We start from the raw sequence: 263,321 nt of genomic DNA, 5'->3' as shown, positions 1-263,321 counted from the left end.
CCAGTGCTGCTGAGCTCGCCATGATATCCAAACAGGAAATGAGATTCAAACTGGCCAGACAGGAAAAGGAATTCAAATTTCCCCGGGGCTTTTCCTGTGTGGCTGCTCAGAGCATCCGAGCTCGGACTGCTGTCCAGAGCGTCAACAGAGTGGTGCACTGTGGGATAGCTCCCGGAGCTATTAGCGTCGAATACCGTCCACACTAACCCTAATTCGACATGGCCATGTTGAATTTAGCGCTACTCCCCTCGTCGGGGAGGAGTACAGAAATCAATTTAAAGAGACCTCTATGTCGAAATAAATAGCTTCGTTGTGTGGACGGGTGCAGGATTAATTCGAATTAACGCTGCTAAATTCAACATAACCTCCTAGTGTAGACCAGGCCTCAGACTGTTTGATTGCATGGCTGCTGTGACTCCAATCCTTCATTGAACGGTACCTTATTGTAATTAAACTGGCCAAAGACTTGGATGCGTGGGGTATTCCAAATCTACTATGACCCACAAGTCTACTCTTAGCAAGAATAGTTTCCAGGTAGAAAGATTTATTCTTAAGCTATTAATGCATAGCATATTCCTAGCCTACTCATTTTCAAAAGGTAGCATTCTACACTTGGACCTGAAATCCCTGCAGCTGTCTGAAGCCTTAACATGGCAGGTTTGTAAGTGCAAGAGTTACCAAGAAGCTATAATGCTTCTCCTAGATCAGTGGTTCCCAAATTGGGGTTCGCGAAATGTTACAGGGGGAAAAATTCCCTAATGGCAGACAGAACTGTCCCTAGGGATCCCAGGCAGCACAGGGCCTGGAGTCCCTGGACTTCCAAGAGCTAAGCAGATCAAAGCAAGCATATCTATCACATTGAGGAGATTTAAACTTCAAGACTCCTTATAAGAAATGGAAAGGGGGGTGGATATTTTTTGCTGTTTTAAAATTAAATAGGTAGCTAGTATTGTTTTTAAAATTATTATGAAGAAGAACAAGTTTAAGCTTTGTTGTACCATGCGTTGTTTGCCTGGACTGCTCAAAACATGAATGCTTGTGTAGAAGGAACTCTGAGTTGGCTTCTTAAATACCTTCATGCTGTTTCACATCTGATACTCCTTGATGAAACATAGAAGCCTTGTCTTATAACAGACTTATTCAAAGTGATTCAAACTACAAAAGTGAGATCTTGGAAGCGTGTTGCCATTTTCATAATGTAATAAAAATACTGTAATGACAAATAATAATTAATAAATAGTGTGTAATACGCATGTCATAAAAACAAATTTTATATTTCCAAGATCGCTGCTTTTATAATTTATACTCAGGTAAAGGAGACAATCTCTGGAAATACTCATTTTTAGGAGAGGGTTCGTGAGACTTGACATTTAGTGAAAGGGGTTCACAGGTTGTTAAAGTTTGGGAACCACTGATCTAGATAAACCCATGTTGCAAAATGGAAAATATTCTCTACTGGGGCAATCTGCAACCAGACTGAGCTTGGATCTGCTGTTGTTCCATCTCCTACTACTGACAGAGTCCATCCTGCTGCAGATTCCCTTTCAAGACTCCACTCTGTTCGGTCATTTTTCAGTGAAGAGATTTCTCAAGAGGCTATGACATGACATCTGTTCATAGACCCACACCTATGAGATTTAAACTACCCCTCAACACATTTAAATTTAAATTCAATTAAATTAATGGAGATATCCTATCTCCTAGAACTGGAAGGGACCTTGAAAGATCATCGAGTCCAGCCCCCTGCCTTCACTAGCAGGACCAAGTACTGATTTTGCCCCAGATCCCTAAGTGGCCACCTCAAGGATTGAACTCACAACCCTGCGTTTAGCAAGCCAGTGTGCATGTGCGCGGGCACACACACACACACTTTTTCAGATAGCACTCCATCCTCCTTGTTTTATTGACATCAGAAAGGAGGGTTATTAAATTGGTGGGTGTTCTCATATACAACTTTCCCTGTGGATAGGATGACCTTCCAGCCGCACCTGAAGTTTTAATCTAACAGTCTCAACCTCCCAACCAAACCAGAAGAATTACCAACAAAGAGTAAGGCCAGGTCTACACTACTGACTTGCAGTGTGTGTGTGTGTGTGTGTGTGTGTGTGTGTGTGTGTGTGTGTGTGTGTGTGTGTGTGTGTGTGTGTGTGTGTATATATATATATATATATATATATATATATATAGGAGAAAAATCCACAGCCCTGAGCGACATTGACAGCACTGTATGTTAGCTTGGTGTGACTATGCGAGGGCATCTCCTGCCAACATAGGCCTGGTCCCCACTAACAGTTATTAACGTAGCTGAATTTGCGTACCTTAGTCCGAACTTACCGCGGGTCCAGACGCGGCAGAGAGGCTCCTGTCGATGCCGCGTACTCCTCTCGCTGAGCTGGAGTACTGGCATCGACGGCGAGCACTTCCGGGATCGATCCGGGATCGATTTATCGCGTCTTAACCAGACGCGATAAATCGATCCCAGAACATCGATTGCCTGCCGCCGGACCCTCCGGTAAGTGTAGACGTACCCATAGTTACTGCCTCTCATGCAAGTGGAGTAACTATGCCGATGGGAGAAGCTCTCCCATTAGCATTGGAGCATCTTCACTTAAGTGCTACAGCTGCACCAATGCAGCATTTTAAGTGTAGACCTGCCCTAAACCACATAGCTTGTATGTCAAGAGTGCACTGAGCTATTATCTTAGTAGATTTTATTCAGTTGAAATGTCCCCTCATTTATTTGTAGCTTATGGGCATAAATCCACAGCTATGTAACAAATTGTAACATGTCTTGATGCAAAGTAAGGGGCTGGTTAAGCGTCACAGTTCTCAAGCCACTGAGCCATACCAACCACCACTAGAACTGGGCAAATAATTAATTTTTCGGTTTAGGGAACCAACCAAAAGATCCCTTCCAAAAAATCTGTTTGAAAAAAAAAAAAAAAAAACTTATTTTTTTCTTAACAAGACAGAGCTGAAAAATTCATTTCAGATCAAAACATACCAGAAATGGAAAAAAACCTGAAATATAACAAAATTAATTTTTTTGTTTCTCTTTGGGTGTTGTTCACGTTTGCTTAAATATAGCTAATTTTCAAAATAAAAGTGAAATGAAGGATTGAAATGTTGTTTCTAAATGGTCAAACTAAACAGTTTAGACTTTTGCAAAAAAATTTTTTGGCCCAAACTGCCAAATTTGACCTGAAGTCACAGTTTCAGAGCTCCCGCAAAACGCATTTTCCAGCTACTGTACTATTCACAGCTATTCATTTTTACCAAGCTCTAATCACCACTGCTTGTCTCAAATATTGAAATGCACAGCTGCTACACAGGCCATCATCCATTCTTTCACACTCTGTTACTCCCTAGGTATAGCCTCGGAATCTGATGTTTTATGTGGCTGTTTGTCTTTATTTAATTAGATCTTCCACAAGGATGATTGCTAGTAAAACTTTCAGGAATGACACTATATATATGTAGGCAATACTCAGAGTGAACCATGTACTCTGTTGTAATGAGTTCTTTGATTCCCTGTACAGCTCCACATGACCCAGCTCCACTTCTTTTAAGTCCAAGTGATGGAGTTTTAATTAAAAGAATTAAATAGCAGCCCATGACTCCTATATACTCCTTGGGTCTAAACATTCAGTATCACAAGGAGTTTGTATGCCCAGAGTTCTAACAGCCAAAGGTCAGACAGGAGTTCCAGCTCAGAGATGGATCGTATAGGCCTATCCCAAGCATGTGGATCTTCCAGTTTGAGGCAAATAACCTGTTTAAGTGACTGTCTCGACTATAATAGGCAATCTTCCTATTTAAAGCAGCCCTGTTGTTTTGGCTCTGCCGTATTTCTGTAAAAATGTCCCCTATATCAGCAAAAGTGCAACTTGAAAAATAAATAAATTCTGACCTAACCTGGAGCTGGGGGCAAGTTTCATTTTAACTGTGTTCAGGTACTTGTTAGGGATAAAATATTTTCATCCCTATCCCAGATGTTCAATAAGCCATTTACTTATTGAAAAATTAAATGGTGCAGGTACTCTGAAGGTATCTTGGGCCGCTGAGGGACCACTCTGCGGGCCAGTCCTATCTAATGTCTTCATTCAGGATGAGACAGAAGAAAACGGCAGTTTAAGTGCACACATACATAACTGTCACAACGCTTCTCAATTTATCTTAACAAAAATTAATTGTAAATTACTTACCATAGTAATGATGGCTCTTTGAGATGACTGCCTGCCTAGATCACTGCAAACAATGGATGCTTGGGCTCAGAGCCTTCGAATAGCAGTGTCCGGTGAGGCTGCAAATACACCCTGCCCAGCGAGGAGTAGCTCGAGTGACATACTGTAGGGCAGTGGTCTCCAATCTTTTTATGCCAAGATCACTTTTTGAATTTAAGGGCAACCCAGGATCTACCCCGCCCTTTCCCTGAGGCCTTGCCCCTTCCCCAAGGCCACACCCCACTTACTCCATCCCCCCGCCCCATCACTCGCTCTCCTCCCACCTCACTCACTTTCACCAGGCTGGGGCTGGGGTTGGGGTTGGTGTGTGCGCCCGATCTCTGGGCTGGGGCCAAGGGATTCACAGTGTGGGAGGGTGCTCGGGGCTGAGCCTCACGCAGGGTGTTAGGGTGCAGAAGAGGGTGAGGGGTGCAAGCTCCAGGAGGGAGTTTGGGTGCAGGGCAGGATCTGGACTGAGGCAGAGTGTTGGGATGCAGGAGGGGTATAGGGTGCTGGCTCTGGGACTGGAGTCAGGGCTTGGGGTGCAGGAAGGGGTACAGGTGCTGGCTCTGGGAGGGGGATCAGGAGGGGGTATGAGATGCCATCTTTGGGAGGGGGCTCAGGGCTGGTTTGGGGTGCTGGCTCTGGGAGGGGGTTCAGGGCTGGGGTGTGGCCTCCCACCAGGCAGCATTTACTTCCAGTAGCTCCTGGTTGGCGGCGCAGTGTGGCCCCATGCCACTCCTGGAAAGGGCCAATGGGCCCCTGTTGCCCCTGGGGTGGGGTGGTATGTGGCTCCGCACACTGCCCCTCCCTGCAAGCACCACCCCAGCAGCTCCCATTGGCTGCAGGTCCCTATTCCTGGCTAATGGGAGCTGCGGGGGTGGTGCTTACAGGCAGGAGCAGCGTGTGGCGGGAGACCGCTGTCCCCAGGGCTGTGGACCATGCTGGCCACTTCCAGGAGTGTCATGGGGCTGGGGTAGGCAGCGAGTCTGCCTTAGCTGCAGCTCCGCTGCGCAGCCAGAGATCGCGATTAAATGGTTGGTGACTATGGCTGAAGGGAGTTATGTACTAAAGCAAATTAGCTTTGGTCTTGCAATGCGCTATAGAAGCAAATAAAAAGTTAATAAGACTTTGGCATGCAGAAAGAGTTCTTACATCATGAAATGGGAAGGTGAGGCACTGTTTCTGGTCTTTCCACACTGTTTCTGGTCTTTGCTGCACTCAGTTCTGGGCACCCCACTGTCAGAAAGACTGACTAACTGGAGGAAGAAGTCAGAGAAGAGCAACATACATGATTAAGGGACTGGAAATATTTAACTCATGAGAAAAGATTAAAAAGGAAAAGCTTGCGTAAATGATGGCCATCTCCCCAAGTATCTGATGTGTGTAGACACCATAGGGAGGAGTGTAACAAGGAACTGAGGAGGACATGAAGAAAAGGAAAATTTAGGCTAAGGATCAGAAAAATGTTACCCAACCTCTATCAGTAGCAATAATCCCTCAAGCAAAATAGTGAAAATCCCCATCTCTAGAGACATTTAATATTAGATTGGACAAAACACTCAGCTGTTGTGTAGGAAAGTCAGACTCCAACTTGATTAGATTAGTTAGATGAGCTAAGATAGTGGTGAGAGGCAAAAAGGCATCCTTTAAAAAGTGGAAGTTAAATCCTAGTGAGGAAAATAGAAAGGAGCATAAACACTGGCAAATGAAGTGCAAAAATACAATTAGGCAGGCCAAAAAAGAATTTGAGGAACAGCTAGCCAAAGACTCAAAAAGTAATAGCAATTTTTTTTTAAGTACATCAGAAGCAGGAAGTCTGCTAAACAACCAGTGGGGCCACTGGACGATAAGGCCATTGTGGAGAAAATAAATGAATTCTTTGCATCAGTCTTCACGGTTGAGGCTGTGAGGGAGATTCCCAAACCTGAGACATTCTTTTTAGGTGATAGATCTGAGGAACTGTCCCAGATTGAGGTGTCATTAGAGGAGGTTTTGGAACAAATTGATAAACTAAACAGTAATAAATCACCAGGACCAGATAATATTCACCCAAGAGTTCTGAAGGAACTCAAATGTGAAATTGCAGAACTATTAACTGTAGTCTGTAACCTATAATTTAAATCAGCTTCTGTACCAGATGACTGGAGGATAGCTAATGTGACACCAATTTTTAAAAAGGGATCCAGAGGTGATCCCGGCAATTACAGGCCTGTAAGCCTGACTTCAGTACCGGGCAAACTGGTTGAAACTATAGTAAAGAACAAAATTGTCAGACACACAGATGAACATAATTTGTTGAGGAAGAGTCAATATGGTTTTAGTAAAGGGAAATCATGCCTCATTAATCTACTAGAATTCTTTGAGGGAGTCAACAAGCATGTGGATCAAGGGGATCCAATGGATATAGTGTATTTAGATTTTCAGAAAGCCTTTGACAAGGTCCATCACCAAAGGCTCTTACGCAAAGTAAGCTGCTACGGGATAAGAGGGAAGGTTCTCTCATGGATTGGTAGCTGGTTAAAAGATAGGAAACAAAGGGTAGGTATAAATGGTCAGTTTTCAGAATGGAGAGAGGTAAATAGTGGTCTGTTCTGGGACCAGTCCTATTCAACATATTCATAAATGAACTGGAAAAGGGGGTAAACCGTGAGGTGGCAAAATTTGCAGATGATACAAAATTACTAAAGATAGTTAAGACCCAGGCAGATTGCAAAGAGCTACAAAAGGATCTCTCAAAACTGGGTGACTGGAAAACAAAATGGCAGATGAAATTTAATGTTGATAATGCAAAGTAATGCACATTGGAAAAAGAAGAACAGGAGTACTTGTGGCACATTGGAAAGTATAATCCCAACTATACATATAAAATGATGGGGTCTAAATTAGCTGTTACCATTCAAGAAAGAGATTATGGAGTCACTATGGATAGTTCTCTGAAAACATCCACTCAATGTGCAGCAGCAGTCAAAAAAGCTAGCAGAATGCTGGAAATAATTAAGAAAAGGATAGAATAATAGGACAGAAAATATGTTGCCGTTATATAAATCCATGGTACACCCACATCTTGAATACTGTGTGCGGATGTGGTCACCCCAATCTCAAAAAAGATATATTGGCATTGGAAATGGGCAACAAAATTTATTAGGGGTATGGAACAGCTTCCACATGAGGAGAGATTAATAAGACTGGGACTTTTCATCTTGGAAAAAAGATGGCTAAGGGGAGATATGATTGAGGTCTATAAAATCATGACTGGTGTAGAGAAAGTAGATAAGGAAGTGTTGTTTACTACTTCTCATAACACAAGAACTAGGGATCACCAAATAAAATTAATAGACAGCAGATTTAAAACAAATAAAAGGAAGTATTTCTTCAAACAACGCATAGTCAACCTGTGGAACTCCTTGCCAGAGGATGTTGTGAAGGCCAAGACCATAACAGGGTTCAAAAAAGAACTAGATAAATTCATGGAGGATAGGACCATCAATGGCTATTAGCCAGGATGGGCAGAAATGGTGTCCCTATCCTCTGTTTGCCAGAAGCTAGGAATGAGCGATGGGGATGGATCACTTGATGATTACCTGTTCTGTTCATTCCCTCTGGGGCATCTGGCATTGGCCACTGTCGGAAGACAGGATACTGAGCTAGATGGACCTTTGGTCTGACCCAGTAGGGCCATTCTTATGTTCTTAGTGGTTCCTGAACCAGGGTATGCATAGCTCTGGGGGTACACAGAGGTCTTCCAGGGGGTACATCCACCCATCTAGATATTTGCCTTGTTTTACAATAGGCTACATAAAAAGCACAAGCCAAGTCAGTACAAAGTAAAATTTCATATAATGACTTGTTTATACTGTTGTAAATAATATACACTGAAATGTACGTACAATATTTATATCCCAATTGATTTATTTTATAATTATATGGTAAAAATGAGAAAGTAAGAATGTTTCAGTAATAGTGCGGTGTGACACTTCTGTATTTTTATGTCTGATTTTGTAAGCAAGTCGTTTTAAAGTGAGGTGAAACTTGGAGTGCGCAAGACAAATCAGACTCCTGAAAGAGGTACAGTAGTCTGGAAAGGTTGAGAGCAACTGAGCTAAAACATCTTTTATGTCTCATCAGGTGCAATATCTTAATTTGACTTAACTGATTGGTTTTTTGTTTGCTTTTTTTAAAAAAAGCTGGGTAATGACAAGCAGTTCCTTAAACACATGCAGTGAGTAATTATTGCCCATTGTATAAATATTAACACTGCATAAAGAGACAGTAACTTTTTAAACTAGTCATTCTTCTGCATAACTAGATACAGTGGGCTAATTCCCTAATGGTAGGCAGAGCTGTCCCTAGGGACCCTGGACAACTCGGGGCCAGCAGCCCGGAGCCCCTGGACTTCCAAGAGCTAAGCAGATCAAAGCAAGCATATCTATCAGACTGAGGAGATTTAAATTTCAAGACTCCTTATAAGAAATGGAAAGGGGGGTGGATATTTTTTGCTGTTTTTAAAATTAAATAGGCAGCTAGTATTGTTTTTAAAATTATTATGAAGAACAAGTTTAAGCTTTGTCGTAAGGTGCGTTGTTTCCTTGGACTGCTCAAGACCTGAATGCTTGTGTAGGAGGAACTCTGAGTTGGCTTCTTAAATACCTTCATGCTGTTTCACATCTGATACTCCTTGATGAAACATAGGAACCTTGTCTTATAAAAGACTTATTCAAAGTGATACAAGATACGAAAGTGAGATCTTGGAAGAGTGTTGCCGTTTTCATAATGTAATAAAAATACTGTAATGATAAATAGTAATTAATAATAAATAGTGTGTAATACGCATGTCATAAAAACAAAATTTATATTTCCAAGATCGCTGCTTTTATAATTTATACTCAGGTAAAGGAGAAAATCATTTTAGTACAGGGGTTCACAGGTTGTAAAGATTGGGAACCACTGCTCCAGTCTATTGAAAGCAATAGCAACTGCAGCAGAGTTATTTCCTCCAGTAGAGGGCAGGTGTCCTGCACAAACCAACACATTCATTTCATTACCAAGCGAGATGTGGTTGACTCCTTATTGCCAAGGTTCCGTAGGCTGAACTGGGGGTAATGGCCGTGGAAGTTATTTTCAGGTCCTTTATTTTTGCATTTTTATTATTAAACAATAAAGATCTCACTTGGACAAGAGCAAGGAGAGAGTTAAAGAGAACTGCAGAATGGTGAGGTTTTTTTTGTTTTCATAAAACAAATCAACTTTTGATACTGAGCACATAATTCTGGTGATAACTTCCAAAGGCCCAGTCCTGCAGCACATCAGTGACTTCAGTGGGACCTCTCGCCCAACTCAGGGGTGTACGATATTGATAGAAACCAGGATTTCATAAATATTAAGTGGCTCTATTTACAGGCACGTTGTGTCTCACACATCACTTACCTCTTAACAGACTGGCAGCCACAATTCCAACAGTTTATACTTTTATCATTTTAAGTCAGATGTTTAGATTACTTTGGGATAATTTTCTGTATTTGATCTAGAATATACCCTTTAGCTTGCACTAAAGTTTCAGACATTTGAATCCAAAAATAAGGACTAACTCTAAAATTCCTTATAAAATGCAGTCTACAAAAATCATACTTCATTAGCACTCAGTGTATGGCCAGCTCATGGAATGTGCTAGAAGCCCTCAACATCCATTTTCTTCAAGGCAAGTTGAAGGTGCCCAGCAACTTGCTGGATCTCAGGCCTTTAGAAGAGTCAGGCTGTTGAGATCTGTAAGTTTTAACCTACCTATTTAACAGATGGGTATACTGGCAGAGATGAGTTAGCGCCAAATATCATGCAGCATGTTGTGGTGGGAATGGGAGGCAGACCTCCCAATTCCCCATGCTCTCTTTTAACCACTAGCCACACTTCTCTGAAAGAAGACATCATTTTGTAATTTTAGAATACTAATACTAGGAAGATAGTATAAGAGTGCAGCTTAATACAGTTAGTTCTACTACAGGTACAAAATGGTGCTGAAGGAGACGCATAGTTGTTTGCATATGAGTAACCAATTGCCCCAAAATTGGCTGAAACACTAGCAACTTTTGGAGATTATTACACAAGACCTAGTACAACATGATGGCTTTCACAGCCAGTGAACAGCCACTAATGCATAGCGATGTGGAATTAGTGGCACTAGTTTGCTTCTGCATTGAAGGCATTTTACTAATAATCATCAGTTCCAAATTCTCGACAGTCTGTTCAGTCTTGCACGGGGGTTTAACAAACCAAACATCCTGTAAAGAAACAAGGGGTGCATTCCCAAGGATTCAGCTGGAGAATTTGTGAGGAAGACAGTTAGAAGTCCAGGCACAAAGGCTTTCCTCTCTCCACAGTGCATTTTGGCTGCTGATCCATACATGCTACGGTAGAGCTTGTGCCCACACCTCACCCTGCTCCCAAAACAATCCTTCATGCTACGGGGGATGGCGGTGCCACAAAGGAAATACTATGGAATACAAGGCTGTAGCTCCCCACTCCTGCATGAGCTCCCAACTAGCCAGCAACACCTCACCTATTCTACCACTCTATTGGGAAGGGGGTTTACAACAATTACATGGGCCTGATTTAATCCGCCTATGGCAGGAACAATTAACTCTATCAACTGGCGCCCAGACTCCTCACAAAAGCACTTCTCCAAGAATCGATATGGCAAGACTCATCCGTGATAAATTCTATCCCCTAACTCCAATAAATGGAGGACTCAGGCCCAGGCATCTCACTGGGGCCAAAGGAATCTCTTCTGGCTAGAAGAAGAGGAGGTTTCTCCTGTGTGGCCCATTACTAACCAGGAGGATTTTGGAATCCTTCCCATCAATCTACAATTCCTGGCAAGGAGATTTTCACATAAGCATAAAATTAATTTATTTAAAGGCCCATTAGCCATTAGGTATTAATCAGAGAGAAGAAAAACAATTCTCTAAATGCCAAATACCCCTTCAGAGGATAGCTATCCACCTAGCCTGGTAAGAGAGACACAAGGAAAAGAGCCACTGCATTTTATTCAGATCCTGCCAGATGCTCATTGACCTCAGCGGGAGCGGAGGGCACGCAGTGCCTTCCAAGCTTGAGCCCACAGTGAGAATTCTTCTTCTAGAGCAACCTGATGTTTATGGAGAGGAAAACGTACTATTCAGAAGGAAAGGCAGCTCAGAAATGTCATTATATGGGTTATAGGGATAAGGGCTGCCGCCAAGAACCCATCAGATGACCAGTGGAGGCTTACTGCTATTATAACACAGCAACAACAGACCAGCTAAAGCTGTATGCAGTTTGGTTGTAGCCATGTCAGTCCCAGGATGTTAGAGAGCCATGGTGCGTGAAGTAATATCTTTTATTGGACAAACTTTTGTTGGTGAGAGACAAGCTTTTGAGCCACACAGAGCTCTTCTTTAGGTCCTGGAAAGGTACTTCCAGCATCTCAGCGAAATGCAAGTTGGAACAGGTTGTTTAGCATAAGCAGTTAACACATTTTAAGGCAGTCGTTCTCAACCAGGGGGCTGCAGGCAGGTTTCAGGGGATCCACCAAGCAGGACCAGTGTTAGACTTGCTGAGGCCCAGGGCAGAAAGCTGAAGCCCCACTGCATGAGAATGAAGCCCAAGGCCCTGAGCCCCACCACATGGAGCTGAAGCAGTAGCCTGAGCAACTTAGCCCCACACCACAGGGGCCGCTGCCAAATGGGAGTTTGTGGGTTACAGTGTTGTAATAAGCCATAAATCCACTGTCTGTGTTCAGTCCATGATTTGTGGTGTCCAATAGAATTATGAATTTAAGCTTCCAGGCTCATCTATTGAAAGTGTTGTGCAGGTTTCCTTTGAGGATGAGGACTGATAGGTCAGACAGGGAGAGTGCTTTGTGAAAAGTGTTCACCCACAGGTGATAGAGTGTTTTTGTCTTATTTTCCTGTGGAAGTTCATTTGAGAGTGTAGTAATTGTCTAGTTTCACCCATATAGTTGTTACTGGGGATTTAGTGCACTGGATGAGGTACACCACATGTTGTGATAGGCATGTGTAGGACCCATGGATCTTGAAAGGTGTGGGGGGTGTCGACCATTGTAGCAGTGGAGATCTGTCTGCAAGTTTTGTATTTGTTGTTCTGCCAGGATCTGGCGCCGCTCTGAGTTGGTGTATCCTGGTCTGTGGGGAACTTGCTTCTGAAGATGAACTTGGGGGGTTGTTTGAAGGCCAGAAGAGGGGAATCAGGAAAGATTTAATTCAGGATGGGCTCCCCATCAAGTATTGGTTGTAGCTGTTTGATGATACCCCATATGGATTCCAGTGTGGAGTGGTAGGTGTCCAGTGTGGAGTGGTAGGTGACAACTAGGGGCGTGAGGTCAGAGGGGGGCATTATTTATATATTGAATCAGGTACTCTTGGGAATTTGGATGGCCTGATCCATGATGTGATCTGCTTTTCTGGTGGAGTGTCCTTACTTGGTGAAGATGGTTTTGTGTGTTAAGGTGCGTAACCCAAATTCTCTCCTGGGAGAATATTTTTGGTATCTGAGTGCCTGGCTGTAGATAACAGATTTGTTGGTGTGTTTGGGGTGGTTACTGGATCTGTGAAGGCAGATGTGGTGATCCAGGGTTTCTTGTATATGGTTGTCTGTAGGATTCCATTGTTGAAGCTGATTGTGGTGTCCAGGAAGTAGATGCTGGTGTGCAAGTGTTCCAGAGAGAGTTTAATGGAAATCTATGATGGCGTTTAAGCCATCTGTCCAGAGCATGAAAAGATCAGCGATGCATCTCGGGTACAACATTGGTTTTGTGGTGCTGAAGCTGGATTTCAGCTAAAGTAGTAGTATCAAACTTATTAGAACAACTAGTGCAGGGAGAAAAGCAAACTGCATGCATGGGGATAATGTGAAGTAAAGAGAGGCTGCTGCACTAGAAAGATTATGTAAAGAAACCGGCAATCAGAAATAGCTCAAAGTAATGTAGTCACAGACAGAGTTAATACGCCAATGAGGGGGAGACAGTGAAGCTGCTTCAACAGAAACAGTCTTTTTGAAAGGCTGATAGCCCAGAGTTTTATCAGGGATGGACAGAAATGGAAATAAAGCAATATGCGAAAGGAAGATAGGAAGAAAATTATTCAGAGGCCCTCAAATTAAGAAATCTGCCCAAGATTCGTACACAAACCTGTGCTTCTCAGAAAAAGAGGGCGGATTAAAATTAGTTAAAAAAAATTTACCCAAAGGGGAGAGAAAGAGGGGTAAGGAGGGGTATGTGACAGAGAGATGGGGCTAGGGGATTATGTCTTCAGAAACAGTGGGGGAAAGTTTGCAGTCTGATAAACAGCAAGAGCATGAGGAGTCCATAACATTTTCAAAATAACTAACCCCAGTGTTAAGAGGATGTTTCTTTTCAGAGAATTATCAACAAGCCACTATTCCATTATGCTACACCGGGGGGGCGCTAACAGGCAAGCATACAGCCTTCTGCTCAGTCTCACTCTGGAATCAAGATACGAAAATGCTGGCAGGGCGTTGGCCACAAAACTTGATGGAACAATAGGGAGATGAATAGAGATAAAACAGCAGCACAACAGTGGGTCAGTCGGGGTGAATGTTAATTAGATACACTCAGAGTACTCTACGCAAGGAGAGAAGATTCTGCGGGTGAAATAGCCACACAGAGGCTAAACAAGGATGTTCACACTAAACAAGTCACCTGCAGAGGGGGGCACTAGCAGAGTAGCCATTCAATGGTCCTCTGTGCCCTCTGCATATTACTTTGGGAGATGGGGATCTACAGGAACCCCAAACAGGCTGGTGTAGAGGGGCTATTTGGGAGCAGAGGGTAGGTTCAAGAGCCATGTTTACACGGATCTAGTGGCCCAAAACTCTAGCAGAGTGGCAGCTGATGCTATTCTAGTCCAGATAGCCAGATAGAACAGTGACGGGAACAGTGGGCTTGCCTAGCTACTTTAGATCAGGGTGTCAAACTCTTTCTGTCCCGAGGACTGAATTCCATTTCTAATTATGGTTCATTGGTCCAGGGTATAAATTTAGGACTATGCATCTACAGTGGCTCTCCCGCAGATGTCAAAGGCAAGTTTTCACAAAGTTGAAGGCTGAAATAACTGAACTTTCCATTATTACTTATTTGTTCACTGGCTTATGCCACTTATGTCACTTAATAGGAAAATACGCTTGCTTTTAGGAGTCTCACTGTTTCTGCTCTTTGTCTCGCTCCATTTTTTAGTCTCTGCTCTTCTTTCCCTGGAACAATTGCCACTCCCTTTTCCATTTCATCTCCTAAAATGATCCATAATGCAACAGTCAAATGTTGACATTAAAGTATTGTTGCTGGGCATCACAATTTACATCCCAGTGTGACTGAAAGAGACAGAGGAGTTCCCACCTCTAAGAGCCATTTTTTCAGTCTGTCAGCAGACTCAGGCAGACATCACTCCCTCAGTTACATTCAGTTCATGGTTCTCTTTGCACTTGTGAGGGCCAGAAACATGCATTTAAAAAAAAAGTTTAGATTGTGCACGATCTGATTGTCTCACGCAGGTGACAAATTCATCATCCAGGCCAGGGGTTTGACACCCTTGAAGGGAACCCTGCCCACAAAATAGGGTGAGATGCTTCACTCCCCACCCCCCAGCCATGCTGAGCTGCCCACCAAAAAGCTGGTGATTTGGGCTATATTTCATCCTGACACTGCCCTCTCCTTCTTCACTTAATGCTGAGGCACCTCTGATTGTTTGTTCACTGCTTATAGAGCGGGACAGGCTTAAATCTGCTCCCTCCAAGAAGAGCGTTCTGTGAACTAAAAAACCTTCTCCGGCAGCTGAAGTCAGAGAGTAGCACTGGGAAACCAGCTTCAGAGCTCTGTTTGGGGGTTCTAGCCAGCAGATGGTGAAAATAGACTGGAGGTTTGAATCAGAACATTTAAAAAAAAAAATTCCACTGGAAATACAAAGCAAAACAGAGGCAGCTGCATCCTCATTCCCTACTCTCCTTCATTGCTCTGCTTCAGCTTCCAGTCAAAGCATCACTCACTCCCCTCCTCCCGCCCAAGATGCTGCAATGTGTCAATTCCATCTCCCTGCAGTTATGTTAAGGTCCTGCTGAATGAGCTAATCGCACGAGACAAGCAATGCTAATGTGGAATATGGACGTTTCATTCTAATCTCTAGTCTGATTTTTTTCCTATCTGAAAAATTACAAATCCTTGTAATTCAATCAGACACAATCCTGGGCATAAGGGTGTGGGAATCTAGCTCACCTGGGAAAGATTAGTAGCTTTTCCTAATTACAAAAGAGTATCTTAATATACTGAGAACTGCCACAAAGTTCTAGCTGAGAGGATATCTCATGCTCTGAGATTGGTGCATTTCCCGGCACCCATACAAGCTATTTTGTCAAATATCACAAGATACGCAGGGCCAGTCTTGTTCAATATTTGGACAGGAGACTAAAGGAAAGCTCAGAGTGGCGAAAAAGGTGGTGATGATGACGACTCAGTGCGTTATGCCTTTCTAATGAACCAATGCCCAAAGGGGCCATTGTTCAGCTGGAAACACACAGGGAAAGTGAGTATCTAGTCAAAACAAAACCTTCCATTATAACTCTAGTGGGAGGTGGAGTATGAATAGGGTGACCATATTTCCAAAGGGAAAATGGGACAACCCGTGGGGCTACCCCAAGGCCCCCCTGGCACATGGATGGCCTCAGTTGCTTGCCCAAGCCCCACTCCTCCTTCCCTTTGCGCGGGGATGGTCCAATCACTCGCCCAAGCTCCCCCGCACCCCACTCATATGGGGCTGGCCCAAGCCGCTTGCACAAGCCCCCATACCAGGGGGTGGCATTGCTGCTTGCCTGAGCCCTGCCTACATCCTGTGCGAGGATGGGGTTGTTGTCGCTGCTTGCCCAAGCCCTGCCTCCCCCTCTGTGCAGGGCTGGTGTTACCACTTGCCTCCCAACATGTTCCTCTAGTCTGCACCCTACTTTTTGATCAGTTGGCAAAAGCAAATGGGACAAATGGCCATCTTGCCAAAAAAGTTGGGACAGCCGGGACAGGGCTTAAAAAAGGGACTGTCCCAGCCAAAACAGGACATATGGTCACCCTAAGTATGAATATTTATAATCCCTGCCTCCATTTTCTTTTCTGTATAGGGAGGCAGCATGGTCTAGTGCATAGGGCACTGGACTGAGATTCAGTCCTGTTACTGGCTCTGGCACCAACCTGCTGTGGCCAAGTCACTTCACCGCTGTGTGCATGTTCACCCTTTGTCTTCTCCATTGAGACTGTAAGTTTTCCAAGGCAATGTTATCTCTTGCTGTGTGTCCCACACAGTGCCTAGCCAAACAAGGCCCTGATCTCAGCTGTGATCTGTAGGTGTTATCATAATACATACATAAATACACTGGTGATGTTTGGGACAAAGGGCCTGATCTAGAGCCCAATGAAGTCAATGGGAGTTTTTTCCCTGGACTTCAGAGTGTGTGGGATCAAGGCCCAGGAGTCCTTGGAGCAGCACCAGCAACACCTCTCCTAAACTTCATCTCCCTTCCAAATATCTTCTTTCTTCCCTCAGTCCTTGTCTCTGTGACCCGCCCTCTTTCCTTCATTCTTGCAGTTCAGGAAAACATCTGAATCCTCAAGGAAACCCTGAACTTGATCACAGTGACAAGAGAACATTAATAAGGCAGCATATCTAGTGATTAAAGCACAGAACTAGGAGCCAGGACTTTTGGATCCCAGCTTTGCCACTGCCTGCCTGTGAGATCATGGGTAACTCACTTAAACTCTTTATACTTTAATGTATGCATCCATAAGATGGGAATAATAATATTTACTTACGCCATGTGTTACAAGCTTAAATTAATGCCGGAAAAGTGGTTTGAGGTCCACAGATGAAAGGTGCTATAGAAGAGAACAGAGAATAATTTTTAATGGCAAAACAGCCAGTTTCAAGACGTATCAATCAGTATAGTACAGTTGATAACTGATAAGAGATTCGCTCTAGGATATTTGTAGCATTGTTCATCAAGCTACAAATAAATGGGAACCTGGCCATAGTGGGATTTCGCTTCGGAAGAAATGTTGGGGTCAGTAACTGAGGTTAATCAATGGTGTTTCACAGAGCACTTGCTACTCACAGTATTCTAGCCCTCTTCCTCATTTTCAGACACTAGATTGCTTTCAAATTCATTCCCACTATTACTTTTGCCATGTAAACAAGTGCTGTAGCTGCCACAGGGCTGCTACATGAATGGAAGGGGAGGTGAAGCTGGGTGATAAACAGGAAGGGAGGTTGTGACAGAGGGAAAGGGTCCCCTGTTCTTTGCAAACAACTCTCACCTCAGACCCTACAAACTCACTACACCAAACTTATGGGATATGTATGCATAAAGAGCAATATGTAAGGTATCTACAAAAAGCTCATAACTTGTCAAGATTCGTAATCATTGTGAGATGCATGTGTGGGTAATATTTAAGGAATAATTTAGTTATATTGAAAGAATGCTGTATGGATTTGGAGTAAACAGTCACCAGGGGAATAATGTCTTGTTGATGGCACGTTCAAGTAGGAGGGAGTTGTCATCAGTCCTGTATAACTGGCCATGCAATGCAAGGCTCAACTGTTTAGCATTGCTAAGTCTCAAAACTTTCAATGGAAAACCATCAGAGACAACAGCAAACAATTGACTCCTCTGGAGGATAAAAGAGGAATATTACAACAAGACAGGGTTTTGCCCTGTCTATGAATAGAAACAAAAGATTACTTCAGTACAACACAGAGAAGGGAGAGGCACTCTGAATTCTTTCACTGTGGACACATCTTGCCGAACGAGGTGTTCTCATGAAAAATTGGATCCTGGTTCCTGTGAAGCCAGCCAGCCAGCTCTGCAACAGACTGAACTTCAGGAGGAAACCTAGCCAGCCTTTGATGGTGCAAGAGTCCTATTGCCATGCTAAGCCCTATATAAAAAAAAAGTTAATAAATGTGTCGTGCTCAAATGGCCTCTATAAAACAGCTGGTTACAGAAAGGTTCAATCAAGATATTAAACACTGATGTAGGATAATTCATCTTTATTAACCTTTGGATGCTGGGAAATATGCAGTAGGAAGGCTAACAAAGGCACTAACACACAAGGGTTTGTTCTAGCCTCAGTTCAGCAAATCATGTAAGCACGTATTTAAGTGCTTTGCTGAATTGGGACCTTAAGGCTCAAGGAAGGCTGTACATTAAGAAGATTAACAAAGGCTAAACAATGTGTTTGTGTGGGTGTGTTTACACACATATATATCTAGACCTACATACACACATGTACATATACATACTCCACACACACACACACACCAACAACAATATTCTGTATAACAGATGATTACATACATGTTTTAGCAAGGGGAGTTTGGAGCAGTGGAAAGACCCAAATGGCAAAGCCATGAGTGAATTACGCAGGCCGTCCCAAACAAGTGCTAACACAACCTTTACTCCACATCCTCATATGTTCTGAATATGACATTTTACAGAAAGACCTTTTCAAATGTTTTACAGTGGTTTAACAACAGCTTTGGTAATGAGTTGCATGTCCCACTGTCTGGAAAACCGGGTTCTCAGAGTATCATGAGTCCAACTGTACAGGCCAGAGAAGGAGAAGAAAATTATAACCAATGACACTTAAAATCTAAAAAGAAATAAATTACCAAATAGCTTGTCTCTATATATAATGTGATTTTGTTTTTGTTTTTAAGGTCAACACTTTGGGACCTTCCAGGGTTAGAAGCAAGTGCTGTCTCTTGTTAGGGAGCTAGGAATGCTCAGCTCTTCCATGGCATAAATCAGCCATTTCTAGCCCTAATGGGTTACAGGATATCGGAACTTGAACCAGTCCCTGCTCCAGTACTGAATGTTGCCTGCCTCAATTGTTGTATTTTGGGTTGTGTGTTGAGATACAATTAAATTTTACGTAATGTGCATTGAGGTAAAATTAAGAATTTCTTTGGAACAAAAGATCATCATCTGTGGCTTTTATTTAGATGACAGCTGTTTGAAGCTCTGCAGAGGTTTGCAATACTAGAAGCAACACTAGGTAAAATAAATTAGTGGGCAGAGTGCAGGTGAGGTGCTTAAAGGTAGATACGGTACTGTTTAATACATGGTTCTGTGATTTTTTTTTCATGTGGCCCTCTTCTTCACATTGGTGGCATCTATATAATAGACAATATTGGGGTTTTTTGGAGATTTTTATACATCCCTTTCCACCCGTAAAGCTGAGTTTTGGAAAATTAGAAAAAAGGTTTCAAGAAACATTTTGTCCAGTTAAGAAAATAAAATAGAAAAGGAGCTATGGGAAAAGTGGAAGGAGCTACAAGGGACAGGAGATATTTCCATAAATATTTTATATAACAGAGAGTAGGTTTGGCATTAATTATACTAAGTTTTGCAATAATGTATCTCTGTAAAATGATGTCACTGGCATTACAGCATCATAAAAAATTACATAGCAGCTATTTTAGGTAGCTGCTTTCTTCAGCTCAGTGAATAAATACATCTCCATATGACTCATTCAAAAAGGCTATTAATAGATGCAATATCAGAATGCTAGAAACTGAGAATTTCATTCAGTCTCCATGTATTTATCTAGGCTTTAATCACAATCACATTTTAAACCTTTGTGTTTCAAGATGTTTTGAACAGAAAGGACATATTTTCTATCCAACACAGAGCTATACACCTTCAAATCCTTGAAAGAAAAAAGCTTGATAGTGATGCAAGATGCTAATTATTAGTGTTATACATTCATTTGTATTACATTCAACCAATGCCTAGCACAGTGGATTAAAACAGATTCAGGAAAATGCTTCATGTTAATGGACCAGTTAAGGTGAAACTGTCACTATTATCAATCTTAAAATAAACTCACTTGTGTCTCCTTCACTGTTAATTTCAGGATTTTAAAGAGCTACGAGCCCAGAATGAGATCACACAACAGCACAGAGGAATGAAGTTAATCCGACAGAGTAAGGAAAGACAGCAGGATTCTTACCTTGTTACATAGCAACCTGCCACTAAATCAGAAATAGACAATGACAACTGGATATAGCCAATATGCAAATGGAGCTTGTATGCTTCTTGAACCATCCAGTATGCATTTAGTAACATTTCACCTCCGATATTTCCCTCAAGACTCTATGTACCATTTAAGTTATTCCTGCTCCCTCCTTAAGTGATGTATACGTCCTCTTATGCTGGGATGAATTTCACTCTTAACTATAGTTGTCATCTTTACAATTTAGCTAATTTTTTCTTACAAAAGTTACATGGCATTTGCTGTGTTCCCTAGACTTAGCATAGGCAGTATCTATAATACTTCAACTACTGAGGTTCATGTTACCTAGTTTTCCAAGGCAACTGGCTAGTTTAAGGAGGACCACTGCAGTTACTTCCAACTACCTAGTATGTCTCTCCTGGACAGTGCACCTGACAACTTTTCACATCCTTCACCTGTGTTAAGTAGGTGATTTTCAAACTGCTATAAAGCAACTGAGTCAAAAAGAGATTTTTTTTTCATTGTTAGCAGCAATTCAGAACAGGCGTTGCTAATGGAAATCACCCTTAAAGTCATGATTAAGGCTAAGATTTTGTCATGGATATTTTTTAGTAAAAGTCAGGGACAGGTCATGGGCAATAAAGAAAAATTCATGGAAGCCCATGACCTGTCCCTGACTTTTACTAAAAATATCCGTGATAAAATGGGAAGGGATTCGGTAGCTGCGGGGTGGCTGAGCATTCTGAGGCCATCACCACCCATGGGGGCTCAGAGCTGCAGGGTCCCCCTGCCCCTTCCCCAGCAATGAGGTGATGCGGGAATCCCCCTGCCGCTGCCAGAGTGGGGAGCTGCAGGGATTCCCAAACCCCACCACAGCAGGGGGAGCTGCGGGGGTCCCCCTGCTGCAATGGCTGGTGGGGAGCTGCGGGGGTCCCCCAGCCGCCGTGGCCAGGGATCCTACGTCTGCGGCAGCCGAGAGCTGCAGGGTACCCCTGCTGCCTGCGGCGGCTTGGAGCTTGGGGGCCTGCTGCCTCAGGCGGTGTGGGTACCTCACACCTCTTGCCACTGTGGGAGGCAGCGGGACCCTGCAGCTCCCAGCCGCAGGGGCTGAAGTCACAGAGGTCTTTGGAAGTCATGGATTCCGTGACCTCCATGACAAAATCGTATCCTTAGTCATGATCAATGGGTCTCTTCTAGAAGGCAGGCAGCTAGATGGATCCTTGTTGTCTCCTCGTTGGGGTGAAGTCGAGTGTTTCTCATTGTAGGTGTTTTTATTGCATAATAAGATAGTTTGACAGACCGAGCTTTCGGCTTCCATAAAGGCTGAGCAAATGCAGAGTTGTTCGCTGAGATTTGGTCTGCATCACTTAATAAGGCTCTGATGGAGCTTCAGGCTACTATTCAAGAGTGAGATGGACCCTTGTCCTTCCTGGCTGGTAAAATGTAGCGAAGAGACAATGGGTCCATGATTTGAGGGGACTGCCAGTGACTTCCCTTCAGGAGGGAATATTGGAACCATTCCTGAAACAAGTGATTACTTCGTCTTTGCTCAGGAAACCATTCCTTGACACTGATAATCTCTCCAATTGTCACCCTGTCTCCAATCTTCCTTTTTAATAGAAGAGTTGTATACGCAGAGCGGGCGGTGTCATCTGACTTTCTTAACCCTGCTTCTTTTGGTTGAACCCTGAGAATGGTAGTGTGAGCACTTTGGTTTGGCTGGCTGGTGATCTTTAGTGGAGGATGAAAACCAAGCTGATTTTGATTTTACTGACACAGTGTTGTTGACCTGTGCTAGGAAGGATATAGGACTCTGTATGACTCTGTTCTATCCTTGCTGAGATGTCCCAGAGAGTATAGTATAGAATATACTAGAATATAGTATAATTGCTCATCTGCTCCTTGAAGGGCCTTCTTCTATTCAGTCATGTCACCTGTATAACATCTATGAGGCTGTTGGGGGAGGCAGAGTGCTGTGGCATCTCCAAAACATGGGTGGCATTTCCTGGTTAGTAGGTCTTACTCAGTCTGCTGCATGGATTGAGACTTGGATAAAGGCAAAACAGCTAAATTTTATTTAGAACAGACTAAAGTTATGCAGGCAGCATGGGGTGGGGACGTTGGAAGAAACATCAGGAGTGACATCAGCTCTCTCAATTGAGAGAGTTTAGCTTAGCAAGCTGGGGCGCATGTCGGAGCCTCAGCTGTTTCTGGATGCCCTGGCTATGGCAGCAGCCAAGAGCACCGTGTATCATTTAACCTTGGCCAGAAAAGTTAGTACCTTTTCTTTCAGATATGGACTTTGCCCTAGTGACCCGCTCCTCTGTCACCTGCAAGATGAAATACTGCAGTGGTCCCTATATGGGGGCTATTCAAACTTTCACCCATTTGTTAAAGGGATTTCTTACTAGAAACAAGCTGTGGCTCTGCTCCGAGATTTATTCTGGTTTGCAGATGCAATTTAAGGTGTTAGTTTTAATCTTTAAAACCATTGTTGAGTCAGATACTGAGTATCTCAGACTCCATTTATTTCCTTGTAAGATCCCAAACAATGGGGATCAGCTGACAAGCGGACTAGCAGCCCCATGATTTAATTGTGAAGGGCTTAAAACTGTGGTTCCCAAATTTTATGGGTTCACATACCACCTTCTTAATGTTTGAAGTATTAGATGCAAATTTCTCCTTTTGTGCACATTTATTTTAGGCCTAAATAGGCCATCTTAAATATTTAGAGACTCATTGTAAAACTAATTTTGAATTAGGCTGATGGAGGGCTGCTTGAGGGAAATTAGAAGGAAAGGGAGTTTGGCAGGGGGAAATCTGGGTGCAAGGATTAGAGAACATAAGGTTTAGATATGGTTGGGAATTTTTCAGCTAAACAAGTTTTGGTCAGAAAATGCCAATTTGTCAAAACCAATTTTTTGGGGGAACTTTGTGGGAAAGTTTTCACTGGAAAAGGTTTCGCAGGTCTAGGATACAATTTCTGGTCAAAATCACAAAGAGAAAAAGACCCACCCCAGCACTGCCTGGCGGTCAGGGCACTTAGGATGTGAGAGATCAAGGCTCAAGTACCAGGCCTGACTGATTCAGATGAGTACCCTGATCACCAGGCTATTGGCTGTGAGTGGGTGTCTGTCTCTTTCACTGTTTGTGTGTGTGCAATGCAGAATGGGAAAAATTTAGAAATCATAAAAAGTTTCACAAGACAGGAAAACCATTTCCTGCCAAGCTCTAACAGGTTAGACTGAGGGTAGGGATTCTGGCTGGAGTACAGGGAGGGTCCTGATGGGGTGAAAGAGAGAGGGAAAAAAGGACAGACGGGGCTCTGGTGGTGGGTAAATGTGGGGGAAAAGGGCAGCAAGGCCTCCGGCAGTGGGAGAGGGTATGTCTCTCCTGCAGCTGGGTGCATGCTGGGTGCAGGCCAAAGCCCAGGTAGACAAACACATGCTAGCGCTGCTCAAGCTAACATGCTAAAAATAGCAGTGTAGATATTGCCGGAGGGGCTAGCCACCCGAGTACAAGCCTGCCTGACCCCCTGGATCTGTACTCCAGTGGCTAGCCTGAGCCGTCTTGCCACAATATCTGCACTGCTATTTTTGGTGTATGAGCTTGAGCAGCTAGTGCAAACCTGTCTACCTGGACCTGGAGGCAAGGTCCCAGCTGCAGTGTAGACGTACCCTAAAAGAGGGGTGGAAAAAAGAGTTGGGAAGGCACTGGGGGAGGTGTGGGAGAGAGGTTGGGAAGGAAGGGCACAGAAGGATCTGGTGGGATGTGAGAGTGCGGGGGGAAAGGACAGGGAGGGCTTAGAGGGCTGGGAGAGTCTTGGCTGGAAGCATGGGGCTTTAACTGGGCATCAGGTAGCTTCAGCTTCAATTCACTCTTGTTCCAAGGCTTCAGGTTCTCCTCCAGTTTCCTCTGAGCCAGGGGGCTCTGCCAGCCCCACTGCAGCCCCTGGCCTCTCTGCAGATTCTTTCCCCCAAGCCTCCTCCTGCCCTGGTCTCACAACTACCTCTTGCTTAAGAGTTTCTGCAGCCTTCCTCTATGGGGCTGTGCCATGACTCAAGCAGGCTTCTCCAGCCCACTAGTCTTTAGGGTCCAGCCCCATTCCACAGATCCTCCCTTGGTCCTTGGACTTTCCCCTTGATTACAGGACCCCACATTCCTCCTCCTTGGGGCTGGGCTGTGACTCAGGCAGGTTTCCTTAGCCCACCAGTCTCTCTTCTGGTTCCCATCCCTGGGAGCATTTCTTCTTACTTGATGCTCCCCTGTAATTCTGCTTTCCTGGCAGTCTGCCCTCTCCCTCTTAATCTTCCTGGAAGTAAAAAGAACAGGAGTACTTGTGGCACCTTAGAGACTAACAAATTTATTAGAGCATAAGCTTTCATGGGCTACAGCCCACTTCTTCGGATGCAAGTGGGCTGTAGCCCACGAAAGCTTATGCTCTAATAAATTTGTTAGTCTCTAAGGTGCCACAAGTACTCCTGTTCTTTTTGCGGATACAGACTAACACGGCTGCTACTCTGAAACCTTCCTGGAAGTGTCACCTAACAGCTCGGTTTTATCACCTTAAAGAAGTAGCTAATCTTCCTCAGCTGGTCTACTGCTCTCTTGAATACCTGTTTCCTTAAAGGGATCAGGTCTGGAGCAGGTCCACTACCTCTTACAGGAGTCAGACCACTATGTTACAGTGTACCACTTTCAACAAGCTCACACACCACCAGTGGTACAGATACCACATTTGGGGAACCTTTGGCCCAGAAGTAGGGCACTTTCAGGGAAGGGGCCATGATTGTTGTATCCACTTCACCTTTGGTCTGTCAGAGCTCAGGTTTGCTGGTGTTCAAATTATTCTGCAAAGACTAACTGCATGCCCAGGGAGTCTCAGGTTTAGAGAGGGGTGAGGAAAATAGTCATTAGGGGGATGCACACCATAGAAATGTGTATTATGCATATAAAATGTGCACATAAAACACAAACACACACAGTCTACATGAAACCCTCACTGACTGGTGAGACCACAGCATTATTATTATTGGCCTCTTAAAGAAATGTCCATGTAACAGATGCTATAGAACAGTTTGGTCCTCTAAGAGAGCAGGAAAAATAACACTTTGGGCCCCATGATCTGTGAAGAAGCAGAGCAACTGATGCTGTTAGTAGGGCAGGAAAAGCTCAAAAGCATGTGGGCATCAGGCTCCTTTTTAACTGACATTTAATTCACTCCTTGGTAACCGTGTGCATTAAGCAGTAGGAAGCTTTCCTTACTGTAAAGGCCCACTGTGTCAACCAAGCAGATTGAGATGAATCATCTCTAACTCCAAATTAAATCACAGATAATTATTGTTTTATAAACTTGCTAAAATTAAAATATAAGCTGAGATTTGAATGTTTATCATGAAACTAATTTTTATATTATAACTGCAACAGCTTTTGAAGCTCAAATTTGCCTTTTTGGTGCTCAATTTCTCAACTCATTCTTATTTACAGCAGAGACTATAACTCAGATTCTAAAATATTTATTTTAATTTGTAACAAGTGCCCATCCATTACTTTGGGCACTTTTATGACTAAAAATGCACACTCTAAAAAATCCCCAACCCATTATGTGTAATATTACAGACTGCCTACATTTCCTTATAATTAATTATTGGTTTTTTTATTAAAGTAGTATCTAGGGGCCCCACATGATATCAGAGGCCAATTGTGCTGGTCAACATACACAGTCCCTGCCTCAAAGAGTTTATATTATCTAAACAAATAAGTGCTTTTATCCCCATTTTGCAGATGGGGAACTGAGGCACAGCAACATTACTAGGCTTTGGCTCAAGGACAAGCAGTCAGTCTATGACAGAGCCAGGAACTAGACTCAGACGTTCTGCATTTCAGTCTGGTGCTGTGATTGGGTGGACTAGGTCCAGAGGACCCCTGCTGGAGGCCTCATGGCCCTGCCTCACCCTGCCCCAGAAAAAAAGCAGAGAAGTCCTCAAGGTGGCCTAGAGTGGAAGCAGCCAATCAGGGGCCAGGAGGGCCATAGAAAAAGAAGCAGAGACAGAGCTGTCAGTTGCTGCCTGGAGCTGGAAGAGAGAGGACCAGATTCCTGGCTGGCTGGCAGTGCAGCAGGACCATGGATAGCTCAGTGTGGCAGGGCTGAGGCAGGGACATGCCATTGACCAGGGGGGCACTCTCAAGAGACAGGTACCACCCCGTTCCAAAAGCTGAGAAACAGCAGGCTCACGCCCGACCAGAAGGGGACTCTCGTGAGGGGTGGGTGCCATCTCCATTACAAGTGCCTTAACTACAAGATGATCCTTCTTCTCTGAAAGGAATCAGAAACCATGTTTAGTTTCTCGATAGTCTCAAGATGTAACTGCATATTGACCACATGGCGGTATTTTAGTCTTAAGGTGGCAATGGCATGGCTCAGTAGAACGAGATCCACATCCAAAAGAAACTGTCGCACTTGTCTTGCCAGGTGGGGAAAAGGGGGATAAAAATAAAAAGGGTTCCAGCTGCTACTGGCACAGCAAGTAGCTACCTTGGATCTAACAAGACCACAAAAATACAAACCAGCATCATAAAAAGGTGGCTGCTTAGCCTTGATTAGGATTGTCAATATAATCCTCACCAATTCTTTCCAGTTGCATCCCACCAACCAACCTCACCTTGGTCATATCTAGATTGAGCCTTTGCCACCCGCATCTAATGCCAAATCTCAGTTACATATTGATACATTTGAAAATTCAAACACTATTGAAAATATTTGCAGAAGTGGGGGGAAGACAGGATAAGACAGACCAGATGTTATATTAAAAGCAAAGACAAATGGATTCTCTTCTCTTCCTGCAAAAAAAAGATTCTTCTTCCACATAAACCTGGATTTTTAAAGCAGGTGTATTTACCAAACTGAAATGACAAGCAGTGAAGACTATCAAAACATTCCCTATCAAGAATGCTATGTGCATGGCCAAGAATTATTACACCCCTGGACATCCTCCCACGTCACCTAGCTAAAGTTAAGTTCTTTATAAAGGGCTGATCCAAAACCCACTGAAATGAATGAGACTTCCCACTGGATCAAGCCCCAATAGACTAATCCTGCAAGGTTTACACCCACGTAAATAAACTCAGTGGACATGAAGAGGGCATGTGGGATCAATTTCCAATTCATAGTTCCTTGGGCCTAAAATTCTGTACATTTGGAACCAGAGCAGCAATATTACTAGCCCATTATTAGCCAGTTGTTTTTCTGTCCCAGTTTCTAATATAAGCTGGTTTGGCCAAAAGCTGTAAACTACTTGCAGTTTTCAGTAAAATCTGTCCACCCATCATCCAACCATCTGTCCTAGGTGTTTCAAAAGCACTGCACAAGTGCTGCACAAGACTGCCCTGCAGTGAAACATTCAAAGCTAATTGCAAAAAGTGAATCCTTCTGACAGATTTTTATGGCATTGCATTACCATTCATCTCCACACAGGATTGTCTGAAGAAAGGACATTTGCCAAATAGCCAACATTCCCTGTAAGTCTGGGGAAACCTACCACACTACAGGGAACACACTAGTACTTCTGCCCTCCTCTCCTTCCTTTGCAAATTATAGCACTTCCCATTAATCTTTACCAAGTTTCAAAGGTAGCCCAGATATATCAATATAAACTCTACTCCATTGCAGTTCCCAATGGGATTCCTAGAAAACACTGTATTTGGGCATCAGCCTCAGTGGGGATGGGGTACAGGCTAAATGGGTGTGCACAACATACCTGTTATGGATAGTTCCACAGTCAAGTAACCAGTTCAGTTTGTGGGAGGGTAAGGCTGATCTGACTAAGATGGAAGATGGTTGAAGTCCCTCTGCAGAATTATTTGTTGCAGATTAAGTTCCATGGTTATATTTTTGTACTTGTGTACACACCCTATATTCAACACCTGGAAGGAAAAGTTCTATTGTGGGGGTGGGGGGGCAGTTATCAGAACCGTCAGCTGTTTTCAAAAATATCTATATTTAAATGTGTGTGTTTTTACTGATTTTAATGCTCGCAGAGAGTACTAGATGGAGAGTGCTAGACAATGAGGATTACTACATAGAACAGGTACACAGCACTGGCATGGCAGTATGTATGGACACAAGGTTCCCAAACATGACCCCACTCATCCGGTTTGCCTCAATCAGTATTTCACACTAATTCAGTCCATGGCCTCTTTGCTTAAAGTACGACACAGACAGCAGCAGTGACAGCACTGGATCTTGTGATATGCACCTCTCTCTCTTAGGGAACTGAATTGAGATTGAGTTCATTTTCACCACCAAACAGCTATCAGATGGAAACAACTTTGGGGGCATTTGAGCCAATGACTTAGAAGTGAGACTCCATGTTCTGTGACCAATACCTGCGGCATAGTGTTCCACAAGGGGTCATTTACCACGGTGTAACAAGGGCCCAGACGGTGGTGGTGCATGAATAGCTGAGGGCCTGCCTCCCAATTTCCAAAACTAAAATGTTGCTTACCTCAGAGAGAAGAAATTGATTCTGATCAGAGGCCACTCAGCAAAGTGCCATACATATCCCAGAATGCCCCTCTCTACCAGCCCCCAAACACAGACCCCTGAATGAATCTCCAACCCCACATATTCCCTTCCTCTACCAGCCCCCACTTATACTGACTGTTCCCAGCAGCCCTGACACACATCCCACTCACTGCAGCCCCCAACACCTTAGCCCTATCAACCAGAGCTCCCAACATCCCCCACTCACCCCAACACCCCACATTGCCCCCACCTTTAAACAAGTACCCTCACTTGCCCCCAACCCCTCACCCAAAAGCCTTCCGACACTCCCCAACTCACCCCATAGCCCACTAACAACTCACCCCCCCAGACTCTCACCTATCATCCCTGGGGCCTCCTGGCTACTCACCATTCCCATCCTGGGTTAGAGTGACTCCTCTTGATCCCAGTGCTCCAACTGGCAAACCCGCACTCACATGGCGTGGGCAAATTTGAGTGATGAATAGCACTGCAAGTCTGGCACATAGGGTCACAGCGCCACTCTGGTTTGGCCCGGCTGCCCCCTCTCGCATGACAGGGGAGCAGCCAGGCCAAACCTGAGTGGCACTGCAACCCCCGCACATCTGGTCACAATGCCACTCAAATTTGGCCCAGCTACTCCTCCACCTGCCAGAGGATCAGCAAGGCCAAATTTGAGTGAGTAGTGTTGTGACCCCATGCACGAGATGAAGGGCTGGAGCGCCACTCCGTCTGGTTGGGCCCCAGAACAATTGCACCTCTATAGCTATGCAAAGTGTCTATCCACCCACCCTCCCTGTATAAATTATTTCTTCCTCAGAAACAACAGAATTAATAATACATATTCCATAAGGCGTTCGCATTTTTATGGCAACAAGTAGCAAATGCAAGCAGAGTAGGACATATTTATTTAACAGTACCTCAGTTTTGTGTGTGATTATAACACACAGAGAAGCCAGGTATGCTGGGTCCTTTCCTGGTATTTTTTGCATGACACAAATGGAATACTCTGAACTGTTCTGGGGAAGAGACCCCCCCTCACTTTCTGGGGGGCACTAGGACCCAGGTGGCTTCTTCTCCCATGTCCCCCATGCCATACTGGCTTGGCAGCCAGCTGCAAGGAGGAGCCAGCCAGTAGGACCAGAAGCAGCTGAAGCAGGGACCGGAGGGGCCTGGGGAAAAAGGGGCCCAGCCAGGGCCACTCTTCCTCCCCACCCCACTCTGACTCTGGGAACACTAGGACCCAGGGTGGTATCTCTCACCGCCAACAAGTGGGTTTGGGAGACGGCTGCAAAGAGAAGCCAGCCATGGAGTCCAGCAGCCAAAGCAGGAATCTTTGGTCCACTCCTTTGAGTTTTGAAAGCAGCTGGATATCAACAGAAATGACGGTGTCTGTTTGGGGAGGAGGGCTATGTGGGATGTCTCTGGCTATGGGCCTAGGTCCCTTTACTACCGGGAGTACTTTCCTAGGTTTGTGTTACCTCATCTGCTTACCTCTGCTGCCTTCAGACTCTTGATGCTAGAATTTGTATATCTATTCTTAACATATCACCCATTATTGTAGCATCCAGGCACTGCCATACTAGTTAGGCACTACCCTATCCAGTTTATTAGCTCTATACAATGGCATTGAAGTTATAGGAACACTTCTGTAACACTGTGTTCCATCAGTCAAAGCGAGATGCTACCTAAAGAGTCATGTGCAATCTCCCTTCAAGAGCACTACAGTTCAGAGCAGCTGGAAGAGTGTTACCACACAGAAACAAAGGCTGGGAATGAGATTGATGAGCTTTCAGCTCCAGCATAGGAGGAGGCTGGAGTAAATATGAGACCTGCAGCCCAGAACCAAGGAAACTGGCAGCAGGCTACACAATGGAAACAACAACAACAGTAATCAAGGGTGCTGAGCTGTGGCATTTGACATCTGTTTTTGCAGGATTTTAAAATCCCTTGACAGACTCAATCGGTACAACCTGTGCCAGCAACTGGATTATGCTTCTAGGTTTCTAGAGAAACCTAGTCAATGTGCCCAGTGTTTGAATGAGTTGAATGATCACCACTCTCCTGTCCTCTGAGAAGAAAGAAAAGTGCTGACCTAGAGTATATTTTTTAAACTAAGTAGATTTTCATGACTTGAGACAGAGCTTGGGTCAAATTCTGTTCTCAGGTATATGAAGTAAAAGCGCACGTAAAAGCGAAGTAACTTCTCTGGAATCAATGTGATTGAAATTTACTTGAATGTGAAAGAGCAGAATTTGTTTTTGTGACTCTGGGCTAGAACAGAATTTTCCTCCAAGCCCCATTAAAGCTTGGGCTATTGACATTTTCAGCATCCTACAACTGTCAGTATCACAGAACAACACAAAAACATCACACGCAAGACTCAGGCTTCCCTTGAGATAGAACAGTTACTACAGAAGAACATTAGTAAGTCTTAATGAAAAAGCAACACTATGCATATTCAAAGTTAAGCATGAGATGCTTGATTGACTTCATTCAAGTGTTAAGACAAAAATGTACACCTGGGGGTGGTTGGCTTTGCCTGCTGTGACCTCACCATGCAATCTACATGTTTTGAATTGTTGCAGTCAGCACTGCAAAGATCTGGTGATGTCAAACACATACAGAAATAACCTCATGCCATTCATTTGAAAAAAGCAGTTACGGGCCTTACCAGGGTTTCTCATAAGATTCTGTTTAAAAGCTTTAGCACTGGATTGGGACTCAGGAGACCTGTATTCTATTGTCGACTCCGCCACTGGACTGCTAGGTGACCTTAGATAAGTCACTTCACCTCCTAGTACCTCAGTTTCCCCATCTGTAAAACAAGGGTAATGACACTGACCTACCTTGTAAAGTGCTTTGAGATCTACAGACGAAAAGCATGATAGAAGAGCACTATATATAAGGTATTATTAATACATAATGATTTTGCATGTGGGTGCAAATGCAATACTTCTTGCTTCAGGGGCTTAGAGTACCACAGCTAAATTTATTATAAGCTGAGAGGAACCAGTGCCATCTGACATTGTGTGCTGATTAGGGAATACATCCAGGTAACAAACAAACAGAGCAACTGGACAATAAGTCTTTTTCTCATGTTATTTTCTCAGCATTCAAAATCTAGAGGCTTTAATATTAGGCAACATGAGAGATACAAAGAACAAAGTTGTCTATTCTGTTTTTTAACAGGATCCTGTTAAGAAGTCAGCTTTCTTCTCTCCATCTCCCACTAACTCACATGCTATAACATGACAAGAGTCAATGGAATTCTGTAGCCCTTGTAAGCCTGGTTCTGTAGCCATTAAGGAGAACACTGCAGCCATCTCAAGAATGCCAGCTAGAGTACTCTGACAAGGAGATCATGGAAGTTAGCAACTGAAAAGACCCATAAGACCACCCCCATCACAAGTGTAGGATACAGTCAGATCCCCCTCATCAGCTATTAGACATATGTAAGAAAGCGCTGAGGCTTTCCCACCTTTCCACTTAGCCTCAAGGCCACAATCCTACTAAGAAAGCAACTGTGGAAATTATCTTGTTAGCACCTTTAATTGGTTGAGGAGTCACTGAAGACCAACACATGACATTCCTGATGCTCAGAGAGTGAAAAAGCTGATCCTGCAATGCCCCTTAAAACTCACTGGCTTGGTCAATGAGTCTAAATCCTAAAACTAGATTTTCTCCACATGGCAGTGCAAAGCAGCAACACTAAGGCTGGGCCAAAGTTTACCTTTTAATATACCTACATATATTGCACTAGACACAGAAACTGAGACAGAACACTGGCGGAAGCAAAGATTGAGAAAGCCTCACAAGACAAGCACACATGCAGCATTTCCGTGTCTCTATTTCCCTCCCCCCCATGTAAGTGGCAAAGGTATTAAAATAATATGTTAGGGTTCCCAATCCTCCAGGATTGTCCTGGAGTCTCCAGGAATTAAAGATTAACCTTGAATTAAAGATTATGTCATATGATGAAACATCCAGGAATATGTCCAACCAAAATTGGCAACCCCAGTACCAGATGTCCACAAAACAGAGCTGATCCAGGATTCCCTTCAATGACCAATTCAAGACAATACCCAAGATTAAGGTTTTAGAAGCGTGATACTCTCCTGCCAGTCACATACCTTTAGTTTAACATTCAGCAATACCCTGATTTCAGAGATCAACTTATATGCACATTGTATTAGTGTTTACTTCACAAGGATGCTTGTTAAATCAAGACATGAGGATATTGCTGGAAGAAAATATTTCACTTAAACAGAAATACATACATAAAAATCCTGACTTGCAGCTTCTTGTCCATGTTCTCAGTGCAGCCCCAGGTAATTTATTTCTTCAGCTTCAATGGCATATTTCCTGTACAAAGCACAGTTCCATCTTGTTCATGCTGAAGAGTTCCTTCTGTTCTGGAGATGCAAGTAAATACCTATTTCCCAAAATTCTGCATGAGAGCAAAGGCTACAGGTGGGGGGCTGTTGCCATGTGAAGGCCTAAAGAGAGCTGAATCCCTGGAAAAAATGGGTCATGGCTTAGTCTCAGGAGATAGAGAGAACAACTTCAATGGTTAAATAAAAATAAAACCCTTTAATCAGCACTATAAAAAGAGTCCTGTGGGTAAAGCAGCCCTCCACTCCATGAGACATTCTCAGTAGGAAAGTGTTACTTCCCCAAACCTCCCTTGGAGAGGGCTATCTGCTTGATGAGAAACCATCCCCAGCTGCAGTCTGCCTCATTTATTCAGTGACTGTCCACAGCTGGAGACCTCCTCTTGCCGAGGAAGAGGAATTTAACCCTTTCACGTCTCAGCACTCAAATATCTCCCTTCTAGACCCTTTGAAGACTGAGCTTTGCCTTTACCAAACTCTTCTCCACCTCCCCCCCCCCCCCCTTTGTGTCTGAATCAAGTACAATAATGGTGAAATTCTCTGCCTTTGTGCTAACACTACTACACAGAGAACTTAGCACAGTTCTGCCAGGGTTAGGTAGTGAACCCACTCCAATGGTGCCAGACTGTCTTTTCAGTGTCTCTTAATACTCTTCAGAAGTTTGATATTTTATTTACCTAAGGATCCAGAGTATAGAAATAAATGCCCTTATAAAAATGCTAATGGATTTTATAGTGACCAGCCCAAATGCTTAGCACAGTGATACTGTTTTCTATTAATAGGTTATGAAATTCCTGCCCCACCTCACACATTGCACAAACCTGCAGGATGACTGTGGGGTTATGGCCAGGATTTGGTCTTTAATGCAGATCAATTATGACAATATATGTGAGCATTTACCAGGGCTCTATGGGTGGAAAAGAAAATTCAAATGGTGCAGATTCAAACACAAAGCCCTTTAACTCAGGCTCTGTACAGAGAACCAGAATTTCACCCTAAGCTTCCAGGGTAAAGGCACCTTATTAACAATACACTTTGGTCTAGAAACACTTTCTTGGTGCTTCTTGGATAACATGCCTTAAAAATTATCAGCAGCACATATGGTGTGTACAGTTAAATTCCCCCTCCCCCCAAATGTATTTGATCATGTAAAAGTATCTTTGAGGTACAACTTGAGAAGAGATAAATTTTAAGTCTACAGTAATCTGCTTATATTATTATAGACCTTTAGCAGAGGAGGACTGGCACTATATTTTTAGATTTCTAGCAAAATTTGATGTGTCTTTGTCAAAGGAAACAAAATAGACCTGATTAAAAATATAATTTATATGAAGAGCTTAACACTTCTGCTTTTGGTACCTGCAAGTTCTCTCTCTTACAAAAACCAATAAATAAATTAAATACTATTTTTCACCAATGGCAAAACAGAACAGGCATTTAGTTAACATCTCACTCCTAGGCATTTTCAACTTAAAGGAGGTCCAGTTGTTCATTGCCCACTTTCCAGCATATTACTTCCAGCCAGCTGTATGCACTCTCTCCACTTGTTCTGATGAAGGTCTCTCAGTACCTCACTGATCAAATCTTCAAGAAACATTCCAATGGAGTCCTCTTGCTTTGCCAAACAAAGCAGACAGCTTTCAATGGTTCAGGTGTAGAGAGAAGGATGTCAAAACAGAGCCTTAAATGTTCAGAAGCCATCTTATTTTACAGAACTCTGTCTGACACTGGAGATTAGAAAAAAAGAGACTGTTTTTTTGTTGTTTCAGGAAACAGAGTTTCTTTCCTTTTATCACAACTGCAGAACTTTGCTTTTTCTTGACAAAAAGAATAAGACAGCTAGTTAAATAACCAGGCAATAGCCAAAGCGAGAACACAGAAAACTGTCAATGCAAAGTTCTCTTTTTTGCATGGTGGCTGTCAATGATAACAAATATTGCGATGATCCAGGATTTGCTGACCAGATGTCAACAACAAGAATAATAAAATTCTCAATTCTATTCATACTTACTGCACAATAAAATTGGTAAAGTAACTATGAATCTTGTTGACAATCCCTCCACACCCATTGGCAGTCAGGAATTCCACAAACAGCAACTGGCAGCTATTAATTTCCCTCCAAATTCTCCTCCCAACACTTCCTTCCCCTCACCATTGCAACCACCAATACAACCGCCCACCCAAGCATTTGCTGCTGTTGTCACTTGAAAGTAGCAATACGCAAGTCAGGTTATAATTTACACAAAGGCTTAAAACACTAGCTGCTTAACAGTACAGTCACATTAGACACATGAGAAGGGTCAGGTATGTTTTTTTCTTCCTTCATAAGACTTACAATAGTATACAACAGTAACCAACTTTGTTTTTAGCATTATAAACAACTATACATTTTTATTTACATTTAGTATTAGCACGCTGAAAGTAACTCCATACTGACGGAGGCTGATATATTTAAGGACTGCTGTACATGTGTTTTTCAACACAGAACTTGCATGGCAAGAACATTTATCACATGGAAACTATTAACTATATTTGAAAAGAGGGCTCAATCCTGCAACCCTTCATAATTCTCTGGAAGCCAGTGAGGTTTAATCTTGTAAGGATTGCTCCCATGAGTAGGGCTTGCAAAACCAGGCCCCAAGTTGTTTAAGGAATTAAAATGAGTGTTCCTGATGCTCCTCCTGGTGATGGCTACCTTACTGAGATGACACCACTCATGAAACAAGTTCAGTACTACAGAGGCACAGTCACAGTGTAGGAGAACACAAACCTGTTTCTGTCATGCTTCAACTCCAGGAGAAACCAGGACAATCCTGATAAAAATGATGTGACACCTGGATCACAGATGAGAAAATGTAGCTTCTGGTCAGCTTGGGATATGCTATGCCACAAAATAAACAAGATTAAATTGTTAAAATCAGTTGATAAAACTGAATGAAGATCTGGGAAACTGGAAATCTCCTGCAATTTTCAGCCACAAGCAGGATAAAAATCCGTGCAATCTGGTAGAATCCTTGTCTGTTAGGACAGCTGTTCCTGGAATCTTACCCTGAAAAATATTAGCTGCTTATTGGTAACTTTGTGCCCTATCCTGTGATGTACTGAGCACTTAACTCTCAGTACTGTTAATGGCAAGTTGAGATGCCCTCATCAGATGGCAGGATTTAGGACTTTTTCTTAAAAAAAAAAAAAAAAAAGTCAGATTGATATAGCAGTCTCGTTAAAGCCTCCTGACATATTACTCTTGCTACAGACATCTAGAACCAGTCTTGCGTGAAGATGAAATGTAACAAGTATTAATATACTATATTGACTATTCAAGAGTGCACATGTGGTGGAATATGTGATTCTACCTCATTGCTTTTTATCTCTGCTCTCTAGTCAGAAAAAGGAAAAAGTCTGGCGGGAAAAATGAGGAAGTGAGGGGAGGGAGAGAGAGAGAGAGCAGGGAAAAGTTTGAGGGTCGCGTTGTACACCATTCAAGCAATAGTATAGCATCAATTGCTCCACTAGGATATAACTTCAAAACAGTACAAAGCCTTTTCATACCGGTTGTTAACTCTACCCTTAGCATCACTGCATTCTGTTGCTGGAGATCTCTTTAATCATTGGCCCTCCACAACTCCAAATACTCAGGATTCATAACTTTAGACAAGATTTTCAAATGTGACTAGTTGAAAATAATGGCTCTTTAAGATGCCTCAAATTGGGCACCAAAAAATGGAAGCACCTAAAATCAGTAGTCATTGGAAAATCTTGTCTTGAATATATCTCAAAATCCACAGTATGTTCCACATATATAATCCAACAAAACAGCACTGAAACAAACTTAATACAGAAACCTCTGTGTCCTGGTAGCACATTGACAAAAACAGAATCTCTTCTTGATGTGGTCATCTTTTGGGGTTACACACTGTCATATAAAGATAAAGACAGGCACAGTTACCTAACTACTTTAAAAGAATAAATACAAAAGGTGTTTCCCCCCCCTTTAAGATTATTTTTACTCATGACAATATTTGTTAAAAATATTACATCTGCCTGTAAGAAGATAATATACTCTTTTGCATAATACGGAAAAATAAAACTCTACAGAACACACAACAGACATTCCAAATGGGCATAGGTGCTTTAAAGTGTTAGCATCTTGGAGTTGGAACTGTAGAGGGCTGCCTTTGCCTTCCCAAGTTCCCCAGACTCATAAAGGGTGGAACTGTATGAATGGTAAAAGACAAGAATACATAAAAACAGTAAATGTTTATTTTCTTAGAAAAAAGGGATTCAAATGATTGTGATCACACTTCCATTCGCATTCAGAAAAGCCAATACGGTAAGCTTAGTCCTTGATTAAGATACCTATTAAATGAAACTTTTTTCCCTTTAAAATACAAATTTCTGCTCCTGCATCACTTCCAGTATTTGTGTGATAACATGCTTTTAACGGACAATAATTTCTCAACTTCTTCCCAGTAGAGAAACAAGGCCTGTCATGGCAAAACACATCCCATCTCCAAAGGCTGAAATCACCAGTAATACTAAGCACACCAGCCCATCTGTGGACTGACAAACAGCTTGAGGATTTCTTAGAAGCTTGACTGTTCAGTTATGGAAGTTTTGTATAACACTACCTCATCCAATAGAAAATAGGCCAGCAACCTTAGTAAAATCAACAGCGTCTTTCAGATTAAATTTAAGGATTTCCTGCATATCTGGACACAGAAAAGTGAAAAGTTGCAACAAGTTTTAACTAGCAGCAACAAACACAGTTCCATATGAGTTCTTAGCAATATTCCTTGTCTGTTTTTTTTAAGAAACGCTGTAACTGAATGGAGAATACAATGTGGAAATGATCTTCTTTTGCTATGTAGTGCTGCTCACTCTAGAAGACTTCCAAAAGATTTTGACCGGGTTGTAATCTATTTACACAGTAGTATTCCTGTTTTGATTGGCAGAATTGGCACTATGTGATATCCTCCTCTTCTGAACAGTAATCACGACCCTTTAAAAAGAAACACACACAAATGAACAATTCAAGAGAGAGAGAGAGAATGAAAAGCAAATAAGTAATTGGAAACATTGGGTAAGATGACTGAGGTTTACAGGATAGTACACACACCTTTCATCCACATATCCCAGTGGATTCTATACACTGATTTACAAAGATACTTTACACGTAGATGCATCTAAATAGATGCAGAGATGTAGATCCACCACTAGAATGCAGCAACCTATGGAGTGCAAGGCAGCAGCCATTATAATAGTGTTAGCAAAATAAGACAACCATTTTGGGTACAGAAAAATGAAGAGGAATACTTTATCCATTAACAGCAACAAGGGATTTTTATATGAGCAAAATACATCCATATTGAAATTAAACCAGGACAATGAGGCTAATACCCTAAAGCTTGTGAAAAGTTTCAGGGAATCCTTACTGACCAGGTGAGTTATGGTTTTTGTCTCATGTGAAATATGAAACTTCCAGTAGTACAGTTCACCAGCTCATCAAGGTTTGCTAGATCACCAATACTTGAGGAGATTCCGCTTAGTATTATTATTAAACTCTTCAATGTAACTAAAGGCCTGCTGAGCAACACAGACACTTTCCAAGTGGCCAAACTGCACTGCATAGCAGAGACTGCCATTCTATCTTGCCCATATAAATACCGAAAGATTTATACATGCTATAAAACATTTCTAATGCTGCAAAACTACTCTACATCAAGGGCCAGACTGTGCCAGGCACCCTGCATGGGTGCATCGAGGATGCAAAGAGCCTCACTCAATCTGGTGCCACCATGGAGTTAGACACAATGTACTCCCCTGAGTGCACAGTCTATGCAATGCCAGTACCCTCAGCTCCACTAGCCTCTCCAAAGGGGCTGGACAGGAAGGGACAAGGCCTCTTGTTCAAGGCACAGTGAATACCAAAGCTCCTACTAGGACCTTGGTCCTCCATGCGACAAACGCAAACCCCAAATGCCCATAGGCAAAATTAGTCCTTGAAACCTAGTCCAAGTATTACAAGCCTATCTGCTGTTCCTATATGCAGGCTACTCAGCAAATACATGCACAAACACACAGGTAAAAATTATTGGCTGAAGCATGTCAAAGAACTAGTTACTAGGGGCAAGGAAAAGGAAGAAAAACAGAGGAAACTCATGTCTCTGGAGAAGTCTGGGGTAGAGAGGGCCCCAGCCGGAATACAAGCCTGATAGTATTCTGAAAGCACAGAGGGCCAATTCAGTCCTACTGCAAATGGGTGAAAGGCCATGAGCTTGAATAGAGTTTTGCCCATACCCCACAACTGAAATTGGGCCAGTCTTGCCAGGTCTTTATGCTCAGGAAGAGAATTTTAAGAGTAAATTGTTTAAAAATTGCAAAGTACAGAATAAAGGCATATCCGGGCAATAGTGTGTGTGTCTTCAAAACCATCTTGTTTCATTTTCTGCTGCTGCTTAAAAGTTATTTGATGCACATGACACACGCACTATACATTGGCTAGGAATAGAAGCTATAAAGTGGCTCTGGGTCTGTTGCTCAAACCCATTGAGCTGCCATGGGATAATGATGTCCACTTTGGTTTGGTGGCGTTTCCTTGCACCAGTCCTCCCAGTCTAAACCCTAGGGCCAGCAGTGCCTTATTGTCAATGGCTGAAGATAGAAATTTGTAGGTTTTGTTAGTAGATTAAAAAAAGATTAGCACTCAACAAGCATATATTTAGTCCCACCTTTGTGGTCATCAGAAAAGCTAAAAAATTCACTTGGTTTTAATACATGTGATTTTTGGGGGGAGGATGGGGAGGGGACAGACAGGGCAACATTTTACAGAAAGGCCAAAACCACCTGGTTTCCTTTATTTCAGAGACTGACACAATTCCTAAACTCTTAACAAAACTATCTGATTAAGCACTGATGATGAAGTACTTGTCAACACAGGCCAACATACTGTATAGCTGTGAAAACACCGTTAAAGAATAATAACTGAGGCCCAAGATATTTCCTAGTGATAAGTGGAAACACTAGCTGGTCATTTATTCCATGGGAAATGCTCTGCCCCGAGCATCATTATTACTGTTAGAGGCTGTTTAATGTTAACTAGCATCTCCCCTCTTCCTCCTTCCATTTTTCTATTTTTCCACTGTATTTTTGAAAGTGAAGCAGAAAGATGGAAGGAAAATGTTTCTGAAGACATACACCCTCCTCACCCCAGCCTTGAATTTAAATTGAAGTTGGGGTACTGTCATCAGCCATTTTGTTTATTTATCTGCTTCACTGCATAAAGGATTGCTCACTTCTGTGCCTAAAAGATGGGGCAGTTCCACGTTTGCTTCCCTTGTGATGACCATTTTAAAGTAATTATTGCCTGGTGTGGCAGTCGGCTCAGATGCCTGATCTACTTTTTAAGCATTCTGTCAGCTTTCTGATTCCAATTAGCTTGCGTAGGCAGCAACAGCACTTGAAAGAGAAAGAGTGAAAGCGCTGGCTGAAATACCAGGGATACTGCCCATATTTTCCTGAAGCGTGACATGTAGATCTTTTACACACGATCCCTTAAAGCAACTAGCAGGAGGAGAGACTTCAGCCGAACACACTATTGAATTACAAAGTGAAAACAAGGCCCTATTTGAATTAATATAAACAGCCATCTCAGCACTGCACTGCATCCTCACATCAGTGCTTACACATTAAAAAGCTTCAAGTTGCAATATGGATTCATTTCTCACTTTAACTTCAAATGGATCAGTGAGGAGGAATGGCACTGAACAGATCCACCAGCTCTCAAGGAGAAGAGGGAGCAGTCTAGTTTGAAGACAAACAGCAGTTTTATTTACTTAAGTTTGTAATAGGCTCCCTCCCCCATCCCATATCTTTAGGGTGGGATAAAATTGAATTCTTTGTAATAAAGGTTTCCACTAAAGACAAAGCAGTTTGTAGTTTTCACACAAGTTAGAAGGTACAGTTAAAGACTAGATTTTTAACCCAATACTAGACTGAAAACTGCCTGGTCTGTGCCAATATTTTACCTCAAGTTCATGAACTTGAGTTAACACCACACCTTTTTTCCCTAATGAAGAAACAGCCTAAGACTAAGGCCAGGTCTCTGCTACAGAATTCAGTTGGTCGGGGCGTGAAGAGTTGCAATCCTTGACGGATAAGGCTGGGGTGGCAGCAGTGTAGATGCTGCATTTTTATTGGTAACTTGTTTTGCTTGAGGGGGCTGGAATAAGCCACACCAGCAAAAGCATGATTTTGCTAGCATAAGATGAATCCACATGAGCAGTGCTTTGCTGATCTAGTATACTGGTATAGCTATGTCATTATAGTGACCGCTCCAAGGGTAGACATGGCCTAAGGCAATTCAAATATGACTCTTTGCTTGTACAAACCACACAGGGCTCAGCCCTGCAAGGCACTGAGCACTCTGTCGCTGATGCAGCAAAACACTTATGCACATGCTTAACTTTAAGCAAATGAGTGGTCCCACTTAAGTCAATGGTATTACTCATGTTAAAATTTAGCATGTGCTTAAGTACATTTGCGAGTGTATAAGCAGTCCTAATGGGCCTAGAAAGAACCCACTGTGCTCAGTGCTTTCAAAAGATCAAGTCCACAGTCAGATAATTACTTGTTACATTTAAAATGAAAAACTACAGCCATACCGGGGGTGGGGGGAAAGGGAGGTGACTCCTCCTTGAGGCTGGTGTGTGTGACTGCCTTCATTCAGGACAAATGCAAGAAGCAATTATGCTGCTTTTGGAGTAAGAAAGATGAAACACTAAGAGCCACCACCCAAAGGCCTGGTCTAACACTATGAGTTTAATTTGAATTTAGCAGCGTTAAATCGAATTAACCCTGCACCTGTCCACACAACGAAGCCATTTATTTCAAAATAAAAGGCTCTTAAAATCGATTTCTGTACTCCTCCCCGACGAGCGCCAAAATCGATATTGTCATTTCGAATTAGGGTTAGTGTGGCCGCAATTCGATGGTATTGGCCTCCGGGAGCTATCCCACAGTGCACCATTGTGACCGCTCTGGACAGCAATCTGAACTCGGATGCACTGGCCAGGTAGACAGGAAAAGCCCCGCGAACATTTGAATTTCATTTCCTGTTTGCCCAGCACAGGAGAGCATAGGTGACCACAGAGAGCTCATCAGCACAGATAACCATTCAGGCCGATAATCGAAAAACAGCACCAGCATGGACCGTATGGGAGGTACTGGATCTGATCGCTATATGGGGAGAGGATTCAGTGCTAGCAGAACTTTGTTCAAAAAGACGAAATGCCAAAACTTTTGAAAAAATCTCCAAGGGCATGATGGAGAGAGGCCACAATAGGGACTCAGAGCAATGCCGCGTGAAAGTCAAGGAGCTCAGACAAGCCTATCAGAAAACAAAGGAGGCAAACGGTCGCTCCAGGTCAGAGCCGCAGACATGCCGCTTCTACGCTGAGCTGCATGCAATTCTAGGGGGGGCCGCCACCACTACCCCACCTCTGCCTGTGGATTCTGAGGCGGGGGTAATCACATCAGCCACACCTGAGGATTCTGCGGACGGGGAAGAGGAGGAGGAGGAGGAGGAGGACGAGCTTGCGTAGAGCACACAGCACTCCGTTCTCCCCAACAGCCAGGATCTTTTTCTCAGCCGGACTGAAGTACCCTCCCAAGCCAGTACCCAAGACCATGACCCCATGGAAGGGACCTCAGGTGAGTTTACCTTTTAAAATATAAAACATGGTTTAAAAGCAAGCGTTTTTTAATGATTAATTTGCCCTGAGGACTTGGGATGCATTCGCGGCCAGTACAGCTACTGGAAAAGTCTGTTAACGTGTCTGGGGATGGAGCGGAAATCCTCCAGGGACATCTCCATGAAGCTCTCCTGGAGGTACTCCAAAAACCTTTCCAGAAGGTTCCTGGGCACTGAAGCCTTATTCCGTCCTCCATGGTAGGACACTTGACCACGCCATGCTAGTAGCAAGTAATCTGATATCATTGCATGACAAAGCCTGGCAGCGTATGGTCCCGGTGTTTGCTGGCATTCAAGCAACATCCGTTCTTTATCTCGCTGTGTAATCCTCAGGAGAGTGATATCGCTCATGGTAACCTGGTTGAAATACGGGAATTTAATTGAGGGGACAGAGGTGGCCGTTCCTACTGGGCTGTTTGCCTGTGGCTGAAAAGAAATCCTTCCCTGCAGTTAGCCAAGCGCGGAGGGGGGGGGGGGGGGAGAATTGGCGCTGAGCTTTTCACCTTTGGCTAGCAGGGATCTTCCCTGATACCAGCCACGCGGTGAGGGGGAGGGGTACAGCGATCATCCCAGATAATTCATGGCGGGAGGGGAGAGCGGGGGGTTAGTTTGGTTTCTGCAGGGATCTTCCCGGATACCAGCCATGCAGTGGGGGGAGGGATAAAGCCATCATCCCAGAGAATTGGATGGGGGAGGGGGTTAGTTTGTTTTCTGCTGCTGAAGGTTAACAGGAAAACCGCAGCAGTCAACGGGCTTTGCTTGGTATGTGGGAAAGGAGGGTGCAGAAGCCGAAAGACAATGGCTTACCATGGCCGCATGCAAGCTGAATTCTGTTGCCCGGACCTGCGTCTGTGATCTCTAACACCAAAGCCACAGGCACTCAATATTAAGATAGAAAATGCGACCTTGTACGAAATCACATGTGCTATGTAATGTGAATAGTGTTGTTCACCATGAAAGAGTATAAGCATTGTTCTGTAAAATGTATCATTTTAAAAACTTTTCTCCTTTTTTTCATCCCTCCTGCAGCTGCAAACTTTTCAAGCCTCCCTCCTCCATCCCGAAGGCTATCTCAGATAAGGCGGCGGAGAAAGAGGACGCGAGACGAGATGTTCTCGGAAATAATGGAATGCACCCGCAATGAAAGAGCTCATTTGAATGAGTGGAAGGACACGGTATCTAAGTACAGGAAAGATGCCAGTGAACATGAGGTCATGAGGGACGCTCGAGATGAGAGGTGGCAGGCTGCAATGCTGGGGTTGCTGCGTGATCAAACGGACATGCTCCGGCGTCTGGTGGAGCTTCAGGAACGGCAGCAGGATAACAGACTGCTGCTGCAGCCGCTGTATAACCTCCCTCCCCCCTCACCATGTTCCATATCCTCCTCACCCAGACATGTAAGAATGCACCCGTGCACCCTCCCACTCCACCCCAGTGGACAGCCCAACCAAAAGGCTGTCATCCTATTGATTTTTTTCAGTGGCCTTTTACTTCTCTCCTATCCTCCTCCCAAACCTCATCCAGGTTACCTTGTCAGTTCTCTCCCTTTGTTTATAATCAATTAATAAAGAATACATGATTTGTAAATGATAGAGACTTTATTTCCTTTAAAAGCAAGCTGTGATTTAAGGGGGGAGGGTGGTTTGCTTACAGGGAATGAGTCAATCAAGGGGGCGGTTTTTCAACAAACAGAACTTTCACACCGTAGCCTGGCCAGTCATGAAACTGGTTTTCAAAGCTTCTCTGATGCGCAGCGCTTCCTGGTGTGATCTTCTAATCGCTCTGGTGTTTGGCTGCGCATAATCAGCAGCCAGGCGATTTGCCTCAGCCTCCCACCCCACCATAAAGGTCCCCCCTTACTCTCACAGAGATTGTGGAGCACACAGCAAGCAGCAATAACAATGGGAATATTGGTTTGGCTGAGGTCTGACCGAATCAGTAATGAGCGCCGGTGACCTTTTAAACGGCCAAATGCACATTCTACCACCATTCTGCACTTGCTCAGCCTGTAGTTGAACAGCTCCTGACTCCTGTCCAGGCTGCCTGTGTATGGCTTCATGAGCCATGGCATTAAGGGGTAGGCTGGGTCCCCAAGGATAACTATAGGCATTTCAACATCCCCAACGGTTATTTTCTGGTCCGGGAAGTAAGTCCCTTGCTGCAGGGTTTAAACAGAGTAGTGTTCCTGAAGACGCGAGCGTCATGAACCCTTCCCAGCCAGCCCACGTTGATGTTGGTGAAACGTCCCTTGTGATCCACAAGTGCTTGCAGCACCACTGAAAAGTACCCCTTGCGGTTTATGTACTGGGTACTCTGGTGCTCCGGTGCCAAGATAGGGATATGGGTTCCATCTATCGCCCTGCCACAGTTAGGAAATCCCATTGCAGCAAAACCATCCACTATGACCTGCACATTTCCCAGAGTCACTACCTTTCGTAGCAGCAGCTCAGTGATTGCTTTGGCTACTTGCATCACAGCAGTCCCCACCGTAGATTTGCCCACTCCAAATTGATTCCCGACTGACCGGTAGCTGTCTGGCGTTGCAAGCTTCCACAGGGCTATTGCCACTCGCTTCTCAACTGTGAGGGCTGCTCTCATCTTGGTATTCTGGCGCTTCAGGGCAGGGGAAAGCAAGTCACGAAGTTCCATGAAAGTGCCCTTACGCATGCGAAAGTTTCGCAGCCACTGGGAATCGTCCCACACCTGCAGCACTATGCGGTCCTACCAGTCTGTGCTTGTTTCCCGGGCCCAGAATCGGCGTTCCACGGCTATAACCTGCCCCATTAACAGCATGATCTCCAAAGCACCGGGGCCTGCGGTTTGATAGAATTCCATGTCCATATCGCTCTCGCCGCCGCGCTGTCGTAGCCTACTCCTCGCCGCCTGGTTTTGCACGTTCTGGTTCAGCATAAACTGCACATGATAACGCGCGAGGTGTTTACAATGTTCATGACTGCTGTCTTGAGCTGAGCGGGCTCCATGCTTGCCGTGGTATGGCGTCTGCACTGTTCACCCAGGAAAAAGGCGCGAAATGGTTGTCTGCTGTTGCTTCCCTGGAGAGGGGGGAGGATGTACCCAGAACTACCCACGACAATGTTTTTGGTCCCATCAGGCATTGGGATCTCAACCCAGAATTCCAATGGGTGGAGGAGACCGTGGGAACTATGGGATAGCTATGGGATAGCTACCCACAGTGCAACGCTCCGGAAATCGACGCTAGCCGCAGTACATGGACACACACCGCCGAATTAATGTGCTCAGTGTGGCCGCATACATTTGACTTTATACAATCTGTTTCCAAAATTCGAATTATATAAATTCAGATTAATCCGGTAGTGTAGACATACCCAAAGTGCCAGGTCACATGCGAGGCTGGTCAGGAGTTGAGCTATACAGACAGTGGGATTTCACTAGTGTCTGAATGCAAAGGCAGAGAGCTAGGTATTGTTTGATGGAGGTGTGTGAGATTGTGAGAGAAGCTGACAGAAAGCCAAGAGCAGCCAGAGAAGCACCTGCAGTGTGACCCTGGGAGAAAGCTACAGATATTTCTACACAGCAAAGGAAGGTGTGATTATAGCACAGGTGGGCTTGCTGCCTGATTATATACCCAGGGTCCCCAGCAAGCTGGTACTCAGGTGACTAGCCTGCACTGCCTACCCACTCTATAATCACACCTTCATTTGCTGTGTAGAAATAGTTTTCTGTTCAGAGTGTTGGCTAGAAAAAGAGGCTTGGAATAATTTCCTGACACAATATCTCCTGCTGTTTGATTCCTACTGTACTCAGGGAAACCGAACTTTGTGTACATTATTTATAAATAAACAGGATAGCATCAAACTCTCTTTCTAAAGGGAACAACCCACAAGACCCTGAATATTGGCTAATTGCTTAGGTCAAAAGGGGTAACATTCTTATAAATATGATAGCCAGTTCAATATAATAAGAACAAGTTTTAAAATGCTCCCACTAATCAAGTTATCAATATAACTAATCAGTTATCAAGATCAAGTAAAAATATAAAAGGAGGGAAAAAACAGTCCAGGTAATTTCCAGCACACGCCACTTTTTTGGCCTCTCAATTCTTATTTTTGTAGGATTACCTGCACCACAAAAATACTTTAATACAAGTCTGTAAGTGTAAGGGGGAAAAAAAGATGGAATGCAGCTCTCTTCAACAGCTCACACACTGGGGATAATAAAAAGTTAGTAGCTGGGTTCCCCTTCCCCCTTTTTTGTTGCATCTAGAAACTGCAAGTATTCTGTATGTTTTATGATATCCTTTATACACAATAAAACTTAATTCTGTTTTTCTAGATGACAGACTGATAAATAATCTCTCATGGCAGGAATCCTGAAGCCTTCCCAGTTAAATGGCTTTTTGTGCAGCTGACAGAGTTCTACACAGAAAAAAAAAAAAAAAAGGGTATCTAAGGAGACACTGCTTCCACTATCACTCCAAAGTTTGGCACCAGAATCCTTTAGCTGGAACCCAAAGAAAATAAAGGGGAAGGAGGAAGAGGACTGCTGGCCTGATGGGGTAAAATGAATTGCACCAAACAGTCCTTTCTTCTGCTATCGCTAGAAGGGCTGGCGCTACACAGTGGCCTCTTTCAGAACAGATCCCAAATCTGGGAAACATTAAAGTGGTTCTTACGGTGGGAACTTTTTTCATCAATCTGTTTTTGTTTACAGTGTTCACAGAAGGGGTGGGAAGAAAATGCTAAGAAGAGGCACAAAATAACTGTACACTGAGTTAATTTTTTCATTTCTTATTCTGTAAGGTAAATCAAAGGATGCATTAAGAACAATCCACTTTACTAATGAGTTTTACTCAAACTCCTGCACTCGCATATGTTTCAGTTAGAAATTACTTATTTCTAATGGCACGCTTTACACACCATACAAGAGGCTGCTTTGTGTTGCCGATTGGGTCTCATGCCCACAGTTTTACTAATGGGATCTTCTGAGTCATTACCATAGGATGACTGTTTGGTGGCCTATGGCAATGGAAGTTGATGGTCTTAAATCCAATTCCCAATGCACAGGTATAAACATAAAAAAACACTATTGTGAACAGTTCCGTTGTGAGCAGTCTTCAGCAGAAAAGACAAAGATTGAATTCTTATTGAGACCTAGCTTCTCTCGAATTCCAGAGGTGATCCCTCCAGATTGGGGTGAAGCACATTGCTGTAGAACTGTGCAGAAGTTTGCCTCGTAAGTGTGTTTTGTGGAGAGAGTTCTTCAATGTCTAGGGCTGTCAATCTGGCATTTCTCAAGAGCAACAAAGTCACTTATAAAATAACAGAGAGGTAGCCGTGTTAGTCTGAAACCGTAAAAAGCAACAGAGGGTCCTGTGGCACCTTTAAGACTAACAGAAGTATTGGAGCATAAGCTTTCGTGGGTGAATGCCCACTTCATCAGACGCAAGTAATGGAAATTTCCAGAGGCAGGTATAAATCTGTATGGAGATAACGAGGTTAGTTCAATCAGGGAGGGTGAGATGCTCTGCTAGCAGTTTTATAAGTATACTTATAAAATACTTGTTTAAGTGGAAAGGGAACAAAAGAGTCACATGCATAAGTAAATGTGTGTGCTCAGAAGATATTAAAAGATTCAAGAACAGGATGTTAACTCCTTTTGGAGTCAGGGTTTGCCGAAGTCAAGTGGTAACAGAAAATGTGTCATCATTTAATCAGTTATATACCAAAATGAGGGAACAAAGGCTTTAAAAATATTGTGGAACTTTAAAATCCTCTACTGCTTCTCTCTAGAACGTTAGGTCCTCAATGAAAAAGTCAGCTCTAGGAATTGTTTACACTCTAAGTTTTCTGAACAAGAGTAGCTACCACTGACATAACAAATATGTAGTGTCGGTATCTCACACTGGTATAAGAAGTGATGTGCCCTAGTCTGCACTAGGGTTTTATATTGATGAAACTACAACTGATGAAAAAAATCCCCAGCACAGACCAGACATTAATTGTTAGGTATGTAATTATATCTCTTAGCATTGATGTTTTTGCTCTAGGAGTATGTTAAATGTGCCTACAGATTGAGATAGAAACAATAATAATTTATAAATAAAATATTGACTATAATGAAGATTATTTGATTTCTCATTTTAATATTATGTTTCATACTTGTGATGCTAAGGTAAAACAATCATTTTTCAGAATCTGGTTAAAATAGTAATGCTTGGTGGCCATTTGTCAGGATTTTTCTTTTCCCACCAAACACTTTAATTAGGGCAAGTTTGCATATATTCCACTTCCCACTTCAGATCCTTTTTTTTAAATCATCATTATCATTATATAATAATTGCACTGTGGTAGCACCTATGAACCCCAGATAGGGACCAGGGCCCCATTGTACTAGAAGCATATGCACATCCATAATGAGAAGATAGGCCCTGCCCCCCAAAATTTGCAATCTAAAGCCCAGAGCCTGCAAAGACTTGCATCACATGGTTAACTTTTTACTCTGACTAGTCCTATTGGAGCTAAAGGGTAAACATGTGCCATAAAACCTTTGTAGGAACAGGGCCCAAGTACATTTTGGGTTTCTCTTTCCTGTTCAGTTATTTGCTGGATTATGGGGGAGCACAGATTGGAATATTTTTTAAGCAGGACATGAAAATTCTTTTCTTCTTCAGCACCAGCTCTGAGTGATCTTGATTATCATGTTGTGCTTCATAGCAATTCTTTGTTAATTCAGATATAATTTTGCTCCTTGCATTGCTCCATCACGTGCATTTTTACAACCCTGATTAATCTCAGAACAGCATGAGTTGAGGTACCTGCTTCATTATTCTGAGCAACACTTGAAGATGCTGATCTTTGTATTCTGCACCAAAATTGTGTGTTTGTACAGGGAGTCTCTACCTCCTACAAGAATACATCTATTTTCCTTGGAGGTTTTACAGTGGATGCCATTTAAAAAATGGCCATTTAACATCCTCAACAATAACACAATATTGCAGTCAATGCCCATTTCTGTGACAATTTTGAGATTTAAATTCCCCTCCCCCCTCCCCCTCCCAATTCCTCTTCAGGCATATGTTACAAATTGCTCTGGTTGATTCTGTTGCATTCTCTCTCTGGCAAAATTAATCAGTTTCAGAAACCATCATCTATCTATGATGACTCTGAGAATTGCTCTTCTTCATTTTATTCTTTTCTCTTTTGTTGCTTTCCCTATCTAGAGTTTCTGAAGATAATATTTGTGCCTTGATTTCTAAGGTTAAGCTAATTACTTGTCCCTCTGACCCAATTCTCTCTAATTTACTCCAGGGGCTCTTTCCTCAGGCTTAATTGATGCTATTATAAATTCTTCACTCTCCACTGGGAAGTTTTTATGTGATTTCAGACATGCTTTGGTGAGCACTTTTAACAAGTACTGTCACTGAATTAAGCTATTGTTAACTATCTGCCTCTCATTCTCTCTCACACTTCTTCTCTTTATTTTTGAACTCCTTATATGTGTGTGTCATATTTTAAAGTCTGTGACTATGTTCACAGTAGTTCCATGCCAGCATGAAAATTTCATGAGACTGGGACTGTAGATACTAGCAGCCAGTAGGAGTATTTCTGACCCAACCTCCTCTCAGTCCTTGCTTTGCTGCAGGGAGGGAGACACCCTCAGACTCCCTATTTCTCTTACTGTTCTTCCTCACTAGCTACTTTATACATCTAATATTTGCATCAAGCAGGAATTGAAGCCACTATCCTGTGTACCTGCTCTACGGTGGTCTAACCAGCAGTACCACAGGGCTAAGTAAGTCCCATGGCATTATCGCTTTCTCTAGACTTCTATGCTAACAGCAGGGGAAACCATTGTCATGGAATCCCGAGAACTCTATATACTAAATATTTAAAATTAATTTCTACTGCATGAGCTGAGGGACCTTTTTCATTCTGGGTATAAGCTGCTGCTCTACTAAAAAAGCACCACTAGAATTGCTTAATGATCTTTTGACAGGTAAACTGTTTCCAATACTATGGATCATTCAACACTACTTCAGTGCTGATCATCTTGAAGTTTCCACATGGCTTAATGCTTATTTGATTCCCATTGTATACCTTTCATTTTTTTCTGAATAAGAACCAAATTCTGATGCCACTGAAGTTACTGGAAAAACTTCCATTGAACCTAGTGAGATCCAGGATGCAGCCACAACAAATGGCTCAGGCTTTTGATGTTATGCTCTAAACGTGTTGGTATAACTCAGAATTCAGAACTGGGTCCTTAGCTTTTTTAATTTTATATTTACTTACTCCTCGGGTGTTCTGAGTCATATGGTTTTCATCATCATAATTATGCTGATATCCATTTCTATGATTCCTTTTCAGTCTTTTCTACCAAGGACAGATACTCAAAGAAAAATAACAGATGTCTCCATCTGAATGCCTCACAATGGTTTTTGTTTTTTTTTACACTAAGTTCTGACAGAAACTTTCTTAGTTGGGAATGACATTCTGTGTTCTACCCTTGGGTCACATTTTATGGAAGTTAATTCAGCCCTACTGTCCCAGTAACAAGTATAGCTTTACTGTCCTAGGGTACATCTACACTACAGTGGGGCGTCGATTTAAGATACGCAAATTCAGCTACGTGAATAGCGTAGCTGAATTCGACGTATCGCAGCCGACTTACCCCGTTGTGAGGACGGCGGCAAAATCGACTTCTGCGGCTTTTTGTCGGCGGCGCTTACTACCACCTCCGCTGATGGAGTAAGAGCGCCGATTTGGGGATGGATTGTCGCGTCCTGACGGGACGCGATAAATCGATCCCCGAGAGGTCGATTTCTACCCGCCGATTCAGACGGGTAGTATAGACCTAGCCCTAGTGTTCCCCCAGGATCTTGGGTATTGGTTTTTTTGACACTGACTTCCCTCATTCCATCTTATATTAGTTCTCTAAGTCATATCACTGTCATTTATTTGATCTCAAGGATTGACAAATACTTAATATTTTCAGCTGCTAAAACATCAGTTCTTGCTCTTGTAATTTCATGTTTGGATTGCAGCATTACTATTTTAACCAGTCTTCCTATCCATTCAGTTCTCATCTTTTTTTCTTTCCCCAAACAGTTTAACTTTTTCCATTCTTCATAGTGTTCACATTATAATGTCTGGGTTATTTACTCAACTGCACTAGCTGATCAACAGCCTTAGGGTTTTAAATTTAAGTTCAGAGATATTATCTTATTTAAAATTATTCACTTTATAGCTTCAATATACCAGTCTTAGATAATGCTAGTCTCCATCCCTATCTCCACTACAAATACAAATGTGTCTGTGGATGCAGTTACATCATGACTCAGTTACAACACAGTTCTGTTTTGTAGTGGAGACGGAACCTTCACTGCATTTTGTAACCAGACTGAGCACCCTGCACCTTTAAGCGGGGAGGGGGTTCGGGGGAGGGGGGAGAGATTTGGCTGGCTGGCCAAATGAAGGGAACTGTGCGCTTTATGGCTTGGGGGATGACAACTACTGCAAACGAGTCAGCGTGGTTGCTGACTCATCCCATGGGAATGAGAGGTTTAAAAGAGGCAGCCCTGTGCCTTAACCCTCTCTTTTGCATGGAACAGGCTAGGAAAGGTATACAGTGACCAGATAAAAGGCTTGGAAAAGGACTTAAAAAGAGGTGTTCAGTAAAGGAGTGAAGGGGCGGGGCGGGGGGGGGGGGGGCGTTGGGGACTCCTATGATTGGTACAGCAGGGAGCCAACCCCCATTATTATAGCCCACCATAACCCTCCTACGGGGGGGCGGGGTGGGGGGCCTTGATGGCAAGGTCCCAGCAATGGATTTGCTGGAGGGACCTGGCTGGAAAAAGAGGGGGAGCTGGTAAAAGCCCCCCAGATAATTATGGAATAAACATGGGGTTACCTCCACTGTACACTTATCTGCAGGGTAGTCCCAGACATCTAATAATAAAGTTGCGGCCTGATTAAACCCATGTCAAATTTTCCTGGCCTTCGTTCGGTATAGTCAGACAATAAAGCCTTGGACACATCAGGACCTGTGACATGGACATAATCTTTTTCTGGTGTTGTCTGGGTCTGGTCTGAGTCCTAATCCCAGTGCATCCTCCCATCTCAATTTGGTGGCATGCCGGTCCACTTCAAACAAAGTCAAGTAATTCACTCAGTATTTTTCAAATCAGATTTATAACATTTTTTTCAGTTCCTTTTAATTGCATGTTTTATTATTGTCCTGTATTTTCCTTTAAAATGGACTGAAAGTGTTATATAAAAAAATCAAATAATATCTTATTTTTCCTATCCATTTTGCTTTGTTGGCAGATACTCAGAAAACTACATTTCTGTCAAATATTTACTTTAAAAAAATCTTTTAAAGAAGAGTAAAAATTGAGATAGCATTTCCTCAGACAAATGAACTCCTCAAACACCACAAATATAGGGTTCTGCTATACAGTAATCCCTGCCAGTCCTCTTGAGTTGTCACTGGTTTGAAAAGCAAGAGAGAATCTTCTTCATTCAGTTTTACAAGATACAATTGTAACTTTTGTTCCTATAAATGATTTCCTGGCCCTTGGGATAATAAATTACTATCAGGAGCACTGGAGACAGCCATAAACGTATGAGAAAGTGATTCTGCCCATCAGTGAGAACAAGGAGTCAACCCCCTTCTTAGTTCTTTGTCTGGTGAATTGTGTCTATTGTTCTCCTGAAACAAATCCAGAAAATGAAGGACAACATGAACCCACACCACAGACAAACTCATTGGAATGAGTTCACTCTTTAGGGAAGACACTGTAGTAAAGGACATTTTAAAAGGTGTATCTACTGTTTAACTGACAAACTTTAATATTATGTCAAGTATCAGGGGGTAGCGTGTTAGTGTGTATCTACAAAAACAACAAGGAGTCTGGTGGCACCTTAAAGACTAACAGATTTATTTGGGCATAAGCTTTCGTGAGTAAAAACCTCATAGCTATGCATCCGAAGAAGTGAGGTTTTTACTCACGAAAGCTTATGCCCAAATAAATCTGTTAGTCTTTAAGGTGCCACCAGACTCTTTGTTGTTTTAATATTATGAAGGATGATAAACTACAAGCAATAAGTGTTTAAATATTTATTAGGTGAACATGCTTATCAGGGCTAGAAGCAGCTGCAATATGGATGAACAGGACAGTTTATTTTTCAATCCTTGATAGGGTATGTCACAGTTTAAAATAAAACCACGCTCCTTGTTTGATTAAATATTCAGGAAACAGTAGAGTACTGAGATGGTAAAGCTCTTATAATGAACCTATAAACACTTCTTTGTTCAGAGAACTCTTCTGCCAAATAGTCCAGTCACAAATATTGCACCTTTTCTGGTGTAACACTTTACCTGTCATCCTCCCAAACCAGAAGATTAAAGAGACAGACTTCAGGCTGGACTATTGCATTTAAGGAAATAATCCTCCAACTAAATTAAAAAAAAGATGTAAAATTGTCACTGTGGAATCATTTGGCATAAAGGGAGCACAGAGTGAATTTTACTCAGCTGAAATACCTTATGTTGCTTCTCTCAAGGCCAAACATTTTTTTCCCTTTCCAAATTAACAGTTCAGCTCTAAGTATTTAAAAAAGGCTCTTTAATACATAGTAATGTCTATTTGTTGGTGTCACATAGAGTGAAATACTTGCAGCTCCTCTAAATTTTCCCTTTCACCAAAATAAAATGTGATTTTTCAGGGAATAAAGAACACTTTAGTTGCCTGAGACAAATATGTGATTTGCTTAGTGAGGCATGTTGCCAGTTTTCAAAAGTACTGTGATCACTGGCAGAAATGGCAGAAGCTCACAATCAACCAATATGCCAGTTCTTGTAAAAACTCACAGAATCTGTTTTCCATATATGAAAAGTTGCAGAGCAAAAACTGGTGTCTGTAGAGCTGTATTCAATACCCTTCCATCCTCTAACACACCACCACAATTTTTAAGTATACTTAATTCTGTTTCATTTGGCTTCTGAAAATAGAAAGATTATATTATATGATGCACCTCATCCCAAATTAAGCCTAAAATGCGCATTCATGAGAGAGTATCAGCTAGTGATTATAGTAGGGGAAAGGGAAAGAGGACTTCTGGGTCCTGGCTCCTGAACTTGTCACTGACCTGCTAGGTGTCCTGAATAAGTCGTTTAGCTTCTAATGCCTCAGTTTCCCCACTGGTAATAATACATTACAGCGATGCAGTGAGGTTTCGTTAATAAAGGTGTGTAAAGTGCTCTGAGATTCTCAAATGAAAGTTGCTATAAAAATATTCTTTGAGATTTGCAAAACAGGCTAGGAGGATTAATGTGCCTAAATCTCCTACACTGTTCTGAAAAATCTCTAGTGTTGTTATCTCTATTCAGTGAAGGTCTGTTGCAGAGATGCTTATACCTGCAGTCTGCATTCATGGCTTTTTGCAAGGCTGGTTAATTTGAAAAGGCTTGCCAATAAATAAAATGAGACCATCAGCATTATTTCAAGAAAGATCTTTAAATGATGGTTGATAATTCTGACAGTAGGATTAAATTTCAAATTCCCCCTCCCCCGAAAAAAGATGAAACAAAACTTCAGTACTAGAGGGTATAAAAATCATAGGAGGTATAAAAACCTATTTTGCTATTCTGTTTATTAATTGATCCACGCTCTCCCTTAATGCTTGGGCTAACTTTAATTTGCCATTCATGATGGGTTTGGATACTTTTCCAAAATTAGGTTTCCTTCCCACACTGTTCTCACTCTGTAACCTCTTGCCCTACCCTTTTCTCATCTCTCCTACACACAAAAGCGTCATTGAGACAACTAACTCCCATAATGGTTTATGCCAACAAGTGGCTGCTTCAAGTCGAAACTGATGTATCGTCTAGGACTGGTAAAGCATGGTAAATATACAGTGGCTGCTTTCCTCCTTTCATGTGGCTAGGATACCTGTACGTCAGTCATCTACTGTACTCTCTGTAGTTATCACACACAAACATTTATTTATTTGATTCTTACCTTTTCAATTTTCTCATCTAGCATTCTGAAGAATTCCTGTTGGCTTTCAGAGATGTGCATGCTGAAAGACATGAGGGAAGAGTGTCTATGTAGGCACAGATTTATCTATTTTCAAATTAATACAGTATTCCAAAATCATTTGGAGATCCAGTCTCAGACTCTGGATTACCACTTGGAAAGAGATGTACTTTGTGCTTATGCCAACAATGACAGTAACATCAAATGGCATATGTAACACTGGAAAGCTCCCCACTCCAAAGCTGTATAGAATTCTGTCAGAAGTGGCCTAAGGGCCCAGTAGTGCAAGGTACTGAGTCAGTGAGAGTTCTTTAGACAGGCTGAAACTCCCATTAACTGACAGAAAGTTTTGCCCATATAAGGACTGGAGGATTTGGCTGAATGTATGCATGTTACTCCCATTAATGCTATTAGGAATTGTGTGCATATCAAGAGGAGACTGAATTCCTTCAGCATCTTTTCTTTTTGTCAGACAGACTGCAGGAACTTAATATTCAGCTACATACTCCAGAGGCGGAGGCTGAACTAGCCAAGTACTGACAGACCCCTCTGTGTTGAAACTGAAGATTTCTAAGATTGTAGAGTGCACCATCACACCAATCAGAGGCCTACAATGTGAAACTAAAGCCCATTTTATAACCTTACCCTGAAAGGTCCTTTTGTAGAGCACAGTCTTACCACAGTCAAGCTCCATGTTAAATAGTCGGGAATCTGTTGCACAACTCTCTTTTTTTAATCCCCAGACGGGAGTTTCACTGCTCTCAGACACTCAGATCATTTACTTTCATTAACTCCGCAGCACCAGGAGGCTCACGTTTTAGTGAAACTGTGTTTTGCATTAGTGTGCAGCATTGGAAAATACTATTATTAGTTATCTGTAAAGCGCTGACAGCATGCTTGTATGAAACAAGACACAAAAGACAACAGACAGGCCTTGCCCCCAGGGGAGCTTACAATCTGAAAATACAGAAAGATCAGACACAAAAAAAGGACAGGGACATTCAGAGGATGGTGCTTAGAGGGGTCTTTTTAAAAAAAACAATAAAGTATTGGGCGATGAGAGCATTTTTAGTGATGTGGATAAGCCTATTTGTGGAGCTCACAGGAAAGTGAGTTTTCAGGTGAGATTTGAATGAAAAGAGGGTCTGGTGTGGTGTCTGGCACATTAGGATAGAGCAGGAATGCCAGGCACTGATCAAAGCATAAAGGAAGAGTGAGAAATAGAAGAGGGGTGCAGATCTTAACAATGCTGTCGGACAGTTAAAGAGAAACTGCAGTTTGATAATGCCACTATTTAACTAATATGAAAAGTTGATCCAGCTTGTTAAATTCAACTCCCAAATTGTTCCGAGGTTTGACTTTTTCAGTATGATACTTTGAACTGTAACAAGTTAATAACCCACTCAAATGCCCAATGACATGGTCTAACAAAGCCATGCTGTATCTGCTATCAGGATGAGGATATACAGCGCTCTGCTCATGTTAGGACCTTGAATGAAAATTAGGTTTGAAAGAGAGGGAGGGAAGATGGAAGTTAAATTACAATCTAGGTCAATTTATTAAGCAAGAAAGAATTTTAAAGAGTGGATTAAAATAAGTGAATAATATCGAAGTTTTAGAACCAAAGAAAACAATTTGTTCATGTCATTACTTCAAATCTGCTTTCTATAACTATTAGGCTTACTGCATTGCCAACCAGTTTTCAGGAAGGGCATATATAGGTCACAAACTAATTTCTCTATCTGAGATACAGCACACACACTGTGTTGGTGTGGACAGAAACATAACTCTGATACATCATTTATAAGATAACGTAGCAATTTAGCTCCAGCAGATAACCCAATTGACATGCAAAGTATGACAGAGACAACCAGAATGAGCAAACAAGCACGACAGCCTAGTTATCATACTACATTTTCTTAGGAGGAAAGAGCATTTGAAATTCATGTCTGCCTCCACAGCTCTCAAAGTGCCAGCTTCCAACACAATAATAAGAGACTTTCAGGGCCTACCAAAGATGTAATTTTCAGGAAGACTATTTAATTACTGGAAAAAAAAATTATCTACTGCTATGTGGGTAAAAAGATCATTCAAAATAGTTTATTAGAATACTTCTATCATTAAAAGTCTGTATAAACTGTCACTGTAATAAACCGTTCTCTTCAGAAGTGCATAACTTGGCAGTAAAATTGCCATCGTGTTGGAGATGCAATACAGAAAATGCTGACTTAATAGATACTCTCTGGAATTGTGTAAAATTACAATAATACTGGGAATACATAAAGCAAAGAGTGAATGAACTACTGGAAGAGAATGAAAACTACCCAAGGATCTAAGGTGGTACTCTGGGGTATTCCTCTTCAAGAAAATGCTTTTGACAAATAGAAATGTCTGAATAATCTTTTTTCTTGTGATATTTTATGTGTTAGACATCACAAGAAATCTGAAACTATCTTGATGTGTATGCATTTTATAAGTTTCATAGTGTGCCACCAGTTAAGAATGAGTTGATACAGGGAAATAATGTTTTACAAAAATTTGGATTCCATGGCTAGATACAATAGTACAAAAAAGATTATTTCTTTCATTATACTTCCTAAAGTCCCCATCCTGAGATTTATGCACGTGAGTAGTTCCAATTACTTAATGGGATTAATCACATATGTAGACGATAATTGTCTGAGTAAGTCTTTGCAAGATCTGGGCTTTGATTTGTAAAATCCAAGTTCTGCTAGGTGTAGCAGTAATCTCCATGATTGTACTTGTACACTTAATTCAACAAATAATTTTTTAAAATCCTCAATTTATGCTTCAATTTATAACATTTGGTCCAAGTTGGGCTTTTTTTTTTTTTTTAAACAAACAACATTTTACAAAACTATTTTTGAATATTCAAGTGTAACAGCCCTCTCCATCCAATACACCAACACCCAACTGTAATCCAAAATTGGGTATTTTAAGTTTTTATTTCTGCTTTTAAATCTCTACATTTAAAAAAAAAAAAACCAAAAAACTGATATTTAACAAGTGATTAGCTAGTAAGTTGGTATCCAGACCTGCAAAGATGTTTGTGTAAATGTATACATGAATTCAGTGGAAATACTTCTGTAAGTAAAGCCTGTCAGTGGGTAAGTGTTGGCAGGATCAGGTCATGTTGGATAAATAGTGCAGGTTTTACAGAACAGCCTAATGTTATAAGAGAGAACAGTATATTTATTTTTGTAGAAAGACAACAGAACTTGCCTATTATCTTATCAAGGAGCATTTCTTTTGTTAAATCTGGTTTCTGTAGGAACGTTTTAAACTCCTGCTTGAAAACAAAAAAGGATCAACCAAATTACATAGAAAATAAATCGTTAATCTCTTCCTGCCTCAGATGCAGCTGAACAGATGGCTGACTAAAGTAATTTTTTCCCTTTAACCCAATCTGATAGTCACCAAGCTAGCAGTAGTAGCCAGAGAGGAAGAGCTACATTGTGCTCCTGTACCCAAGCGTGTCTTTACATCCATGAACATGGTTTGAGTAAAGTAAAATACTGCAGTACTTACTGCCTTGTTGAAGGGTACAAATTGTCCCTCTCACCCAAATGAATTGCTTTCCATTTATATCTGTTTTCTAGACTAAAAAAAAAAAAAGAAAGAAAGAAAAAAAGCTGCACTGTATTTCAAGGACTCTCTTGAAAGTTATATGATGTGACAATTTGCACAATGTACTTTGAATGCAGCAAGTTTAAGTTTATACTGTGCCTGTAGGGCTCTTATCTCTAATAAAGAACAGTGTCTCCTTTATTGCTTAGAATGCAACAACACTGCTTTACCATTTCACTGTTAAGTACCAAATCTATGCTACCATGAAATCTCTTATTTTCAATTCAGTTGGTGACTAAAATGTAATGGTGATTGAGATATGAAACAAGTAATTAATACTGGCAACTAATACTGTCATAAGAGGTAAATATGGCAAGGCAGTGCTGTGTTTAATACTGACTGATTTCAAAAGGAAATAGCAAGAGAACTTTAATCTAAGGGTTGCATAAACTGACTGCAACATAGCACACTGTCAGCATATAACAAACACCATCATCATCTTAAATGGAAGTAGTTTAGTCTAATTCCCAAATTTGTTATGCTGTTTATCTACCAAAGTAAGCCTAAACATTGGACAGAATCTTTGTAAATAACATCTGGTTAGGGTGCGGGTGAATGTGTATTTATTTATGTGTATAAACAAATGTAGTGAGGTACCCTGGGAAGGTGTGGCAGGGTAAATCTATTCAACAAGAAAAAAAAAGTTTTGCATCTTTGAAAATCAAGCCAAGAAAAGGTATTGCAAGGATGGCTGAAGTTCAGCCTCTGACCCACCTAATACCTATGGAATTGTACAGCATGTCTCAAGGGTACTTCCATCATGAATACAGCCATGCTCAGAGACTAAATATCCTGGCATGCAATGACTCTGCTTGATCTGAGCAGTTCTCAATAGGCCATCCATCTGCAACAAAAATGTAAGGATGGCTGCATTCTTCTCTGTTTTATTTAAGCTAGGTGTCACCCTTCGGTTGTTAGGGAGCTACCAATGCAAACTTTACTTGGGCAAAGTTTGGATATTTTGGGGGTACTGTTTTAATTCAATAAGCATTCATTTCTATTAAAATTATGGAGTGTAACTTACTTTGCTCTGGGTTGATGTACTAATCCTGGAACCTCTTTGTTAGATTTAAGTCTTACATTTGAACTGGCACTTTTTTCCTGAAACACACAAAAACACATATACAATCAGCATTTATTAAACATACTTTCTGTATATTTGTCCTCAGAATGTACTCTCTAGTACAGAGAAACCAGCCTCTGCAAATGGATTTGTAAAAATCCAGGTATTTATAAACAAAGCATTAACCATGAGGAAACCAAATAAAAAAATCTTTTAAGGAAATCTAGAACAGTTCTGTAATAGTACAGCTAGCGGCCTACAGATACTCTTGTTTAAAATGACAAACGTGGACCCGATGGCTCAGAGGATTTGTAATAGGATACAGAACCTTGGGTCTCCAGGTCACTGGTTCAAATCTAACACAGGCTGGTAGTGATCAAAGTTGTTATTATCAGATGACTGTCTAGTGGCCTGTGCAAATCTGAGTCTAGTTACTCGTAGACAGGTTACCTGCCAAATAGCACTAATTGGCACCTTTCATGAGGTGGTGAGGCAAAATACTGAATGGTCACAGAGACTGAACTAACCTTTTACCTATAGAGTTAGCTCTCTCAAAACAGGACTGGAGTTAAAGACTTCCGTCTCCCAGGCTGTCAATTCAGCACCTTGTTGAAAGTGCTAAGATCACACTCACACACTCAATTGCCAAGTTCTCTCTCTTTCTCATGCACATGCACACTTTAGTTCTTTTGTAGCTCAAAACATGGGTGGGTGGATAAGTAAAGCAGCAGCAGCAAATTTTGGGGGCATGGTAATGGAAAGAAGTATCACTGAAGAAACTTCTTTACGTAGAACTGTTAGAGCTTTAAATTAAAGTCAAGTCAATATTAGGAGTAAACTGTAGGCATGCATTTGTCGTAGTGCAGCTGACCAGAGCGAGCAACACAGGGAGAACAAAAAATCAAATGTGGTTGTAAAATTAATAAAGGCGCAGTTACGGAGATTTTACCTATTCGGACATAAAATAAGACAGAAAGGGACAAAAGAATAAATCAAGCAATATGCTTATGGGCAGGTACACAATTGTGTCCTGTACACAGAATAATTAAACCAAAAAAAAAAAAGGGGGGGGGGCGCAAAAAAAGAGAAAATCCTTGGCTTGGCTTTGAGCCAGCATTTCAAGGTAACACCTTGTTTTCAGTACAAAAATTTGCTATGAATCAAAAAACTTGGCATACAAGGTGTCACTTACCTTGACAAAATTTGGAAAAGAATATGGTCATTTTTTACTTAAATATTATTAAAGTGATTTGCATTAGAAATATCTGACAGTACAGATGGTGTAGAACAGTCAAATGTTAGGCTATCAACTAAATAAATCAATCTACAGTAATTTCCTTGGCACTTGGCTGCTGTGACCATTTTTGAAAAGTTAAACACAAAAAAATAATTTTTAGATTTTGTCTGTCTTCTATAGTCTCATTTAAAAAACCTGAATGGATCAATCACTTTAAATTATTTTTAATAATAGGCTGGTGAGTTACTTGATTTTAAAAGTGGGTCAATATACAATTAATTCTTGAATGAATAATTCCATAAGGACTGGAAGCATCAACTTTCTATACATGCTTGACACTTTTTCTGGTGCAAATCACTGTAACCTTTCTGAAAGGACTGCAGACTAAGTGGTATCTTACTTGAAAATGAGTTAATAAAATTCAGGAAAAAACAAGCCTAAACTTGGGCCTTCACTCATATCTTTACATCTTACCAGTCATTATCTCACCATTATTCAATGGAACAATGCTGAAGCATCAGGATAAAGAGTGCATCCCATCTTCTGAATTCATTTGCTTTCATAGCATTTTTTAATCTTGCTTCAACAGTTATTTGTCGATGACTTTTTTTGTGCACGTAAGATAAGCCAATAAAATTGTCAAGTGAAAGAGGAGTAGATCTCAAGGCTAATCAGAGGGAAAGAGAGATGCTAGGCTGGTAACTTATCAGAAACAGAGGTACAAGATCAACTTCCAGTCTCATATACATGGCATGTCTTGCTGTTGTATCCCAAAATATCTGCTGCTGTGCTAGCCAGCATGTGATAATGGATATTGGAGACATACAGTGATGTGTATCACATATCTGGATTAGAATACAACCCAAAGTATGCAAGTTCAGTGGCTACAGGTGCACGCCACCTAGTAATGAAAATAGAAGTTGAATTCTGTGATCCCCACTTTCTCAACACTCATATGCCACACCTCTTTTCATATCACTTCCTGCACTCCTCCCAAAGATACACACCATGTCTCTGCCAATTTCTATCACCAGTGCAAAGTAAAAGAAAAGAGAGCTGTGATTTACACCTTGCTCTGGTTTCAAGCAGAGCTAAACTACATCAGTGTAAATCACAACTTTCCGTGTCTAGTGCAAACTCCAAAAGTAGTTTAGCTACATGGGTGACTGGAATCAGGACAATCCCCACTACTGACAAGGCCTTGGTTGGCTTCTGAGGAGAAACTTGTCAATCAAAAGCAATTAAAAGACCAGAGAAAAAAATAATTTGCCTTTATTTAGAGACTTCTGTTCATAGATCTGAAAGCAGCATACAAAAAATTAATTAAGGTAGCCCCCACTGCCCTGGTCATAGTTTTATACCCATGCTACAGATGACAAAACAGGTGCAGAAAGATTACCAAGGTTACTTTGGAAAAATTCATGGTAGAGTTGGGAACAGATTCCCAGATCTCGACTTCCAGTCCTGTGTTTTTGTGATAATTTCTATTACCCTACGAAATGGGCATCAATCATTAATACATTTCAATTATTTTATCTAATCAGAGTATGTTTCTTCTCCCCTGGATTCTCCATCTACTCAGCTGGAGTAATTGGCAGAATAAAAGGAATTAAAAAAAAACACCCCCCCCCCCCAGAAAACAAATAAAAACTGCGCCCAAATCATTCTTGTAAGGTTCTGTCTTAAGCTGGCTCATCACTATGTTTATAGCTATTATTTACCAGCAATATTTTGTAACATAGGACAAATATTTGCTCTATAAAAATAGATTTCCATAAATAGTTCTCCAAAGCATAAACAAAATATATCAAATATTTCCCATAATTTGGAAGACAAATTAATTCAGTAATAATTAATTGTCTGAATTCTTATATCAAATAAAATCAACCAACAAAAACTTACAAATGATTTGGAACTATCAGGGTATGTATTTGGTGAGCCTATGTAACTATGCAGTGCTATTTATGTTACTCTTCTCCACCCCCATAAACACATCCTTATTTTGTGCCGAGTTAATTCAGGCACCCATCCTGATAATACTTAATATGCAATACATATATATAACTGTAACCCTTCTGCCCATCTAAGTTGGCAGCAACAAGGGCCGGGTTCTGTATCTAGGGGTTCTGTTTCAATAACGCAATGCAAAACCGGTTTGAGCCCCCACCCAGTGACCTGGGACAATTACATACCACCCCCTGGGTGCCTCTAAGAGGCAATACTTCCCCTCTCGCAAGCACGGAGTCTGAGTGTAACAGAAAGTGTTTAATAACATGAGGTAAACGACATCAGCATTAAATTGGAAAAACACCACAAACAGGATTCATAACACAAACCATGATCAAAAAACCCACCCCAGCAAATTGGGCTGTGTCCTTTACCTTTGGTTCTTGAATCCAGCAACCCCAAAATCACCCAGAGTCCCCAAAGTCCAACACCCCCAAAGTCTCTTGGGTACAGCAACCACCCAAAGTCCCAAAAGTCCAACAGACCCCAAAGTCTCTGTCCCTGGTCAGTGCAGCCCCAGAGTAAAAGGGGAGGGGGCACGCAGGGTGTTAAGGGGCACCTTACTTGATTCAAGGCCGGCTGGCCGTCTCTCTGTGGGGTTCCGCCACAGCCTTCACCACGAGCCAATCCACTTCCTGCCATCCCACAAACTGTTCCACTCTACAAGCTGCTCCGCTCCGCTCACCGACCTGTGAGCCGCTCCAGCCGTCCCCGCAAACAGCTCCGCTCGCCGTTCCTTGGGCCGCTCCAACCGGCCCCGCGCCGCTCCTCCAGTCGTCCCCACAAATTGCTCCACCAGCTGCTTAGCAATATAGCTTCAGGCTCCCCCACTAGTTAACACAGTACTCAGTGATCTCAGCTCTTAATAACTTTTGCTCTTTTGTGATTTCAGCTCTTAGCAATTTCAGCTCATAGTAGGGGAGCCCCAGTGCTAGTGCACCATTGGCCCAAAGTGAATGCAGCTCAGCAGCCTGTAACTAGACTCCTAATGGAATCAAAGTTAGCTCTGACATTCAACAGTGGAGAGAGAGAGAGAGAAGGAGGTAGTGCAATTGGTATTTCAAATCCTCAGAGGGGGGCCCATACCATCAGGTACAAATACCTGTCCCCATCCTCTCTCAATTCACTGGGTTTTGTATCCCATGCCCCTTGTCAAGCAAGTGCTACTTAGGTAATGGTGAAGGACTCACTCAGTCCTTCTGTCATACAACAGTTCCACTGGCCTTGATTCTCAAAATCAGGGTAACAAAACTTTATTCTTCCTGCCCCAATAACAGAGAAAACTGGGGATCCCACACCAGCCAAAGTAACCACTTTGAGTTGCTGTTGTTTCATGCCAGGCGAGTGGGTGTGCCTATGCAAACAAGATCAGCCCCTGGAGTTCTTTTCCACACTCGCCATAATTCACCACCAGATGTCAGGGTAGAGCTCATCCTGACTCTGCTTACATAACAAATATGTATTTGTTTTAATTTAATCTGACATCAACAGGACTACTCACAAGCATGAATTAAAGCAATTGAGTGAGGCCTTGTCTACATACAAACTTGTTATTATTTAAGTGTTGCTTATTTCAGTTTAACTTAAACCTGTTCACACTCAACAAACTAAACTGAAATAAGCTACTTTTAAAATGAAATAAGAATGGGTTTCCATTGGTTCAGCTATACTGGTTTAAAAACTGATTTAAGTTAAACCGGTACAATTTTCCTGTGTGGATCAGGCCTAATCAAAATAAACTAAATCAAAATGAGTCTGGATTAAACCAAAATAAGAGTTTCCACACAGCCTCTTGCAATTGTTTAACTGAATCCGTTTAAAAATCAAACCTTAAGTTAAACCAGTGCAACTCTGCATACAGGCAAGCCCTAAAGCTTTGAAGAACTGGAACCCCAAATTGTAAACTCCTTAGGGTAGGGACTGTGTATTTTTTTACATGTTTGTACAGGGCCTAGCACAATGGGTCCATCCTCCTCAGGGCCTTTGGGCATTACCACAAAATGAAAAACAGCAACAGTAGAAGAAAGGAATGTAATAGTACTCAACTGCATGTAAGCATGTCAAGCCTGTCATTCCTGCGAAATCTCCCAGAGAAACTAGTAAAAGGCCAGCTCAGCTAACTAAAGGCAACATTCTAGAACCAGCACAATCTGGATTAGGCCAGGACACAGAACTGAATCTACTTCAGTGGCACTGACGGATGATCTCCTCCTGCCAATAGGTAGAGAACAGACATCCATTCTAATCCTCCTGAACCACTCTGCAGTGTTCAACACTGTTGATCATGAGATTCCGCAACCTTACCTGCGAGAGGTGGTTTGAGTCCTTCCTAGAGAGACTCACCCGAAGAGTAGTGATGGGAAATTGCACATCATTCCACTAGAGCCCTCACTTGTGGGGTTCTGCAAGAGTCAATTCTCTTTCCAGTTCTACTCCTATCTACATGCAAGCATTAGGTGAAATGGTGAGAGGACATGGACTCAAGAACCAGCAATATGCGGAGGATACACAGCTCTGCCTATCCTTCACCTCATATGACCACACCACCACCACCAATAAGGCTCAACGCTTGGATGAGATCAGCTCATGGATGAAGAACAGCCGGCTGAAGCTGAACCCAACCAAAAGAGAGATGATGCTGGTGGGCGGAGAAAAACATTTTGAGGAGTTTGCAGCCACAGTGCAGTCTCCTTTTACTGAAGGTTCTCATCCACAATTGGTCAATTCAGTCTGTAGTTTAGGAGTACTCTTAGATTCTTCACAAATGCAGAGCTTCCACATCGCAGCAGCAGCAAGTAATGTCTTCCACCATCTCTGATTGGATAGGGGACTCTGTCCCACCATGGGAGATGAAGACCGATCCTCAGTTATTCATGCCCATCTCCCATCTTGGCAGGATTACAGCAATGCAATATACCTGGGCACTCAGGAAACTCCAACTAGTACAGACCACTGCAGCGCGTCTCCTCAGCAACATGGCCTACCATGAGAATATCACTCCTGTCCTCTGTTCTCTACGCTGGCTTATCATGGAATTTTGAATTAAGTTTAAGGTCTCGGACCCTATCTTCAAAATGCTCCGTGGCGTGGCCCCAGGATACCAAAAGCCCTTCAAAACCTCTGGGACGAAGACTGCAGTGACAACTATGATCCTCTAGCACAATGGAACTCTCAACAATAATAGTAAAACTTGTCTGTGCAGGAGACAGAAGCTTCTCCAGAGGTGAAGACTGTGGAATGCATAGGCTCCCACTCCGTGGGTGCGCCACAGCTGGAGCACCCGCAGGGAAAAATTAGTGGGTGCTCTGCACCCACCGGCACCCAAGCTCCCCATCCCCAGCCTCCTCGCCACCTTCTCCCCATTCCCAGCATGCCATAAACACCATAGTGATGAGCATGATATAAATATATATAGAGAACACAACAGAAAATGTATAGCTGTCTCACGCCATAAAATGCTTAAAAAATATATGTATGGTTCACTCTTTTTCATTTTTCTTTGGATTAAAAAAGCAACCTGTTTTAGTGATGCCTTGCTCTCTAGTGATTGTCTACAAAAGATTCTTTCATAAACGTGTTTTGGGAAACCAGTACAAACAGAAAAGTTATTTTTCTTTACATGGTATGTAGGATGTGTGTATGTGTGGGTGAACAATTTAAAAACCATGTTGTTGTGCTCCACGTCTTGCTGATGTAGCTATATAATTCATAAGTTTAAAATATTCTTCCACTAACAAGGATTTAATATGACATATTTGAATGCAACAGAAATGAACACACTTTTTACAAATTTAAACTAAACTTTAAAAGGGACCTTGGCTCCCCTCGCCCCCTCCCAAGATCACACACACTGTAAGGATGTGGCAAATTCACAATATTGTAGCTACTTTCACACTGTCCCTTACAACATATATATTTTTTTAAAAGCAGAGTTTGATGCCTGAATATTTGTATTGGATATTCAACAACAAAAAGGAGGTCAGGTCTTATAACAACCATGAATATTTTGTGTTGTACTTCAAAGATATATCTCCCCATTATGTTGCACCTTATCACAATCAAGGTAAAGCAGTCATCAAATTAAGATGATTTCATTTGATAGATTTCTTAATTATTGATAGCTCCACCAAAAAGGATATGCTATACCAGAATTTCTGGGTATTAACAGATGGCAATGACTGTACTGCCAGATGCTATTAGCATTGCGGCAACCACTAGTGCCACATTAATTAAATGTCTGTCAGTGTTTCCATTCAAACCAATTTCCAAGAGGTTTATTAACTTAATTTTAAATATTCTTTCTCTGCAGAACCTTGGCACAGAAAGACTCAGGTCAGAAGCAGATTCTTATTCCCTCTTTCCCCCTCCTCCCCCCCCCCCCCCCCAATACCAAGGTTTGTAAAAGTTCCTTTGGTTCATAATGTTTTTAAGGAAATGTATAAGAAAAATAAATAGAAAGTTGAACTTCAAACTCAGAAACATTAACTAAGGACCCATCCTGCTAACACTTACCACTGAGCAGCATAGTGCTTATAATGTGAGTTGTCCCATTGACTAACCTGGGACTGTTCCTGAGAGTAAAGGTGCTTGACATGCATGTCTGCGGATCCTGATCTTGCAAAAAACTTAAGCACATGCATGACATCAATCCTGTAATTAGATACAAATTCCATCTTTAACAGAACTTAAAATTACTGATAAGGTGGATTGATTTTTAAAAGGACATGGTTTCCAAAGCAGAGCATGTACTAAAATATTTAGTTACCAGATTGCAGATAATAGCTCCGAGGTAAGTTATGTATTATTGTATGTATACCATTTTTTTAAATGGACATGGTCCACAAGAAGTGTAGTCAGCTTGTTAAAAAAACTAGTTAAAATCAGTTTCAGATACTAACAAATGCAAATTTTTGTGGACCTAGAGTCACATTTTCCTATTCTTTAAGATTTTTTTTTTCCTGTTGGAGAACAACTGTATAAAATCTGTTTTGCTAATTCTTCAAAGTGTCATCAAAATACACTAAGCGAACAGACTGAGAAAAAGAGGATTTTTTCCACTTTTAATTCTTTTAGTTATAATGATCTTAGGCCTTGGATGTATTTGTAACAATAGCAGGTAACAAATTCTCAGAAAGAAGTTTGATTTATTAAGATGACTGTGCCTCCTTAGCACATGAGCCAAAATACATTCATTTCAACATAAATCTCAAAGGTAGCTTCAGAATGCCTTACAGCTTAATATCAATTAAGTCACAACTATTTCACAACTATTTAAATATTTATAAATATTTTAATGATTGATATTTATATAACACTCATCATTTTGTAGGATCCCAAAACACTTCACAAACAAACTATATGCTGGGATCACTTCATTCACTACTGAAATGCAGCAGCTTTTTAACAGCACAACAACAACAGTAATTACTATTGAAGGGCAAATATTTGCACTTTTATATGCATGATAGTACTTAAAATAAATGACTGTTAGGCCATGTCTACACAGCGCGCGTACAGGGGCACAGCTGTACCGATGCAGCTGTGCCGCTGTAAGATTGCTCGTGTCGCCGCTATGCCAATGGGAGAGCGCTCTACCATCGACAGAATTAAACCTACCTCCAACAAGCGGCAGTAACTGTGTTGGTGGGAGAGCATCCGGCTCCTAGGCAGAGGGGCCAGGGGGCTCTGGCGCTGCCCGCCCCCACAGGTGCTTCCCCCCACAGCTCCTAGCCAAAGGGAGCTGCGGAGCTGGCGCTCAGGGCGGGGGAAGCGCGCGGAGCCTCCCTGGCCACCCCTATGCCTAGGAGCTGGACATGCTGGCTGCTTCTGGGAGCCGCGCAGAGCAGGACAGGCAGAGAGTCTTCTTTAGCCTTGCTGTGCCACTGATCAGACTTTTAGTGGCCTGGTCAGCACTGCTGACCAGAGCTGCCAGGGTCCCTTTTCGACCAGGCATTCTGGTCGAAAACCAGACACCTGGCAACCCTATTATTAGATTCCACCTGAATTTCCACCTGAATTAAAAATTGTTTAATATTTATATGAACAATTATTTGTTCTTCTAATTAAGTTAACATTTTGCTAGTAGTTTACCCAGAGTAAATAGGACCACATTCTTCATTTCCTAGAATCATGACAACACAAAGCAGTTTGAAACTGTTAATTATGTCAGCTGGTTATTGGGCTATAACTTTACAGTGAAGAGCGGAACATGTGACAGTGCATTTAAAAGCTTTGGCAGTTGGTCAAAGGTACACAATAAAAGCAGTTTATCATATGGTTTCTACAATTTACCAGAAGAAATCGCACGACATCACCACTACACATGGCATACGTACATGTACACACACACACACACACACACACACACACACACACACACACACTTATACTGTGCATACTTGGAGGCTTCCATCTTGGCCAACATCAGAGACTGAACTCCAGAGCTGAAAGTACATATGTCTACAGCTTGAGCTAAACAACCAGGCTCTGTAGCTGGAAGCTGTAACAAACCCATATCCTCTGTCGATCAGACACAGAGAAGGAATATGCAACACACACTGACCCATGGGATACACAAACCACCAGTTATACTTCTTTTAAATTAAAGTAAGGACTTCAGCATCCTTCTATCAACAGCCAAAGCTAATGAAAAACGCCAACAACATTACAAAGTCCCCAGACTCCCTTATACATACACTAGGCTATGATAATTTTACAATGTGGATTCAGTCATGTAGACTCCTGTACACACAACCATGACATATAGTCAATAGACTGGCACTGTTCCATTACTGACTCACATTTTGCCCCAGGCTGCTAGAAAATATGGCTTGCGACCTGCCACTAGAGCAACAATGGTGTCTGGCCTATTCATTTCACTGTGTGTTTTAAAATTGCTGCATGGAGCACCTTGGTCCTTTAAAAAAACAAACAAACAAACAAAAAAACAACCCACTTTTAAAAATACAGCTTATATTCATGTACTATGTGTTAAAAAGACACGCACAGTACTGGGCTGAAGTTTGTATTACAAGCAAAGAATGAGCCATCTACTGATTTAACAAACAGGAAACAGATTGACAATGTTTGTTAGAACATGGCCTTGTGTGTCTTTTATCCACCTGAAATACAAGAATGCACTGAACACATTAAAAACAAATTAGGAAAATCTCTCTGGTAAAGAGCCAGGAAATCAGACTGAAGTAGATTGTTAATAAAAGCAGACTCTTCTTGAGAAAGATAGGAAGCAACTACAAGTTATTATTTGGTAACTTCATGCTTTATTCAAACATCTTCAAAATAAAATCTGCTTAACATTTATTGGTAAATAATAAATGACAATGTAGAACCAAATCTTTGAGTCCTTATTCAGTCCTAAAGAGGGAAGGGTTGCGGGGGAGGGAGCCATGGGACCATGAGAATTTTCCATGAGCAAAGAAAGCAGGATTTGTCCCATAATTCTTTGCCCTTCTATAGCACATTCTGATGGTCTCAAAGCAACTTACAAACGTTAATGAATTAAGTCTCACAACACCCTTGTGAGATAGGTAAGTTTTATTATTTCCGTGTAACAAATGAGGAAACAGAAGCAGAGATGTTAAGAGACTGGCCTTTTGAGCACACAAACATGCAGTTTCCTTGCAAAGTCATGGTAAAAATCCATGCACAACTATGGGTTTGGGGGGTGTTTTTGGAAAATCAGGTCCCAGCCACCCAAGATCACACAGCAAGTCTGTGCAAAAGCTGGAAATAGTACACAGATTTCCAAATGGAGAGTCCTGTGCTTTAACCACTAGGCCTCTGGGAATGATTTTTAGGAAATTCTGAGCCCCCACAGCTCCAATTCCAGTCAGTGAGAGCAGCAGGTACTCAGCTCTTCTAATAATAAGGCCCTATATTTTTATTTATTGAAGTCTTTTAAAAATTGAAAATAAAAACTAGCTTCTGCTTAGCTTCAGCTTGCTGCTTTCAGGCAAAAACAAACAGCTGAGCCAGTGGAAAGCTGGCCAGGTGGTAATCTTAACAGAAACTAAATAACCTCAGATCAGATGTCACTGAAGAGGACATTGGAAGATCGATACAGGGAAGAGAGCAGGGTGGCAGTCTGCATGGTGCTAAACCTGCAGATGAAACAAGTTTATTACTGTGACTACAAGAGCCACGCTGTGTAGGTTTAAAAAAGGTCAAATAAAACTCCCTAAATCAGTCTGAAATAAAATTTGGTGTGGGACCTTGTGAGAGGTATGGTTTGTAAGCATGGTTTATCCATGCATAAACAGCCAGCCAAACTGTATTCAAACCATTAACCTTGTTTTCAAACACCATTCCAAACTGAAACATAGGCTAGACCTAACACTTCTCCAGTATACTCACGGAAACTTAAAACGTTAGAAAAAGAAAAAACCTTGATCTACAGTCACTACTGATCTCCAGGTTGTTGATATATAATAGGGGTGGCCAAACTCTGTAAAAGTGCGGCTCGCAAGCCCCCCAGCAGTATGTATAACTTTCTTAGAGGAATATCGAGCTCCTGGTGAAAAGTAAGTAAATGAAATATTTTCAGAGAGCAGAAAGAAATATATGCACATTGCCCCCCATTATTTGTGAACAGGCATGGACTCACTTCTGTTGTGTTTTAAGAGCATGATCCAAAGTCCATTAAGTCAAAAGGAAAGATACTTCCTGATCTATGCAGAGATGACAGTCTCAGTCAAAGTTAGGATGGTGGGAACCTGAATTTTAAAATTAACACACAATTATGCACCTATTCTTACCATGCAAACTACATTTTTGCCTGCTCAAATTACCAATTCTTAACATCTCCATGCCACAGTTTCCTCATTTGTTACATGGAAATTATAAAAGAAGGCAGAAGTATCTGCACCAACTAAAAATTCCAGGAACCCACCCCTCCCAAAAGCTTGTTCAACAGACAGTAATACTTAGTACAGCTAACACCCTAATTTTTTTTTTAAATTTCCCTATCAAGCACATAATTCATCCCTAATAACTCTGGAGTGCCCAGTTATAGTATCCAGAGAATTCCCTACTTCCATGTAATAACTGATCGGCTTGGAGATGTTCCAGTTGGGGACAGAAATCTGGTATTTTCTTTGATGCAATTTTGTTTATTTACAAGGAACCGTACAAAGTCCTGTTTCTCCAAATGCAGGAGGAACCAAAACCAAGGGATAACTTCTTTACTTACTGCTCAAAGCCTCTTTCGGACCCAAAAGCTTTTCTCTAGAGTCTTCCATTGCCACACTATGCTTACAGGCTTCTGCTCATAGGTGCCGACTTCCTCTCTTTCACATGGGTGCTCGACCCCCCACTCTGCCCCCGCCCCCACTCCACCCCTTCCATGAGGCCCTGCCCCTGCCCCACCTCTTCCCCACCCCATTCCAACCCCTTCCCCAAAGTCCCCGCCCCAACTCTGTCCCCATTCCAACTCCTTCCCCAAATCCCTGCCCTGCCCCACCTCTTCTCCTGAGCGTGCGACATTCCTGTTCCTCCCCATGCCTCCCGGAGCGTGCTAACGCTGCCAAACAGCTGTTTGGTGGTGGCCAGGCGGGAAGCGCTGGGAGGTAGGCAGAAGAGCAGGGACACTGTGCGTTCAGGGGAGGAGGTGGTGGCGCTGGGGCGGGGGGGGAGGAGAGCTTGGCTGCCGGTGGGTGCAGAGCCCCCACTAATTTTTCCCTATGGGTGGCTCCAGCCCCAGAGCACCCACGGAGTCGGCGCCTATGCTTCTGCTTGGATTTGTTCAGGCTGTCTGTGTCTCTCTCTGATTCTGTGTTTTCCCATTCCTCTTTCCTTCCCTTCCCAATCACACACCCACATCCAAATCAATATTCAGCAAAAAAACCCTCTGTCCATACAGTCGGAAACTCTCTGGAGAGCATTTCACAATTTCAACACCAATGGGACAGAGATAGTCTAGAGAAGAGCAACAAAAATGATTAAAGGTCTAGAAAATATGACCTATGAGGGAAGATTGCAAAAATTGGATTTGTTTAGTCTGGAAAAGAGAGAACTGAGAAAGGAAATTATAACAGTTTTCAAGTACAGGAAATGTCAGAGATATAGGTTGAGATGCAATATTGAATCTATGTGGACAAGACTGGATCAGAGAGGTTGACTTGTGAGTAATTGACATGAAGATGGTAACTGAAGCCATGTGAGCAGATGAACTTACCCAGAGGGGATATAAATGCCATAGGAGGAGGGGGCCAAGGATACACTCCTGTGGAAGCTTGTATTTGCACCTACCCATCCTATCCTCTTTAGTATCTGGAAGAACCCCAAACATATCCTTGATTCTTTACCAGTGATTACATTCCTAGTTTTTCTACCTACTGTAGTAGGTATGATACAAGGGCCAGGAAGGTTAGCAGGCTTATTGCCTTTGGACCATTTCTGTCTCAAAATTCCTTTCTGTAATCAGATTCCCAAATTTTAATAATTCAGCTAGTCCCTTATAGAGCACTGGAAATATCCTGATTCAGAAACCTCTCCAGTTACACAATATTGGTTCACATTGTTTTCAGGATCAGGGTTTTCTGGTTTCCAAGGCTTCTGCAATACTTAAAAATAACACATCGAGTAAGGAAATAAACAATATAGACTAAAATGAGGGGTCATAACCAAAACAACTGTAGTCATGTCTTTTATCAAAGTTTATTTTCATTGTAAAAAGCAACAAAGAGTCCTGTGGAACCTTAAAAACTAACAGATGTACTGGAGCATAAGCTTTCGTGGGTGAATGCCCACTTCATCTCTGCTCCACAAAAGCTTATGCTCCAATACATCTGTTAGTCTTTAAGGTGCCACAGGACTCTTTGTTGCTTTTTACAGATCCAGACTAACATGGCTACCTCTCTGATACCATTTTCATTGTGTTTCTTCAACATTGTCCTCATTTTATTTTTTCACAAAGCCAACCACTGTACCTGATGCAGGAAAGAGAATCAGAATTCAGAAGGTAGGAGATGTGCCTAGGAAATTTCTATCTTAAATGACAGTTCACAACATGAAGAAGTCGGAGAACCTTTGGTATACAGCATGATTTTGCAATGGGTCTCCATGGTTTATTTTTCCAAGTTGAAAAATGTTCCTAATAATTACACACACACAGTTAGGTGATATGAGTTGCTTCCGGGAACTAAAACCTCAAGAAGAGTTTTCTGTAGTAAAAAAATACCCAGACAAGACTAAAAGGAAATTCTGAGTGGTATCAAGTAGAATGTGTTATCTAATTCTCATTAATATACCAGACCCTAGATGGCTTTTTGTACATCGAAACAAGTACAGTTTTACCTAGCAAATTAAATATAGATGGACAAAAGCTGAAAACTGCATCACTAACAAGTCATAAAAGGTTGCACTGACTCTCAGGGCAATTTTATAGGTTTCAAAGCAATTAGAAGCAAAAGCTCAACACATCTTGCTTTATTTGTGTGCATCTCGGTGGTCGTATACTACAAACATTCTGGGTAAAAAACCCAACTCAAAACTAATTAACCCACTTACTAATCCCACATTGTTACAGTTACTATGCATCTCTCAACAAACTGATAACTGAAAGAATTTTATAATGAACATATATATTATTCATGCTCTCAATTTTTTCATGTGTATCTCCTGAAGTCAATGTTCCACTAAATGCAGAAATGTGTTCAAAGTTGGCATTAAACATGAAACAACATTATTACATGAAACTCCTAAAACATTTATATTCAGGCATAAGCTATGCAGACAATCTTAAAAGTAAATTGGTATATCAAACAGCCCATTTATAATAGTGACATGCCTCCATTAGTTTCCCCTCAAGAGCATATTGTGCTAGAATGGTAAGCAGGCTATGGCTGCTAAGATTTCTGTTGAGTTTTTAATGGTTTTTCAAGCAACTTAGATGCCTCCAAAAATGCCAGTAGACATGAATCTGTAGGACTATATATTATTGCATCACTTCTTAAATACTTAGGCTTACATTTTTGGAAGGGACTAGTGATTTCAGGTGCTTCAGTTTTCAGATTCCCCATCTGAGACACTATAAAGGTGCCTGTTTTTTCAGAACATGCTCAATACATTCTCTCTGAAAATCATGGCAAATTCTTCACAAATATAACCCCACTTGCACAGTCCTTATTCTGATGATCAATGTGTCTAATTAAAAGTGGTGTTTTATTGCTCTGCTTTGCATTATGTTGTGGCTTGGACCAGCTGGCAAGAATGGATTCTCCAGCTACAGCCATGTTGTGGAGGCAGTGAGAGGAATACAATTTCTTTCTTTTGCAAAATGGCAACAGTGTCACTTTTCCTAAGGGCTGCAATTATATTGGTTGGAGTAATTTACCCCCAAATGAAATGTTTGATTAAGTGTGCTGAAAATAACACAAATTCACATACACTTCCTGGTTACATCAAAGCAGTTTCATAAAGTGGTTAGAGTTTTTTTTTTATTTATTAAGTAAATGGCCTATTAATCCAATTTTAGTGGGATATGCAGTGTCTGATATTTCATACAGGACACAATGCTTTCATTTCCCCTGTGTTCATGACTAAGGCCCATAATGGACAGAAAAATAAGAGAAGCCAGTGAGGGAAGCAGCCCTTGCTGGCAGCTTGTTAACAGGTAGGAACCCTACAGTATGCTCTATGTATGAATTAGAAAACACAGCACCCTTGAAAAGATGCCCCATATGAATGACTAAGCAACATGCAAACAAAGCAAAACATATGACAGTTTTCCTAGGAAAACAGTGACAGCAGTGAGAGGGTAATAGACAGAGAAAACTGACAACCCTTTTAAATAGAATTTAGTTCTGTAGCTGGAAGATTTTGGTCATTCACTGCCTGTAGGGATCATTCACACCTATAAAGCAACAACATAAACGCCAAAAATAGTATCAATTGTGTGGATCTATTACTAATAATCAAATGCGCATTCTTGCAACTGACAACAATTATCCCCACAATGTGCTTCCAATACCCACATATTTACTTCACATGAAGCTTTTGAACATGTAGAATAATGTATTCTCTGCTGCGTGCTCACACAGAACAGATACTGTTGGTAACCCACATTTTCCACTTGCAGTGTTTTGTAGCCAGGGAAGAGAAAAACATAGTAATGTATCTTTCTAAAAAGCAAGACTTACCATATAATAAGTGCTCATTCTTGCAGTACCATGCACAAGACTAAATTATGCAAATGCCATCACAGTATCTTTTTAATTCCTATGATTTGTTTCTCTCATCTTTCATTTTATTCTCCCCATTCAACCCACAGTTGTGCTCGAGGATTAGGCCCCAGAAACCTGGCTTCTTCTCTTTGCTGTACTGCAAACTTCAATGTGAATATGCGTAAGTCATAGATTTTAAAGGAAGGAACTGTGACAGATATAGCAATTTCCTACAGTATCCTGGAAAAGCCTTACTGAATTAAATTTAAGCATCTTTGGAGTCCATTGTATTAAATGCAAAGGTTATATATATATTATTATAAGGCATGGATGATCAAAGGACTATGTTGAACAATGTGGCAGACAAGAATGGACTTCTGAGACAATATGTGTGAAGTGGATTTTGCAAATTCTCCACCTTTGGTTATGCTAAAACTACACCCCGAGGAGTTGGCCTTTATCTGCTAATCACCTGGTACATGAGGCCAAGATCAAAAGACCCAAGCTGTATAACAGAAAGACTGTACTATTCATGCTTGTTTTGATTCTGAAGCAGACTTGTTAACCACAGAAAACCCCTTTATGGGGTTTGAAGGACTGATTCCTCATTGGAGGGAGGGTGTGATCTGTGGAAAGCTTATTAGCATATGCGTTAGGTTCTTTCATTGTTTTTAATATGTCTTCTCTGTAATGCTTTCATCTAAGAATAAATATGCTTCCTTAGAAAGGGCTGAATGGTAACTTATAACTGCTGGCAATTATACCGTTTATAGCCTTCAAAGAGAAAGCAAAGCGCAGACACTGGCCTGCTTAGGCAGTCTGGCTTGCTGGGGATATCACAGTGTAGGCAGGGAACTGTGCATCCTGGAAAAACCCTGATCAGAAGAGTGACAGATGTGGGTCCCTGCCCAAGAGAAGTAATGGCTGGGAGCCAAGAGGCTAAAGGTGGGTGCCCTTGGTGGGCCGGGAAGGGGATATACAGGTGCAGTTGAGCTGAGCTGTGACAAGAACATAATGATTATTTAGATTGAACTTCTGCATAACACAGGACAAAGAATTTCCCTCAGTGATTCCTGCACCTAGCCCAACAAATGGTGGTTGAGCATCCGAAGAAGTGAGGTTTTTACTCACGAAAGCTTATGCCCAAATAAATCTGTTAGTCTTTAAGGTGCCACCAGACTCTTTGTTGACAATGTAATCTGTGTCTTAATTTACTCATCTGGAAAATGGAGATAATAAGAAGGGACTGATAAACATCCATTGCTTTTAATAAAGATGGGGGATTCTTCTCAATACAGGTAGGATACTTTGGGGTGGTTTCTTAAGAAAGGGTATTGTCTAGTAAGGGTGTACTCTTAAGCAGGTTCAGTGAAGCCTATTTGTCTTATGGGAAAATAGGGAGGGAGGGGTACTAGACTACATTAAAGTTTATAAAGCACTTTGAGATTCTTGGATTGAAAGAGCTGTAATATTTAAGTGCAAAGTACACAATTATTAGCTACTGCAGATGAAGCACTGCATATGTACTATAACTATTATACACAAAAGGGCAGAATTAAGGTTACTGTGAGAATCTTAACTCTGATTTATTTGTCTTTTGTGCGATCATTTCATTGTTTTGATACAGATTTTGCATTTGAGTTAAGACAGAAAATAATCAATTAGTATTGCACCAAGAACACACATTTGCCTTTATCTGAACCTCCAATCCCCAGACATATAAACATGGATTTGTCTACACTCCCAACAAATTACTCTGAGCTGAGAATATCCATGAGAAATATTAGACTGAAAGACAAATGTCTGATGGTTTTAAAGCATCACAAACCACTGAAACTAGAAATACTTTCAGTAGGAGATAGCCTCTAACTCTCTTGGGATTTTCCAAAAAGCCTAGATAGAGAATGAATGTGCCTCCTCAGCATAGCAAAAATAAGAACTACTAACAAAATAGTGTATTTCAGAAAGAATAAATAAAAAATGCTATGACTGCTGGGTACAGTGCAGAATACAGGAAGGTATCCAACATGAGCAAACATGAAATGAAGGACTATCTTCATTTGAGATAAATCCAAATAATTCCAGGAACTTCTGTATCCCAAAACATTAGTATTAACCTATTGTGTTAGAGCAGAAACTGCATTTTCCTGTCAGCTGCAGTCCCATTTGAGGCTTGTAATCTAATGTGTGATGTACAGGAAGTACAGGTTGTTCCATAGACTCCTTTTTAACTTGGAGTTTTCCTGTCCAAGTACTTATTCTAAGCCCAAACATTCTTCATTTTGAAAAACACGTATCAGGCATATTCAGATCAACAGAACCCCACTCTTTCAATCACCCAGCTTCTGCCTCTTCAAATATCTGGGTCTCCTAGAGAATGTCTTCCCAAGATGAACTTATTCTGCTACAGTAAATCATTTTTGGGGTTTGTTATGCCAAAATTATCATCTGTTCAGCTGCCAGTAATAGCTGAAAAGAGGAGATGAGTTAATGGTGAAGAAAAGGAAAATTGGTCAGTAATATGGTCAAGCTTTTTAGCAAGAATATAAATTTGTGGTTATGATACTCAAGAACCTTCTCTAGAGCTGAAAGACTGACAGGCCCAGATCAGTCTTCATGCCCCTGTCACCCAATTGCTAAATCAACTAATTACTTGAGCTATGAAAATGGGCAGGCAATAAAAGACTTGCACCTCCAAACAGTCCATGCATCACAGTCGGGTGGGTCTTTCTGAAGACAAGAAATAAAAATGCCACACAAACGAAACATGCCATTTTCAAGCAGCTTATTCCTAAACCAAATTTCTTTTATAGTGTTAGAGGTACCAGTTCATTTCAGGCCTATATAGATGACTATGTAGTTTTAACTCACTCTTTCTTTTTTTTTAGTTGAGTGAAAAAGAAAAGCATCTGTAAACTTTAATGGGGTTCTCCACAACAGGAACTCTCAAAATATGGCTGGTCTTTCATTAAATGCTAATATTATTGATGTCTGGGCTGAGACCAACATTAGATTTTTCTGCATGGCTCATTTACTATTAGGAAGAATGTGTGAGTGGAAGGGCACTTATAACTAAAAGAAAATAAGGATTTAGAAAGGAAGTATTGTCTCAGTATAAACTGTAGTGCTGCAATACCATAATCTGATTACTCCCTTAAACTTAATTAGCTCATTGTTTATTCTTAATATGATAATAAAAACCTTGCCTAACATTATCTACCACAACAATGTTGTCAATACTCAAGATAGGTTCAAGTTGTTAAATACAGTATGTCCAAGTTCATGTATCACAGTCCTCTTCCCTATTACAACAATCCAAACTAAAATAAAATAATTAGAACTAGCAAGAGACAAGAGCTTTTCCTGATTGCTTTTAAGGAATTTTAGTATCCAAAACTATTTTGATAATCATAGAAATGTAGCACTGGAAGGGACCTCAATATGTCATATAGACCAGTCCCCCTGCATTGAGGCAGGACTAAGTATTATCTAGATCAGACGTGGGCAAACTATGGCCCGTGGGCCACATCCGGCCCACGGGTCAGTCCTGCCCAGCCCCTGAGCTCCCAGCCAGGGAGCCTAGTCCCCGGCCCCTCCCCCGCAGCCACGCTGCCGCGCGGGCCGCACTCAGGGGGGGAGGGGGGAGGGAGGCGGTCAGGGGATGGGGAACAAGGAGGGTTGGGAGTGGGAGTCCTAGGAGGTCTGTCAGGGGGCGGGGATGTGGACGGGGGTTGGGAGGGCAGTCAGAGGACGGGGGGTTGGATAAGGGGGTGGGATCCCAGGGGGGCAGTTAGGGACGGGGGGTCCCGGGAGAGGGTGGTCAGGGGACGAGGAGCAGAGGGTGGTTGGATAGGGGGTGGGAGTCCCGGGGGGGAGGGGGGGGCTGGCAGAGGGCAGGGGTGTGGATAGGGATCGGGGCAGTCAGGGGACAGGGAGCAGGGGGGTTGGATAGGGGGCGGGGGTCCTGGGAAGGGGCAGTCAGGGGACAAGGAGCGTGGAAGGGGTTGCATGGGTTGGAGGGTCTGAGGGGGGCAGTCAGTGGGTGCCAGGCTGTTTGGGGAGGCACAGCCCGGCCCTCCATACAGTTGCACAACCCCGATGTGACCCTCGGGCCAAAATGTTTGCACACCCCTGATCTAGATCATCCCTAACAGGTATTTGTCTAACCTATTCTTAACAGCCTTCAGTGTTGGAGATTCCACAATCTCCATAGGTAATTTGTTCCAGTGCTTAACTACCCTTATAGTTAGGACTGGTCTACACTGGGGAGGGAATCGATCTAAGATACGCAACTTCAGCTACGTGAATAGCGTAGCTGAAGTCAAAGTATCTTAGATCGATTTACCTTGGGTCCTCACGGCGTGGGATCGACGGCCGCAGCTCCCCCGTCAACTCCGCTACCGCTGCTCACTCTGGTGGAGTTCCGGAGTCGACGGGGAGCGTGTTTGGGAATCGATATATCGCGTCTTAACGAGACGGGATATATCGATCCCCGATAAATCGATCGTTACCCGCCGATACGGCAGGTAGTCTGGACATACCCTTAGGAAGTTTTCCTAATTTCTAAACGAAGGCTATGTCTACACTAGAGACCTTACAACAGCACAGCTGTACCAATGCACCTGCATGGCCATAAGGTCTCTTGTGTAGCTACTTTATGCCGACGGGACAGAGTTCTCACTTTGGCATAATTAAACCACCTCCAACGAGCGGTGGTAGCTATATTGGCAGGAGAGCATTTCCTGCTGATATAGTGCTGTCCACACCGATGCTTCTGGCCGTGTAATTTATGTTGGTCACGGTGTAGTTTTTTCACACTGACAGACAAAAGTGATAGTCTAGACAAAGCTAAATCTCTGTTGCTACAATTTAAACACATTACTTCTTGTCCTGTCCTCAGTAGCTAATGAGAACATTTATCACCCTCCTCTTTATAACAACCTAGTACGTACTTGAACACTTATGACCCCCCTTAGTTTTCTCTTCTCCAGACTAAAAAAACCCAGTTTTTTCAATCCTTCCACATAGGCCATGTTTTCTAGACCTTTAATAATTTGTTTTGCTCTTCTCTGGACATTCTACAATTTGTCCACATCTTTCTTGAAGTGTGGTGCCCAGAACTGGACACAATGCTCCAGTTGAGGCCTAATCAGAGCAGAGTAGAGCGGAAGAATTACTTCTTGTGTCCTGCTTACAACACTCCTGCAATGCAACCTAATGATGTTCATTTTTTTTTACAACAGTATTAGATTGTTGACCCATGTTTACTTTGTGAGCCTCTATAACCTCATGATCCTTTTCTTCAGCATCATTCCAAGAAAGTAATTTCCTATTTTTTATCTGCAATTGATTATTCCTTCCTAAGTATAGTGCTTTGCATTTGTCTTTATTGAATTTCATCCTATTTAATTCAGACCGTTTGTCCATCATTTTGAACTTCCTGTCCTCCTAAGCGCTTGCAACCCTTCCCAGCTCACTATCGTCCACATACTTTATAAGTGTACTCTCTCTGTCATTATCCAATGGATTTATGAAGATATTGAATAGAACCCAATCCAGGACAGATCCCTGCGGGACCCCACTCGACATGCCCTTCCAGCTCGATTGTGAGCCCTTGATAACTACTCTGAGTATGGATTTCAGGTCAGTTGTGCACCCACCACATAGTAGTTTGTCTAGGTTACATTTCTCCAATTTGCTTATGAGAGGGTCATGTGAGACAGTATCTAAAGCCTTTCAAAAATCAAGGTATATGACATCTACTGTTTTGCCCCTATCCGCAAGAACTGTTACCGTCAAAGAAGGATATTGTCATGCTGTCTGGAGTGGCTCATGACTATGAGTACCTATATCAAGGCAGACTGTCAAAAACAGGGAAGACACCCCAAAATGGTGGTGAGTTCTATAATTAGATTTCACCATGCCAATAACAAATATGAACTCCTGGATCACTGTAACAGACTTACCATGGAGTCAGAGAGAGTCCTCTTAGACTCTCCAGTCTATCTTGCCACCCAGACAAACTGGACTTAGTGATAAATGGTCAATTATACCAAAATCACACCACATTCAGATTGTTCCTAGACCCAAGAGACCAGTCACTTACTACAGATCAATTGGTATTCTAGATCTTACACCAAAGACAACGCCTGTAGCCAATCCTGTAACAAACTAACTATCTAAAGGTTTATAAACTAGGAAAAAGAAATAGGAGTTATGTACAGGTTAAAGCAAGCAAACATATACACAAAAATGAGTTACCATCTAAATCCTAAGAATGACAGAGTTGTACTGATCTGTCAATTCCAAGTGTCTTTCAGGGCGGACCTAGGAGGCAGCCTCTGGAGATCTCTGGCAGTTTAGAAATTTCTGACCCTTCAGAGTTCAAACAGCCAAAAAGATGGAAATTTTCCTGTGGCTTTGTTTTATTTCCTTCATTCAGCTTCCAAGCCCACAGCTTCCTTGCATGTATCATTTCCCAAGTCTGTTAGGGCCATTAACCAATCCTTTGAAAATGTTTGCTCTGAACTTGTTAACTAAGGTATGGGAATTGTTACCCCTCTCTGCCCAAAATCAGATGGGCTATCAAGAAACATTGCAATACAAAGATATAAAGCAAAACTTACATATTTTCTTATAGCATGGAATACAGACATTGTAAGTGAAGTTAATGCATGCAGCAACCTACAACTATTTCATAGAGTCTAAACACTAAATACATTCTTATAAGACTAATAAGCCTGCATGCAATACTGAGTAATTACTCGCACACAGATGAGGCTTCACTGCTACCAACACCCTAGCTAGCTAGATTAAAACTAGCTCAGGTATGTCTACATGACCTGCCCTCCTATTGTGATTACAGTGTAGATCAGTGGTGGGCAACCTGTGGCCCATCCTGGCAATCTGATTGCAGGCCGCGAGACATTTTGCTGATGTTGACCGTCTGCAGGCATGGCTCCCCGCAGCTCCCAGTGGCCAGGAATGGCAAGCTGTGGCCACTGGGAGCTGTAGAGGGCTGTGCCTACGGATGGTCAACATAAACCAAACATCTCGCAGCCCACGATCAGATTACCTGATGGGCTGCAGGTTGCCCCAAACTGGTGTACATATACCCTAAGGAGCTTGAGTTGCTGGGGTGGGCTATATTGAATTGACTGGTGCACTTTTGTTCCATGCAATGTATTTTGAATTTATACCAAGGGTGCCTTCAGCACATGAACAGGTGCTCTTTTTAGCATTTTAACGAATCTAACAACAAAAAATAAGAAAATAGCCGTTTAAGATAAACCCCCAAAGCTGGAGCATATTGAGAAAGAGCATGTACATGTAGGAAGGGACGATACAAATAAGGACTGCCATTGCATTGTGCAGATTAATAACCACATCAACTACATTCCTTCAAATTACTATTTCTTGTTTACATTTTTATGCAAGTTGAAAACCCAATTGAGAATGCAGAGCATCCTCCCCCTTTCTTCTAAAAAGGACTTACTACTACTAGAACCCTTCACCCCTGCAGTTGCGTGGTGGGTACTTCTCTCAATAGAACTGATTTAATTAACTTAGCGCTATCAAGCACAATGTCTGGTCCAATCTACGATACTTCTAACCATAATGATTTAGATCTTTGAAATTTTCTATTCTATTCTAAAATGATAAAAATTTGCTTTAAAATATGCAATAGTTTAATCATATACCAAGCAGCAGCACCACTGAGATCTTGGAATATTTTTTTTTCTCATTTGAAGAGACATGCCAATACACAGTAACTTACACTTTAAATTAAATGATCTGTATAAACATTGATTCAGTAAAGCATGTAAGCACTTGCTTAACTTTAAGCATGTGCTTAGGTCCATAATGGAATTTAAGCATATATTTAAGTGCTTTCCTGAATTGTGGCCCTAATGCATGTTACATTGTAAGACAATAGTTTTGTTGAGGTTAATTTTACAAGAGCTAACAAAGTGCCATAATTGTGTCACTAATCATGAATCTATGCCAATAGCTAAAAGTTGTGAGCCTGTAACCCAGCATTGTTATGGGTTTATTGTTGCATCATTAAATAATAATTTTTAAAATGGGCTGAATGTGTATGCACTGCATAATTAAAAGAAAGTCTACACAGAAGGTGGTGGAACAGGTGGCTACAGGGAAAGAACAAAACAGAACGCCAGGATGAGATGCCAGGGCTGCGTGCAGGGAGATAATAATAAAATAATTTTCATACGACAATTGCTAGAAGAATGCTAGAGGGGAGAACACAATGGGCAGGTCTTGTGATGTTTAAACTCTGCTCAAACATCACCGAATGACTCAGTCTACAATAATAGTTGTTCTTAGATGAAAACCACCTGATCACTTTTTTCCCCTCTAACAAAATGTAAAGAATTATATATCAACTTAAATTTCAAGCTACAGATAAAAACTGGCAGTAACATAGCATTACCCTATTTTCCTACGGTTATTACAGATTTTCTGTTACTATATACATGTCACCCCTCACTATTTCCATGGTTGGCGCTCTTCTTCCAGCACATATTGGATGTCCTCACTGTGCTATGCCCATCATGTCCCTTTACAAAAGGATTAGCTATACAGATGTGACAACTGTATGAACAGGCATGTTCACACGACTTCACTGTGCCTCCTTTCTGCCAACACACATATCCTTTGTTCAGACAGGCACTTCACAGACAATGCCAACTTCTGGCCTCCCTTTTGAAGTTGAGATGGGACTGCATAGCTATTTTCCCCGTCACTTAAGCTTCTGAAGTTGACAGTTTAGGCAACTCTAACCTATAATAGGTACAGAGTGAGCCCAACAGACAGACCATTATCTCGGAAAGATAATGATTTAGCAATAGATACACATGTATTAAGAACATAGGAATTGCCAGACTTGATCAGACCTGAAGTCCATCTAGTCCAGAATCCCATCTCTGACAACAATCAGCAACAGATGATTCAGAGGAAAGTGGAAGAACCCTGTAGTAGCTGATGAGGGATAAAATGTCCCCCACCCCACCATTAGATCCCCTCCTAATCCCTAACAGAGATTGTCTAAAATCCAGACTCATGAGGTTTAAAATCTCTTCCAAAATTTATAGCATGCTATAGATTATAAACAAGTTAGGAAGAGGACGTTCTGCAGAAGACACAAATATCAAGAACATGGCTTTTCAAAGGAGTTAAAGATTCAAACTGCGCCCCTAACTCCCTTTGAAAATCTCAGCCAACAAAAGTAACAATAATAATTAACAACATACAATAAGGTTCATAGCACAACAGGAAAATAAACAAGTGGAGAAAAAGAAAAAGAAAGAAAGAAAGATACAGAAAGGCAAAGATAAGCATAATTCTCTTGGTAGGCCCCTTGCCCTTCATCCTGTTCCCTACACCGAGTATACTCAATCTTCTCTATCCAATCCCACTGCAGAGCTCATTTCTTTAGGCAAGCCTTGCACCATGAACTGTCACCCTTTGTACTTATTTTCACCTCATAATCCTTTGTTTATGGCTCACAGTACAATTCACACAAAATTAAATTAAGAGCAAAATTAACAAATTGTATGTCTCACCACTAATGAATGGTTTTGCATTCATGTTGTATTTGTTCCTCTCACCCCCAGTTCATTTTCTATTTGGATTGTAAAGTTTTTGGGTAGGGAACTTGTCTCCTTCCATGTCTGAAAAGTGCCATACACACCAGAGATGCTAAATAAATACAGTTGCATAAAAGAAACTATAAAACTGGGAACAAGTTCCAGCTCAAAGTAATTTAATGAAATGACTCCCAGGGTGTTAGAGAGATGGTAAATTTCTCTATGTAGATAAATGACAAAAGGATCTCTTTCAAATATTTTGTTTTAAAATGTCAATGTGTCTATACATATTTATTAGGGACTGCAAGTGATGTACAAAAATTTAGAAAGACTTCACAGTTCATCTATTAGTACAAAAAGCAAACAGAATGTTTACTAATCCCAAGAGAAAAAGAAAAAAGTGGAAAAGTTCTACATAGTGTACTATACTTTTTGTTATACTTGATGTAAGCTATCATTTATGCCTACCTATAAAGGCTGCCAAGAACTTTTCAACTCTGCCAGAGCTAGTAATATTGGCCAGAAATCATGTCTCAGCTTAGTTTCCAAAAAATAAGATACGAGGCTTACAGAGCCAGGAAAAAAAAGTGCAAAGGACAATAAAAACAAATACTGGCAACTTAATATTGTTGGAATACATCAGATCAAATGAATCCAAGTGCTATTAATCCTATAGGACTGCAGCATGACAAATACACTTCTTTAGATTTTAGTGGCCCTATGAGTGTCACACTGCTTAGGAATTACAGCTGGGCTACTACTGGATATTATCCAATTAACATGAGGCAATGATTTCCAGTACTCAGCTACACACATGGTAGCATTCTACTTTACAGAACTAGATAATTTTACCTTGGAATGAATCTATTGATGTTTCCACTGCATATATACTGCAATATCAGACTTAAGGTGAGTCAGCCCTCAGCCATACTAATAGCTTTCGCTGATTTCTCTAAATACAACAGAAAACAACATTGTCCTGCGAGCAGGTGTGACTACAGAGGCAACCTTGTAAAATAAATAAAAATCCATACACCACAGGTACTACGCTGACACACATATCCCCTTGCAAGTACTTAATACAGAGTATGGTGCTGACAACCATAGATAATCCTATTGCTTTCCGTGAGCGTACTCCCCTGGTAGTAAATCCTATGCCCTCTGTGGGGCGTTTGCAGGAATGGGCCCAAAATCAGGACTTGGTAATCTGTACTATTTTGGACAGACCTAAGAATTTTTTTTAATTATGACCAAGCTAAGGCCTTGTGTAAACTAGGGATCCGACCCAATTTCACCCAATGGAATAGCTGTACCACCACAGATTTCCAGTGCAGACAAGATAAACTGCTAAAAATCACAACTTTTACTAGTGCATCTTACCTCAATTTCAAGCAGAAATAACAACTACCAGTTCAAATGGCAGATTTGCTTGTCTACACTAGAAACCTGCAGTAGTGGCTGACTACCCCACAGCTGGAATTAGGGCAAATCCACAATGCTGATAAATCCTAAATATTCTTAAGATGCTAACGGGACTCTGGTTCTGGAGGAAGGGTTGTATGCTCCTTCTGTAGAAGGTCTTCTTAGAGACTCTTCTTGTAGGATTTGGTATAATTCTAAATAAGAACAAGAAATAACATTTATTGCCCTTTTTAACTTTATTTTGACATTATGATAGAATACAACCCTGTACTCACATCATATACACTATTGTAATAATCTTTGTACAAAGTTATGCCTTGTTAGATATCATTTTAAAACTCATTATTTGCTGTATTATGTTATTAACATATGTTCCACATCACATAGCCCCGCCCAAGCAGAAGTCAGGTCCATCTTAAACAAAGGAAGGAATGTGTGCTTGCCTGAATTTGAATTTAAGCAGTAAACAGAGTCATCAAGCAGGGAGGGAAAACAAAGGAATACAAATAGATAAAAAAAAAAACATCAGGGAACATCCTTCCACATAGACTCTGTCTCCTGGGCATCAACTGGAAATGTTTTTCAAGAAAGGAACTGAAACTGTAAAAAAGGAGGGACAAACACCCCTTGCACCTCTCCCCCCCCCCCCCACCCACTTCATTCTATGCACCTGAGAAGACACACAGAAACAGTCATTGGACTCTGAGGGAGGGATCCTGATCCAAAGAGTTTGGTCAGTAACCTTGCTTGAAACATGCGGCAAGAAAGTTTGCTTTGCAACAAAGTTAGTTTCTTAAATAGATACTAGTAAGCATTTTATCTTTATCTAAATCTCTCTCTTTTTAGTTAATACACTTGTTTTACTGTTTCATCTAATCCAGTGTATTTAAGTTGAAATGTTTGGGTAACTATCTAAAATAATAAACCATCATATTACTCACTTCAAAGAATCACAGACTTAATATATTTGTATTGTCCAGTGTGGGCTGGGCAGTACAGGACATACATTTCTCGGGGAAGATCCAGGTCAGGGTGTGTGTTGGGGGTCACTCTGCAGTATAACCAAGGCTGATGAGAATCAGGGTGTAGCTGGCAGGCTGCAGTTACACACAGGTACTCAGGGTGTGGCTTGCATGCTGAAAGGCTGTGAGCTGCCCAAGTGAGAGCTATTACAGCAAGGCATTATAAGGCACGCAAGGCTGCAGGGCAGGGGTGATACAGCCCCCCACTAGTCTGGATTGTGCCCTGGTATGTTACAGACAATCTCCTGAAAGCTAAATATACTTATACAGCAAGGTTAATTATTCAGACTGAATACATGCTTCACTATTTATGATAGAGTTGTATAATCAAGGCATTGCATTTCCATAATGCTACGGTCACAGAATTTGCTAGCAGAATCCACTCCATGGCTCTGAATTATGCTCCAGAATCTAAGCTTTTGTTTTAAGGAAAGGTTCCCTTCCTAGCCCTAATGTTTGCTGAGAAAATCATAAAAATGCGAACCCAGTGCGAATCAACAGTGTTGGAGGCTCTGTCTACATCAATTTAGTTACTCTAGAGCAAACCCTCAATGTAACAGCACTGCAACTGCACAAAGCAGGCTTACACAAGTGCAGCTTACTTCAATATGCATTTCCTGAGGACATGTCCACACTACTGCCATAGCTCTGCCGGCATAACTCCATAGCGTAGATACAGCCTACAGTGATGGAAGGGGTTTATCGAGCTCTGAGTAATGGTAGCTAGATTGACAGAAGCCCTGACACAAGATTCTTCACATATCTGAGCCTGGTATATACGTAAAATCTGTGTCGACCTAGCTACATCGCTCCGGGATGCAATGTAGTTACAGCAACCTAATCTGCATTGTAGACACAGGTAGGTTGACAGAAGAATTCTCCTGTTGATCTAGCTACCACCTCTCCAGGGACTGGATTTACTGTCTACAGCAATGGAAAACCCCCTTCCATAGTCTACACTACAGCAGTGTAGCTGCAGCTGTGCTGCTTGCTGTAGAGCTACTAGTGCAGACATACCCTAAGTATACACCAGGCCTTGATGTAGACCATTAAACTGTCTTCAGACAACCCTACAATAACTCTGAAAAATGTGAACTACCCCATTAATCTCAGTGGGGTAAATCTGAAACCTTTTTGACAATTTGAAAGTCAATACTGCTAACTACTTCACTGATCATAATTTTAAAAGGAGAATCCAACTAATGTGCTTATTCTACAACCTCAGACTGCCTTCCACTCCTCCTAGGCACTGAAAGACCCGACTGGTCTCTACATGACTGCCACAACCTTCAGCTTCCCTCCTGGCAACTTTAACAATAAAGTTTTAGAATGAGTTTCAAGCAAGAAAAGAAGACTTATCCAGAGTAAAATTGTAGACTGCCCTATCTCCCACACCAATGCTAAATTCTTTAGTCAAGAAAAGAGAATTCAATTAATCACACAGATCCTTTGGTAACTCATCATTTGCCAGAGAGATATGCCAAAGTAATACAGAAACCACTTTCCGCTCTTGAAGTCAGGCTATTAAATTCACATACTGTACTATTTTAATCAATAGTAGTTATTTAAGCTATTCCTTTGATACAGGTTTTTTCATTTTGCCCCAGATGTACGTCACTTTTAGACAATGCAGACTGGCTGAGATACACATGTAATCTGTCCTTTCAGGCTAAACCTTCAGCATTTGTAAACTTACAAATGTTCTCTCATAGGTACATGGCCCAGAAGTTATGAGATATTTAAGACTTAATGGTCAATAGCCCCATCATGGTTTTCCAACCAAGATGGGTCGAACTGAAACACTAAATTACAAATTCCACTTTGATTGATAATGAAATGATACATATCATGCAGAATTATTTGCCATGTTTTGTATTTATATTACATTTGTTTCTTTAACTTAATTTAGCTTTTTGGTCTCTGCCATTATCATAAAATGAATTCAATAAATAACAGAAAGATATGTAATCCAACCCCCATAAATACAAATACTAAAACCAGAAACATCTACAAAGATAGCTAATTAAAAGCATTACAATACAATAAAACTTAGTTGTGTCCTCTTCAGATAACAATAAAAAAAGCCTCAACAATTTTACATAAAAATGAATGAGCCTAAGAAGAAGACAGACTGACATGATACTTTCTAAAGGAAATACTCAAGGTTTGTGGTCAAAATAAATGTGAAAGATTGCTGGTTGACTTATGTACAGGATTTGTCTATTTTAAAACATTTGTAGAAGTGTAACTTGAGAACTTAATGTGATTGTGTCAGTTCATCATAAGACAAACAGTTCTAAAAAAAAAAAGGAAAGTAAAAAATTGGCCAAATGTTCTAAACCTGGTGCCTAAAGTTAGTCTCCTAAACTTATATTTAGGCACCTACATAGGAATAGCCTGATTTTCCAAGTGTTGTGCATCTGTAAGTCTCACCAAAACCCATGTGAGCTGCAGATTCTTACCACCTTTGAAAATTAGGTCATTTCTATTTAGTTTCTCAAATATAGATTTAGAAGGCTCATGTTAAGTATCCACGTTTGAAAATTTTGGGCATTGTCTGAAACAATCTCCCCTCCTCCCTTCACAAGAGAATATTTGCTATGGTGTACTAATATTCATAGTCAGTAGCTGCAGACCTCATTTTGCAGATGGGGGATGCAGGCACAGAAGCTAAGCGACTTTCACAAGGCCACACAGTGAGTCAGTGGCAGTGATGTGATTAGAACACAGGACTACTTGGGATCCCGGTCTCATGCTCAGTCTGCTAGTAGACCTCACTGCTTCTCTAGAAGAGAATATGTGTGTGTAGATAACAGGAGGAGCAAATGTGGGCCCTTCATACAATAGTTTATTTTAAAAATGAAAACAGGGGATTTAATCATTTGGTTTTTATTTTAATCGTAAAGTGATTAGTCAAAAACAGTGATGTAGGGCTTCCAAATCAATATGGTTATAGAGGCACTTCTTTAGAGTTTGCTTGAGTACTGTCACCTCTACAAATGTAACTGCAGTCAACATTAATTGGTAAAGCCAGGAGGCATAAGCCCGGAGTAAGATTCAAGTCCAATTGATGAGTACATTTTAATTTGTTGATAGTATAAGGAGTGGTTCTCAACCTGCGGCCCAATCAGCACACAGCTGAGGCCCCCAAGACATCCTCAGGGCCATATAGGTTGTATTGGATGTGACCCACAATGGTAAATAATTGAGAATCACTGATATAAGGACATTCACATATCTTTATCATTTCATAGTCTCGTTTATTTTGACACATTCACAAATGCAGTTTTAAATATATGACGACATATTTAGTGACTGAAAATGAGACTTCTTTCATGCTAATCTTAAAATGAAGTGTCAATGTACGCTGTTAGAGAAACATTCCAATGTTAAGTCTGAAGAAACTTTCAAGATCAATTAGCATTAATTAAAAAAAAAAAAAGTCCATGTTTCTGGACTCCCTGAAACAAGACACTTAGAAAGAGAAAATATGTATCCTTTTATCTTATGATCAAGTTATGCTTCTGTACTGATCCACTGCATTAAAGACAAAAACATTTATTAGAATAGAGATACCTTGTTTCAGATGTAAATTAATGAAAGAGGCATTACTGCGAAAACACTAGAAACAAAAAGCCCAACCTCTTACTAGCAACATCCACTGTTTAGATGAGACTGGGTATGTTTCTAACATCTAAAAGAGTAAGCAAAGGGAGTTATTCTTAGAGTAGTTGTCTTATGTAGGATACAGCTTGCAAATGCATTGGCAGTCAGCCAGCACTGGAGGACTTCAGCTACAAGGCCTCCTTCCAGGGCAGAGCAAAGCTATCAAATGTTTGTTCTATAGTGCAAACCCACTGAAAAGTTTTGTTTTGTTTTTTTGCAAAAAAGGATATGGCAAATACACTTGAGTACATGAAATACTATGAATTGTGTGTGTCCTGGAAGGGCGCACCACTATACCCCCGTTCCTGCAGTCCTAAACGCCACAGGAACCACGAACTCCATGTCAGTCACGGACCTACAGATTAGCAATGATATGCTGTTCAGGAGATTAACTGTCCAAATGAAGCAAGCAATGATTGAAAGATTTTCCAGAAATATATTCAGCCTAGATCAGGGGTTCTTAACCTTCTTTTTTCTGAGCCCTCCCTCCCCCCAACATGCTATAAAAACTCCAGAGCCCAGCGGGGACAGCGGGGACTCGGGGCCAGGAGTGGGATCCTTGGGCATAGGCATAGCTTGGCTTCTATTTTGGGGCAGTAAGGGTCGGTAGGGCTCGAGCCAGCTCTGCATAGCAGGGTCCAGGGAGGGAGCGCCACCTCCACCCCCTCACCTTAGCAGGCCACCCTCCTGGGTGGGGTATGTGCCGGTGGCTGCTCCCCGAGGGCTCTACCAACACCGGAGCCAGGTCCCCGTCTGGACAGCTCTGACCGGCTGCGTGGGCAGTCAAAGGAGGTTAGGAGATGCTGCTTCTTTCGTATGGCTGGTGTAGAGCAGCAACTACAATTTCACCTGAAGTTGATTGAGCCAAATGGCTACATCAGGAGTAGCATTAGCATCTGATCAGGAGGAGGCTTGGAAAGCAGATTGGGCTAAACAAGACTTAAAAAATAAGCACCTTGTGCCAGATCCCATGCAGAAGGTTCCTGGGTTTGACCTTCCATGATCATCTGAACCAAATTCGAACCAACTGTGGTAGATGCTGATATCTAATGCACAAATGGAAAATCAAGGATTCCCCAGTATGCGAGTGTGGTTCCCCACGACAGACCATCGAACATATCACTACCTACTGCCCAATTTATAAATATGAAGGAGGCATTACTGGAATAAATTCTGCTACTCCTGATGTAGCCAGCACAAGGCAACAGTGAGACAATTATCCATCCGCTCAAACATGTGGACCCACAACTCTGGGTATCAGGGACAGTTTGGGCAGTGGACGGAGCATGCTGCAGAGCTTCCAGTTTCCCCTTTGACTGTAGATATGTTTGGCTATCATGAGCAAACGAGAAACTACTGTGAGTGAAAGATGAAGGGGTCAATGAACAGATTTCATTTTCAAACCTCAGAGGTGTTCCTATAAAGACCAAGATGAAAGGGAATGGGGGCATGATTTAAAAACAGACAAAAAATGCCAGTACATTGTGTTGCTTCTGGTGAAATGCTGGCATATGTGCCACGTTTCTCTATTTTCAGATTTAGATGACACAAGTAGTGAATCACTCCCTCACTCATCTGAAGTGCCTGAGTTATGTGTAGCCAGTCTTCAGATCTCTGTGTTTCAGATGACTTTTAGGACTCTCATGTAACTAGCTTCAAAGCAGTTGCTTAAAGTCTTACATCTTAAAGATCAAGAACATGTTTTATTTTTTAAAAGGAGTGGACATGATGCTGAATTTTTAGTTGCAAAAATAGCTTGTGGATTTATGGTTTTATTTCTGCTCCTGGTCCTCTGGTGTTTGTAAACTGATCTAGACCCACGGTTCTCAACTGGGGGTATGCAGACCCCCTTGGGGCTCCACCGCTGAAACCCCAAGCCTCGTCGCCTCCCCCCGCTCTGTGGAGCTCAAACCGGGAGTGGCGCAGGACTGAAAGCCCCATCCCTGATGCCCCCCTGCAGGGGCTGAAGCCAGGAGCAGCGTGGGGCTGTAGCCCCATCCCTGGCACACACCCCCCCTCCATGGGGCTGAAGCCGTGGGGCTGAAACCCCAAGCTCACCTTCCCCCTCCCCCCCTGAAGCAGGAGCAGCGTGGGGCTGAAAGTCCAGCTTTTCTAAATAGTCCTGAACTATTTCTTTCTCCACAGAGGGCTGGTCACCTCCTCCCCACGCTGTGCTGCCCAGTACAGTAGTCTGTGCTTGAATGCTGTCATGAATAAGGACAGACTTAAGCCTGTGCTTCAAGTGCTTTTCTGAACTGGGGCAGGAGCAAAGAGAGCAGTGACTGAAACAAAGCACACCAAGAATCTTACGGTGAACTGAAGGAAGCCCTGCATCATTAAAAACTTCATGCATGTAGAAGACTCCTCCTCGCCTCCTACACAGTGACACACAAATATATTTTAGATAACTAACATTATTTAGGGGACATGTGAGGTGTCTTTGCTATCCCCAAGCTTGCTAAGAAAGAAGTGGGTTTCTCTCCATGTCATGAGGTAGGAAGGGTCAAGGATTCAGGGAACTCCTCATCTTGCACCTACATAAGAGAGGATGGGGTGAATCGGGGCTTACTGCACAGGGGAAGGGGAGATGATCAAGAGAGAGAAGCCTGACAGAGCTAGCAGCAGCTGTGCTGCTATTCAAGGATTCCACGCTAGTAACAGGGACAGCTGCTAACACTTACTATAACTTCAGGGACTGCAGTTGCAGCCTTATTCTTTTAATGGTGACTTCACATTGTTTTAGGCATTTCTGCGTGTATTCACTCCTCCCAGTTCTTGCCTTGCCTCCTGTTCCAGCAGAATTAACTATCAAATGCTTATCACATGACTCACAGACAAGGTAGTGGATGCATGCTGGGACTGGAAATGGAAGACATAATGTGCTGCCTCATGATTGTATTGCAAGTCTTGCACTACTGGTTGTTTTTATTAAAGTCCCAGCTCCTAGAATCATGTTATTATGTAAGACACTCAGGTTTTTGTTTGTTTGTTTGTTTTAAGATTTTAGCCCTTCTGATTGTGGAGGAAAGCTTGAAAACAGAACATATAGGGCTCCAACATCAGAATGCAAATAACAGGAGCCCCAAATAATATATTTTTAATTTCATGATTTTGAGGCTTGATTCATGATTTTTGAATGCCTAGAGTTGCAACATTGGAACATACGCTGCACACTAAGCTTGTGGGAAAGAGCAAGAGGAATGTATTACCGCCCCCCCCAGCAAAAATCAATTTTAAAAAAGGCATATGCATAAACATACATATGTGTAATGTTTACATATGTGTAATACTTCATGCCCTGATTCAGTAGGTATATAAGCAAATGCCTAACAAATACATGGTTAATCCCACTGAAGTAAATGGGGACTACTCGTGTCCTCATAGCTAGTCACAGCTTAAGAACCTTATTGAATAAAGGCCTGAAGTAATAGGGCCAACAGCTACTGAGACCAGTAAAGTTTGTGGCCTATCAGCCTTAACAGGATAACCCAAATTTTCTAACGGCTGCACACAAAAAATAAATGTGCACTTTAATGCATACCAGTTAGATGTGTAAATCCATCATGCACACATTAAAGCTGAGATTGCACACGCACGCACAAAGTATACACAAACATGCAACTCCAACTTGTATGTACGCAGAATTTGTGCCTACAAGATAGGGGCACCTGGACTTTTACATGTAGCTGTTTGTTCTGATATTACTACTTCTTCCTGAACATATTCCATAATGTTTTCACTTTTAAAAAAAGAAAAACATACCATGATTATAGATGGAGTTTATCCACTAGATTGTGCAATCAGGTATGACATTAAGAACTTGCTCTTGGTAGTTCTAAATTAGTACTCCCATTTCCATTTGTCAGTCTTGAAGTGACAATCAATTTAGGTTTCACATTTCGACATTTTATAAATACAGTTCAGAGTTACAAACACCAGTGTTACAAACTGACCAGACAACCAAACACCTTATTTGGAACCAGAAGTATGCAATCAGGCAGTGGCAGAGACCAAAAAAAGAAAAGAAAAAGAAAAAGAGCAAATACAGTACAGTACAGTACAGTGTTAAACCTAAACTACTACAAAAATAAAGGGAAAGTTTTAAAAAAGATTTGACGAGGTAAGGAAACTGTTTCTGTGCTTATTTCATTTAAATTAAGATGGTTAAAAGCAGCATTTTTCTTCTGCATAGTAAAGTTTCAAAACTGTATTAAGTCATTGTTCAGTTGTAAATTTCTGAAAGAATAACAACATATTTTTTTCAGAGTTACGAACATTTCAGAGTTACGAACAATCTCCATTCCCAAGGTGTTTGTAACTCTGAGGTTCTATTGTATTGTATGCAGAATATTGAAGTGATCTGACACATTTTTAGTCAGAGCTACAATGTTTAAACTCATCAATTTATTCTCAGGGTAGGATTTATAGAAAAACTGGACTTTCTCAGCAGAAATTACCAATGAATTTCTGGTGGGATTTATCACAATTGATAAACAATTTAAATCAATGACTGACACAGAAAGAGTTATTGGGCCAGAGTGGACTTAAATGGAACTATGCTAGTTTACACCATCAGAGTATCTAGCCCATCATATCAAAAACTCCCAGAGTCAAGGGCATTGGCAGGCAAGGATTAGGAATCGTTAGAAATTAAAAAATGGTACATAGTACCATATATATTATTGTCCATTATTGACAGTAAATGAGGTTTATTTTCCTGTTTCACAAGTGAATTTTTGTCCTCTCTTTCCAAGGCATCAACTTTTCCAGAGTGAAAAATGGGTAGATACAAACATAGAATGGTCATTGCAACAAAGAAAAAAAAACAGTTAAAAATCTACCCCACATATAAGTGATCAGCTTCCTGAAGTCAACTAGATGTCTCTTCATTCAGGGTCTAAACGGAAAAACGGTTATATTGTCATACAGCTGTCCCTGAAAATGCGCCTTTTCTAAAACCTTACACGAGACTTAAGTGAATGCAAACTTCCCATGACAGCAGTAACATTCTCTAGAGAAGCTGCCTAATCAAAGTGACAGTTTGGACACATACTGTATTTGCATTTAAAGAAACTGAGCACTTCAGAAACATTTACTGTGTTTCATAACAGCAAAGTATAATAAACAAAAAGCAGTTAAAAGCTTTACTGGAAAATTAGTTCTTCTTTTCTTAAATAAAAGGTTAATCTGAAATGGAATGAGCTAAAATGCTGCAAGCGCTAAGAGCATAACAATTATTAAAATACTCCTGTTTATTTTAAATTATTTTAACCAGATACAAAAATAAAGTATATGAGTAGCAGAAAATAATGGCACAAAAATCATAGATATACACCTAGACACATGAGTTTGACCAAAACGTATTTGATGGCCTTAATTACTTCAAAACCCAGAATAATAGGGTTTTTCTAACAAACGTTGGTAGATCTAGAACTGCGTGTGGCTACTGGATGTCCCCATATAAATGCATTTTCAAGGCTACAGAGAAATATCACTTTATTTTTTAATACTTCCTACTTTAAAAATGAGTGTGCACTGAGACCAAAATAAAAACTACCATTCTAAGCTGTGAACAAATCAACAGTATTTTACACAATGCAAGGTTTTTCATAATAAAGTGTGAAGATTTAAATTAATACTAATTTTAAATCAAGATATCTAGGTCATAAACATGCATTTGTTCCCATATCCATATATAATTTTCTGCCCTGTCAAAATATCCAGTAATACCATGAATTTATTTTGCTTCAAATGCTAGTCACTAAAGAGAACACATCAACCTCCCTCACCTAAAACTGTTTTATAGGAATTGGGAGGGAAAAAAAGAATAGTAATACTTAATGTAATAATTTGCTTTGATCTTTAAGTAATATGCAGGACCCATAACTGAAATGAGTTAAACTGACATAAGCTCATTAGGAGAAATCATCTTTTAAAGAGCATCATAGCAGTTCTCAAATAAAAAAGATTATTTAAATAAGGAAATAAGAAATACATCATGCTATTTAAAATAGACACATTCATAACAGCGTCCTTTCCCTGAATTTCTACTTCACTCCAAGTGCATCTCTTTCCATTCAGAGACACAAGCTTAATAGAATAGTTTATAACATCTGATATACTGTACTGCTACTTAATTTTAATGTATACGCCGCTGGTGTATCTAATACATCTAAGTGGTGTCTAAACCCCAAATAAGACAAACTGAGCTAAAAATCTGATACGTGGCTTTTCATCTCCTGAGGAAAACTCAAAGCCAAACATGCAAAGGGTTGGGAGGGGGACCAAAATGGGAGGAGGGAGGGAATGAAGGACACCAACCCAGCGTGTGTACCAATAAAAACTACAGGCAAATATATCTGTTGTACTATGGGCAACAGGGGATGGATCACTTGATGATTACCTGTTCTGTTCTTTCCCTCTGAAGCACTTGGCACTGGCCACTGTCGGAAGACAGGTTACTGGGCTAGATGAACCATTAGTCTGACCCAGTTTGGACATTCTTATGTTCTTATACACTTCCAAAAAGCACATCGTTGGCCTAATCCCATAGAAGTCAATGGCAAAGTTAATTTAAGGTGCTTCTGACTTTTTCTTTTTTTCACCAAGCAGGTGATTTAAAAACAAAAAACAAAACAAAACAAACAAGATCTCAGAGGATGGTGGGAAAATCTGTCCTTTCCCATGAGTAGGTTACGAATGGCAGTCCTGCTGATGATGAGAAGACTATGCAGCAACTGCATCATTACAAAATGGCATCCTATTTTTGGATTTTAACTCCTATGAGCCCCAGACACTTGTGGATGAGCTTTGCTTGATGGTGAAGAGTTCAGCATGATTATGTCATGTACCAGCTAGCGTACATGTATGTATATTGTGTGTACATATGTATACATATACAATATATACACACACACAGGGTGACCAGATGTCCCAATTTTATAGGGACAGTCCCGATATTTGGGGCTTTGTCTTATGTAGGCGCCTATTACCCCCCATCCCTGTCCTGATTTTTCACACTTGCTGTCTGGTCACCCTACACACACACACACACAGACACACACACACACCCCTCCATTGCTGCACTGAATGGTCCCCATCCTCAAATGCATGCACTTGTACACAGTGCCCTCTAATGGCTGCTTTACAGAGGATACAAGCCCTATTACTACACCTAACAGAATATGTCTACACTAGTGAACTGCACCATTGTCACTTGCACTGATGTGACTGGACTGGTATAAGCTGTAATGGTGTTATATGTTCACTGTGGATTTCCCATTTCAAGTGCACAAAATGCACTCATGGCTACACAGAGCACTCCCTCTAAATCAGTGGCTCTGAACCTTTCCAGACTACTATACCCCTTTCAGAAGACTGATTTGTCTTGCGTACCCCCAAGTTTCACCTCATTAAAAAATTACTTGCTTACAAAATTAGACATAAAAATACAAAAGTGTCTTAGCACACTATTACTGGAAAATTGAGTATTTTCTCATTTTTACCATATAATTACAAAATTAATCAATTGGAATATAAATATTGCACTTACATGTCAGTGTATAGACTAGAGCAATATGAACAAGTCATTGTCTGTATGAAATTTTAGTTTGTACTGACTTCACTGGTGCTTTTTTATGTAGCCTGTTGTAAAACTAGGCAAATATCTAAATGAGTTGATGTACTCCCTGGAAGACCTCTCTGTACCCACAGGGGTACGTGTACCCCTGGTTGAGAACCACTGCTCTAAACGTTGCAAGGCCTGTGGATTGCTACACCTATCTCACATTGCTCAGCCCGGCTCCCAGGTCCATGTGCAATATGTCTAGGATATGTTCGAGCTGTTCCCAAATACACCTTTACCCCGACATAACATGACCCAATATAACATGAATTCAGATATAATGCGGTAAAGCAGTGCTGCTGGGGGGTGGGGCTGCGTGCTCCGGCGGATCAAAGCAAATTCAATATAACGCGGTAAGATTTTTTGGCTCCCAAGGAAGCATTATATCGGGGTAGAGGTGTACTTTAAATGGTTTTGCCCTGAAGAGGCTCTGACCTGGCACTTGCAAATATCATGGACGGAGAGTAAGCAGTTCTCACTGTGGCTACTGCCAGACTGACTCTAAGGGCTTGTTTACAGTACCGCACAGGGTCAATCTAAGATACGCAACTTCAGCTACATGAATAGCGTAGCTGAAGTCGACGTACTTAGATCTACTTACCACGGGATCTTCGCTGCGGTAAGTCAACAGCTGACACTCTCCCGTCGACTCCGCTTGCGCTTTTCATTCTGGTGGAGTACCGAAGTTGACAGGAAAGCGCTCAGCAGACGATTTATCGCATCTATACTAGACGTGATAAATCGACCCCCACTGGATCGATCGCTGCCCCCTGATCCGGCAGGTAGTGTAGACCAGTGGTTCTCAAACTTGGGCCGCCGCTTGTGCAGGGAAAGCCCCTGGCGGGCCGGGCCGGTTTGTTTACCTGCCGATCGCAGCTCCCACTGGCCGCAGTTCGTTGCTCCAGGCCAATGGGGGCTGCAGGAAACGGCGCGGGCCAAGGGACATGCTGGCCGCCCTTCCCGCAGCCCCATTGGCCTGGGACGGCGAATTGCGGCCAGTGGGAGCCACGATCGGCCAAACCTGCGGACACGGCAGGTAAACAAACTGGCCCGGCCCGCCAGGGGTTTTCCCTGAACAAGCGGCGGCCCAAGTTTGAGAACCACTGGTGTAGACAAGCCGTGAGGCATGGAGGCCCAGTACATATAGTAGGACGAGCCCTGTCACCTTAGGGTTTTTGAGGGGGTAAGAAGCTTGATTTCATTATTTTAATTCATTTCTTACATTTTTTAATTTTAAACGTTCATTCCTGTTTTTCTTCTTTTCTCATTTTGTAGATGAATAAAGGATTCTTCTATCTTGTGGTTTCTTTCTACAAGCCAAGACAGGAGCAGTCCAGAGGAAGGACATCCCTCCAAGTTGCTCTGTGTAGCTCAGTGAGTTCCCTCCATCCTTCTTCTTCTACCTACTGCATTGGAGCCCCCAGGGGACACAGGTTTGTACAGCAGGGACAAATGGGTGCTGGAGCACATGGGAGAGGCAAGTGGCTTTACTTGGGGGAAGCTCGGAATTCATTTTGATGTGCCTCTGTTAGCTAGTGACTCTCTTCTCTTCTCTTTTTTAGATCTCAGGAGTACAGTAGAGCTGATGAGGCAGTGGGTGGACAGCTGTGGCAACCCACCAGTAAAGTATGTACATTAGTGAGTGTTTGATTGCTTCTGTGGGTGTCTATATGTCTGCACTGATTTTGTCCCTTTTTGTTACTCCTGAGGAACAAAGCAAAAGTATTTTTTTTTTAATTCATTTTATTAGTTTTATTTTTATTAAGCTTTTGTGTCCTCCTTTAGGAATCAATTCAAGCAAGCACTGAAGCATGTATTTAAGTCCCAATAAAATCAATGACAGGTAAGCATGTGCTTTGATGAATTGAGGTCTAAAATCTGGAAATCGGAGATGGTGAGAGTCAGGAACAGGCAGAGCTGACAGCAGCCAAGACCTACCTGCATGCAGCCACCTTCAGAGGATCATAGAAATGTAGGACTGGAACAGACATTGAGGGGTCATCTATCTCAGTCCCATGCTCTAAGGCAGGACCAAGTTCACCTATCAGGGATGGTCTAGGTTTTTGTCTAACATGTTCTTTAAAACCTCCAATGACGGGGATTCCACGACATCCCTTGGAAGCCTATACCAGAGCTTAACTACCCTTAGAGTTAGAAAGTTTTTCCTAATATCTACTCTAAATCTCCTTTGTGGAAGATTAAGCCCACTGCTTCTTGTCCTACCTTCGGTGGACAAAGAAAACAATTGATCGCAAACCTCTTTATAACAGCCCTTAAAATAGTTGAAGACTGTTATTGGGCCCCCCCATGATGAATAACAAGCATGCTATGGGGTTGATACAGTAAAGCATTCCAAATTCTTCCAGGTGGACAAGGCCAAAGAGTTTTCTTTAGTTCAAGTGGTGGACTGATTTTGAAGTGGAAGTTCCTGGGTACCATGATACATCCTGTGTTTGTGTGTGTGCACTCTACTGTATCTTGTAATAAGCTCTTCCGGAACAGTATTGTTGTAAAGTTTTAAAAAATTACATAAGAACGCACATGCTGAACTCTTAGTATAATTCCATTTAGCATTTATACAATACCAACGTTTATACAGCAGTGTACATCACCAATGCACCGCATGAGTGCATGAAACTATGAAAACTATACAGCAATACATTCAACATAAATAGCCATTCAATGCATACCTAAAAATAGTAATCAAGGGAAGCTTCAGACAATGGACATTGTTAAAAAAAACCCAAACAGAAAACATTTACTGCACTGTGGTTTTTGACTTTGCAGATGCATTTGCAGTCTTCCCCATATTTAGAATGGAAAATACCACAAATGCCACAATAAACTTCACTACCACGAGTGGTACTGTAACTTATTTACTGTTTTAAATGACATCCATTGTAGATAATTTAGTAATCTTTTTTAAAATGGTATTTAAAAAAAATATTTCATAATACAGAAATGTAAATATCAGTATGTTTATATATACACTACAAAAAATTATAGTATACTATACTGATATATATAATACAAAATATACATATATTTAAATATTTATAATTATAAATATATAGATATTTAATATTATATTACTAAAGGTACTAAATAAACCTTTGAAGTATCATTTTCTACTGGGTTTTTAACTTGATACAATTCATTTATTTGCTAGCTATTACTTAATTTTTTTAAAAGCATATAATTGATTATGATGATGACAATGATCAGCTACAGAAGAGTGAAAACTGAAGTTCTGAAATACTAAATATCAATTAAGTAAATGATTGCATGGATCCAACTGAGACTAGAATCTGGTCTGAGTTCAAAACATAGCCTAAAAGTAACTGCGTAGGTATAGGTGGCACAAATTACATTCTCAAGTAACTGCTGTGGAAACTAATACATCTTGAAAGAAAAATACGTGATTTTTCGCCCCATGAAACTGAGTGAGATATTGGCAACAATCAAGTATATAAGCGATTCTCATTCAATTGTCTACAAACTCCTCTGTGAATTTGTCTTAGCTCTGACCTGTAACTTCCCTGCTATTCCAGTACTTAGCTTCTCTCAAGTCAAGATGTGTGGTTGTGTCAAACTGTTTGGTAGGTTTAGTTGATAATATGTGCAAATCCTAGCATATAGCCCTTATAGGCTATCTATTTATCTATATATATAGCAAGTAGAGATTTTGACAAGTAGAAGTTGCAAAAAAATCTAAGATGTAACCCTCACCCCCAAGATTATTGAGTTAAATGTTTGAAAACATAAGATGACTATAGAAAGAGGAATCTGTACTGTAGCAAACTGTTTCAAATTAAAACCAATATAGCTCATTACATTTTGGAAAAAGAATGCCAAGCTGCATGAATAGAAGGTACTTTACCTTTAAGGTATTTTAAGGTATTTTACCTTATCCAGTAGTGTAATTTCACAATGAAATGCCATTAGCACTCCATGAGTATGTAAATGAGGACAATTAAATTAGTCCTATTATGAATGTTAATTAGTCTGTTATGATGGTACTTTTGTATACCTAATATGATGCTGTCAAGCTAAACAATGAGTTCTAAAGAAAAGATTAATGGGTCTTTAAAGCTGGCAAACTTGTGTTATTTATTGAAGTAAGACCCGCATGTACTAGAGATGTCTTCAACCAAGACTTTGTTTGGTTTTTAAAATATTAGTTTGTCCCAGTTTTATTATTTAGCCATGCCTTTTTTAAGTACAAATAAACTGGTACATTACGCATGCTGACTACGCACCACTGGCTTTTGCTTCTAGATAGATCCATTAGCTAAATCTATTGAGTAGCAATCTAAAAGTAGCAACTGATAAAAATTATTTCCATTTGGGGTTACAGCTAGTATGGCATAAAAACCTTAGTCCCGTGAAGATAATTCATTTGATTTAATAAAAGACTAATTCATTTAATGATAGGTGACTGAAATTATGGGCCAGAGTTCGTAAATTAGGTGCAACAGCCTTGCACTGCTCATTTGTGTGTACGTGCAAATCATGTATTTGCATGCACAAATAGCCATTTTAGGTACCAAGAGGGCTCTGTGTGTTTGCATACATTATGCTCGCACAAATGTATGCACACAATTGCACCCGAACATTGAAAAGCTGGTGCTATATTTTTTGTTTTGTTATAGCATAACCGTGGAGTGGAGGAGGACTGAATAAATTGCAGTAAGAATTCACTTGCACCAGCCACTTTCATAGGTAACTAAGAGTAAATAGGAAATTCAAGCAGAACTACTTCAGGCAAAGGTAACACATAGAGTCAGTTACCCTAGAAAGTGATTGAAGCAAAATACAATTGAATTAGGGTTACCATCCATCCGTATTTCCCCGGACATGTCCGGCTTTTGCGTCTCTAAATAGCCATCCGGGAGGAATTGGTAACAAGGTTAAAATGTCTGGGGAGGTTTTCTCCCTTGCCTCCCTCCCTCCCTTCCATGCAGAGTGTGGCTGCTGATTGGGCGGCTAGGCAATTGACCCACTCCCATTGGCCTCCAGCAGCCAGAGCCCTCCCCTGCTCCCCGCTCCCTCTCTCTGTAGTCCTGTGTAACACACAAACCGACCCACATGGAGCCAGAATGGTAAGAGGAGTCGGAGGGGGCAGTCAGGGAGTGGGGGAGTGTTGGATGGGTCCCCAGCCTCCACCTGCCATCCCCCCTCTGCGCATCCCCCCCTCCGTGGGTCCCCCCTCCCTGTCTGCCTCTCCCTTGTCTGCGTGTACTGCCAGAGCCAGCAGCAACTGCTGTCTGCTGCCCCGGGTCCTAGTGCCCCCATCCACTAATGGGAAGACAGGCTGCCCTTACCCTGCCCTTCCACCCTAGCCCTGAGCCTCTCCAACACCCCAAATCCCCCAGCCCCAGCCCTCATCCCCACACACCCTAATCCTCTGCTCCATCCCTGAGCCCCCTCCTGCATCATGAGCCCCCTCCTGCATCATGAACCCCTCATCCCCAGACCCACAGCCCTCACCCCTGCATCCCCTCCTATCCCCAAACTCCCTCCCAATCCCCCTCCCCCTTCCCACACACCCCTTCCTGCCCTCAAACTTCCTCCCAAAGCTTGCACCCCCTCCCTTTGCACCGCCTCTCACCCCCAAACTCCATCCCAGAGCCTGCACCCCTCACCCCCTCCTGCACACCCACCCCCTGCCCCAGCCCGGAGCCTGCACCCAGCACCCAAACTCTATCCCAGAACCTGCACCCCTCCTGCACCCTAATCCCCAGCCCAGGACCTGCACCCCAGACCTCCAACCCCCCTCCCAGAGCCTTAGGCAGGTGGGGTGGGGGGTTCTGGGCACCACCAAAATTTCTACAACCCTGCCACCCATGCGAGTGGATAAGGGTCAGGGCAGTCAGGGGACAGGTAGGGTCCTGGGGGGGGGGGGGGCAGTTAGGGTAGGTGGTTCTCAGCAGGGGGCAGTCAGGGGACAAGAAGCAGGGGGGGTTGGGGTTCTGAGGGGAGCAGTCAGGGGGTGGGAAGTGGGAGGGAGTGGATGGGGCGGGGTGGGGCTAGGGCGGGGCTTCCCCCCCCCCCAGTGTCCTCTTTTTTGTTTGTGGAAATATGGTAACCCTAATTGAATCCAAGCTACACACCTCATCTTAACTCCTTTTCCACAGGAGGTGGAGTTTGGGGAGCATAGTGACAAGGCAGAAATGTGGGATTAAGAAAAAGGGTTGGGATGTGGGCTGCGTGAGTCTCCCAGAGCTTTTTCTTGTTCCCAAGGGTATGTCTACACTGGCACTTAGTCGGCAAAACTTTTGTCATTCAGGAGTGTTAAAAAAAAGCACTCTTCTGCCAACAAAGCTGCTGCTACTCATGGGAGGCGGAAGATTTTTTTTGTCAGCAGGAGAGCTCTCTCCTGCCGACAAACAGCAGCTACACTGTGCGGCTTTTAGTGGCATGCCTGTAGTGGCAGAGCCGTGTCGCCAAAAGCTGCATAGTGTAGCCATAGCCTAAAACTTCAGTTGCCTAGAAGTGCCTGATGAAGAGTCAAGATTAAATAACTGATGATTGTCAACTTTACAACCATTAGGAAAACTAAAGCCTTAATGATACATGACTTAACCTATCTTCTAAGTTGTGAACTTAAGTTTACTAGAGGGAATCTTCAGCTTTAAAAATCTAAAATGCCAATGATTTGTCAATTCCTAGGATTACCAAACTGTACACATTTACAGAGGGAGATGCTGTATCCTTAATAATGGAACTAAGACGAAAAGAAAGTGAAAAACCGACTGTCTGGATGTCTGAGATATGTTTTTTATCTTTTAAAAAACCTATATCAAGTATAAACATCCTCTCTGATTAAAGGGTTTCACTTTGTTTTTGTAGATTTCTATAGATTAGGGAGTGGTATCATTCTCCCCAATCCTCATATTAAAACTTTTTTCCCAAGAAATCTGCGACCTCACTCAAAACTACCTGTCAATACATTATATACATAAAATTAAACTTTTCTACAGAAATCTCTCTTTTAATAAATATAACCAATACAAGAATTAAACGTTACAACAAGAAAGCAGGCACTACTAAAGCACAAGATTATCAATCCAGTTTCTAAATGTCACCTAGACTTCTAAAAGTCTTCCTGGTTGTCATTTAAATGGAATCTTATTCTTCTCTAAATTATGCTGTATAACTTAAGGCTGGCAGCCAATCTACAACCACACTGATCTGCATCTTTCCATTTATCAGAAAACTAGTAGCAGCTCTCAATTTCTCTTCCATTACACTCACCAATACAGCATCTCTGACTTCAAAATTACTGATAATTTTTGCAGCAGCATTTCTTAAAAGTAGTTAAACAAAAACAAACACGCTTACGTTTGCGATAAGGCTGAAGACATTGCAGATACTGCTAGAAAAAGTGATGTTCTCAGCAATGTTTCTTAGGCACACTAAAAACATCCTGCTGCAAGCTAAATTTGTGCTGTCCAATGGAGTATCACCAATGCAAAACTGCAAACTGGAAATCATATATCATATATCTAGAGTAGAGACCGAGGAAAATCATATTCTGTGCTGTTCAGTGGCCTTCAACCACAATCTGAAATATCAGGCTGAAACAGCACACAAGGTGAACAGAGATATTTATCTACAGTAATGTACTGTAGTTTTGTACTGCAATCTCCAGAATACACACCTAGGAGAGAAATGTACAGTAGGTGGGATTGCCTGGAGCACCAGTGATGAAAAAATATTAGAATGGTGACATTCCCAAGAGTCATCTAGTTACTCTGACAGGCAGATTCCCTAGCTGGTGTTAATGGTTATAGCTCCACTGAAGTTAGCAGATGATCTTCCCCTCAGTATACCTGAAGGGAAAAAACTGTATGAAAAAAGCTCAGTTGAAGAAATAGGCCCAGAAATCTGAAATGTTACATAGACAAAATACAGCATTTTAAAATGTCTTTGAAAGTAGTACCTAGATCAAGCCTCCAGACCCCTCTATTTCGAGCTTAAAAAGAAAAAGAAACTTCCATGTGGAAGTCAAGCCTGACATGATTCACCTAAACCTGTTTTCCCCCCCTAAGAATAAACAACAGTAACATAATTAGAATTCGCCTACATAGGGAAATTAGTGTGGAGTTAGCGAGGGTGTGAATTTAAATTACAGCAAATTACCTACTCCACACTAACTCCCTCTTTGTCTGCACTAAGAGTGCCTTTGTGTGCTTTACCTGAATACACTTTTATATAAGGGTAAATCTTGAGGATAATACTAATGTGATGATAAACAAGAAAATAACTGATCTCCAATCAAATTACTGAACACCGATTTTTGACAATCCCGTTTTATGGGTACGTTACTTATTCTGAGCACCTGATTTTGCAAATTTAAAAACTCACAGTAGGGAAGCACAAACTAAAGTATAGATGTGTTCCTAAAGTAGATAGTTTTCTTCTGATCACCAGTGAATTTCAGTATTTTTAAGAACTCCTTTGCACACAGAGTATCAGAGGGGTAGCCGTGTTAGTCTGAATCTGTAAAAAGCAACAGAGGGTCCTGTGGCACCTTTGAGACTAACAGAAGTATTGGGAGCATAAGCTTTCGTGGGTAAGAACCTCACTTCTTCAGATGCAAGTAATGGAAATCTCCAGAGGCAGGTATAAATCAGTATGGAGATAACAAGGTTAGTGCAATCAGGGAGGGTGAGGTGCTCTGCTAGCAGTTCAACAGAGCACCTCACCCTCCCTGATTGCACTAACCTCGTTATCTCCATACTGATTTAAACCTGACTTTGGAGATTTCCATTACTTGCATCTGAAGAAGTGAGGTTCTTACCCACGAAAGCTTATGCTCCCAATACTTCTGTTAGTCTCAAAGGTGCCACAGGACCCTCTGTTGCTTTTTGCACACAGACACATTCATCATGACCTGCATATATTTATATTTGCAAAGGAGTTGAATACAAACACTACTTCCACTGAAGCACTCTCCACAAGATCAAGTACAGGCTAATTCATAAAGACAAGCAGGAAATATTTGCACCTTCCATGCAAGCTATACATAGTTATGGCATTTTCAAGAAAATCCTTTTGCAGCATGTAAGTTGTAATATAAACATACTGCACATTGCATATTTCATTACAAAGACAGAGTCATGTTCATGTTAATTTTGTTAAATAAGTGATAAGTTCAGTCCTTACCAAATTTTCCTGGTTCCTGGCAGCTACTTTCTGATCATCTTCTCCCCCATTTTTCATGTATTTGACCTCTTCCACTGGTTTGATCCTATACTCATCTGAGTACCAAGAAAAAAAGAAAGAAAGAAAGAAAAGTTTTGTACCAGTGTACTTCAGTAAATGGAAAAACAGCCGACTGGAAAAAAAACATACTGCTTATTATCAACCAAGCCCTAAATGGTCTAGACCCTAGTAATCTCAGCATCTGCTCTCTTCCTAACACCCACCATGGAAACAAGTCTATAAAAGAACACTTCAAAAAAGTGACTCAAAAGTAAACCTCATGGGGAATCACAGGCAAAAAATTCTCAGTTGTCTCTGGAATTTGACTCAAACAGATGTGCATCTTGGACCCAGATCTAGAGCAATGCGTAAGGCACATCTCTTTGTTTAGGTTTTCCAGTAACTTCAGGCATTGAAATTTTCTATCATCTAAGTCTTCAAGTTACTATTGTCATCATGGATCCTCTTAGGGTAGGTCTACACTTAACTGGTAGTTCAGCGGCAAGCAAATCGAACTTCTGGGTTCGACTTATCGCGTCTTGTCTGGACGAGATAAATCGAACCCGGAAGTGCTCGCCGTCGACTGTGGTACTCCAGCTCGGCGAGAGGAGTACACGAAGTTGACGGGGGAGCCTGCCTGCCGCGTCTGGACCGAGGTTAGTTCAAATTAAGATACTTCGAACTTCAGCTACGTTATTCATGTAGCTGAAGTTGCGTACCTTAGTTCAAATTGGGGGGTTAGTGTAGACTTGCCCTCAGGGAAGATGGTCTGCTGCTCTGAAAGTTCGCATGCTCCCTATTTGTGGGAAGATATTGTTTGATACAGTTCTAACCTACACAAAGTGTGCCCAAGGTAACTTACAGAAAGAAAACATGAAGCAATTTTAAAATATAGAAACAGAGCATAAGATTAGAATTACAGAACTAAAGAGAACTTAGAGCTAACAAAAATCCTATGGCAGTGTAGTGTTTCATGGGATAGGGAAGGAAAACTGAGGACTTGTGTGATACTGGAGTAAAGTCTATGCTTGCACTGAGGGGAGGAGGAAATGATTCCTGTAAGCATCACTCACATGTCTAAGGCTAACATATCTTCATTTAAGCCCAAATCTTGAGAGCCTTACATAAACCCTGACCATAGGCGTCGCAACCTTTGTAGAAGTGGGAGGGGAGGGTGGCCAAGGTCAAACTGGCAGGGGAATTAAAATACTATTTAAATATCCCACAGAGCACAATTGTAACATAAGTGACCAGAATACAAAAGGAAGCCATATTATAACATTTAAGGTATAATTATAGTATGCACAAATGAAAAAAAAAATAAGACCACTTTCATTCTAAACATCAGGACTGCATTTTATTTTTGCACTTCTTTTATTGTACTTCATTCACTTGCATTTATCATTTTACTACATACATTCCATTATTCATACTGCACTAATTAATATTATTGAACTGTAACTTGCAATTCTGTAACATTACAACAAAATCATCCTTGTTTATATAGAATGCATAGCTTAAAATTTTTAACCTTAAATTGTAAATCTCCTTGGAAAAAGGCATCAGCCAAACAAACAAACAAACAACAAACAGCTTTGAAGGGAGGTAAACATGTCCCCATCTGACAGCTACCATAAAAATGTTTTTTTTTCTAGTGTTTTATAAAAAACCAAATCAAAAATATATTTTTAGAAAACCTAACAAACACCATCAACAGGCTGTAGAGATAGAAGGAATACAATCTCTATTAAGCAAAAAATGTAAACAATGCAATTTTGATCACGCGATTATCTAGGATTGCAGTGGATATCTAGGAACGCATCTGATCCGATCTCATAGTGCATCTTGGCCTTTAGCGGCACAAACATTTTTTTCCCCACAGTGCATATGTTTCTTTTTGTTTAAAAAAAAAAAAATGTGGGGGGCATGGCCCCTGGGCCCCCCTGGTTCCAGCATATTACCCTAACTCAGCAAAGCAAATATAAGGGCATGCTTAACTTTAAACGTGTGTAAATCCCACTGAAGTCAAAAGGAAGTTTAGCCTGACTAATACTAAAGTAAAGACCACAGGATTTGGCCTTTATAAATGGTTCAATACCTACTCCTTCCAACATTGCCATCACAGCACTATGAATGGACATTATACATGTGGAGAAATGGAATTACACTGCATAGTCTCCTTTGTTTTCTATGTGATGTGTTCCACAATGAATGAGTTCTACAGTCCTTGCAATCTCCGTATCATCTTTGGCATGCAAACAAGTGATGCATACTAGCTATTATATATGAGTTTACCTATATACTGTCTGGATTGAAAAAAAAAGTTACAGATTCACAGTTAAAGTTGGGAATTTCCCAAATTCCAGTGAACTTTTATACTTTTTCTGTATTTCCTTTTCCAGTATTGCTGATTATTGAGATGCATGTCTAATATCCCCTGTTGGACCACAAAAAGCCTTTTTAGTTCCATGGCACTACTGAACAAAATAATAAGACAAGCTGTTTTTTCAACAAGTAATTTGAAATGACATTGCTGTAATGTTTTAACAGGCTGGAGCAAAGGTAACACAAACTGCAGTTATATGCTGAACTCTGAGGGAAAAAGCAACAAAAAGCCTCTCTCTTTCAAAGGATGTTCTTTCTTGAAAGTGAAATTTGAAGACAGACAGACCTACAGGGCTGAGAAAAAAGAAACCTCATTCTGCTATTACTTAATAAGTTTAATACTTTTCAACGGCACATTTCCAAGGGGAACTGATTTTTAAATAATGAATGCCTATTCAAGTGTCATTAGTGAATTATCCAGAACTCAAAGCTCACATCTTGTCAACATTCTATTACATGTGCGTGCTATAATACAGTGAGAAATGTGAACAGCCTCCTTCAAAGCCTGAGTAAATGAATCTTGTGCAGGAGACAATGCAGGGATTGGAAGAAGTAATCCTCCTTCTTTTCCCCCAGCTAAGAGGCAGTGACCTGGGTACCTGTACAGTGAGGCTACATCAACACTGCAAAAACAGAAACAAAAACAAAATGCAACAGCAAGTCTCAGAGTTCAGGTCAGCTCACCTGGGCTCCGGGGCTCATGCCTTGGGGCTAAAAATAGCAGTGCAGACATTCCGGCTCAGGCTCTGAGACCTGCCAGAGTGAATCCCATGAGATCAAGTCAGTTGACCCTGGCTCTAAAACTTGCAGCAGTGTTATTGTTTTTTCCAATGTAGCACTCCTCAGTTGCTACTACCCTGTTTCCCCGAAAATAAGACATCCTCCGAAAATAAGGCCTACTTACAGTTTTGCCTCTCGTTGTAATATAAGGCATCCCCCCGATAATAAGACCTCCCCGATAATAAGGCATCCACCGATAATAAGGCATTTTTCATTTCTGAAAAATAAGACATCCCCTGAAAATAAGACCTAGCGCATCTTTGGGAGCAAAAATTAATATAAGACACTGTCTTATTTTCGGGGAAACAGGGTATGATCCTGTGCCATGTAGTGCATGTAGCCAGTGGATCCACAGGAGATGAAACCAGGGCTCTGCAAAGATCATCCCCCAGCATCAGGGTGGATTGATTTAAAAGAAAGTGATTTAAATCAGTAAGCAGAAAATCTTGATTTAAATCATCGATTTTAACTGTGTTTTGCATTTGAACTTTTAAGTTATTTTTGTAAACAGATTGATTCACATTGGCTGGTATCCATTAAATCATGTTGATTTGCAACTAAATATAGCCTTTCCACTAAATTTGGTGCTCCTTTTTGCTAACCAGGAAGATAGACTATATCTATACATATTCATTTAAGTAATTATATAGCTTAATTTACATTTGTTTAGATTCTTAATTTTTGGTCATTTTTATGTTAGAAAATGTTGATTGATGCATTTCCTAGATGATTAATATTTTAGTTGTGATTTGTGTCAAGCGCTAGTTGTATGGAAATTCAACTTCAGTTAAAGGTGCACAAAACCAGACTATTATTTTTTTATTAAATAAAACTACCTTAAATGTGCTGGATACAAAAAAAGTTTTACCAAAACATGTTTTATGGTTAAAACTAATTGATTTGTGAAACAAAGAAAGTATTATTTGTAGTCAGTGAATGAACTGATTGTTTCACGTCCTCATGACCTTCAAGATTTTAGAACTAGTACATCTCCTCCTCTCACACCTAGTTTTTATTCATAGATTGGCAGAGGAAAACATGCTTTCCTGCTTTTTCAACTCCCAATCAGTTTCTTAACTTTGAATGAACCAGTCATTGAACTGAAATGGGTGAATAAACTGAAACGAAGAAAATATTCTCTCTGCACCTGCAAAAGAGGCTACTGATGCCAAAAGCTAGTTTAGCAGTTCTACAAACGTTGGTTCCAGATGCTTAGCCAGTGACTTCCACCAGTTCAGTAGTTTGACATTCTTTAAAACTTTGCAGCAAACATGTACTGCTTATTTTTTGTATTTACATGATTTTCATAGATTATAGTACGGTTAGGCCTTACACCATAGGTTGTCATTTTCAAATTTAATTTTAAATAGCTTTATTAACCCCCCCCACACACAACCACCCTGTATTTAATTTTCATCAAAAATCCAGCTCAAATTAAAAAACTGTTTTGTTTTTTTTAAATTATCCCTTTTTATTTACCCTACAGCATGCCTCCTCCATGGGCATCTAGAGAGAAAGTCTATCTCTGCTCTTCCTGGACTCCTGCATGCTGCAGAACAGCGGCATTCCCAGTTCCAGACAGAGTTCCTTCTCTATTGTGGAGAAGTCAGAATAATACTCCAAAGTAGTGACGACTGTAGACAGTACTGTGTGGCCTACTATGGTGTCTGCTGTGGTATCCTGCGTGATAACATAATGTTTGGTAAATGTGCATTCAGATGTCCATCTGGCCACCTTACAGATATCAGGAATAGGTACGTTATGGAGGAAGGCAACGGATGTTGACATAGATTGAGTAGAATGAGTTCTGATACCTTCAAGTGGTTGGGCATTCTGAATGCGGTAACAGGATCTGATGCAGTTAGAGATCCACTTGGAAAGGTGTTGCTTAGAGATAGCCATACCCTTTGATTTCTCGGTAGTGGAGACAAATAGCTGCAGGGACTTACGAAATGGTTTAATCCTGTCTAGATAAAAGGCGACTGCTCGTCTGATGTTAAGGATATGTAGAGCCGCTTCGTGCAGAGTCTCATGAGGTTTGGGATAGAATGCAGGTAAAGTATATTGGTTGGTTAAGGTGGAAGGTGGACACCACCTTAGGGAGAAATTTAGGGTGGGGTCGCAGGGTAACTTTATCTTTAGAGAAGGGTGGGTAGGGAGGGTAGACCATCAGGGCGCTTATTTCCCCTACTCTCCTTGCTGATGAAATAGCAACCAAGAAAGCTACCTTCATAGACATGTGGAGAAGAGATAAGGTAGCCAAGAGCTCGAAGAAAGGTTTCATAAGACCACGAAGAACTAGGTTGAGATTCCAGGCAGCTGCCAATGGATAAATCTCAGAGTAGAGATTTTGCAGGCCCATGAGAAAGCGTTTTATTGTGGGGTGGGCAAAGAGTGAATATCCGTCCAGCAAATCATGGAAGGTGGTGAGGGTCGCAAGGTGTACTCTGATGGAGCTGAGCAAGAGCCCGTCCTGTTTTAGTTTCAAAAGGTAGTCTAGGATGTTAGGGAGGGTCACGGTATGGGGTGCCAAGTATTTATGGAAGCACCACACGGAAAAGCGTTTCCACTTTTGCAAGTAAGTCTTTTCTACTATGCAGGAGGACATACCGGACTTGCTCAGAACAGGCTAATTCATGGGTCTGGAACCATGAAGGAACCACGTCGTCAGGTGGAGTTTCTGGAGCTGCGGGTGAAGAAGCCGGCCGTTGTCCTGAGAAAGCAGATCTGGTCTGTTGGGGAGAGTCCGTGGAGGATGGATAGACATGCGGAGCAGGTAAGGATACCATGTCTGTCTTGGCCAAACCGGGGAAATAAGTATGACCCGGGCCTTGTTGTCTCTGATCTTGCGTAGAACCCTGTGTATCAGAGGGATCGGTGGAAAGGCGCACATGAGAGAGTTGTTCCATGGGATGAGGAATGCGTCTCCTAGGGATGCAGTCCCAAATTGCGCTAGAGCAAAATAGGTGGCATTTGCGATTCTGGGTTGTGGCAAAGAGGTCTATAAACAGGGTGCCCCAGTGGGAGAAGAGCTTTTGTAGTATTGTGGGATGTAATTCGTGTTCTTTGGAGAAGTGTCTGCTGAGTGTGTCGGCGGTAGTGTTGTGACATCCGGGTAGGTATGAAGCGGGAATTTCTATGTGGTGTTGTATGCACCAATTCCATAACCAGATGGCCTTCATGCATAGGGAGTGTGATCGTGTTTCCCCGTCTGTTGATGTAAAACATACATGCTATATTGTCCGTTAGGACCCTGATAGACTTGTTCTTTATGAGGGGGAGAAAGTGAAGGCAGCTTGTCTCACTACTCTGAGCTCTAGGAGTAGTATGTGCAGATGCGTCTCTGGCAGGGACCAGTGGCCCTGTGCCAAGTATCTCCCCAGGTGCGCTTCCCAACCGATCAGGGAAGCATCTGTGGCGAGCATGAGTGCCGGGGAGCATTGCTGGAAGGGAACGCCCATGCAGAGGTTCTCTGGTCTTGTCCACCATTGTAGGGAAGCTAGTACGTTCACTGGAAGAGTTAGCATCATGCAGGAGCTATGTCTGCTGGGTTTGTAGCTGGAGTTGAGCCAACCCTGGCATACTTGACCACAAAGATGGTGGCTGCCATGTGACCAAGGAGCTGTAGGCAAATTCTTGCCTGTATCCTGGGACGAACAGAGAGCGTGTGTATGAGATGTGCAATAGCGAGGAATCTGTTGTGTGGGAGTGAGGTTCTGGTTCGGATTGAGTCCAGGTGATCTCTGATGAATTCGATCCGCTGTGTAGGTGTCACAGTGGATTTCTGGAAGTTTAGTTGCAGACCTAAGCTGTGGAAGAGGGAGAGGGAGAAATGGATAGCTCGTAATGTCTCGCCGTATGAGTTGTCTTTGATGAGGCAATCGTCTAGGTAGGGGAAAAGTCTGAGCCCGTGTCTGCGGAGGAGGGCCACGACTACGGCTAGAGTCTTGGAGAATACTCTCGGTGCTGTGGAGAGTCCGAAAGGGAGTACCCTGTATTGAAAGTACCCTGTATCCGAGCGTGAATCGCAGGAAGCGTCTGTGGGCTGGATGAATGGTTATGTGAAAATAGGCGTCTTGTAGGTTGAGGGCTGTGAACCAGTCCCCTTGTTCCAGTGTGGGTATTATTGTGCCCAGTGTGACCATCTTGAATTTCTGTACACGTATGAATTTGTTCAGTCAGGATAGGTCTAATATAGGCCTCTATTCCCTGCTCTTCTTTTGGGTCAGAAAGTAGTGGGAATAGAACCCTTTTCCTCGATATTGTGTCGGCACAGGTTCCACTGCACCTAGCTGTAGAAGATAAGCCACTTCTACGTGAAGTAGGTGCTTGTGAGAGGGGTCCCTGAAGAGGGACGGGGAAGGGGGAAAGATAGGAGGGTAGAATATAAAAGGGATGGAGTAACCGGACTGAACTATTTCCAAGACCCAATGGTCCTGTGTGATCTGCTGCCAGGCATGGTGGAAAACCTGGAGGCAGTGGCCAAATGGGCAAATAGGCAGTGGAGTCAAGGGGTGGTCATGCAGACCCTCAACCAATGCTTCAAAATTGTTGTGTGTTTCCCCGATTGGTGGAGGTAGCTGGCTGCGCTTGGTTTAGTCTGCGCTAGGAGATCTAGCGCGATTCCTGGCTATATTGTATGGTCTGGGCTGGGACCGGTGATATTGTTGTGTGCATGGCCTCTGATAAGGTTGATACCGTTGTCTCCTGGGAAGGGATGGGTAAATGCCAGGGTGCGCAGGGTTGCTCTAGAGTCTTTCATAGTGTGAAGGACTTCATCGGTTTTTGTGGGGTTTTTTTGAAAAAAGCTTATCTTTATCAAAGGGGAGGTGCTCCACTTTGGTCTGCAGGTCTCTGGGGATACCAGATGCAGACAGCCAGGAAGATCTGCGCATAACCACCGCAGCTGCGGTAGTGCGGGCTGCTGTGTCCACCATGTCTAGAGATGCTTGTAGGGCCGTTCTGTAGACCAATTGGCCTTCGACAAGGACTGACTTAAAGTCTGCTCTCCTGTCCTCCGAGATATGGGAGGTAAAATCAAAGAGTTTATTGTAATTGTCGAAGTCATAGCTTGCAAGTAGGGCGGAATAGTTTGCAATTCTGAATTGCAGAGTGGAGAAGGTATAGACCTTGCGGCCCAAGAGGTCAAGGCCTTTGAGGTTCGTGTCTTGCGGGGTGGGCCGGTAGTGCGGCTGTTTCGTCCTGTGTGTCGCTGCATCCACTACAAAAGAATTCGGTTCTGGGTGAGAAAATAAGAAGTCTACATCTTTAGCAGAAACATAATATTTACGTTCAGCCTTTTTGCAAGTTGGTGGGATAGAGGCTGGAGTCTGCCAGAGGCTGGAGTCTGTCAGCTGGTTCTAGGAGTGCTTCATTTATGGGGAGCCCGATCTTTGAGGGCACAGAGACTTGGAGGATTTTGAGGAGTCTGTGTTGTGTCTCCTGGACCTCCTATAAAGGGATGTCCTGGCTGAGTGCCATCCTCTTGAAAACTTCTTGGAATTGTTTAAAGTTGTCCACATTCTGTGGAGGTGGAGGCATGAGGGCTCCGCCTGGAGTGATGGAGAGTTAGGAGTTGATGAATCAGGGTATGGTCCATAGCCCACCTCTTCAGGAGTGGGGTTCAGGCACTCTAGAAGTAGATGGAGCTAGAGATAGAGGCGCAGAAGCTTGTGGTCTGGTGGCAGAAGCATGAGGACGAGTGGCAGCAGGAGCTGGCCAAGGGTACCACTGAGCCAAGGCATGGGATAAGATAAGTTAGGTGCCACCCACGGGGGGGGGGGGGGGGAAGGGGGTGAAGTAGGGAAACTGAGGCTGGTGGTTGTGACCCGTGACCTGAGGTGCAAAAGGTTCCAGTGGAGGAGGAAAGGCAGGTGGGGAGAACTCTGCCTGCTGCTGCCTATCAGGCTCACTGTCAGTGAAAGTAGCCAGATCAGGTGGGGAGAGCGGCTGGTCAAAGAGTGAGCACTGTGTCAAGCAGCGGAGAGTCAGGCTGAGGGGCCACTGAAATGTCATCCTGACTTAAGAATTCCTGCTGCTGCTCCCTGGGCTGTGATCTTGCCGAGCGTGATCTGTGCTCAGAAGCGTGCACTGACTTCTGTTTTGCTTTCCCTGGTGCCGTTTGTAGGCTCCCTGCGGGAGGTCCGCTGCTGCTGGAGTGGCAGGCAGGCTCGTTGCCGATGTTCTTGTCGGCAATGGGGCAGAACACGCTGTCGGCACTGGGTCTATTTTCGGTGCCGAGGGAACCGGGGCCGAGGAGACATTCCCGGTAGGGGAAGTCGGGTCCCTGCCTCTGCGCTCCGCAGGAGCCATGGCTGAGGTGCTGGGACGGTCAGAGGCACCTGCCTTCGGCGCTGCCAGCACTGAGGGTAAGGATCTCGCAGGAGACCCTTTACCCTTTTAAAAGTCTCCAGATGGAGACAGTTGGGCTTCCTGCCTCTTTGCATGAGACGACGTAGTATTGTTTTCCATGGGACAGTAGGTGGGCTGTGGTTTGCCAATAAAGGTTTGATAAGGGCAGGGTAGGGTGGGGGTAAGAGAGCGGAGAGAAAGATGGTGTTGGGACCTTAAGTAAAGGTGATACCTAGTGCCTCTGACATTTGACTACAAACTTCCAGTTACCTAATTTCAAATATTTATAGTTATAACCACATTCTAATAATCATTATGGCATTAATATTTATAGCACTGGCAGCCTTAATTGCTCCAGTAATTTTGTGTATGTGGGAATTCCCTTAGTTATTTAAGTTTTGCATAGATCTTGGATGTGTGAGAGCTTGATGCTGAAGAGTCACAAAACAAGTTGCAACAGAGAATTGGAGCCAGGATGTCTATTGAGTTTAGAAGCTCCACAGGAATCCTGCCCTCGACCCGCTCACTCTTTATGGAATTTACAAGCAGCACAAAAATCCTGGTCCCAGCTCTTTCCCTGCTTGTTTAAGTTCTGCAGGAGTCTCCTCCTCAGAGATTATAAGCAACATAGGTTTCTCAACCAGGTGTTTTAAATTCACTTTGATCTTGGGCACTGATCCTAGAAATACTTCATACCTTGAAATGATGCACAGCACTTAGAAATAATTGTTAGAGGACTTTTCCAAAAACGAAACAGTCATTTTTACATCACATCTCTCAAACAGGTTGAATAATTCATCTCAACCAGGAAGTCAAATATCAGACAGGATGGATAAAAATCAATTGAAAAAATAAACAGATTTTTAAAATGTAAATTGGATTTTTTTATTTAAATTAAATACAGGCATATTTTTTTAAAATAATTTATTTAAAAATAAATCAGAAATGTACAACTTATGTTAAGGCCTCAGTGTATTATAATCTATTAAAATCATTAAAATTAAATATAAAAATAACATTAAACTTTAAAATTGACACGTTTTAAAGAAGTTCAAATCACTGAACTTGTGGAAGTCACTGGCTAAAGCACCTGGAACCAGTTTTCTGACATACTAAACAAGCCTTTGATTGTAGGCACAGAGAGAATATTTTCTTCATTTCCAGTTTATTCAACTATTTCAGTTCAATGACTAGTTCAAAGTTAAGAAACCAGTTCAGAGTTGAAAAAGCAGAAAAGCTTGTTTTACTCTCCCACATCTATGCAAAAACATTGGAAGTGAGATGGTGAGATGTACTTGTTCTAACATCTTTAAGGGACCTGGTAACCAGAAACAAACAGTTCAATTCACTGACTACAGATAGTACTTCCTTTGTTTAATAAATCAGTTAGTTTTGATAACCTTTTTGATAAACCTTTTTTTCTTATGTATTCAGCACATTTAAGGTAGAGGGTTTTTCTAAATGCTGTTTTTATGCATTTTTAATTGAATTTTAATTGCCACTTAAATAGAGCTTGACACAAATCACAACTAAAAAGTTTATCATTATCTAGTAAAGAAATACATCATTTACCATTTTCTAGCATAATAAAATGTAAAAATTAAGAATAGGAATAAATAAAAATTACCATATAATTGGTTAAATAAAGGTACATAGATAGGGCACTACCAATTTCATGGCAGTGAAAAACATGTCACGGATCGTGAGCTAACCCCTTCCCCGTGAAATCTGATCTCCCACATGCAGCTGGGAGGCTTCTAGCTGTGAGTCCCAGACTGGCCCAGGAGGGATAGGATTTGTCCTTCCCCTAAACAGTCACTCTTGGGGGAAGATCAGACCCACCTCCGGTGCCTCCCCCGCTGCAGGAAGCTCTGGGGCTTGGCAGTAGCCCCGGAGGTGGCTTGTGGAGGTGGGTCCGATCTCCCCCTGCTGCGGGGAGTACCCCAGTTGTTGGGAAGGGAGAGGGGGACTATTTACAAGTCCCAGATGGCCTGGGGAGGGACAGAACCTGTCCTTACTGGTCTGGGGAGGGACAGGATTTGTCCTTCTCCTGCATGGCTGCTCTGGGGTGGGGACAGGGGGAAGGGGAGAGATCAGACCCACCTCTGGGCATCTTTTTGGGTTGTGAACCTTCTGGTTACACCACCATGAAATTTCAGATGTAAACATCTGAAAACATGAAATGGACCAATTTTAAAACCTTCTTGCCATGAAACTGATCAAAATGGACAGTGAACTTGGTAGGGCCCTATATATAGATAAAGTATATTTTCCTGGCTAGCAAAAAGTAGTACCAAATTTAGTGCAAAGCCTATATTTAGTTGTAAACAAACATGTTTTAATGGTTACCAACCAATGAGAAGCAAAACATGATTAAAATAGATGATTTAAATAAAGGTTTCCTACTTGCTGATTTAAATCATGATTAAAGTCAATGATTTAAATCAATCCACCCTGATTTCAGACAAGTCAAAATTCTCCTGTGGCAAAAGACTACATATTCAAAAATTCACACAGAAGGAATTAGAAGTTGCTCAGTTTGAGAGTATAAACAAATAAACCGTCTAATGGAAACTGTCTTACATCCCTAATTTTGTAAGGCTATCATGGCTCCATAATACAGTATCTGCTCATGCATGAGAAAAATCTACATTTGTTCTCTCAAAAATCATTGTATATTTGGTAAAAAATAAAGGTGACAATCTACTTTGAATGTAAAATGACTACTTAGGAAGATAAACCTATCAGTCAAGATGTGGACTAGATGCCTAAAATCCATATGAAGGTGCCTGAACAGATGGCCTGGTTTTCAAAAGTGTTGAGCAGCAACTCCCATTGATATGTGTGTGTAATATATATATATTACACACACAGATTGATGCACAGTAATGGAATATATCAAGACCAATTTTTGAGAAATGTCAATTATTGATATGCTGTCATAAGTAGCCAGGTTTCCGGTTATACACAAAGCACTTCTTCCTAGAATAATACACAAAAATACAGTAAAAAACATATGTGATGCCAACATATTGAAGAATCACTTGCTAGAGGTAGGTAAAAATGAATATAATTCCCCGATGAAAGATAAATATAGCTTTCTAGGTAATTATAGTGTCATCAGAAGAAAAGAAAAGAAAATATGTGACCGATTATGAGCCTTGCAGCCTCCACAGTAGCGTAGGCAGTTGTAGGATAGCTTGAAGAATAACTGGGAATATCCACTTTGAAACTACTGACACCCATAGAAAACAACTTTTACTGACTTCAGTGGACATTGGATCAGGCCCTTTATAATTCAAAGAGAGGCTAATGTTTAGAGTTAAGAGTTTTATATTTGGTGCCTTTCCTGTTTGCTGAATATTACAAACCAGTAAGTCCAAAATCCAAATTGCATATTAAAATACTACATTTTTCTCACTTGTTGGCAGGCACAATAAAAACACACGAACAAAAGGCTTAAGAAAAATGCAGCCTAATACATCACACACTATTCTATTGTTCTTTCATTTCCTATGTGCCATGCATCCCTTCATCTTCCCTGCTCTTACAAAGTAAAGCTATACTGATGTGTCCATTATGATGGGCCTGTGCTGTATTTTTCTAAGAATAGGTCTCACCCTAAGAAGTGCACAGCACCTAAACGACTACTGACCTCAGTAAGAGTTTGGCACTTCTTAGGGTGAGACTTTTAAACTATAAGGCAGTGGTTTCCAAAGTTTTCTTATTGTGTACCCCTACCAGCTGCCTGCATATCTATACCCTTCTCATCACTGTTACTTTGTGTGTTCTTCTTAACACTACCTGTTTTCAGCCATCTGTCCATATTTCACTGTTACATACAGGTATTATTATAGTGTGAGGTATACAACTGAAAAAAAACCCTAAGTTCTGAGCTCAGTTAGATTGGACAGTTGCGTGGCAACTGAACCCATGCTGTACAGTGATTGGAGGTGAGGGCTCTGTATGTACGCATCTCTGTAGATCTATGTTCTCACTTGTACATCTTAAAGTAAATTAACTACGGTATTTTATATAACAAATTCCCACAGAGTTTTAAAGCTTCATCTGAGTAGCCTATTATGAAAATGCAATAAACAAAACAATTAATAAATAAAATTCACTATTACACAATAACTCCTGTGTATCCCCAGAGATGTCTGACATAACCCCAGGGGTATGCGTACCACAGTTTGGGAACCCCTGCTATAAGGTGGTCAGGGAAAGGACATGTGTGATACCTAAAGCTCTATCTACATTTATTTTGCTATACAGATTAACACTAAATAGTAACTGTGACAGACCCAGACCAATGGGGTACAGGAGTCTGGTAGAGGGCAAATATACTGGTCACTGGATGAGTAGTTTTCTGTTCCCTGAGTGACCAGAGCAGGGGCTGCACTACAGAAATCAGGAACCTGCTAGAACCAGTTAAGGCGGGCAGGCTAATTAGGACACCTGGAGCCAATTAAGAAGAAGCTGCTAGAATCAATTAAGGCAGGCTAATCAGGGCATCTGGGTATTAAAAGGAGCTCACTTCAGTTTGTGGAGCGAGTGTGAGGAGCTGAGACCAAGAGGCACAAGGAGCTGAGAGTTAGAGGGTGTGCTGCTGGAGGACTGAGGAGCACAAGTATTATCAGACACCAGGAGGAAGATCCTGTGATGAGAATAAGGAAGGTGTTTGGAGGAGGCCATGGGGAAGTAGCCCAGGGAGTTGTAGCTGTCCTGCAGCTGTTACAGGAGGCACTATAGACAGCTGCAGTCCACAGGGCCCTGGGCTGGAACCTGGAGTAGAGGGCGGGCCCGGGTTCCTCCCAATTGACCTGGACTGTGGGTTCTTCCAGAGGGGAAGGTCTCTGGGCTGTTCCCCAACCCACATGGTGAATCTCTGAGGCAAGAAAATCCGCCAATAAGCGCAGGACCCACCAAGGAGGAACTTTGTCACATAACATATATTTTACACATACCCTTATAACAAAAATAGATAAAAAGTCAAATCTTTAAGTATTTTTTTTTTTTACCACGTAAAAAGAAAAGGAAGCAAGTATTGGACAGAATCAGTTGTATGATATTGTCATGCACAGGGTGGAATATTCTATATGAAGAGAAAACCACAAACAATGAAAAAGGAAGAAGGACTTTGTGGGATGTACTTTGCCACTATTGCAAACGTACTGAAGAAAAACAATGTAATTGGCTACAAAGAGGCAAAAAGCAAACAAGCTGAAAAGAAAAGCTAGATAAATCATTGTACTTGTACAACAAATTCCCCAAAATCCATCACGATACAAAAAGGAAGGCAGCAACAGCCCTAAACAGAAAACAATTTTGGGGGGTGGGGGTGGAGAAAAGCATTTTAAAAGAAAATATGCCATTGGCATTCTCAAAAGGCAAATACTCTGAATGAAGTTCTCCATCTGGAAACAGATAATTCTGCTCAAATGTGTCACACAGTAACCATGGCAATGTAATGAAGAAAAACAGCGCTCATTAATAATGGTCGGGATGATAAATGAGCATATCAACTTATAATATTGAAACAATTATTAACGGGGAAAAAAGTATAGGAAAACAGTGTGGAGAATTGCTTTAGGACTCTCAGATTCCTGTGACCATACTGACAATAAGGGAGACAACTAGCACAACTATAATGCTACAAGAGTATTTCCGGTGATGATGACACTACATTCTGGCTCAGTCAATAAAGGGCAGGAATCCCTTACCCCCCAAATACACCTGTGCATGCTGTGACTTTCGGTAATGTCTCTTATTTATTAAGCCCTAAAATAGAGCAGTGAGAACTACTACATATTGTCAAGAATTCAGCTGGCTCTTGGTGCAGTCGCAACCCAATGAGCTTGGCTGAGCCCAATAAACCCTCATTATGTGACTGTGCTTTCTGATTGGATTGAAGGGCCAACAGTTCACCATTTAAGCCTTGTACCAAAAGCAGCATAGTGGCTGCTCGATGTGTTCCACATCCGCAGCTGTGCTAGACCTGGTTCCTGCTCTGGCCCTTGCTCCTACCCGTACCTGCTTCTACTCCACCCCTAGCCCCAACCTTCCTCAGAACTCCTGACTCCGACCACTGGCTTGACCCTGACCATAACTGTGGCTCTGCATCTATGGTTGTTCTAGCTCCTGACTCTGACCACTGGCTTGTCTCCTGACCATGACTCCAGTTCTGCCCTCTGATTCTACTCCGACAACTAGGCTAGATTCCTGTTCCAACCACTAAGTAACTCCACCTACACCCTGCTGTATGACACATACCCTACAATGCATTTCCATTTTAGACATGTACAGAATGGCAGGTTTGCCTGTATCCTAAAAAAATAGACGTGGGTTAAGATAAGCCTTTGTTCTTTATTTTTAGTGATGTACTGTGCATTAGACACGAGGCATGTGGTTCTATAGTCACAGCATTGAGGAGAAAGTTTCTCAATCACACCCTCATTTTTCTGTGCTTCAAATTTTCCTTAATGTCTCTTGCATTTAGATCAGATGACATTTAAGTTTATTCTTCACCCCTTATAACACACATTACTGCTCTGTAAAATACAAACCTCTTGTCCAACACACTGGTAGGCAAATTTCTCTGTACTGTAATTATTCCTACTGGGTACTGTAATTATTCCTACAGCTGTGTTCAAGATACACACATAACAGTCATACTAGGTCAGACCAAAGGTCCATCTAGCCCAGTATCCTGTCTTCTGACAATGGCCAATGTCAGATGCCCCAGAAGGAATGAACAGAACAGGTAATCATAAAGTGATCCATCCCCTGTTGCCCATTCCCAGATTCTGACAAACAGAGGCTAGGAATACAATCCCTGCCCATCCTGACTAACAGCCATTGATGGACCTATCCTCCATGAACTTATCTAGTTCTTTTTTGAACCCTGTTATAGTCTTGGCCTTCACAACATCCTCTGGCAAGGAGTTTCACAGGTTGACTGTGCGAAAAAATACTTCCTTTTGTATGTTTTAAACCTGCTGCCAATTTGGTGACCTCTAGTTCTTGTGTTATGAGAAGGAGTAAATAACACTTCCTTATTTACTTTCTCCACACCAGTCATGATTTTATAGACCTCTATCATATCCTCCCTTATTCATCTCTTTTCCAGACTGAAAAGTCCCAGTCTTATCAATCTCTCCTCTTATGGAAGCAGCTCCATACCCCTAATCATTTTTGTTGCCCTTTTCTGAACCTTTTCCAAGTCCAATATATCTTTTTTGAGATGGGGTGACCACATCAACACACAGTAGTCAAGATGTGGGCATACCATGGATTTATATAGAGGCAATATGATATTTTCTGTCTTCTTATCTATCCCTTTCATAATGATTCCCAACATTCTGTTTGCTTTTTGAACTGCTGCTGCACATTGAGTGGATGTTTTCAGAGAACTATCCACAATGACTCCAAGATCTTTCTTTCGTTGTAACAGCTAAATTAGACCCCATCATTTTATATGTATGGTTGGGATCATGTTTTCCAAAGTGCATTACTTTGCATTTATGAACACTGAATTTCATCTGCCATTTTGTTGTCCAGTCACCCAGTTTTGTGAGATCCTTTTGTAGCTCTTCGCAGTCTGACTGGGACTTAACTATCTTGAGTAGTTTTGTATCATCTTCAAACTTTGCCACCTCACTGTTTACCCCTTTTTCTAGATCATTTATGAATATGTTGAATAGGGCTGGGCTCAGTACAGACCCTTGGGGGACGCCACTATTTACCTCTCTCCATTCTGAAAACTGACCATTTATTCCTACCCTTTGTTTCCTATCTTCTAACCAGTTACCAATCAATGACAAGACCTTCCCTCTTATCCCGAGACAGCTTACTTTGCTTAAGAGCCTTTGGCGAGGGACCGTGTCAAAGGCTTTCTGAAAATCTAAGTACACTATATCCCCCTTGTCCACATGCTTGTTGACCAGAGCTGCCAGTGCAGGAGGATTGTCCAGGAAAACAGGAAACTAAGCATCTGGGCAGAATATGCAGAGGCAAAGGATAACCAGGTGGCAGAGAAGCACGTGCAGAGGAGCAGATCAAAGAATCCAGGATATTCCATAGTTCCTTGGCTGTGGAATTTGCTGCCCAATTGTGCAGTAGTCTTGGGTTTTCTTTTAGTTTTTTTTTTAAATCTTATTTCTAGCCTTCCTGGCTGTGAAGAAAAGCTTCCTGTCTCAACCCTAAATTACTATGATAACTCCAACCACAGTTTGTCAGCGTACCACAGACCTTCCACACCAAATCATAAGCCTCTACCACTTGAGCTAAAAGAGTAACTCCAAACCACTCATGGGAATGGGGAAGACAGTACATTTACTGTACATAGGGGTTGGTTTAAAGTAGTAACCGGTCATAGATCTAGCCACGTTCTGCCTTTGTGGCACATCACCAAAGTGCTGTGGGGGGGAATCCAACTCCTGGGTCCTCAGGTGTTTTAAGATTCCTTGGGTTTCAACAGGCTGCAGCACTGTTTCCTTCCTTGGCCCTCTGGTACATTCCCTGGGCAACAACTCTGTCTGCTACTCCATCATGGGAATGGAGCGCCTCAGCCCCCACTAGGGATCAAAGATTCACAATTTCTCACCTACAGAACATTTAAAAGCTAGAGCCCTATTTTGACAAATGATTGTATTTCTCATTTTAACAATAAATGGCAAATATCAGGAAAGCTTTTAGAAAATCTTAACTACTTTAAACATACTTACCAGTAAAGTGAGCCTCTTAGCTGCTAAAACCAAATATGTCAGTCTAATATGTGAATGTCAATGGAATGATAGCAGCACAGTAGATGCCATGGAAGATCAGCAGTAGACGAGTTAAACACTCTCCAAAGCCCGTTTACAAAGTAAAGATTTTCAGGTAAAATGTTGCCAACTTGACAATGGTCCTCTCATTTTTTAGCAAATGTGTGACAAGCCACCATGACAACTGATCTCAACTCTGACCTTTGGAGTAATTCAATGTTGATGGCTTGTTCAATGTTGACTTCATTGTGAAGACTAACAACTGGGTTGGTGGATTTCACAAATATCTACTAGGAAACTAACCATATCATTAACTCTCATTACACAGGCCAACAAATCAGCCCTCTGATGACCAACCTTGTCCATATTTGAACAGTGACCAATTCTGCTGAGTCGTCTAGTCCCTTGGCAATTCTACATCACAATTATTATGGACTATTCTAACTACATGGGTTTTTCAGTGCTGTGTGTTACGTACTGAATCTAAAATGTGCTCATTGCCAAGAGTACTGCTGAAGTCAAGTCGGTGAGGAGCGCTATATTTTTTAAGAGTGCAGTTGCACAAATAAAATACAAATATTGCAAACAAATTAAAAAGTGATCAGTGATAATGTTGCTTGGAAAACTGTAAACAAGTATAAATTTCAGCATTATAAACAAGTTTCTGGGAAGACTACTCTGTGGTGTTTTGATTTCTACAAAGTTCAGACAGGGATCTCAGGAGAACTTGGTATTGCACATTTGACTAGTAACGCTAAGGAGGTTTATTATTTTTATTTTGCAGATCCTGGGAGAAAAAAGATCAGTCGTTGGCTAGTCAGCATGGAGGAGGGTTACAGGATTAGATGGAGTATGGTCTAGTCCAGTTTGGCAATTCCTACCTTTCTGGTATAAATTAAAGTGAACACCTGGTAGGACCAGCTATTTTTAAGGTTGCAAAGTAGTTTCCATTACAACTCCATTTTCACACACACTACTTTCTGAAACATCCACCATTGGGGCAAAAATGTCCATGCTTGATCTCAATCTAAAATTGGATTTGGAAAGTTTGAGCAAAATTCCTTTGGCTGTATTGAGTTATACTTTTCCTGTTTTAGGAGCACACAGGGTATAGAGAAAAAATAAGAATTACCCCAAAGGCTATTTTAATACAGCACAAAGAATCAATAAAAGACACAATCACAATGTGTAAAAAACTTTGGAGGTCACCATTGCACTACTAAACTAAACTTCTCTTAAATGGTACAATCTTTAATTACAAGTTCTCCAGGCTTCTTAGATATACATTTGTGTTTAAGGAAACATTGTGTTATATATTACATTTTATTACATTATTGGAGAAATAGTCATGTGATCACACAATTAAAGACGGTCAAGGAATGCTTATGAAGCCAAAGAACACACAGAGTTGAGGCTGTTCATTCATAATTACCTTTCATATACAGTAACTCCTCACTTAACATTATAGTTATGTTCCTGAAAAATGTGACTAAGTGAAATGATGTTAAGCGAATCCAATTTCCATTAATGTAAATGAGGGGGTTAGGTTCCAGGGAAATTTTTTTCACAAGACAAAAGACTATATATATATATATATATACACACACACACACAAACACACAGAGTAAGTTTTAAACAAACAATTTAATACTGGTACACAGTGATGACGATTGTGAAGCTTGGTTGAGGTGGAGGAGTTAGAGGGTGGGATATTTCCCAGGGAATGCCTTACTGCTAAATGATGAACTAGCAATTGGCTGAGCCCTCAAGGGTTAACACTCACACTCTACAAGGCATCAGGAATGGAGGGAGGGTAGACAGCATCGCAGACAGACACACACACTCTGTGTGTGTGTGTGTGTGTGTGTGTGTGTGTGTGTGTGTGTGTGTGTGAGAGAGAGAGAGAGATGCGCATTTCCCCTTTAAGTACGCTGACCCTACTCTTAAGTACACTGCCTTGTTAATTAGATCAGCTTGCTGAGACCGCAGCTGCTGCCAGCAAGCTCCCTCCGTCCTGAGCCCTGTCCTGTATCCCCCCACTCTATGGAAGATGGGGTAAGCAGGGTGCAGGAGCAGAGGGGAGGGGAACACTCTGACAGCCCCCCTCTTCTACCCCTCCCTCCTCCCCCGCACAGCAAGCAGGAGTCTCGGGGAGCAGCTCCAAGGCAGAGGGCAAGAGCAGCACATGGCAGTGTGTGTGTGGGGGGGGAGCTGAACTGCCGGCAATTGATAGCCTGCTGGGCGGCTGCTGCACCGGGAACTTAGGGGAGCTGATGGGGGGCTGCCAGTCCACCCTGGTTCCAAGTCCCCACCAGCTAGCTGCAACGGGCTGCTCTTCCTGCAAGCAGTGGACAAAGCAGATGGCTGCCAAATGACATTAGAAGGGAGCATTGCACAACTTTAAACGAGCATGTTCCCTAATTGATCAGCAACAAAACGTTAACCGGGACGACTTTAAGTAAGGAGTTACTGTATTCTGACTTTTTGGTGCTTAAACCATGAAACTTAACATTACATGAATGTCCTTTCTTTTTCCCATTTAATTAACATGTAGCTCTGAGTCTGCTACCACATTTTTCAAAGGAAGCCATTCCTCAGGTGAAGGAGATTACTGACATGATGCTGTGCAGGAAGAATATTCCGTAAATGTGATTATCTACAGCCTGCTAAAAAAATCAAGTCAAGAAATGAAAACAGGAGAGGAAACAAGAAGAAGGTATTAAAAGGAACAGAGAGAAGAGAAGGGATGGTCTGTGGCTTTGAAAATATTGCCAGTCAGATGTAATATCCAGGTAAGTTGGGGAGAGGGGACTGGGGCATTGTGACAGCGTTACTAGACATATATGTTCAATAATAGCATGCTGTTCAGTACTGGACTGTACACAGAGGGGTGTTACAATAGATCCTAGAGTGGCATAAAGTTCATAAACACCTTTCCAGTCATTTGTTACATTTATAATGTTACAGATGTGTCTGGACCAGGGGTCGGCAACCTATGGCACGCGTGCCAAAGGGCACACGAGCCCATTTTTAATGGCACACTGCTGCCTGCCGGGGTCCCGCTTAGACCGCTGCTGAACCCTGAGCGGGGTCGACATCCGGGACCCCGGCAGGCAGCAGCGTCCCATTTAAAATCCTGCCCGGCCCAGCCTGCTCTTCTCCGCCCCCTGCCTACCGCTCTCTCTGGCAGGGGCAGGGGGCAGAAGCAAGCTTGGTCCTGCCAGCTGCTGCTGTAGGGCAGGCTCCACCAGCAGCCAAGCTTCCCCTTCCCCCGCCTCTTCCCCCAGTGTGCTGCGTCGTGCCCTGCCTCCTCTCCCTCCCTGCCGCCGATGGCCTTTGCAAGGGAGGGGAGAAGAGGAGCCCCAGCGCCCTGGCTGCTCAGACCAGGAAGGAGGTGGAGAAGAGGCAGGACTGGGGCCTTGGGGAAGGGGGGTGGAATCAGGGTGTATCTCTCCAGCCCCCTGCTGGGAGCGGCTCACGGCAGGGAGCTGGGAGCGGCTCACGGCAGGGAGCTGGGAGCGGCTCACGGCAGGGAGCTGGGAGCGGCTCACGGCAGGGAGCTGGGAGCGGCTCACGGCAGGGAGCTGGGAGCGGCTCCCGATCCCAGCCCACACCCCAGACCTCTGCCCTGACCCCTGCACCCCCCTCTCACACCCCAGCCCCCTGCACCCTCCCCCCATGACCCCACCCGACTGGCATCCCCCACATATACCCAGCCCCCCCACACCCCATGCCCTGAGTCCTGCACCCCCCTCACACGCCCCCAGCCCTCTGCCCTGACTCCTGCACCCTCCTCACACACACCCTACCCTGACTCCTGCACCCTCCTCACACATACCCAGCCCCCCTCAACCCTGCCCTGACTCCTGCACCCTCCTCACACACATCCTGCCCTGACTCCTGCACTCCCTACACATACCCAGACCCCCCACACCTCCTGCCCTGACTCTTGCACCCCCCACATTCCCACCTGCACCCCTCTCAACAAATGGGAGCTGCCCAGGTAAACACTCCACACCCAAACCTCCTGCCCCAACCCTGAGCCCCCTCCCTCATTCTAGCTCCTGGCCAGACCCTGCACCCCAACCCCTAGCCTGCTCCTTCACCCCCAGCCCTGTGCTCAGTGCACCCCTACCCTGAGTGCAGAGAGAGAGGGAGAGAATGGGCCAGAACCAAGGAGAAGGTAGGTACCCACTGTATGTGGGCAGGGCTCGGACCCCAGACCGGCAGCGGGCTGAGCGGGGCCGGCAGCCGGGACCCTGGCTGGCAGGAGCCAGCGGACGGAACACCCCAGACCAGCAGCGGGCTGAGCCACTCAGCCTGCTGCTGCTCTGGGGTGCCGGCCCCACTCAGCCTGCCGCCAGTCTGGGGTCCTGGACGCTGGCCCCACTCAGCCTGCTGCCGGTCTGGGGTTCTGGCTGCTGGTCCCTTGCCAGCCGAGGTCCCGGCCACAGGCCCCGCTCAGCCTTCTGCCGGCCTAGGTGAACGGAACCGGCAGTGGGCTGAGCAGGCCGGCGGCGTAAGATCAGTATTTTAATTTAATTCTAAATGAAGCTTCTTAAACATTTTGAAAACCTTGTTTACTTTACATACAACAATAGTTTAGTTATATAATATATAGATGTATATAGAGAGACCTTCTAAAAAATGTTAAAATGTATTACTGGCATGCAAAACCTTAAATTAAAGTGAATAAATGAAGACTCAGCACACCACTTCTGAAAGGTTGCCGACCCCTGGTCTGGACGTTTATAAGTACAAATAAAGACAGTGACCCTATTCCAAAGAAAACCTTGCATCACTCAGGAACGATAAAAACAGAGAACAAGGAGCAGACCGTACACAGATAAATCTCTTACATAGGGTGTGACTACGCAGTAGCTGGGAGGATGCTTCACAGCATCGGTAAACAGACACGTTTTTTTCTGCTTGAGCTAGTGTGTTAAAAATGGCGTGGCAGCAGCAGCATAGGCTAACTACCCGAGTACCACCCTGCCCAATCCTATGGGTACAGACTCGGGTGGTTAGCCCAAGCCCCTATCTGTGCTGCTGCAGCCAAACTGTTATTTTTAGCATACCAGCTCAAGCAGAGCTGGCATGTGTCTGTCTGCCCACTCCCGGAAGCATCCTACCAGCTGCTATGTAGACGTCCCCTAATTTATAAGCTAGTGGCATAGGAATAGGACTGGGGAAGAGAAGTGGCACTTGAGTAGTGCTTGAAAGGCAAAGCAAATAACAAATCAAGGTGTAAAACCTACCCTTCATCAGTAGATCAATGTTTTTACTAATAAGTGAAATATACACACCACTTTCTATTGCACCTAAAAAGCTGCTTTAAATATATATTTATCCTATATGCTAGGAGTCCTGTGAAATGTTTTTTTTTTCCCCTCATAAACACACAAAAGACCTGCCCAATTACATATTTCTCTAAGACTCTGAACCGTTCTGGTTTTTTTTAGGGTATGCAATATTTTATACATTACAAGGACTGAAAATACACTTTGATGAGGTTTAGAACTGGCTATATTCAGTCTTGGATCTATTCCCAAAAAAATTGCTACATTCGGGGACCAGTGAAACTTTACCATCTGATATTTCATGAACCATCAGGGCTATAAAAACAAAATGCTAAATGCTGCTGGGTGGAAGGGACCTTGCAATGCCACACAGGTTTCATTTCTAGCCATGAGACAGTGGACTCGGAAATCAGAATGAGGTGACTTTTAAGCATCTCTTTCTCCTCCCATTTTTAGCAGCCAATATTACAACACTGTCAAAAAAGAGCTTGGAATCTCAGTTGACAAAGGGGTATAAATGTTTCTAGCTCTTATCATGATTCTGGCAGCTAAAGTTTCAGAATTCTTCTGGGCATTTAAAAAATAAAAATGAAGATAAGAACTAGGTAGGCTTTTTATAGCATAGAATTCACCTAAATTAACATTCAGAACAGGGACTTGAACAGGGTTTTACCACGTCTTAGGTGAGTGCTTGAACTATTGGGGGGTGGTTGGTTGGTTGCTTGCACGTGCGTGCTCGCTCTCTCTCTCTCTCTCTCTCTCTCTCTCTCATTTTTTTGTGAACATTTTTGAAAGCTCTCTGTTTTGATGCCAAATGAAACTAAATGTCAAAACCTCAAAATGTTTTCACTAAATGGAACTTTTGTTTTTTGGGCCAGCCCTACTAGAAACACTTGGCAAACCAGAGTAAATACACTCAGGACCAGTCATTTTTTTCACTAATGTGTGTGTGTGTGCGCACACACACACTATATAAACTGTACATACATTGAGAGTTTTCCCTCTCCCACACCTTTCATATGTTGCGTTCTTTGGGAAGGAGTGTGGAGAGGAAATCAATATGCCTAGCATCTGTGTCCTCACTATGTACCTGATTAGAGGAAGCTGTGATTTGGTTGAAAGGATACAGGGAGTGTAGACGGTAAACAAAGCTGTCAGAAGTACTAGAGGTTCCAGAGGATTGTATGTGGGATAGACTGGGGAGGGCAGACTAACAACTGCGCTGGGGTAGGAGAGCACTGTATAAAATGTGTAGCAAGAACTGCTTTTGCCTATGTGCTCTCCTCAGTTCATTGGTTGTTTAGATGGTGTGCCTGCTGCTCAGTGCACTACTGTCCTGTAGGAGGCATAATTTTGTCTGTAGTGTCTTTGAAAGAAGATCTGTAAAATGGGTGCTCCTGTAGAGAGTAGGTGGCTGTCAAAGGTAATGCAATAACTCAATTTTGTTGCCAGTCATTGATGCCTACAGAAGGGAAACGTTATGATGTGTAATAAAGTGAGTTAACTTTACAGCTATTTATATGGCCCATAACTAAAGACATTTTATTAACTAGTATATCTTTTATGTCTAGAAGATTTGTGCTGTGTGTTATAAGTTTCAATTACTCTTTTTTGGTTTACTGAAGAGAAATGTTAGCTGTAACGAGCTGCTTCAACTCCTCATGAGACTTCGATGATTAATTATTCTATCCATTAAAATGAACAGATTGCAATTAATAAAATTAAATAGCTGGTGAGAAGGGGTATTCTTTTCCATGCTGCATGAACAATATGCCCTGATAGATTAATATTACATTAATAGGAGGAAGCTCTATAACAGGAAGAATATGAAAGTACATTTTTAAATTCATATTTTGTGGGCTGACAGTCTTGTTTAAGAGTTGACTCATTAAGAATACAGCCTAATTACTTTCCAGATAAAGAGGCATCAGGTATTTATTTACAAAGCACCAGAGAATATCTTGTTAGGTAAATCTGGGGGTGGGAGTTAATAATTCTTAGCTCATATGGGCTAGTGGTAGGCTGCAGCAAGAGATCTTGCTATCTTGACACCTTGTCCAGCTGGGCTACAGAGGCAGTCTCACTGTATGCGCAAGGTTAATGTATGTCCCTTATGCTGTTCAGTAGTGGCAGCACTGAAAAAGAGTGGCTTCAACTAGTGTCTGAAAGAGGTCCCTGTCCAGCTCTCTGATGGAATGATGAATGCTGCAATGTAGTAGTGGAGAGGATCCGGGGAACTACAGGCCAGTCAGCCTCACCTCAGTCCCTGGAAAAATCATGGAGCAGGTCCTCAAGGAATCAATTATGAAACATTTAGAGGAGAGGAAAGTGATCAGGAACAGTCAGCATGGATTCACGAAGGGGAAGTCGTGCCTGACTAACCTAATTGCCTTCTATGATGAGATAACTGGCTCTGTGGATGAGGGGAAAGCAGTGGATGTGTTATTCCTTGACTTTAGCAAAGCTTTTGATACGGTCTCCCACAGTATTCTTGCCGCCAAGTTAAAGAAGTGGGCTGGATGAATGGACTGTAAGGTGGATAGAAAGCTGGCTAGATCGTCGGGCTCAACGGGTAGTGATCAATGGCTCCATGTCTAGTTGGCAGCCGGTTTCAAGCGGAGTGCCCCAAGGGTCGGTCCTGGGGCCAGTTTTGTTTAATATCTTTATCAATGATCTGGAGAATGGTGTGGACTGCACTCTCAGCAAGTTTGCAGATGACACTAAACTAGGAGGCGTGGTAGATACACTAGAGGGTAGGGATCGGATACAGAGGGACCTAGACAAATTAGAGGATTGGGCCAAAAAAAACCTGATGAGGTTCAACAAGGACAAGTGCAGAGTCCTGCATTTAGGACGGAAGAATCCCCTGCACTGCTACAGACTAGGGACCGAATGGCTAGGTAGCAGTTCTGCAGAAAAGGACCTAGGGGTCACAGTGGACGAGAAGCTGGATATGAGTCAACAGTGTGCTCTTGTTGCCAAGAAGGCTAACGGCATTTTGGGCTGTATAAGTAGGGACATTGCCAGCAGATCGAGGAACGTGATCGTTCCCCTTTATTCGACATTGGTGAGGCCTCATCTGGAATACTGTGTCCAGTTTTGGGCCCCACACTACAAGAAGGATGTGGAAAAATTGGAAAGAGTCCAGCGGAGGGCAACAAAAATGATTAGGGGTCTGGAGCACATGACTTATGAGGAGAGGCTGAGGGAACTGGGATTGTTTAGTCTCCAGAAGAGAAGAATGAGGGGGGATTTGATAGCAGCCTTCAACTACCTGAAGGGGGGTTCCAAAGAAGATGGAGCTCGGCTGTTCTCAGTGGTGGCAGATGACAGAACAAGGAGCAATGGTCTCAAGTTGCAGTGTGGGAGGTCCAGGTTGGATATTAGGAAAAACTATTTCACTAGGAGGGTGGTGAAACACTGGAATGCGTTACCTAGGGAGGTGGTGGAGTCTCCTTCCTTGGAGGTTTTTAAGGCCCGGCTTGACAAAGCCCTGGCTGGGATGATTTAGCTGGGAATTGGTCCTGCTTTGAGCAGGGGGTTGGACTAGATGACCTCTTGAGGTCCCTTCCAACTCTGATATTCTATGATTCTATGAGAGGGCCATTGCTAGTGGGGGATGGGAGGCGAAGAACGGCAGAGATCCAACAGGGACTCGGAGCTCTTTACACATGAGGATTTAAAACACATACACCCCCCTATCTATTAATTTAGTAGGCCAGCTTTCTTGAAGGAAAATTTGAAGCTTCAGCAGCCAAATGCAACTGAAATAACCTTTCCACTCTAGGTGTACTGTTCTCTCTAGATTGTTTTAGTTGGCACCCTTCTGTTTGGTACCAAAAAGAGTTGTCTGAAAAGTTGGGATGATGGCACCATACTCAGACCCTTCACTTTGCTCTTCCAGCCCTACCAACTTAATTCAGAAGGTTTTAATGTAATCAGAATACATTCATTAAATTTGTAAGATATAACTGGATAGTTATTCATCAGGATTCTAGTAAAACCTAGAAGGTTAGATAGGTGAAGCCTTACATTAGGAAATTATGTAACCGCTCAGGTAAAATAGTTTCTTAGGGTCACTGTGGTTTAGTGATTAGAATGGTTTCCTGGGTTTTATTCCCATCTGCCACAAACTCTTTGTGTGACCTTGTGCTCATAACTTAACTGCTCTGTATTTAGTTAATTCATCTGTAAAATAAGAATAATACTTCCCTCCCAGTAATTCTGAGAAGATTTGACTGTTTATAAATTGTTTTGAAATATATTTAAATATATATTTAAAGCAACTTTTTTGTGCAACAGAAAGTGTTGTGTGTGATTCAATTATTAGTAAAAACATGGATCTATTGTTGATGAAAGGCAGGTTTTACACCTTGATTTATTAGTTGCTTTGCCTTTCAAATACTGCTCACCTACTATTTCTCTTCTTTAGTCCTATTCCTACTCCACTAGTTTATAAATAAAGGGACATGTACACAGAAGCTGGGAAGGCACTTCTCAGTGTGGGTAGACAGACACGTTCTAGCTCTGCTTGAGCTTCAGCAGGCCAATGTAATTTTCAGTCCCTGGAATATATAAAATATTGCTTATCCAAAAAAACCGTAGGGCTTGGAGAAATAGTAATTGGGCAGGTCTTTTGTGTGTTTATTTAAAAAAAACAAACATTCCATTGGATTCCTGGCATATAGGATAAATATATATTTAAAGCAGCTTTTGTTTTTGTTTTTAAGCAACAAGCATTATATAGTGGACAGGCTGCAAAGACACTTCGGTTGCTCACACAACAGTTTGTGCAAATGTCTATCAGCTTGGTGTATTTTCCTTATATTTTTATTTATACATCAATAAATATTTCTACTTCAAAATTAGAATAGCAGATTGATGTAATGAGTTTCAAAAGATTTAACCTTGCATCCTGTTCTGGGAAAACTGAGTTTGTCTTAAACTTCAGATAAAAGGACTCCCTTAGGCATAAAGGCTGCCATGAACATTTCCTGATTTCTCCCAGCAAATGGGGACAAACAGATCTGACCCTGATAGACACTAATATAATATACTTTTGACATGCACACAAAAGGATGCTCGTTAAAGAGCTCAGTCAAAGACAATTGAAAATATAGGACTAGGACGCTTGCTGGGAAGAGGGATCCAACAACTCAGAATGCTTGCACCCCTCCTCCTCTGCCTCTGGGGTGGTACTGTTAGTCAGTACAGGAGACTTCACCAGGAATGCACTGATCTAATATATTCCCTCCTGGAGCTCCTGCAGAGTCATGACTGCAAATTAAAGCTGCCGTCCCTTGGCCCAACTGCAAGGAGAACAAATGCTGCCTGTCCTCATCCACATATACATCTCTTTGGGGTACTGGAGCAGAAAGAGATTCAGGCTGAGTTTATATCATTTATCAACTTGCAGGGCAGTCACTTAATCAACATGCCTTAGCTCCCCATCTGTAAAATGGGGATACCACCACCTCTTCCCCCCCGCTCTTTGTCTTCTGTATTTAGATTGTAGGCTGCTTGGAGCAGAGACAGTCTCTTATTACAAATGTATAATCATTACAATGGGATATTGATATCGCATGGGAAGTCTATGCACTATTGTAATATAGATAATTATATTAGAAGTGTCTTATAGGTATTTACACATTTATTTACTTTATGTATTATGACACTACAGTAACATTTACTCATTTAACATCACAATGAGGAGATGAAAACATTGCAAGGTGATTAACTGGTGCTGCAGGACATCTACTAAGGCTTTGGTCTATACAGTTAATATATGGATACCTGATCTGTTTCATATCCAATTGTTTTCAAAACATTTGACATTTTAAACATGCTCCGGAGCAATTTAGAAATGTGAGGTTTCAAAAATGTTGGAAAAAAATAATTTTCCTGCTTTGTAACTAATCATAACACATTTTCAAACTCCTCCTGAGCTAAAAGTAAACATTTTTAGATTAAGCATTTGATGTTTTAAAATCTGTACCAGGGCCAAAGGAAAAAGAAAAAAAACTTTCAGCAGATACTTAACTTTCAAATCCCCTGCCTGGATACCAAATTTTTTTTTTTTTTTTTTTTTTACATTTGTGAGAAATATATTTGAAGCTGAAGAACAGACACTATTTATCAATGTGATTTTGATGAAATAAATATAATAAGCCACAACACAAAATAAAAAAACTATTTCATACACATTTGGCAACTTGTTCTTAGATTACAGATAAAAACATCAACAATGACTTTTATACAGCCAAACATTGCTTTCTGTTTGGGAAAGGGAATCTTATTTGGTTTCTCTCTGATATCTTTTTTTTAAATGAGGAGACTTGAAACAACAAGGAGAGAGCTAGCTTCGAGTATGCATTTTTTCTTTATTGATCACTTTTTGGATTGGTGGCCAAAACCTGGAAGACATGATAAGGTGAACCAGTTATTATCCACTCTGATTCATATACAGTAAATGAAGTACTTCTCAGGAAGAGCATTACAACATAGCTGGACAGTAGTGATGTGATTCTACAACTTGCCAGCAATTGAGAACATATCTGTAACACACAGAGTAGCTCTGATTTGTTTCAGTGCATCTTCTCAGATAACCTACTAACTAGAACATGGGCCCTCAATCGAGGTGGACATGAATAGCTTCTGAGAGTCGCGATTATTTCCCCTTTCTTTATGGCTAGATGGGAGCGTGGTCCTGTTGTAACATGGGGGCCATGGTATAAAAAAGTTGGCAACCACTGAATTAGATATTAAGAGGGTAGGGAAGTCATCTCTTCATCTGTGTTTATACAATTCCTAGCACAATGGGGCTCCAATCCTGATTGGGCCTTTGGGAGCTTCCATAATATAAATTATTATTATTAATATATAAAGCACACTGGAGAAAATGATTATTACTACCTCTGCCCTGGATATGCATAGGGTTATCATATTTCAGGTTCCCAAAAGGAGGACACTGCCGGAGGGGGAGGGGAAGTTAGAGGGGGGTGTTACTGTTTGGCGATGCTGGAGGAGGTAGTTGGTGAGTGCAGGAAGGGTGTATGTGGGTGTGCTGGAGGGGGTAGTTGGGAGTGCTAAAGAAGGAACTCTCAAGGTGGGGAACAGTGTCATGCTCCCTGTTCTGGTGGCAAAGTGGCTTGCGCAGGTCCAGGACGCAGCACCGGCCCGACTGTAAGCGCCTCCCTATGGGCCTCTCTCCCATCCCAGGGATGGGAGCTGGTGCCTGGGTGGGTGACTGCAGGGTAGGGCATCGAGACAGCTCTTTCTGAGCCGCAATGTCTGCTCCACAAAAATCCAGGACATTGCCTCTTATTTGAAAAATACATCCAGGAAGAGGATCACAAAAGAGGTCATGTCCAGGAAAACCAGGACATATGGTAACTCTAGATGTGTGCATGTATATCCTATTACTATTATTTACTCAGATCACTCATGGGGATGGGGGTTGGGGCAAGAGTACTGCACCCATTTAGGGATGGGATTAAATCTTCAAACATGGTGATCTGACATGGCTGGAGCATCTCAGGACAGTAGAAAAAATTCAGAACTAAATAAGATCATTTGCTATTCCAATAACCCTTCTAATAAAGAACCATTCTACCACTAACTTGGAACTAATTTTCCTTCATGGGGTATTAGTGAAGCCACACGCTGAAAAGTGATGCTGTTAAAGTGACAGAGCATCTTATGTTTATTGTTTCCTGGAGCCTGATCCAAAACCCACTGAAGTCAACAGGATCCTTTCCACTGACTTCACTGGGTTTTGGATCAAGCCTTTAGTGACTACCAGCTCAAAACTGCTCTACTTGGAAATAAGTAGAAAAAAGAAATGGGGAGGGAAAGAAAGGACAATTTTACTACTATCACTACACAAAAGTCATGATTAATGTAAAGAAATTGGCCTGTTATGTCTGGCATGAAAGGATCTTATTGATTCTGTTTCCTACTATATATTTACTTACTGTAGTAGCATGAATAGTCCATTTTGTTGCTATTCTGTAAGTACCTTTTTATATTTAATAATCCATTGAAATATATACATATTCTGGGAGTGTTTTAAACTTGTAAAAAAGGCATTATAGTGGGCCACTTTTCAGAAAAAAAAGTTGGAAAATGCAAAGTAGTCTGAATTCATGAGGAAGGTGTTTACTTTGCCTACACTAATCACCAGTAAATATCTAAATTGGATTTGATTTTTTTAATTTTAAGTTCAGCAGCTTCCTTGTTAGATCTCCATGTAAATACATTTGTCAAGGGCATTCTCCTGGTTAAACAAATAAACCATAAACTTTGATAACAACTGTAATTTTATTACAGTATTGAGGGGGAGGGGTGTTTCTCTTCCTGGACAATGTGTCTTCAGTATCAAACTGTGTTTGTTGAGAGGAAAATAAGGGAAAATCTAATCAAAAAGAGAAAAGAAGGGTATAAATTGTTTGGCTGATAAATCTCATTTCGTTCTAATAAGAGCACAGTGCCGTATCATTCTTCTAGATTTTCTGTTTTGACTCTTGTGGTTTCCCTACCCCCATTTTATTGTGTGATCATAAAATTTTATGATTTAGTGCTCATGAAAAGTGAGGGATTTTAAAGCCTGGCATTAATGTTAGAAGGTGCTGTACAATCTCCTTCCACATACTGTTATCAATATATTTTAGTCTCGCCCAGCAACACACTTGCTTCCTCGCAAAGAACCTTTCAACCTCTCCAATGGGACCTAAGTATGGGCTTAAGTGCTCTGCTAAATACAGTAGAACCTCAGAGTTACAAACACCTCAGGAATGGAGGCTGTTCATAACTCTGAACAAAACATTATGGTTGTTCTTTCAAAAGTTTACAACTGAACATTGACTTAATACAACTTTGAAACTTTACTATACAGAAGAAAAATGCTGCTTTCCCTTTATTTTTTAAGTAGTTTATGTTTAATGCAGTACTGTTCTATATTTGTTTAGGGGTTTTTTTTGTCTCTGCTGCTGCCTGATTGCATACTTCCGGTTCCAACTGAGGTGTGTGGTTGACTGGTTAGTTCGTAACTCTGGTGTTCTTAACTCTGCGGTTCTACTATACTGGCAAAAGATAAGAGGAAATGAAGTAATCTCTGGATGCAGAGAAGATTCCAAAATGAAACACCCATGTGCTCCTGGTGCTACATTTGAGGTGGAGAGGAGAGCAAACACCTTGGTTTACAGATGACTTTCAACAAATAGGAGTGTGAGGGAAGAAGGTTGGAATCCTGGTTTTGAAAGTCCCATGAGAGGGCCTACTTGCATCCAAAAGATTTATTTATTTTCATTTCTATGTCTTGGTTGAGCAAGATCCAAATAAATATTTCTTTGTGGCTGCTCTAGTTGAAACAAAGTCTCAAATCAGCAGACTTGTTTTTGATGGTTAATCTGAACTGACTTCATTTGGTGGTTAAAGCGAGCCCCTCCTGTTGTGGGGAGATATTTGGTAATTTTGTTAATAAAAATCAACCAGATCTATACCAAACTGTTTGGAACCATGGAATCAGGTCAATATTTGGAGGTGGGGGCGGGGGAGAGACATGCTAGGTTTTTCTGCAGGAGTTGCAGACAGCATTACAAAGGTTCAGGGTAAAGATGATGAACACAGAGAAAAATGCTGAAGAAAAGAAGAAGAGAGGAAGGATAGGCCACTGGTTAGAGTGCTAGTGTGGAATATGGGAGATCCACATACAATTCCCTGCTCTGCTAAAGACTTTGTGTGTTACCTTGGGCAAGTCACGTAGCCTCACTGGGCCTCAGTTGTCCTCTGTAAAACAAATGCTGTCCTATCTCTCAGGGATGTTGTGAAAATCAATACACCAGAGACAGATTAATAGACAGAAACTAAAACCATTTCCTAACTTTGTTCTTTCTGTAATAAACATGGTCATTTATTACACATACTAAATGGTTTGATAACTCTAGTAGATCAATATGCCACCAAAGATGAATAACATAATTTCTTCTATGAAAAAGTAACACTTATGACAGATGTTACACAATGAAACAATATGTTGAACATGACAACGTTCAAGCCTCCATTATAGCATTTTGCTCTTTGTTGCTATTTACATTATTATAGTACTTATGTATGGCATTGACAATAAGCTTTTAAATTAAATGTTGAATAAAGGAAGATTTATTGTTACTATCCTTAATAGAGGGATTTTAAAATCTTTAGAGTTAAGCAAGGCATACTCATATTATATTCAGTCTTTTCTAGAACATCTGTTTGATTGGCTTGTTAACTCAATTATTTCAATTATATATATTGCAGCAGGAGAGACTGCTGTAGTTAAGGATAAGATGTAAGTTCCATAATGACCCTCTTTTTCAGTTTATCATAACTTTCTCAAGCAAAATTCCTATGGGCTGAACTCTGTATATTCCTCTCTGCCTAGAGAGGCATTTTTATTTATTCATTTTTATATTTTAAGAAAAATCCATCAGATGTTTTCGAGTTCTGTGTATGATTGTCTTATATGTCCTTAAATGTAATGCTTAAATAATACAGCAATGGGCACTACAATAAAACCTTATATAGATGTTCCTATCAGAAATTTTGCAGACACACAGCCAGGAAAAAAATATTGGTTAAATCCACCTTGTTTGTAGAAATCAATGAGACCTAAGGAACAAGCTTAGCTTAAAGGGAAATTGATTCCCTAGTTCTGTGCACTGAAGTTTCTCTAAAACAGACACAGAGGCTTTGGTTTGCTTTCTTGGTTTCATCTAATCCTTAGAAAACTGGCGATGAAAGTGCACAGTAAACTTTGCAGTTCAGTTTCTCTGCGTAATTTAAAACCGCTTCAAAAGTTGAAAAGCATGGAGATCAATAAGGCACTTCTTCTAGTGTTTGCAGTGCTTCCTGAGCCACCGGACAGCAGCTTCATCAGCAGAATGAAGGGCCCTAAGGCTACCATGAAATCTAGTCAGTTGACACTTAACAACAAGAGCCATTGATGGATGGAGGCCACATTGACGAAGTGGGTTGTCGCGCAGACCCCATGTGTAGAGATTGGCGGCACACATTCATTGGCCAGTGGGAATCTGTTCATTGGAGCCCAAAGATGATATGGCAGGTCAAATCCCGGAGGTCGAACGGTCGGATCAGCGACGAGGAAACCATTCCAAACGTCTTTAGCCAACCAATCATTGTGCCACAAGCTTGCTGCTGACAGATTCTGATCTGGCAGTTGAAACCACAATGGATGCCTTGATGTAAGTCATCCTCTGGGGTGACTGAAAATGTCCATGTACAGTGCGACACCTTGATTGGCACACAGCTTTTCCACCAGTCTGGCTGCAGACTCTCTGCGATGAATGTGTGGAGGGGTTATACTGCTCAGAACTGGTAGCCATGGGACAGGAGTGGAGCGCAGGGTGGCTGTGATGATACAATAGTCAAGTTCAATTCGACGTCGACCAATTTAGTGTGAGGTAAACACCATCACACAGTGGCACAGTATTCTACTGAAGAGTAGCACAGTGCCAGATCCAATGTGCGGTGTCTGTGCGCCTGTGCCCCATGTCGAACTGGCTAATTTGCTGGTTAGATTATTCCGGGCCCTGACTTTGGCATCAGCCTTTTTTAAATGGTCATGAAAAGTCAAAGAGTGGTCCAGCGTGACACCAAGGTAGACCGGTGTTGCCTTGTGTTTCACTCGTTTTCCATTGAGGAGGACACCTAACTACATTTAGCACTTGTATTGTGGAGTGGAAGACGCTCAAAACTGTCTTAGTCACACTTGGTTGGAGGCACCAACTGTTACACTAGGCTGCCATCTTGGCCAGGTTGGCGTTCAAGATGTTGTCCAATTTGGTGAAAGAGTGTGACTGGGTACCACAGCAGATGTCATTTACATAGATCGGGGCAGGCAACCTCTGGCACGCGTACCAAAGGCGGCACTCGAGCTGATTTTCAGTGGCACTCACACTGCCCAGGTCCTGGCCACCGGTCCGGGGGGCTCAGCATTTTAATTTAATTTTAAATGAAGCTTCTTAAACCTTATTTACTTTACATACAACAATAGTTTAGTTATATATTATAGACTTACAGAAAGAGACCTTCTAAAAACATTAAAATGTATTACTGGTACGCGAAACTTTAAATTTGAGTGAATAAATGAAGACTCGGCACACCACTTCTGAAAGGTTGCCGTCCCCTGACATAGATAAACTTGCATGACTGAGTCAGTGGCAGGTCGTTTGTGTACAGATTGAACAGGGTGGGCACAAGCACAAAGTCTCAGGCAAGCCACTGGATTGTCTTCTCCATTAGCTTGTTCTGTTTCCCATATGTATGCGAAAACACCTGTCATGAAGTAGAAGTTCAACAATGTCCACCACCCATGCCGGGAAAGCTCTTGACAGTTTTACCAGAAGATGAGTGTGCCACACTGTATCATAGGCCGCTGTCAGTCCAAGAAAACAGCTCCTGTCTTCAAGTTCTGTTGAAACCTGCTTTCTATATATTTGTAAGGGCTAGGACTCAGTCACATGTGCTTTGATCCTTCCAGAAGCCAGCTTTGTCAAACAGATTTGTACCAAACATGGTCTGCAGATATATGCTGGAGGATAAGATGCTTAAAATAATAACGTACTTAAGAGGAATCTTAACTTGCAATAATTTTAAAAGTCCAGCAAACCTTACTAATATGTATGTATGTCTGGAACATTTTAAAATGTCACAAGAAGGTGGTGGGTCTAACTAGTAACCACATTATCTTGAGAAATGACCATCTACCATGAGGTAAGCATGGGAAATTATTGGAAAATTGTGATGAAGGGGGACAGAGGAAAGCTGGGTAATTCTGGATGATCCAGGCAATGGCCTGTAGATATGTCTCTCCTAGAAGTGGGGCTTGATCTACACTGGATGAGAAGCAAAAACATCCAGACATCTTACTCCTGGAAACTCTTTTCCTTTTCTTCTTCTTCCTGCTGAGGATGAGGAGGGAGCCTAAGAGAGACCTCCTGCTCCCTCAAAGAGGTCTGATTTCCCTCTGCTCCTGATCAATCCACAGTCACCTACTGAGGGTGAAAAGGGGATCTGCACAGATGAGAATATGGTGTACTGTATGCATACAGGTCCACAACAAAGGGCTAGAGCCTGTTGTTTCTGGATGGCTTCTTTGCCTGCTTCTCCAGCCTAAAGAGCAATAAGGCATCTCAGCCTGAGGGAGCAGCTGTTTGCTCATGGGAGGTAAGAGGAAACTGGGGAGTCTGCCTGCACAGAGCTCAGCAGGGGGTGGAGCCTAACATGGAAATTCCTGCATCCTGATTGGACAGAGTTCAGGAAAACACCTATTCATGCCAACAGAAGTTATGCCAGGGGAACAGAATTATTTTCCTGATGCCCTAAGTGTAAACAGTTTGAATTAGTTTTATTACTTTCTCTTTATGCATTAATTAAGCCTTGTGCCATGGGTTTAAACTCATCCCAAAACAAAAGCTTAAAGGCAGTTCTCCATTTACAGTTCTGGGACCAGCAAAATTTGAATATCTCCCGGTCCTTCAACCCAGAAATCTGCATGCAGTTCCTCTGCCTCTGCTTTATGCAGAGAAGTCCTCCACCCCAGCAAGCATCTATTTTTAATTGTATCCAGGCAGAGTGGGTGTGTTTTTTAAATTGATTCCTGTTACAACTCTCTTCTATCGATTGCTGCCGGGAACCTTATTGCCCTGCACTGTGCCTATACTGCATTCCCACCACACCTTAAATTTCCCACTATTACCACCACTAGGGCTCTCAAGCAATTAAAAAAAATTGTGATTAATCGTACTGCTAAATAATAACAGAATACCATTTAAATTTTTTTGATGTTTTCTACATTTTCAAATATATTGATTTCAATTACAAAACAGAACACGAAGAGTACAATGCTCACTTTATATTTATTTTTGATTACAAAGATTTGTGGTCTAAAAACAAAGAAATAGTATTTTTCAATTCACCTCATACAAGTCCAATCTCTTTATCATGAAAGTTGAACTTACAAATGTAGAATTATGTACAAAAAAAACCTACATTCAAAAATAAAACAATCAATGTAAAACTTTAGCGTCTACAAGTCCACTCAGTCCTACTTCTTGTTGAGTCAGTCACTCAGACAAATAAGTTTGTTCACATTTGCAGAAGAAAATGCCGCCTGCTTCTTGTTTACAATGTTACCTGAAAGTGAGAACAGGCGTTCGCATGGCACTGTTGTAGCCAGAGTCGCAGGATAATTACGTGCCAGATGCGCTAAAGATTCAAATGTTCTTCATCTTCAACCAGCATGGACACGTCCTCTGGAATGGTGATGACGGGTTCTGCTTGATAACAATCCAAAGCAGTGCAGACTGATGCATGTTCACTTTCATCAACTGAGTCAGATGTTGCGTGGATTTGATTTAAATTGATTTAAATCACTAGTCAGGAAGACTCTATTTAATCATGGATTTCTACATAAAAGTGCATTCTTCTTTGTCGTTATAACCTTAATACATATTCTTCACAACTCAGAGATAGATGTAGGTTTCATTTTTAGAAGGTACACACTATACATTTTTAAGTGATTTATTTTGAAAACTTTTTAGATTAGTTTTACAGCTATATCAGAAAATGAATGATTGTTTAGTTATTTCATTTACCAAAGGTAATTGAAGCAGATATTTATGAAGTCATTGGGACGTGAACTATCTCCAATTCAACAGGTTAATCATTAATATTTGGAGGATTTTCTTGCCATGCTGAATTAGGAGGAGAACATCACCAGACAGACATTTAAATTGTTTTATTTAACTAAAACAACAACGTTATGTATTCTGGACTTTTTTCTTCAACAAACATAATATTTTAACAAAACAAGCATATGAATTTTTGAATTTAGTTAAGCATTCAAGTTTTTCTTTGTTGCACTGTTTGCATTTTGCACGCATGCCTGTCTTATCCACAGGTAGAGGAACTTCAAAAAAATCTGATTTAATTTAAAAAATCCGATTTTTTTATTTTTTTAAAGAATTGATTTTTATCCACCCTGTATGCCACCAGCAGAAGGTTGATTTTCTTTTTTGGTGGCTCGGGATCTCTAGTTTACGCATCAGAGCGTTGCTCTTTTAAGACTTTTGAAATCATACTCCACACCTCATCCCTCTCAGATTTTGGAAGGCACTTCAGATTCCTAAACCTTGGGTTGAGTGCTGTAGCTATCTTTAGAAATCTCACATTGGTACCTTCTTTGCCTTTTGTCAAATCTGCAGTGAAAGTGTTCTTAAAATGAACAACATGTGCTGGGTCATCATCCGAGACTGCTAGAACATGAAATATATGGCAGAATAAGGGTAGAACAGAGCAGGAGACATACAATTCTCCCCCCAAGGCGTTCAGTTAAAAATTAATGCATTATTTTTTTAAGAAGCATCTTCAGCATGGAAGCATGTCTTTTGGAATGGTGGCCAAAGCATGAAGGGGCATACGAATGTTTAGCATATCTGGCACGTAAATATCTTACAATGTCAGCTACAGAAGTGCCATGTGAACGCCTGTTCTCACTATCAGGTGACATTGTAAATAAGAAGTCAGGAGCAGTATCTCCCATAAATGTAAACAAACTTGTTTGTCTTAGCGATTGGCTGAACAAGAAGTAGGACTGAGTCAACTTGTTGGCTCTAAAGTTTTACATTATTTTGTTTTTTAGTGCAGTTATATAACAAAAAAAAAATCTACATTTGTAAGTTGCATTTTTACAATAAAGAGATTGCATTATGGTACTAATATGAGGTGAATTGAAAAATTATTATTTCTTTAGTTTATCATTTTTACAGTGCAAATATTTGTAATAAAATAATGTAAAGTGAGCACTGTACACTTTGTTTTCTGTGTTGTAATTTAAATCAATATATTTGAAAATGTAGAAAAACATCCACAAATATTTAATAAATTTCAATTGGAATTCTATTGTGTAATAGTGCGATTAAAACTGCAATTAATCGCAGTTCATTTTTTTGAGTTAATCGCGTGAGTTAACTATGATTAATAATCAACAGCCCTAATTACCATTGATAATAGAGCTAGTGCAGAGCATCCAGGTGGTTTTAAACCACCACTTTTATCTAAACCTGCTCTGAGCAAGTCTAGATGACATGTGATTAGCACACTAGCAACCAATGACACCTTGTTTACATTAGCACTCCGACCATGGATACCTACCCAGTTTTAGTTACAATAACAAGAACACTTAGCTCTTGATATAATATTTTCCATCTGTAGTGCTTAATGCTAGCAATAGTTTAGGTACCAGTCTAAACTTTTTTACCACAGCATTATGGGTTAGATGGCATAGTGGGGATAACAGCACTGCCCAGTTTATTCTAGTGTTTCCCTGGTTGCAATTGGTGGGGCTGTACTAGTGCTAGACCAAAGGTAGAATTGCTAAAAATTCTCAGTGCAGACAGAGCTCAGAGCAAGAGCAACCATAAAGCAGTGGAAACGTTGTGCACTGTTGCCAGCATTTTCATTTGTGGATGGGCATTGCATTTCAGGTGTGGAATGGGTTTGCATCACCAAATTACTCCAATGTTGACAAGACTCAGAACCCCTCTAAAAATTCTTTAAGGCTAAACCAAGCAGGCTGAGTTGAGTAAAGCTGAGTAGGCTACAGTCAAGTGAAAGATTGTACTTCCTCTCCTTGGTCGCTCAGCATCACAATTCTTTGTAAAAACAGTCATACTGGTTGTACTCTACAAGCTCTCAACATTGAAGGCACTTACTACTGGGCCCCAGTTAGGGGACTCTACTCTATGAAGAAAGTGTGAGGGGGAAGTCGCCTGCTTTCCAGACTCCAGCTGAGCAACAAGGGGCAAAATATTGCATGTCATGTGCATTCAAATTAGACTCAACACCAAGAGAAGAATAGCACTAACAATGAGTTAAGCCTGTCTTCCTCATCATCACCTAACATGGCCGTTCAAGTTCTCTCAGGAGCATCTATCAGAGAAGATGAAATGGAAATCAAGCACAGCTTGTTATTCGGGACAGATTTCTCCAATTTCTCCTTCTTTTACCTCTCTGAGGAAGGAACTGAACATACAAGTAATAATAAAACAAAAGGCACCTAAAATGAAGGAGTATGACTGAGGGCTCTGAGCAAGCAAACATTTTAAAGCTAGGGAACTTTGTATTTAGAGCTTATATATAGCTTTTTACATCTTCAAGGCACTGTACCAGTGCTGACAATCTAATCCTCAGAACCCCTCTGTGAGGTAGATAAATGTAGCCTAGAATAACTTGTTGGAACATCCAGCAGAATGAAATTCATAATCCCCTCTCCCCAGAGAATATTCCTCAGACATCCCAGCACCAAAAGATATAGCATTTCCCTACATTTGCATTAGTGATGTGTGTAGGCACAAACACATAAAATCCTGGCTTCAAGAAGTAATTTGAACTTTAATAGACAAAAGCTGTGCATTGAGTAAAGGAAAAAGCTGTCTAACTAATTCAAGGGTGCAATTTTTATTATTCTTCATCTCACCCTTTAATTTATGATGTATGAATAGAACAGATGGGAACTCTTGCTCAAAAACACACTATAGGATTCATTAAACCAGATCTGACTGTTGGTCTATTCAGTTTCACACCTCAGCTTTGGCAATACCCAAAACCTGATGCTTTGGAAGAAAGTGAAACAATGATGCACTTAGAGGCAACTGTGCAATGCTATCCATAACCAAATCTCCCCCAAAATAGGAGATTTGATTACCTTAATTTATCTTGCATAGCTACAAATGCTATTAGCGGTCATAAAAGTATCCTGGCCTTTCATAAATCTGGCCAGAGCATTTTTCTATATGACCTGATTAACACAGTTAGAATTAAACAAGGTACATGTGGACTTCTTGCAACTGCAGAGCCCACTGCCTGTTTTTGAATAGATCTTTTTGTGACAGATTAGTCTCCGATATGACTACAGATTTGGGCATCACTAATTACAAATACATTTGCATCTCTGTGGTTTCTCTTTGTATAGAATCAATGCTGCGACCATAGCATCAGCCCTTCTTCCTGCTATTCATTATCTCTATTACTCTTTCACCTCACTCCCCACATTCTCTTCTTCATGTAACTGCACCTAAAACATTCTCCCTCAGAGTCTCATTCCACTTCAGATGTATGCTCCCCAGTCTCTCTCCTCCATCCAAACCTGGTCTTACTTTGCCTAGTTTGTCCTAAAGATAAGCTTAGCTCCCAATGGTCTGCAGAAATGCCCTGCCCATAGCAATTGGTTGGATCAGATGAACTGCTGCTTTTATGGCTCCCAGCTGTTGACAGGGGAACATGCAGCAGTTTTTCGGCAGCTGGCAGAAGGAGGGAGAGGCTGAGCACTGGCAGTGCTGTGGCTCCCTTGAGTGCTATGAAGCACCGTTAGCAATCAGTGGTGGCTGTGGCACCATGGACCACCAACATCTCTTGAAGCTACATTTAAGATTAATTGCCCTACGTGACATCCTACAGTAAAATCTAGCATTGCTAATCTTTATGCTTGTAGTGGATTGGTTGTGACAGCTCTCTGATACAGTGCTTACTGTATTTCTTTTTGCCTTTACTGAAAGAATAACTCTACAGATGTGTCAGATGGAATTTTGTTTTGGATTAACAACATAAATGTTTAATAGGAAATTTAAAAAACCTTGCAATGTCAGATCCAATTCATCTTACACAATGCAACTGCCCAGGATAATTTAAAACATGAAAGGAGGAGTGAAGCAAGAGGTTCAGTCTATTATGAAACAGACTTAGAAATCTAGGGAATTCTGATTGGTTGTTGATGAGGTTGCACAAACGCTATGCTCAGGTGTAAACTTCTCCCTCTCTTTTTTATATTAAAAACTGTGCAGGACATATTTTACATGCCATGCACACGGAAATACGGCACATTGCCAAACCTGGAGACCAATGTGTTCCATTGATCCACAGAACAGATGCAACAAGGACAGCAAAAAGGCAAGGCTCTCCCCTCCCCTCCATACTGCAATTCCAAAATGTCTCAAACCTAATCTGGAGGGCCCACTTCTAAAAATAAGAGAATAGCTTGGTCTCTAGGTGCATTCCAGCCCCAATCCAGCAAAGCATTTATGCATGTGCTGAAGTGCCACCAAATTCAATGGGACCTAAGTACGTGTTTGAAGTGCTTTGGAGAGAAGGGATGGATTGCTGAATTGGGGCCCCAAACCATAGATTGCCTGCCTAGACCGACAACAAAGATGGTATGGGAAACTCTTTATAGGAAGATGGAAAAGGAAATAAATTTGAAACAGTCCCCTGAACATCTGATGGTGATAACTTTCAGTAGCTTCATATCTAGCCCGGGTGGCAAAGTGTCAACATAAAGGGGCAAGATTCTACATCCCATTACAATCCCTTGTGCCCTCAAATTCCTCTTACCTTTTAAACATAATTTAGGTTCTCATGTGACTGAAGTTATGGTATATGCCCTTGTGTTACTGTGGACTAAAGGCATGCAATGAAAAAAATCTCCCAGAAATGCATTTTCTGACTAGTCTTACTGCTTAAATATCAGTTAACATCTATCTTACTATTCCTTTAATAACAAGAGGAAATTTTGCTCTTAATATCCATAAAGTCTGTATTATATAAAAGTTCAAATACTGAAATCAGAATTCCAAATGTATCATCTTACAAGATAGTAAAGGAAAACATGAACAAAAAAAAAAAAACAACCAAACCAAAACACCCTCATCATAGAGGTTCACATTTTTGAAGACCCTCAATTCAGATTACAGATATAATTTGAGGTAGTTTTACTTAGTGTCTGCTGCTGGGAATAAACATACCCTCCACAGACAGGTTGAAGTGAAGCTCCTCCTCCTTCCTTACTTCAATAGCAGTGATAGCTTTGCTACTGCAGCATGGCATTCTTAATTCTGCACAAATAATTGCTATAACAACCACCACAGAAGAGAAGCTTGGCATTCTAAATAGCAGTGCAACTATTTTAAGAATATTGAATCCAAGGATCCAATACCAAATCACCTTGTTAGTAGGAAATAGTTTCCTTATAATGTCTGGACAGGCCTGGAAACCTCACATTGTGTACATTTTTCTATAATCATTCTTAACACATTTAATAATCTACTCCTCATTAATTACAAAAATAGTTAAACATATGCTAATAGAGTCTAAAAAAAAATCACAATGTTGATGTTACCATAATTAGCATTTAAGTATCATGGCAAAACTATCTTCTTTCCAACTACACAGATTAGCTTTATGTTACCCTGCCATGTTCAAAATCTTCCTCTACCACCTCAATCTTCACAGAAGGTTATTTAAATATTATTGATAACTTCCCACTTCTAATTTTACAGTACTTTCATATTCTGCTCTCTAGAAGACTTAGGGTTTGACATTTTTCTCCTGTTATAGAGGGATGGAGGGAACTGGGGGATTTATTTTGCTTACATAGTAGGGGTTTTAAAGCAAATTTTACATTTGGCACCTGATAGCAGAAATATAAAATGTATAACTTCGGAATTCAAAGTGAATGGTTGCCCTGAAATTTCCCTACACTGTGTGTAGTTGAAGATACCACCATACTTCAGATCGCTGGAAGCAGAACGTTCCATAGATCTGCAATAAACGCTCTGATTTCACATCTGATCCAAACAACAACAATATAATTTCAACAATCTTCCGATACTATCCCTTAGATGCGATAACTCCACTAGTATTGTCATGATTCAGTTCAACTTTCTTTTTCATTCTTAGTTCATAAGAAGGGTGAGACTCCCAATTAGAATTTCAAAAACATTAATGATGCGTAAGCTAGGGTTACCATATTTCAACAAGCAAAAAAGAGGACGGGAGGAGCCCCGCCCTAGCCCCGCCCCTGCCCCTCCCACTTCCCACTTCCCGCCCCCCAGAACCCCCAACCCTCCCCCCGTTCCTTGTCCCCTGACTGCCCCCTCCTGGGACCCCTGCCCCTAACTGCCCCCCGGGACTCCACTCCCTATCTAAGCCTCCCTGCCTCTTGTCCCCTGACTGCCCCAACCCTTATCCACACCCCCACCCCCAGACAGACCCCTGGGACTCCCACGCCCCATCCAACCACTCCCCACCCCCTGACAGCCCCCCCCAGAACTCCCAACCCATCTAAACCCCTCTGCTCCCTGTCCCCTGACTGCTCCGATCCCTCTCCACACTCCTGCCCCCTGACAGCCCCCCCAGAACTCCCAACCCATCTAAACCCCTCTGCTCCCTGTCCCCTGACTGCTCCGATCCCTCTCCACACTCTGCCCCCTGACAGCCCCCCCAGAACTCCCAACCCATCTAAACCCCTCTGCTCCCTGTCCCCTGACTGCTCCGATCCCTCTCCCCACTCCTGCCCCCTGACAGCTCCCCCCCAGAACTCCCAGCCCCCTACCCCCCGCTCCTTGTCCCCTGACTGCCCCCTCCTGGGACCCCTGCTCCTAACTGCCCTCCAGAACCCCACCCCCTACCTAAGACTCCCTGTTCCTTATCCCCTAACTGCCCCCTCCTAAGACCCCCCCCAACTGCCCCCCAGGACCCTACCCCCTACCTGTACCCTGACTGCCCAAAACTTTCTCCACTCCCCTCCAAAAGCCCCCACCCGTTTCTTGACTGCCCCATCCAGAACCTCCCTGTCCCTTCTCCTGCCCCCCCTTACCCTGCTGCTCAGAACAGGGTGTTGGGCTCTGTGCCAGCCGGACACATGGCTGAGCTCCCCAGCACAACACAAAACCCGGTCCCTGGCCCTGCACAGGGCTGCCGGAGCGGGCTGCAGGAGGAGGAGCTGCCGGCCGGCTCAGAATGCAGGGAGGGGGGGTGGGAGGAGGAAGCTGCTCCGGAGTCCAGCCCGGGACTTTCCTGCAGCCCTCCCAGCCGCTCGCTCTGCTCTGCCAGGGGAGGGGGAAATCCCGGACATTGTGAGTGCTTTACAAATTCCCCCCGGACGCTATTTTTAGCACACAAAAGGAGGACATGTCCGGGTAAATCCGGACGAATGGTAACCCTAGCGTAAGCAAGATAAGATCCCACAACACTCACCACCAAATACATCTCCATTCTGGTAGTTCTTCCCCTTCTGAGCTTCCTCTTCATTTTGAACAGTAGAAACATGCTTGGCTGACGCACAGCCCATAGCTTCATTCAGTCAGCTCCAGCTGGACTGAACCACAAATCATCTCTACAGATACCTAAGCATTGTTTTAAAAATAATCCACCTTCTTGCTTGGTTGTCAAGACACTTCTACCTGCAGATATAAGAGAAAAAAAATATTTCTAAGCATATTGACAGAAAGCCATCATTAAGAAGGCTGCACTTTTTGGCAAACAGGAAAATATCACAATGGTATTTTGGGGAGAGAAGTGCAGGAAAAACAGTCTCAAAGAATACACACACATTTTTTTCCCCCTGAAGCACATATGAGAAATCAGAGACATTTGCTTCTCTTGCTACTTTTCATAATCTGTCCATCAAGCTAATTTTCTTAGGTTTCAGAGTAGCAGCTGTGTTAGTCTGTATCCGCAAAAAGAACTGGAGTACTTGTGGCACCTTAGAGACTGTTAAAATCTGTTTAAAAAACCAATACCAATGGCTGTGTGGGTACTCTTCAAGCTAAACCAATTTAAAAAAAAGTTTAAACCAATATAAAAGTGTGTCCACACACAAAGCTGCACTCATTTAAGTAAATTGATGTAAGAATCACACCTTTAGTTAAACCAGTACAACTCTGCATACAAACACACAAATGCTCATCTGTACTTAAATGCCTATATGAGTATCTAAATGTGGGGGACAGACATTCTGGGTATGTCTACATAGCAATTAAACACTGGCAGGTGGCCTATATCAGCTGACTCGGGCTCATGGGGCTCAGGCTGCATGGATGTAAAATTGCAGTATAGATGTTTGTGACTCGGGTCAGCTGTGGCTGTTTAATTGCTATGTAGACACACCCACTATTACTTTTATTTCTAAGGTTATACAATTCAAAGTCACTTAGTGGAGTATGTTTTTTAATCCAGTATTTCTCAGCTATTTATGTTAATAGTTGCAGACCTGTTTATTTCACATACATCATGACAAAGTTTATCTATGAAGGTAGGGCCGATATAAAGGCAAAATGAGATTGCAAATCCTATTACAGTTCAAAACCCAGACACTGTGCATTGGCCAGCCTCCTTCTGACACTTGACTGTTCATAATTTGTAACCAAAATCTGAACTATATAATTTCATCCACATCTTGAAAAATGTACTGATACTTTTATACTGACACTTTTCTGATCTACAAGGACTATGCCAATATTCTGAATTCAAAACTCTCTCTCCTCTTTCCACCTAAACAGACTAGTTTCATGCCCGAGGACTGAGCCTAGTATCGAGGGTGGAAAAACAGCTGTGCCATCAAACCCCCACAAAGGCAACTCTCTCTCCCAATTTAATGGCTAAGGGCCTTGATTCAGCAAAACATCTAAATATACACTGAAATCCCATTCCAAACAATGTCTGTTTCCCATCCCTCCATATACACACTTTCTGTTCATGGTACCTGTATCCTCTACCTAAACCCCACAGAATGCAGAAAATATTTCTCCTCCCTCCCCAAAATGCCCCTCCCCCAACAGATTTCTAACTTATTCAATCAATTTGTTTTCCTCTTACTCCCATCCACCCTCTCATAGGATAGGAAATTTTACCAGACTCTTAGTAGCCAGAGAACTAATGTACTAGCTGTAGACAGAGATAGGGACCCATTGTTCAGAAGAAATGCAACTCTAACCTTCCCTCATTTTCTGGTTGCTACGAGGGAGATAATTTCCACTACTGTATAAGATCACCTAGCTTTCAGTTTTGGGTTCCCTCTCCAGTAAAGCTCTATTACCCACCTTTGCTATAGCTCATAGCTTTCCCAAGCAGCAGCAGAATGAAATGGGCCCGATCCCCATGCTAAATATTGTTCTAAATAGTGGCCGTGAAAATGACAAGACTGTTCAAATTTTCACTTTGCAATATCCTAGGCAAGCTTTGAGCAGCAGAGGTACTGGAATTGTCAGTCTGTGGACTAAGGAAGACAGCACATCCTCAGTTAATCTTCCTTATGCAAAATATATTCTTTGTCCCCATGAGGACTGGAAACTTACTAATTTTTAAAAGGAAGTTTAGATTTTGTAATAGATGATGGCTATTGCCTGGAAAAGCTTCCTACTTGCCTTGGGCAAGTGCCTGAGGTGATTTTTCAAGCCCTGATTTTATCAGTCAGCTCATTAAACAACATTTAGATATTACCAGTTAGTATGCAAAAAAGCACCACGTTAATTCCATTCATATACATTGTAAGTATTTAAAGAAGAACAACCACAGAAATGAAGATGCAGCAATTTTATTTAAATCATCTTAACTGATCTTACATTCCTATAACAGAGTGAGAGTCACTGCTTATAACAATGTGTATCTACATTAGTGTGCCCTAATAACGTAAGTGTCAGAATGTTATTTTAGATGAATAGCTTCAAACCCCTCCATTAGGGCATAAGGCTGATGGGAGACGACACAAGCATGAATGAACCAGAATGTGACATGCTACTCTTGCTGTGAGATGGACCTTGAGAGAGCTGAATGCTAGGCCAGCATGCTTGAGTGCAGCATATAGTCAACGATCTTCAGCATCAGAGCCTCTGCCAGGTCTGACAACTTAGAGTGGTGGTTTTCAAACTTTTTTTCTGGAGACCCAGTTGAAGGAAATTGTTGATGCCCATGACCCAATGAAGCTGGGGATGAGGGATTTGGGGTGCAGGAGGAGGCTCAGGGCTGGGGTGTGGTGGGGGACGGGGGGCAGGCTCTGGGAATGAGGGGTCTGGGGGGCACTCAGGGGCTCCGGGTTTGTGGGACACTCAGGGCTGGAGCAGGGGATTGGGGCATGGGGTTACCTCAGGCGGCTCCCAGTCAGCGGCGCAGCAGGGTTGCTAAGGCAGGCTTCCTGTCTGTCCTGGCACCGTGGACTGCACTGCGCCCCGGAAGCAGCCAGCAGCAGGTCTGGCTCCTAGGCGGAGGCGCACAAGCTCTCTGTGCAGCTCCCGGCCAATGGGAGTGCGGAGCTGGTGCTTGGGGTGGGGGCAGCGCGCAGTGCCCTGTGGCTTCCCTGCCTAGGAGCTGGACCTGTTGCTGGCTGCTTCTGGGACGCAGTGCAATGTCAGAACAGGTAGGAACTAGCCCACCATAGCCGGGCAGCACCGCCGACGATACTTTTAACGGCCCGGTCGGCAGTGCTGACCAGAGCCGCCACAACCAAGTGCCTTACATCCAGTACAGGGTCGCGACCACAGTTTGAAAACCACTGACTTAGAGTCTGCCATGAGGCAGGAATAGTTGAGCTGCCCTATATAGGCATGCCGACTGTCAGGGATCAGTCTAGATGGGTTGAGTTGGTTTTATTTTCCTATGGAAAGTAGAAAGAATGATGAGGAGTTCAGCAAGAGCTAAAGACTAGAGGGCTGGATACTCACTGGGTCCCATCTCACTGCCATGGGCAATAAGAGGGAATTGAGGGACAGTTGTAGGCATCCCACTCTTTATGCCCTCATATGGAAGCATGAGGCAGTACAGGGCATATGTGCCCCCTCAAGGAGCACAGCTATTCAAAAGACAAGTCTCATGCACAAGCGATCATACATCTACAGTGGGATCCACACTGACACATACTCAAAGGATACAACCTTTTCCCCCCTTATGACAGAGCCAAAGGGTGAGATTTTCCAATAGTTGAGCCTGTAAGAGAATAGAATGGCTATCCTGCCTCCAAATTTGAATTTCGTAGTTCTGAACCTGTAGTTACTAGAGTATCCTTGGGAGAAGAGAGATGGAGAACCAGGCCTGTGATGTCAGTCAGCCAAGTTGCTGCAAGGCAGATCAGTGCCTTGTCAGCAATAAGATCATGGTGAAGGGCTCATTGACTACAAACAACATGTTATCAATAGGAAGCTATGATCGTGATGCTTCTCGTGTGCCCACATAGCTGACTGCAGAGGACAGGTGGCAGCTATCAAGGATTCATCTTTATAGGCACTGACTGATGTTTCATCTGACTATTTCTTCCTGGCATGACCTGTATCAAGGATTCATGAAGGTACGTGGTTGGTGTAATTGGCAATAGTAATGATCCAGTAGTATGCTGATGGACTCCCTAAATGGTCTGAGTTAGATGAACTGTTGATGAAAGTCAGGGTGGGAGTGACCCACATACAGGCTAGGGAAATATGCTTGACAACCCCGAGCATTGGTAGGTTGTGGGAATGAGAAAAATGGCAAAGCTCTTCACCCGAAAATATCTTGTGTCAATCAGCAACAATACCTCTGGCTGGTCCAGGACCAGCTCCTATGAGTTCTGGAAAATGGTCTGATCATCCATGACCAGAATGTTAGTGAACGTAATCTGCTACCTCAAGGATGACTAGGATGAAACAATGGAAACCCCAGAATCTCAGGAAGTATGCAGTGTTTCTGTGGGAGAGGAGAACCACAACAGAGTTTTATTCTTTTTACGCTCAGGTAGCTTACACCACCTTATTAACGAGAAGGGCTGTGCACAAAAGCACACAATAGTTAAACAGAGTAACTAGAACACAAGAACTAGAATTTGGCATTTTTTTAGATTAGAGGAAAGGACAATAAGTGTAATGGTACCTATAAATAAAAATACAAATAGATGATCATTGGTCTGCGTGTCCATCTGCTCTGGTAAGCAATAAAATGAGTTAATAAACAAGTACACTGAGAAAAGTTTACTATTAGGACTGGAAATATTAAATATTTCCTAAATCTTTAGTAACCTTGGAGTGTTAACATGATTACAGAGTGGTAAAATGCTCATAGAACAGATACCTACTGTGACACTGAGATAGTATGGAAAAAACAAGGATAGCAAGCATTGTCCCAAGCATTAATTTTGCAGAACAAACATAATCCATGATACATGACACCTTGCAATGATCAAGCCTTCTTGATACTGCCTCCATTATTGAGGGAACCTTTATTGCCTCACTGTACAGAAGTTCATGGTGGTGATGTTCAGGCACTGTTCAGGATTACTACATGTGGTATGTCTCCCTCACATGGATATTTCTCAGGATTAGTTAATGTATGCATGGTGTTTTGAACCTGTAAAATGCAATACTGTACTTCACGTGTTAAGAAGCATTATTAGGACACAATGGAAGTTTCCACCCAGTTTTGTTATAATTATATTATTTAACTTTAAATATTCTTTAGTTGTTCTAGAGTGCTAGTGGCATACATAGTCCAGTGGCCAAAAATAAACAGACTAGAAATCCCCCCCCCCAAGCCATTTGCAGTTGTGTTCACCACCCACATTACCCACTATCCAGATTCAAGATGCAATTTGCAAGTTTCAAACTATAAAATCTTAGTAAGAAAAATCTCCTAGGAAGCTCAAAAAAAAAGTCTACGTTTCCCAGATTAAAACATAGCAGTTTTAAGATTAACAGTTTTGTGTGTAGGGCACCAGGAGAAATGGTAGAGGCTAGACATACACACTTCCAAATGGGAGGTGAAAGACTTTATTCCCAGAGCTCCTTTAGACTACCAGCAATTACCACCATTAAAAGTGGGAGCTGAGAAACTAGAGTACAGTCTCCACTCTAAATGCACGCAATTTTTCTCCACTTTCCACTTCTCCCTGACACTCTCTCATCAACCCTTCTGCACTTTGTTTTTCTCCCTCATGTTTCTTTCTTTTCTTTTTTTTCAATCTTTCTTCTCAGTCTTTTTCTGTCTGTGTCCTGGGATTCCTCTAATTCATTTCCTCTTTTAGTACCTCTCAAAGGTCCTGTGTATAGAAGTGACCTTCCCTCTAGTCAAGGAAGGCTGGACAAACTTCTCTTTGTAGCCCAAAATGCTGCTCCTTCAGTTGGTCAAAGGGAATCCTTGATGAGAAGTGCAAGGCATTCCTGCCCTCCGAGGTGGTGAGGGTACAGACTGTTTTCACAATGCTCTTAAATAACTTTTCTAGTGATCTTTCTTGGGTTTCTCTATAGACTAAGTTCCTGCTGGCCCAGGAAAGGGAAGGGGCGTTAGGGGACGAGAGCTGAGGAAGCATTGTTCTAAGTCAGCCATAAAAATGTTGGCATGTATGGCTGACTTAGAACAACACTTCCTCAGCTCTCGTCCCCTAACGCCCCTACTCTACTTGTGCTACATTGATGACATCTTCATCATCTGGACCCATGGAAAAGAAGCCCTTGAGGAATTCCACCATGATTTCAATAATTTCCATCCCACCATCAACCTCAGCCTGGACCAGTCCACACAAGAGATCCACTTCCTGGACACTACAGTGCTAATAAGTGATGGTCACATAAACACCACCCTATACCAGAAACCTACTGACTGCTATACTTACCTACATGCCTCCAGCTTTCATCCAGACCACACCACACGATCCATTGTCTACAGCCAAGCTCTAAGATACAACCGCATTTGCTCCAACCCCTCAGACAGAGACAAACACCTACAAGATCTCTATCAAGTGTTCTTACAACTACAATACCCATCTGCTGAAGTAAAGAAACAAAATCGACAAAGCCAGAAGAGTACCCAGAAGTCACCTACTACAGGACAGGCCCAACAAAGAAGGTAACAGAACACCACTAGCCGTCACCTTCAGCCCCCAACTAAAACCTCTCCAGCGCATCATCAAGGATCTACAACCTATCCTGAAGGACTATTCCTCACTCTCACAGATCTTGGCAGATAGGCCAGTCCTCGCTTACAGACAGCCCCCGAACCTGAAGCAAATACTCACCAGCAACCACATACCACACAACAAAAACACTAACCCAGGAACCTATCCTTGCAACAAAGCCCGTTGCCCGTTTCATTCTGCTGTTCCTGGTGGAGCTTCTGAGCAAACACTATTGGCGGGATGGGAGCCAAAGGCACTATCCTACCCTAACGAATTTTCTTGCAGAGTAGTTTTTTAAAATACCGTAGTGGGTCCCACAAGTAAACTAGATTCCCATAATTCTGTACCAAAGTTGAAAACTTTGCAAGGTATATCTTGTTTCCCATAACTTAGTTAAGGGTTAGGGTCTCATGGAGCAACTCTAAAACTGAATACAAAATGCTTAACAGAAGAATTTGCAGGTGCTTCTGTATTTGTTTTAGTCTTTGTTTACTGCACTGAGATAGCCAGATCTTCATTTTATGGGGGTTGCAAACACACAAGGTTTCCTCCCATATTGACCACTCAGGAAACCAGGTGATAATTTCACAAAGTTTTAGAGATCACATAGCAGTAAGTGCTGAACAAGTTTACAAGGAGAGAAAAAAAAGTTTAAAAGAGAGACCACATTAGCTTCTTGTAACAGTTCAGCCATTGAAAAACCCAAGCATTTTACTTAGTGCTGTTAATCAGATTTGTTCACTGCAATACACAGACCAGTTTGATTTAAATTTTGAAGAAAATATTTTCAGAACTATAAAGTAACACATATTTCTGTGTTTGCATTGAATGAAGACCCTTGGGAGTCACAATGAGGGATCTTCTCCATTTTCCTATCCTTGATCAAAGACTATCCCCCTTCCTAAATTGCCCTAGACTGTCTGTGCCAGGAAAGATTTTTTTAATTGACTAAAAGTTCTCTCTGAGGCAGACAACCATAATTTTTGTCTTTGGAATGTACCAAATGGACTATGTTGCCTTTAAAAAAAACAACACCCTGTGTAAGGTCTGAGGCCTTTTTCGGCAGCCATATTAGGAAGGCAGCAACCACGAGCCAAGCAGCAGAAAGTCACAGCCTCACATTCCATCTAAATGCCATTAAAACAATGGACTATCGGGTTGTTAAGAAGGCGATCCTGTCCTAATAGTACGCATTGCCACCAGATAAAGAAACAGATCTTCAGATGTTTAAGAAAACTTTCTTTGATTGCATTCTGTCTGGCAAGGAATCACTTATCAATAAAGCTGCGAGTTTGTCACAGAGGTCACGGATTCCATAACTTTCTGTGACCTCCGTGACTTCTGCAGCGGCAGGTGCGCCTGGCTCAGGGGCAGCTCAGGCAGCTGCTGGGGCAGTCTTGGGCCATCACGCCCCCCTGCAGCAGTGTTTGGGTGTGGGAGGAGGCAGGGGTTAGGGCACGGGATGGGGTGAGGCAGGCTCTGAGCGGCACTTACCTGGGGGCGTCCCCCGGAAGCGGCAACATCCCCTCGCTCAGCTGCTAGGTGGAGGCGTGGCCAGGCAGCTCTGCATGCTGCCTCTGCCCAGAGTCCTGGCTCTGCAGCTCCCATTGGCCGGGATACTTTAGTAAAATGATTGGTTAAGGTATAGCTAAGCAGGAATCTAGTTTCACTATATAAACTGGAGTCCAAAAGGAAGTTCTTTGGAACCAACTCCAGGACACAGCCCAAGATCAGAGCTGCCAGACCTTAACACCCTGCCAACTATATCGTGCAGAAGTTGGAGCCTCTGGATGACCTGATCCTGACTGGCCAGAAGGGAAAAGTTTGTCTGCCTTATTGGGAGTGGGGAACATTGTATGCTTAAGCATGTCAATTCTATTTTGGTGATTGTTAATAAATAGATGTTAAGAATATTATTGTGTAAGGCTCTTTCATGAGTAAAAGACCCCGCAAACCCACAGAGTGTAAGGTTACACCTTAAGCTCACAGAAGGGTAAGGGTGGGTGCCTAAATTAACAGGGTTATTCCCTGAGCCCTAGGAACAGGGTAAAGGTGGGTGCCCCTAGGGTGGGCGGGTAACACCTGGACTTTATTCCCTGCCTCCCTTTGCAAACAGTTCAAACTCACACTGTTAGCAGGCAACATAAAGCAATGCTGAAATTAATCAATTTATCTGCTAAATAAGCAGGAAAAAATGTTACAATGTAATCACATAGGTGGCAGGCATTTATTCCATTTCCTACATCGTGTCTTAAAAACACACTATGACTCGTTGTGCATTTAAATTAGTCTGTTAAAATAAACCATTAAACAAGTATTCTGTGCAATATATTTAAAGAAAATCCATTCTATGACATAAGCAGCAACATAAGGGGACAAAGAAAAGTCAACGTGAATAATGGTGTTCCTTTACTTTGAATGCAGAACCAGAATACGCTCGCCTCGACTTGTTCATGTTAATAGCCATGAAATGAAGCATCTTCTTTCTCTATGAAATCTGGTTGCTTCCATGACGCTATATTCCCATGTTTATTGCCACATTTCACTATCCTATTGCAAACACCATATTGTAGCCCTGCTAGATGAATCTGGAAGGATGATCTAGCCAATTATACAAGGAGAAAACTTTACCATACAAATACTATCAGCAATAATGTGAAAGGAAAATACAATACAATAATGTGAAAGGAAAATACAGTTTAATAGGATTTTGCTAAGATTGTATTAAAAATCATCCCCCATATGGTGGGAGATTGTTGGAAAGGCACTTTGCATTTACCTCATCAGTGAAACTATGCTCAGTTTCACACATCTCAAGAACATTGTGATCTTAAAGTTAAAAAATAAAAAGAAACAAAATACACAAGCAGGCCGGCTAGATTTTGTTAGCAGGGAGTGAACTGGCTTGATTTAGTGCCCCTAATTAGTACCTCTGTGTTATTTGTTATATTACTTGATGCAGTTGGTACCATTGCCCCATGGAGGCCGATCATACTGTCTTTATGAGCAAAATGATTTGTCCCATTGTTTCATCTCATATCCTTGTTTCACAATAAACATTTCCTCAGTACATATTTTCGATCCATTAAGCTACAAATAATAATTTCTGAATATAAAGTATGTTGGCCGCAAGTATGATATTATGTCAAGGGAACATTTTCTCCTTATTTAGTCCACATATACCATAAGTACTAATGATTCCCTCCCTAAAGATTTCATTATGTCCATGATAAGATACGATTGAGAGGAGGATCTTCCTCTACCTATGTCACGGTAATCCCACTATTTGCAAATTAAGACTCACAAGCAAAAAAAAATCAAAATTAATGAGCATGAAAATAGATCATAAGACCAATGATTCTGGCAGTTTGCAAAAAAAACCCACGATAAAAAAGCTATTATTGTTTTATTTTAACTATTTATACAATAGCCAAGTGCTGGGTGGGGTTGAGATGTTACAAAATAATTGATCATCATCCACAAGAAAGTCAGTCAATCGCTTACCTAAAGTCAGAGCATTTTTTTAACTTGACATGGCTTTTACAACACATTCTCTCTTCAAAGTTTTTTTGATTTTGTTTTTTTTTTTAATTCCCAGAAAATTAATACATCAAGGAATTGGAAGATGATGAATATCTTACAGGATGATGAACTGGTGATATCACAGTAAATTTAGTTTGGTCTATGCAAACTGGAAATATGATGCAGTACCCAGAGAGAAACCAGAATATGACAACAGTATATTTCACCCGTACTTCCCATTCCTCCTTACAATCATTGCATTTGGTATGGTATATCTGTATCGTGTAAGAGGTGTTTATACTTCCAGACTTTCAAAAGGACTGGACATTTATCTTATCTTTTTTTCTCTTTCAATCAACGTATTTGGCACCTTTGTCAATCTAAGTTGCATGAAAAGAAGCTAAAATACATTAAATACCTTCCTATCAGTTCTTTTTCACATAAGCAATTGCTATAGCTATCACAGGATTTTATGGAATCATGAAACTCTTGGGGACATCTCCACCTTCTATGAAAAAAAATATTCGAGAACTTCTGTGTCAGAGGTAGCTGGTTACCAAGACACCTTCCACCCCACCACAGAACAGTTTCATGGAAGAAAGATTCTTGTTTTGTTACTTGACTCCAAAGGATTTTTGGAAGCACACAGTATCTACGGTAGCTACTAGCTTGTGTAACCTGCTTAGGCCAGCAAGATAAAGCAAAACACACAAATATTATATTACACCAAAAGCTCTTGCTAATAGTAATAGCAGATAGAGAGTGTGGGCCATTTATAGCTGATAACGTTTTTCTAAGGCATGTTTCTAAAGGTCACTCATCTTTATCCAAACCAACAATTCAGAGGAACTTACTTTCCGAAGCTATCACTCTGCTACCTGGTACTTAGCTTATATGTGTAAACATTATGTGGTATCTCCTTACATTATTTCAAAGTTACAAGAAACCTTTCCACCCTACAGGAGGGGAAAAAAAAAAAGTGTAAATTCAGCTCAATGCTTAAACAGAGCCTTTCAGATTTTTTAGTGCAGTCATAATGTGGATTATTATTTTGAGACGAAATGATTAGCGTATTCAGGAAAAGAATAATTGTTATGCCCAATTGTCTGTCATTCAGTTGGCTTAACCCGAAAACAAGACTGAACTGTGCAGTAATCTCAACAGTGTCACCAAGAAAAGTCCATTAACTATAGAAACAAATTTTTGGGGAAGATTAATATCAAGATTTGACAGAACAACTCTTCGCTCATCTGGCTCCATTATAACAGTGCTCTACAAACTGCATGCTGGTTTTTCATCTGCTTTCAGACTCAATTCAAGGTGTTGGTTCTAACCTCTGAAGCCCTGCTTTGCCTTGGACCTAATTACTTTAGGGATTTAGAGTAACAGCCGTGTTAGTCTGTATCCGCAAAAAGAAGAACAGGAGTACTTGTGGCACCTTAGAGACTAACAAATTTATTAGAGCATAAGCTTTCGTGGACTACAGCCCACTTCTTCGGATGCATATAGAATGGAACATATAATGAGGAGATATATATACACACATACAGAGAGCATAAACAGGTGGGAGTTGTCTTACCAACTCTGAGAGGCCAATTCCGTCGACGTGCAAAGGCTGAAATTGTGGAAAAGCAACATCACTTGCCACATAACCTCAGCCATGCTGAACACAACGCCATCTACAGCCTCAGAAACAACCCTGACATCATAATCAAAAAGGCTGACAAAGGAGGTGCTGTCGTCATCATGAATAAATTGGAATATGACCAGGAGGCTGCTAGACAGCTCTCTAACACCACATTCTACAGGCCATTATCCTCTGATCCCACTGAGGATTACCTAAAGAAACTACACCATCTGCTAAAAAAACTCCCTGACAAAGCACAGGAACAAATCCGTACAGACACATGCCTAGAACCCCGACCAGGGGTATTCTATTTGCTACCCAAGATCCATAAACCTGGATATCCTGGACGCCCCATCATCTCAGGCATTGGCACCCTAACATCAGGCTTGTCTGGTTATGTAGACTCTGTCCTAAGACCCTACGCTACCAGCACTCCCAGCTATCTTCGAGACACCACTGACTTCCTGAGGAAACTACAATCCATCGGTGATCTTCCAGAAAACACCATCCTGGCCACTATGGACGTAGAAGCCCTCTACACCAATATTCCACACAAAGATGGACTACAAGCTATCAGGAACAGTATCCCTGATAATGTCACAGCTAACCTGGTGGCTGAACTTTGTGATTTTGTCCTCACCCACAACTATTTCACATTTGGGGACAATATATACCTTCAAGTCAGCGGCACTGCTATGGGTACCCGCATGGCCCCACAATATGCCAACATTTTTATGGCTGACTTAGAACAACGCTTCCTTAGCTCTCGTCCCCTAACGCCCCTACTCTACTTGCGCTACATTGATGACATCTTCATCATCTGGACCCATGGAAAAGAAGCCCTTGAGGAATTTCACCATGATTTCAATAATTTCCATCCCACCATCAACCTCAGCCTAGATCAATCCACACAAGCGGTCCATTTCCTGGACACTACTGTGCTAATAAGCGATGGTCACATCAATACCACCCTATACCGGAAACCTACTGACCGCTACACTTACCTACATGCCTCCAGCTTCCATCCAGGACACACCACACGATCCATTGTCTACAGCCAAGCTCTAAGATATAACCGCATTTGCTCCAATCCCTCGGATAGAGACAAGCACCTACAAGATCTCTATCAAGCATTCTTAAAACTACAATACCCACCTGCTGAAGTGAAAAAACAGATTGACAGAGCCAGACGAGTACCCAGAAGTCACCTCCTACAAGACAGGCCCAACATAGAAAATAACAGAACACCACTAGCTGTCACCTTCAGCCCCCAACTAAAACCTCTCCAGCGCATCATCAGAGATCTACAACCTATCCTGAAAGATGATCCTTTACTCTCACAGATCTTGGGAGACAGACCTGTCCTCGCTTACAGACAACCCCCCAACCTAAAGCAAATACTCACCAGCAACCACACATCACTGAACAAAACCACTAACCCAGGAACCTATCCTTGTAACAAACCCCGATGCCAACTCTGTCCACATATCTATTCAAGTGACATCATCATAGGACCTAATCACATCAGCCATACCATCAGGGGCTCGTTCACCTGCACATCTACCAATGTGATATATGCCATCATGTGCCAGCAATGCCCCTCTGCCATGTACATTGGCCAAACCGGACAGTCTCTACGCAAAAGAATAAATGGACACAAATCTGACATCAGGAATCAAAATACTCAAAAACCAGTGGGAGAACACTTTAACCTGTCTGGTCATTCAGTGACAGACCTGCGGGTGGCTATATTACAACAGAAAAACTTCAAAAACAGACTCCTACGAGAGACTGCAGAGCTAGAATTGATATGCAAACTAGACACAATCAACTCCGGTTTGAATAAGGACTGGGAATGGCTGAGCCATTACAAACGTTGACTCTATCTCCCCTTGTAAGTACTCTCACACTTCTTATCACACTGGCTGTACTCGGCTAGCTTGATTATCACTTCAAAAGTTTTTTTTTTTTTCTCTTAATTAATTGGCCTCTCAGAGTTGGTAAGACAACTCCCACCTGTTTATGCTCTCTGTATGTGTGTATATATATCTCCTCATTATATGTTCCATTCTATATGCATCCGAAGAAGTGGGCTGTAGTCCACGAAAGCTTATGCTCTAATAAATTTGTTAGTCTCTAAGGTGCCACAAGTACTCCTGTTCTTCTTTTTACTTTAGGGATTGTTTCTCTTTTCATTAGGGTGACAAACCAACCATCATATGTCCCTATCAAATCAAAACAGGGCACACTTTTCCCCACATTTCGTCAGTAATCATGCAAAGCACTATATACTCCAATGCACATGGTACAATTTTACAGTATGACTGGGGTCTGTTCTTTTAAAATAATCGTTATACCAGAGGTGGCCAACCTGTGGCTCCGGAGCCACATGCAGCTCTTCAGAAGTTAATATGCGGCTCCTTGTATAGGCACCGACTCCGGGGCTGGAGCTTCAGGCGCCAACTTTCCAAAGTGCTGGGGGGGGGGGGGTGCTCACTGCTCAACCCCTGGCTCTGCCACAGGCCCTGCCCCACTCTACCCCTTCCCATACCCTCCCCTGAGCCTGCCGTGCCCTTGCTCCTCCCCCTCCCTCTCAGAGCCTCCTGCATGCCATGAAACAGCTGATTGGGAGGTGCGGGGAGGGAGGGCGAGGCGCTGATCAGCATAGCAGCCGGTGGGCGGGAGGCGCTGGGAGCTGATGCAGGGCTGCTGACGTATTACTGTGGCTCTTTAGCAATGTACAGTGGTAAATTCTGGCTCCTTCTCAAACTCAGGTTGGCCAACCCTGGTTATACTGTATTTTGTCCCCCATGCAGTTTTTTTTTTAATTATTATTTCCTTAAAATTCAGTTGGTCACCCTCTTTTCCATGTACCACAATGATGGCTGAGATCACCATATGAATTGCTTTTTCTAACAGTTCTTAGATGTGCACTCAGATGCAGGGCACACTCTATGTGGAGAGTCTTTTGCCACGGCGGCACCTTCCTTCTAAATAACAGACAGAGTTTGACTTTATCGACCATCAAGGAGCAATGCAAGAAATATTTTTGGCCAGCCATTTCTTAACTATAGACCACAAGAGGGCTCTTTAGGGTTAAATGCAGCCAGTATAAGGAAGAAGGTTGTTTATGCAGCCTATTGCAGATAGTTCCATTTAACATCTGTTTGCATTTAATCTATGTCATTTGTCTAGATACTACGTGTCAGAACAAATAAAATCAATAAAATGAAATAAAAATTGCCAGACAGACTTGCATAGCTCATATATACCAGCTGATCTATGGTTTCAGGTGCCATGAAAAATTAAATGTCTCCTAACCACAATGGTCTGAACATACCCCATATGTTAATCAATCACTGAGACATGGCAGGCTGCGCAATAGCACTGATTAATGAATACCTCAGGTGCATAGTGATGCATGGGCTCTAGTCGAGTGCCTCCAAGGCACCCAAGGTGTGCATTAATCAACATTGCAGCACCATCTGAAGGGTCTCATTGTGATCACAATTTGAGCCTTTTCATTACCAAATTATGGCAAGTTTAAAATAGTTTCCAAACACCCTTGTGTCATGTGAAATAGTTCCCATGGACTTTTAAAAAGCCAAATAATGGTATTTAAAAGTAAATTTAACAGTTTCTAAATGGAATTATTTTTATTACAGATTTCCAAGATCAGGTTTCTCTTCTTCCTCTGGCCCCACTTACCCATTTGGACTTTTACTGCTCTACAATAAAACAGCACCACCTCCCCACCCCCATCTAGCCCTTTGGGCACCCCAAAAGCTTTTAAAGTAAGTGAATACAGAAACAGACTTGCCAGTTACCCCAATATTCAAATTACCCAGCGACTACAGAAACAGAACAAAAATTAACTAACCTCCCCACTCAAATCCCCACCACCATCCTTTGTTCAGCATTGTTCCACCTTATCTTGGGAATGGCCTTTAGTCCCTCTCATTGGCTTTGCAACCCAAGCCCCTGTACATCTGTCCTTTAGTTACACTGTTGTCAGGACTCGCCTGGGAACAGCTTCATGCTCCCTAATGAGTGTCACAATACAATGCAAGATACCAACCAGTCAGAACACAGGAATTCGGTGGCAGTTGCAAATAAAAATGGAGTTGTTGAACCTCTCTAAAGCAATGCTGAGCAGCAATATCGAGTCGGAGGTCGCCCCAAGGCTGCCTCCTATGCATTTGTGATAAAAAGAGCTACACCAAGAACTGCTATAATGCTCTACTTAAGTTAAAGCTAAAACAAAACAATTCAGCTGTGCATAAGCAGTCAGGAGAGATGAGTGGGGGCAGGATACCAGGCGACCTGCTATAAATGTGTCAGAGAGGCAACACTTTTCTGCCATATGTCCCACTGATGCTGCTCTTCTGGGTATAAGCAGACAGCAATTTAACAGGGCTCTCTTCTTGGTGCGATATCTGGGGAACCGGAAATCCCTTCTCTCTGGACTGACAAAATTAAGGCTACAGAGACAGCTGGCTGACACTCAGGCCTGGTCTACACTACGGGTTTAGGTAGACTTTAGCAGCATTAAATCGAATTAAGCCTGGACACGTTCACACGACGAAGCCCTTTCTTTCGACTTAAAGGGCCCTTTAAACCGGTTTCTTTACACCACCTTCAACGAGGGGATTAGCGATAAAATCGGCCTTTGCGGGTCGGAATTGGGGTAGTGCGGACGGAATTCGACGTTATTGGCCTCCGGGAGCTATCCCACAGTGCTTCATTGTGACTGCTCTGGACAGCACTCTCAACTCAGATGCATTGACCAGGTAGACAGGAAAAGACCCGCGAACGTTTGAATTTCATTTCCTGTTTGCCCAGTGTTGAGAGCACAGGTAACCACGCAGAGCTCATCAGCACAGGTAACCGTGATGGAGTCCCAGGATCGCAAAAGAGCTCCAGCATGGACCGAACGGGAGGTACGGGATCTGCTCGCCATATGGGGAGATGAATCAGTGCTAGCTGAACTCCGTAGCAGTAAAAGAAATGGCAAAGTATTAGAAAAGGTCTCCAAGGCCATGAAGGACCGAGGCCATAACAGGGACACACAGCAGTGCCGCGTGAAAATTAAGGAGCTACGGCAAGCCTACCACAAAGCCAGAGAAGCAAACGGAAGGTCCGGGGCAGAGCCGCAAACTTGCCGCTTCTACGCGGAGCTGCATGCCATTCTAGGAGGTGCAGCCACCACTACTCCAACCGTGTGCTATGACTCCGTCAATGGAGAAACACACAGGGAAGAGGGTTCGGGGAACGAGGAAGATGAGGATGGAGGTAATGTAGGTAGCTCACAGCAGCAAGGAAGCAGAGAAACCGGTTTCCCCAACAGCCAGGATATGTTTGTCACCCTGGACCTGGAACCAGTAACCCCCGAACTCACCCAAGACCCTGAGGGCACACAGGAGACCTCTGGTGAGTGTACCTTTGTAAATATTACACATGGTTTAAAAGCAAGCGTGTTTAATGATTAATTATTAATTTGCCCTGGCAATCGCGGCCAGTACAGCTACTGGAAAAGTCTGTTAACGTGTATGGGGATGGAGCGGAAATCCTCCAGGGACATCTCCAGAAAGCTCTCCTTCATGTACTCCCAAAAGTCCATGAAAGTGCCCTTACGCATGCGAAAGTTTCGCAGCCACCAGGAATCATTGCACACCTGCAGCACGATGCGGTCCCACCAGTCTGTGCTTGTTTCCCGGGCCCAGAATCGGCGTTCCACGCCATGAACCTGCCCAAGTAACACCATGATTTCCACATTGCTGGGGCCTGTGCCTTGTGAGAAGTCTATGTCCATGTCAATTTCCTCATCGCTCTCTTCGCCGCGCTGCAATCGCCTCCTCGGCTGGTCCGGGTTTTGCCTTGGCATGTCCTGGCTCTGCATATACTCCAGGACAATGCGCGTGGTGTTCATAGTGCTCATAATTGCCGCGGTGATCTGAGCGGGCTCCATGATCCCAGTGCTAGCTATGGTGCCTGGTCTGAAAAAAGGCGCGAAACTAGTATCTGACGGACCAGGAGAAGGAGGGAGGGAGGGAGGGAGGGCCGAGTGACGACATGGCGTACAGGTACAGGGAATTAAAATCAAGAAAGGTGGCTGTGCATCAGGGAGAAACACAAACAACTGTCACACAGAATGGTCCCCCCAAAGATTAAACTGAAAACCCTGAATTTAGCAGGCCGTTGATTTCACGGAGGGAGGGGAAGCAAATGAATACAGAACAAATCTATTTTTTACATCTTAAGACGACGGTGCAGCATGACTGATAGCTCTCGGCATCTTCTGGGTGCTTGGCAGCAAATACTGGGCGCTTGGCAGTTAGTGTACTACAATGGCCTTCAGGCCTATTGCACGATCTGCTGCTCAGGGAAGACTCTGCTAATGTGCGATGATCCAACTTGTAATAGGACGGTTACCAGTCGTAATACACCATCTACTGCCAAAAGGCAAAAGGCAAGGGGCTGGTGCAATGCAGCCCTACGGCTGCCAGCCCCACAGTTGCCAGCACCCAGATTGCCGATGAAGGCTATCAGTCATGCTGCACCATCTACCACCAAAAGGCAGTTAGCTGCTGCTGCGTAGCAACGCAGTCCCACGTCTGCCGGCACCCAGATGACATATGGTGACGGTGAGCTGATCTGAGTGGGCTCCATGCTTGCCGTGGTATGTTGTCTGCACAGGTAACCCAGGTAAAAAGGCGCGAATCTATTGTCTGCCGTTGCTCTGACGGAGGGGGAGGGGCCTGACAACATGTACCCAGAACCTCCCGCGACACTGTTTTGCATCATCCGGGCATTGGGATCTCAACCCAGAATTCCAATGGGCGGCAGAGACTGCAGGAATTGTGGGATAGCTACCCCTAGTGCAATGCTCCGGAAGTCGACGCTAGCCTCGGTACTGTGGACGCGGTCCGCCGACTAGAGCACTTAGAGCATTTTATGTGGGGACACACAAAATCGGCTGTATACAACCGATTTCTATAAAACTGGCTTCTATTAATTCGACCTAATTTCGTAGTGTTGACATACCCTCAGAGAATTGTTTGTTGGCTCATCCTAGTTTGTGAGGAGATCTGCTCTTGCTACAGCTCCCTCGACGACTCCAACAAGTTCCAAAGTCTGCTAAATGACGGACAGCAGCAATCCACCCACAGGATGAGGAGTTGAGGACCTGGTGAATCATTACTATTCTAAACTAGCCTTGCCCATTGACACACTGGCTCCCAAATGGCCCCTTCCTCCCCAATGCCAACACAGATCTCCTTGGTTTTCTGATACCCTAGGTTGGATGAATAGAGAGGGATGAAAACTTGAACACTGACAGCAGAAAACAATGGTTGATTCAGACAGGATAAAACAAATTCCTCAAAGCCTATGCTGAGACTGTATTACAGGCCAAGAGGACCTTCCTGTCCACCTCTACTGAGGTTGCTAAATCCCTCCATAAGCAGTTATCCAGGGTGGCTGCCCGCTTCATTCATCCTGAATGCCTATAGCACCAAGCTCTGTGAAGATCTATCATCCTACTTAGTTGGAACAATCATTCACATTTGGGAATGCTTCTCAAACAGCATGAATCCACTCTGCCTATATCAATAAAGCAACAGCCTGCCTGCAGTCAGTACACCTACTCATCACGCATCGTAAAGGAGTTTGAGCCAAGACTTGTGAATCTGACCCATGCTCTTCCTGGAGTGTGAAAGAGAGACATGAACAGCTGGCACCACTCCTGACTGAAATAGCTAATGTCATTCAGAGAAGGAATCTTCCTTTCCTCCTTCAAACGAGCAATAGTCCGACAAACCCTAACAAAACCCACCCTGGATACTTCAGTCCAAGCCGACTACCACCAATGACAAACCTCCCACTCCTGAGCAAGCTCATAGAGAAGCTAGCAAAAGGCCAACCTACAAGCTCATATAACAGAAGCTAAAATTCTAGATCTGGCTCAATCTAGACTCAGGACATGGAACGGAAACCAGTTCAGTGGCACTGATGGATGATATCCTGTCAATGGATAGAGGACAGACATCTATTCTCATCCTCCTGAACCTCTCCACAGCATTCAACACTGTTGACCATGAGATACTGCTGCCTCACCTGAGAGAGGTGGCAGGAGTCCAGTTTAATGCACTCACATGGTTTGAGTCCTTCCTGGAGGGATGCACCCAAAGAGTACTGTTGGAAACTGAATTGCTACCACTAGCCCCCTCATTTGTGGGGTTCAATTTTCACCAGGGTCCTTTTCAACACCTACATGCAACCACTTGACCAACTGACCAGGGTCAATTTTCACTCTGGTCCTTTTCAACGTCTATGCAACCACTAGGTGAACTGGCCAGATGACATGGATTCAAGTGCCAGCAATATGCACAGTTCTACCTATCCTTCCCCACTTCCACCAAGATGGCCCTTTGTTTAGCTGAACCTGAGCAAAACAGAGATGATGCTGGTGGGTGGAGGATAGTATTTTGAGGAGTTTACAGCCACAGTTCAGTACAAAGTTTAGGAGTACGCTTGGATTCCTCACTGATGCTGAGCTCTCACTTTGCAACAGTCACAAGTAATGCTTTCTACCAGGTCCAGTTGGCTAGAAGACTCTGTTCCATCCTGATGGACTTCGTCTTGCCTTAGTTATTCATGCCTTTGTCACCATTTGGCTGGATTACAGCAATGCAATGTACCTGGGAATGAAGCTTTCAGCATTTGGGAAACTTTAACTACACCTCTACCTCGATATAATGCTGTCTTCAGGAGCCAAAAAATCTTACCGTGTTATAGGTGAAACCGCGTTATATTGAACTTGCTCTGATCCACCAGAGTGCGCAGCCCCGGCCCCCCGGAGCATTGCTTTACCGCGTTATATCCGAATTCGTGTTATATCGGGTCGCATTATATCGAGGTAGCGGTATAGTTCCAAACACTGCAGCATGTCTCCTCAGCAACATAGGCTACTGTGAATATATCAGACCTGTCTTCCGCTCTCTACATGGACTCCCTGCAGAATTCTGAATCAAGTTCGAGGTCTCAAGTCCTTGTCTTCACTCTGGGCCCAGAATATCTAAAACTCCAGGACAAAGAGCATAGTTGACAACCATGCTTCTCAGGCACAGCTGAACTCTCAACAGTAAGAGTAAAGCTTGTCTGTGTGGGAGACAGAACCTTCTACTGGACTGGTCTGAGACTGTGAAATGAACTCCCCCAGGTACTAAGACCCTCACAAACCTCACCACTTTGTACTCCAAGTGCAAGACATTTCTTTGACCTTGCCATTTCTAATATAAAGACATAGCAGTGAGAGGGTGAGTGAGAGTATGCAACACATTTGTGTGTGTGTGAGAGAGAGAGCATGCAGAGTGTGTGTGTGTGTGTGTGTGTGTGTGTGTGTGTGAGTGTGTGAGAGAGAGAGAGAGAGAGTGAGAGAAAGAGAGAGAGAGAGAAAATACATATTAAAAAAAAACCCACGACACACTTACCAAAACAAGAAAACCCCACAGCACACATTTCACCTCTGAGTAGAGGATGAAAAAACAAACAAAACGTGACAGATGTGTAATCATGTTGCTTGATGCACTACTGAGAGGCACTTATAACTACAGTGATAAGCACAGTTCAAAAACCTGTGTAGAACTGAACAGAATAATATTCTATGCACTTCAGTCTAATTTCCCTCTCCAGAAGGAACGTGCAGGTTCACTTTTGGTTCATAATGGAGTCAATTTCATTTTCAGCTTCTCTCACACTAGCACAGCAATGTTGTGCTTTAACTCATAATACTGCAGGGATGTATTCAAACCCAGAAAAATATTTTCATTGACTTTAAAAAAAATTGTGGGAACATTTCTATTCACAAAATTTGGTGAAAATATTTTTAGAAACCTTTTTAATTTTGGAGTCTAAACAACCTCACAATGTCTCTTTGACAATGCACTAGTTCACTTTAAATGACTGCTTAGGTCTTGTCTACTCACAAACTTGCACTGGTTTAGTTAAAATCAGGGCAAACCCTGTGCAGACACTTATTTCAGTTTAGAAGTGGCTTATGCTGGTTTAGCTCAAACCTGATCCCGATCAACTTAAACTAAAATGAAAGTTACTCTTAAACCGATATACGAACGTCCACACAGCCTTCTGCACCAGTTTAAACACAAATGATTTAAAATCACCTCTTTAGTTAAACTGGCACAATTCTCCCTTTGGACAACTCATTAGTTAAGTACATATGCTACCAGATGTCATGCAGATAGCTCATGTTGCGAGTGCAAAAGCTATGTGCCGTTAAAAAAGATCAGGCAATTTAAGTTCTCCTGTAAGAGGGTGCGTGTGGACATTCTAATGAATCTGTTAATTACTCTTCTGCAACCTTCTAAATGGTAAATTATTAACCAGTGCTGTTCACTATTCAAAATGAAATTGAAAATGACAGGGTCCCAAGACCAAGAAATGTTCAGAAACTTTTAGTGAGCTATATTTAATTCCTGCTATAATGTTCCTATGTGTCATCAAGAAATATCAAGCACAGCTCCTCTAAGGGGAGGTGTAGTAGTACAAGAGGAGTGGGAGGGCTAATGTCAGCCAGGATGAATATGTCATGCCAGAATTCCAAAATCAGAGACAAGAGTAGATAAGTTTTAGTTGTGAGAAAGTCATGAATCTAATGGGGCATCCAGCTGAAATCTTGTATTTTCTGTTTGCCCTCTGCATCAGCACACCCCTGGCAAGACTCCACAAGGGAAAAAAAAAAAAAAAATGGAATGTATGGACCATCTAAAAAGTCTACAGATTCATTTGAGGCCAAAGCACAGAAAGCCACATGAAGCAGAAAAAACACATGAACTCCATTGAAACACAGAGGAAATTTGTTGTGACTTTGTGCAGTCTATATGGTTTTATAAAAACATAATAAGAAGTGACTATAATGTAACTGGAATAGTTTTATAAAAATATGATAAGTGAATATAATGTAACTGGAATATGCTTCATGCAAAAGGTCTCTTGTAAGGTAACATTACAAAGCTTATAATCTACTGAGTGTGATCATCCTATTTGTATAAATGTACCACTCTTGTATCTGAAACTAGAAATAATATAACTCTGAGGACCTATTGTAATTATGCAAAGTGTGGGCCATTAATAGTGGTTTGGAATCTTGATGACTCTCATTAACCAGGACCATTGTCTGCAGATGGCTCTGTTTACCTGTTAGTCTTCCTGTATATGTGTGTGCTGGCAAGTGGGTAATGAAGTCTTGATCATGTCACCTGACCTGGAATCCATCTTTAACCTGGGTGCTTTTCCAGTGAGGGGGGGTGGAAACCCAGGGGGACAAAGGGTTCCCGCCTTATGCAAAAGATATATAAAGGGGTGGAAGAGAACAGAGGGGGAGAGCAGCCATCATGAAGAATCCCCTAGCTATCACCTGAGCTGGAACAAGAGCTGTACCAGGGGAAAGAATTGTGCCCAGGCCTGGAAGGTGTCCAGTCTGAGCAAAAGCTTACTGAAGCATCTCTGAGGGTGAGATTATCTGTATTCAGTTTGATTAGACACAGATTTGCGCATTTTATTTTATTTTGTTTGGTGACTTACTTTGTTCTGTCTGTTACTACTTGGAACCACTTAAATCCTATTTTCTGTATTTAATAAAAATCACTTTTTTCCTTATTAACTCAGAGTATGTGTGAATACCTGAGAGAGAAAACAGCTGTGCATCTCTCTCTATCAGTGTTATAGAGGGCGAACAATTTATGAGTTTACCGTGTATAAGCTTTATGCAGGGTAAAACAGATTTATTTGGGTTTAGACCCCATTGGGAGTTGGGCATCTGAGTGCTAAAGACAAGCACACTTCTGTGAGCTGTTTTCAGGTAAACTTGCAGCTTTGGGGCAAGTAATTCAGACCCTGGGTCTGTGTTGGAGCAGTCGGGAGTGTCTGGCTCAGCAAGATAGGGTGCTGGAGTCCTGAGCTGGCAGGGAAAACAGGAGCAGAGGTAGTCTTGGTACATCGGGTGGCAGCTCCCAAGGGGGTTTCTGTGATCCAACCGGTCACATTTGTACTAAATAATTTCAATAAGTTCAAACTGCTAATACAATAAGTAGTAGTTGAAATAAGATGGGAACTTCCGGAGAATCAACAGTGCTGCTAAAACCTCCAGACTGGGAAAAAGTGACTGGCTGACATAATCTTTGCAGCCAGCTAGTTTTCCAAAATTTTAAATTGGGAGATGGAGGACAACCCTATACACTGTATGTTGCATGCAACACTGTTCCCGCAACTAGGCAGAAATGGCAGAACTGATTAACATTAAAATGTATGTGACTGTTTAATTCACAAGAACAGAATACAGTGGTCAGCTGAAGAGAAAACCTTCATGCTGGATCCATATCCAAGCTCTCAATTCTTATTTCTACCTCAGCCCAAATCAGCCATTCTAACTGGTTGGCACGGTGAATCTGGCCCCATATTAGCTATTTTGACTCAGGTTCCATTTTGCCAGTAATAAAACTTTTGTTAGAATGATTTTATTACAACAAATACTAAATATTCTCCCTCTTCCAACACAACCACCACTGTGTAAACTCTTCAGGGGAGGAGCTATGTCTAATGTACAGCACTAAAGTACAACGAGGCCCCCCTACATGTTATCCATAACAGAAGTAAAAATAATAATAAATCACTAAAATTATCTGACCTGGTTTTGGTACTAAAATCAAAATGTTTTCTTTTTCCTCGTATTGTTCAGATTGGTAGTGAAACAACACAGAAGTTGTTGCTTCGGCAGTGCTGCGTGTATTGTAATATAAGCTCTACACAGTGCTATATGTCACGCCAATATGTCTTCCTTATGGGGTCTACCTCAAAATGTACGTTTACTGGCATGTTGATAAGATTTTCAAGAAATGGTAGATTTTCATTTAAAGCTTTGATCCTTGTTCACTAATTCAATGTGCATTATTATTGTTGATCCCCCTGGCTATGTCCTACAAGAATTAATTACAGAAGCTTTTCTGACTGAATAGTCTATGGCCTCAACCCTGTGCCCACTGGGAGTTCCACTGACTTTAATAATGGGGCTCTGCATAGGCTCAGACCACATGAAACATCTTGCAGGATCGGGGTCTATGAGTCTGAGATTGTGTGAGACAGTGAAACCTCAAAGCAGCTGCATCCAACCTTAAAACATAGCCAGCAAACAGCTGTAAAATGTCAGACATATTGGCCCCTTTACTCCTGCAGTTAGCTTTTCACACGTGAAAAAGAGCAGCTGTTTTCTTGAGAGCAAGCCCTCCAATATATTTATAACTTCTCTCCCCCTTGAAATTTCAAGTCTGAGGAGGATTTCTCTTAAGGTTACAAAAGCACAATTTATGAATTTAAGCAACAGGTAGGCTCTCTTAGATAAGATTTTATTGTATTAGTAAAGCAATACCAACTCTTGATTTAAAATAAATCAGATCTGAGAGTTTAAATAAAGAAGTCAGAGAACTTCGAATCCCAGCACTTTTCTAAACATTAACACTGAAGAGTCCTTAGAAAGCTCACAAGAAGCAAAATATTTCCAGAATGACAGAACTGCAATAAGTGAAACATACAGTGAACCTCTCTTTTCCAAGGTATGTGGCTGACACTAAGTGCAATCTAGAAAAGGAGAAAGGTTTGTACTTTACCTGAAGCTCAATTTCCTTTTTACAGTGATTTTCACAATCACCCGGGATCTCCCAGTTGTGGAGTTCACATTCAGCACATTTCACCAACTCGGGTCCTAGATCTCGAGCCCATTTTTCTAGCCTCTCTCTCCCCAAGAGGATGATAGCTGTGCTTCTCAGCAGTTAGGAATATTTCACTAAGCTGCTCAAAAAAAGGCTAGAGCACCCAGATGGCCTGACTGCTTGTTTACAAGAGAAGAACTGCCACAGCAAAACATAACTCACCTGTCCTTGATATACAGCAATCCTCCCTGCAGACAAAAATGATTTGATAGTTTTTGACTAAAAACTGAAGCATAGCAATTAAATCAGCAACCTTGTGCCCTTCTAAAGTGCTTCTCTCTGCTTTCCTGCTTATAATACTGTAAAAACTACTCACGCTACTAACTACTTATCTATAAAAAGACCACTTTTTTTTTTTTTAATGCAAGTGCACCACACAAAATGGCTTCTAAACAGGGCAGCTACATTCCCCCAAGTATAAATTAGTGCTGTACAATAGCTTACAAAGATTGTGTGTTCTTCATCATGAATGGCCGAATGATGATGATTACAACTGAATAAGGATGGCATAACCTGGGAGCTAATTCTGTTTTATTTATAAAGCAGTAACATACAAACTGAGTCCAATTTACAGCAATTGTATTTAACTTCTGACAGTTTCAGCAGAACAATATAACTGCAACTGATGGCATCATTTATAGTTGCTATAAATTGCACAACTCCAGACAACTGATAAATATAGCATAATGGAAATCAGTCTACTCTAAAGAAGAAACCACCCCAACAAATTAATTCTTCAGTTAATATCATTGTCGATATTCTGTATTTTTCAACCACATACTATATGTAAATTTTGTGCATTTGAATTACTGTACACTAGCAGAGAGTTTATATTTTAAATCACCTTGTTACACGGGTGTATATTTCACTATTAAAATGTAATCAGGGCTGGAACTAGGCATACAATACCATGCAGGAGATAAACTAACAACGGGTATTTTCTGCATGGATGTGTCTTGCTACTTATGTCTTGAATCACGTTTTTCAATGTTAAAATGTTATATGTGTATGAACATAGCCAAAATATACAAATATTGTTTCGTCATATATAGTAGTTCAATACACACTTTTTGTGCTCATAAATCAAACACTTCATTACGGGATGTTAGAAACTCTGGAGGGTAAATCTAGGGCCTCCAACATTAATACTTTAGGATAAAAGGAGGGCAAGGAAGATGATGATCTTTCTATTTCTCTGTAAGGGCTGACTGAGGAACAATGTGGGGAAAATTCAATACTGAACGCAATTAAACTCTCAACAGGCTTTTCAACTGCCCCCTTCTCATACTATAGTATGACAAGAAGGGACATCAGGGACAGAACTTTATAGAATCCCATTTATTACATTTAACTTCTTGGGTGATTGAGACAAAATTTTCTCAAAGTGTTAGCGAGAAGGTTAACTACTGGGATGGTAAGCTAATTTTTCTGGATGTCACAACGGAAACAAGTCTGCAGGTTGAGGCTTCAAAGGGACACCATACGTCATCGTTTTTTTTAAAGTTATACTTCTAACTGAAAATATAGTACCTGCTATTGTAATAAATAGCCTTTATTACATTATTCTATTTTTCCATATGTAGAAACTTTTCTTTTCTACGTAAGAAATAGCCACCAGAGTTTTCACAGAAGAGCTTCCAAAGTATTGAATAGCTTCAATCACAATGATCCTGCAATGAGCTCCCTGAAAACTCAGGAATTCACCCATTCAAAGCTCTTGGCAGGACCAGGGGTTTATATATGCAAGCTGGGCATTCTGAAAATATTGAAGATCAGCTCAAACGTCTCTAACTACTAGGAGGTGAAAGTCATGCACATGTCATTTGCAAGGTAATTTCCCTTTTGATTTGTCATAAGGGATTTGATTTTACCTTGAATTTTATCTCTGTAAAAACAGAGTGATCTCCAGACAGCACAAGTATAACTTGTTAGAACTGCATTAAGTTCATGGATAAATTTGAATCCATTAATTTCTGAAATGTAAGCTTACGCACAACGATTATATCTATTCCTCAGCCAAGTAACTCTACTAAGAAACTTACAGATATCCAAAGTATAATCCTCCTGGTTATGTATCAGAGTGGTAGCCGGGTTAGTCTGGATCTGTACTAAGCGACAAAGAGTCCTGTGGCACCTTATAGATTAACAGACGTATTGGAGCATAAGCTTTCGTGGGTGAATACCCACTTCGTCAGATGCATGTTGATATGCTCCAATACATCTGTTGGTCTATAACAGGGGTCGGCAACCTCTGGCACGCGGCTCGCCAGGGTAAGCATCCTGGAGGGCCGGGCCAGTTTGTTTACCTGCCGCGTCGGCAGGTTCGGCCGATCGCGGCTTCCACTGGCCATGGTTCGCCGTCCCAGGCCGACGCGGCAGGTGAACAAACTGGCCCGGCCCGCCAGGGTGCTTACCCTGGCGAGCCACGTGCCAGAGGTTGCCGACCCCTGGTCTATAAGGTGCCGCAGAACTCTTTGTCCCCCTCCTGGTTATGTTATCCCTGCATGCTTTCTTCTGCCAGGAACTAAGCAAAATAATAAGACACAAGGAAATTTTTATACCGATCTATCCTGGGGTTTGAAACCCCCAAAAATGTTAGTCTTACTTTAACTATGGACACTGATGAAAGAAATTCAACTTTTTATTTCCCAGGAACAATCTGCAAGGTCTATTCATTAGAGAAATCTAGACATGTGAACAGCAAATCTAGTAAGTATTTGGTAGAAAGATCCCCTTACATTCAGATCCAATTAACATGGTCACATCTCACCAAACAGCAGTGACCATACATAGTGAGGTTTTATAAAGTTTTAACTGGTTCATGGCACGGAGAAGGCTCTTTCCACCAGTACTGAAACATGAAAAAAGGAGAAGCACCACAGCAGCAAGGAAAAGAGGGGGAAGATGTTGCTAAGCAACTAGATGGTTCTGACAGCTGAATTGGGGGGAGAGAAATAGAACTAAAGGGGAGGGGGGATTCAACTGAAAAACATTTTGTTTATGAGCAGTAAGGAGGGGATTGAGAGCCAGACCCTCAGCTGATGTAAGTCAGCATAGTTCAAGTGACTCTGCTGGAGCTAGGTCAGTATACACCAGCTGAGGATCTAGACTAAAACCTACAAGGACTGATAGATTAGATAGTGAAAACATGAAGCAGCAAAGAAAATGGGAAAAGAAGCAACAAAAGCACCCATTTGAATTTCATTAACTAAATGCCAGAACATCTCCCTTCTCTCTCCTAGGTGCCAGCTAGAACATGAGTTGCAGCAATGTATCATCTTGGCTCCAAGAGACTTCTATGCAACAGAAAGACAACTGACATGGACTCCTCCTGTGCGTACAGTCTAAAATAATTCACTTTTTATATATGGATTTACTCAGTGTGGTGAAGAACTTTATCCAACAAAGGGCATATCGTTTTAAAGGAATAAAAATCTTGAATGACATAAGAGGAGAAGGCAGTTTCGAATGAAAGAGACAGCAGCTAAGATTAAAACAAAACCAAATATGAAGAATAACCGTGTTTATTGGATAGAAGTCATGACTGTAGGCTCTACTCTGGATTTACCACTGACTCACTGTGTTACTCTTTACTGCTATGTGCCTCCTTTTATCTATCTGTAAAAGAGGCATAACTGCTACACCATGGGACTGATGAAGCATGATGAATGAATGTTTTTAACATGTTTCAATATTCTTTGGTGAACAGTATTATATAAAAAACAACAAGGAGTCTGGTGGCACCTTAAAGACTAACAGATTTATTTGGGCATAAGCTTTCATGGGTAAAAAAATCTCACTTCTTCAGATGCATGGAGTGAAAGTTGCAGATGCAGGCATTATATAATGACACATGAAGAGAAGGGAGTACCTCACAAGTGGAGAACCAGTGTTGACAGGGCCAACTCGATCAGGGTGGATGTAATCCACTCCCAATAATAGATGAGGAGGTGTCAATTCCAGGAGAGGCAAAGCTGCTTTTGTAATGAGCCAGCCACTCCCAGTCCCTATTAAAGCCCAAATTAATGGTGTTAAATTTGCAAATGAATTTTAGTTCTGCTGTTTCTCTTTGAAGTCTGTTTCTGAAGTTTTTTTGTTCACGAATGGTTACTTTTAAATCTGTTATAGAATGTCCAGGGAGGTTGAAGTGTTCACCTACTGGCTTTCTGGCAATAAGAAAATGCTATCTTTCATTAAAATCAGCCACTATGCTGGAGAACTAGAGAGTAGCAAATATTGTAACTATCTTTTAAAAAAATGCCAGGAGGTGCGTGATCCTTGGAATTACAGAGCAGTAAGCCTTGCTTCTGTACCAGACACATCAGTTAAAACTAGAATTAAAAGCAGAGTTATACAATGTCTAGAGGAACATGATATAACCGGGACAAATCTACACAGCTTCAGTAAATGAAAAATGGTGCCTCTATAATTTGCCAGGATTCTTTGATTGTGTCAAAAATAGTGGCTAAACGTGATTGTACATAAGAACGACCATACTGGATCAGATCAATGGTCCACCTAGCTCAGTATCCTGTCTTCTGATATTGGCCAATGCCAGGTGCTTCAGAGGGAATGAACCGATCAGGTAATCATCAAGTGATCCACCCTGTCGCCCATTCCCAGCTTCTGGCAAATAGAGGCTAGGGACACTTTTGTCATTGTCTTAAATAAAGTCAAAGTCCCTCAACAAGAGGCTATTAAGAAAACTAAGGACCCTAACTCCCCTTGACTTCAGTGGAAGTTGGACTGTGCTCTATGTAATGAAATATTGCCTGAAAAATATTTGATATAGAGATGACAATAAGAAGGAACATGATAGATATATAAAATAGCAACTGGTGGGGAGAAAGTCAACCAGGCACACCCTTTAGCTAGTTTGCAGCAAGGGAGATTTAGACTGGACATTAGGACAAACTTTCTAACTATAAGGATAGTTAAGCACTGAAATAGATTAGATAGGGAAGCTGTGGAATCCCAGTCATTGGAGGTTTTTAAGATCAGGTTAGACAAACACCTGTCAGGGTTGGTCTAGAGATAATCAATATATTTAATTTAATAGATTTAATTCAGCACAGGAGGATGGACTAGAGAATCACTTTATGTCCCTTCCAGCCCTCTATTTCTATGATTTACCCCCTCTCAGTAAAAAAGATCAAGAGAATGTGCAATGAAAATGGAAGGCACCAGTTTTCTAATTAAAGGGCATATTTAACTAGTGAAATTTACTGCAATAAAAAATAACAGTAACTAAAGACTCTCTCCTGTAAATATTTATGCACATGTTTAACTTACGTACATGAGAAATCCCACTGAAATCCTTACGATCAGAGGGCCTCAGACCCAAATATTCTATAATTATTGAATAGATACTCTTACAAACAGATTTTGTTCTCTAGCGTAACTATTTTTTAAAAAGTTCCTCTTCAAGGATTAGCATCATTTTACAGTACAACTTGCGCCTAAGTACAACACTGGGAAGGGCTGATATATTGAGACATACCAATAAGATGAGGTAGTGCTTCAAAACGCCATCATCTCAAATTTTGTTACTGCCAAAGGACTGTTGCCTTGGTACACTATTCAAGGCCAAGAATTGTATCTACTGAATCAGTCTTCCAAGAACTGGAGCTTCTCGGGTTTATATTAAGGTATCTAATCTACCAGAACTGCCAGGCATGGCAGACTGTCCATCTGCACTTACCAATTCATTTCTTAAAACCTGATAGAAAAGTTAACAATTTGGTTTCTATATTCTCCAACAAGAACCCAATCAGCTACCACAGAGTGTTTCAAAAACATTCACTGATTAAGTCTCAAGTCACCTGTAAATAGCAACTTATACCCATTTTATATATAGGGTAATCATGGCACTTTTTGGTGAAGTGGCTTGCCCAAAGCAATACAGCAAGTAAAGGTAGATCCTGATGCTTGGAATCCTTGATAATTTCATCATCTTGGGTTAAATTCCTTCTTAATATATAAACAGACTCTAATGTCCAATGCTTATGAGAGAGCACACTCTAATTGGTCTTTCCTATTTCCAACTATTGCTGAATGACGAATAGCTGCTGCGTTTGCCTACACAGTTGCTGTGCTATTAGTAACTAACTCATTATTGAGAAATGCTTTAAAATAGCCTGAGTGTGACAAGTTGTCAGAGAAAATAACTTCTATTGTACCAGAAGAATAGCATCAAAAATTAAACTTTTCAGTAGCATCAGGACTTGAGGGTGGGGGTGGGGGGTGAAGGGAAAGGTTTAAAAGCTTTAAAACTAATCCATTCAACTCAGGTTTCAGTTCCAGAACAACCCACCCTACTTTGGAATATATCTGCAGGTAGGGGAAAGTATCCCTTCCACCTGCAGTATTCTTACAGTCTCTACCAGACTCTCGATGCAACATACCAAAAGGCAATCTTTCAGTTTCCTGGATACACACAGTGTAAACCTTGGTTATCTCCAAGTTCTTTACCTTTCAAATTAGCACAACCCATGATACCTAGTGTTACCACACAGGGTTTCCATAAGTCATGTAATGGTAGGTGCCAATTTTGGTATTTCTGACACAAGAGAAATCGATCCACACAGCAGTGTTTGCTGAAAATTACTCTCTGCAGGAAGTAGCATATTGTAGTGAAGACTTCCCATGAGCCTATGCAGGTTCTCCCACATCCCTCCGTACAAGATTTCACCACAACTAACTCCACTGTACAGATTCTAACCATTGTCCCCATTGTCTTTATTTTAACTTTGCAGGTCACCTTTAAACTTCAGTAATTTTACCAGTAAGCATCGACAAATGTGACCCAGCCACCACTACGGAACATATCTAAGCACCCACTGTACCACCACTTCCTGCTTTACCTGAAGAGGGGCAAGAGCCACCATGAACATGATGTAGCAGTCATCCAGTAGCTGCATCTGCCAGTGTTGAGGGACCCCTGGGTTCCCCACAAATCTGCTTCCACTGGTTGTAGGTGGATAAGGCAGAACCTCAGTTCCGCCTCCCACAGTCACCTGTTGTGGGAAAAGGAATAGACCCAGGGTTTCCCTGAATGGCTTCTACACTCTGTCAAAACAGGAGCAGAACCAGCTAGCTAGTACCCTTTCAGAATGCACTGTGGCAAATTTATTTTTAAAGAATTACTACAGGAACCATGCTACAGAGATTACCCCTCTCCGTAGCACTTTTTCTGCTAGCGTGGTTGTAACACTGTTGGTAGTACAGTGCATTTTCACACATCTTGGGTTATATAACAGTTCTTCTTGATACATACTTGCTCTTTCCCTTAAGGGTAAACTGCAGTGAATAGTTATAAATGCCTCAGATGGCTAAACAAAATGTTTACTAGCTACAAATGTACAGTAACACTGTATTTCCAAAACAGTTTTTCAAAATACCTGTCCAAAAACTTCACTGCTTCTGGAACTGGATGATGCTAGTCTCTCTTGGTTCAAACAGATTTTAATGATTCTCCAAACAAGAACTTCTGCTGACAAAGTAAGATACAGGAGCTGCATTTCACTAACTGGAAGCAAAGGCCTTGATTTTCAAAGTTATTGTATGGCAAATTATTTCAAATTTTTTTTGTTAGTTTATCACTGTAAAATTAACCAAAAAAGCTGTTTAAAACAAAAAAAATTAAAATTACTTTGAAAATAATTCCATGTGCATTCAAATAGCTAGAGGCATTTCTTACATCCCAACTTATGTCAGATCTTAAGGTGGTGAGTATGTTTGATCAATCTTTTATCATGTTAAGACCTGGTTTTTAACATCAAGCAAAGATCTTTTCGTTTTTTAATAATAATGTACTGTGTTTTGAAATTAAAGTTAGTAATTAGAATTTTCCATTGAAGAAAGAGTCCACAAAAGCTTGCAGTTCCATGAAAGAACATGAAAAGATCCCAGTTAGAACTGTGGAAAACTTTCAAATCAAAACCCAAAAGCAGCTGAAACTTTGGTGAACCCAAGCTAAACTTCAGTGAATCTGTATAATTTGCTTTCTGATTAAAATCATGAAAAATTTAGTAGACTTGCATAGTTTCTACCTGACCCAGACATCAACCACTGACTTCAGTTGAGTTTTGGTTTTAAATTTTGGGTAAATTAAAACCCAAAAAACTCAAAGCAAAATTCAGGACCTCACATCAAAGAGTAGTTTTATATGATCAGAGGTGTGCTCTCCACACCATTTTCATGCAGCAGCTAAAATGTTGTCAGTCTACTGCACATAGCTTACTCAACATCAGATTCAAGTGGCAAGACATTCTTGGAAATAGACCAAGAAGACACTGTTGCAATGAAAGATCTAACCAGCACCTGTGTTTCAATTAGTTAAATTAGGGTTTTAAGAACCTCAACTTGAGAGCTAAGAAGAGTGCTGCTTTTCTGGAGCTGGTTTCATTGCTGTTTTGAGATCTAGAACATTACTATTTGAAAATATTTTCTAAGTAAAAGTTAAACATTTTTTATTTGTTATTCAATAACAATATGTCTGTGCTGTACAAAACTTTTGCACATTCCATACCATAAAGAGCTTACAACTAGGAGGCAGATGTAGAAAGAAAACATACTGGGAAACCCAAAGCAAGGAATCACTTTAGAGAATCTTAGGGTGTGTTTTATATTTTTATTCTAGTAGGGGTTTTGGGGTTTTTTTTTACATTTATACTTAAAGAAATAAAAAAGCCTTGTGATCCATCAGTACAAATAAAGCCTTCTGCTCTTTCACAATTACTACCCACCCTGCTCCCCACAAAAAAAACAAAACATCAAACTCTATGTGGCAAAATAGTGAGAGTAATTATATTTGAATATAAGAACAGGAGTACTTGTGGCACCTTAGAGACTAACAAATTTATTAGAGCATAAGCTTTCGTGGACTACAGCCCACTTCTTCGGATGCATATAGAATGGAACATATATTGAGGAGCTATATATACACACATACAGAGAGCATAAACAGGTGGGAGTTGTCTTACCAACTCTGAGAGGCCAATTAATTAAGAGAAAAAAAACTTTTGAAGTGATAATCAAGCTAGCCCAGTACAGACAGTTTGATAATAAGTGTGAGAATACTTACAAGGGGAGATAGAGTCTTGTATTCTCACACTTATTATCAAACTGTCTGTACTGGGCTAGCTTGATTATCACTTCAAAAGTTTTTTTTCTCTTAATTAATTGGCCTCTCAGAGTTGGTAAGACAACTCCCACCTGTTTATGCTCTCTGTATGTGTGTATATATAGCTCCTCAATATATGTTCCATTCTATATGCATCCGAAGAAGTGGGCTGTAGTCCACGAAAGCTTATGCTCTAATAAATTTGTTAGTCTCTAAGGTGCCACAAGTACTCCTGTTCTTCTTTTTGCGGATACAGACTAACACGGCTGTTACTCTGAAACCTATATTTGAATATAATTCATAAAGTGTTCCTGGTTAAAAAAAAAAAATAATTTTTAAATATTGCTTTAAGGTTGCCCATGTCTGCTTAACAGAATGACTCCCATGTATGGATATGTTGTTTTAGGCCAGTGATACTCAGACTGAAGCTCGCAAGCCCAAGTGGCTCTTTAATGCATCTCCTGCTCTTTGAAGGCCAAGACTAATGGCATTTAATAGGAAGTCCTTGTATACTCTCTTATATATATTCTTTATAATACTTGGCTTTTTTAAATGTATTTTACAATTCTGTACCCCTCTCCTTCGTATTGACCCATCATCTTTTCTGTCTACCAGCGATGTTCTTTTCACAGACATTTAATTAACTGCAGAGGTACTGATCAGGGACCGCCTTGATCCTTATCTGTGGGCATAAGGCTGCAGCCACTCTGCTAGGTAACAGCAATCTGGCTATTGGTGCACAACATTCAATGATTCTAATCAATCTTACTGTATATTCAGAAATCTGAATGAGATGGAAAATAATATTTATTTTGCTGCATTGAATTATTTCAAATTAAAATGCTGTAACTTTTTAGGGTGGTTCTAGGGATACCTGCCTTAGCTCCAGCAGATTACATCCATGTTATTCCTAGCTCTAAAACTCTTGAGGGATGCTTAGAAATAGCCTGAGATATTTGTGACATGTCATGCTGCTCTGCCAGTTTCTCTCTTTATTTGGCTATTTGCTTTTGCTAGATATTATTTCTTTTACATTAAAAATAGTTCCTGCTTGAGAGTAATCTTTTTGGAATCCCTCTAGGGATTCACCATACAGCTGATTCGTGATTCTGTTTAATTTGATTTTTGAGCTTCTTGTGATTACTACCAGAAGAGACAGTAAAAGCACAATATTTATGTTGGCTAATACGAATTTAAATTGTTAGCTTAAACTGATGATATGAATAGATCCTGTGCTTAAATGTAGACCTAAAATGTCATTGGTTTAGAAAGAGTCAACCTTTCACCCCTCTAAATACCACTGACATTATCCCCTTTTTCATCTAGCATTAGGTTTTTCCCATTACAAAAGAATGTTCCCTTCTCACTGTTACTTTATATGCCTTCCCTTGCCTGAACCTTTATATAAGTATTTTGATTATAACTAAAGTGTTATTATGGAACAGCCCATCATCAGAAACCAACAAAGTTTCCATACTATAGGCAAACAGGATTACAAAAAAAGTATAGTTTTTCTGTGAAACATTATATTGTGTAAAAATCACCCCATTTTCTTTTGGGATTAATTGAGGGAGAAGAGGACCTTGATAAAAGCCAGTTCCACATTTGCTTACAAAGTAGAACTCTATTCAAATTCCTTTATCCCCTTTGCAGTAAGAACACAGGTAGGGGAATACAAACTTCATCATGAGTTTAGAGATTCTGCCTGCAACTATTTATAATGGCTTCTCCCACAGAAAATTGGTCAGAGACCTGCCAGTCATCACATATGTCCTTGCCTCTCTAAACCAGTGGTGCCCAAACTTTACCTATTGCACCGCTCCCCTTACCAGTAATTGAATCTGTCTGCGTCCGCCCTCCATTACTGTACTATTGACTCAGCAGAGGAGCTTGGACTGAAGGCAGAGCTGGGGGCTAAACTGGGGATGGGGGAGGAGCTGGGCTATGAAAAGGAGTTGGTCTAAGGATGGAGAGGGAATGACAGCAGAGCTGTGGCTGTGGGCAGAGTGGGCCTGGAGGGCGCTCCCTCCCCAACCCCTGTGGAGGCTGGCCCAGGTCCTGCTGCGCTGCACCCCCTCCCCCACCAAACATTCGTCCGTGTCACCCTAGGGGGTAGGGTTGCAACGGTCTAATCACACAAACCCAAACATCCTTGCCCCACCCACCGCTCCTGTCCCTGCTCCTTCTCCAAGGCCCCACCCTGTTCCCTCCATTGCTGGCTCTACCCCACGCTCACACACTTTCACTGGGCTGCAGCAGGGGGCTGGGGTGCGGAAGGGTGTGCGGGATGCAGGCTCAGGGAGGAAGTGAGTTTGGGTGCAGGAGGGGGCTCCGGGCTGGGGCAGGGGATTGGGGTGCAGGAGGAGGTGCAGGTTCTGGGAGGGAGTTTGGGTGCTGGAGGGGGTTCAGGATTAGTGCAGGGGGTGGGGTGCAGGAGGGGAAAAGGGGTGTAGGCTCCGGCTGGGAGGCGCTTACCTCGGGCGGCTCCTGCAGGCACCGCCCCCACAGCTCCCAGCCAATGGGAGCTACGGAGTCGGTGCTCAGGATGGGGGACAGTATGTGGAGACCCCCTGGGCTCTCCCCAGGGGCCGCGGGGATATGCCAGTCATTTCTGGAAGTGGCACGGGGCCAGGGCAAGCAGGGAGCCTGCCTTAGCCCTGCTGCACCGCCGGACTTTTAGCAGCTTAAAATCTCCCAGTTTGGCTTCAATAGCCTCCGGGAGATAAGGCAACCCTACCTGAGGTATCCTACGTGCTTCAGAGAAGATCGAGAGGCACAGTCCTTGCCTCAGAGACTTTGCAATCTAAACCCTATGCCAGATAATACGTAGTTTTTGCTTGTACAAACCAAGGACATATCCCCACAAATGTCCATTTTATTAGCACAGACCCCAATATGTGGCTGTATTATAAGTCATCTACATTAATAAAGTTTTTTGTTCCAACTGTTAGTTTGGACTGAGAATGATCAGACTAAGAGAAAGTGGGAGTGGCTTTTTTCTGGCTTCTATATCAACTAAAGAAAGAAGATGTTCCCAGAACCCCTTCTGTAAATTTATAAAGTGGGACTGATGTTTAAACTAGGGCTGTCAAGTGATTAAAAATTAATAGCAATTAATTGCACTGTTAAATAATAGGATACCATTTATTTAAATATTTTTGGATTTTTCTACATTTTCAAATATATTGATTTCAATTATAACACAGAATATGAAGTGTCCAGTGCTCACTTTATATTTATTTTTATTACAAATATTTGCCCTGTAAAAAACAAGTGAAATAGTATTTTTCAATTCACCTTATAGAAGAACTGTAGTGCAATATCTTTATCATGAAAGTTGAGCTTACAAATGTAGAATTATGTACAAAAACAACTGCATTTAAAAACAAAACAATGTAAAACTTTAGAACCTACAAGTCCAATCAGTCCTACTTCTTGTTCAGCCAATTGCTCAGACAAACATTTGTTTACATTTACAGGAGATAATGCTGCCCACTTCTTGTTCACAATGTTACCTGAAAGTGAGAACAGATGTTCTCATGGCACTGTTGTAGCCGGAGTCACAAGATATTTACATGCCACATGCTCTAAAGATTCATATGTCCCTTCATACTTCATCCACCATTCCAGAGATATCACCATTCCATGCTGATCACGGGTTCTGCTCGATAATAATCCAAAGCAGTGCAGACCGACGCATGTTCATTTTAATTATCTGAGTCAGATGCCTCCAACAGAAGGCTGATTTTCTTTTTTGGTGGCTCGGGTTCTGTATTTTCCACATTGGAGTGTTGCTCTTTTAAGACATCTGAAAGCATTCTCCACGACTTGTCCCTCTTAGATTTTGGAAGGCATTTCAGATTCTTAAACCTTGGGTTGAGTGCTGTAGCTATCTTTAGAAATCTCACATTGGTACCTTCTTTGCATTTTGTCAAGTCTGCAGTGAAAGTGTTCTTAAAATGAACAGCATGTGCTAAGGCATCATCTGAGACTATTATAACATCAAATATATGGCAGAATGCGGGTAAAATAGAGCCGGAGACATACAATTCAGTCACAATTTTAATTAACGCATTATTTTTTTAACGAGCAACATCAGCATGGAAGCATGTCCTCTAGAACGACTGCCAAAGCATGAAGGGGCATACGAATGTTTAGCATATCTGGCACGTAAATACCTTGCAATGCCGGCTACAAAAGTCCCATGCGAATGCCTGTTCTCACTTTCTGGTTATATTGTAAATAACAAATGGGCAGCATTATCTCCCATAAATGTAAACAAATTTGTTTGTCTTAGTGATTGGCTCAATAAGAAGTAGGACTGAGTGGATTTATAGGCTCTAAAGTTTTGCATTGTTTTGGTTTGGAGTGCAGTTATATAACAAAAAATATTCTAGATTGCATTTTCACGATAAAGGGATTGCATTACAGTACTTATGAGGTGAATTGAAAAATACTGTTTCTTTTATCATTTTTACAGTGCAAATATTTGTAATAAAAATAATAATATAAAGCAAGCGGTGTACACTTTGTATTCTGTGTTGTAATTGAAATCAATATATTTGAAAATGTAGAAAAACATCCAAAAGTATTTAATAAATTTCAATTGGTATTCTATTGTTTAACAATGCGATTAAAATGGCACTTAATCGCGATTACTTTTTTTTTTAGTTAATCGAGTGAGTTAACTGCGATTAATTGACAGCCCTAGTTTAAACTAAAGATCCTATACAGGGATCCTCTAACACAGACCAATACAGTCTCTTGTGCTGGGGGGGAGGGGGAGCCCTTAGGTCAGGATTAGAAGCTACTGTATAGTTCTTGTGTATAATACTACTTCTGTAGAAACATGATTTCTCCAGGCATCTCTAACAGCCAAAAAATTAACCATGCAAAAATTGAAGTCTCCACTAATCCCTTAGAGCAGGAAGTAACTTAAAAGGTGGCCTCATCTCCTAAAGCTCTTAAGTTCCTTATAGTATCCAATGTAAATCGGACCCTTTCAACCATATTTAGATATTGTCCTTTGATAATTTTAACTTTACCTCAAAACGTACATTACATTCTTTATTAACATTTGTAACATACTGTGTTGTTTAATATCTGAAACTCATTTAGATGATAAAAATACACCCAGCCATTATGTACTTGTACCCTAAAAAACCCCCTAAATTTTAAAACCTGCCATGTTTAATTTTTTTCCAACAACAGCTGGAGTTTCTGCCAATTAGCGGAAACTCTAATGGAGTAGGAACTCTTTTAGGAAGGCATCATGTCTTCAAATGTGTTTATAAAACCCCCTAGCACTAAGGGGCTCAAATAGGGCCTCTGGATTCTACTGTCACACAATATTAAATCACAATTAAAATGGAGGTTAACTGATTATTCTAAATATATCGTTTAAACATCAGCTAAAAAGGTATCTACTCTCATAATAAGTATCACAATAACACAACATATCTTTTGTGCTCTATAAATTACATCTTGTGAGACAAAAATAAAAGATCATATGATCAACAGGTTCCATGTACACAATTCCAGTTTCTACTGCTAACCTATACACCAAATTACAGTTTGATGCAGTCAAAGCAATCTAACGATGTTTTCCCTGGAAGTAACAGCTATGGTTTTTGGATCTGATAAAAGAAGCAGCCTCATTCACTAGCTGCATAAAAGAACTTTTTAAATAAACACATTATAGATTTTTACATACATTATGTATTTATTTAAAGAAAATACTGAACATAATTAAACTACAAAATAACCACATTACCAATAGTATAGCCATAAGATTCATGAGCTTTGAAAAATAAAGATATACACAGAGACAGACCAAGGAGTAGAAACTCTGAGTGAATGCTAAGAACAGTTCGTAAATCAAAACGGGTAAATGCCTAAAATAAAACCCAAAGCTTCCCCAAATTCCTGAAGTGTCCTCAAATTCTAATGCACAAGTGCGTTCAGTCATTGAGACAATTAAATTAGAATTCTTAGCACAAGAAAGAGGCTGCTTACCAAAAGCACCAAACACAAGTTGGTGGTAAAGAGATTAAAGAAGTAAAAAGAAACTGACTTGCTAGCCTTATACTATTTCAACACTTTTAGTTGGATGTGCTCACAACAAAATGTCAGTCTTACTACCACTCAGAAATGTACCAGATTTGCCTAGAAATGCCAAAGGTTATGGGAAACAGAGAAGAGTATGATAAAAATCTGGAAATTCTTAGTCTAGAATTTATTGGTCTCTTAAATGTTTATTTTGCAACACAGGAAACACTGAGAAATACAAAGTGAAAAAATTCTCTTTATGTTTACAAACAACTCAAAAATTGTTGCACGAGATCTATAAATACTTCTATTCAACTGATCAAAGGATAATCTTGGTTTTCTGCCATGTGCAACATTATTGAAGTAGCATAATCATATTTGGAAGAATCCTAGGATATGTACGCATTTTCCCTACCATTCTCCAAAATTATCCCCTAGAGATCAGGACTTTAGTTTTAATGGATGAAGTGTTTAATTCTTACAAGTCCCACAATCAGCATAGTGAAATGGCACTCCCACAGGAAAACAGTCAAATGACCTATTCTGAACAGAAAAACCCGCCTGCAATTGTTTAACATGACCTTGTGTTTCTTTTACAAAACACAGGGCATAACTCAATATTTATAGAGCGCATATTCTAATACACTGAAATTATGTTGCTGGTACAGAGAAACAGTAGCATTTTGAAACAAAGTCTAACCACTTTATAAACTAAAATTGCAAATGAAGAGACTCAAGCTATTTATCAGGGATTTGAGATAGTACCACCTACCTTTCATATAGCACTTTTAATCTGTAGATCTCAAAGCATTTTACAAAGGAGGTTGGTACAATTATCCCCATTTTACAGATGAAAAACTGAGGCACAGAGAGGCAAGGTAACTTGTCTGTGGCAGAGCTAGGAATAGAACCTAGGTCCCGTGAGTCCTGGGTTCAGTCTTCAATCCACTAGATCACACTATACATAGGTGTTAACAAAAATGAACAAACCAAAGAACAATAATATTCTGACCAAAAATCTTTTCACTTTCCCAACTGCTCAGGTTTCACTTCCTTGATTATTTGTTATGTCATATTCAAAATAGGTCTCCAGTTACCTGTAAAGTCTTTTAAAAAAATGCCACAGGACAGACACCATTTGAATTACTATTATAAAAAAAGAAAAGGGAAAAACACATCCTTGTTTTCCTTTGCAGGTCCTCAGAGCCAAGGGAGGCAGCTGGATTCTATTTGATCACACAAAGTTGCTAATAATGTTTCATTAGCCAGCCCAAAATCTGCCCTCAGTTACACTTGGGCAAGCCCTCGTATGAGGTGACTAGGCTCGCACAGCTAGAACCAGGCACAGAATTTACCTGTGTAATTTTCAATATTGGTGATGATGCACAAGACCAAAATAACAATTTGTTTTTCAGATCCAAAAATAGTTTACAGGTCGTAGTTGATCTGGGAGGCACTGAAATGCAATAAAACATGGAATACGTATAGTACTAGTCTCACAGTCACTTTCCAGAGTAAAAACACCTTTTACTGTTTTAAAAAAAAAAAAAAAAAAGTTTTTTCAAATCACATACCTGTATCAGGCCTGAAATTCCAAAGAGCTAGGTACCTTTCTGGGCAAGTACACATTTTACAGGGTGTCACAGTTACTGGACTTAACTGCATCTCTGACCTCTCCTGGTCTCTGAGTGCACCCCCATTAGGTCTCAGGCCTCAGGTCACCACCTGTCTCTCGGAGTGGCATCACGTGATTTTCCCACTCTCAGACTGGGTCCTGGGTTGAAGTCCCCTGTCTATCAGCTGTGATTTACCTCAGCAGGCCTGACTTATGTCCAGACTTACAATTCTGCTCCCTTCAGAGTCATTTCAGGGATACATGGTGCCCAAACAGCCTCCTTAAGGCAAACCATTTATTAAGAAAAGCAGAATTTCACAGAAAACATACCGTAAAAGCAGTAACACACGCAGTACTCATAGCTAGCTTCTCCCTACATGTACATTCCATGGCTCTGGTAAAGCCCAACTTCTTAGACTCCCTCTGCAGTGTCTCTCCATCTGCATCAGACTGTCTCCCTTCAAAATGCCACAGGACAGACATCACCTGAATTACTATTATTTTTAAAAAGTGGCAGCTTCTGATAACTGATCCTCCCCTTCTCCCTCTAAGAAGTACTTTTTAGTTCTTTTGTATTTTGATCTCCAGGCTCCTAGCTCTGGCAAAATATGGCTACAAACGCATGAGAGATAGAATTTCTGACGCTAACAGGTTGTCCCATTATCTTCCAAGTGTGTGTTGCGTTGTCCATATATAGATTTATTGTGTTATGTTCCTGTTTGTTCTTCCCACAGACCCCCTCTATTAAGTTAGATGAAAATAATCATACAGGACATTCTAATAGTCTAATACACCATAACTTCCCTTCGCTGACCAGGTCACATAGAGTGATCATTACATTATTACATATCAGCTCCACATCTGTCACACAGGGTATCATTAGTTTTTGAGAAGTTGCCTTCCACTGGACAGCTAACTCAGTTGTAACTATATTTAGCCTCCTTTTCCTATCTACCTTTGTGGAGCTCTCCCATGCCAATCCCTTTAGGCTCCCTATCATTCCTTGGTTGATTATTCCTTATCCATCAGTTCTGTGTTAGCTGCAGGGAAGTTTCACTTGCAATAGGTAGCTCATAAAACAGAGTAGCATTGGGAAAATTAAGTCTTGTCTGCACTTGAACCACCACAGGGCTGTCTGGCACAGTTAGGGCCTCTCTCTTAAAACAACTGGCTTTTGTGTTTCAAGTATGAACAGAACTAACACAGACAATTATAGAACCATGCACAGGCTAGTAATACAAATTCTATTCTGCCACTCAAACCTGGTTCTATGCCCATGTTGTCCTATCTATAGTACAAACACAAACCTGCTAATACTGAACAAATGTACAAGACAGCCGTGGCTGGGACAATTAGCGTAGACAAGACTTTTGGTAATGAATGCAGGCAAACTATGAGAGACACAATGGAATGGGGGGGAACAGCCAAGGATGGTGTAAAAAAGATAAAACATCCAAACCACAGGGTAGACTGCTCTTGGATGGAGCGGGAAGGAAGACATTTAATTTTAGGAAGAAAATCTGAGTTTTGGCTACCCATCATGGAAAAAAAAAAATGATAACCCAAGTCAACTCCCAGTCATTGATTTGACTGACAGCCAAATCAAACAACTAAAGCCTACTACCTTCTTTAAAATGAGGTTTCCACATAGGAAGGAATTGGAAGATACTTTCTCAAAAAAGAAAAATGTACATTTAATTCCCAATTTTAAACCTCATCAAGTTCAGCCAACCATGAAAACCAATATCTGATGTGATTCAAATGGACTGGCAATGGAAGATAACTATTCATACAAGACCACATATTTCTGATTCTAAAGCACTACTAATCAGATCAAGAATATCAGATTATGCAAGCATCATCATGAATCTGTGTGCCAATGTGCATGGCATCATGCTGCACTTTGCAGCACTCATTCATCGAAAGGTAAGAATTTACAAGCAAGAATGGGAAACTGAGTCAGTAGTACTGTGCAGGTTTATTCTGTTGTTTTAACTCAGAAGCATATTGCTAGCATTGACAGATTGCTACTGAAACAAAATCTGCAGTATTTGCTTAGTTCTTTTACTTTAAAGCAATAGGTACACATGATATAGCAAAGAAGAACCGAGGCCTTGAAATACAGAATGTGGGAATTTATTGCAGGATAATATTAATGCAAAACCATTAATTAAAAATGCTGAACACTTATGCTAGGAACAGATAAACCAGATACACAATAATCAAATGATGCATCTATTGTAATCAGCTGCCAACACAGAATATAAATATATCCACCTCACACACAGGTATTTGACTTGCTAATCACTAGCTAAACACTTTGTATTAGTATCTTTTTCCCCATGTGTGTGCTCTGCTAAGAATGTTTCTGGCAGATTAAAGACCAAAAATAAGTACTGTAATATTCTGAAAAGGGAAAATATTTGTTTGTCATTCATGTGTTTTTGGAGTCTCTAGTTTGTGTGTGCAGGGGTGTTTCTGTTTAATGTGCAGAAGTGTTTTGGTTTACAAATATATAAGTAAATGTAGCACCTCTGTTAAAAAATGGGCTGCAGTAAGATTTCCAATTAGCTCAGAAAAATGCCAAGCACAATTCACAGGGCCTCAAAAGCAGACAGATTTAAGAGTAGACCAGAGCGTATGTCAGAGGCGAGGGAGGGGAGGGGAGGGGAGAAGTTAGTTCTATGCAATTAAATAACTACTTTCACTTCTATAGCACCTACCAGAAGTACTCAAATAGTATTACAAGCATTACCAAAAATAATTTAAACAGCTCTGTGAAGTCAGCAAATGTTGTGGGCATTCCGTACATCTGAAAACAATTAGGCAAGGGCATCTCAAACTGAAGCACCCAAAATTAAAAGGAAAGCTAATCTGTGGTAAAGCCAAAAATACAACCATAGTCTCCTCACCAATTTTGTGCACTAAATGAGCAGCTTCAAGAGCACAAGTTTAATTCTGGTAAATGCAGGTGCATAAGGCAAGAAGTTCAGGGAGGCAGGGGAAGGAGAGGTGATTGCACACAAAGCAATGCCAGACATTTATCGACAAGGAGTGATGCACAGTGACTGATATCACATATAATAAACAGAATCAGTAACAGAATCTAGACAAGCTTTCTGTAGGTAAATGTGAACCATACAGTGATGTGAAATGTTCTAGAGGGGACTTGCAGGAGCCACTATTATCGGGGTTTGGAGAGGGTCCCATATGAGGAGAGATTAAAGAGGCTAGGACTTTTCAGCTTGGAAAAGAGGAGACTAAGGAGGGATATGATAGAGGTATATAAAATTATGAGTGATGTGGAGAAAGTAGATAAGGAAAAGTTATTTACTTATTCCCATAATACAAGAACTAGGGGTCACCAAATGAAATTAATAGGCAGCAGATTTAAAACAAATAAAAGGAAGTTCTTCTTCACACAGCGCACAGTGAACTTGTGGAACTCCTAACCTGAGGAGGTTGTGAAGGCTAGGACTGTAACAGCATTTAAAAGAGAACTGGATAAATTCATGGAGGTTAAGTCCATTAATGGCCATTAGCCAGGATGGGTAAGGAATGGTGTCCCTAGACTCTGTTTGTCAGAGGGTGGAGATGGATGGCAGGAGAGAGATCACTTGATCATTATCTGTTAGGTTCACTCCCCCTGGGGCACCTGGCATTGGCCACTGTCGGTAGACAGGATACTGGGCTAGATGGACCTTTGGTCTGACCCAGTAAGGCCATTCTTATGTTCTAAAAATTCTGCCACAGAATTGAAGGACAGGTTGGGATGACTTCCCTGCCTCTGATGGTGCCCACCATATAGATATAGCTGAAGCATCCCTGGAACAAAGGATTTCTCTCTGTGGGTCATAAAAAAGTTTCTGCAGAACATAATGTTTTGCCTTTAGAAGAATATTTCAAATGGCTAAAAATATTTGAGGGAGGAGAGTTGTTAACCCCCACAACAACTTCTCTTCATATACACGCTGTTTCAAACTGTACAAGTGAAACCCTGTGCAACAGTATCAACAAACTCCACATACTTTTCAAGAACTAAGTGAAAACACTGCCTCCCTCGTTAGCAGTTTCAAAATATTTTTGCTTAAATAGGAAAACACATGATTTGCTGCTGCAGTCTTTCACCCCTCCACTTTGTAAACACACCTCCTGAAAGCAAGTCTGAAAATCTCAGTGTACTCTGATCCTTATTTTCAATAGCACTTGGAAAATATCAATAACCTCAATATTATTCCATTTGTGTACATGCCTTTGGGAGTAATAATGTACTGAACAAACAAGAAGGCTTGTGTTATGTAGAAAGCATCTGGGGAAGTGTCTAAGACTTCTGGGTGTGAAATTCAGGGTTTCAGTCTTTCGTTGATTGAAAATTACCTTGAAAACTGATGCAATTTGTACTGAATAAAGTCAGGAAAACTTCAGAGTACTGACCACTATCCACACACACACAGAACTGAAATTCTAGGATTAGGAGACAGATCATTCCCATCAGGTACAAAGATAAACAAACACTTTTTGGTTCGAGCTTAAATTATCAAATTAAACTCCCGTTAAAACAAACTGTTTGCAGCTCTGATCACGGGAAGCATTGTCAGGAATGGGACAGAAACTGGATACTTTCCCATTTGCAGCACTTGAAAGTGGGGAGAGTTCAGAGTTTGGGTTTATTATATTTGGCCCCATTTCCCCCTCTCCAAACTCCCTCTCTTTCCTTTCTCTGCTGATAACAAATACATTAATAGAACACATTAGTCTCAAAATTCTAGAATCACTGCAGAGGATTCTTTGATAGCAAAGCCTCTGCATGGCTAGTGACAGTTCTCATCAATGAAAAAGATATATATTTTTTTTTAAATCCCACTAAGGATCATCGTGCTTTAAGAAAATTTTAATATTTTCAGTCTCTTAATCACTTAGGCTTCAATTCAGCAAAGCATGTACATGTATGCTTAAGTCCCATTGACTTCAAGGCTTAAAGTTAAGCATGTGCTTAAGTGCTTTGCTGCAATAGGCCAGACTGACAACCCAAGACAGCCTAAACTACAGGCTCACCAGCTTCATATCCATGTAGTCAGCTCACAATTTAGGACTGGAAGTTGTGTGTGTTTATTTAATTAAAAAGCAAGTCAGGTCACCTTCAAATATGTTTGGCATCATCATCATTCAACATAATATGCCATATTCTAGACTTGTGTTTTTTCCAGGCAATTATGATTAGACCTTCAGATTTCCAGTAAAATAATTACATTTGGCAGGCATTTTTCAGCACTGGTTTTGAAGCCAAAACAAAACAAAATCAAATCAAACATTACTATACTTTTCTGTGAAATTTACATGCTCCATACCATAAATCAATTTTTTAACAAGTATTTTTTTTCCAGTGGTTTTAACCCACGACTAGTTTAACTTAGTGTGAAAGCTATATGAAAACATTTGTTAACCACTAGGCCAAGTGATTCCTTTCATAAGAAAAGCAGTGAAGGAAGAGCTAAAGATCTACTACAAAAATATGCTGCAAAAACTATTATGTATTATTATGTATTCATGAGAAAAACTGCTCATAATAACTAGCAGTGGACATGGTTAGAAATAACCAGATATTCATCGAGGTCACAGAATGACTCCCATTGTCTTCCTTGGGAGAAGGACTGGTCCCCAAGAGATTCTTTCACACAAATCTGTGGACACGGTGGTGGGGAAGGTAAAGAGAAGGGACTCAGCTGTTTCCAGACCAGAGGCAGGACATCCTTAGTGATAAGAGGATGTGTTGCAGCTGCCTTCAACTTACGGCACTCACTTTTCTCTAACCCCCTCTACTGCCTCTCATACCTCTTCTCCACAACATGATGAAAGTTGCAAGGGGAGAGAAGAGAAGAAGGTGTAGGAATAAAGGCATCACTGTCCCCTCAGGCTGAAAGGGACAGGGTTGTGAGTGAGAGTGGGTCTCCCATCCCCATGTCATAATTACCTCTCTGGACCACAGAAATGTGAAAAAAGCTTTCCTGAACTCTTCGGCTTTCCTCCTAGAATGTATATACTCACTCCATTTTCACATGGATCCTATATATGCTTAGCTATCCAATTAAATAGTTATACTTTTTCAAACTATGGTGTAGATTTCTGAGAAGAATCAGTTTTGTTGTTGAAACCTAGGGCTCAGTCCTGCAAGCTTTACCAGATAATGAACGGACTTACTAATGCGAATACTCCCGTTTACTTCAATGATACTACACTCTAGCAAGCACAACAGCCAGAAGTGTTTGCAGGATTGGGCACCTATATTGCTTTTCCAAGACAATATACGTAGAATTTGTGCTTTACCCTGAATCTTCCTTCAGAGGACACACTATGTATCAGTTTGTAGGTGTTTAGCAGATCGGTACCAGTCTCCTGTTGCAAGTTAGAACAGAAACATACCAAGTAGTGGTTTCAGTTTGTGAGTAGAATTTTGAAGGTTTGTAACCAGCTGAGCTTGAGCACACAATTCTGAGGCTTTGTAGTAAGTCTCTATGCTTTTTTGGCACACAAATCATGGGAGCACCATAGCCTATTATTCCCTAAATGATTTCTGAATTCTCAGGCTTCCACAACACAGGTACTCATGTTTTCATGGGGCTCTCCTGTGCTGGAAACAAACCAAAAAGGCTAACCACATTAGTGATGCTAATTCTCAAACACTGAATAGGCCTACAGCTGTCAGCTTACCTTGGCAGCATTACTAGGAAACTTCCTTTACATGGAGGGATTCCCTTATTGCACTCTCTTCCCATGAAAACAACGAGGAGTCTGGTGGCACCTTAAAGGCTAATAGATTTATTTGGGCATAAGCTTTCGTGGGTAAAAAACCCACTCCTTCAGATGCAAAAACCAACAGACAGACACCTTCAAAACTGACTTTTTCCCTGCCCACATTTTCTTTTAGTGGAAATGTGAAGCCAGATTATAAAGCCATCTATTGTTTCAGTTCCCCAAGAGTCTCAACAAGCACTGATAATATGCAGCATCTTCCTCATCTGCCTTCTTTGGCCGACTCTCCCTTTAATGAACCCACACAGTACGGTGGTGGTGAGTGAACATATGCCCAAGTAGTTTAGTCACTTGAAGAATTTCTCTGAGCATGAAGAGCCAGAGGATGCCCTTTGACCCAACTTTTAAGAACAAACACTGTATCAACAGCAAATGATCTATTGCAGAAGGAGTTACAGACCGTGTTGAGTCAACGCTATGCTATAGTGTCATGAAATAGAGCTGTGTTGGCTGCAATGCACACACAGGGAGGAAGGGCATTAGTATGTTGATGAATTAGGTAGCATATGATATAAAACCCATGCTGAGGCTTGTAAAATCAAGAAGGCAGTAATTCAATGCCATTTTCTCCCCAAATCCACATTTGGCTAACCTTTGTCCATATTTCTGTACACAGCTACATTTTTCCAGCAATACTGATTATAAAAAGTATGCAGAAAGACTGCTCCTTCAACCTGTGAAGTATCCAGAAAAATCTTTGTGGGGAAAGAGAGAGGAAGTTTTCATCTGAAGAAGTACATCTTGTATGAAAATATTCCTTCCATGAAACTTTTGGGAAGCTTTAATGATCCTGATCATCATTTTTTTTTTTTATATATATACACAATTCAGATATTTTCACAATCTATTAAATCATTAGCCTAGACTAGGGGTCAGCAATGTTCGGCACCCTGGTGGGCCAGGCCAGTTTTATTTACCTGCTGACGCGGCAGGTTCGGCCGATCGTGGCCCCCACTGGCCGCAGTTCGCCGTCCCGGGTCAATGGGGGCGGCGAGAAGCCGTGGCCAGCACATCCCTCGCCCGTGCCGCTTCTCGCCGTCCCCATTGGCTCAGGATGGCGAACTGTGGCCAGTGGGGGCCGCGATCGGCCGAACCTGCCGCGGCAGCAGATAAATAAAACTGGCCCAGCCCACCAGGGTGCTTACCCTGGTGAGCCACGTGCCGAACGTTGCCGACCTGTGGCCTAGACCATGCAATGCAGAATGGTTCCATAGAGCACATTTGCCACTGTTTTGTCCAGTCTTTTGTAATACTTATAAAACTTAAAGGGGTTGCCATCCTCCATTTCCTAGAGAAGTCTATTTAATAATTTCATTGTTCTCATCATGCATATACAATTTGCAAACTCATCAGTCCTAGTGCTCTTTCTACTCTAATGTATTATGGTTTATGGGCTCTGAAAACAGGTTCTAGACAGAAATCATAAACAGAGAGAATACTTAAGAAAGAAAAAGTATGTCAGTACTGGTTTCAGCCTCATTCACCTCTGACTTATTTTACAGCAAGCAATACTTCAATCAGAGAAATGTTTCTTTTCTGTCATCACCCACCCACCACTTCTAAATTACAAACACTCTTCGGTTATTCCCATTCCTTGATTTTGTACCTGTCACTAAAATGAAGGGTTGGAGTGAGGGGAAAAGGAAGATGGAGCCATTTCAGAATGCTTATTTCAGAAAGCAAAATATTTAACAGATGTACTAAAAGTCTGACCTTTAAATTTCAGATCAGGCATCCATTAAACCTAAATACATCAAAAAGCAAAAGCTGAAGTTCTAACAACAACTGCTCCTAAATTCTGCATTAATGACCCTGTCAACAGTCTTTGGTGAAATGGATGACAGAATGACACTAGACAGGAGGGGGGGAAAAAAATCAACAAGCTGTGTTTTTCCTCTTTAAATAAGACATGCAATGTGGAATTGGAAAAGAAAAGGAGCAAACTTCAATTTGCCATAAACAATAGAGTTTAAAAAACTCTCCAAGTGCTACAATGAGAGTTTCAAAGCTACCTAAGGAACTTAGATGCCCAATTCCCATTAAAATTCATGGGAATTGGGCACACAATTCTCGTAAGTGGCTTGAAGTCTCAGCCTATCTGATCAGATTTTTTCCATGTACAGATACAGAGACAGGAGACAGATGGATACATCGTAATGGAGATGACTCACTGTTGAAACAACAAAATAAACTCTCATAAAATGCTATGTAGTGCTTAACATTCTTTGGTTCCTTGTTCTGGTATCTTGCTAGACCTAGCAAATCCTAATCCCATATAAATTAAATAGCTATTTTCTTAGACAAGGAAATAAATCATAAAATGTTAAAGTACTTATGGTTTAACCAAAGTTTGCCCTTTCATTTTATCTCAAGTCTCTGTCCCGCTCCCACCCCTACCCCTTCGCACCGATGCAGACAAACAAGAGAAACAGAAATGGATACCCACTAAAATGAGACAATTACTGCCACTAAAACACAACCAAAAAGACCTTCAGAAATTCAAATTACATGAGAAAGTGGGAGCGCACAGATGGAGATGTTGACATTACTATTATTCATTTCCACAGATCACTCCAGCCCCTACATAAAATGCTGTCTAACTAGATACAGGTTGCTAAGTTTAGAGTGGTTTTGAATTTTAAAATTTGTCTATTTTTAAAGCCTCGGCAGCAGGCTTTCCACTGCTGCTTTGATTTCACTAAAAGCCAATTAGCACACTGAGAACCTCCACCGTCCTTTGTTTTTAAGTGAGCAAGAAGCAGATGTTTAGTACCCATTCCAAAAATAATGAGGCCAGTAGAGATAAAGACAAAGCCTTGTGCTCAGGATGGTCGTGATCGGACATGCACCTTGTCCATCTGCTTCTCTCACATATTTTTGAAGTAGTTCATGTGCACACATTTTTGCTTTTGTTTTTTTCAAGATGCACCAGTAATCATTTCAATCCAATTTAATTTGCATATGAACATGTTACTAACTCAAAATGATAAAAGCAGAAGGTACCATGAGGTGTCAATGTTCTCTATTTTCTTTTGGCATCCAGAAAACTAGGGGTCAGAGTTAGTAGCCCTGACTGCCACTGATACTTCGGTGACTACTACTACTTGTGTGAATGGGCTGAATTCTCGGAAGGAGGATGTTGCATTTCTGATCTTTCTCTCAGATTGTTGGTTTAGGAGGTCAACCCACATGCAGGTTATCTCCTCAGTGAAAGAAAAGGATAATTCTAGAAAAGAAGGATGGTACTGTGATTAAGACACTACACTGGAACTCAGCAGACTTGCTTTCAATTTTTGGCTCTGACCATGTGATCTAGGGCAGGTCATTCAATCTTCATTTCCTGAACTGTAAAAAGGGGTTAAATACTTCTATTTTTTTTTCCTTCCACCCTTTGCCTCATTTATTTTGATTGAAAGCTACTCAGCATTTGTAGCAAGAGGCGTGAGGAAGGGCAGAGGAAATCTGGCAGCTGGTCCCGAAAACTCTTGTAGATGCTTTCAATTAGTTTCATTTTTATTTAAAGCCAAGGTATATCTTTGTGCAACAGCATCATGAGTAAAAGTGACACAGCTTTGTAAATAATAGATGCAAAACGAACTACAGCAGCAGTCAGTAGAGGATGTGCCAAATATTTACTGATGTCTCAACAGGAATACAGGCCAAAAAATTGACACTTGTGTATCCATGGGTAAGCACCTAAATTAAGGTGGCCTGATATTCATGGGAGTGGAAAGATGGTGGTATACCACTCATTTTTATATGATTGTATTATTGTTTACATATTGCATATCCATACTGAAGATACATGTGACACTGTCTTTTTGTATGTTGATAAAAATTACTGTATATTTCCATTACAATTTCCCAAATATGGTCATTATTAAAATATAACTTTCCTCTGTGTGAATTTTTATCACCTCAACTTATCTTATATTTGTATTTATCTTTTATTATGTATTTTTTACTACAAAGATTTAATTCAAATCCCCAAAGTCAGTTTCCTTAACTTATGGAACATGGAGTCAATATGAAACTATCCGGAAAGTGCATATAAAACTGCAGATTCATTAAAAATCTACAATTCTATTCAAGCACTATAGTAATGCCAACTCAGACACACATGAGCATAAGGGACAGAACCTAAAACCTTCAGCTCCAAAACATGACTCTGTCACATAAGCTGAAAGGGAAGCTGCAGTAGCTGTGGTAGTATTAAAACTTAGTGAAAGCCATAAGAGGGTAGGAGTACTTGTGGCACCTTAGAGACTAACAAATTTATTAGAGCATAAGCTTTCGTGGACTACAGCCCACTTCTTCAGATGCATACCCATAAGAGGGTGACATTCACGTACAATAAGCAGGTGTGTAATTGTTCTATCCAGTAGAAGGCAATGATAAACATGCTAACTCTAGTCCATTTCAGCAGGATTAGCTGGTTTCCCATATTACCAGCCATTTATGTTTAAAAGGCTTGAAATTTATACTGTGCAGTACTGTGATAAGGAGGGAAGAATAAAGTATCCTTTTGGCATGAAAATGAAACTTGGGCAGGCCAGGGGGGAGTGGAAGCATCTATCTGCATTTTATGGGGAATGGTGGAGGGGCAGGAAATCTGAAAAAAGTTATTTGCAATCTTCAGAAAATAATGTATAACCTTATTTTACCCTTAGTTTTTACTGTAGATTTTATTTTAGACTGTTTTAAGCATGAAGAAAAGTTACAAACTTTCCAAATAAATAAATAAATGTTGAATAAAACGAAGTGTTAAATGTATAAACATGACAATGACATTTCACTCTAGCAAGCATTCATGTGCCATGTTAGCTGAATACTAACATCCAAGGAACAGACAAACGTACACTGCCCAGGATTCATTTTAAAAGGGATATAGTCAACATCTTGAGGACTAAAATGTGCCTGTCCTTTTGAGACTGCAAGTATATAAACACACCCTTTGCATTCATGAAACTGGCACACTGAAAAATACCATAAGAAGTTTTAAAAGAGAGGCAAAACCTATGCAGCATTCTAGTGTGTATATATATATTATTATATATAATAAGTATTATTATTTTCTGTTTTTATATATCTATATATCTATATAGATATATAAAAAAAAACAGAAAATAATAATACTTCACACTTTCTCCTGTAGATCTCAAAGCATGTTACTGGGACCAATCTTTTTTCATTAATGACCTTGGCACAAAAAGGGAGATCGTGCTAATAAAACCTGCAGATGACACAAAGTTGGGAGGTCCATACAAAGGGGGACCAGAATATCATACAAGAAGATTTGGGTAACCTTAAAAACAGGAGTAATAGAAATAGGATGAAATCTAATAATGCAAGGTCATGCATCTAGGGACTAACAACAAGAATTTTTGCTCTAAGCTGGGGATGTATCAGTGGAAGCAACACAGAAGGAGCAAGACCTGGGCACATTGGTAAATCTCAGAATGACTATGAACTGCCAAGGTGATGCAGTCAAGAAAAAAGGCTAATGCAATTCTAGGACGCATCAGGAGAGGTATTTCCAGTAGAAATAGGGAAGTGTTATAACCATTATAAAAGGCACTGGTGAGACCTCATCTGGAATACTGTGTGCAATTCTGGTCACAGTATTTAAGGAAGATGAATTCAAATTGGAATAGGTAGAAAGAACAGCTACTAGGATGATCAGAGGAATGGAGAATCTACCCTATGAGAGGAGAGTTAAGGAGCTTGGCTTGTTTAGTCTAACAAAACAAAAGGATAAGGAGAGAGATGATTGCTCTCTATAAAAACATCAGATGGATAACCACCAGGAAGGGAGAGAAGTTATTTAAATTAAGGGCCAACGTCGGCACAAAGCAAATGGATATATATTGGCCAGCAATAAGTTAAGGCTTGAAATTAGACAAAGGTTACTAACCCTCAGAGGAGTGAAGTTCTGAAACACCCTTCCACGGGAAGTAGTAAAAGCAAAAAACCTAACTTAAAACTTGCTTGATAAGTTTATGGAGGGGGGTAGTATGATGAGATTGCCTACAATGGCATATGGCCCATCCACAACTGCTATGAGCAAATATCTCCAACTGTCACAGATGTGACACTAGAGGGGGAGGGCTCTGAGTTATTATAGAGAATTCTTTTCCAGCTGTCTGACGAGTGGGTCTCATCCACATGCTCAGGATCTAACTGACGGCCACATTTAGGGTTGGAAAAGAATCTTCCCCAGGTCAGACTGGCAGAGCCCTGAAGGGAGGGGGGGCAGGACAGGCTGCTTTCCTCTGTTGATCACTTGGCTGCTTTGAACTAGAGTAAATGGTGGATTCTCTGCAATTTTAAGTCCACAAATCAACTTCAGTAACTCAGCCACAGATTATGGGCCTATTACAGGAGTAGGTAGGTGAGGTTCTGTGGCCTTCAATGTGCAGGAGGTCAGTCTAGACCAGTGGTTCCCAAACTTGTTCCGCCGCTTGTGCAGGGAAAGCCCCTAGCGGGCCGGGCCGGTTTGTTTACCTGCCGTGTCCACAGGTTCAGCCGATCGCGGCTCCCACTGGCCGCGGTTCGCTGCTCCAGGCCGATGGGAGCTGCTGGAAGCGGCGGCCAGTACGTCCCTCGGGCCGCACCACTTCCAGCAGCTCCCATTGGCCTGGAGCAGCGAACCGCGGCCAGTGGGAACCGCAATTGTCCGAACCCGCGGATGCGGCAGGTAAACAAACCGGCCCGGCCCACCAGGGGCTTTCCCTGCACAAGTGGCAGAACAAGTTTGGGAACCACTGGTCTATATGATAGTCCCTTTTGGCCTTAAAGACTGCAAGTCTACGAGGTAGATATGCATTATTAATGCCATTTCACAGACTGGGAAATCAAGTGCAGAGAGCATGTCAATGGTAGAGCTGGGAATACCACCTGGGTGTCTCGACTCCCAATTCTGTGTTGTTCTCTGCTGGGAAGGAAAACTATTTTTTTAAAGATGCAATTTTTAACCTGCCAGTGCCCTTCTTATTTTCCTTTATCAATATTATTTATTACTCCATTAGCACACCTGGCAATGGACAGACAAATGCATAAATGAAGAGAAGACCCCCATCTCAAAGAGTTTGGGGTCTGAGGTCCTCATCCTTTAATTTGTTAAAGGCAGATTACGCCATGAAGGCAGATCCTGTGCCCACTGGTCTCCCAGTGCCTTGTATAATGGTAATAACGCTTCCCTAGCTCTACTGGAAATACCTCGCCTGATGCATCCTAGGATTGCACTGGCCTTTTTCTCAATCGCATCACATTGACTTTAATGGGTGCCCAACCATGCAGAACAACTTGCAGAATTATGGACTAAGGGCTTTGCTCATGTGAGTATTGCTATTTTAATCAATGGTCCTACTTGCATGAGTATGGCAATTAGGATTTGGCCTTAAATTAGACAACAGAGAACATCAAGGCGGCATGGACCTAGTGGGGCTGCAAATCAGGAGACCTGGGTTCTGTTCCCAGCTCAGACATTGATCTACTTTGAGACCTTGGCATTTCTGCGCCTCTCTCCCCACACACACTCTTTGTTTGTGTTGTCTATTTAGATTGTAAACTCTTTAGAGCAGGAATTGTTTCTTACTAGGCACTGGTAGAGTGCCTAACACAATGGAGTTAGGATCTCTGTTGGGGTTTCCATGCACTACTGTAATATAATTAATAATACAGAGAGGGATTGGGGATGGGGGCCGAGAATCCAGGGAAAGTAATGGGAAGGCCAAGGGATAACAAGTCTCATCGTATAGAAAGTTATGCATTCTGAGCCATAAGGAAGATACATATAAAAACCTTCTTAGGCTTGGTCTACACTACCCCCCCTAATTCGAACTAAGGTACGCAACTTCAGCTACGTGAATAACGTAGCTGAAGTCGAAGTACCTTAGTTCGAACTTACCTTGGTCCACACGCGGCAGGCAGGCTCCCCCGTCGACTCCGCGGTACTCCTCTCGCCGAGCTGGAGTACCGCAGTCGACGGCAAGCACTTCTGGGTTCGACTTATCGCGTCCAGACTAGACGCGATAAGTCGAACCCAGAACTTCGATTTCCAGCCGTCGAACTAGCTGGTAAGTGTAGCCAAGGCCTAAGATTAACAAACATTCTTAGTTTAATATTCAGCATGGTGTGCCATATGGATATATCGAAAAAAACTGGTTTTCTTGCATTTTGTTGCACTTTAGATTTAACAGTACTTTTAAAATTACACTCTCAAGTTCACAGATCCAAAACGTTCCACCTTTTTTCCTCTTGCATTGGCTACTTCTGTATGTATATTTCACACAGACACATATACCCCTTTCAAAAAAAAATTTTTCTAAGTGCTTTGACAACAGTCTAGGGTACCGAGCCCTATTACAGCAGGCACAGTGCCTTGCCTGCACCACAGCTGCCTGACCTGCAAGACAGCTCCTGTTCTTTGGTGCCCTAACAGTATTTCAGATACTGCTCCAGTCAAATGTGCCAAGACAGGCTGCAAGTTACCAATACTGCTAACATACACATCAGTAATTTTACTCACAAGTAGCTCCACTGAAATCATGACAGTAAAGTTACTCACATGTAAAGCGTTCACAGGATCAGGTCTGAAGGTATTATATCACATTCATCACTGTTGTATCACCTGCAGGTCTTCTTTCACACAGCCCCCTAATCACAGTTCAACATTTCTAAGCTGATCCCCAAAACCCCTACCCACTCCACATTTAAGTCCCTCTTAAAGACTCATTTCTGCCAAACTGCTTGTAGTGTATAAAGTTGACTTGTATTTGCATCGTATACAATTTGCCTATTGTTCCTGTTCCACTCGTCCTAACCCGTCTACTTGCCTGTCTTTAGATTGCAATCTTCTTGGAGCAGGAAACCATCTTCCATGAGCATTTGGAAAGTGTCTATTCACACATAGCAGGCAGGCACTATGGTAAAATAACAATAATCTGAGCATCTAAGGGAAGAATACCAGACAGAAGAAGAGAGAAAACAAATGAAGACAAGAGAACAGAGAGGAAACACACCTCCAGCATGATATAAATGGAATATTAATGTTTCAGAGACTTGAAAAGTAGACAGAACAAGAATCAATAGGATAACATGTTGAACAAAAACACTGCAGTTCACAGTTGGAACATTTACAATCTTCTAAATTTTGATTCTTAACCTATAGGGATTGTGGAAAACCTCTGTCCTACACTGAGTTTTCGATTTTCCTTCTCTTCTTCCTGGTTCAAAGTCAATCATATTGCCCATTAATTGGGTATGAGATCTGCCCTCTGGGCAGACTGCTACTTTGATGCTCTCTTTTGGAAAGAAAAAAAAAAGGGCAAAGGCCAGTGGATAGCCCTAATATAATTAGTATTATTAGTAGAATTTATATAGCGCCAAAAATATGCTAGGTGCTTTACAGACAGAGTAAAACAAGTTCCTCACCCAGAGAGCTCCAGGAAAAGAAGGAAGCATTTTATCTTTATTATTTTAAATATCTGCCTTTCCTCCCCCACCTTTAAATTAATTCTTAACTAAGTCTTGTGAAATCCATGTAAGCCACACCTGTCTGCCAATATACAAACCTTATCCTTTCACTTTTGTTATAAGTATTTTCTAGTTTTGTTTTTTGACACCACATTTTCTCTTTAGACCTCACCTATTCGTTCACCACCTCAGAGCACCCCTTACCTATCAACTGTTTAACACTTTACTGTTGACGGACAGCTAACCCGATACCTTCTCTTGTTCTCATTTTATAAGCCCCCAACCAGCTACACCCACCCTCTGCCTTACTACACTGCAACCTGCCTCTCAAATCCCTTTGCACACTGCCAACCTCTGGGGCTAGTTTGGTAGAGATGTTTGGCTGTAGCTGCTCCATCATCAATCCTTGCTCAAGGGTGGAGGAATAGTTGGCAATTCTGGTCTACATGATAGTGCTGGGAGAATGCTTCTCAGGAGGCCTGATGCCCACAACCTTTTGTTCTGCTTAGCACCCTGCTGGCTTATCATCCCCAACCACTGCTCTGAATCCCTTCTCCCATGGGGCAGCAGGGAAACGTATCAATTCCCCTCCCTCGCTAATCCAAATGGTGTGGGCTCCTGTCCATACTGTGGAATGAGGTACTGGTATGACAGCAGGTCTGGAGCCATTATGTCAGGTGCCACAACCCACACGGGAGCGAGCATATGAACACCTACATAGCATGCCCACAAGACTGAGGGGAAGTATTTTTGGTAAAGAAACATATTTTCCCCCCTCTAAGATATTGTTATAGAACAGTTTTTTTTAAAAAAAAGGCTTTTAAAGCTATGGTAAATCCCTCAAGTACCCCTTTTAACATACAATTAGGGTTACTCTAAAGGCAATTTGGAAAAACAATAATTTTAACATAAGGATGTCAAATCCCAGGCCTACTAATCTCAATGACAAAGCTCCCATTGACTTCAGCAGCACCAGAATCTGGCTCCAAGGTATCCATTCAAACACAGGAACACAGAAGGTAGAACCAAATTTGCACTGATAATTACATAGTTTGTTTACATAAAACTAGATTAACATGCCCATAATACTGTATCCAAGACAAATTAACAGGAATTTGCTTGTTTGTGGTTATTAACAATAAAAACCTGGGATCAATCAGCTTTGTCTTCACCAGGCCATGACAGGGACAGAGTGGCTGTGAGCAACATTATTAGTAAGCTCCACCAGACACACTGGGTCCTGGGGCTGCATTTTTGGTATTTATACTTACTACACTGTGACCCACAAACATAAATTATTCAGCGAAATAGGTTAGGGTTGGGGGGGAAGGGGAGGAGTCACAGAACATTCTTCCAAAATTTGGACACATTTTAAATGAAAGCCGATTTGCTGCTGCAGCAGAATTATGCTGCCAGGGTTTATTCTGACAAAGGAGTTTAGAAAGCCTTGACATCATCACTGTAAAAAACCCAGGCAGCTTAGGTTAAAATGGGGGTCCAGAACTGGACAGAAAACTAAATTAATACTATCCTTCAATTCAAAATTGCTTTCTTCTCAGAACTTCTTTCAACAAGCTAGATGCTGTAAAATTACTACTAAGTAGAGCTGGCCAAAAAATGAAAAACTCATTCTATGGAAAATTCTGACGTTTTTTTCCCCCCCAAAAGTTTCTAAATTGGCCTGTTTTTCAAAAAAAAAAAAAAAAAAAAAAAGTGCAAAATATTTTAGCATTTTTGTCATGAACATCTAAAACATTATCAAAACTGTGACAGGCTCTTTATTCAAAACCCAATTTTGGTAAAACAAACTTTTTCACTTATCAAAACACTGGTTTTGGGGTGACAAAAAATGTCTATATACATTTACATTGTATTCTATTAAATAGAATTCTATTAAAAGAGTCTATATTTTTTGCAACATTTTTAAAAACGCCATTTTCCAAGTTTCCATTCAAAAATTTTCAACTAGGTGTACTGCTAGAGACCATTCTAGATTTGCTCTTCTATGTTCACCAACCAGTCACACTGCTCTGTAAAAGTTATTTTTAAATGGATGACCAGAACAATGTTTTTACAGTAGAATGATTTTTACAATATCTTTCTTATTGTTTTCCAAAAGATTTCTGCTATATATGTAAGTATCGTGTTTTTCCTTCTATTATTTCCCTCCCTATCATATGCTTCTAGGCTATTTCAGTCTTACCTCATTTCCTTTTCCTTTTTTGCTTGCTCTTCCTCCTCTACTTTCTCCTCCCTTCCCCTCCAAATTCACTTTGTAAAATTGTATTCCTCCTTAGTATTTCTGGTACAGATCTAACACGTCAGTTAGTGTACAGGATAAACAACAGAAGGACTGTTAAAGATAGCTGCATGCAGCATAACTGGAGATTACGTAACAGTAAGTAAGGGAAGAGATGGAAAATGTAGAACCCTAGACGGCCGCCATATTCCTTTTTTACCTCCAACTTTGACCTACTTCATCTTTGCTGAGCACCTCACCAGTCAAATTTACTGAACTTATTGGCCAACTGCCAGGAGTGTCTAAATTTCTGTCAGTAACCTGTCATTTGACCTGAAGGAGCCCTAACACTTTATACTACTTCAAGGATGAAGGTAATTCCCCTTCTCTGTTTTCCATCCACTCTTACTTTGCACTCATTCAGGCACAAAATCAGTGGCACAACCTTATGATGCACAAAGGCCCACATGCCCCTTCCAGAAACTACTGCACTTTTTTCCTTGACTCTGAGACTGTAGTCCCCCAGAGAGAATGAAAGAAGCATCCACTCCCATCCCAGCTCTGTTTGCAGCTTTAAGATATGTTATCGACACCCATTATAACTTCTAGCCTTTGACTCTATTGGCACCAAGCAGCATACTCACACCCACTTTAACCAACTACCCTCAGGCTTTTCAAGCAGTACAAAACTTTCTTTAGGCAACTTCATGAGAGTCTGGCGGTCGCAGAGAGGAGAAAGAAGAGGAACTGAGAGATTACAGAGCAAGTGGGGGAAAGGATAAGCAGCTGCACAGGCTAAAAAGTGAATGGGTTGGCAATCAACTCTAAGAGAATTAGTAAACTGAAACATAAGCAGGGCAGAGTAATTCATCAGGTAGAACCATCAAAAGAAAACCAAGACTTTCAGGTCTTTTGTGTTCTATCCTAAGGCTTTTTAGTCCTCAGTGTGTTCATAGTACACTACTGAAACCAAAACAGAACTGGTCTTATGATGCCAGAAATCCCTAGCCTGGTAATGACTAGCCTGGTCCTCCTCCTTACAAAACATTCTTCTGTCTCCCAAGCAGCTACTTTGATAGTCTCGTATTCCACCCCTGGTGAACCTGATTTGCCTACCTGCAATCTCCAGCCCTGTCTTATCCTCCCCTAAGCTTTAGTGCATGGGAGAGGAACTATCCTTTTTTTGTAAGTGACCATATTGTGTGTCTCCCTCTTCTTGCAGGAACTGGGATACAATCTAATCATTGCCAATAAGCTTTCCTTTGGCTGTTTTGATTGAAATACCACTAGGGGAGGGAGGCACCTCGCCACCACCACCACCACCACCAACCCCCCTCCCCCATTTCTGCTCCATTTAGATTAAGGAATAAATATGGGGACACAAATATATCCTTTTGTGCACAAATATATCACTATTCTAGGCCAGTCTTAACAGCAGCTCCGGGTGGGGGGTTATTCTCCACTACAACCCATTCATATAATTCCCATCAACACTACTGTAATGGGAATTCTACAGCAACAAAGGGAGAAATGATTCTCCTCTATCACAGCAGTGACTGGCATAATTGAAAATGGTGGTACAATGGAAGAAAAACTGCACCTGTTAGGGCCCCAATTTTGTAAACATACATATGCTTAATTTTAAGCACATTGTTATTCCAGGGGGAATTCTGCGCCACTGCACATGCTGAGAATTTATGTCCCCCGCAGATTTCTTTGCTTCCCCGCAGAAAAATGATTTTCTGACAGGGAAGCAAAGGGAAGCCACAAGAGTGGTCATGCGACATTCCCCTCCCCGCCCGAGCAGTATGTTTTGGGTGCCCAAGGCAGCTGGCAGAGAGGTAAATCACTGTGGGGCAGGAGCTGGGGAAGACACAGCTGGTGGCTCCTACTCTGCACCAGCTCAGCTGCTAGTCCCAGCTGGGCCTGGGAGAATGGGACTTCCTCTTCCCCTGCACAGCATCTAAGGCCAGGTCAGACCCACCCCCAGATTTCTCCCCAGGCTGCAGGAAGATCTGCAAATTCCACCCCTCCCCCACTTCCTGCACCCATTGCCCCTCAGCTGCAGGGGGAGGGATCACTATACAGGGAGATGCTCCCCCATCCGCCCAACCCCCGTGCATCCAGACCCCCTCATACCCAGACCTTCCCACCGAGCCTCCACCTTCCCCCCCGGCATCCAGAACTCCCCCTTCCAAGCCCCACTCCCCTGCACCTGGACCACCCTGATGAGTCACCCGCAGCCAGCTCCCCACCTCACCGAGCTCCAATAACTGCACCTGGATCCCCACCAGCATCAGGATTCCTCCTACTGAACCCTCCATACCCAGACCCACCTGCCAAGCTCTACCCCCCCCCCCACACACACACACAGACACCTCAGCTCCTTGCTGAGCTCCAACCACCTTCACCTGGACCCCCCTGCAGAGTCCCATTACCGTTGCACCCAGAACCGCCCCCCCAACAAACCCTTGTGCATCCAGATCCCCTTGCACCTGGATTCGTCACTGAGCTGCCCGCACCCAGATTGCCCCACACAGAACCCTCTCAACCCACACCTGGATCCCCCCTCCATACTTGGATCCTGCTGGGCTGAGCCTGCCTGCCCACACCTGGCACAGAGGGGAAGGACCCTGGGGTGTTTCTGGGGCAAACCCAGTCCTTGCACTATCTCAGGGTTGGGTGCAGCCTCAGTGCTGAGTCCATGTCCCGGGGAGAGCTGCAGAGTGATCTCCCACCTCTGTGCAGCCAGTGGCCTGTGCTCCCCAATGCCATGCTGGAGTCTCCACATTTATTTGACAAATAAAATTTGCAAAATTTTTAATTTTTTGGCACAAAATATCCTCAGGAGTAGCACATGTGTTTGCAGGGTCAAGACAGACTGCTAATTCCCATTTGTGCCCTATAATATACCTACACCTTTTTACAGAGAGAGGAAAAGAAGGAGAGGAGATAACACATTTGTACAACAAATATCTGCCATTCTCCAATTAACCTTCAATAATCATGGGGAGCCCAGAATTCCTTCTCCCTAGCCTCCAAGCTGAACAAATAGACTGTAATCAATCATTTCTCTAGATTATCAACCTATGAATTTATTGTCTCCCAAAATGATCCAAGGCTACGTTAGACACTAAGGGCCAAATTCTGCAAACCTTGCTAAGGCAAAACACCCACTGACTCAACAAGAGTTTTGTGCCTTGGCCTGGACAAAGGACTGAGGATCCTCTCTTATAGCCTTTCATGAACCACCTGGTTTGAGGTCAAGGCACACAGGAGTGAGCCGGGCTATTCACCTGTTTACTCCCTTCATAGAGCAGGTGGGCGAGGAGTCATCCAGGAGGGGCAGAGAATGGGCAAAGCCTTAGTTCCACTCCTTTAGCTACATTCGTCAGAGCAGATGAGCCAGCATGGCATAGGTAATAATTTACTGCTACTACAGACCAGGAGTAAATTACTAGCTCCCAGAAGCAAAGAGGAAATTGGAGGAGTGTCTCTGAATCATCATGCCTCCTGTTGTTATTCCTGGGTGGTACAGTGCACATTCTATTTCTTGCCCAGAGCTGTGCCTGAGATCCACAATAAGGTCTGAGCCAAATCCTACAGTTGCATTCATGGCTGACATATTTTATTTACTCTGAATAAGAGCTTGTGTATGTTCCTGAACTATGCTAAGTGTAACTGTCCTTTGAATTATTTGATTAACTGATGAATCTATTTAACTACAAGAGTTACATAGCCTGTGCAATGTTTTCTGACTTCTACAGAAGCTAGTGATTTGCAGCTAGTAGAATCACTGTGCACCAACACCCACTCCTAATGGACCACAACACACATTATGTCCATTAATCATTGGAAAGCATTGTTATGTGTGTTACCTTAAACTCAAGATCCTTTACAAATAGTAGAAATTTAACATCACAAGCCACCTCCTGAGAAACTGTGAACCTCATCAATTGTTGTAAGGAGTGATTCCACAATACTCTCAACAGTTACCCATAAGCAAAGTGAAATAATATTGATAACTAGCCGCATTCTACGGAATAAGGCTAGGCAAGATGTAAACCTTGGAAAGTCAACCTCACTCTGGACCACTGCTGAATAGTCAGTTTCCTGCTTTGTGAAACCATCCACAGAATAAGATGTGCAGCCCACTTCCCCAGTCATCTGCCCTTCAACTTTTTAATCACACGAGCAACAAATATCTAAGCCTCTCTGCCCTGGTGCCAAACTATCTTGACTCACCCACTCCCTGTACCTAGTGACAAGCTTCTAGCTTCCCAACCCCCTTTATAGTTACAACTTCCTTTCTTCCCACTAGCCACATACACACACAAGTCCGTAGCCTATATGTTCTATCTAGATATTTAAATTACCCTGGGGTCTCTGATCACCTGTTGAGGATCAGCAGGGGCACAGAGCCTATATCAAGGCTAACAAGGAGTCTGGTGGCACCTTAAAGACTAACAGATAAGGTGCCACCGGACTCCTTGCTGTTTTTGTGGATACAGACTACCATGGCTACCCCCTGATACTTGACACTATATCAAGACTGGGTTTGGAACCATAATTGAGAACTTCCTTACATTTAAGGGATGAAGGCTGGGATTTCCAAAGGGGCTTAGGAAAGCTAGGTGACCAAATTCCATTGCAAGTCAATTGAGATTGGGGGCTTAATTCCCTGAGGCAATTTTGAAAACCCCAGCCTAAATTCACAGATGTGCATGCAAGTGAATTTAACTTCACAGGAGAGGAACACATTCTCAACCTTAATTGTGCATTAAAGTTCTTGCTGTTTTTAAACTTGAGGAATATTACCTTCTATGGGCAGCACACACCCTTGTGACAGTGTTTTGAGTCTGTAAAATGTTACCATTACAGGAAGTACACACCAAAGTCAGCTTCTGTCATTGAGGAAAAAAAATAATAATCTACCCATCAGTCATGAGTCAATCTTCATTGCTCTGTGACACTGACAGAGTATGTCTGTTTGCGTTAGTTGCGACAGAGTCACTCCCTGTTGCTGACATCTTCATCCAGTGCTGTATCATGGTCCTCTACTAGAGCAAGCTGTTCCAGAACACTCAGACTGGCTGTTTCACTTTTAAAAGCTTTCTGAGGATATTTCTGCAGAATGAAACATGATGATTTGAGGCAGGAATCTGCAGCCTCCAGGATGGGGTGGGGGAACAGGGAAGGACTATCACAAACATCATTCCAAGTAAACCACTTTAATTAGGGTAAGAAAGGAAAACTCCCCAAACATCAATTTGAGGATTACTTTGTGTTTCAAATTCTTTAGGGGATAAACTAAGAGAAAGATGGGAAGCACCCAAAAATCAGGAAGAGCTTTTCATCTTGAAGATCTCTCTCTTTCGACACAACAGAGACAGAGGGGATGCAGTTTGAACTATTAGGTTTTTTGAATACTGGAAAAACAATGCTTTTGAACTACTTGTTCATTGGGAGATTTTCAGGTTGGTTTCAGTAGCACTAGAGTCAACTTTGATTTATAGGTACCCACACCCAGAGGCTATGCAATAAACTAAAAATATATGTTGTAAGAAACAGGCAACATGCACAGTTAGATCCCAGAGTGGAAACAAAGCCTGAAGGAAAAATATAATGCAGCTAATACAAAAAAACCCTAAAACTCAGACAAGTCCTGAGCCTACCACTAAAGAATACATCTTAATGTACTTTCATGATAATTGAGGGGATGAGAATGCCATAGCTTCATGCCTGAACAAGGAAGGCCCTGCGCTTCATCTTCTCAACATGATCTCTTTTGGAAGATTCAGTAGCTCCAATTTGCCATTTGAGACTGCCACAAAAATAAAGAATCACATAAGGAAAGCTGGTCCCAGCTGCTATTATGGATGCCAGACTCTGATGAATCTCCAATATCCACCAGACCTCAGCTACTGAGTTGTGCCCATCTAAAAAGAGCAGTGTCAATGGAGAAGAAAGAACACCGCCCTCAAGAATAGCACCGAGAGCTCTCCTGAGCCATTTGTTTCCACTCAGTACCACAACACAAACTAAAGGTCCCTGTCCATTCCTACTTCACAGGACTCCATGGAATTGAAGATGTCCACTAAGTGAAGGAGATACACCCAAATCTACTTTCAACATAAGACTGAGCCATGGCAAACTTTGCTGGTACATCAATGCTGCACAGCACCTGTATTTACACTAACAGGCAGGTGAACACCAGATCCTACTGGGGTATCATCAGAAAGGTGAAGAAGCCTAGCTTGTTCCCCTAATGGATATCAAGGATGGAGTGGCTGTTCAGCAAACCCACAGGACATTTACATTTGTCTTATTTTACGCAAATTTCGCTCATCTGCATTTTCTCCATTACTTTTATAGGTAGAGGTATCCAAAAAGTCAGTATCTGATATTTAGAACTTTTTCTAGCTGTTCATAGCAGTTAAAAGAAATTCTTATTATAGAAGAGTGAACTATGACAGGCCCAAATCCCCACTGGCTACACATCAACTTTCACATATCATCTAGAAGCACTGCAATCACTGCAAAGGCTGTTGCTCCCATGAGAAAGGCAGGAAGGATGCTCTGTTCTTTCCTCTATCTCTTCTTTGCTAAAACAATCGCACTACCCAGTGTCCTTAATTGTGCATACCCCCCAAATCCTGATTAGTGAGCAAGTCTAAAATTCAGAGGCCTGTTTGCCAAACATGCATCACTACTAAGAACTCAAAAATTGTTTTCATTTTATTGTAAGGGACTTGGAAGGAGACCGGGGTAGAAACCCAAGAACGAAAGTCCACGAGTTAAGGCTCTCCCCACTGATGTTCAGTGCACAAATTTGGAAAATTTGGGTAAATTTTCCCATTTATTTATACAGCATAAGTTGTCCAGAATATTTTTATATTCTGATGCATAGTTGGAATATAGTTATGCTTCATTTACTGGAATTGAGTGAATGAGGCTATGGTATTTATGTCATGTTCACAGATATGTTAAAGAGCTAAAATGCTGGTTAGTACCAAAGTGGTTCTGGCTCCTAACACACTCTTTTGGGAAAGTGCCCACTTGTATGTACAAATCCTGCAGCATTTTGCCCATTAAATATATACTTCATAAACCTCAGCGTTCTACACCTCAATCCTGGAATTTTTTATTACTTCTTGTAATTGGTGGAATAAATGATAGGCGGCAGCCAAACCTAAGACTGCTCACAGTAAGCTTACACAGAGGTCCTGATATCTTCTATGCTCTCTGAGGACTTTTTCAAATATATTATTTGTTTTGCAGGAGAACCTGGAGTCCCCCACCAAGAACAGGGTCCCATTGTGCTAGGTACTGTACAGAACACATAGTAGGAGATAATCCCTGCCACAAAGAGTTTACAATTGAAACAGACAAGGGAGACAAGGGTGGGAGGAGAAACAGAGGCACAGAGGGGTGCAGTGACTTGTCTAAGGTCACATAGCAGATCAGTCACCAAAATGGGATTAGAACCCACATCTCCTTACTTCTACTCCATTGCCTCATCCACTGGACCATGCTGCCTCCTCATCAGGCCATCAATATTCAGGTGAAACTATTTTGTAGCATCTTATCTTTATTCCAGAATTACTTTTCCTTAAGAAGAACTACACTATGCACACATGAGATAACAGATGCTGTTGGACTATTATTCTGTTTTACTGGAATCCATTAGATTTTAACCATGTTTATGTATCATTAATTAAGCTTCCCTACTTTAATAACAAAGTAGAATATGCTTGTCCAAGCTTGGAAAATGCCTCTCACTTTAAATGTAATTTTAAGGAATTGCCACACACATTTGGGAAGCAGCAGTACTTTAAAGCACAGTCATTAAGAAGTTTCGGGGGAAGGGGTGTTAAGTCACGCTATACAACTACTGCAGTTGCCACCAATTCCGAAGTCTAATTCAAACAATCTCGGTCACCCAAGTGACCACTAAGACTCGCACAGTACTCCTCGATCATCGACAAGGAAACCTCTTCAGTGGAAATTCTTCAAACCACAATTCCAAAGAATTGTTTTCAGAGGAATTTAAAAATGAAACTTGGTAAGATACACATCTTCTCAGTATGATTTGAACATTAAGTTGAAACCTAAGCCAAAGAATAATTTCAGGCACCATGCTGTTGGTTTTATTTGAAGGGTGCTCTCCTTATTTGATTCTCTGGTTCTTAACACAAAGCTCCTTAATACAACTTTTCAATTCCATTCCCCACCCTCCTCAGACATACATCCCTCAAGATGTTACAGCAGATATCTTACTAAAATGTACCTTGGGAGAAACTTCAAACAAAAACTGGTCAAGTCCCTCTTTGGCATACAGCAGTTCTTGCGTACTCTGGTTTTGGGTAAAAACCCACTGAAATCTATGTACAGGAGAAACATGTTGCTGCAGAAAACTCATGCCTTTATTTTTAGCATTTGTATCTTTTCACTGAATAAAATAAGCCATGTATAATGCCTATAATTGAGTGTATCTTTGGTATTTGATTGTAAGTGTAGTGAAGAAAATACTGTAGTACAAGTACTGTATATCAAAGTGACTAAGTTAGCTTTTTTACATAAACGCTAAGACTTGTAATTTTCTGTCCGAGATATATCACTAAGTATTGTACTACCAATCATATTACTGCTCTGTACAGAGATAAGAGGGAAAGTATTCTCCCAGCCCTCAGATACCACAGTGACATGCACTTAAACTAGAAAGACAGAGTTTTGTACAGCAGATGAGGTTGTACCACATATTTTTAAGACAGCAAAACAAGAAAATACTATGTTAGTATAATACAGTTGACACAGATCCACACCTGCAAGAAAATTTGCTTTTAAAATTATTTGCTTTTAAAATTACAACTGTATTACAGGGCTTTGGTATTGCACTACACATTGTTCCCTCTCAGAGGGCCCTACATCACGGGACAATATCCCCTAACCCAGACAGTCCTCATCTATATTGCAATCTATTTATAAAGGGCACCTGGTACACCACATAACCTTAATTGCATACATGAGAACCCAATAATACTATAATATATTTGCATTAATATTGTGGCACCCATTTATGTAGGACCACACAAGCTGCATAGATGAGACACAACCAGGGAAGAATAAGGGTTCAGCCTTGTTTGGGTGCATAATTGCTTTGGTGGGTTTATGTTCAAAACTTAATGCTGTTCCATTAATTTATGATAAAGGATGTTCAGGGGCATGGAGACAGTGACAACATGGGCTCTATTCTACCTCCACCAAAGTCAATGGCCAAACTCCCATTAACTTCAATGGGAGCAGACTGGGCCCCATGTCAAGATGAAAATCAAAATGAAACTATCACTTGCATTGGCAACAATAAAATCATCCCATTCTCCCTGAAAAAGAAATGACACCATCACATAGGATAATAAGAGTTCTTGCATTCTTACATTATAAGATCTTTGGAACAAGGACTATGTTTACCTTTAAATTTGTACAGCACCTAACACAACAGGGCCCCCAAACCCAACTGGATGTTACTTAGCATCTAGAAGCCACAGTCATGGATCATGACTCCACTGTGCTAGACACTGTACAAACACAGGGGGGAAAAAAAGACATTCATTGCACCAAACTACTGTAATGCCCATAAGATAATTCATACTAAATAATAATTATAGCTCCCCTCTTTTCCATTACATTAAGTTCAAGTTTCTTGGTACCATCTTCCAGGCCTTTCACAATTCTGTTCTTCCCTTCTTATCTCTTATCAATTCCCAAACTCTGCTCCACCAATAATGCCAGGTTTGACTGTCTACTTCTCCCATAGCCATCGTCACATCTTCTTTCACCCTGCTCCCAGGCATGGACCTTCTTCCCTGAACTGATCCATAAGACCACTCATTTAAATAGCTCCTCCAACGACACTTCTTCTGTGACAACTACAAGAAACTGGCCAATTCATAATGTTGAGGGGTTGCCAAGTACAGCTGATGTATATTAATTTTAAACAAAATCACACCTTTGATTGTATGTTGCTTGTCTTAGGCCCTGATCCTGCACTGTGATCAGTATGTGCCCACATGGAGCCCCACTCAAGTCAATCAGACTCCACACAATTTCAGGGATCTGCTCACATGCAATAGCTTACATGGTTAGGGCCTTTGGAGCAGGCACTAACTCTACCTGTGAGTATGGACGGTACCAACACATTGTTGGTGCTACTGGAATACATATAATCAGTAATACTACAGAATGATAAAGGCATAGAACATGCAACAATGTCCTTTTAAACATGTTTTTGTAAAGTATTTTCAACAATAAAGTACAGCACACATCTCAACTGTATTAATATTAATTCTAATCTATTGTGTTATACTGAATTTGTTTACCTAAAGTTGAACAATCATGTCAACCTTTGTTAGTGTGATTGCACAACAAACTACATTAGACTTGAACAACTAAGCTACTCTCTCTCTCTCCAGGAAAGATATATAGAAGTTGCTCACTTCTTTTAAATTCAGTATGCAACACATAATGATATTATGCAGAACAAAAGCAAAATTTTAGCACAAGGTAAATGCTTTCATAATTATGTACGGTACAAAACATGACACGGTGTGCAGATGCTGTGTAATAACCTCACACCCAGTGTACGCTGTCAGGCACAAGATAAAGCAGAATGTTTTCAACCACTGAACATTATTGCATAATAAAAACACATCCTGTTGTATCTTGTTCCAACTATACTATTAAGTCAACTATACAACAAGGATTTTCAAAATAAACAATTGCACATATAAAAACAAAAACCATAATTTACACATCATGTCAGCTAAAAATATATCATTCACGTGTTTGACATCACAGGTGTAAATTACAGCTTTATACCAATGCAAAATTCCTTTGGCTTTCCCACCCCAGAATGAGCATGACTGCCATTTCTGACACTTTTCATCCATGTCTGTGCCTTTTGGAAATAAACAGACACAGTAAATACCTCCCAAGATATACTCTATGTTTAAATGCTGTTCAATCAATGGCAGAACAATGAAAAGGTTTTTTTTAATATCATAATGAAGTATTAATTAAAATAAACACCAAAACCAAACGCAACAAACATAATTTGGGATCCCCTAACATAAGAAAGTGCAATAGCAAGGCTATAGTGCTCTGGGCTTCTAGTTACCCCTAGTTCACCAGTCCACATCCCAGTCAGTAGAAGCCAAGAGTCATTACTAGGGGCCTATACAAAAACAGCTGTTTGCCTCAGTCTAGTTTCTAATGCACAAACATTCACATAACAAAAGTCATCATCACGACTGACACCCTTACTGGCAGCCTCAGCAGAGAAGCAAAGGACTGGACAGACATAAGCAAACTACCCTCCAACCCAGTGGTTTACAACCTATTTACCATTGTGGGCCACATATGCAGCGCTCTGTGTGTTATGTGGGCTACATCCACATAATATATTTACTACCTGTATGGCCCCGAGGATGTCACACGGGCCGCAGCTGTATGCTGATTGGGCCACAAGCAGCCCATGAGTTGAGAACTACTGCTATAACCTGTAGAGGTGATCCGTTTAAGTATTGTTGGAGCTCCAAAGGAAAGGTGGCCAACTCTAGCTCTGCCCCAGGCAAACTGGCAAATATCCACTCCTACCAGCCTGCAGTCACCCTTGTAGATAGTTACTGATTATTCTTCTGCCCCTAATATTTTGTTGCCCCCAAGGGAACTGCCTTCTCTACCTCTACAGCAGAACCAACTCTAAGGGGGGGAATAAAGGGGAGGCTGCATTACTTCTGTCCATGTTGATTCCCCTCTACAAATCAACAGAAAACTGTCTCCAGAATCGTTAGCCAGCGCTAAACTGACCATTGCAATGTATATTAGGAGTCTGACATCACATCAGGGTAAGCACAAGTCTGACATCTACAGTTAAGTCAGTGATGGTGTAAGTGCTGGTTGCATTACAGCCGTTGGATGTTGCAATGCATTTTCTGTTAAACACTAAAAATGATATTTTTTTAAAAAAATCGTTATGGAGGGCCTCTCCTGGACATCCATTCCTTATGAGGATAAGAAATCTCCAGCCAATTATTTATACTGTCTAACTCCTGTGATCTGAGAACAATCCACAGAACGTTAGTGTCTTACTTTATATATTAATGTCCATTTCAGCTACACATGCTATGGCCAGCTCCTTTAAGAATGGGTTGTAAAGCAATCTAGGTTAAAAACGGACACAAAACAAGCAAAATGCAGAGGAGAGGAACATCCAAACCCCTGAATCCTCTCTTTGGAGCAGGGGCACTTTGCAAACTGCAGAGGAGGAATGAAATCTGTTCCAGTCAGCCTACCTAGCAGGGATATGAATAATACATGGGGGGAAGAGGAATCTCAGAGGCACAGGAATGAGCACATAATAGGTCAGCCTTTGGGGGGAGGATAAGGCAAAGGGGGATCCCCCAACTCCTACACCCACAGGCGGCTGCAGGGAGCGGAATCGCCCTCGAAACTCGGCTTGGGGAGGTGGGCGGGTTCCACCGCTTCAGCTCGCAAAGGGCAGCGGCAAATGCGATAGCCAGGCCTCCGAGGGGCTGCAGGAGGCGGCGGAGGCAGCATCTCTGCCCCCTGCCCCAGCAGCTCGGCACCCGGCGGCCGCTCCAGCGCCTCCCCGCTCCCCACCGTGCAGGCCTCCCCACCAGGCCCCCGGGGGAGGCTTCGCCGCAACTAGCTCCCGACGCAGGGAAGCGGGGAGACGGGGCAACACTCACCTCAGGGGCCGCCGAGCCCCTCCGCCTCCTGCCGGGTCGGCTGGGGCAGGTCCCCCAGTCCCAGGGCGGCGGGAGGGCCGGGCCGGGCCGGGAGACGAGCAGCTACAACTCCGTGAGACGGCACCGTGGGGCGCTCCCGGCGGCGGCAGCAGAGCGGCCTCTCCGGTAGCAGAGGGCGGGACCAAGCGGGGAAGGGGCGGGACGGAGAGGGCGCGCTCCGCCCGGTCAGGCAGGGGCGGGGAGAGAGAGGGAATTAAGAGACAGGGATGGAGGGAGAGGGAAGGGGCAGGAAGAGGCCTGGCTGAAGGAGGGGGGGAGAGCGAAACGAGGGGAAATGTGCTGTCTCCGCCCTTCTTCTCTTGCTTGCTGCCCCTCTGTCTCTTTTTCTCTCCCTGGCTCCCTCCTTTCCCGCCCAATATCTGCTCGTGCCCCCGACCCTGGCTGTGCCCTGGGGTAGCACTAGGGGAAATGGGATGAATTAGGAACAAAGGCAGAGAACGCTCCAGAAGAACGTCCCGACGAGGCTGTGGCATGATCTCCCAAGGGAAATGGAAGGTGCCCCAGTGTCTGGGGTGTTTAAAACTAGAAGGGACTCTGGGAAGTGTACGGTGAGCGCCAGGCTTTAAACCGGCTGCAAAGAGATGAAACTATCTGAAAGGCAGTGCGGTCTAGTGACTAAGGCACTGAAGTAGGACTCAGGAGATAGGGTGCTGGAACGAGGGGTGCTGGGAGTGCAGTAGCACCCCCTGACTTTAAGTGGTTTCTATCAGATAATGGGTTTACAGTTTTGTTCAATGGCTTTCAGCCCCCCACTATAAGAATTGTTCCAACACCACTGAAACTGGGGATTTATTCCCTGCTTTGCTGGGTGACCTTGGGCAAGTCACTTCATCTCTCTGTGCCTTGGGTTTCCTTCCCACCCTTTGTCTGTTTTGTGTCCTTCCACTGTAAACTTTTCAAGGGAGGGCCTCTCTGATTATAAATAGGTACAGTTCCTAACGCAGTGGCTTTCCACCTGTCTAGACTGCTGTCCCCTTTCAGGAGTCTGATTTGTCTTGCATACCTGAAGTTTCAACTCACTTTAAAATGACTTGCTTACAAAATAAGACATAAAAATACAAAAGTGTCACAGCAGACTACTATTGAAAAATTGCTTATTTTCTCATTTTTACCATATAATTATACAATAAATTGATTGGAATATAAATATCATACTTACATGTATATTACATACATAGTATATAGAGCAGTATAAACAAGTCATTGTATGAAATTTTAGTTTGTACTGAGTTGGCTAGTGCTTTTTATGTAGCCTGTTGTAAAACTAGACAAATATCTAGATGAACTGATGTACCCCATGGAAGACATCTGCGTACCCCCAGGAGTACATGTACCCCTGGTTGAGAACCAGTGGCCTAGCACACTGAGGCCTTGATCTCTGTTGGAAAGGGTCTAGGTGATCATGCAGTAATGGACAAATAATGCTGCTTAGCCTTTGGAACTGGATAATACCGAAATTAGAGGAAGGAGAACATCAGTTGGATGTTGCTACTAAAATGATCAGCAGTGAATTACTATTAATAATTCTCAGTGCTTTTACTCTTTAGATCTCAAAGCTCTCAGAAAGTGATGAAATTTCTACATGCAGTTGTCCTCTTCCTGAGTGGGGTAAACTTTAAAGAACACATGAGTGTGCTGTGCCCTCTACCCGATCAGATACCAGGACCAATTCACAGTCCTTGTCATAGTCTTTAAAGCGCTTATAATGGGCCTGAACCAGGTTACTTCAATGGCTGCCTTGTCATTTTCAACCTCTCCTCCCTGAGACAACTGTGATCATCAGGGAGAGAGATACTCCATTTGCCCACTGTGAGACTTTCAGGAGCTGGAAGCAATGCATATCTAGTGGGAGGTCCTGCATAGTGGAATGCTCTTTTGGCGAGTGCACTCTGATTTAACCATTTTCACAGTCCAATGCCAAATCCATCTTTTTTCATTTGCAAAAGCTAGCCAGCAATAGGAGGGGTGATGGAAATTACGTAAAAAACCCCACATGAAACATCGAGCAAAATCCAAATGATGAATCTCCAGAAATGGGAAATCAGAGATCTTATCCGCTCTTATTTGACTATGTTCAGCGCTTATATACTACAGCGATTGGTTCTCTATAAACAGCTCAGATGGGAAAATGGCACTATTATGTTTCAGAGTCAAGGTTCTATTGAGATGAAGGGGGCAATTCATGACTCAGATTTAAACATTAGAATTTTTATAGACATACAGGCCCATCTACAATAGGTAAAAAGTAATTGCTATCAAATGTAGGGTATAATACCTTCAAAATACTGCACAGAGCAGTAAATATGTTAGAACCATTGATTAGTTGCATCACCACAGAGAAAATCATTAGCTCATATTCAGCTGCAACAGTGTATTGTTTTTCCTCTCCAGTGTGGACAGGAAGTCACAGGCACTGTAGTTGCACCTGTACAACCAGTCCTCCGAGGTTCCTTTCAGAGTGCTGCACTCCCGGTAGAGTAATGGTGTCTAGAGTGCACTGAGCATGGACATGCCAATATGGGTGTTCCAAAACCTGAGTTACTGCACATACAAGCAGCACAACCAGCAATTTAATGTAATTACTATCCCTGCAGTGGTACACTTGCCTAATGTAAACAGGCCCAACAAGACTGAATGGCATTGATTCACACTTGGAAGGTTTTCTTTACAGCAAGAAGGGCTACGGATTTAGTGATTTTTAAATGACAACAAATTGTGCAGAAACTGCTGGGGGCTACCAGAGAAGCACTGGAACACCAAAGTGACCTGATCCTGCTCACTTCCATCCCTGGGTTAGAAGGGAAGAACAGCAAGAGATATCAGTCTGCTCAGCCAGACACTCAGAATGGCATGGAAAGAGACTGACTGGTTTCTTAATATGGAAATATACCTGTCTCATAGAACTGGAAGGGATCTTGCAAGGTCATCGAGTCCAGCCCCCTGCCTTCACTAGCAGGACCAAGTACTGATTTTGCCCCAGATCCCTAAGTGGCCCCCTCAAGGATTGAATTAACAACCCTGGGTTTAGCAGGCCAATGCAGGCCAATGCTCAAACCACTGAGCTATCCCTCCCCCAATTCTCAATCACTCATACACTAAAGGGGCTCGGGAGAGAAGGATACAGACCTTTCTCTGCTTAGTCACTGCTTGTGGTGGGAGAAACAAGACAGACTGAGTGACTGACTGGCACACGCAGCTTGACCTGGATAACAGGCAGCAAAGGCACAGCTGTGCTGCAGGAGCTGCCTCTGGCTACTGCCCAGTTCAGGCATTACAAACAAGCCTGTCTCCTCTCTATCAGCGCTGTCTGCACAGTGAATGAATCATCCAGAAGGGAGAGAGAGAGATTGTCTCCTTCTGAGACAGGATTGGAATGGCAAGAGAGGCACAGGGTTACCATTTGAGGAATAAATGCATCCCCACATTTATGCATAATGAAGCTTGTGTTGAAAAGGAGGCAGCTTGACAGGGACAGGCAGTGCTTTAGTTGTAAGAGGGGGAAACCAAAAAAAATCCTCCTCTAGGCTCCCACCCCTCTAAACTATCCATCCCAGCCATGGCTCTAGATGTTGAGTAACTTTCTAGCCCGCAAGGGGACTGTATTTCCTCCACTCCTTTCTGCATGTATTTTTGTGGTTTGCATTACTGTTTGCTACATATATTATGACACATTATTTACCTCGGTACACAGCTTTGAGACATTTCTAGGCGGCTTCCTCCCTCTAGGAATTTCACAAATAAATCACTGGTGATAGGTAATAGTTAGATGGCATAATAATATATTTTTACTTACAAAATGCTCTAACCCAGAGGCATCTGAATACTGCAGACTGACTACACAGCATATTCTGCTTATATGATACTGAAATTTTGAAATAGTCACATCACAGGATGCTGAAAGAGATGATTTAATTAAGAGTGGATCCTTAATTAAAAATGAAAAGCCTCAATAACCACTCATTAAACAATAGTAAAGTTGTTTCTAAAAACACACCCTTCCTACTTTTTTGTTCCTTGCAAAAGTAATTTAAAAGGATTGTGTAAAGTAATTGTGCAGTTTTTATAGCATCTTCTGAAAATATGTTCCCACTAATTAATTTGTCCTTTTCTCTTGACTTTTTAAAATTAAATGGAAATTAACATTGGCACTTTGGTTTTTAACTACTTCATTCACACTGTGTCTTACGGTGTGCCAAGGCAGCTAGGTTTGTGCATCAAGGATAGGGTGAGCAGATGTCCCAATTTTATAGGGACAGTCCCGATTTTTGGGTCTTTTTCTTATATAGGCTCCTATTACCCCCCACCCCCTGTCCCGATTTTTCACATTTGCTGTCTGGTCACCCTGATCAGGGATAAAAGCAGCTCAGCAATGGGATCACATCAGGCCAAAATGTCATCAGTTGGTCTCTGATTTTGCATGCACCAGCATTTGTGTGTGCAGTTTGGTCACTTACAAGGGCAATTCTGTGCACAAAAGATAGAGGCCCAAGTTATCCCCCCAAGATCTGTGACTTCAGGGAACCCTTTCACATGCAGATGTCACCCCTCACACCCCCCCATGAAAAAAGGAAGCTCAGCCACTTCTACAGTGCCATCCCCAGAGCCCTGGCCCTGCAGAAGGCGTTCTCTGTATCCAGGGTACACAGTGCGTGAATGGTGGGAGGACTGGATGTGCTGGAGTGAGGGGTGGGCTGGCCTGGATAGACAGAGCCATCCCTTGGGTAGGGTGAATCAGGGTGTCTGCTCCAGGCCCTGCGCTTTGGGGGCTCCTGTGGGCCAGTGCGATTGGCCAGCATGGTTGGTTCCGGAAGACATAGGTGAGGGAACTAGGGGTGCGGAGGGTGCTGCAGCACCCCCGGGCTCCCGGCTGGCAGCCCCGCACCTGGACTCTCGGCTGCCGCCTCACGCCCAGGATCTCTGCTGCTGTCCTGCGACCGGGGTCCTGGCTGCTGCCCCACGCAACTGGGGCTCTGCCACCCACGTTTCAGTGCAGCGAGTCCCCTGCCCTGGCTGGAGTTCTGAGCCACTGTGGCCAACAATAGACCCGCGATAGGCGCTGGCAACTGCCAGCAGCAGCAGGCAGCCCAGCACCAGGCCAGATCCATCCCACCAGCCCAGCCGCCAATGCAGAGTGGCACCCCCAAGCGGTCTGGATCTGATTTGTCCCGAGCCCCACACTCTCCTGGGGACAGCCCTGTGGATAGAGCCAATGGGGATGCACTTTCTTCCTTCTACAGACCCATGGAGTTTACTCAGAACAGATAACAAACATGGCCCAAGCTGTATTATCTTTTCTCTAGAATCCCCCAGGGATAGCCAAAGTCAGTGGCACTGAACTGCCAAGGGCCAGAACCTGGACAGAGGCACAGAGATTCCATGTGGATGCCCTAGCATTCTGATCAGGAAGTTAGGGGGCAGGCCTCATGGACTTTTATGCAGGAGGGTGGCAAACCCTACTCCCACCCAACAGGGCAATGTGAGGGGAAAGGGGATCTCTGTGAAGATGGTGAGTTCTTAGGGAAAGAACCCTCCAAGAGACTATCTGTGAATTTTACTGCAGAAGGGCCCTGTCATAGGCTATTTGGCCCTTTAATGGGAGTTGGGCTCAGACTTGCTTGTGACATAGGAGCTATTCCTCTCCCCCTCTCCCCGCATCTTGATCTGGTGATTTTATTACAATAGGACCCCAGCTGTGAAAGATTCAGGGTGGACTACATAGAGAGAGAGATGAACTCAGTCAAACAAAGGAGACTTAGGAGAGAGGAGAAATAGAGTTCCCTCTCTCTGGGAAAGGCTGTACAGCTAGAGTTAGTCCCTGTGATGGGCCTTGGAAGGGCAAGGCCCTGGCCCAGTGAGGCAGCCAGCCCTATGGGCTAGGTTCCAGGGGAGGAACAAGGAGCTGAGAGGACTGAGGGAGAAGGCTGGGAACCAAAGGAGAGGCTGTATTAACCACAGGCTACCAGGAAACAGCACAAGGAGCTTGGAGGTAGGAAGTGACCCAAGGAAACAGCAGTATGTCTAAAGGAGCAGACCTAGCTGCGAATTGCGTCCACACTACCCCAAATTCGACCCGGCGATGTCGATTTCAGCGCTAATCCCCTCGTCAGGGAGGAGTACAGAAATCGATTTTAAGAGCCCTTTAAGTCGACAAAAATGGCTTCATTGTGTGGATGGGTGCAGGGTTAAATCAATCTAATGCTGCTAAATTCGACCTAAACTCATAGTGTAGATCAGGGCACAGGGTCCCTCGGCTGAAGGCCAAAGCAGAGGGTGGGGCTGGGTTCTTCTACTAGCACCAAGAAAGAGGCATAAGAACCAATACAATGACTGTTGAGCCCAGGGTGGAGCTGAGGAGCCTAGAAAAGGGGACGAAAAAGCCTTGGAGGGGTGAAAAAGAGCTCTTGTTAGGACGTTTGGACTTTTGTTACTCTGAAAGGGGGTCTGGTGGACTAGACATGGCTTAGTCAGATGGCTAAGTTGTGGTTAGAAACACGCCAGTGCAGGACCAAAGAGATAATCAACAGGGGGCACTAGAGGCAAAGACCCCTGTAATGCCATGATGTGATGCCCAGGGGAACTATGATGATGAGTGGAACTGATGACATGCTTCAGACCTGCATATAAAAACATTTTTATGTCCCCAGGGCACACTCTCTCACTAGGGCAAGCCTCCTTGGGTGCCATCTGCAAGTACAAATGCTGGTATTCACACAGCACATTGGAGGCTAGGTTGAGGTTCCTTTGAAAAATGTCGCTATAGTACTTTAGTGAGCTGCTATTGCAGAGCTAGGGAAACAAATACAAGCCACAATGCCATCTTAGGCCGTAGAAACACAGTGGGTATGTCTACACTAGAAATGCTATAATGGCACAGTTGCAGCTGCACTGCTATTGTGTAGAAACTAGGTTCTTCCGTTGCTGTAGTAAATCCACCTCTCTGAAAGGTGTTAACTAGGTTGACAGAAGAATTCTTCCATTGACCTAGCCCTGCTTATGCTGGGCTTACAACGGGTTAACTACTATGTCTTTCAGGGGTATGAATTTTTCACACCCCTAAACAACGTAGCTGTGTCGACCAACTTTCTAGTGTAGACCAGCCCAGTAGCTAGCTTGTGTCTTATTTCTCTGCTGTAGTATATTTAAATAACCAGAGCACATACTTTAACTCCAGAGTTTTTCCTATGAAACTATACATTTCTTAGGAAAAGAAAATTTTAGGACTCAAATCCTTAATAGCATCTCATTAAAGATTATTTCTTCATTCCTTTTTCTGGCAACATTATTATTTTTCTCTGCATTGGAAATAAGGCTTGATGTACACTAGGAAATTAGGTCACTATAACTGTTGCTCAGGGGTGTAAAAAATTCACACCCCTGAATGGCACAGTTAAACTGACCTAACCCCCAATGTAGATTGCACTAGGTTGACCAGAGAATTTTCTGGTCAACCTAGCTACAGCCTCTCAGGAAGATGGATTATCTATCCCGACAGGAGAAGCCCTCCCATCAGTGTAGTAGGTAGTGGTTTTGCTGAAGTGGCATAGTGGCGCAGCTGCAGCCGTGCAGCATTTTAAGTGTAGACAAGTCCTTTGTTTCAGAAGGACAGACATAAAAACAGGGAAGCTACTCCAAGAGTACAAATGTTCTCTGCTCTGCCAGGGAGGTTCCATTTTACAAAAAAGTGATCATTACACTATCTTGTGCATATTACTAACCCTTTTCAAATGGTATTTTGCACTTGCAGGGTGGATAAGATATGATTGCTACATAGCTATACATTGTTTCAGATATTACTGACCATATAAGAGCAGCATAAACTAAACATATTTTGTTTCGTCTCCGAGACCAAACTTCTGTTTTTTTTTAAATCCTGATGCTATTGGAGCAGCTAGCTAATCTTTCTAGAAATTACACCTCTACCCCGATATAACGCAGTCCTCAGGAAACAGAAAAATCTCACTGCATTATAGGTGAGACCACATTATATCAAACTTGCTTTGCCCCTCCCATTCCTTGTTCCCTGACTGCTCCCTCCACAGACCCCTGTCCCTAATCACCCCCAGGATCCCACCCCCTACCCAACCCCCCTGCTCCCTGTCCCCTGACTGCTCCGACCCCTGACAGGTACTCACCGGCAGCGGCGGAAGAGGAGCAGCCCGGCCCCAGACCGCTCCACTCCGCCACCTCCCAGCCGCAGTGCTCCGCTTCCCACCGCAGGTGAGTGTGGGGAGGTTGGGGAAAGGACGCCCCCTGTACTCACCTGTGGCGGGAAGCAGAGCGCCACGGCTGGGAGCTGGCAGAGTGGAGCGGGCTGGGGCCGGCATGCTTTGCTTCTGCCACTGCCGGTGAGTGTGGGGGGATCCCTTCCCCCAAGCCCCTTTCCCGAGCGACACGGCTGGGGCCGGGATGAGGGAAGCGGAGCAGGCTGCTCCCGGCCCCCCGCTAATACCCCGGGCCACTCTGGGACTGCGGGGCCCCCAAAATTGCCCCCCAGCTCCTGCCTCCTAGACCCTGGGGCGGGGGGAGCCCCTGACCGCCCCCGAGATCCTCTGCCCCGTATCCAAACCCTTGGGCCTGGCTGGGCCCTGCACCCTTAACACGTTGCTCTGCATGTCAGAGCTTTAGCACCTTGTATGCGAACCCATGTTATATCGGGGTAGAGGTGTATTTATATGTAAATCAGTGTTCTCACCCACACATGCTTGTTTTTTAATGTTTGTTTAGTGGACTAGTACAATAATCACTTCACTGTCCTTTCTAAAAGCAGAAAGGAATTAATCCTCTATTTTTGGTGGTCTTTCTTAGTCACTTCTTAGCTGAGGCACTGAATCTGATGTGTCTTTTAGAGGAAATTGGAAAATGATAAAATGTGGATCAAAGTTATGGTGTTATGTACATATTTAAAACTAACGTAACCCCGCACCCACTCGCTGTGATGCTGTGTCCCCCTATAGTGGTAAGCCACGTGATCATGCTACAGTCTTAGCTAATAGACCTGGGTCAGAATAATTAAACAGAGACCTATGGTATGGCTGCTCCAGGAACTGCAGAGAAGCAATTTCCTATTGACTTGTACTGTAGGAAGTAGACTAGGTTGAATGCCAGACTTAATTTCTCCCATGTAAAGCTGCAGGGGCTCTAAGCGCTGCAAGTGTGATGTCTTACCTCTTGTGAGGTGAATGGGAAGAAATCTGCCACTGTTCTCAATGGTGCAGGACCAAGAGGCCCTCATCAAACAAAACTCCTGTTGAAGTCAGTGAGAGTTCAGCTCATTTAGGCCCAGAGCCAGCACAAACTTCAAGGGAACTTAACACATGCTTAAATGTAAGTGCTTTCTTGACTTGGTACCTTACGGACCATGGAATCTTTCTCTGAGTTATTGTTAGGCCTGGTCTAAACACAGTTTGTGTACCATATAGCTATTTTAATTAGGGGGGTGATTTTTACAGATATAGCTATACTGTTACAATCCTTAATGTGAATGATAAGAATAAAGGTGTTTATTCTGATGTAGTTTATTCCTGTAAGGAAGGGGAATGAGCTATACTGCTATAGAGCACCTTTATAACAATATAACTGCATCCAAACTAAGATTTGTACCACTATACAGGAACACCTGGTCGAAAAGGGACTCTGGTGGCTCACTAACTGGGCTGTTAAAAGTCTGGTTGGTGGCACTGGCAGGCTCTGTGCCCAGCTCCATGCAGATCCCAGAAGCAGTTGGCATGTCTCTGCAGGTCCTAGGCGGAGGGACAGCCACCGGGGTTCTGCATGCTTCCCCTGCCCCAAGCGCCAGCTCCGCAGCTCCCATAGGCCGGGAAACACAGCCAATGGGAGCTGTGGGGGCAGCACCTGCAGCCAGGGGCAGCGCGCACAGCCCTGTGGCCACCCCTTTACCTAGGAGCCGGAGGGACATGCCGTCTGCTTCCGGGAGCTACCTGAGGTAACATGGGCTCCGGGCAGCCCCAACCCCCTCCTGCACCCAAACTCCCTCCCAGAACCTGCACCCCAACCTCCTGCACCAGCCCTGAGCCCTCTCCTGCATCCTGAACCACTCATTTCTGGCCCCACCCCAGAGCCCACACTCCCAGCCCAGCGCCTGTACCCACTCCCACACCACAACTCCCTGCCTCAACCCGAAGCCCCCTACCACACTCCGAACCCCTTGGACCCACCCCCCAGCCTGGAGCCCCCTTCTGCACTCCAAACCCTGGCCCCACCCCAGAGCCCACATCCCCAGCTGAAGCCCTCACCCCCTCCTGCACCACAACCCCTGTCCCAGCCCGATGAAAATGAGTGAGGGTGGGGGAAAGTACACAATTTTTTAGTAACAGTGTGCTGTGACACTTTTGTATTTTTATGTCTCATTTTGCAAGCAAGTAGTTTTTAAGTGAGGTGAAACTTGGGGGTACGCAAGACAAATGAGACTCCTGAAAAGCGTATAGTAGTCTGGAAAGACTGAGAGCCACTGTCATAGAACAGCGATAGAAGTGAGCAACGGAGGGAGGGGGCGGAGTGAGTGGGAGTGGGGCTTTGAAGAAGGGGCGGGGCATTGGACGGGGCAAGGGTGTTCGGTTTTCTGCGATTAGAAAGTTAGCAACCCTACCACTATAACTATTTGTTTTTTAAAAAAATCAGTCCACTAATCAACATAGTTATAGCAGAACAAAATCTATGTGTAGATCAGACCTAAAAGCCCACTACAAATGTATAGTGTATATGTATTGTGAGGGATACCGGAAGGTTCCTTTGCTTTCTCATGTATGCCCACATTTCAGAAACAAGAAGAATGAGAGAAGTCATGGATCAATTTGCTTTGATTAACAGAATAATTGACTGAACTTTTTCCCCAAAGCACTAATTAATAACTCAGAAATATTAAAATACTACACAGATTGCAGGCAGGCACAGTTTAAAGATTTAATCCAGTGGTTTTCAATCTTTTTTCTTATGTGGACCCCTAAAAACTTTCAAATTGAAGTATGTACCCTTTTGGAAATCTTAGATATAGTCTGCGGACCCTCAGGGGTCTACAGACCACAGGTTGAAAATCGCTGTTCTATGACAGTGGCTCTCAGTCTCTCCAGACTACTATACGCTTTTCAGGAGTCTCATTTGTCTTGCGTACCCCCAAGTTTCACCTCACTTAAAAACTACTTGCTTGCAAAATGAGACATAAAAATACAAAAGTGTCACAGCACACTGTTACTAAAAAATTGTGTACTTTCTCATTTTTACCATATAATTATAAAATAAATCATTTGGAATATAAATATTGTACTTACATGTCAGTGTATAGTATGTAGAACAGTACAAGCAAGTCATTATCTGTATGAAATTTTAGTTTGTACTGACTTCACAAGTGCATTTTATGTAACCCTGTTGTAAAACTAGGTAAATATCTAGATGAGTTGATGTATCCCCTGGAAGAACTCTGAGCACCCCCAGCTGTACACATACCTCTAGTTGAGAACCACTGTTCTATGGTAAGGACAACCTTTTGTGGACCCCTTAGACATAGTCTGCAGACTCCCACGAGTCTGTGGACCACAGGTTGATCTAATCAATTGGGATCATCTTAATCATGCTTTGGAAATATTAATATAAACTTCAACAAAAATGTTTTCCTCTAAAAAATATAAGAAAATGTTGGGCCTTTTCACACATACATTGATACTCAAAGGTCTTTCTAAATACAATCTCATGTTGGAAAGTAACAGTCATGTTGAAAGGATTCTAATAGCTTATATGATTAAACCCTCCATCCATCCACAAGGACTATAGGAAAATCAGAATTAGGCTTCTTTGCATGCGAGAGCTGGTACTGTCTGATAATGAAGATAGGCAACAGAAATCCACAACCTCTGTAGATTTTTTTATTCTTCCATACATCTTCCCTGTACTGCAAAATCTAAAGATGTCATGTAAAAAAAAATGTTACAACATGGCAAACTTGCTAAAGTGGCTCTTATACTTCTAAATCAATGAACTGCTGTTTGGGACTACTCTTCTGCTAGACAAACAATATAGGAACAGAAGTGTGAACTTACTGGTTCTTCTTACTGGAGCATTAACATCAAAGTCTAGCTTTGCATATTTAAATAATTACAAATTAGTGGATGTTCGTTTTGTACAATCTGGCCCTGCTCGTTGAATTCAGAATAATTATAAAACACTGAAATATTGTTAATCTGCAATTTTAAAAGTGCATTGTAAATTGAAAGAAAACTATAGTGCATCTTATGCAATATATAATGACCTTAGGATCAAGTTGTCCCCTTGGAAGCATGAATTGCTCTCATTTACTGCAATGAGAACTTCATGTGTTCAGAGGACAGAAAGCAGCCTGAAATAGTAACATGAGCTATAAATGAATCTACATTAATTAGGGCTAAGTAATTCTATATTTCTGATGTTTTCTTATTTGTGTTTCAACCCAAATATGTAGGTGAAACCAATCACAGAGTGGGGATCAAGGGACAGAAATTGAGCATGCCTGGAGGTTTAGCAGAGTGGGTGAAAGCCATCCACAGATATACCAGGGAGTTTTATGAAAGTCTCTATTTACCCAAATTTGATTTGACCTTTGTTTACTCTTCAGATTGTTAAAAAATACTTTTCAATGACCCTCTTTGTATTTGGCATTCTGCTGGAATACTTGAGCCAAGTAGGACAAACTAGTCCCAATAAACTGTTCTCAGTTAAATTATGGCGTTTTGGGTGCTCTGTAAATAAGAATAAAGATCAGTGTCACTGGGCCAAATTCCGAGGTCCTTATTCCATATTACATAGAATCACAGGATATTAGGAAACACTATTTCACTAGGAGGGTGGTGAAGCACTGGAATGCGTTACCTAGGGAGGTGGTGGAATCTCTTTCCTTGGAGGTTTTTAAGGCCCGGCTTGACAAAGCCCTGGCTGGGATGATTTAGTTAGGAATTGTCCTGCTTTGAGCAGGGGGTTGGACTAGATGACCTCCTGAGGTCCCTTACAACCCTGATATTCTATGATTCTATGATACTTGGCAGGACTGTGATGATAATTGAACTGCTGTTACAGGATTATGATAAGCTCTTGGGGGAGGGATAGCTCAGTGGTTTGAGCATTGGCCTGCTAAACTCAGGGTTGTGAGTTCAATCCTTGAGAGGGCTACTTAGGGATCTGGGGCAAAATCAGTACTTGGTCCTGCTAGTGAAGGCAGGGGGCTGGACTCAATGATCTTTCAAGGTCCTTTCCAGTTCTAGGAGATAGGATATCTCCATTAATTTTTATTTTATCTTGATTGCTGATGCTGAGTATTGCAACTTCTGGAGCATGATAGGCATTGTTAAATTGTAAATCAGTCATTACAGGTTTTACAGGAAATACTGCTCCAGTGATCTTAAAACAAAAATTAGCACCTGAAATAACAAGGGGAAAAATATTTTTAAATGCAGTGAGGAAAATGGTAGTGGAAAAATTCAAACAAATAATAAAGTCTCTTTAAAAAAAAATCAACCTTGGCATCTATATCATCCTCAGTGCTTCTTACCAAAGGCCCTTTACTGACACTACTGTACTAGTATGTCTACGCTGCAATAAAAGACCCACGGCTGGCCCGGGTCAGCTGACTTGAGCTTGCAGGGCTCAGGCTTCAGGGCTATATAATTGCAATGTGGATGTTTGCGCTCGGTGACCCCAGGAGGCAGGAGGGTTCCAGAGCCCAGGCTCCAGCCCAAGCCTGAATGTCTACCCCACAGTTTTGCAGCCTGAGCCCTGATTAATTAGGAGACTGCAGAATTCCATTTCAGTGTTCTGCATCAAAGAGTGTTCAAGTTACTATTCATTTTGCAGGGCTGTCCCCTTTCCATAGAAGATTGAAGGGACAGTAAAAAAGGGAACAGGCAGAAAGGACAAGTCTTTTAGTCCTTATTCGGGCAAAACTCCCATTGAAGACAGTGGGAATTTTCCCTGAGTCAAGATTAGAGAATTTCACCCTAAAATTCTGAATCACGATATGCATATAAAAATTAATTATTTTTTTTAAAATGTATCCATGCAACATTCTGACTGATAATTTATACACAAAAGTCATGAAATTCAAAGTTACGGTTCCCACAACAGCTGTAACTCAACCCTTTAACAGAAAATACTACATATGTGGAAATGTACATGGTGATAACCTTTATGCATTAGCATACTATGTTTGGTATGTGTCCAAGTTATAGTTACTGTGGGAGCCATAACTTTGCCTTGATTTTTATACAGTTAAATTCTCAGCCATAACATAGGCATAGTGGTAGTGGTAGGTGTAGGGGGCTTGTTGGTTTTATTTATTTCTTCCATTTCATTGGTTTGGGAAGGAAAAAAGAATAGTAAGATATTGCAAAATGAAGTCAACACACAATGGTATGTCAATTTTCTCGCATATTTTTATTTCCATGTCTAAACTAAAATGATATAGACAAATCTATTTATTCCATTCTGCACATCTCTAGATAATGACACTCAATATTCAAATAAGAGGAAGTGGTTTTAGTAGTTAAGCCAGGACTGTTAGTTTCTGTTCTCAAGATCAGTGTGAAACTTTAGGCAATTATCTGGCTCTCTGGTGCCTCTTTTCCCTATCATTTGCTCTCTGGGAAGTGGAAAGTCCATCTCTTGCAGGCGAAGGGAAGACAAGCTGGTAGAGGAATGGGATCTTGCATCAAAACAAGACTGAGGATATTGCCAATGGTCTGCCCCAATTATTGCTGCTGCCAGAGTAGCAAGGAGAGGAAATGAAGAAAGTGGGCTAATAGTGGCCTTCCTAAAAATCTATTCTGGGGAGACAAGGGTGATGGGCCACTAACATCCTTCTCTGAAGATCCTTCTGTGGTAAAGCTTGGTGGAAATACTATCCTGTATATATCATGTGTAAAGTTATTTACGCTGTTGTGAGATTTATGATGAGAAATGATATAAAAGATATATTTTTTCATATAGCCATATTAACTCACATGTCCTGTAGCTAGTTCTCTGGCAGAAGGCTCTATTCTAGCTGACTACTTGTATCAAACAGGAATGAAAATAATATTTTAGATGTAATCTACAACAATATATTACAAATAAAACCAAGATAGAAAAGCATGGTGGTTAAAAATTGAGAGTAGTGGAGGTGGCATAATTTAAGTCTAGATTAGGTTTGATCAGGGTTTGGGTCAACCCTGAAGCCAAATCGGGTTAGGGTTTGAATTAGACAGTGTCAAAATGTCATAAGCCGCTCCTGTGATATTCTTCTTTGAGTGATTGCTCATATGCATTCCACAATAGGTGTGTGTGCTTGCCACGTACACCGGTACCGGAAGTTTTTCCCTTAGCAGTACCCGTAGGGGAGTGCCCCCAGCAACCCCTGGAGTGGTGCCACTATTGCATGGTATAAGGGGCACTGCACACTCCCCCCACCCTCAGTTCCTTCTTGCCGCCAGTGAAGGTGCTTCAGAACTGCTCTGCTACAGCTCTCCTGTAGCTTTCCCTCTTTGGACTTTGTTAGTTTGTAGTTAGTAGTACCTGGAAAAAAAAAAAAAAAAAAAAGAAGAAGAAGTTTTAGTTAGAGTTAGTTAAGTGTGCCCGGGTTGGGGCATACCCCGTATCCCGGTCTTTAAGTCATGTGACACATGCAAATGGCCTATGCCTGTGAGTGACCCGCACGCGGACTGTTTACACTGTCTGGGGGAAACCCATCTCAGCGACCAATGCAAAATTTGCAGATCCTTCAAACCTTGGACCAAGAAGGAGCGGGACATTTGTCTCTGAGCCATTTTGATGGAGTCGGCACTGACCCCGACACTGCTGCACCGCTCCAATTCAGCACCAAGCACCGCGGCATCAGTGTGCGGCAACCCAATGGTGCCCTCCACCAGTCAGCACCACTCTCCGTCCACAGGACACTCTGAAAAGGCGAAGAAGAGGTCTTCTCCGCCAAGGCACTGGAGCAAGGCGGGGGCAGAGACTAGACCTGCATTGGGCAGCTCTCGGTCCCCATCGGCCTCGGCGGCCTCTGACTCAAGTTGAGCGGAGTAGCCCAGCCCACTCCGAACCAATCTCCCCAGACACCAGTGGCCACATTTGGGTGCCCTCCACACCGGAGGCCCTGCAGACGGCTCAAGATGTTACGTCTCTACCGGTACAGGTAGCACGTCTGTCAACGGCTCCCCAGTCCAGAGGCAAGCCGCCACTCGGACCCCCACAGTCGTCGCCTGGACGGTACCGCTCACAGTCGAGAGAAGGTTCCCAACGCTGTTCTCCACTCTGTGACCACCCCGTGTGCAGCCCACGCTGGTCCCCTCGACCCCCACCAGGTTGTCTAGCTGGCTGCCGACCAACAGGGGTTCCAGGCACCACTCTGCCTCGAGGGAACGTAGACCTTGCAATGAGAGCGTGCTCCGCCAAGACCAGGATAGACATCACCAGAGGTCGTTATCTCCGAGAAGCTATCGTAGCCCCTCGTGGTACGGATGTCATTGCCGTTCCCGCTATTCATCCCGTTCGAGGTCCCCGCCGTGGGGAGGCATCTTCATTAGCATACAGAATGGAGAACAGAGATTCCAAGGCAAGAACCACACTGAACTCTGTGAGCAGAAAAGCACTGCATGATGGGGAATCTCTGCTCCAGATGTTAATGAATCCATGCCATCCCCAGCTCTATAGTTATCAGACCAATTCTAGTAATGAAATCTTTTATTGGTATCCAAAATACTGAAGCTGCCTAATTGCATTGTGAGCTCCCTCAAAGGAACACCACCCATAGCCAGGAATGATCAGTTCCTATTGTCTAGCCTGAACAAATCAACTTTGGTATACTCCCTTGAACCATCAGTTTACCCATAAACAAATCTAGTGTTCTCCCTTGAACCATTGTTCTTTCCCTACAAAAACCCCTATCCATGCTCAAGTAAGTGTTCTAATGCCTGGATCCAAAATCTGCATGAGTTCCATTGGGACTTCATCTTCTCCTGACTGATCATGCTGGGGGCAGTCTCCAGCACTCCAGACCCTTAGCTACCACCATCACCTGGGAACCCCTATCGATTCAAGCTTCACAGAGTGGTGAGAACCTAATTCTCTCTCTCGCTCTCGCTCTCGGTATAGCCTTCTGACCCTGACTTGTGTGGTCAGTTATAGTTTTCTAAACCTGACTTTTATAATCAAATTTAAGTTAGATTTAATATTATAACTGTTTTGTTTGTTTGGCTCCCCTTGTATGGTTATTAAATAACTGGCAATAAATAACTTCCATGGTTAAGCTGGTTGCTTCTCTCTCTCTCTCTACAGCATCGCTCCTCATACCTAAGCTAAAGATCCCTGCAGCACCCAAAAATCCTTTGGGGTTTGCTCATCAAGTGGGTTACTACCAGAACAATTGTAACCTGAAAGTGGGGATAGGGACATGCTGAACCTGGAGCATATGAGGGTGGCAGCTTGGAAGTGCTGCTTGACCCAGCCTACTGAGTCCAGGGACATATAAGGGGTCAGCTTGAGAGTGCTGATTAACCCGGTCCTCTCAGACACGCTCTGTTAATGTGTGTGTGTTTGTCTGTTTCTGGGGCTGGAAGAACCCAGCCCTGGAGTACCTAGGTCCTGCAGGATAGCTCCATTGGGAGGGAACTTGCAGAAGGGAGAAGTAGAGCTCCATATGAGAACACCAGTGACACAAGCAGTACATTGATAGAATTACAGAACACTCCCCAAGAAGAGTAACCCTAATACATGAGCGTACCCCAAAGTAACAGGCAAATCTGTTAACAGTCCCTTTACTTACAAATGAAGGCCCTGAAGTTCTCAGTGCAGGATTCAGACCTAAGAGTTTTACACTTCGTAAGACAAGTTGCTTAATAGGGACAATGCAGTAGATTCAGTTTCATCCTGATTACTTAATGGTCACACTTTAAAACAGTAGTTCTCAAACTTTTGTACTGGTGACCCCTTTCACATAGCAAGCCTCTGAGTGCGACGCCCCTTATAAATTAAAAACACTTTTTTATATATTTAGCACCGTTATAAATGCTGGATGCAGAGTGAGGTTTGGGGTGGAGGCTGACAGCCTGCAAGCCCCCAGGTAATAACCTCATGTCCCCCTGAGGGGTCCCGACCCCACAGTTTGAGAACCCCAGCTTTAAAAGGTTCTTCTGTTTTGAAAGCTATTGCTTGGTAATAATGGTATTTCCCATTTAAGGATAGGGAGCATTTCTTGGCCTTGCTGAATCTTTCAAAATGCAAGAAACTTTTTAAGTGTCACCACTATAGTTCAAACTTACGTTTAAATTGTATTTCCTATTATCACTTCACATCTCTACAGCTTTATTAATCTGCAACATGGCCTATACTTTATTATTACATAAAATGGATTCATTTGCAATTTGATAATTTATTAAACATAGTAAGAGTAAATATGAAGATCTGATGCCATATAGTACTGGACACATCCTAGTGCCTAGAGAGGCAGTGTGGTCTTCCAGTGGATGGAGCCCTGGACCTAGGTTCTAGTCCCAGCTCTGCCACTGGCCTGCTGGGGACTTGGGGCAAGTCACTTTGCCTCCCTGTGCCTCAATTTCTGCATCTGTAAAACCAGGATAATGCTGCTTACCTGTTCTGTAAATCACTTTGAGATGTACTGATGAAAAGCGTTATCTAAGAACCAGGCATTATTGGTTCCTTTTATGTGAGAGAAAAAGCTCTGTGCCATTTGTACTGTTTAAACAGACACATTTACGTTTCTGATTTTAACTGGAGGGATAATTAGGAAAAAAATATCTCCCATGAAAGAGGCTTGGGCACTGATCATGTCCCAGCTGAAGTTGGAAAAAGGGATTTCAATATGAAATTAAAGGTTTCTTGATGACTTCAATGGGAGCAGAATCTGGCCCTACGTTGTCCTAATAGAGTAACAGAACACTCATTTGACTTCATAGAAGAAAATTGGCTTCCTTGGTCACATCCTTTTTAAGTGGATTTGACTGTTGTATATTATACAGTACTGGTGTGGAGAGGGAGACTGCACAGCAGCTATGGGCTCACATGTACAATTGTTAGACACTTAGATGCTTGAGTGGTAGAAATAATGGGCCAAATTCACCCCGGTATAACTCCACTGACTGACAGAGATATACCAGAGAATCTGACTGAATAACATTCACCATCATACACTTTTTCCTCTATCCTGCATTCAGGACTGCCTGTGTTTCTCAGTGCAAGATCAGGGCCCTCTCTTGCAACTGATGGGACTGACAGTGCACAACTTACTAAGGGCTTATCTCTATTCCACTTCGTAGGACTGTTATGCAGAAATGAGCATACGACTAAAAGCCAGGAACACCTGGGTTCTGCTCCTGGTTCTGCCACTGACTAAGTGGTTCATGCATGGAATTCTTAACTGTAGTGACTCATTTTACCATTCTTCAATAAAAAGGGGATAATACTATTTGTCTACTGTGGAGAAAGCAGGCAGCCAAACATAAGAGTGGAGCATTGCACAACTTTAAATGAGCATGTTCCCTAATTGATCAGCAACGTAACAATGAAACAATGTTAACCGGGACAACTTAAAGTGAGGAGTTACTGTATTTATTTATTGCTCTTCTTTGTACTGTACACAATTATTTATACTTTTGTATGATTTTCTGTGGCACTCATCACAGTAGCATTTGAGCATCTCACAAACATTGATAGCCAGGGAGATTATGTACAGGGAACATTCTCAGGGAGTTATGTAAGGCTTCTTTGCACTGCCACAATGATGTAAAGGGGCCTTGGTAGACTTTAGACTCGGGGTCAAAGTCTTGACTCTAACAATCACACAAACTGGTCTTTTCTGCCGTTCTCTGGTATGCATGCTGTATGTGCTTGTTTGCTTCCTTAGCACAGGGCTGTAACCAGGGTGGGGCGAGCGAGACAGCCACCAAGGGCGCAATGCTACAGAGGCAGAAAAATGGGGCCAGAGGTGACACATGAGGGGGCATGTTGGGGTCATGTTTTGGTTGCACCCCCCCCCCAACCCAGACAGGCTAGGTGACCTGCTGAGGTGAATCAAGGGATGGAGGTGGTGCTCCCTTCCTGAGCCCCGCCTCCTTAGGGGCTGGCCTTGCAGTTTGAAAACCTCTGTGGGGTGGTCACATTGCCTCCTCAAACCTTTAAGTTGTGTTTGTCCCATTATCAACATTTATGAGTTACCAATGAATGGGGTGAGAAAATGACAAAAAAAAAAAACAAAACCCTGGTAGGGGGCACAAATATGCTTGCTTTCCCCGGCACTAAAATGCCTAGTTATGGCTCTGTCTTAGCCTTTCTTCTTTCTACGGTGTAGCCTTGCTTTGCAGTTTCTAAAGGCTGGTATTTGTTTTGTTCTAGCTTTCAATCCCCGGTCTTTGGAACTCTCCTTAGCTCTCTCCATTTTTCTGACACTCTTCATCATTTGAAAATCCCATTTCAACATCTCTCTCCTCTTCCTGGTACCGTATTGTCGAAGGATTTTGCATCTCTTCTCTTCTTTGTGTAAGCAGAGTCAGGGTGAGCTCTACTCTGATATCTGGTGGTGAATTGTGGCGAGTTGTGGAAAAGAACTTTAGGGGCTGATCTTGTTTGCATAGGCACACCCACCCCGCCTAGCATGAGTCCAAATGGTCACTTTGGCTGCTGTGTGATCCCCCAGTTTCTCTGTTATTGGGGCAGGAAGACTAAAGTGTTGTTACCCTGATTATGTGAATCAAGGACAATGAAACTGTTTTATGACAGAGGGACTCGTCATCAACTAAGTAGCACTCGCTAGACAAGGGACATGGGTTCCAAAACCCAGTGACTTGAGAGAGGCTGGGGACAGATATTTGTACTTGATGGTAAGAGCCCCTTTTGAGGGCCTGAAATACCAATTGCACCATCTTCTTTCTCTACTGTGGAATATCAGAGCTAATTTTAATTCTATTAGGAGTCTAGTTACAGACTGCTGAGCTGAATTTACTTTGGGCCAATGGTGCACCAGCACTGAGGCTCCCCTACTACAAGCTGAAATCACTAAAGAGCTAAAATCACTGAGAGCTGGGCGGGTGGCTGAAGATATGTTGCTTAGCAGCTGGCAGAGCAGTTTGCGGGACGACTGGAGCAGCTCCTGGGACAGCTGGTGGAGCAGAGCAGTTTGTGGGATGACTGGAGTGGCTCGCGGGACAGCCAGTGGAGCGGAGTGGCTGTCGGAGCAGAGCAGTTTGTGGAGTGGCTCACGGGATAGCTGGTGGAGTGGATGGGCTGGTGGAGTGGCTCACAGTGAAAGCTGCAGCAGAACCCCATGGAGAGGCGGGGCAGTTGGCCTTGGATCACGTAAGGTGCCCCTTAACACTGCTGCGCACTCTCCCCCACTCGGGTTGGGAGGTAAAACTCGGCAGATAAACTTTTGAACTCTGGGGCTGCACTGACCAGGGACAGAGACTTTTGGGTGATTTTTGGGTTGCTGGACTCAAGATACTTTAGGGGTGTTGGACTTTTGGGATTTTGGGTGATTTTTTTGGGTTCCTGGATTTAAGACCCTGAGGGGAAAAGGATACTGCCAAACTTACTTGTGGGGGTCGGTCTTTTGCTCATGGTTTGTGTTATGAATCCTGTTTGTGGTGTTTCCCCAACATAATGCCGCATTGTTTCCCTCCTTTATTAAAAGGATTTTGCTACACTCAGACTCCGTGCTTGTGAGAGGGGAAGTATTGCCTCTTAGAGGCACCCGGGGAGTGGTATATAATTGTCCAAGGTCACTGCGTGGGGGCTTGAGCTGGTTTTGCATTGTGTTATTGAAATGGAACCTCTAGATACTGAACCCAGCCCTTGTTGCTGCCAACTCAGATGGGCAGAAGGGTTATATTTGTAAGTCCAGTAGCTTACTTTTCTTGGTGGCTATCGTTTAGTGGCCTGTTTTTGATGTCCCTCAGTAACCCTTACCCAAAGCTTTGGCTCAAAATGAGCTATCTAAATAAATAAAGTATTGTGTTTCTATTTGATGTGAAGCACCTATCCTTTATAAGCTGTGCATCTTTGATAGGTTTGCTGTTTTTATGATCAAAAATAACTCTTTTTGCACTCAGCTTCAGTCCCCTCGCCACTTGCTACAAATTTTCCTCTGGCAATTATAAGGAGGTGAAGTAATGTTTGGGGAGTAAATAACCTTTACTTAGCTAGCCCAGTAAAATGTGGATCTAAAGAATGGAAATATTTCAAATTAAAGCCATCCTTCAAAGTGGTGTGATGCATAGAGAACACCATGCCTTTGAAGTTGGCAAGTAAACTAGTTAGTCACAGAGTTGAGATAACTGAACATCTCCCTTTGAAACATGATTGATGTGGCAGAAACTGATTCTTGGCAAAGATAGAATTTCTCAGTTGCGAAGGAAAGATGGACTGGCAGACAAACATTTCAGACCTAAAGATCTCTCCTGAAAATTCCAGATTTAAATTTCTTCGCTACTGCAGAATGCTAAAAAAGGTCTGGATTGATGTTACTGTATAAGTATCACTAAATTTGCAGTCCATCACTAAACTATCTATGGAGTTAATTGCAAGTTCATCACCCAACTGAAATGTTTTAATATAATTGAGTACTTGCCTTCCTTCAGACAACAAAAAAGCCCCAAGTACACTCATTATCCTGAAAAATTGTTCACAACATTGTGAAATTAATTTACAACAAGCACAGGCTGTGATGGGTTCAGTCACAGAGACCCTCTTGGGACAGTCACCTGATGTGCTGAGACTACCTCTGAGCCAGTTTTCTCTGCCAGTTTGGGCCTCCAGAACCCTGCCTTGTTGCACCAGACGCACAAGCCTGCTGCAACACAGACCAGGTTTGGTCCACGCCCCCAAAGCTGCAGACTTAACTGAAAACAGCTTAAGAAGTGCTCCTGTATCCAGCACCCAGACACCCAGCTCCCAGTGGGATCCAAATGCCAAATAAATCCGTTTTACTCTGTATAAAGCTTATACAGGATAAACTCATAAATTGTCTGTCCTCTATAACACTGATAGAGAGAGATGCACAGCTGTTTACTCCCCCAGGTAGTAATCACTTACTTTGGGTTAATTAATAAACAAAAGTGATTTTAATAAATATCAAAAGTAGGATTTAAGTGGTTTCAAGTAATAACAGACAAAACAAGATAAGTTACTAAGTAAAATAAATCAAAATATGCAAGACTAACTTAATACACTAAGGATGTAGTTACAAATACTAAGTTCTCACCCTAGATCAGGGATCGGCAACCTTTGGCACGTAGCCTGCCAGGGTAAGTACCCTGGCGGGCCGGGCCAGTTTTTTACCTGCCGCGTCTGCAGGTTCGGCCGATCGCGGCTCCCACTGGCTGCGGTTCGCTGCTCCAGGCCAATGGGGACTGCGGGAAGTGGCGGCCAGCACATCCCTCAGCCCGCACCGCTTCCGCAGCCCCCATTGGCCTGGAGCAGCGTGCCTGTCAGCCGCGTGCCAAAGGTTGCCAATCCCTGCCCCAGATGTTATCTCAGGTACAATCCTTTTCAGACCAATTTTGTAGTTTATGGCCTGGGTCCAGCAATCACTCACACACAACAGGAACAAAGGACACCGTTACAGTCCTTCGTTCCTGTTTCTTTCCGGCATCTCTTTGGGGTGGAGAGGCCATCTCTCTTGAGCCAGCTGAAGACAAAAATGGAGAGGCTTCCAGGGCCTTTTATATTCTCTCTCTTGTGGGCAGAAACCCCTTTGTTCTTCTGTGCAAAATCACAGCAACAAGATGGAGTTTGCAGCCACCTGAGCAAGTCACATGGCCATGAATGATTCAGCTTTTTGCAGGCTGACATCATTGTTTACATGTTAGTTTGAACGTTCCCAGGAAATCTCTGATGTGGATTGGCATCTCCCAAAGTCCATTGGTAGTTAGGGTTACCATTCGTCCGGATTTTCCCGGACATGTCCGGCTTTTTGTGTTAAAAATAGCATCCGGGGGGAAATTTGTAAATAGCTAAAAATGTCCAGGCTTCCCCCCCACCTCATGCAGAGTGAGGCGTGGCTGGGAGGGCTGCAGGAAATTCAGCCACTCGCATGGGGCTCTGGCAGCCAGAGCCCTTCCCCCGCAGCTTCAGATCATTGGCCGGGCTGGACTCCGGCAGCTGTAGAGCTACTCCCCCCCTCCCTCCCAGCATTCTCAGATTGCCGGCTGGCCAGGCCGTTCACATTGGGCCTCGGCAGCTCCTCTTCCCCCCTTCTCCTTCTCCCCTGCTCCCCCTCCCCTGCTGCCCAGTGCCCCGTTCCGGCAGCACTATGCGGGGGCAGGGACTGGGTTGTGTGTTGTGCTGGGGAGCGCAGCCATGTGTCGGGCTCCGCGTGGAGCCCAACACCCTGTTCTGAGCGGCAGGGTAAGAAGACCAGGGGGCTGGAGAAGGGGCAGAGGGTTTCTGGAGGCGGCAGTCAAGGGACAGAGAGTGGGGGGGGTTGGATGGGTCACGGGTTCTGGGAGGGGGGCTGTCAGTGGGCGGGGGTGTGGAGAGGGGTCGAGGCAGTCAGGGAGCAGAGCAGGTTGGATGGGTTGGGAATTCTGGGGGTCCTGTCAGGGGGCAGGGAGTGGTTGGATAGGGCGTGGGAGTCCCGGGGGCCTGTCTGGGGGAGGGGTGTGGATATGGGGCAGGGGTGTGGATAAGGGTCGGGGCAGTCAGAGGACAGTTAGGGTGGGGGGTTCTCAGGAGGGGGCAGTCAAGGGACAAGAAGCAGGGAGGCTTAGATAGGGGGTGGAGTCCTAGGGGGCAGTTAGTGGCAGGGGTCCCAGGAGGGGGCAGTCAGGGGACAAGGAGCGGGGGGGGGAGTTGGGAGTTCTGAGGGGGGCAGTCAGGGGGCGGGAAGTGGGAGGGAGTGGATGGGGTGGGGCTAGAGTGGGGCTCCCCCTGCCCCCCTAGTGTCCTCTTCTTTGATTGTGGAAATATGGTAACCCTATTGTTAGTTAAGTACTCCCAATTACTTGAATAAACCCTTCCCTTATGTGTTTCCTACAGCAAACACTTCAAATACAAGCACAGAGCCAACGTGCATAACTTCAGACATAAAAATGATACATGCTTACAAATAGGATGTATATATTCAATAGATCATAACCTTGGCAAAGATATGTTACATGGCATATCTATCACAAAGCATATGTCATATTTACACTCATAAGCATATTTCCATAAACGTATAGAGTGCAATGTCACACAGGCCTTAAATAGCACCTGATTTTTCTCTTTCACTCATGGTGTTTCAGCACTTCCGGTCCTCATCAGAAATCAGTCCAAAAAGGTAGAGGGAAGTTAACTAGAAAAGTGGATGCTTCCAAACAAAAGGTGTGAATTCTACAAACAGCTAATGGTTGAAGGAGTGTGTCTTTTTTTTTTTTTTTTAATTGTTTTTCTTCATGGGTCTTAACACAAAATTACCTAGTTTTAAAGCAAATATGCCAGTTTCCTGTGCTTCAGACTCAGTTCTTAGCCATCTCTGACTCAGATTGCTTTTTAGAATTCCATAGTCTCACTTCATGTAAGCATGAGAGCTGCTATTGTAAACTGGATAGAGGAATTTAATATATTACAGTGAAGCTTATTTTAAAGCAAGCTGAAGTACATACATTTCAATCTTAGCTTTTTCCCCCCCCAATCAAATACTATGGCAATTTCATTAGCAGGGAGAGATGAAAGTAGGTGGAGGAAAAATGTTTTTTTTTTACTGTAGCTTTTTAATGTAATATACTATTTGTGAATGGAATCTTATTAGATGCACTGGAGAAAATGCACCTAATACTTCAACCCTTTATTTTCAGAGATAAGGAGGAGGTAATGTGGGGGAAGGTGTTGAGAAAAGGAGATTAACATATTAGACATCCTAGAAATAACAATGAAAGTGTTCTTAAACTAGAGATTACAGGTTCTTAGTCAGCATCCAACTTTTATATTTAAAATCATGTTATCAGTCCACCAGGAAGAAGGGTTAAAAGTTTGGTTGCAACTACAATAGGGATGATGGTGTACTACAATCTGCTTCTGAGATCTGGAAAGATAACTACAGATAGTCACTATCTTGTCTTCATGAGAGTCTCCCTTGAACTAGAGCTCTGTTTTGGTTTCAGGAGAGGGTCATATGTACAGAAGCACCTCTGTTGCTACCTACTTCTGCACTAGAATAACTGAAGGTATCTCTAGTCATGACTGCAACTCAAGCTGACATACCTGAGCTAGAACAGTGAAGCTGTGAACAGTAAAGCCATAGCAGTGCGAGATAAAACACAGCTAACCCTGCAAACAATTACCCTGGGTTCTGGTGGGTTTGTATAGCCCACACGGAAACTCACATTGCTGCGGCTTTGCTGTTTTGGGACCTGAGCTAGCTAGATAAAAGCTACTTGGGTACGTTGGCTCAAGCTGAAGTCATACCTTGTAATTGTGGTCTAGACATACCCTAAGTTCCCTTCCTCTCTGTAACTGGTTCAATGGAGGGGCAAAGTAATGAGAGCCATCTTGGTGTTGGCACTAACGTTATAGAGGAATTATGTATGTGCATACTTGAGGTGGTGTGAGCTCCAAGGTTGACGTCTGCAATGCTAAAATCAGCTCTAGTATAACAGCAGGTGTATTCTGTGCTATGATCAGTGGTAAAGAACACAGTGGTAATCTTATAGGAAGTCATGTAAAAATAGACACAGCCGTAAACATACAAGTAAATTAGATTTGGGCAGGAAGTGGGGTGACAGTCAAAGCAGTTACACTTTAGGCCTTCTCTACACACACAAATTGTACTGCTTTCATTATACCAGTATAATACAAACCCCCTAGTGTGGATGCAGTTGCATTAGTGTAAAAGTGCTTCTCCTGGCATAGCTTATGCCTATACTGGAAGGGGAATAATCTAAACTAGTATAAGCACATTTATTAGTTAAACTGTACTCACACTAGGAGTTATACCAGTATAACTATATCGGTTTAAAAAAATCATCCCCTAACCAACGTAGTTACACCAGAAGAAAAACTGTACGTAGTAGACAAGCCTTTTAGACTCAGTAGCAGAAAGAATAGCAGGAAGAATGAAAGGATAGTATCAATGAGGTACAAAACCAAAAGCACTAATTGCTACAAATTGCATCTTGTGGGATTTGGATGTGGTTTGCATGTTTCATTACTTTCTTTACGTAAACTTTCCACCTTACTCCTGTTGAAAGAAATGTGTTATAAGTAACCAATGACTACATTACAGTACAGAGCTAATTCATAGAAAATAGAATGTTTCCAATTGCATAACAGTATTCGGTAGCTTAAAAGTGCACAGTGTCAAAAATAATGACAACCTGAGACGCTTACTAACAGAGAAGGAATGTAAGTGAACATGCAGTACTAATAATAACGCTTTATATTTATTAGCGTGGATTGACATTTTTTCTTTAGTTTTTTAAAATGAAAAATGCCTTTTTGACCAAAATGAAATTTTTTATAGTTTTCCCAATTTTCCTTTTGATTGAAATTTTCTGATTTTTTTCCCCCACTGAAAAACCAGAAACCAAACCTGAAATTTGCAGTAAAAAATTTTGAGATTTGGTTTTCAAAAACTGAATTTTTATTAACCGCCCCTCCCAAAAATTAAACAAAATGTGTTTTGGTTTTTTGAAACCCAATAAACTCTTATGGGATTTTTTAAAAAATGTTTTGTTAAAAAAATGTCTTGCAAAAATTATTGGCATTTTTAACCAGCTCTAATATTTATATAGAAATTTTCATTTGAACTTTTTGTTTTCAGACTTATACATACACTGAGCAGGTACCTCTGGGATAAAATGTAGCAGATGTTTAACAGTATTGAGCAACATTATCCAAAAGTTTAGAATAGGTAGTGAAGAAATATGCCATATCCAATTATGGCCCTCAAATGCCAGATATATGTACTTTCTGAATAAGATTAGCTAGACATGCATCACTCAACTATGAGAACAGGAAAAGTTGGGGAATCCCCTATATAAGGGGTGCATACAATTCAACTGTGTTCGGGAGCATCGAAGAAGACTGAATAATGTGGGACATTTATAATACTGTAGCTAGAAGCTGCTAGTAGAATAAATCTGACAATCAAGAACATGCCAAAAGCCTCACTGAGACACATTCAGGATTGTTAATTCTTACAATCATGTCAAGTTATTCACCTCTTGTCAAGCCAAATGGATCTCCTTCTGGGGACAGCCTGTCTCTCCGCTGACATCTGAGGTGTATGGCAGTATCACTGCATCTCAGAATGAAATAAAGGTACAGTAAATTTGGTGAGGCATCAGAAAGATGTTGCTGTGGTGTCAATTGTCAGCAATCAGATCTGCTCTAATGCTCACAGCCAAAAAGGTGAAAGACTTAAGAGAGAGCTGAAAGCTGAGAATACTGGTAATAGCCCCCTTCCTCACAATGTTTCACAGTAGAATGCTAGACACCAGAAGTATTCTTAGGATGAATCTTGGTCCCTTTATAAATTCAAGGCTGAGTCCTTCATTAAAACATCAAGAGGCCTTTGGTCAAGAGCACCAATAAATTAAAAATGATTATTAATAATGCACAACCTTGGCAGGTCTTTGGACACAGGTGGTATAGCTGGACTCTTGAGTGGAGTGAGGAAGGATGTAATTCTATTTGGAATAGGGAGCAAACTTGATATCTGTGTTGGGAAAATACTAAAGAGGAAGGGAGAGGTAGCAACATTATAGGGCTGGGCAAATCATTCCAAATTATGTGCGCTCTCTTGAACAGGCTATATCTGTATAACTTGTTTCTTTTTGACTGTCACCTCATCTTCAGATCTAACAAGCTAAGAGGATCTGGTCACAAGAGTTATGTAGTTGGCACAAAATTAAGAAGTTCAGTCCAGGCCCCCTGTAAAGCTACATTCTGCACTTCAGAGAATCTACAACTTGACAATTAATGCCATACAGCAACTGCCTGATAGCTCTGAGCACAGACATCCCTTCCTTATTTAAAAAAACGGTGTGTGTGTGTGAGAGAGAGACACACATTCTAAGTGAGTTAGCAATCCAAAACCCATGGACTTTCAGTGGGAGTTGGGGTATGTAATTGCACTAGTCTAATTTAAAAATATGCTTGCCACAGAAGCAATACAAAAAAAAAATGTAGAAAGGAACGGGTTCACTCAAAAATTAGTAATGTTACCTGTTAATGTCACTTGTGAAAAGCTTTCAATAAGCTCTTCCAACAAATTCTCTTTTAAAGAAGCCTTACAATAAGGGAAGACACCAGTATATATTGGTTTGGTATACATTATTAACTTCAAGCCCAAATCTGAGTTCTTGCACCACTTATAGTCTGAAGTCTGGTAACCAGAGGTACAGCTACACCTCTCCCCGATATAACGCGACCCAATATAACACGAATTCGGATATAACACGGTAAAGCAATGCTTCGGGAGGGCGGGGCTGCACACTCTGGCAGATCAAAGCAAGTTCGATATAACGCGGTTTCACCTATAACGTGGTAAGATTTTTTGGCTCCCGAGGACAGCGTTATATCGGGGTAGAGGTGTACTTGGATTTGAGTCCCCAGCTGAATTCAGAAAATGTAACCTATGCTATATAAATACAGTAGATGTCAGCTTATTTGGAGGGATGTCAGTTTATCACATATAATAAACAAACGAGGCATGTTAATAAGGAGTTATATTTATATAGTGCTCTTCACATAGAAGGATCCCCAAGTGCATCACAAATGATGTGTATCTACTAGGGTTACCATTCGTCCGGATTCCCCCGGACATGCCCGGCTTTTCTCAGTTAAAAATAGCATCCGGGGGGAATTTGTAAATGTCCGGACTTCCCCCCCACATGCAGAGTGCACACGTCTGACAGGGCAGCCGGCTCGATGGTGCCACTTGCACTGGGCTCCGGCAGCCAGAGAGAGCCCCTCCTCCGCTTCCCCCTCCTCTCCCCTGCAGCTGAGATCACTCCCTCCCTCCCTGCATTCGCAGATGGCTGGCCGTACGCAACGGGCCTCTGGCAGTATGGAGCTCCTCCCCCTGCCCAGCAGCACTCTGCGAGGGCGGGAACCGGGCAATGCGGTCCGTGGTGGAGCGCGGCAGCGTGTCGGGCTTCGCGTGGAGCCCGACATGCAGTTCTGAGTGGCACGGTAAGGGGGTCAGGGGGTCGTAGAAGGGGCAGGGAGGTTCTGGAGGGGGCAGTCAAGAGACAGGAGCAGGGGGAGGGTTGGATGAGTCGGGAGTTCAGGGGGGGCTGTCTGGGGGTTGGGGGTGTAAGGTTTTGGGCAGTCAGGGGACAGATAGGGGGTAGGATCCTAGGGGGATAGTTAGGGTGGGGGGGTCTCAGGAGGGGGCAGTTAGGGGACAAGGAAAAGGGAGGCTTAGGTAGGGGGTGGGGTTCTGGAGGGCAGTTAGGAGCAGGGGTCCCAGGAGGGGGCAGTCAGGGGACAGGGAGCAGAGGGGTTTAGATGGGTCGGGAGTTCTGGGGGGGGCAGTTGGGGGGGGAGTGGTTGGATGGGGCGTGGGAGTCCCTGGTGTCTGTCTGGGGGTGGGGGTGTGGATAAGGGTTGGGGCAGTCAGGGGACAGGTAGGGGATAGAGTCCTAGGGGGCCAGTTAGGATGGGGGAAGGGTCTCAGGAGGGGGCAGTCAGGGGACAAGGAGCAGGAAGGCTTAGGTAGGGGGTGGAGTCCTGGGGGGCAGTTAGGTAGAGTTACCATACGTCCGGTTTTTCCCAGACATGTCCGGCTTTTTGGTCCTCAAATCCCTGTCCGGGGGGAATTGCCAAAAAGCCAAACATCTCCGGGAAAATAGCTTTGCCAGCATCCCTGCCCCAGTCCCACTTACCTTGCGGCTCCCGCAGGCTGAGAGCTGCAGGCGGATTTCCCCACGGCGGCTGCTGCTGCTCCCCCCAGACACCTCAGCTCTGTGCAGCTGAAGAGCAGAGCTGCCCGAGCGCTACTGGCTTCATGGTTTGTCGGGCAGCCCCCGGACCTCCAGACCCTGCCTCCCCGGCTGGGCGCTTCCCCTCCCGGGCTCCGGCTGCGCTGGGGAAGCACCCAGCTGGGGGCGCAGGGTCTGGAGGTCTGGGGGCTGCCCGGCAAACCATGAAGCCGGTAGCACTCGGGCAGCTTGGCTCTTCAGCTGCACAGAGCTGAGGTGTCTGGGGGGAGCAGCAGCAGCCGCCGCTGCGGGGGAATCCTGCAGCTCCCCCCAGACACCTCAGCTGTGCAGCTGAAGAGCGAAGCTGCTCCAGCACTACCGGATTCACGGTTTGCCGGGCAGCCCCCAGATCCCCCGACCCTGCCCCCGGCCGAGTGCTTCCCCAGCGCAGCCGGAGCCTGGGAGGGGAAGCGCCCGGCCGGGGGCGCAGGGTCTGGAGGTCTGGGGGCTGCCCGGCAAACCATGATGCCGGTAGAGCTTGGGCAGCTGTTTCGCGGCTGGGAAGGAGGAGGGGGAATGCAGGGCGCTCAGGGGAGGGGGCGGAGTTGGGGTGGGGACTTTCGGGAAGGGGTGGAGTTGGCGCGGGGAAGGGGCGGAGTTGGGGCGGAACCGGGGGCGGGGCCAGGACCCCATGGTATTTTCTCTTTTTTTAATGAGGAAACGTGGTAACCCTAGTATCTACAATATATTAATCATTTCACTCACAGGGTGAGTAATGTTGCAATAGTTTAACACCATCCAGCAACACTACATAACACTTAGGACTGGGGGTGGGGAGATTTTAAAAAAAAATATCTAGTTAGGATGTAATTATACAGATTGGAATCTGACCATGAAACTTGGACTAGCAGAGTCAAGTTATGGGATCTCTTTTAAGCACCTTCAGAAAGATCTTTGGTTTTACAAAAATTCCTGAGATTCCTAAACTTAGTCCATCCTTTTGGAAGTTAGCTGGCTCTCTAATTTAGCTCACTAGTTACTGCATTTCATAAACCTTTATCTACTTAGGACTTGTTCAAGTTCTCATTAAGCATAAAGTCAAACTGGCTTCTGTGGGAATGACAGCTCAGATGTGAGTGAAGAGCCAAGTGAAAATTATGTAGTGATTTCACATGACAAGGCCATTTCAGACAACCCCTCACCCCCCCAAAAAAACATTAAGCATATAAGGTTAGACAATAGGAAATCTTGAACTTTTGCTGACCCCTGTTGATGGCAGTTTGCCAAGGGAAAGTTTTGAAGCTACCCTAATGCTCTGTTTTGGAAATCTTTCTGATTCTAATATCCAGTGCTTGTATACCATTTTAATAAGAAAATGAAAAGTGCTTAATTATGTTTCCAGGGTGCCATAGCTAATAAACTAAAATGCCTGCCTAAAGCTGCTGTACTTACAGCCTGGAAATCCTGTATATTTACCCAAACAATATAAACTTATGCAATATTAAACCACAAATGAAAAATAGATAAGAAGAAGGTTTTGCAAAGTAACACCAGTATCATCCTGGAAAGAGAATGGGAAAGTGGATGCTTCGATGAGTATTAGCCCACCTATCCACTGACGCTTTAAAAACTCCCACACCCCAATCTGGATCTATGCTGGTTATGTGATATGTATGTACCCCGTGAACTTTGTAACCGATACTCGCAATCCCTTTCAATAAGCTCTTCCAACAAATTCTCTTTTAAAGAAGCCTTACAATAAGGGAAGACACCAGTATATATTGGTTTGGTATACATTATTAACTTCAAGCCCAAATCTGAGTTCTTGCACCACTTATAGTCTGAAGTCTGGTAACCGGAGGTACAGCGACACCTCTAACCCAAACCCGACCCCAGATGTACAGTACCTTCCCTCTTAACTTGTGTAAATTTGATTTCAAACATTAACTTTAATAAAATTTTTATACCTTTAGACTGCAATCTGCAATTATCATGACAACAGCCATGATGGCCTGAAATAGCTGGTCAGCCTTACCTGTTTAGTTATACAATAGCATTGCAATCCCCCTATCTAGTGTAAAACAAATCTTGGCTAGGAACATGAAATCAAGTTTCCAAAAGGAGCACCTGGCATTCCACTACCTTACTCGTGGCCTTAGTGTCTGATAATCAATAGAGAATTTCCTCCTGTTAAAGAAAAACTGCCCTCTAATTACTCTCAGTATTCTAATCACTACTATCTGCAGTAATTGCAAAGGAGAGGAAATCACTAAAAGAAATCTACGTCTCTTAAAGTATAATTAACAATTAAAATAGAAAAGTGCCATCTTGACACTCTGATGTAGATTAAAGACTCAGAAAATGCAGCTCAGCATTTGAGGGCAAAGCGAAAAGGCTGGACACTTGCAAAGTAGCTCTAATGTAAGTTCTGTTAATTATCCTTTTAACTGCAGATTGGTTTGCGTTTGAAAGGTGACGTATGCAGCTTTGAATGTCTGGGAGGTATTTGGATTCATGGTTTTGGTTCCAGCCCATCTCTACTCTTAGCAGAATTCTTTCATTCTTCTGGTAGAAGAATCAGGGATAGTTAAACCTCAAAGGGTTTGAAGGTTTGGTTCTGATGTAGTTGGTTGGAAAATTTCCAAAACTTTAAAGTTTTGATGCAAAATGTACATGTCTCTCCTTCCCTCCGCTGCGATGTCTACAAAGCACTGGACAAAGGCCAGGGAGCTGGTGCACTGTGTCCACTGCTTGTTCAGTAGTCAGTATTGTCTCAGTGTTGCCTTGGGCTCATTTGCAGTATCTGTCTCTTAGACTGTAAGCTCTTTCGGGTGGGGACCATCTTTTTGTTATGTGTGTGTACAATGCTGAGTATAATGCTACTAATAAAACACAATCTTGGATTGTGTTCTGTTTTTGACCAGCTCTTCCTGGATGTGTGACTGTTTATCAGAATCACTCCCCTGCTCTATGGTATTCAGCATGGTGCAATAGATAGGACACCTGAGAGAGTTAGGTGCTTTGTTCTGTTCTTCATAGGTTCTTATACCACGCTTATCACCATAGTAACTGAGTACCTTCCAGTCGTGCATTAAGCCAGTTGACTACTCATCTGTCATGTGTTGTTTGTTCTCATCTTCTTCCCAGAGGGTGCAGAGGAGTGTCTTGTTTTAGTGGGTTTTTTACATTTATTTATATAACTTCAGTATACTTGTTGGCATGTGTTTTTACTGGAGAAGGCTGGGTCAAAGAAATGCATCTTGCTCTTGGAGTGGAAAGTTGTGAGGTCCTTATTTCCTTAGGGAGTTCATTCTACAGTCTTGGACCCTCCCCCCTTCAGAGATGGTTCTGTCTCCTGCACAGACAAGTTTTACTCTTATAGTTGAAACAATGAGGAGT

At 42.2% G+C, this 263,321-nt stretch overlaps 1 protein-coding gene across 4 annotated transcripts; it reads right to left on the bottom strand.

The window, feature by feature from the left end:
• Positions 1-37,433: 37,433 nt before the first annotated feature.
• On the bottom strand, positions 37,434-229,183 carry C8H1orf21 (chromosome 8 C1orf21 homolog). 4 transcript variants are annotated; one of them, XM_054037150.1, is made up of 7 exons: positions 228,991-229,183; positions 155,323-155,528; positions 109,614-109,708; positions 60,637-60,713; positions 59,514-59,585; positions 55,947-56,007; positions 37,434-38,194 (listed from the first exon to the last, which is right to left on the bottom strand). In XM_054037150.1, exons 2-7 carry the CDS (start codon positions 155,414-155,416, stop codon positions 38,156-38,158), a joined length of 438 nt encoding a protein of 145 aa, XP_053893125.1. In that variant the 5' UTR covers positions 155,417-155,528; positions 228,991-229,183; the 3' UTR covers positions 37,434-38,155. The 4 variants fall into 4 exon arrangements, with proteins under 4 accessions (XP_053893125.1, XP_053893127.1, XP_053893124.1 ...); XM_054037152.1 differs by lacking the exon at positions 59,514-59,585 and having other exon boundaries at positions 228,991-229,176; XM_054037149.1 differs by lacking the exons at positions 155,323-155,528; positions 228,991-229,183 and adding an exon at positions 112,942-113,076.
• Positions 229,184-263,321: the final 34,138 nt, after the last annotated feature.

The sequence above is a fragment of the Malaclemys terrapin genome, chromosome 8 (genome assembly GCF_027887155.1).
Source record: "Malaclemys terrapin pileata isolate rMalTer1 chromosome 8, rMalTer1.hap1, whole genome shotgun sequence".
Classification (NCBI taxonomy): Eukaryota; Metazoa; Chordata; order Testudines; family Emydidae; genus Malaclemys; species Malaclemys terrapin.
The sequence above is the reverse complement of the archived record's forward strand: the minus strand, read 5'-3'. Positions and strand labels throughout refer to the sequence as shown.

Coding starts and splice junctions, on each gene's coding strand:
- C8H1orf21 (XM_054037149.1), bottom strand. CDS start 113,050: ATGTCTTATTTTTCAGAAATGAAAAATGCCTTATTATCGGTGGATGCC. Junction 60,714..109,613: donor CCAGGAACCAGGAAAATTTG/GTAAGGACTGAA, acceptor TGTGTGTTTCAG/GAAAAAAGTGCCAGTTCAAA. Junction 56,008..59,513: donor TTGTACCCTTCAACAAGGCA/GTAAGTACTGCA, acceptor CATGTCTTTCAG/CATGCACATCTCTGAAAGCC.